Raw genomic sequence first — 288,358 nt, 5'->3', positions numbered from 1 at the left:
GGGGAGTGATTATCGATACTGAACGGTGTGGGGATTGATTATCGATACTGAACGGTGTGGGGATTGATTATCGACACTGAACGGTGTGGGGAATGATTATCGATACTGAACGGTGTGGGGAGTGAGTATCGATACTGAACGGTGTGGGGAATGATTATCGATACTGAACGGTGTGGGGATTGATTATTGATACTGAACGGTGTGGGGAATGATTATTGATACTGAACGGTGTGGGGACTGATTATCGATACTGAACGGTGTAGGGAGTGATTATCGTTACTGAACGGTGTGGGGATTGATTATCGATACTGAACGGTGTGGGGAGTGATTATCGTTACTGAACGGTGTTAGGAGTGATTATTGATACTGAACGGTGTGGGGATTGATTATTGATACTGAACGGTGTGGGGACTGATTATCGATACTGAACGGTGTAGGGAGTGATTATCGTTACTGAACGGTGTGGGGAGTGATTATTGATACTGAATGGTGTGGGGAGTGATTATTGATACTGAACGGTGTGGGGATTGATTATCGATACTGAACGGTGTGGGGATTGATTATTGATACTGAACGGTGTGGGGAGTGATTATTGATACTGAACGATGTGGGGATTAATTATTGATACTGAACGGTGTGGGGAGTGATTATCGATACTGAACGGTGTGGGGAGTGATTATCGATACTGAACGGTGTGGGGAGTGATTATTGATACTGAACGGTGTGGGGAATGATTATCGTTACTGAACGATGTGTGGAATGATTTTTGATACTGAACGGTGTGGGGAATGATTATTGATACTGAACGGTGTGGGGATTGATTATCGATACTGAACGGTGTGGGGAATGATTATCGATACTGAACGGTGTGGGGATTGATTATTGATACTGAACGGTGTGGGGAGTGATTATCGATACTCAACGGTGTGGGGAGTGATTATCGATTCTGAACGGTGTGGGGAATGATTATCGATACTGAACGGTGTGGGGATTGATTATTGATACTGAACGGTGTGGGGAATGATTATTGATACTGAACGGTGTGGGGACTGATTATCGATACTGAACGGTGTGGGGAGTGATTATCGATACTGAACGGTGTGGGGAGTGATTATCGTTACTGAACGGTGTGGGGAGTGATTATTGATACTGAACGGTGTGGGGATTGATTATTGATACTGAACGGTGTGGGGAGTGATTATCGATACTGAACGGTGTGGGGAGTGATTATTGATACTGAATGGTGTGGGGAGTGATTATTGATACTGAACGGTGTGGGGATTGATTATCGATACTGAACGGTGTGGGGATTGATTATTGATACTGAACGGTGTGGGGAGTGATTATTGATACTGAACGGTGTGGGGATTAATTATTGATACTGAACGGTGTGGGGAGTGATTATCGATACTGAACGGTGTGGGGAGTGATTATCGATACTGAACGGTGTGGGGAGTGATTATTGATACTGAACGGTGTGGGGAATGATTATCGTTACTGAACGATGTGTGGAATGATTTTTGATACAGAACGGTGTGGGGAATGATTATTGATACTGAACGGTGTGGGGATTGATTATCGATACTGAACGGTGTGGGGAATGATTATCGATACTGAACGGTGTGGGGATTGATTATTGATACTGAACGGTGTGGGGAGTGATTATCGATACTCAACGGTGTGGGGAATGCTAATCGATATTGAACGGTGTGGGGAATGATTATCGATACTGAACGGTGTGGGGATTGATTATTGATACTGAACGGTGCGGGGATTGATTATCGATACTGAACGGTGTGGGGATTGATTATCGATACTGAACGGTGTGGGGAATGATTATCGATACTGAACGGTGTGGGGATTGATTATTGATACTGAACGGTGTGGGGATTGATTATTGATACTGAACGGTGTGGGGAGTGATTATCGATACTGAACGGTGTGGGGAGTGATTATCGATACTGAACGGTGTGGGGATTGATTATTGATACTGAACGGTGTGGGTAGTGATTATCGATACTGAACGGTGTGGGGATTGATTATTGATACTGAACGGTGTGGGGAATGATTATTGATACTTAACGGTGTGGGGATTGATTATCGATACTGAACGGTGTGGGGAATGATTATTGATACTGAACGGTGTGGGGATTGATTATCGATACTGAACGGTGTGGGGAGTGATTATCGATACTGAACGGTGTGGGGATTGATTATCGATACTGAACGGTGTGGAGATTGATTATTGATACTGAACAGTGTGGGGATTGATTATCGATACTGAGCGGTGTGGGGAATGATTATCGATACTGAACGGTGAGGGGATTGATTATCGATACTGAACGGTGTGGGGATTGATTATTGATACTGAACGGTGTGGGGAATGATTATTGATACTGAACGGTGTGGGGAGTGATTATCGATACTGAACGGTGTGGGGAATGATTATCGATACTGAACGGTGTGGGGAATGATTATTGATACTGAACGGTGTGTGGAGTGATTATCGATACTGAACGGTGTGGGGAACAATTATTGATACTGAACGGTGTGGGGTTTGATTATCGATACTGAACGGTGTGGGTATTGATTATTGATACTGAACGGTGTGTGGAGTAATTATCGATACTGAACGGTGTGGGGAATGATTATCGATACTGAACGATGTGGGGATTGATTATTGATACTGAACGGTGTGGGGAGTAATTATTGATACAAAACGGTGTGGGTAGTGATTATTGATACTTGAACGGTGTTGGGAATGATTATCGATACTGAACGGTGTGGCGAATGATTATTGATACTGAACGGTGTGTGGTTTGATTATCGATACTGAATGGTTTGGGGATTGATTATTGATACTGAACGGTGTGTGGAGTATTTATCGATACTGAACGGTGTGGGGAGTGATTATCGATACTGAACGGTGTGGGGATTGATTATTGATACTGAACGGTGTGGGTAGTGATTATTGATACTGAACGGTGTGGGGATGATTATCGATACTGAACGGTGTGGGGAATGATTATTGATACTGAACGGTGTGGGGAGTAATTATTGATACTGAATGGTGTGGGGAATGATTATTGATACTGAACGGTGTGGGGAGTGATTATCGATACTGAACGGTGTGGGGATTGATTAATGATACTGAACGGTGTGGGGATTGATTATCGATACTGAACGGTGTGGGGAGTGATTTTCGATACTGAACGGTGTGGGGATTGATTATCGATACTGAACGGTGTGAGGATTGATTATCGATACTGAACGGTGTGGGGATTGATTATTGATACTGAACGGTGTGGGGATTGATTTTCGATACTGAACGGTTTGGGGAGTGATTATCGATACTGAATGGAGTGGGGATTGATTATTGATACTGAACGGAGTGGGGATTGATTATCGATACTGAACGGTGTGTGGAGTGATTATCAAAAGTGAACGGTGTGGGGATTGTTTATTGATACTGAACGGTGTGTGGAGTGATTATCGAAAGTGAACGGTGTGGGGAGTGATTATTGATACTGAACGGTGTGTGGAGTGATTATTGATACTGAACGGTGTGGGGAGTGATTATCGATACTGAACGGTGCGGGGAATGATTATCGATACTGAACGGTGTGGGGAGTGATTATCAATACTGAACGGTGTGGGGATTGATTATTGATACTGAACGGTGTGGGGAGTGATTATCGATACTGAATGGTGTGGGGAGTGATTATTGATACTGAACGGTGTGGGGATTGATTATCAATACTGAACGGTGTGGGGAATGATTATTGATACTGAACGGTGTGGGGATTGATTATCAATACTGAACGGTGTCGGGATTGATAATTGATACTGAACGGTGTGGGGATTGATTATGGATACTGAACGGTGTGGGGATTGATTATTGATACTGAACGGTGTGGGGATTGATTATCAATACAGAACGGTGTGGGGAATGATTATTGATACTGAACGGTGTCGGGATTGATAATTGATACTGAACGGTGTGGGGAGTGATTATCGATACTGAACGGTGTGGGGAGTGATTATCGATACTGAACGGTGTGGGGAGTGATTATCGATACTGAACGGTGCGGGGTTTGATTATTGATACTGAACGGTGTGGGGAGTGATTATCGATACTGAACGGTGTGGGGAGTGATTATCGATACTGAACGGTGTGGGGATTGATTATTGATACTCAACGGTGCGGGGAGTGCTTATCGATACTGAACGCTGTGGGGAGTGATTATCGATACTGAACGGTGTGGGGAGTGATTATTGATACTGAACGGTGTGGGGAGTGATTATTGATACTGAACAGTGTGGGGAGTGATTATCGATACTGACCGGTGTGGGGATTGATTATCGATACTGAACGGTGCGGGGATTGATTATTGATACTGAACGGTGTGGGGATTGATTATTGATACTGAACGGTGTGGGGATTGATTATCGATACTGTACGGTGTGGGGATTGATTATCAATACAGAACGGTGTGGGGAATGATTATTGATACTGAACGGTGTCGGGATTGATAATTGATACTGAACGGTGTGGGGAGTGATTATTGATACTGAACGGTGTGGGGAGTGATTATCGATACTGAACGGTGTGGGGAGTGATTATCGATACTGAACGGTGCGGGGTTTGATTATTGATACTGAACGGTGTGGGGAGTGATTATCGATACTGAACGGTGTGGGGAGTGATTATCGATACTGAACGGTGTGGGGATTGATTATTGATACTCAACGGTGCGGGGAGTGCTTATCGATACTGAACGCTGTGGGGAGTGATTATCGATACTGAACGGTGTGGGGAGTGATTATTGATACTGAACGGTGTGGGGAGTGATTATTGATACTGAACAGTGTGGGGAGTGATTATCGATACTGACCGGTGTGGGGATTGATTATCGATACTGAACGGTGCGGGGATTGATTATTGATACTGAACGGTGTGGGGATTGATTATTGATACTGAACGGTGTGGGGATTGATTATCGATACTGTACGGTGTGGGGATTGATTATCGATACTGAACGGTGTGGGGAGTGATTATCGATACTGAACGGCGTGGGGAGTGATTATCGATACTGAACAGTGTGGGGAAAGATTATCGATACTGAACGGTGTGGGGAGTGATTATTGATACTGAACGGTGTGGGGAGTGATTATCGATACCGAATGGTGTGTGGAGTGATTATCGATACTGAACGGTGTGGGGAGTGATTATCGATACTGAACGGCGTGGGGAGTGATTATCGATACTGAACGGCGTGGGGAGTGATTATCGATACTGAACGGTGTGGGGAGTGATTATCGATACTGAACGGTGTGGGGAAAGATTATCGATACTGAACGGCGTGGGGAGTGATTATCGATACTGAACGGTGTGGGGATTGATTATCGATACTGAACGGTGTGGGGAGTGATTATCGATACTGAACGGTGTGGGGATTGATTATCGATACTGAACGGTGTGGGGATTGATTATCGATACTGAACGGTGTGGGGAAAGATTATCGATACTGAACGGCGTGGGGAGTGATTATCGATACTGAACGGTGTGGGGATTGATTATTGATACTGAACGGTGTGGGGAGTGATTATCGATACTGAACGGTGTGGGGATTGATTATCGATACTGAACGGTGTGGGGAGTGATTATCGATACTGAACGGTGTGGGGATTGATTATCGATACTGAACGGTGTGGGGATTGATTATCGATACTGTACGGTGTGGGGATTGATTATCGATACTGAACGGTGTGGGGATTGATTATCGATGCTGAACGGTGTGGGGAGTGATTATCGATACTGAACGGTGTGGGGATTGATTATCGATACTGAACGGTGTGGGGATTGATTATCGATACTGTACGGTGTGGGGATTGATTATCGATACTGAACGGTGTGGGGATTGATTATCGATGCTGAACGGTGTGGGGAGTGATTATCGATACCGAATAGTGTGGGGAGTGATTATCGATACTGAACAGCGTGGGGAGTGATTATCGATACTGAACGGTGTGGGGATTGATTATCGATACTGAACGGTGTGGGGAGTGATTATCGATACTGAACGGTGTGGGGAGTGATTATTGATACTGAACGGTGTGGGGAATGATTATCGATACTGAACGGTTTGGGGAGTGATTATCGATACTGAACGGCGTGGGGAGTGATTATCGATACTGAACGGTGTGGGGATTGATTATCGATACTGAACGGTGTGGGGAGTGATTATCGATACTGAACGGTGTGGGGAGTGATTATTGATACTGAACGGTTTGGGGAGTGATTATCGATACTGAACGGTGTGGGGAGTGATTATCGATACTAAACGGTGTGGGGAGTGATTATCGATACTGAACGGTGTGGGGAGTGATTATCGATACTGAACGGTGTGGGGATTGATTATCGATACTGAACGGTGTGGGGATTGATTATTGATACTGAACGGCGTGGGGAGTGATTATCGATACTGAACGGTGCGGGGAGTGATTATTGATACTGAACGGTGTGCGGAGTGATTATTGATACTGAACGGTGCGGGGATTGATTATCGATACTGAACGGCGTGGGGAGTGATTATCGATACTGAACGGTGTGGGGCTTGATTATCGATACTGAACGGTGTGGGGAATGATTATCGATACTGAACAGTGTGGGGAGTGATTATCGATACTGAACGTTGTGGGGATTGATTATCGATACTGAACGGTGTGGGGAGTGATTATCGATACTGAACGGTGTGGGGAGTGATTATGGATACTGAACGGCGTGGGGAGTGATTATCGATACTGAACGGTGTGGGGATTGATTATCGATACTGAACGGTGTGGGGAGTGATTATCGATACTGAACGGTGTGGGGATTGATTACCGATACCGAACGGTGTGGGGAATGATTATTGATACTGAACGGTGTGGGGATTGCATATCAATACTGAACGGTGTGGGGAGTGATTATTGATACTGAACGGTGCGGGGATTGATTATCGATACTGAACGGTGTGGGGATTGATTATTGATACCGAACGGTGTGGGGAGTGATTATCGATACCGAACGGTGCGGGGAGTGATTATCGATACTGAACGGTGCGGGGATTGATTATCGATACCGAACGGTGTGGGGATTGATTATCGATACCGAACGGTGCGGGGAGTGATTATCGATACTGAACGGTGCGGGGATTGATTATCGATACCGAACGGTGTGGGGATTGATTATCGATACCGAACGGTGTGGGGAGTGATTATCGATACTGAACGGTGCGGGGATTGATTATCGATACCGAACGGTGTGGGGAGTGATTATCGATACCGAACGGTGTGGGGATTGATTATCGATACCGAACGGTGTGGGGAGTGATTATCGATACTGAACGGTGCGGGGATTGATTATCGATACTGAACGGTGTGGGGAGTGATTATCGATACCGAACGGTGTGGGGATTGATTATCGATACCGAACGGTGTGGGGAGTGATTATCGATACTGAACGGTGCGGGGATTGATTATTGATACCGAACGGTGCGGGGAGTGATTATCGATACCGAACGGTGCGGGGAGTCATTATCGATACTGAACGGTGCGGGGATTGATTATCGATACTGAACAGTGTGGGGAGTGATTATTGATACTGAACGGTGTGGGGTTTGATTATTGATACTGAACGGTGTGGGGAATGATTATTAATACTGAACGGTGTGGGGATTGATTATCGATACCGAACGGTGTGGGGATTGATTATCGATACTGAACGGTGTGGGGAGTGATTATTGATACTGAACGGTGTGGGGAGTGATTATTGATACTGAACGGTGTGGGGAGTGATTATTGATACCGAACGGTGTGGGGAGTGATTATTGATAACGAACGGTGTGGGGAGTGATTATTGATACTGAACGGTGTGGGGAGTGATTATTGATACCTAACGGTGTGGGGAGTGATTATTGATACTGAACGGTGTGGGGAGTGATTATCGATGCTGAACGGTGTGGGGAGTGATTATCGATACCGAATGGTGTGGGGATTGATTATCGATACTGAACGGTGTGGGGATTGATTATCGATACTGTACGGTGTGGGGATTGATTATCGATACTGAACGGTGTGGGGATTGATTATCGATGCTGAACGGTGTGGGGAGTGATTATCGATACCGAATGGTGTGGGGAGTGATTATCGATACTGAACGGTGTGGGGAGTGATTATCGATACTGAACAGCGTGGGGAGTGATTATCGATACTGAACGGTGTGGGGATTGATTATCGATACTGAACGGTGTGGGGAGTGATTATCGATACTGAACGGTGTGGGGAGTGATTATTGATACTGAACGGTGTGGGGAATGATTATCGATACTGAACGGTTTGGGGAGTGATTATCGATACTGAACGGCGTGGGGAGTGATTATCGATACTGAACGGTGTGGGGATTGATTATCGATACTGAACGGTGTGGGGAGTGATTATCGATACTGAACGGTGTGGGGAGTGATTATTGATACTGAACGGTTTGGGGAGTGATTATCGATACTGAACGGTGTGGGGAGTGATTATCGATACTAAACGGTGTGGGGAGTGATTATCGATACTGAACGGTGTGGGGAGTGATTATCGATACTGAACGGTGTGGGGATTGATTATCGATACTGAACGGTGTGGGGATTGATTATTGATACTGAACGGCGTGGGGAGTGATTATCGATACTGAACGGTGCGGGGAGTGATTATTGATACTGAACGGTGTGCGGAGTGATTATTGATACTGAACGGTGCGGGGATTGATTATCGATACTGAACGGCGTGGGGAGTGATTATCGATACTGAACGGTGTGGGGCTTGATTATCGATACTGAACGGTGTGGGGAATGATTATCGATACTGAACGGTGTGGGGAGTGATTATCGATACTGAACGTTGTGGGGATTGATTATCGATACTGAACGGTGTGGGGAGTGATTATCGATACTGAACGGTGTGGGGAGTGATTATGGATACTGAACGGCGTGGGGAGTGATTATCGATACTGAACGGTGTGGGGATTGATTATCGATACTGAACGGTGTGGGGAGTGATTATCGATACTGAACGGTGTGGGGATTGATTACTGATACCGAACGGTGTGGGGAGTGATTATCGATACTGAACGGTGTGGGGAGTGATTATCGTTACTGAACGGTGTGGGGAATGATTATTGATACTGAACGGTGTGGGGATTGCATATCAATACTGAACGGTGTGGGGAGTGATTATTGATACTGAACGGTGCGGGGATTGATTATCGATACTGAACGGTGTGGGGATTGATTATTGATACCGAACGGTGTGGGGAGTGATTATCGATACCGAACGGTGCGGGGAGTGATTATCGATACTGAACGGTGCGGGGATTGATTATCGATACCGAACGGTGTGGGGATTGATTATCGATACCGAACGGTGCGGGGAGTGATTATCGATACCGAACGGTGTGGGGAGTGATTATCGATACCGAACGGTGTGGGGAGTGATTATCGATACTGAACGGTGCGGGGATTGATTATCGATACCGAACGGTGTGGGGAGTGATTATCGATACTGAACGGTGCGGGGATTGATTATTGATACCGAACGGTGCGGGGAGTGATTATCGATACCGAACGGTGCGGGGAGTCATTATCGATACTGAACGGTGCGGGGATTGATTATCGATACTGAACAGTGTGGGGAGTGATTATTGATACTGAACGGTGTGGGGAGTGATTATCGATACTGAACGGTGTGGGGATTGATTATTGATACTGAACAGTGTGGGGAGTGATTATTGATACTGAACGGTGTGTGGAGTGATTATCGATACTGAACGGTGTGGGGATTTATTATTGATACTGAACAGTGTGGGGAGTGATTATTGATACTGAACGGTGTGGGGAGTGATTATCGATACTGAACGGTGTGGGGATTGATTATTGATACTGAACGGTGTGGGGAGTGATTATTGATACTGAACGGTGTGGGGTTTGATTATTGATACTGAACGGTGTGGGGAATGATTATTGATACTGAACGGTGTGGGGATTGATTATCGATACTGAACGGTGTGGGGAGTGATTATTGATACTGAACGGTGTGGGGAATGATTATCGATACTGAACGGTGTGGGGAATGATTATTGATACTGAACGGTGTGGGGATTGATTATCGATACTGAACGGTGTGGGGAGTGATTATTGATACTGAACGGTGTGGGGAGTGATTATTGATACCGAACGGTGTGGGGAGTGATTATTGATAACGAACGGTGTGGGGAGTGATTATTGATACTGAACGGTGTGGGGAGTGATTATTGATACCTAACGGTGTGGGGAGTGATTATTGATACTGAACGGTGTGGGGAGTGATTATCGATACTGAACGGTGTGGGGAGTGATTATCGATACTGAACGGTGCGGGGATTGATTATTGATACTGAACGGTGTGGGGAGTGATTATTGATACCGAACGGTGTGCACTCTGCCATGTCTGCCTCACCTTCTGACTTTTCCACACCCAATGATTTCCCAGTTTTCACAAGCAGCGCCTTCGTGTTCATTGGTGCAACATTTAGGTATTGTTCTCATTTCCTCTCCCTTCTGTCCTGTCGTTGAAATTGAATGTTTCCAGTGAGAATGAGCAGGAGCTAGATCTGCTCTGATTATTGTTGGGTCCAAGTCCCCGTGCTTGTAAAGATATGCTTCCTGACATTACTCCTGAACCCCTGGCTGTGACTTTAAGGATTCTGCCCTTGCTCTGGCCTCTTTTCTGCACCTCCTCACCAGAGGAATAGACTCTGTATTCTTGAGTCCTTAAATGATTGGCTACGTTTTGGCGTGTCCACTAGTTAATCTTCTACTCTGGAAATAGTCGAAAAGTGTTGCAGTGGAAAAGCACAGCAAGTCAGACAGCACCTGAGGAGCAACACTAAATTCAAACACAATTGAGTTTTAGTATCCTGGGTCAAAATTTAAACTGATTGGTTAAATTCAAATTGTTGTCAAAACAGCACCAACTCGGGAATCCATAGCACAGTCTAATTTTAGATATGTTCAACTTTACATTATACTCTGAAATTGAAATAACCCAAATTTAGAATAAAAACTATTGGAAAACATAACCAAATAATAATAATAATAATAGTAACTGTTATGAATGAACTGTTCCAATACAGTAACATCCCGTAAACACATCCATTGGCAAAAACGTAAATTCAGACACTGACTCTTGCATGCCATTTTCCAATCCAGGAGGAAGCAATATCAAGAGAGATTTCATAGAAAGTCTCAGTTAGAATCATTTATTGAACCTCTAACTCTTGTGGGACCCAAACAGTTTCTGACTGTTACAATGGCATGGTGGCTCAGTGCTTAGCACTGCTGTCTCACAGTGCCAAGGACCCGGGCTTGATTCCACCCTTGGGTGAATGTGTGGGTGCTCCGGTTTCCTCCCACAGTCCAGACAGGGCAGTGCAATGTCTGGGGCTGAAGTGCCTGTACTGCACTGTAATGTTTTATGTGCATGTTAAGTGAATTGGCCATGCTAAATTGTCCACAGTGTTCAGGGATGTGTAGGTTAGGTGCATTCGTGAGGGTAAATATAGGGTAGGGGGAATGGGTCTGGGTGGGTTAAAACACTAGAAAACTCAATCTGTGAGAACTGGTCACTCTTCTTCCATTGCTGCAACTGTTTTTAAATAAACCCAAAGGTCTCTTAAACTATTGACTGAGATTATCTCCAGTAGCCACTTTGGTATCTCTGCCTTTACAACCTCTCTTCAAAAACAACCCAGGACATAAGTGATAATATCAGCACATTCTTCTGTGCAATAAACTTGTTTAATCCACATCTGCAACACTGCGTGCTTATGTCTCCGTGAGAGACCACCCTGGTTTAAAAACCAAACAAAAACACGAGACCATGATCTGCCAGGTTTCAGCCTGAAATCTCATGTGTCCAATAGTAACATCAGCTGGGACCATAAAACCTTGAAGAGTTGAGACAGGGGTGTGATATTCTGGTGAATCCCATGGAGAAGGGACTGTTCAACTACCATTGACAGGTTTTGGCTGTAGGTCTGCTCATTGAGCTGGAAAGTTACTAGAAGCATGGCATTCCAACCGGAACCCTCTCAACAAACACATTGACTTGGATCCCATTTATCACCCCCTGAGAAAAATAACAGGAAATGACATCACCATAGGAACTGATGTCACTGCAGATTCTGACATCACCAACTCTCGGAAACTCAAACATATAAATAGAAAGTGGGCTACACTGCCAGTGCTTCATTCTGAGGCTCACTGAAGATGTTACCTAGTATGGTGATGAAACATCTGAAAACGAACCTTCCAGCTCAGCGAGCAAACCTACATCCAGAACCTCAACCTGAGCTACAAGTCTTCTCAAAATTCGAAAGGTTTTCCCAGTCCTTCCTTCCGCCCATGACGCCATTTGTTTTTTGTCTGTCAGCATGTGTGTCTATATGTGTGTGTGTGTGTGTTGGGTATTTTTATAATGGGTTTAGGATTTTAGCAGTAAAGTTATATGTCGGCAGTAATTATTACATCTGCAGCTGGAATCTATTGATTTGTTATCAAATACACAAATGTGGGCTGTGCTTTCTATCAACCTAAAAAGCAGGAACATTGGAGATGATTACTTACTCATATAAGACCTTTATCTTTTGTGCCAGGTGTATGGAGTTGTGATTTCAAGTCCCAGTAAGCCATCACACTTGGTTTTTATCTCTCTCTTTTTTGTGTAATTGACTTTTATTCATTTATTAAGTACAATCTGCAGCCTGTGTGATTAAGCAACAGGTCAACATGTAATCTATCAACTCAGAGAAAGTGAGAACTGCAGATGCTGACGATCAGAGTTGAGAGTGGGGGTGCTGAGAAAGCACAGCAGGTCAGGCAGCATCTGAGGAGCAGGAGAAGGGCTCTTGCTCAAAAAGCTGCTCGGATGCTGCCTGACCTGCTGTGCTTTTCCAGCACCCCAGTCTCGAAATAATCATATCAATTCAGGTTTCACTCTGCATTCTGACTTGTCCAACAGTCCTGTCAGCTGAAGACATAAGTGGGAGCTCTTCAATTAGATCTGAATTCATTGAATTTAAGAGAGATCCGTGTCAATCTTAGAGCAACGGGTTTGCAGAGGTCTGCTAATCCTGAAAACGTTGGAGACATAAAACTGCAGATGCTGGACTCCAACATGGACAGGCAGGAGGCTGGGAGAACACAGCAAGCCATGCAGCATCAGGGGGGACAGGCAGGAGGCTGAAGGAACACAGCAAGACAGGCAGCATCAGGAGGGACAGGCAGGAGGCTGGGGGAACACAGCAAGGCAGGCAGCATCAGGAGGGACAGGCAGGAGGCTGGGGGAACACAGCAAGGCAGGCAGCATCAGGAGGGACAGGCAGGAGGCTGGAAGAACACAGCAAGCCAGGCAGCGTCAGGAGGTGCAGAAGTCAATGTTTCGGGTGTAACCCTTCCTCAGGACTGCAGTTGGGTTGGGGAGTGGGGGTGTGCAGCTGCCGATAAAAAGGGTGTCGGGGACAGGCTTGTGAAGTGGAGATAGGTGAAGACAGGCTGAGGGTACGACCTGGTTGGTCAATGGGAGGAATGAATCTGGTTGGTGGCTGGGAGCATTCGCAGGAAGGGGGAGGGGATGGGAAGGGAGTCAGGGGATGGGGAGGGAGGTTATGTGAAATTGGAGAACTCAGTGTTGAGTCCTCCAGGCTGTCGGCTGCCCATGCTGAAGATGAGGTGTTGTTCCTCCAATTTGCACTGTGGGACCTCCCAGTCACCACCCATGTCAATATCCCCAACCACTCCCTTTCCGACATGACTATCTCTGGCCTCCTCCCTTGCAAAAACGAGTGCAAGTTGGAGGATTCTATGTTAACATACTCCTCCAGTTGCCCAGAGTCTAAAATATGTCTAAATGCAGCTATTTCAGTCCCTCTGGTTCAGCCAATGCCGACGCTGCTAATTACAGCCTCAGCCACCTCAAACCGATGTGTCAACCACAATTTCCTCTTGGAAACCCAGGTAACTCAGCCGAATGGTGTTCTGCTTCTGACACACAGCGGCAGTAGTGTGTAACATATGTATCAGAAACAGAAAGAGAAACTCAGCAGGACTCACAGTATCGGCAGAGAGAAAGCAGAGGTTAACGTTTCAGGACCAGTGATCCTTCTTGGTTGTAGCTAAGAAAGGGTTGGTGTATATGCTGAAGATGGTGTGGGACAAGGGGACAGGAATAAATGTTAAAAGCAATCCAGAGATGACAGAACTACAGAGAGAAAGTGAGCACCACAGGTGCTGGAGATCAGAGTCAAAACGTGTGGTGCTGGAAAAGCACAGCCAGTCAGACAGCATCCGAGGAGCAGGAGAGAGTAGATGTTTCGAGCATAAATTCTTCATCAGGAACAACACATTCCTACCACATTCCTGATGAAGCGTTTATGCTCGAAACATCAACTCTCCTGCTCCTCGGATGCTGCCTGACCGGCTGCGCTTTTCCAGCGCCACATGTTTTGAGACAGAACTACAGCTAATCAGACAAAGGAATGGGTAAAGGTCACCCTGGGAGAATCAGAAGCTGCTAATGGGGACTGCTGGTCGATAACAATGGGTTAGCTGTTCTGGCAGCCTGTGTAATGACCAAGATCTGGTGTGTGCGGGCTGGGGCAAGAATACGAGAGAAGGTGCTGAGGCCGCCGAGTGCTTGGACTCAATATTGAGTCCTCATGGCTGCTGGGTTCCCAAGCGGAAAATGAGTTGTTGTTCTTTCAGCTTGCGCTAAGCTTCACTGGAGACAGAGATGTTGGCCAAGAAACGTGGCGCTGAGTTGAAGTAGCAGGCAAGACGAAGCTCAGGGTCATCTTTGCAACAGAATGTCTATGTTATGCAGTGTGGTGGTCCAGTCTGTGTTCTGTCTCATCAGCATAGAATGTTACCAGGGTTGGAGGGTCTGAGCTACGGGGAGAGGCTGAACAGGCTGGGGCTGTTTTCCCTGGAGCGTCGGTGGCTGAGGGGCGACCTTATAGAGTTCTACAAAATTATGAGGGACATGGATAGGGTAAATAGGCAAAGTCTTTTCCCTGGGGTGGGGGAGTCCAGAACTAGAGGGGCATAGGTTTAGGGTGAGAGGGAAAAGATATAAAAGGGACCTAAGGGGCAACTTTTTTACACAGATGATGGTACGTGTGTGGAATGAGCTGCCAGAGGAAGTGGTGGAGGTTGGTACAATTACAGCATTTAAGAGGCATCTGGATGGGTATATGAATAGGAAGGGTTTAGAGGGATATGGGCCGGGTGCTGGCAGGTGGGACTAGATTGGGTTGGGATATCTGGTTGACATGGACGGGTTGGACCGAAGGGTCTGTTTCCATGCTGTACATCTCTATGACTCTAAGACTCTACACCACATTGTGAGCAATGAATACATTTGACTAGATTGAGTGAAGTGCAGGGAACCCGATGCTTCAGCTGGTCTGGAGTCGTGGATAATGGGGATGGAGGAAGGAAATAGGCAGCGTTTACACCCTCCACGATTGCAGGGGAATAGCTATGGGGTGAGAGCGGACAGTGGATGGTGCTGTGGAAGTATTGGGAGTGTTTACTATTGTGGATATGCGTCAATTGCTCAGTACCTCTCTCTCAAACTTTCTATGTAAAGTAAAATTCATAGCAAAATACACCTCTTGAAGTGATAGTATTATCCCACATCCCTGTTTTAAAAACAACGAACCATCATTTTAAAAAAATCTATGGTCTTGTGCTATTACTACACTATGCTGCATATACAATACATTGATTCTAAGCGTGCAAATATTCACTACCGCAGTCCATTTCAGTCTATTTTACTCCAACGCTTTCACCTTCTTGCACCGAGGTCGCAACAACACATCAGCAATTACATTTTCTCATTCTGTCGCGAGTATAATTGTCAAATTGAATGGCTGCAATAATAAGCTCCATCCAAACAATCTGGAATTTTTATCCTTAAATATTTACAAAAGACTTTAAGGCGTTTGATCAGTGCATACAATTGTCTCAGATACATTGCTGGCAACATAAATGTTGAAATATTGTAATGCCAAGCTCCAGGTCTCTTTCTCAATTGTGGAATATTTCTGCTGACGATTATTCAATTTTCTGGAAAACTACCCTATTGGTCTTTCTATCTTCTCATCATCATCTTGCAAGAGTCCAGCACTGACACTCACATCACTCGCATCAATAGCCACCTTTGCGTTATCAGGTATGGCTAGCACTGGGGCACTGGTTAACACAGCTTTCAGGCTTTCCAAATGCCTTTTGACAGTTCTCCATCCACTGTAATCTTCACATTTCTTCAGTAAGTTAGCCAGTGGGACAACCACACTTCTAACAGTTGGTGCAAACTTTGGTACAAAACTCCACCCAGTCCCCAAGAATTGCCTTTTTGTTGATGGTGTAGGAAACTTCCCAAAATCCTTTGTTTTCACATCCCGTGGGGCCAATGACATGACCCAAGAATGTGACTGCACTTTTGTGCACCCACTCTTGGCCAGGTTTATCAACAAGCCAGTCTCCCAAAGTTGATTGAACAATTCCGATAGGTGTTCCAAATGTTGCTTGTATATGTGACTCAAAATCACCAGATCATTGAAGTACACCACACACTTAGGTAATCCTGAAATGACTTCATTGATTAGTCTTTGAAATGTGGCTGGTACATTTTTCACACTAAATGGCTTGATTTTAACTTGGTACAGTCCATTTGGTGTCACGAAAACTGAAATTGTCTTCAGTCTTCAGATAAAGGTACCTTATTTGGCCCTTCTGAGTAAGTCCAGCATTGAAATATCAGTTGCTTGACTCATCTTCTTAACACAGTCTTCCAAACACGGAATAGGATATGAATCAGGTTTTGCTTTGACTTTACAATAGTCCACTCATAATCATTGAGCAACAGCACAATCTGTAACTTTGTGGTCTGGCATATTTCCCATTCCACCATTGCCATCAAACCCGGGAATCAGATTCTGCTATGGACGAGACCAAACTCCCTGAAATAAATTAAGAACATAGTCTGGACTATCACCACTTTGTCGGGGTGGGGCGCGATATTGAGTGAGCGATGCCATTGCTAATGTCAATGGGAGCATGAGCTCTATCTTAAGAACATGCAATCTAATCTAATCTAATCTAATCTAAGAACATCTTTGGCACAGTTTGAAAATTCTTCTTAATAAATGTCTCAGCACTTTCATATACTCGACTGGAATATTTCGGTGGCTCAGTGGTTAGCACAGCTGCCTCATAGCACCAGGGAGATGGGTTCAATTCCAACCTCAGGAGACTGTCTGAATGGAGTTGCACATTGTTCATGTCACATTGCTCACGTTTTGTCCGGGTACTTCAGTTTCTTCCCACAGTCCAAAGATGTGCAGGTTAGGGTGGATTGGCCATGGGAAATTGTCCCATAGTGTCCAGGGATGTGCAGGTTAGGGTGGGTTGGCCATGGGAAATTGTCCCACAGTGTCCAGGGATGTGCAGGTTAGGGTGGGTTGGCCATGGGAAATTGTCCCACAGTGTCCAGGGATGTGCAGGTTAGGGTGGATTGGCCATGGGAAATTATCCCATAGTGTTCAGGGATGTGCAGGTTAGGGTAGATTGGCCGTGGGAAATTGTCCCATAGTGTCCAGGGATGTGCAGGTTAGGGTGGATTGGCCATGGGAAATTGTCCCATAGTGCCCATGGATGTGCAGGTTAGGGTAGATTGGCCATGGGGAAATTGTCCCATAGTGTCCAGGGATGTGCAGGTTAGGGTGGGTTGGCCATGGGAAATTGTCCCACAGTGTCCAGGGATGTGCAGGTTAGGGTGGGTTGGCCATGGGAAATTGTCCCATAGTGCCCATGGATGTGCAGGTTAGGGTAGATTGGCCATGGGGAAATTGTCCCATAGTGTCCAGGGATGTGCAGGTTAGGGTGGGTTGGCCATGGGAAATTGTCCCACAGTGTCCAGGGATGTGCAGGTTAGGGTGGGTTGGCCATGGGAAATTGTCCCACAGTGTCCAGGGATGTGCAGGTTAGGGTGGATTGACCATGGGAAATTGTCCCACAGTGTCCAGGGATGTGCAGGTTAGGGTGGATTGGCCATGGGAAATTGTCCCATAGTGCCCATGGATGTGCAGGTTAGGGTAGATTGGCCATGGGGAAATTGTCCCATAGTGTCCAGGGATGTGCAGGTTAGGGTGGGTTGGCCATGGGAAATTGTCCCATAGTGCCCATGGATGTGCAGGTTAGGGTAGATTGGCCATGGGGAAATTGTCCCATAGTGTCCAGGGATGTGCAGGTTAGGGTGGGTTGGCCATGGGAAATTGTCCCACAGTGTCCAGGGATGTGCAGGTTGGCCATGGGAAATTGTCCCACAGTGTCCAGGGATGTGCAGGTTGGCCACTGGGGATGCAGGGTTATAGGGATAGGATCAGAGGGTATGTCTGGGTGGGACAGTCTTTGGAGAGTCAGTGTGGACTTGTTGGGCTGAATGGCCTGTTTCCACACTGTGGAGATTCTATTCATTTCCTCCTGCGTCCCAAAGCAGATTGCAGCACCACCACTGGCAGGAGGCTGTAACTACAATGTGACATGTTGATGTTGGAAATTTTCATTCCACATTGAGCCCAGGAATTCGAACAATGTGGGAAAGGTGAGAACTTGTGAGGCAATCTTTGAGCCAACAATTTTGAATCAACATGGAGTTAAATTGGTATTTATCTAGAGATCACCTGAGCATTACTAACAAGTTTCTTGCAATTTCTCACTGCAGCATTCAGAATCTGAGTGAAGTCATGTTTCTGTTCAGGACTATTCAACCACGTTGGCAGCACTCCATCTTGGTCACACAACAGCTCTGGGGGAGCAGAAGAGATGAGGAAAAGGAGAAGCTTTGTTTGGGGTTTCTGTCTATACACTAAGTAGCACACGCACTGAAGTTTAATTCTACTCCAGTTGCTGAAGGCATTCTGCTGGTAAATTGCTGTTGGTGCTGATGTATAGAACAAGAGCTTTATAAGTCGAGCTGCCAAGGACAAGGGAGAAAGGGAGGACTGCAGATGCTGAGATCAGACTCGAGAGTGTGGTACTGGAAAAGCACAGCAGGTCAGGCAGCAACCGAGGAGCAGGAGAATTGACGTTTCAGGCATAAGCCCTTCATCAGGATCACGGGCAAAGGCAAGGAAACTGTACTGAACATTTATAAAGCTCTGTTTTACAAAGAGAATACTGTGTCCAGTTCTGGTCAGTGAACTTCGGAAAGGATGCCAGACTCTTCAATGGGGAAGCATGTGAGGGTCCTCTGTGGGGGGAAGGATGTGCGGGTCTTTAAGGGGGAAAGAGGTGAGTGTCCTCAACAGAGTACAGAGGAGATTGACCCAAATGCAAGCAGGGATTTCAGTGACAGGGTTCATTTGGGGAAGCTGGGGCTGTTCCTCTCAGAGCGATGGTGACTGGGGGTGAATCTGACTGATGAGGAAGTGATGGGGCCAGGTTTAGATCAGGGAGACAAAGGAAAGGTGTTCCCATTGCTGACGATACAAGGACAAGGGGAGACATATTGAAGATTCAGGGTGGGATAGGCAGAGCAGGGGTTGTGAGGAAGGACTGTTATACACTGTGAGTGATAATGATCTGGATCTCACTGCCTACAAGGTGGGGTGGAAGGGAAGATGCTCACTGATTTCAAACAGAATTTGGATGAATATTTGTGGGAAATAAACTCTCAGAACAATGAGGAGAGAGTGGGGAAATGGCACTGGCTGGATTGCTGTACAGAGACAGCTGGCATAGCTCAATGGACTGAATGGCTACCTGAGAACTCTATGGTTCTCAGACGATCCGAACCAGTGCCCTTAACTGGACTCAGTACAACCTAACCCAACATCCCATGGGATTCAGTTGCACTGATAAAGCTTGAAGCTGCCTTTCAGCTTCCTTTGACAGTTTGCCCCTCACTGACACAAACAGCAGCAACAGTGAGAACAACAGCTACAATGAATATCCCAGCTCGTATTCCCAGGATCAGGATCACATGCAGACTCTCTCCTCTGCTACCTAGAAAACACAGAGAAAGGATTAATCACTTCCTGTCTGATTAGATTCCCAACAGTGTGGAAACAGGCCCTTCGGCCGAACAAGTCCACCGCCGACCCTCCGAAGAGTAACCCACCCAGACCCATTCCCCTACCCTAATGCACCTAATACTATTGGCAATTTAGCATGACCAATTCACCTGACCTGCATATATTAGACTGTGAGAGGAAACTGGAGCACCCAGACACAGACACAGGGAGAATGTGAAAGCTCCACACAGATAGTCACCCAAGGCTGGAATCAAACCCAGGTCCCTGGTGTTGTGAGGCAGCAGTGCTAACCACTGAGCCATCGTGCCGCCCCAGGTCTCAATCTCTCTCAACCTCCATTTCACTACAGCAATGGTGGTGGAGGCACAGTGAGAATGTCACTGGGTGAGCAATTCAGAATCCAGGACTAATGTTATGAGAACATTGGTTCACATTACATTATTACAGATGGTGAAATTTAATTTCAATTAAAGTTCTGTAATAGTGAATAAACTTAGAGAATGAATCAAGTAAAAGTGTGAGCTATTGGAGACAGTGCAGGTTTGTCCTGTTCGATTCCCTGTCAGAGGTTTCTCTCTTTTCTGCACACAGGATTGTGTTATTCTAGAGAAATCTGGAAATGTTTTTCACAGGGTGAAATCTATCTCGGTCTCATGTAAATCAGCCATGATCTCAACAGACCACTGCACAGAATTACAGATTCCACGAAATAAACTGCTCCAGAGGTTGCCCAGAAACTGCGGGGGGATCTACCACAGGGGAGCCTGTGAGAACCCTCCCTATCTTTGTCATCACAACCCATTCAACAATTGTCCCTATCTCTAAACTTGTCCAGCCCCTGCACCCATCATTATCTCTGTAACCTGCCCCAGCCCCTAAACCTCTCCCTATCTCTGTAACCTCCTCCAGCTCCTACACCCCCTCCTTATCTCTGTAAACCTCCCAGCCCCTAAACCCCTCTCTATCTCTGTAACCTCCTCCCGCCTCTAAACCCCCTCCCTATCTCTGTAACTGCCTCCAGCCTGTACACCCCCTCCCTATCTCTGTAACTGCCTCCAGCCCGTACACCCCTTCCCTATCTCTGTAACCCCCTCCAGCCCCTACACCCGCTCTCTATCTCTGTAACCCCCTCCACCCTCTCCCTATCTCTGTAACCTCCTCCAGCCCCTACACCCCCTCCCTATCTCTGTAACAGCCTCCAGCCCCTACACCCCCTCCTTATCTCTGTAACCCCCTCCAGCCCCTACACCCCCTCCCTATCTCTGTAACCTCCTCCAGCCCCTACACCCCGACCCCCCACCTTTGTAACTTACGTACATATTGTAACAATGAACAGATGTACCAGCAGTCTCACATTGTACTGTGATGGATAAGGAGCCTTCCATTCTCCCATGTTCATTCTGTGCCACACACTGATAGTCTCCAGTGTCTTGGGGAGTAACGTGAGGAATCTCCATCCACAGCTCATTGTGGGAACTTGTGCTGTTCATTGTGACATCAAGATGTTTCCACGTCAGGTTTGAAGCTGGGAAGCTCTTGACAGAACAGGTTATCAGTGCAGAGTCTCCCTCAGTTATAGTGATTGACGAATCTTTAATCCCATCAAGGGAAGTAATTGTAAGATTCTCTGGTGCATCTAAGAGCAAAGGAAGAAAATGTTGTGAGTAATCACACAGCACAGGAAGACTCCATTGTTCATCTCTCTGAACCTGCTGTCTCAATGGATCTCTGTCACCTTCATCTCAATCTAAGGTGCAATGTCACATTTACAGTAGACATAGACTATGTAAACTGGGTGTGCATGAGAGTGTGTATGTTTGAGAGAGAGTATGTCTCCGCCTCTGAGACACCCAGACCAACCAACCCAACCCCCCTGTAGCTCAACACTTCAACTCCCCCTCCCACTCCACCAAGGACATGCAGGTCCTTGGACTCCTCCATCGCCAGACCATAGCTACACGACGGTTGGAGGAAGAGCGCCTCATCTTCCGCCTAGGAACCCTCCAACCACAAGGGATGAACTCAGATTTCTCCAGTTTCCTCATTTTCCCCTCCCCCCACCTTGTCTCAGTCAAATCCCTCAAACTCAGCACCACCTTCCTCACCTGCAATCTTCTTCCTGACCTCTCCGCCCCCACCCCCACTCCGGCCTATCACCCTCACCTTGACCTCCTTCCACCTATCGCATTTCCAACGCCCCTCCCCCAAGTCCCTCCTCCCTACCTTTTATCTTAGCCTGCTGGACACACTTTCCTCATTCCTGAAGAAGGGCTTATGCCCGAAACGTCGATTCTCCTGTTCCTTGGATGCTGCCTGACCTGCTGCGCTTTTCCAGCAAAACATTTTCAGCTCTGATCTCCAGCATCTGCAGACCTCACTTTCTCCTCAGTTAGCTGGATGCATGGTCTGTGACACTGAACCAACAGCACAGGTTTAATTCCCACAACAACTGAGTTTATTTTGGGCTTATGTCGTCTCTCCTGGTCCTTAGATACTGCCTGATCTGTTGTGCTTTTTCACTTCCACACTTCTCGACTCTAACTCTCCAGCATCTGCAGTCCTCACTTTCTCCTACTGTGAGAGTGCAGCCTTCTCATCCTCTCCTTTTCCCTGAGGTGTGTTGATCCTCAGGCTAAACTGACCAACAGACATTATGAAAATTCCTGTAATGTTAATTAAAGAAGTTTAATGCTGAAAAAGGATGTATCTAGGCCATCCTGCAGGCGAATGGCTATCCTGGTCGGTCAACACCTCGCTGCATATCACACAGACAAAGGGAGTTCTGATGAAGGGCTACTAGACCTGAAACCTCAAATCTACTTTCTCTTCACAGATTGTCACCAGCAGTGTGCCACAAGGGACTGGTGCTGGGTCCTCAAATGTTCACAATTTCTAGAAATGATTTGAATGAAGGAATTGAACATACATTAACTAAATTTGTTGTTGATACAAAGATAAGTAGGAAAGTAAGTTCTGAGGAAAACAAACACAACCTACAAAGGGTATAGATAGATGAAGTGTGTAACATACTAGGTACAGTGGGTGAAATTATCGATTATAGCAGAAAGAATAAAAGGTGACACATTGTAGAGTCATACAGCATGGAAACAGACCAGTCCATGCTGACCTTAATCCCAAACGAAATGAGTCCCATCTGCCTGTGCTTGACCCATACCCCTCCAAACATATCTTATTCATGTGCTTATCCAAATGTCTTTTCAATGTTGCAGTTATACCCATCTCCACCACTTCCTCCCAAAATTCATTCCACATATGAACCACTCTCAGTGTAAAGGAATTGTCCCCAATGTCTTTTGAAAACCTTTCTCCTCTCACCTTAAAAACATGCCCCCCAGCCTTGAAATTCCCCTCCCTGGGGAAAAGACATTTGCCACTCACCTTATCTCTACCCTCATGATTTTATAAACCTCTGTCAGGTCACTTGTCAACCTCCTACACTCCAGTGAAGTAAGTCCCAGCCTATCCAGCTCTGCTGATAACTCAAACTGTCCATTCCCACAACATCCTGGTAAATCTCTTCTGAACCTTCTCCAGCTTGGGAGGGTTCAGCGAGGTGAAATAGTTCAGTTTGGGATTATGGTCAGCATGGATTGGTTGGACCATAGGGTCTGTTCCTATGCTTTATGTATGACACTCTGAATCTTCCATGTCACACCACTATCACTAAGAGTCCATTCGTCAAACCAATCCTCTCATGCACAATAAAAGTTGGTTTCCTACTTGAATTTGCAATCTTGCAAACTGTCCTGATGAGTGCAAGATGAAAGACTTTAACAAAATGTGATTTTTTTTCCAACAATACGCAAGCTGTCTACTGCCAAAGAAAGCTATATTTATACAGAAAACAGTTGGGAAGCTCTTAAAATAATCAGCAAAACAAAGTTCCAACCTGTTTCATCACACTGTCGTTACAGAGACTCTAATTCCAGAGAAATGTCATTCTCTTTCAGCTCTTTAAATCATTAGTTTATTAACTTTGTTTACTCTGGAGTCTGGTGTTTATTCTATGATTCCTTCCCATGTCTGCTGGCCTTAAGTCTCTCAAAGTTATGAAGGCCTGAACCTGCTCAATCTAAACACTTGATGGTTTTTACTCAAACTCTCCTGGATAGAAAGCTTCACAGACTAGAAACCCCTTCTGCTGAGCTGATTGTTTGCACTGGATCTGCTGTCAGGAGAAGCTGTTCAACTTTCTGAATTCAACTCTACTGTGTCTCTGCTGTGTTTCTGCTCTGATGTCAAAACTAAACAGAGAGCCTTGATATATTTACCTTGCCTGTTATAAACTAAACAATATAACCATTTTATGCACGGTGCCTCAGAGCACCAGGGTTCCAGGTTCGATTCCAGCCTCAGGTGACTGTCTGTCTGGAGTTTGCACATTCTCCCCGTATCTGCGTGGGTTTCCTCCGGGTGCTCTGGTTTCCTCCCACAGTCCAAAGATGTGCAGGCCAGGTGAATTGACCATGCTAAATTGCCCATAGTGTTAGGTGCGTTATTCAGAGAGAAATGGGTCTGGGTGGGTTACTCTGCGGAGGGTTGGTGTGGACTTGTTAGGCTGAAGGGCCTGTTTCCACACTGTCGGGAATCTAATCTACCACTACAACGGCAGTTCCAGGCCATCAATTGCAGTCACATGATGTCTTGGAATTAACACTGTGACCTCACTATTGCAAATTGATATTCTGGTTTTGTACATAAACAAGCTCGTCAGAGAACTGACCCATATCCATGGATCTCTGTTTCCAAATAATGAAAGTAATGCAAACATTGGATAAGATTCATGACAGAATGTCAGTTTATGCGCGAGTGGGTGTGTGTGTGCGTGCATGCACATTGATGTCTGGTCCTTTAATTAGATTAGATTAGATTAGATTACAGTGTGGAAACAGGCCCTTCGGCCCAACAAGTCCACACCGACCCGCCGAAGCGAAACCCACCCATACCCCTACATTTACCCCTTACCTAACACTATGGGCAATTTAGTATGGCCAATTAACCTAACCTGCACATCTTTGTGACTGTGGGAGGAAACCGGAGCACCCGGAGGAAACCCACGCAGACACGGGGAGAACGTGCAAACTCCACACAGTCAGTCGCCTGAGTCGGGAATTGAACCCGGATCTCTGGCGCTGCAGGGCAGCAGTGCTAACCACTGTGCCACCGTGCCGCCCACGGTGTGTTCTTCATCCCTGTATTTGTGTGTTTTCGCTTGTCCCTCCACCTGTGTCAGAGAGATTGAAGTCTGTGTACACTCACATTCCACAGTAATAGTTATGGAGCCTTCCACTGTTCCATGTTCATTCTCTGCCACACACTGATAGTCTCCAGCCTCCCTGGACGTAACATTAGGAATCACCAACCACAGCTCATTGCTGGAACTTGTTCTCGTCATTATGGCATTAAGATGTCTCCACATCAGGTTAGAAGCTGGGTAACTCCTGACAGAGCAGATTATCACTGCAGACTCCCCCTGGATTGTATTGATTGATGAATCTTTCATCCCATTGAGGGAAGTAATTGTGAGACCCTCTGGTGCATCTAAAAACAAAGGAAGAGAATATTGTGAGCAATCCCAGGACAGAGCAAGACTCGATTGAAGACCCAGAGATTGTAAAAGGTATAATATCAATCCGGGTTCTATTGACACAAAGTACGTCATCCAGGCAGACACTATAGTTCAATACGAGGGGTTACAGCAAACTCATAGGGTCATTATGGAGAAAGCCCAATGGTCTCAGAGGGACAGTGCTGAGGGAGTGCTGCACTATCGGAGGGTCAGTACTGAGGGAGCGCCGCACTGTCGGAGGGTCAGTGCTGAGGGAGTGCCGCACTGTCGGAGGGTCAGTGCTGAGGGAGTGCCGCACTGTCAGAGGGTCAGTGCTGAGGGAGTGCCGCACTGTCGGAGGGTCAGTGCTGAGGTTGTGGGCACTGTCGGAGGGTCAGTGCTGAGGGAGTGGGCACTGTCAGAGGGTCAGTGCTGAGGGAGTGGGCACTGTCGGAGGGTCAGTGCTGAGGGAGTGGGCACTGTCGGAGGGTCAGTGCTGAGGGAGTGGGCACTGTCGGAGGGTCAGTGCTGAGGGAGTGCCGCACTGTCGGAGGGTCAGTGCTGAGGGAGTAAGCACTGTCGGAGGGTCAGTGCTGAGGGAGTGGGCACTGTCGGAGAGTCAGTGCTGAGGGAGTGGGCACTGTCGGAGGACAGTGCTAAGGGAGTGCCGCACAGTCGGAGGGTCAGTGCTGAGGGAATGCCGCACTGTCGGAGGGTCAGTGCTGAGGGAGTGGGCACTGTCAGAGGGTCAGTGCTGAGGGAGTGCCGCACAGTCGGAGGGTCAGTGCTGAGGGAGTGCCACACTGTCGGAGGGTCAGTGCTGAGGGAGCGCCGCACAGTCGGAGGGTCAGTGCTGAGGGAGTGCCGCACAGTCGGAGGGTCAGTGCTGAGGGAGTGCCGCACTGTTGGAGGGTCAGTGCTGAGGGAGCACTGCACAGTCGGAGGGTCAGTGCTGAGGGAGTGGGCACTGTCGGAGGGTCAGTGCTGAGGGAGTGGGCACTGTCGGAGGGACAGTGCTGAGGGAGTGCCGCACTGTCGGAGGGTCAGTGCTGAGGGAGTGGGCACTGTCGGAGGGTCAGTGCTGAGGGAGTGCCGCACTGTCGGAGGGTCAGTGCTGAGGTTGTGGGCACTGTCGGAGGGTCAGTGCTGAGGGAGTGGGCACTGTCAGAGGGTCAGTGCTGAGGGAGTGCCGCACTGTCGGAGGGTCAGTACTGAGGGAGCGCCGCACTGTCGGAGGGTCAGTGCTGAGGGAGTGCCGCACTGTCAGAGGGTCAGTGCTGAGGGAGTTGGCACTGTCGGAGGGTCAGTGCTGAGGGAGTGGGCACTGTCGGAGGGTCAGTGCTGAGGGAGTGGGCACTGTCGGAGGGTCAGTGCTGAGGGAGTGCCGCACTGTCGGAGGGTCAGTGCTGAGGGAGTGGACACTGTCGGAGGGTCAGTGCTGAGGGAGTGGGCACTGTTGGAGGGACAGTGCTGAGGGAGTGAGCACTGTCGGAGGGACAGTGCTGAGGGAGTGCCGCACTGTTGGAGGGTCAATGCTGAGGGAGTGCCGCACTGTCGGAGGGTCAGTGCTGAGGGAGTGGGCACTGTCGGAGGGTCAGTGCTGAGGGAGTACCGCACTGTCGGAGGGTCAGTGCTGAGGGAGTGGACACTGTCGGAGGGTCAGTGTTGAGGGAGTGGGCACTGTCGGAGAGTCAGTGCTGAGGGAGTGGGCACTGTCGGAGTGACAGTGCTGAGGGAGTGCCGCACTGTCGGAGGGACAGTGCTGAGGGAGTGCCGCACTGTCGGAGTGTCAGTGCTGAGGGAGTGGGCACTGTCGGAGGGTCAGTGCTGAGGGAGTGGGCACTGTCGGAGAGTCAGTGCTGAGGGAGTGGGCACTGTCGGAGGGTCAGTGCTGAGGGAGTGGGCACTGTCGGAGGGACAATGCTGAGGGAGTGTCGCACTGTGAGGGGGTCAGTGCTGAGGGAGTGGGCACTGTCGGAGGGTCAGTGCTGAGGGAGTGCCGCACTGTTGGAGGGTCAGTGCTGAGGGAGTGGGCACTGTCGGAGGGTCAGTGCTGAGGGAGTGCCGCACTGTCGGAGGGTGAGTGCTGAGGGAGTGGACACTGTCGGAGGGTCATTGCTGAGGGAATGGGCGCTGTCGGCGGGTCAGTGCTGAGGGAGTGCAGGAATGTTGGAGGGTCAGTGCTGAGGGAGTGCCGCACTGTCGGTGGGTCAGTGCTGAGGGAGTGCCGCACTGTCGGACGGTCAGTGCTGAGGGAGTGCCGCACTGTCGGAGGGTCAGTGCTGAGGGAGTGGGCACTGTCGGAGGGTCAGTACTGAGGGAGTGGGCACTGTCGGAGGGTCAGTGATGAGGGAGTGGACACTGTCGGAGGTTCAGTGCTGAGTGAGTGGACACTGTCGGAGGGTCAGTGCTGAGGGAGTGGGTTCTGTCGGAGGGTCCGTGCTGAGGGAATGGGCACTGTCGGAAGGCCAGTGCTGAGGGAGTGCCGCACTGTCGGAGGGTCCGTGCTGAGGGAGTGGGCACTGTCGGAGGGACAGTGCTGAGGGAGTGCCGCACTGTCGTAGAGTCAGTGCTGAGGGAGTGCCGCACTGTCGGAGGGTCAGTGCTGAGGGAGTGGGCACTGTCGGAGGGTCAGTGCTGAGGGAGTGCCGCACTGTCAGAGGGTCAGTGCTGAGGGAGTGGGCGCTGTCGGAGGGACAGTGCTGAGGGAGTGGGCACTGTCGGAGAGACAGTGCTGAGGGAGTGCCGCACTGTCGGAGGATCAATGCTGAGGGAGTGCCGCACTGTCGGAGGGTCAGTGCTGAGGGAGTGGGCACTGTCGGAGGGTCAGTGCTGAGCGAGTGCTGCACTGTCGGAGGGTGAGTGCTGAGGGAGTGGACACTGTCGGAGGGTCATTGCTGAGGGAGTGGGCACTGTCGGCGGGTCAGTGCTGAGGGAGTGCAGGACTGTTGGAGGGTCAGTGCTGAGGCAGTGCCGCACTGTCGGAGGGTCAGTGCTGAGGGAGTGCCGCACTGTTGGAGGGTCAGTGCTGAGGGAGTGCCGCACTGTCGGAGGGTCAGTGCTGAGGGAGTGGACACTGTCGGAGGGTCAGTGCTGAGGGAGTGGGCACTGTCGGAGGGTCAGTGATGAGGGAGTGGACACTGTCGGAGGGTCAGTGCTGAGGGAGTGGACACTGTCGGAGGGTCCGTGCTGAGGGAATGGGCATTGTCGGAAGGCCAGTGCTGAGGGAGTGCCGCACTGTCGGAGGGTCCGTGCTGAGGGAATGGGCACTGTCTGAAGGCCAGTGCTGAGGGAGTGCCGCACTGTCGGAAGGCCAGTGCTGAGGGAGTGCCGCACTGTCGGAGAGTCATTGCTGAGGGAGTGGGCACTGTCGGAGGGTCAGTGCTGAGGGAGTGGGCACTGTCGGAGAGTCATTGCTGAGGGAGTGGGCACTGTCGGAGGGTCAGTGCTGAGGGAGTGCCGCACTGTCGGAAGGCCAGTGCTGAGGGAGTGCCGCACTGTCGGAAGGCCAGTGCTGAGGGAGTGCTGCGTCGATACTTACATTGCACTGTCAGTACGAAGGACTGCTCTGATGAAACGGTTGAATAACTCACTCTGCAGGTTAGAGTTTGTCCCTGGTGTCTGAGTGATGGTGTCAGGCTCAGAACTGAAGTATAAGTCAGAGTGACACCATGCTGAGTTATGGTGTTTGAGACTGATCCACGTACGATGGTAGGAGTGTCCCAGGTTAGGGTGGGTGCTGTTCCACTGCATGTTGTGTTGAAAGTGCACCTTAATCTCACATGCTTTCCTGCAATAATTTGCACGGGGAATATTGTGGGTTTATCTGTAAAATCTAACAGACAGTGAGAGGATAAATATATTTTCAGTAACTATAACGTGAAGCAGCTGCTGAAATAGAAATTACAGTCCCACAAATGAAAGCAAGTTTATAATGATGACATTAGACATGAGAGTTTACAATGATCTGAAAATAATGTTATCCTTTTAGGCAGTGTATCTGTTCCTCAACTTAAAACACTTTCATTCTGAGACACACGGATGGAGGAGCTGACCAGAGCTTGGTGTTCACTGGTTTATCATGGTCTGAGGGACTGGCCTGATTATTTCATTCCTGTGTATGGGAGCTTGCTTTTCTCAAATATGCTTCGATGTTTCCTGTAGAACAGCGGCACTACAATTATTATTTCGCTGCATTTAATTCAATTTGGAGAATTCTGAGCTGGTGAAAAGCGCTACAGAAAAGCAAGTCTATGTTTTGCATTACAACCCTGTTCGACATGATGAACTGCTTCATTTCCTTATTCCTCCTCTGGCCATATGATTTGAACTTAATTCACCAGAAGATCTTATCTGCATCATCCAACTGCATAAAGTTCAATACCAAAAACAAGTCTTCCAGATTGCTTAAATTAGTCAAGTTATTGCAAAGAATCTTACGCAACCAAAGAGCAAAAGGCTTAAAATGTGCAAATATACCCCACACACACACACACACACACACACCGAAGTGTTACCTTAGAAATGTCTTGGTCATGTAACAGCTACATTTGAAAAATATACTTAGTAATAGATTGTCCCAAGTGTTTATCTGTAGCAAATGTTGCTTTCCCCACAACCTGTTTGCACGAGGATGTATTGTGGATCAGTTATAGCTGATTGAGGAGTGTTTTTCTGGAAACAACAGTGTAGTTTCTATCATAACTTAATTAGGAAGAGTGCACCAATATTCATGTCCCAGTATTCTACAAGCCATCACCAAATGTATACGTTTTCAATTTGAGCACCAATTTGCCTGACTGATGGCTGAGGACATAGAACCATAGAAGATAGAAGCAGGAGGAGGCCATTCGGCCCTTTAAACCTGCTCCCCTATTCATCACCATCATGGCTTATCATCCAACTCACTAGCCTAATCCTGCTTTTTCTCCATAACTGCTGATCCCATTCACCCTTAAGTGCTTTATCAAGCCGCCTTTTGAATACATGTTAATTGCATCTATTCCCATTGATAGTTTCTAAGCGCCTTGTTATCACCTCCTTTGCAATAGTCTGTAATATTTGACTCAATACTGTTAGGACAAATACAATTCACACCAAGTTCTGTCATTAACAGAAAATAACTCCTTTTATTTATTACATACTCTACCTTAAAGAAGAGTAGGGAAAAAATATCTATAATCAACCACTATTCATCTTAAACTATTCACCTTGACCAAACAGCACAAACTTATTCTTGATTAAGACAAACAAAAACCAGATAGTCTGACACAGATATATTGGGTGGTAAACGAAATCAGACAGGGAAGAAAATTCTGGAAATCAGAACTCCAGATCACAAGTCTGGGTTAAATTGTCTCTCACAGTCTCTTTTGGCTGAGCAATGATGGTCATTCTTCACTTCGACAGCTGATTCAATGGACCTGGTTCTTTCTTATTAGAATGTTTCTTTTAATCTTGTTTTCTTGTCTTTTCAATCACATGGAGAGAGGACAGGGGAGAGAGGGCTGTTTACAATTTGCAGAGTCTGGATGTCTCTGGCTACCCAGCACCTGCAGATTTGTAGCAAACTGCAGCTCAACCCATCCAAGGACTATCGTCCGGAAGTCTTTCCTTAACTCTAAGTATTGCTGACACTGGTTCCAAAAGCGACTTGCACAGCTAAACATGTGCCCCATTTAATTTATCCAAGTTGTAAAACCCTCCTGGTCTCTCAGCGACATAGCAGTGTCTAACTTCCATTTCAGATTATCATTCAAAAAGTAAAAATATGTGAGCCCTTACATTTCCAACTTCTCATTTAAGAACCACGCACACGTGCTGATGAGGCTTCCCAATGTTCTTTCACATGACAAACTACAGAACCATAGAAACACAGAAGATAGGAGCAGGAGGAGGCCATTCAGCCCTTCGATCCTGCTCCACCATTCATCACCATCATGGCTAATCGTCCAACTCAATAGCCTTCTCCCCATAACCTTTGACCCCATTCGCCCCCAATGTTATATCCAGCCACCTCCTGAATAAATTCAATGTTCTGGCATCAGTTCCTTCCCGTGGTAATGAATCCCACAGGCTCCCACTCTCTGGGTGAAGACATGTCTCTGCATCTCCATCCTAAATGGCCCATCCTGAATCCTCAAACTGTGACTCCACCCCCACCCCCGGGCATCTGGAGACACCCACCATCGGGAACATCCTCCCTGTATCGAACCTATGTAGTCCTGTTAGAATTTTATAAGTCTCTCCGAGATCTCTATGATGAAAGGACTTTCAGAAGAAAGAGAGTGCACACAAAGGCTACTTCTCCTGTGGGATTTTCTAGTTCAAGGTATTAATATTTGTCCAGTTGATCACCCTCTGAATGAAGATTTCTGACGACACACTGCAATAACACGTATTGATATCTTCAACTTCAGAATAAAGAGATTAATGGAAGTTGCTAACATGGGTGGACAAAGTAAGTCCATTGGGGGCTCAGTTCATTAAGAGGTGACATTGTTGTGGTAATGCCACTGGACTAGTAATCATGATAAAACCTATTTAATAATTAAGATGGATCTAGATGCCAAAACAGAGGAAAAGAAATATGGGTTAGTTCCGTGAAGATTTATGTTAAAATGGTCAGAAAATCATTCATTCTGGAGCAGTGACCTAATGTTATGGATCAGACCAGATCCCCTGAAAATATTTTAAGTAGGTAGCCTAGACTCTAACTTTTTCTCGTTTTAAAGAGATATATAATGTGGTGTTCCCAAAGCAATCTGATTGGTCAAACTACTTCGACATTAAGCAAAACACAAGTTATTTAAACATTATAGTTAAAATTCAACGAAAGAAAGAAGAACTTAGAATAATTTAACTCTATTGGGAACTTTACAGGATAATAGTAACATCGTGTAAAATCAGCCCTTGGCACAAAGGCAAATTCAGAAAGATAGATTTGTCTCCCGGTTAACCCAGCAGCAGAGAGAAGCTCCAGCTTCTCGCTGTAACTGAGAGAGGGAAACAATGGTTTCACCTTCTTCAAAACTCCAGCAACTTCTGCCTTGTTGAGACTCCGACATCAGCTGTTGACAGGTAATCCTACAAACTAAAAAAAACTAGAAACTCCTGTGTGTGAAAGCTGGCCACACCCATCCAGGCTGCTTCTATTGCTCCACATTAAAAATCCCCAAGGCCTCACAAACTGCTTTCTTTATTGGTATTCCAAAATAGACAGCTCATTACCTCTGTCATAAAGCCTCTCCTTAAAAAAACCTAGGGCAAAATCACCGCAGCATCATCACACCTAAATTCCAAGCAGAGAACAGGTAAAAGCCTGGATGATCCCTGGCTGTGTTAATGGAATAAGATATTTGTCACTTTGAGTTCATGATAGGTTGTGTAAACAGAGCAAGGCCATTAGTTTTGTTCTGACTTCAGTTTAGAAGGAAACAAGACTTTGCTTGAAAGGGAACAGATTTATGCAAAGCAGGATATTTTTGGTTTCTCCAGTATTTTCTGTTTTCGATTCAGCATGCAGTTTTTTATTTTATTTTCAGTTCAGTGAAAACCAGTCACAGTGGTAACCTTGTTTTTAGTTGATGAAGCTTCCAAGCCAGGAGAGTTTGGGATAGAAATTGTTTGGCTGTGCGAATTTAAAAAGTGTTTGGCCCATTAGAATTGTGCAAGGTTCATGCCACTGAAAGGAACTGTAAAATTGTCTTCATGTTTTGGTTTAAAGATAAATAGAAACTTGAAGAGTTGAGATAGGAGTGTAACTCCTCTAGATTTGAGCCGCTGTAACAGAGTGTTGGGAAACAGGTTGACACATTGTTTTGTAACTGCAACAGAGACATTGATAAATTGTTTATTAAAAAATGTGTAATAACCAGACGTTCCATTGTTAAAGAATGTCTGAAGCCTCATGTGACTGTTTCCGTGACTAACCAACACATTAACCAGTTTCAAATCATTAAACTTATGATCTATCAAGCCAGGTGTTATTCTGGGAGCAGGCTTGTCATGTGATGCAATCAGATGTGATTGTAACCAAATCCAGAGCTCCAAGATAATGGTCCAGGGACATGGGCTCAAATCCCACCACGGTGACTGGGAAAATTTGAAATGGATTAAGAATAAACATGGCATTAAAGCTAGCCCAATGATGACTGGTCATGTTACCATGGTTAATTTGTTGTAAAAAGCTATCTGATTCATGAATATCTTTCAGGGAAGGAAATCCTACCCAGTCTGGTCTACATGCAGGCCCACAGCATTACTGACTCTTCAATACTTTCTGAAGTGTTAACCAAACCACCCCGTTGTACCAACCTTCTATGAAGCTGAAGCAAAGCAATGATAGAGGGACGATCAGGTATTGACCCAGTCAGACACTGTGTTAGAACAAGCTGTATTTTGTGTTCGTGTGTAAGCATCACTGTTTGTGTTACTTCCCACTGAGCAATTACAGTACAGCACTTACCAGAAACACGAAGCTGGGTTACAGGATAATAGTGATGACTCGGACCGTTGTCAAATTCTACTTTAAAAAAGTAAGGCCCTGCATCTTCCTGCTTGATGTTGTTTATAATCAGAGAACAGTCGCCATCTTTCAGGTCTCCAGACAGCCAGGTCTGATTGTGGAACCCTCGTGTCCGTGATTGTGACCCTTGGAGTGAAAGACTATGGGAGTCCGTAACTTCTCAGTCTCTCCATTAAACCAGATTCCACCTCGTGGTTGATTTTCCAGACACTATGGATAATTGTAACGACATGGTATCTGTGCACAGGAACCTTCCTGCACTATCACCTCTTGAGGAGTATTGCCTTTCCACTCTAGTGATAGCCCAGCTGGGCAGAGAAGCAATAGCATTTAACATTGAATGGCTTGTACTAATCTCCAAATGTACAGGTTAGACTGGATTGAGAATGGTCAATATCTGAGGAGGACTCCAAAGAGTTCCAAAGCGTTTTCCATTAATTTGCAGAATCGATTTATTGAATTGCCTCAATAATAAATCTACAGCATAATATTGTGGTGGAAAAATAAAGAGTTTGCAGCATGTGATGGAAACAAGTGTCTCAGTGGGGTCAGAGGGTAACATAATGTACAGGACAAATACATTTATTCCTAAAACAAGGTGATTGGACAAATATATTCATCAGTAAAAGTTGTGATGCAGGTTGATAAAGTGAATGGACAAATGAAGTTTTTGTTCCCGATGCAGGAGATGTGTCACCACTAAAAATGGCCATTTTGATGTATGGTACCCATGCCTGAAGTCACACCGTTGAAGCACACTGTAAGGGTTGTGTACCTCGCTTTGGGGAAATGTAAACTGGAAGTTGGAAGTTTTTGGATCCCATTATATTGCAAAGAATCAACCAGTTACCTTTCTGTTAAGTCTGTCCTCGGCCTATGGGCTGACTCTGGATATCAACAACCCAAATCCCCCAAGATTACTAACACAAGCAATCTTATTTAGTGCTTTCCAAAGCCTTAAACCCACAGGCGGGTTATGCTTAGGTGTCCATGTGTATTGCATTGCCTGGTTGATTGGATTGTTCGAGAGTTGGATCGAAGTGGAAGTTCTCCAAGTATTTCATTTTACATTTCACTGTCATGTGTACTCAAGTACAGGAGTACACTGACGACTTTATAATGTTGCCACCTAAGGCACCATTTTAGTTTCCATGGTACCTAGGTACAAATAAACTTAGGTACAAAGTAGTAAGAGAAATGAGAGTTAAAATGTTCAGCCTTACTTCACAGCAGGGTGGGAAAATAAAAAGCTAATAGTTAATATTAAAATTTTCCCTGAGCCACAGAGGGACTAAGCTAGGACTCACCACAAAACACCGAGGGACCAGGCCAGGACCCACCGTGAAGCTCCGAGAGACCAGGCCGGGACTCACCACAAAACACCGAGAGACCAGGCCGGGACCCACCATGAAGCTCCGAGAGACCAGGCCGGGACCCACCATGAAGCACCGAGAGACCAGGTTGGGACCCATCGAGAAACACTGAAGGACCAGGCTGGGACCCACCGAGAAACACCGAGGGACCAGGCCAGGACCCACCGAGAAACACCGAGAGACCAGGCCGGGACCCACCATGAAGCTCCAACATACCAGCTGGGGACCCGCCATGAGCTGCCAAAAGACCAGGCTGGGACCTGTTGAAAGGCCAGGTCAGGACCTGCCACAATGGAAGTGTTCACCAAGAGGGCGAAGACAGCAAAAAGGGGGAAAAAACATAAAGGAAACAGGGTGGCATGGTGGCTCAGTGGTTAGCACGGCTGCCTCAGTGCTAGGGGTCTGGGTTCAATTCCTGCCTTAGGCAACTGTCCGTGTGGAGTTTGCACAATCTCTCCCCCCCCCACCCCCACCCCCGTGTCTGCGTGGGTTTTTCTGGGTGCTCCAGTTTCCTCCCACACTCTAAAGATTGCAGGTTAAGTGAATTGGCCATGGGAAATTGCCTGTGGTTGGTTGGTTGACCACTGGTACACGTGACACATTTCCCCCACCATCCTTCAACATCTGCTTGTGTTTGAGGGTCTTACCTTGCAGTGCTGACCACAGTCAGTCACTCGCTCCTTTGTAGATAACTGGACATTACCTCACTCCACGACATCTCGGCTCTCTCCAAGCAACCATACAGTCATGGAGATCTACAGCATGGAAACAGGCCCTTCGGCCCAACTTATCCATGCTGCCCAGTTTTCACAATTAAGCTAGTCCCATTCACCTGTGCTTGGTCCATATCACTCTGTACCTATCCCATTCATGTGCCTGTCTAAATGATTCTTAAATGACAGAATTGTACTCCCTTTCACTGCTTCATATGACAGCCCTTTCCACTCACCACCGTCTGTGTGAAGGTGTTGCTCCACTGGTTGCTTTTCTATCTCTCCCCTCTCACCTTAAGCCCATGTCCTGTTATCTTAGACTCCCCTCCCAGGGGGAATGCTGTTGGCTCTCTATCTTATTCATGCCCTTCTTGATTTTATAGACCTCTATAAGGTGCCCCTCAGACTCCTACTCTCCCGTGAAAAAAGTCCTAGCTTACCCGACCTCTCCTTATGACTCAAACTGTCCAGTCCAGGCAGCATCTTAGTAAATCTTTGCTGCAATCCTTTCTAGTTTAATAATGTCCTTTCTGAAGTAGGGTGACCAGAGCTGCAGGCACTATTCCAAATGTGGCCTCACCAACGTCTTGTACAGCTGCAATAAGACATCCCATCTCCTATACTCAATGCTCTGACCGGTGAAAGCAAGCATGCAGGAATCCTTCTTCACCTCCCTGTCTACCTGTGACGCCACTTTCAAGGAGATATGAACCTGTAACCCTCGACCGCTTTGTTCTATTAACACTCTCGAGGCCCTACCATTGACTGTCCTGGTTTGCTTTACCAAAATGCTACACCTCGCATTTACTAAATTAAACCCCATCTGCTATTCCTCAGCCCGCTGACCCAGTTAATCAAGATACCAGTCCCATGATATCCTGATTACTTTGTTAATGTTATATTTAGCAATTCTCCATCCTTGACTGTAAGACTTTGGGTTCCAGTAAACTTACTTCCACATTTAGGTCTCTGTATGTATTATTCTTTATGTTTATTCAGTATATCCCACTTCCTTGTCCCTTGATAGCCACTTGCTTTATTAATACTGTTCTGTGAATAATTCCTCTCCTCACCATGGGCTGGTTCATGTATGGTTGATGTTATGACACAGCGATGAACCCTTCTGATAATTAAACGATACGCACAGAAAAGTTCACCTCACCTCGTAACCTGTTCAAGTGTGAGTGACAGAGGACTATCCAAATTTCACTATTTAAAGAAAAAAATATCAATTTATTCTTTAACTCTAAAAGTGAACATTAAAAAAAATTTACAACTCTAACTCTCTCTTCTCATAAAGGTTAATAAAGAATACATTTAAGACTTTTCATTAGTAATTGGCGAAAGGGTTATGGAGAATGAGGAGGGAAGTGAAGTTGACGCAAGGATGAGATCAATCACGGTTGTATTAAATGGTGGAGCAGGCTGAGGGGCTGAATGGCCTACGTCTGCTCCTCATTGTTATGTTTTAAAGAACTCCACAGTTTTGCTGTTTAAATGGTCATTGGGTAAACATATAGATGATAATGGAATGGTGTAGGGTGGATGGGCTCAGATTGGTTTCACAGGTCGGCGCAACATTGAGGGCAGAAGGGCCTGTACTGCGCTGTAATGTTCTATGTTCTAACCAGACATTAGTGATCCTATATCGAGGGATAAAATGGAAAAGTCAGGGAGCGATGTGAAACTTGCCGTGAATCTTGGTCAGGCTACACCTGGGATACTGGGCGCAGCGCTGGTCTCTATATGACAAAAAGGATATGGAGGGACTGGGGAGAGTGTCAAACTGATTGGCCAGGATGATCCCAAAATGCATGAATGAACCAATCAGGAGTGGAGGAAAAGACTGGCTCTGTTTTCTCTTGGAAGACATGGCTGACGTTGACCTGATGGAGAAGTTTTAATTTCAGAGAGACTTTGGACAGGGAGCTGATGACCTAGTGGTTTATCAGTGGACTACTACTTGGGCTTGAATCCTGCCATGACAGATGGTGGAATTTGAATTCAAGTTTTAAACACTGGAATTAAGAATCTTATGGCGACCCTGAACCCATTGCCAATTTTTGGGAAAAAAACCCACCCAGCTCACTAATGTCCTTCACGGAAGGAAACTGCCATCCTTACCTGGTCTGGCCTACATGTGACTCCAGACCCACAGCAATATAGTTGACACTTAATGACCCTCTGGGCAATGAATGCTGGCTTAGCCAATCCTGTTAATGAATTTAAAAAACACACAGAGTTATGGGAACTGAAGACCAGAACTAGGGCTGTCAATATAAGACCATCATTAATAAATCCAATCAGGAATTGAGGAGGAAATTCTTTAATCAGAGAGGGCGGGATTCCACATTTCAAAGATTACTGCATTGCTTTTGATGCTTTATGGAATGTCCTGCGGTGGTGAAAGGCACTATAAAAATGCAAGTCCTTCTTTTGTCTGTATGTCAGTCTTTTAAACAGAATTAAAAGAGATGGATGAAGAGGATAACCTGATAGTACAGTTAATACATCAAATTACTGAGAGTAAAGGGAGTATTGGATGTTGCTTTAGGATGGAACTGGAAGCTATCACCAGGTTATCGATAATCAGACACTGGGTTACAGTAAGCTGTGTTTGTGTTATTTCTCATTGACTGCTGGATGTGAATTGTTGAGTAATTATTGCACAGCACTTACCAGAAATTTGTAGTTGGGTTTCCGGTTTGAATCTATATTTTTCCCTTTCGTTAAATTCCACTCTGAAATAATAAAATCCTGAATCTTTCCATCTGATGTTGTTTATAATCAGGGAACAGTCTCCATCTTTCAGGTCTCCAGACAGCTGGGTCCGATAGCGGAACTGAGTTTCCTCAAAACTCCGATACTGGGAATGAAAGGCTGTCGACCACTGTTTCCATCCTGTTTTATAAAACCAGATTCCGACTCGTGGTTGGTTTACCAGATGTGATGGATAACTGTAATTACATGGAATCTGAGCACAGGAACCTTTCTGCGCTGTCACCTTACGAGGTCTGTGCGATTTCCACTCTTGTGCCAGTCCAGCTGGGGAGACAAATAACAGTATTTAGCACTGGATGGCCTGTAGATCCATTAGGCTCGATATCCACCCCCTCCATTACTGTTACACAGTGGCTGCAGTGTGAACCATCTACAGGACACACAGGAACTCCCCAAGGTTACACAGCAGATGGAGGGGAATCCTGGACACAGGAGTAGACAGGTTCACCCTATATTGGCTCATGGTCCTCGGGACCTTATTTAATGAGGCCAGTCTTCCACCATGTTTAAAAGGTCATTTTGTGCACCCTGTCAAGAGATGGCTGTCTGGAGCACAAGTCATGACCTTTGCCATGAGCATGGTCAAAGTGCTCACTTTGTGGATGAGGCTCACCCATGCCAGAGGGTCATCCATGAGGGTCTGGCAGATAAGGCCATGACACACAACCCAGGGTCTGGATGGTATGCTCTTTGGGGGGCGGGGGTGGTAGGTGGTGGATTGCTGGGCCGAATGGCCTCCCTCCAAACTGTAGCACTTCTACAAAGAACAATCTGTCAAAGAAGATTATTAACCATAAATCTGTCTGAAATGACGGTGACATTACCTTGGAGAAGGAACAGCAGGAGGTAAGATCCCTTGATCATTGTCTGCTCCCAGATATTTCATCAGCTTCTCCCTCGAAGGCTCTGAAAGAGAAAGGAGTTAATGAAACCTCACTCCTGTCCGAGAGATCAGAACTACTTTTACACAACGTCCTCACTGAAAACTCTAATTCCCTTTGGGGTGACAGGTACTCTGCAAAGCTACAAAATTTCAAACAAGTAAACCAATGAAGGGTTTGCATTTATATATCACCCTTCACCTCCCCACAATGCTCATGTCTCTGCATTTCCCCTAATCTAGAAAGATGCTCCATACTACCGACTTCAACACTAGGCTCCCGAACTTAATATTAAACAGAAATATTTTGAAGCCACCAATCATTGGAATCTGTTTTTACAGAGTTACAATGTCAACACAGGATGATGTTGGTCCTGGAAGTGAGTTGCCGTTACTCACCCTGGTTCTGTCCGATTGCTTGCCCGGGACTAAGTACCAATGCACTCTGCCTGGGCTGAATGGTTCCTTCCTGTGCTTCTCCCGTGTATTTAATTCGAAAGGACTGACTGTGTCACAGTGAATGAGATCAGGAAGTCAGCTCAAAGGCAGAAGTCAGCTGTTTAACAGGATTTCAGACAAACTGCTTTGTATGGCCCTGATTGTTTGAATGCGGCCGTGGGCAGCATTTAATATGGTCTGAGGGGCTGAATGGACTTCCTCCTGATCTTATGTAACAGGTTCGAGATGCTGATTGACCACCGCCCTGTATCCACGTTACAGGATCAAAGAACAGAGTGGCCACTTTCTAACGTGTGGAAATCCCTTCCCCAGAAAGCACTCGGGGTGGGGCCTTCCTGTGTATTCACTGCTGAGTCAGGCAGATGTTTGACTAATGAGGGAGTTGAGGCTCATGAGGAACAGACATGAAGCTTGAGCAATCAGGTCAGCCAAGAACAAGCTCAAGGGGCCGAATGGCCTGATTCTGCAAGTTGTGTTGTTTTCAAACAGCGCCCCAGGAGTAGGCATGCAGACTGGAAACCAATGCAGAGTGGGAAGAGGCATTATCACAGCTCAAGCCTGAACCTAAAGCTCAACAGCTGCCATTCAGTATCTGGGCAGTGTGGTGGCTCAGTGGTTAGCACTACTGCCCAACAGCGCCATGGACCTGGGTTCAATTCCACCCTTAGGCATTGCTTGAAAGTGGAGTTGCAGGTAGACAGGATAGTGAAGAAAGCATTTGGTATGTTTTCCTTTATTGGTCAGAGCATTGAGTACAGGAGTTGGGAGGTCAGGTTGCAGCTGTACAGTACATTGGTTAGGCCACTTTTGGAATATTGTGTGTAATCCTGGTCCCCCTGGTACAGGAAGGATGTTGTGAAACTTGAAAGGGTTCATAAAAGGTTTACAAGGATGTTGCCAGGGTTAGAGGATTTGAGCTACAGGGAGAGGTTGAACAGGCTGGGGCTGTTTTCTCTGGAGCGTCGGAGGCTGAGGGGTGACCTTATAGAGGTTTATAAAATCATGAGGGGCATGGACAGGGTAAATAGACAAGGTCTTTTCCCTGGGGTGGGGGAGTCCAGAACTAGAGGACATAGGTTTAGGGTGAGACAGAAAAGATTTAAAAGCGACCTGAGGGGCAACGTTTTCACACGGAGGGTGGTACGTGTATGGAATGAGCTGCCAGAGGAAGTGGTGGAGGCTGGTACAATTACAGCTTTAAGAGCATTTGGATGGGGACATGAATAGGAAGGGTTTGGAGGGATATGGGCCAAGTGCTGGGAAATGGGACTAGATTAATTTAGAGTATGTGGTCAGCATGAATCAGTCTGTTTCTGTGCTGTACATCTTTATGTCTATGTGGAGTTTGCACCTTCTCCCCGTGTCTGCGTGGGTTTCCTTCGGGTGCTCTCGTTTCCTGTCACAGGACAAAGATGTGGATGTTAGGGTGGATTGGCCATGCTAAACTGTCCCATACTGTTCACAGATGTCAGATTAGGGTGGATTAGCCATGGGGAATTGTCCCATAGTGTCCAGGGATTAGATTAGATTACTTACAGTGTGGAAACAGGCCCTTTGGCCCAGCAAGTCCACACCGACCCGCCGAAGCGCAACCCACCCAGACCCATTCCCCTACATTTACCCCTTCACCTAACACTACAGGCAATTTAGCACGGCCAATTCACCTAACCTGCACATTTTTAGACTGTGGGAGGAAACTGGAGCACCCAGAGGAAACCCACGCAGACACGGGGAGAATATGCAAACTCCACACAGTCAGTTGCCTGAGGTGAGAATTGAACCCGGGTCTCTGGCACTGTGAGGCAGCAGTGCTAACCACTGAGCCCCCATGCCACCTTGGATCCTTATGTGCATGGTGGGGGGGTTAAACACGGAAAATAAGGGGTTATGCGGATGGGGTGGGTCTGGATGTGACCATCTTCAGATGGCCGGTGCAGACCCGATGGGCTGAATGGCCCCAGCCTCTCCTATGGGGATTCTATGAGTCAGCTTTGTGCTGATCTCGCCCATGGGACCGGGAACTCTGCTGCCTGTTGATGGAGCTGGGGTTAAGGGAGGAGACAGGCCAAGGCTCCCCTGGTGGGGGTGTAGGAGCCCAATTCTCCCTGGGGCTCAGAGTGGGGGAAAGTGTCTGAGACTCAGGTTTCCCCCCAAAATCTCCCTGATTCCCACAGAACCTTGAATACCTCTCCCCACTCTCCTCCCCAGCATGTGTGAAGCTGTCACCAAGTTATTGATGATCAGACACTGTCACAATTAACTGGGTTTTGTGTTAATGTGTGAATGATCCAGTTTGTGTTGTTAGATGTGAATGGTTGTGTAATTATAACACAATCCATATTGGAAACATAAAGCTGGGATACAGCTGCATTTATTCTTTGATCCCCAGGATCCTGTTCAGTGAACCCAATACAGTGCCTACAAGATGTACCAATGAAGGTACAATCTGTGCTGATTTACTGGGAAGGATGATGAACATGGAGTCTTCAGAACTCTCACCAATCTCACCATCATGAATCATGAATTAGACACACCTTTTTGTTTGTTCTTCGACCCAGCTGATTGGCTCACCTGATCCAAACTAACTGGTGTACTTTGCAATCTCATTCGCTAAAGGATCCCTTTGGATCCTCACCATCTGAGGGATCTTCATGATTCCTCATTGTCCAGGAAATCTCTCTGGATCCTCATTATCAAAGGAATAATTTCTGATCCAAAACCCATCCTGTTGAATCCAGTGCAGCATTGGAGACTGTCTGGTCCCCAAGCTCAGTGCTGATCCTACCCCTGCAGACACTGTGGAACACCCGAGCGCTTGCCTGAGCTCTGCAATGTGTTAGAGAAGCCTCTAGGTTGAGTCTGTAACTTTCACAGGTGGTTTCACAGCCTTTGTGCTCAAAGCATGCAGTAAAACCCACTCGAAAAAGCGAATAAGGAACACACCCTTGTTCCTCTGCATTTTTTTCATCATTACAGCAGAAGTTAATGATAAGAAAATTAAATCATTAACTTGTACAGCACCAGAGGAGGCCATTCAGCCTGTTGCCTCTGTGCTGGCTCTTTGAATGTCTCTCCAGTTAGTCCCATCCTTGCATCCCTTCCCCATATCTCTGAATTTTTTTCCGGTTCAAACACCTCACTAATTTAAAGTTGAGAAAGTGGTTGGGTAGATGAAAGGAGTCATTATGATCTTTATAAAACACTGGTTCAGACTCAACTGGAATACTGTGTCCAGTTCTGGGCACCACGTTTTGACAAAGATGTGAAGGCTTGAGAGAGGGTGTGGTAAATACTCACAAGAGTGGTTCCAGCGATGAGGGAGTTTATTGAACGTGGTGAAGTGGAGAAGTTGCAATTGTTTTCATTGGAGAAAAGGAAGGTGGAGAGGAGATTTAATCGAGGATTTCAAATGCACCGGAGCTTTTCACTGAGTCGCTGAGTGTTATGACATGGTGGTGAAACCTTCTGTTAATTAAACCAAACACCAAGAAACGCTCATCTCGCCATGTAATCTGTTAAATATGAGAAACAAAAAACTCCCAAATTCCACTATTTAAAGAAAATGCATCAATTGATTTCTTAACTCTAAGAATGAACATCAAACAACAACTAATCACAACTCTAATCCCCCATTTCTCTTGACTGCCTCCAACTCTATAACAATATGCTGATCCAATAAAACACTTATTAAAATTACATCATGATATGGAGGAGCCAGTGTTGGACTGGGGTGTACAAAGTTAAAAATCACACAACATCAGATTGTAGTCCAACAAATTTATTTGCAAGCACTAGCTTTCTGAGCACTGCTCCTTTATCAGGTGGTTGTGAAGCATAAGTTTGCAGAACACAGAATTTCTAGCAAAAGTTTACAGTGTGATGTATTGGAAATTATACATCGAAAAAGACTTGGATTCTTTGTTGAGTCTGTCATCTTTTAGAATGAGCATGTTGGTTTCAGTTCTTTCATATGGGTCCTCTGCTTTTTGATATTTACATAAATTATTTGGATGCGAGCATAAGAGGTACAGTTAGTAAGTTTGTAGATGACACCTAAATTAGAGGTGTGTTGGACAGTGAAGAAGGTTACCTCAGATTACAATGGGATCTTGATCAGATGGGCCAATGGGCTGAGAAGTGGCAGATGGAGTTCAATTCAGATAAATGCGAGGTGCTGCATTTTGGGAAAGCAAATCTTAGCAGGACATATACACTAATGGTAAGGTCTTAGAGAGTGTTGCTGAACAAAGAGACCTTGGAGTGCAGGTTCATAGCTCCATGAAAGTGGAGTCGCAGGTAGATAGGATAGTGAAGAAGGCGTTTGGTATGCTTTCCTTTATTGGTCAGAGTATTGAGTACAGGAGTTGGGAGGTCATGTTGCGGCTGTACAGGACATTGGTTAGGCCACTGTTGGAATACTGTGTACAATTCTGGTCTCCTTCCTACCGGAAAGATGTTGTGAAACTTGAAAGGGTTCAGAAAAGATTTACAAGGATATTGCCAGGGTTGAAGGATTTGAGCGAAAGGGAGAGGCTGAACAGGCTGGGGCTGTTTTAACCTGTAGCGTCGGAGGCTGAGAGGTGACCTTATAGAGGTTTATAAAATTATGATGGGCATGGATAGGATAAATAGACAAAGTCTTTACCCTGGGGTCGGGAGTCCAGAACTAGAGGGCATAGGTTTACGGTGAGAGGGGAAAGATATAAAAGAGACCTAAGGGGAAACTTTTTCACACAGAGGGTGATACCTGCATGGAATGAGCTGCCAAAGGAAGTGGTGGAGGCTGGTACAATTGCAACAGTTAAGAGGCATTTGGATGGGTATATGAATAGGAAGGGTTTGGAGGGATATGGGCCAGGTGCTGGCAGGTGGGACTAGATTGGGTTGGGATATCTGGTTGGCATGGGCAGGTTGGACTGAAGGGTCTGTTTCCGTACATCTCAATGACTCTATATGTAAATTCCACAACTGTCTCAAAGTTTCATTCTCAAGTGAATGTTAACAGTAGGTGCTGTGTCGGCCCAGAAAATGCATTGAATGTGTGAGGTTCCCAGTGTGAGGCTGTCTGTGCTCCAGTATTCAGACTGATTCTAATCTAAAAAAGGGATTTACAGAATCTTACATGGATTTGTGCAATTTTTGAGCAAAATAAATTGTAATTCTGCAAGTTCAAATTCATCCCACAAACTTATATGCGTGTGGATGTGTGTTCTGTGTGTATGGGAGTGGGTGGGGGGGGTGCTGTGTGGTATGAGTGTCTGTGAGAGAGTGTGTGTATGTGTGTGAGTGTGAGTATAAAGGGGTATAAGTCTGTGACAGGATAAGTGTGTGCATGTGAGTGTGGGAATGTATGTGTGAGTGTATGAGAGAGAGTATCCGCATGAGTGTATGGGGCTGTAGGAGTGTGTGTGTGTGTATGGCTGTGAGTGTGTGCGCTGTGGGGGAATGGGGGGTGGTATGAGTGTCTGTGAGAGAGTGTGTGCATGTGTGTGAGTGTGACTGTAAAGGGGTATAAGTCTGTGACAGGATAAGTGTGTGAGTGTGGGAATGTATGTGTGAGTGTATGAGAGAGAGGATCCACATGAGTGTATTGGGCTGTAGGAGTGTGTGTGTGTGTGTGGTGTGTGGTGTGTGTGTGTGTGTGTGTGTGTGTGTGTGTGTGTGTGTGTGTGTGTGTGTGTGTGTGTGTGTGTGTGTGTGTGTGTGTGTGTGTGTGTGTGTGTGTGTGTGTGTCTCTCTCTCTGTCGGACTGTCTATGAATGTGCGTCTATCTGTCTGTGTGCGTTTGTCTGTGTCTGTGCGAGTCTGAGTATGTGTGTGTGCAGTGCAGTGGGGTCACCTGTAGTGTGACATGAACCCAAGGTCCCAGTTGAGGCCATCCCCATGGGTACCGTACATGGCTATCAGCCTCTGCTCGGCCACTTATCGTTGTTGCTGGTCCCAAAGTCTGCCTTGGAGGATGGTCACCGGAAGGTCTGAGGTGGAAGGTCCCAGATCGCTGACGTGTTCTCTGACTGGGAGAGAACACTCCTGTCTGGTGATTGTTGTGCTCTGTCCATTCATCCATTGCCATCGCCTCTGCTTGGTCTCACCAATGTACCAGGCCCCAGGGCATCCTTGCCTGCAGCGTATGAGATAGACAACGTTGGCTGAGTCACATGAGTACCTGCCGTGTACACGGTGGGAGGTGTCCCCACGTGTAATGGTGGTATCCATGTTTACACTCTGACACATCTTACATCAACTTAATTTCAAAGCCACACAGCGGCTGTCATCTTCAGTGTCTATCTTCTTCCGGCTGCAGATCTCCCTGGGTCGTCTTCTTTCTTCTTACTGTGAAGATATTTCATATGAAAGGGTACCTTCGTTAGCAAGTGTTTCCTAACTTGTTGGATCTGTGTTGATGCCAGTTGCTTCATCTCCAATTTTCAAAATGCCTTCATAATGAATCCTTTCTTCCTCCTAAACTGCTGCCAATCCTCAGATCTGCTGCTGTTTATGGCTTATTTGTCTGACCCTTCCTTGAATCTAAACTGTTGTTAATTTCCCTTGTTTGCCATGGTTGGGCCACCTTTCCCACTTAAACTGGCTCGAGGAGGGGACTGAATGGCCTCCTGTACCTGTCTAACAGGCTTGAGAAGGGGGCTGAATGGCCTCCTGTTCCTGTGTAACAGACTCTGGGAGGGAGCTGAATTGCCTCCTGTTCCTATGTAACAGACCTGAGGAGGGGGCTGAATGGCCTCCTGCTGTTCCAGTGAGCCATGTCAAGGTCTCTGTCGCCTACACAGAAACAACATCGAAGACCTTTCCACCAGTTAACAATTCGCTTGTAGTGACAGACATGGAGCCAGTTTTCTCATTTTTTCCTTACTTTCCTGGCTTGAATCACCTTGACACACGCAAATTTCTCATCAAATACAAGGGGAGCAGCACAGGAAGAGGCCATTCCACCAAGGCACAGCATGTGGGCAGTTATCCCCCATGCAAGTATAAGGACAGGTCAAGGATAGATAATGTAGTGACAGGGACTCACTTCCGTGACCAACATCACATTTCATTGAATCATTGAATCATTAAATCCCTATAGTGTGGAAGCAGGCCATTTGTCCCATCAGGTCACACTGACCCTCTGAAGAACATCCTACTCAGACTCACCCTCCTTACCCTTTCCCCATAACCCTGCATCTCCCATGGCTAATCCACCTAGTCTGCTCACCCTTGGACATTCTGGGTAATTTTGCATGCCCAATCCACCCTAACCTAATTTAATTGATGTTGTGACTTCTTGGCTTTGCTTCCTGACTTTACAATCAGATTCCAATGATTGATGCCTTCGAAGGATTTCTCCCATGACACTCCAACACGCTCCTTGTATTCTCCTGTGACACTCCAACAAACTACTCGCGTCCTCCGACGACATTTCCACAACACACCGACATCTCTGCAGCTTCCAGGTCCATGACCATTCCCTGATTTCCATTTTTCCAGAAGCCTTCTGTTGCCCGGATCCAAATCTCTGGAATTCCCTCCCTTAATGTTGGGAATGAACAAGTGGTCAGAAACAGAGGAGCTCGGGGAGATGTGGGCCTAGTGTGAGAAAGAGGGACTAATGCAGATAATCAAGTATCTTTGCTGATACTGACGCAATGGGCCGAAAGGCCTCTTCTGTGTTGTATGATTCTCTGACCTGTATTTTTTTAGATGTTGTCATGACGACAAAGCAGCAAAGCTGAGTGTTCACAGTCAAATGCTGCACTTCCTGTCCAGCCTCACCATCAAAGCAATCACCGTAAAGAGGCAAAACAACTCAAAGACCAGTTAGCCCCATGTGTGAAATGTGCAGATATTCATTGTTTGTCTCTGATCTGGAGAGGAATTAAAATTCTCAGGACTCCAGAATGTTACAGTGCAGAGAGAGACCAACCAGCCCATCAAGCATGTTCTGTCAGTCTGTTTGAGTGGTCTAGCTGACAACATTACTAAAGAGGTTCTGGGGGTTGAATATGCTTCCCAACTTCACAACATAATTTATTATTGGAGATCTGGCTGCAAGGTTCAAGTCTGTCAGACAACATATCTTTCTAGATCAAGGAATGTGGGTAATGCAGACACAGGAATTTTGAGTTATTCTGAGGAGGTGAAAGCTGCGATAGAAATTCAAACATTTTGTTGTTTTACTTTCTTGAAGCCTCCTGACTCTGAGGAGCGCCTATCATCCCACAGAGAAGCAAAGTAGTCAGTAAGGACGTGATCTAAAAGCAGTTCTGATCTCTCGAGAGCTGGTGACAAGAGGTGAGGCCTCATTAACTCCTTTCTGTTTCAGAGCTTGAGAGGGTGAGGCTGATGAAATATCTGGGAGCAGACACTGATCAAGAAATTTTACGTCCTGCTGTTACTTCTCCAAGGTAATGACACGGTCAGCTCGGACATGCTCATGGTTAATAGTCTTTGTAAAAGATTGTTCTTATCGAGCTCTGTTTGGGAACCTGTGCAGCAGTGAGGCAGTGTACACACTCATACCTAGTCCTGGTCACCCATCACCCTGTGCTCACTGATATACACTGGCTCCCATCCTGACAACAGTCGTGGAGTAACACAGAGATCCCACAGGGTACATTGCAGATCAAGAGGAGGTTACAGAGGGAGGGAGTGGAGAGCGGTGACAGAGAGATGGGAAAGCAGTGGTGATTATCATAAAGCTGAAGCTTTGTTAACCAATGGAATTCAGTGAATAAGGATTCAGTCATGAGGATGAGCTGGAATAAATACTGGGGAATAATGTTTACTCTGACACTGCAAGTTCAGTTACAATTTACTGAAACTTATGTTTTTTACTGATTGAGTTAGAATTTCCCACAAAGACAGCACAACAGCTCCTAGAATAGACAGACTGGTCAGCATCGCACTTCCTGTTCATTCTCACTGTGCTAGAAACCTCAATAAGGGTGTCCGATAACCGAAATAGAGAAGGGAGAGTGCAGGGCTGACATGTTCCCATGAAGGTGAAGGGCAGGACCAATAGGCTGAGAGAACCTGAATGTCAGTGGATGCACAGGATTGGATACGGGAAAAAACCCTTTTGACAGTCACCGAGGGCTCAAAACACTGGATGCCTCAGAGGAGAAAATACAGGGGGTTTACTGAAAATGGAAATTAGGAGAAGAACGAGGGGACATGAGGAAGCAATGGTGGGTACCATGAAGGAAAACCCAAAGGTGTTTTATAAGTATATTCGGGGTCAGAGAAGGAGCAGGCCCCATTAGGGACCAAACGCACAAACTGTGTGTGTGGAGCCAGAAGACACAGCTGAGGTTCAAAATGAGTACTTTGTATCTGTGTTCAATGCAGAGAGAGACAAGGTAAATCTGGGACTCAGGGAGGGAGACTCTCATATATTTTAATGAATTAGCATTGAGATGGAGGAGGTATTAACTGTTTTAATGGATCAGTCGCTTTGGCCCAGATCACATGTACCTCAGGCTGCTGTGGGAGGCAAATGGATGAGATTGCAGGCACACTGACATTACTTGACAAATCCTCTCGTTTTGACGTTTTGATTTATTATGTCACATGCACATCACACTATACAAAGACCATCGGGTGATTGTACAGAGTGGGGAATACGGCTGCACAGAATTTGTACAAAAAGCAAGATGAACATTAGATTTGAAATTTGAGAGGTCCATTCAGAAGTCTAACATCAGCAGCAGGGAAGAAGCTGAACTTGAACCTGTCGGTATCTGTGTGAAAGGTTTTGTATCTCCTGCCTGATGGAAGGGTTGGAAGAGATTAGAACCAGGGTGGGAGGGCTCTCTGATGATGTTGGCTGTCTCTATGAGGCAAGGAGAGATGTACATGGAGACAATGGACAGATGATCAGCTTTTGTGATGGTCTAGGCTGTGTTCACAACCCTCTGTAGTTATTTACAGGCCTGGGCAGAGTAGTTGCTGTTCCAAGACATGATGTATCCAGATAGAATGCTCTCCATGGTGCATCTGGAAAGGTGGGTGAGGGGCCTTATGCTGAATTTCCTTCGCCTCCTGTCAAAGAAGACGCATTGATGTGCCTCTTCATCGTCGCATCTACATGGGGTGGTCCAGGACACATTGTTGGTTATTGTCACTCCGAGGAACTTGATGCTCTCCACCCACTTCTCCTTATCCCCTCTCCACCTTCCTTCCAATCCCTGTAACCCCCTCCAGCCCCTACACCTCCTCCCTATCTCTGTTACCTCCTCCATCTCCGACACCCCTGCCCCATCTCTGTCACTTTCTCCAGCCCCTACTCCCCTCCCTATCTCTGTAACCCCCTCCAGCCCCTACACCCTCTCCCTATCTCTGTAACCTCCTCCCGCCCCTACACCCCCTCCCTATCTCTGTAACCCCCTCCCTATCTCTGTAACCTCCTCCGGCCCCTACACCCCCTCCCTATCTCTGTCACCTACTCCAGCCTCTACACCCCCCATCTCTGTAACTTCCTCCATCCCCTACTCCCCCTCCCTACCACTGTCACCTCCTTCATCTCCTACACCCCGTCCCTATCCCTATCACCTCCTCCAGCCCCTACACCCCCTCCCTATCTCTGTAACCCTCTCCAGCCCCTACACCACCTCCCTATCTCTGTAACCCCCTCCGGCCCCTACACCCCCTCCCTGTCTCTGTAACCTCCTCCAGCCCCTACACCCCCTCCCTATCTCTGTAACCTCCTCCAGCCCCTACACCCCCTCCCTATCTCTGTAACCCCGTCCAGCCCCTACACTCCTTCCCTATCTCTGTAACCCCCTCCAGCCCCTACACCCCCTCCCTATCTCTGTAACCCCCTCCAGCCCCTACACTCCTTCCCTATCTCTGTAACCCCCTCCGGCCCCTACACCCCCTCCCTATCTCTGTAACCTCCTCCGGCCCCTACACCCCCTCCCTATCTCTGTCACCTACTCCAGCCTCTACACCCCCTCCCTATCTCTGTAACTTCCTCCATCCCCTACTCCCCCTCCCTACCACTGTCACCTCCTTCATCTCCTACACCCCCTCCCTATCCCTATCACCTCCTCCAGCCCCTACACCCCTCCCTATCTCTGTAACCCTCTCCAGCCCCTACACCACCTCCCTATCTCTGTAACCCCCTCCGGCCCCTACACCCCCTCCCTATCTCTGTAACCTCCTCCAGCCCCTACACTCCTTCCCTATCTCTGTAACCCCCTCCAGCCCCTACACCCCCTCCCTATCTCTGTAACCCCCTCCAGCCCCTACACTCCTTCCCTATCTCTGTAACCCCCTCCAGCCCCTACACCCCCTCCCTATCTCTGTAACCCCCTCCAACCCCTACACCCCCTCCCTATCTCTGTAACCCCCTCCAGCCCCTACACCCCCTCCCTATCTCTGTAACCCCCTCCAGCCCCTACACTCCTTCCCTATCTCTGTAACCCCCTCCAGCCCCTACACCCCCTCCCTATCTCTGTAACCCCCTCCAGCCCCTACACCGCCTCCCTATCTCTGTAACCCCCTCCAGCCCCTACACCCCCTCCCTATCTCTGTAACCCCCTCCAGCCCCTACACTCCTTCCCTATCTCTGTAACACCCTCCAGCCCCTACACTCCTTCCCTAACTCTGCCACCTCCTCCATCTCCTACTCCCCCGCCCCTTCTCTTAAACCTTCTCCAGTGCCTATGAACCTCCAAGATCTCTGTGCTCCTCTGATTCTTGAGTATCTCCTGATTCCTCAGCTCCACTATTCTCTGATGTGCTTTCAGGTAACTTGGGATCCTGAGCTCTGGGATGTGTTCCTGAACCTCTCCAACTCTGTCTCTCTGTCTCTCTCTCTCTCGATTTCTGTCAATTTGGATCACCCTCTCTTTGCCTCTCACACTCTTAGTTTCATTCTCTCTCCCTCAGCTTCTTTCATCTCGATCTCTGTTGTTTCTCTCTCTCTCTCTCTCTCTCTCCCTGTGTCTGTGTCTGTCTCTCTTGCTCCAGGCTTTTCACCACAGTATGCCATCAATGTCCTCTCTGACTGAGCCTCTGACAGACTGGTCAGCATCGCACTTCCTGTTCATTCTCACTGTGCTAGAAACCTCAATAAGGGTGTCCGATAACCGAAATAGAGAAGGGAGAGTGCAGGGTTGACATGTTCCCATGAAGGTGAAGGGCAGGACCAATAGGCTGAGAGAACCTGAATGTCAGTGATGCACAGGATTGGATACGGGAAAAAACCCTTTTGACAGTCACCGAGGGCTCAAAACACTGGATGCCTCAGAGGAGAAATCACAGGGGGTTTACTGAAAATGGAAATTAGGAGAAGAACGAGGGGACATGAGGAAGCAATGGTGGGTACCATGAAGGAAAACCCAAAGGTGTTTTATAAGTATATTCGGGGTCAGAGAAGGAGCAGGCCCCATTAGGGACCAAACGCACAAACTGTGTGTGTGGAGCCAGAAGACACAGCTGAGGTTCAAAATGTGTACTTTGTATCTGTGTTCACTGCAGAGAGGGACAAGGTCAATCTGGGGCTCAGGGAGGGAGACTCTCATATATTTTAGTGAATTAGCATTGAGAAGGAGGAGGTATTAACTGTAACCCCTTCCAGCCCCTACACCCCCTCCCTATCTCAGTAACCCCCTCCAGCCCCTACACCCCCTCCCTATCTCTGTAACCCCCTCCAGCCCCTACACCCCCTCCCTATCTCAGTAACCCCCTCCAGCCCCTACACCCCCTCCCTATCTCAGTAACCCCCTCCAGCCCCTACACCCCCTCCCTATCTCTGTAACCCCCTCCAGCTCCTCACCCTCTCCCTATCTCGGTAACCCCCTCCAGCCCCTACACCCCCTCCCTATCTCAGTAACCCCCTCCAGCCCCTACACTCCCTCCCTATCTCTGTAACCCCCTTAAGCTCCTCGCCCCCTCCCTATCTCTGTAACCCCCTCCAGCCCCTACACCCCCTCCCTATCTCTGTAACACCCGCCAGCCCCTCCACCCCCTCCCTATTTCTGTAACCCCGTCAAGCTCCTCACTCCCTCCCTATCTCTGTAACACCCTCCATCTCTGACAGCCCCTCCCTATCTCTGTAACCCCCCTCCACTCCCTACACCCCCTCCCTATCATTGTAGCCCCCTTCCATTCCATCACTCTCCCAAATGCCGTTGTGTCTTCTGCTGCCTGGGAACCTGGAGCTATGGGATGCATTCCTTATCCTCTGCAACTCTGTCTATCCATCTCTCTCTCTCTCTTTCTATATATGTCACTAACTGTCTCTCTTTCTCTCTCTATCTCTCTCTCTCTCTCCATGTCTCTCCTGCTCTCTCTCTCTCTTACACTCTCTTTCTGTCATGTTTATCTCTGTCTGTCCCGCTCCCTCTGTCTCTCAGTCTGTGCCCTCTCTCTCTTACATCTGCCTCCATCTTTTCAAAGTATGGTTTCAACAATTTCCTGTTAGACTGAGCATGTTTCTTCATAAAACATGGTGGAGCTCGGAGTAAGATTGTGGTTGATTATGATGTTCTTTGACCATGTTAAAAATGAACAAAGAATCAATTTCTTGATCGATTTCGGGAGTGCCGCACTGTCTGAGGGTCAGTGGTGAGGGAGTGCCGCACTGTCTGAGGGTCAGTGGTGAGGGAGTGCCGCACTGTCGGAGGGTCAGTGCTGAGGAAGTGCCGCACTGTCGGAGGGTCAGTGCTAAGGGAGTGCCGCACTGTCGGAGGGTCAGTGCTGAGGGAGTGCCGCACTGTCGGAGGGTCAGTGCTGAGGGGGTGGGCACTGTCGGAGGGTCAGTGCTGAGGGAGCGCCGCACTGTTGGAGGGTCAGTGCTGAGGGAGTGCCGCACTGTCGGAGGGTCAGTGCTGAGGGAGTGCCGCACTGTCGGAGGGTCAGTGCTGAGGGAGTGCCGCACTGTCGGAGGGTCAGTGCTGAGGGAGCGCCGCACTGTTGGAGGGTCAGTTCTGAGGGAGTGCCGCACTGTCGGAGGGTCAGTGCTGAGGGAGCGCCGCACTGTTGGAGGGTCAGTGCTGAGGGAGTGCCGCACTGTCGGAGGGTCAGTGCTGAGGGAGTGGGCATTGTCGGAGGGTCAGTGGTGAGGGAGTGCCGCACTGTCAGAGGGTCAGTGCTGAGGGAGTGCCGCACTGTCGGAGGGTCAGTGCTTAGGGGGTGGGCACTGTCGGAGGGTCAGTACTGAGGGAGTGCCGCATTGTAGTGGAGTGAGTACTGTGGGAGTGCCGGACTATCAGAGAGTCCATGCAGGGGGAGCGCCGTACTTTAAGAGGGTCAGTGGTGAGGGAGTGCCGCGCCCTCAGAGGGTCAGTGGTGAGGGAGTGCCGCGCCCTCAGAGGGTCAGTGGTGAGGGAGTGCCGCGCCCTCAGAGGGTCAGTGGTGAGGGAGTGCCACTCTCAGAGGGTCAGTGGTGAGGGAGTGCCGCAATGTCTGGTCAGTGCTGAGGAAGTGGAAATAAGGAAAACCCCCAATCTGTACACAAAATACACCAGAGAGTGGTCTCACAAAGGTCCTTGCACAATTGCAGCAAGACACCAGAGGAAACTTTAGAATCCCAACTGATAAACTAAACAGGAACTTGCACACAGTCTCGCTCCCAAAATAGCAAGGCAGTGACAAACCACACACGGATGTAGATTACCATCGTCTGCAGGTCAGCTTCATTCAACAAGATGTCACATCAACCCTCTGACAGTGCCCACTCCCTCAGCACTGACCCTCCGACAGTGCCCACTCCCTCAGCACTGACCCTCCGACAATGCGGCACACCCTCAGCACTGACCCTCCGACAGTGCCCACTCCCTCAGCACTGACCCTCCGACAGTGCCCACTCCCTCAGCACTGACCCTCCGACAATGCGGGACTCCCTCAGCACTGACCCTCCGACAGTGCCCACTCCCTCAGCACTGACCCTGTGACAGTGCCCACTCCCTCAGCACTGACCCTCCGACAGTGCCCACTCCCTCAGCACTGACCCTCCGACAGTGCGGCACTCCCTCAGCACTGACCCTCCGACAGTGCGGCACTCCCTCAGCACTGACCCTCTGACAGTGCCCACTCCCTCAGCACTGACCCTCCGACAGTGTCCACTCCCTCAGCACTGACCCTCTGACAGTGCGGCACTCCCTCAGCACTGACCCTCCGATAGTGCGGCACTCCCTCAGCACTGACCCTCCGACAGTGCCCACTCCCTCAGCACTGACCCTCCGACAGTGTCCACTCCCTCAGCACTGACCCTCTGACAGTGCCCACTCCCTCAGCACTGACCCTCTGACAGTGCCCACTCCCTCAGCACCGACCCTCTGACAGTGCCCACTCCCTCAGCATTGACCCTCAGACAGAGCGGCACTCCCTCAGCACTGACCCTCTGACAGAGCGGCACTCCCTCAGCACTGACCCTCAGACAGTGCGGCACTCCCTCAGCATTGACCCTCTGACAGTGTGGCACTCCCTCAGCACTGACCCTCAGACAGTGCGGCACTCCCTCAGCATTGACCCTCTGACAATGCGGCACTCCCTCAGCACTGACCCTCCGACAGTGCGACATTCCCTCAGCACTGACCCTCCGACAGTGCGGCACTCCCTCAGCACTGACCCTCAGACAGTGCAGCACTCCCTCAGCATTGACCCTCTGACAGTGAGGCACTCCCTCAGCACTGACCCTCAGACAGTGCGGCACTCCCTCAGCACTGACCCTCTGACAGTGTGGCACTCCCTCAGCACTGACCCTCCGACAGTGTGGCACTCCCTCAGCACTAACCCTCTGACAGTGTGGCACTCCCTCAGCACTGACCCTCCGACAGTGTGGCACTCCCTCAGCACTGACCAGCCATCAGTATGGTGCTCCCTCAGCACTGACCTTCCGACAGTGCAGCACTTCCTCAGCACTGAACCTCCGACAGTGCAGCGCTCCATCAGTACTCAGTCCCCGACAGTGCGGTGCTTGCTCAGCATTGATCCTCCGACAGTGCGGCACTCCCTCAGCACTGACCTTCTGACAATTCAGCAGTCCCTCAACACTGAGCCATCCATTCTAACCTGCACATCTTTCGACTGTGGGAGGAAACCATGAAGACAAGGGGAGAATGTGCAAACTCCACACAGTTAGTCATGCGAGGAGGGAATTAAGGCCGGGTCCCTGACACAGTATTAACCACTGAGCCACCAAAATAATTTAGCTTATTGCATGAAATTGTTGGGACATTGGCTTCAAAGGAATTTCCGCACTGTGCCAAAGATGTTTTTAAGACTGAGCTTGTGCTCTTATTAGTAATGGCATCATTCACTCAATATCACCCTCTGTCAAAGTGACACATCCTCAATACTGACACACCACTACAACAGCACTCTCTCAGGAGTAACCCTCTGATAAAGTCTCATACTCATTCTATCTCTTTGTGATCATATTATGGCTTTAAGAGGTATATTTTGTACTGTTTCTATTTTGAAGAGAGACTTTAAGGCAGAGGAGCTGAGTTGTCTATTGAAATCTCAAAAAAACAGTTTATGAGGTTTTGGGTTGTCTTTAAAGTTGGAACAATAAAAGCAGCCTGACTGAGTGTGGTCAAGCTCCCAAAGAACCAGGATTTTAGTTTTATCTTTCAGCAGTTGTTGCTGGGGTCTCAGCAGGGTTTGGAAGCTGCAGGTTGTCTCTCCCTGCTTCACTCACTCACAGAATATTCTCTTGATGTTTGATTTCTTCCCCTGCTGAAGTTGCACGTGAGACAATCTATTTTTCTGAACTTGCCTTTTGCCAAGGGTGTGTTTATGGGGTGCTACTATATTGTTTAGTACTGAAAATGTGTTGCTGGAAAAGCGCAGCAGGTCAGGCAGCATCCAGGGAACAGGAGAATCGACGTTTCGGGCATAAGCCCTTCTTCAGGAATGAGGAAAGTTTGTCCAGCAGGCTAAGATAAAAGGTAGGGAGGAGGGACTTGGGGGAGGGGCGTGGGAATGCGATAGGTGGAAGGAGGTCAAGGTGAGGGTGATAGGCCGGAGGGGGGGGGGCGGAGAGGTCAGGAAGAAGATTGCAGGTTAGGAAGGCGGTGCTAAGTTTGATGGATTTGACTGAGACAAGGTGGGGGGAGGGGAAATGAGGAAACTGGAGAAATCTGAGTTCATCCCTTGTGGTTGGAGGGTTCCTAGGCGGAAGATGAGGCGCTCTTCCTCCAACCGTCGTGTTGTTGTGGTCTGGCGATGGAGGAGTCCAAAGACCTGACGAGGGAGTCACGGAGGGAGTGGTCTTTACGGAGACCACCAAGGATATATTTCCCTCCCCTCCCCTATCAGCATTCCGTAAAGACCACTCCCTCCGTGACTCCCTCGTCAGATCCACACCCCCCCACCAACCCAACCTCCACTCCCGGAACCTTCCCCTGTAAACCGCAGGAGGTGCAAGACTTGCGCCCACACCTCCCCCCTCACCTCCCTCCAAGGCCCCAAAGGAAATTTCCATATCCGCCACAGATTCACCTGCACCTCCACACACATCATCCATTGCATCCTCTGCACCCGATGTGGCCTCCTCTATATTGGGGAGACAGGCCGCCTACTTGCGGAGCGTTTCAGAGAACACCTCTGGGACACCCGGACCAACCAACCCAACCACCCTGTGGCTCAACACTTCAATTCCCCCTCCCACTCCACAAAGGACATGCAGGTCTTTGGACTCCTCCATCGTCAGACCACAACAACACGACGGTTGGAGGAAGAGCGCCTCATCTTCCGCCTAGGAACCCTCCAACCACAAGGGATGAACTCGGATTTCACCAGTTTCCTCATTTCCCCTCCCCCCACCCTGTCTCAGTCAAATCCCTCGAACTCAGCACCTCCTTCCTAACCTGCAATCTTCTTCCTGACCTCTCCGCACCCCCCCATCCCCACTCCGACCTATCACCCTCACCTTGACCTCTTTCCACCTATCGCATTTTCGACGCCCCTCCCCCAAGTCCCTCCTCCCTACCTTTTATCTTAGCCTGCTGGACAAACTTTCCTCATTCCTGAAGAAGGGCTTATGCCCGAAACGTCGATTCTCCTGTTCCTTGGATGCTGCCTGACCTGCTGCGCTTTTCCAGCAACACATTTTTCAGCTCTGATCTCCAGCATCTGCAGTCCTCACTTTCTCCTATATTGTTTAGTAGTAAAGTGATCAATTCATCTGTTAAATTTTCCAATAAAGTTAAGTTATTCCAATTTCTCTACTTTTTGTTGTACTTTAACTACAATATATGAATAAATTATGTTTTATTTCAAATCTGGTAGTTTGACTGATCGGAACACACCTTGCAGTTACCTTAAAAAGAAGAAAAAGTGGAAGAGTTTAGATTATCTTCTGAATTTTTTGAGGGGGTTTGGTCTGGTCCATAGCAGACTGGGGACTCTTGTTGGGATCAACATCTCTAACTCCAGGTTGGGTTTAGGTTCAGCAGAGCTCGCAGCATCTGTGGAGAGAGAAATCAGAGTTAATGTTTTGGATCTGAACTGTTCACTCTGATTTCTCTCTCCACAGATGCTGCCAGACCTGCAGAGCTTTTCTAGCAATTTCTATTGTTGTCTCCGATTTACAGCATCTGTAGTCCTTTCAGTTTTTATTGGCTTTCAGGTTGTTAGACTCAAAGCAGCGAGTGGAGAGTGTTAGCGTCTTTTATTTTAGATATCGAATTTGGTTTATTAAACAGGGTCTGCCTTGTTGTAATAGTGGCTCTTTCAGTCACTAGGAATTTCCTGGGGATGGAAAAAGCCACTTCAGGAGTTTTGCAAAGACTGAGCAAGGAAAAATGTTCAGAACTGGTAAACAAAGTGGAGTTGGGGGGTGTCTTTGTGAGGAAGGGGGAGATGTTTGTGGCAATCACGCAGCATTTACAATTGCCAGGAACACCATCAGAACCTTCGGGAAATGATTAAAATGCAATTGCAAATGAAGCAGCTTGGGTTAGAGGCAAAATTAAAGGAAAGAATGGCCCGGGCAGGACAAAAGAACAGAGAAAAGGAAATGAAACAACTTGAATTACAATAAACAGCAGAGGAAAAAGAAAAGGCGAGGAAGTTGCCAGCAGAAGAAAGGGTGGGATACAGAGAGAGAGAGAGAGAGAAGAAAGAGACACAAGGAGCGAGAGAAGTATCAGAGAAAGAGGCAAGATTTGACCTTCAGAGTCATAGAGATGTACAGCACAGAAACAGACCCTTCGGTCCACCCCGTCCATGCCGACCAGATATCCCGACCCAATGTAGTCCCACCTGCCAGCACCCGGCCCATATTTCTCCAAACCCTTCCTATTCACATCCCCATCCAAATGCCTCTTAAATGATGCCATTGTACCAGCCTCCACCACTTCCTCTGGCAGCTCATTCCATACACGTACCACCCTATGCGTGTGAAAAAGTTGCCCCACTTTTATATCTTTCCCCACTCAATCTAAACCCATTAAACCCATGCCCTCTAGTTGTGGACTCCCTGACCCAGGGAAAAGACTTTGTCTATTTATCCTATAAATGCCCCTCATAATTTTGTAAACCTCTGTAAGGTTATCCCTCAGCCTCCGACGCTCCAGGGAAAACAGCCCCAGCCTGTTCAGCCTCTCCCTGTAGCTCAAACCCTCCAACCCTGGCAACATCCTTGTAAATCTTTTCTGAACCGGTTGGAACTGAAAGCCCAAAGCCAAGTTAAAACGGCGGAGGTAGAGGTGAAAGTAGGAATAATGATGAGGACAGTGATGGAGAGCAATCCCATCCGAGCTGAAGGCCTGGTGGGGATCTGTTTAAATATGTTCAAACTTCACCAAAGTTCAACAAAAAGAATGTAAAAGCCTTTTTCATTACAGTTGAGAAAATGGCTGAACAAATGAAATGGTCAGTGAGCATGTGGGTATTGTTGATTCAAACAAAGTTGGTATGTGGAGCCAGTGAAGTATTTACATTGCTATCACAGGAGGTACCTGGTGAGGGTAATGAGGTGAAAAGTGCTGTCTGAAGTGCACACAAGCTAATACCAGAAGCCTACGTTTCAGGAATCTAAGGAGGGACCCTGGTCAAACATACATTGAGTTTGAAAAGATGAAAAAAAGTAATTTTAATGGTTGGATAAGGGCATACAAATTACAGAGGAGAAATATTCATTCAGAACCTTGTGCATTTATGAGCCATTACTATACAGGAAGAGTTACTGTTTCTGAGTAAAATAATCTATTCTTCTGTTAAGTTTTCCTACAGAGAGTTAAGTTATTTTAAGTTCCTCTTTCTTTGGTTTGTACCTTAACTATAGTGTTTGAATAAATTGTGTTTGCTGAACATTGCTGACCAATCGAATTGCATCTGGAACATCGCAGTTACCTTTTAAATCAGAAAAGGTTAGGGTCTAGGTGACATTCCTAATATATTTTGAGGGGGTCCGGTCTGATCCATAACACCTGTTATTAGCATGTCACTCAGAAAAATGGTGACCTGAGGTAAATGTTCTCTGTCGTCTGCTGCAAAATGGTACAGGCTGACGATACCACAAATGGCAGTCCCATATGTTGGTACAAACCCTTATGGTATTATTCGTAGCATATTTCTGCAATTGCAGGTGCGCGTAGCTCGGGTCAAGCTTTGTGAAGGACAAAATCTCTAGCCCAGCTTTACGTACCCAATCGTCTAGGTGAGGGATTGAGTATTTATCCAGTTGTGACAAGCAGTTTGCTGCTTGTTTAAAATCCCACAAAGGTGAACTGAGCCATCTAGTTTCATGATATGTGACTGGTACTGCCCATTCTGCAAACCATACTGGTCACTTTCCGACCTCCTGATTCCTGCCTCTGCAGGTAAATGGCACTGGGTGGGTCTTGCAGAATTGTGGAATTGCCTTCCCGGTCAATATGCGGAATGGTCTTGGCACCTTTCATAGTCCCTAGACTTTACCGAAAAACATCCGGATATTTAATTAGGACTTCACCCGGGCAGCCGTTTTCTAATCGCAAAATGTTGAGCTAATCAAGGTGCATCTTTCTCAACCAGTTCCGCCCCACTAAGCTTTGCTTCCATCAGAACCAGCTGCTTTTGTAAACGAGACTGAACCCTTAATCTGTAACGGCTCCCTGGTGTAGGCTCTCTATCTCACACAGACTTGAGGGTTGGAGTCCAGAGTGTTTTGTTAAAGATTCTATAATCACTGCCGCACCCCCACTGGTATCAACCTCCATGAGAAGCAGGTGACCAGATATTTTGATTGTTTCTGATTTGGATGTCACTAAGCAATTTAGCTGTTCCAACACCGTTCCCTTACTCACCTCAGGCTGAGTGGGACTCTTTTGCTGCGTCGAGTCCGCATACTGGCAGCAACTACAATGGCTCGCCGGCCTGGATCCTGAAGAAAATTTTAACCCTTTGGCTGAGGCTTGGTTTTGCTGTGGGCTGACCTAGAGTCCCTCCGTTCAGGATGTGTCCTGAGTGAGGCTGTGCAGTTGCCTTCACTCGAGTGGCGTTCCCCAAGCTCAGTCGGACTGGCGAGGGTGTCCACTTCCATCGGAATACCCTGTAACTCATGTGCTCCGCTGGCCATTTTCCAATGATAACTCCAGGTGTAATGCCTGTTTGAAGTCCAGTTGAGCTTCAGCTAGGAGGCGCTTTTGCATGGTTATCTCATTAATCCCATGTACCAAGCAGCCTTTCAGCATCACATTAAGGGTTAAACCAAAGTTACATGCCTCTGCCAGTCATCTTAACCTCATCAAAAATTCCAAAAAGATGGACTCCCCTGGTAAAACCGATAGCATCTCAGAATCAGAGGAGGTTTGGGTTGTTATATTCCTTAACTAAATCCATCAATTGGAAATGTTTTAATAGCTGATACATCAGATACATTCAGCTCCTAATAACCAAAAAAGCTGCAGATCCGCAAGCTGTCAGGAGAATTACTCGTTGCTTTCCATCTACACCAGTGTCAGTTGCCTGGAAAAATCAACATATTCTTTCCACACACTGGGCCCAGTCTTCAACAACAGGATCGAATAAGTCGTTTCCCAAATAATGGCATGATGCCAGAAATGCTTACTGGGTGAAAGTTAGGACTGCAGATGCTAAAGATTAGAGTTGAGTGTGTGGTGCTGGAATAGCACAGCAGGTCAGGCAGCATCTGAGTAGCAGGAAAATCAATGTTTTGGGCAAAGGCCCTTCATCAGGAAAGAGACTAGGAGCCTCAGGGGTGGAGAGATAAGTGGGAGGGGGATGGAGCTGGGGGAATGGTAGCTGAGAGTGCAATAGGTGGATGGAGGTGGGGGTAAAGCTGATCGGAAAATCAATGTTTTGGGCTATCATCACTTTTGCCCCCACCTCCATCCACCTATTGCGCTCTCAGTTACCATCCCCTCCAGCCCCATCCCCTCCCACTTACCTCGCCACCCCCGAGGTTCCCACTCTCACTCCTGATGAAGGGCTTTTGCCTGAAACGTTGATTTTCCTGCTCCTAGGATGCTGTCTGACCTGCTGTGCTTTTCCAGCACCACACTCTCGACCCAGAAATGATTACACCAGCTCAAAGACAACCATTGTGAGTGAATTTCTTCAGGAATGTGCATAACTCTCATCGCCACTGAAATAATTCCACACAGAGACCAGTATCCTGTCACCAGGTCCCCCTTTATTTATTTGATTCCTGAAGAAGGGCCTATGCCCGAAACGTCGAATCTCCTGTTCCCTGGATGCTGCCTGACCTGCTGTGCTGTTCCAGCAATAAAGTTTCAACCCCCTTTATTTACACATGGAGAGATTTTGACACTGATCCTGTTCCCTCGGAACCAGCCCTCAGAGTGAGCAGAACCTCTGACACTGCTGTTTCTATCTGTCAGCCAGGGCTTCCTGATTGGAATGGGTTAACAGCCCCAATCAGGGAACTCAGATTCAGGAGCTTCACCTGGCTGACCTTATTACACACACTGTATCACTTCTCATGGAAATTTCCCATGTAAACATGTCACGCTGCAATGACATCTTCCTGCCACTGGTGATGCTCAGTGTTCATCGTTTTGGTTTTCTCAGACACTGGTACTAACTGCCCTGTTGTTTTTACCGGGACCATTTGGAGTCAGAGGATCCTCATGACCCTAACTGAAAGACATTCCCACCTTCTCCAGGGCCAGAGATGATAGATTTCCCCACAGTGTGGAAACAGACCATTCAGCCCAACATTTTAATATTGACCCTCCAAAGACCATCCCACCTAGAACCAGCCCTGTACCCTTTCCCTGTAACCCTGCATTTCCCATGGCTAACCCACCTAACCAGTACATCCTTGGACACTATGGGACAATGTCCCATGGCTACACATCTGCAGGTCTTTGGACTGTGGGAGGAAACCGGAGCACCCGGAGGAAACCCACGCAGACACGAGGAGAATGTGCAAACTCCACATGGACATCCGCCCGAGGCTGGAATCAAACCTGGGTCCCTGGCGCTGTGAGGCAGCAGTGCTACCTAAGTCACCATGTGTGGGAGGTGTGGAGTCTCTTGGGTTAATCTCACCACCAGTCCCCTCGCTCTCAGATGAGACAGCAACCCCTTGAGCCTCGGGGTCTATGACAATTTCAATAACCCTTTACAATGTTGTGAAGAAGTGTCTGGGGGAATGTCGCTGCTGCTGCTGTAAAGCGAGGATTCTGGCCAAACGTGTTCCTTCTCAATAGAGCACCCAATGTCCTGGGTGTCAAATGGCGGCTGATGTATGGTCGTGAGAGCTGGCTTGGGCAGTGGGGGGAGGGGGGAGTTTTTAGAATGCTACTAAACAGTGCTGCAGCATTGCCTGCTGTTGTCCCGTGTTGATCAGAGTGAGCAGATGGGGGGGATGGTGTGTTGATGAACAAAGAGGCCAGTGCCCCCTCCCTTGTAGGGAGGGGGCTTGTGGCACAGTGAGAGTGAAGCTGCGAATTCGAGGACCACACCATTCAGATTCCAGTCTGGAACTGCTCCCTATTCAGTGTGGCCACAACTCCACGGGGAAATGTGGACCATCAATGATTGTGCCCCATGGTCCCAGAAGCTGTCTCAAAACATCCAGAATCCCCCTGAGACCAACAAAATGATCAATCTGGCTGGTTGCCTGTGAGTCGAGAAAATCAGAATTCACACGAAGTTCCATCATGGACAGAAGGTTACACCAGTGACTTTAAGATGAGAAAAGAAAGAATTTGCAATTTACTTCTATGAAAGTTAAACTATAACCCTTTAAAAACTCCAGGTCCACACAGATTCATTCGTGCTTCTGACAGACAAAGACAGTTGGTTTAACACATATACTACGGATGGATAAATAATATTGACAGGAGAACCAGAATTCTGAATGTAAACAGTACGGGCCATAAATTGGAAAGTTACTTTCTCACAGTCTTGCGGATTTCACGAAGGATGACATTGCTGTCTATAGGCGATGGTCAAGCTTTGATTCAGTGGTTGATCAGTTGGACCTCGGTCTTTTGTTGTTCTAGAATGCTTTCCTTTAATTTTTTTTTAGTTATAAATCGCACAACACCAGGTTGTAGCCCAACAGTTTTATTTGGAAGTGATAGCTTTCAGGAGTTTTCACTCCACAGGGAGAGAGAGGGAGAGGTGATTGCTTTCTGTCTGCAGTCTGGTAGCTTCTCTCTCCTGAACTCTCCTTATCATTCAATAGTTCAACAAATTAGTGGTTGTCCTCGGGCAGATTGTCCTTAAAGTGAAGAATTCTTGCTGACACTGAGTACAGCGTTCCCCTCCTCAGTGGTTCAAACAGTGACTTTGCATCACAGAGCTCAAGAAAGATACAGCATGTGACAATTTGAGTTGCAAAACTCTCGTGGCGTTTTTGATATAGCAGTGCAAGTTCTGTCTCAGTTATTTAACCCAAGGGAGAAATCCATGGGGTCCCTTACAGCTTACAGCAGGTGGTAATAGTGAGGGAGCTACTGGAACAGCAATAAGCCAGGGTTAGCTGCAATGCAACACATTATTCACTTCGAAAGATTCTGTGTGCAGCGTTGTTATCCCATGGGCAAGCAAGCACCATTGCAAGATGACGGAGGGTCAGTGGTGAGGGAGTGCCACACTGTCAGAGGGTCAGTACTGAGGGAGCGCCGCACTGTCAGAGGATTAGTGCTGAGGGAGCAGGCACTGTCAGTGGGTCAGCGCTGAAGGAACAGGCACTGTCGGAGTGTCAGTGCTGAGGGAGCGCTGTACAGTTAGTGGGTCAGTGCTGTGGGAGTGCCGCACTGTCGGAGGGTCAGTGCTGAGGGAGCAGGCACTCTCAGGGTGTCAGTGCTGAGGGAGCGGACTCTGTTGGAGGGTCAGTGCTGAGGGAGCAGGCACTCTCAGGGTGTCAGTGCTGAGGGAGCGGGCTCTGTTGGAGGGTCAGTGCTGAGGGAGCAGGCACTCTCAGGGTGTCAGTGCTGAGGGAGCGGGCTCTGTTGGAGGGTCAGTGCTGAGGGAGCAGGCAGTCTCAGGGTGTCAGTGCTGAGGGAGCAGGCACTGTCAGAGGTTCAGTGCTGAGGGAGTGCTGCACTGTTGGCGGGTCAGTGCTGAGGGAGCGGGCACTATTTGAGGGTCAATATTTGAGGGAGCAGACACTGTCGGAGGATCAGTGATGAGGGAGTGCCGCAATCTCCCCTATTCCCAGCACATACCCTCCCACAACATGGTAACTGTTTCTGTTCTGATAGTTATAGGTTCCAAAGTTCCTTCTGTTGTCACTGAATCATTCCCATGTTATGGGAGGGTGACTGCTGGGAGCAAGGGAGAGAGTGGCACTCCCTCAGTACTGACACTCTGGCCCCTCTGGAGCCATCATTCCGATGGGACGGTCTGGGGGCTCTCGGATGGAATGCCGTGTCTGCACTCTGTGTCTCTCCGTCCCTGGGATTGAACCCAGCCAATGAGTGTCCTCACCCAGCCTCCGCTAACCCGCTCCCTCCAGCCTCTTGGGGACGAGGGCTGTTATACCTGGGACGGAGATGGTGCCTTCTTGATCAAGCTGTAGATGACTGTTGGATCATTGTTGGGTCTCCCTTTCAGAGGCTTCTTGCCTTTCCCCCTGTGAATGTCAGAAAGCACACTGTGAGCTGGAAGGAGCAAAAATTATTACGGGGAACTGTCCACCCTGTATCTTCCCCATCCGCACACACGCAGACAGAGATGCACACACACACGCACACGCACACAAAAAGACACACACACATGGACAAAAACACCCTCACAGATACACACAATCGTGCGCGCACTGGCAGACACAGATCCACATACTCTCTCACACACATATACAAACATGGAGAGACACATTCACAGATACACACACACGTACACACATTCTCTGTCATATACTCAAACAGAGAGATACACACACATCACACACTGTCACAGACCCACATACACACACAAACATCACGGGGAACTCTCCACCCTGTGTCTTCCCCAACCGTACACACACAGAGACATACACACACAGAAACACACTCACAAATACACGCAGACGCCTGCACAATCACACATGCACACACACACACACACACACATACTCGATGATCTGCAGATAGTGAACAGTCAGCAGGTACAAACTGGAAACCTGACCCCACCCCTCATTCTGGTGATGGTCAGGGGGGAGCCTCGAGTCAAATACAATCACATCTGCCCCAACTCCAACCCCGTCACACAACAAACCCAATGTACCCCCTACCCCTAACACACGACAAACCCATACACCCCCTACCCCTAACACACGACAAACCCATACACCCCCATCCCCAACACCCTCCAAACCCATAAAACCCCCAACCCGACACCATCTGAACTCATACACTCCCCCCCCCAACCCCAACACCCTTCAAACGCAAATGACCCCGCCCCCAACACCCTCTCAACAAGTATATTCCCCTTATCCCACCAATTGCTCCAACCCCCTTCCTTCATTCGGAATCAAAAGGATTAATTAATATTATTGTAATTACTGCCAGATTGAAAGGCTGTGTTTGGGAATGAATTAATCGCTGCAATGCGAACCTGTAAGAACCCCTCTGTTTCAGGAAGGTCTCTGGGAGTCACTGACGTGTTACATCACAAAAGGAGGCCATTTGGGCCATCATCCCTGTGCCAGCTCGTCAAATGGGCAGCATTCCCTGGTATCCATATCCTCCCTTCCCCCCCCCCCCAATCTCCCTACTCCCCATCCAATGGCTCTATCCCCCAATTCTCTCAGTATACCCCCATTTCCCTGCTCCCCATCTCTATCTCAATCCCCATCCAACGCCCCTCCCTGATGCTCCAATTGAACCACCCCCCTCTCACCCCCACATTTCCAGACAGTACATTCCACACCCTAACTACTTCCTGGGGGAGCACGGTTTCCTCCCTCACATCCCGTCGCTCCATCTGCTCTTCACTTTAAACCCACACCCCTCTCCCATTCCCATTCCCGTTCCCTTTCTGAGAGGTAACAGCTTCTCCCTATTGACTCTGTCCACCTCCCCCCTCACCCGCATATGATTTTGAAACCCTCGATTGAATCTCCCTCTCCCTCAGCCTCCTTCTCCCGCAGTGGAGCACTCCCCAGCGTCTTCAATCCATCATCATCACGGAGGGTTCTCATCCCTGGACCAGTTCCTGGGAATACCTTCTGCTCTCTCCCTCTCTCTCCCACCAAAACGTTCCCATCGTCCCGATTATGTGGGGCCCCCAACTGGACCCAGCTCCCCCAGGGTTTTGTACAGGTCCAGCATCACTCCTGCCTCCTGTGGTGGACACATAGAAAATAGGAGCAGGAGTAGGCCATTCTGCCCTTCAAGCCATTCAAGATCATGGTGTTGATCCAACACAATCCCATGTTCCCACTTTCTCCCCCATTCCCTTTGATCCCTTTATCCCAAAGAGCTAGATCTAACTCCTTCTTCAATGTTCTGGCCTCAACAATGTCGTGTGGGAGAGAATCCCACAGGCTCCCTCACTCTCTGGGTGAAGACATTTCTCCTCATCTCAGTCATCCCCTGTCTCCCTTAGACTGTGACTCCCTGGATCCGAATTCCCCCCACCCTGGATATTGGGAACATCCTTCCTGTGTTGACCCTGTCTGGTCCTATTCAATGTTGCTCTGTTGAGAAATACCAGACTACCAACGGGACAGAAAGAGGCCATTTGGCCAAGCAGCTCTGTACTATCCCCTATTAAGTAACCCAGTCAGCGCCAATCCCTCGTCCCAGGCCTGGCTCATTCTCCAGTGCCACGGGGTCCCGGTGTTACTGGGTGGTTCTAGCCCTCAGTCAGACATTACCGAGTGGCTCCTGTTTGTTTCTGTCCCTCCGGGGTCTGGGAGCTGGCCCCAAAGTTAATGGTCGCATATTCAACATGGTCATCCGGGGGGGAGTGCCCCTGAGGGTCCGTGCTCTCGGCCATCATCACGTTCTCATACATCGTGCTCTCCTTCGCCTGCATAGAATACAACAACAACAGCAGGATCAGCCGACATTGCTGCTCAGCAATTGCATTTAGATAGCGCCTTGCCTCAACATATCACAGCAACACAATCCTACACTAAGCAACTTTGGGGGACAGTGTGGATCTCTATCATCCTCAGTCTCTCTGTATACTTCTCTCTGCATATCTCTCTCTCTCTCTTTCCCTCTGTGTATCTCTATCGCTGTATCTCTTGCTCCATCTCCTCTCCCTATCTCTGCCTTTCTATTGCTTTCCCTCTTGATTTACTATCTTTTGTGGGTTTGTGGGTGGCACGGTGGCACAGTGGTTAGCACTGCTGCCTCACAGCGCCAGAGACCCGGGTTCAATTCCCGCCTCAGGCGACTGACTGTGTGGAGTTTGCACGTTCTCCCCGTGTCTGCGTGGGTTTCCTCCGGGTGCTCCGGTTTCCTCCCACAGTCCAAAGATGTGCAGGGTCAGGTGAATTGGCCATGCTAAATTGCCCGTAGTGTTAGGTTAGGGGCATGGGTGGGTTGCGGGTCGGTGTGGACTTGTTGGGCTGAAGGGCCTGTTTCCACACTGTAAGTAATCTAATCTTTATCTCCCATTAATTTTATATCAATCCCTCTGGCTCTCTATTTCTATCTCTCTGTTGTTCTCTCACTGTTTCGCTCTCTGTAACTCTCCATGTTCAAGTGTCTCTCCATCTCTTTCTTTATCAATCTCTCACTGTCTATTTCTGTTTCTCTCTCTCTCTGCAAATAACTGTCTCTATATTTCTACCTCACTGTGCCTCTCTATCTCTGAACCTCTGTCTCGATCACTCTATCACTTTCAGAATGGAGAGTGTGCACTGTTGGAGGGTCAGTGCCAAGGGAGCGCCACACTGTCAGTGAGTCAGGACTTAGGGAGTGCTGAACTGTCAAAGGGTCAGTGCTGACGGAGTGCCGCATTGTTGGAGGGTCATTACTCAGGGAGTGCTGCACGGTTGGAGGATCAGTACTGAGGGACCGCATTACTGTTGAAGGGTGAGTGCTGAAGGAGTGCTGCAGTGTCGGATGCTCAGTGCTGAGGGATCATTGCCCTGGGTGCAGATATTTATCCCTGAACTAGACTAACGGTCATTCCTCCGACTGCAGCCTGTGGGATCTTGCTGTGTTGTCCTCAATGAGAGCAGGGGTTCACTCTGATAACAAACATCCCCCATTGGCTGTGTTACTTCAGGAGGAGCTGAGCCAGGGACAGGAGCTCAGACGCTGCTCCCATCACCCCCACTCTCCCAGACCGGAGACTGGAAATCTGGGGACAGAGAGGGGGTGGGGTGAGGGGGTTCCAGTCTCAGACTGGGAATATGAGAAACTCCCAAGTTGGACGGGCACTGACATCTTTGGAATGCCCTCCCTCAGAGAGCTTTGGAGGGGTCTGATCACTGAATAGATTCCAGACCATGACACTGATTGATCACTGAGCCCCTGGAAGTGAGGGTGGTTGAATTGGGTATCAGCTAAGAGGGGAAGAATGGCCCTAAAGAGCTTCCCCTGGGTAAAACTTCCTGCTGTTTCCACACTAACCTGATTCCGTTTCATGACCACGCTGTAGACAGCGTTTGTTGCCTCAGTGCATTGTGGGCTGGTAGAATCAGTCTTCTTCCGTTTCCTGAGAGGACAGAGCACAGACTATTACATTCAGAGAAGGTCCACAGGTCCCTGGGTCAATACCACAGCCCTGGGAGCAAGTCCCATAATCCCCCACTTCCTGGGGGAGTAAATTACACATTCTCCTCCCGCATTCCCAGACGGAGCGAGTCCCACATTTCCACCCCTCCCCACTGTCTTAGAGAAGGCGTTTCTCCTGTATTCCTCACTGGATTTATTCGGGACTGTCTTAGAGTCACAGAGTTATATGGCATGGAAACAGACCCTTCGGATGGACTAATCCACCATGTTCCCAACAAAACCAGTCCCATTTGCCTGTATTTGGCCCGTATCCCTCCAAATCTTTCCTATTTATATTCTTATCCAAATGTCTTTTAAATGTTGTAACTGTACCCACTTCTTTTGGCAGTTGCCCCTCATGTCCTTGTAAAACTTTTTTCTGTTAAAAATGTGCCCCCTAGTTTTGAACCCACCCACCTGAGGGAAAAGACCCTTGTTATTCACCATATCTATGCCCATCATGATTTTATAAACATCTGTAGAGTCATCCCTCAGCATCCTATGCTCCAATGTAAAAAGTCCCAGCCAATTCAGCCTATTTTTGTAACTCAAACGCTCCCACTCCTGGCAACATCCTGGGAAATCTCTCCTGAACCCTCTCCAGTTTAATAATAGCCTTCCTATAACAGGGTGACCAGAATTGGACACAGTAATCCTCAAGAGGCCTCACCAAAGCCTTGTTCAAACGCAACATGACACCCCAGTCTTCTATCGATGGCCCCTCTTTCTGGTCTCCCCATCTCCACCTTCTCAATATCTCCGTGATTGAAACCCCTTTCGGAATTTTAACCATCTCGATCAGGTCATCTCTCATTCCTCTTTTCAAGAATAAACTGCCCCAATGCATTTACTCTCTTCCAAGCATTAGAATTGCTTAATTCTGAGATCATTAAAATCAATAGCTTATGTGACTTCTCAAATGAGTTGGTATCTTCTTTTACAATATGGAGACAGGAACTTTGCACAGTGCTCCAAGTGTGTGTCCAACTGAGGGATACGGAGACTAGAACAGTGCACAGTGCTCCGAGTGTGGGTCTAACTGAGGGATACGGAGACTGGAACTGTGCACAGTGCTCCGAGTGTGGGTCTAACTGAGGGATACGGAGACTGGAACTGTGCACAGTGCTCCGAGTGTGGGTCTAACTGAGGGATACAGACACTGGAACTGTGCACAGTGCTCCGAGTGTGGGTCTGACTGAGGGATACGGAGACTGGAACTGTGCACAGTGCTCCGAGTGTGGGTTAACTGGGGTTTAATAGAAACCTTTTCAAATGTTGCACTGTATTGTATTTGAGGGTGTGATCTAAAAGTGCTTACCTTCTGTAACACACGATCACCAAAACCACTGTGATAACGGAGCCCAGTAGTCCCATGCTAATTCCAATTAAGAGTCTGAATGAGCTTCCTGTGATGGAGAAAGTTAATCACAAGATTATCGCCACTAATTAAAATCTCATTCTCCTTGGCTCCTGACCTCATTCCAGCCTTGGGTCAAACATGGACAAAGGAGGTGAATTCCCGAGGGCAGGGGAGCGGGACAGCCCTTGGCATCAAGGCTGCATTCGACCGAGTGTGGCATCACAGAGCCCTGGCAAGACTGGTATCAATGGGTATCGGGGGGCAAACCCTACGCTGGTCCAAGTCATACCTGGCACACAGGAAGATGGTTGTGGTTGTTGGATGGTCAGTCATCTCAGCTCCAGGACATCTCTGCAGGAGTTCCTCAGGGTAGTGTCCTTGACACAACTCTCTTCAGCTGCTTCATCAATGACCTTCCCTCCATCAGAAGGTCAGTAGTGGGAATGTTCACTGATGACAGTACAACGTTGAGGATGAAGATGATGGTGTCACTGGGAAAGCTACAGTCTCTTCCCTATCTGTGATTGCCATGGACACCATCCAGGGACAAAGCAGCCCCCGCTGGATTGACCCCACACCCACAAACATCGCCTCGCTCCCTCCCCCCACCGAATCTCAGTAACAGCAGTGTGTACCATCCTCTCCCTCCCCCCACCGACGCTCAGTAACAGCAGTGTGTACCATCCCCTCCCTCCCCCCACCGACGCTCAGTAACAGCAGTGTGTACCATCCCCTCCCTCCCCCCACCGACGCTCAGTAACAGCAGTGTGTACCATCCCCTCCCTCCCCCCACCGACCCTCAGTAACAGCAGTGTGTACCATCCCCTCCCTCCCCCCACCGACGCTCAGTAACAGCAGTGTGTATCATCCCCTCCCTCCCCCCACCGACGCTCAGTAACAGCAGTGTGTACCATCCCCTCCCTCCCCCCCCACCGACCCTCAGTAACAGCAGTGTGTATCATCCCCTCCTTCCCCCCACCGACGCTCAGTAACAGCAGTGTGTACCATCCCCTCCCTCCCCCCACCGACGCTCAGTAACAGCGGTGTGTACCATCCCTCCCTCCCCACCACCGACGCTCAGTAACAGCAGTGTGTACCATCCCCTCCCTCCCCCCACCGACGCTCAGTAACAGCAGTGTGTACCATCCCTCCCTCCCCCCCACCGACGCTCAGTAATAGCAGTGTGTACCATCCCCTCCCTCCCCCCTCACCGACCCTCAGTAACAGCAGTGTGTACCATCCTCTCCCTCCCCCCACCGACGCTCAGTAATAGCAGTGTGTACCATCCCCTCCCTCCCCCCACCGACGCTCAGTAACAGCAGTGTGTACCATACCCTCCCTCCCCCCACCGACGCTCAGTAATAGCAGTGTGTACCATCCTCTCCCTCCCACCACCGACGCTCAGTAACAGCAATGTGTACCATCCCCTCCCCCCCCCCCACCGACGCTCAGTAATAGCAGTGTGTACCATCCCCTCCCTCCCCCCACCGACGCTCAGTAACAGCAGTGTGTACCATACCCTCCCTCCCCCCACCGACGCTCAGTAATAGCAGTGTGTACCATCCTCTCCCTCCCACCACCGACGCTCAGTAACAGCAATGTGTACCATCCCCTCCCTCCCCCACCGACGCTCAGTAACAGCAGTGTGTACCATCCCCTCCCTCCCCCACCGACCCTCAGTAACAGCAGTGTGTACCATCCCCTCCCTCCCCCCACCGACGCTCAGTAACAGCAGTGTGTACCATCCCCTCCCTCCCCCCACCGACACTCAGTAATAGCAGTGTGTACCATCCCTCCCTCCCCCCACCGACGCTCAGTAACAGCAGTGTGTACCATCCCCTCCCTCCCCCCACCGACGCTCAGTAACAGCAGTGTGTACCATCCCCTCCCTCCCCCCTCCGACGCTCAGTAATAGCAGTGTGTACCATCCCCTCCCTCCCCCCACCGACGCTCAGTAATAGCAGTGTGTACCATCCCTCCCTCCCCCCACCGACGCTCAGTAACAGCAGTGTGTACCATCCCCTCCCTCCCCCCACCGACGCTCAGTAACAGCAGTGTGTACCATCCCCTCCCTCCCCCCACCGACCCTCAGTAACAGCAGTGTGTACCATCCCCTCCCTCCCCCCCCCCACCGACGCTCAGTAACAACAGTGTGTACCATCCCCTCCCTCCCCCCCCCCCCACCGACCCTCAGTAACAGCAGTGTGTACCATCCCCTCCCTCCCCCCACCGACCCTCAGTAACAGCAGTGTGTACCATCCCCTCCCCCCCACCGACCCTCAGTAACAGCAGTGTGTACCATCCCCTCCCTCTCCCCCACCGACGCTCAGTAATAGCAGTGTGTACCATCCCCTCCCTCCCCCCACCGACCCTCAGTAACAGCAGTGTGTACCATCCCCTCCCTCCCCCCACCGACCCTCAGTAACAGCAGTGTGTACCATCCCCTCCCTCCCCCCACCGACCCTCAGTAACAGCAGTGTGTACCATCCCCTCCCTCCCCCACCGACGCTCAGTAACAGCAGTGTTTACCATCCCCTCCCTCCCCCACCGACCCTCAGTAACAGCAGTGTGTACCATCCCCTCCCTCCCCCACCGACCCTCAGTAACAGCAGTGTGTACCAGCTACAAGATACACTGCAGAAACTCACCAAAGATCCTCGGGGGGAAGAGGGGTGTCAGTGAGAATAACAGACAGGGAAACCATACTTCCCTGGGAGTACAGCAATGTTAACACAGAGAGAGGCTGTACTGAACACTCGGGGTGTGGGCAGGGGGGGGGCAGAGGTTATTATCAGGGCTCCATACTTACGCACAACCTCTATCCTGCGACCCTCCGACCTGTTGGCGCCATGTGCGTTCCCTGCCTCACAGGAGTACACACCCTCCTGTTTGTGAGTGATTCTGTACAAGGTCAGGTCTCTCTCAGATGATTCCAGAGGCTCAGTCTCCTCTCCCTGTCTCCGTTCCCACTTGTACCAGCTGGTTGGGGGGTTGCTGTCGCTGGTGCAGCTCAGGGTGACAGTGTCACCTTCGTGTATCGCACTGTCCGATGGAGAGACCGACACCTTCATGTTCCGAGGGGCATCTGACAGAAAGGGACAAGACTCTCAGTGAGAGTCATAGAGTCATCGAGTCATAGAGATGTACAGCATGGAAATAGACCCTTCGGTCCAACCCATCCATGCTGACCCAGATATCCCAACCCAATCTAGTCCCACCTGCCAGCACCCAGCCCATATCCATCCAAACCCTTCCCATTCATATACTCATCTAAATGCCTCTTAAATGTTACAATTGTACCAGCCTCCACCACTTCCTCTGGCAGCTCATTCCATACATGTACCACCCTCTGCATGAAAAAGTTGCCCCTTAGGTCTCTTTTATATCTTTCCCCTCTCACCCTCAACCTATGCCCTCTCGTTCTGGACTCCCCGACCCCAGGGAAAAGACTTTTGTCTACTTATCCTATCCATGCCCCTCATAATTTTGTAAACCTCTATAAGGTCACCCCTCAGCCTCCGACGCTCCAGGGAAAACAGCCCTAGCCTGTTCGGCCTCTCCCTGTAGCTCAAATCCTCCAACCCTGGCAGCACCCTTTTAAATCTTTTCTGAATCCTTTCAAGCTTCACAATATCTTTTCGATAGGATTACTTGAGCATCACTCACTAAGGGAGACATTGCAAAGGGTGAAGTCACAGGAAAATCAGACACAGATCCCACAGGGCAGAAAAATGGACAGTTCTTCAATTAAAGGGCTCAGCTTATAAGGAAGAGAAAGAGAAAGGGAGAGTTAAAATGATTTAGGGACAAAATGTCAAAGGTCAGGGTCACTAAGGGGAGAGCGATGGGATCCGGGAATTACTCAAGAGGCTGAAACTGGAGGAGGTTCCAGAGATAGGGAGGGGGTGTAGGGGCTGGAGGGGGTTACAGAGATAGGGAGGGGTTGTAGGGGCTGGAGGGGGTTACAGAGATAGGGAGGGGGTGTAGGGGCTGGAGGGGGTTACAGAGATAGGGAGGGAGTGTAGGGGCTGGAGGGGGTTACAGAGATAGGGAGGGGGTGTAGGGGCTGGAGGGGGTTACAGAGATAAGGAGGGGGGTGTACGAACTGGAATGGGTTACAGAGATGGAGGTGTAGGGGCTGGAGGGGGTTACTGAGATAGGGAGGGAGTGTAGAGGCTGTAGAGGGTTACATAGATATGGAGGGGGTGTAGGGGTTGGAGGGGGTTACAGAGATGGGGAAGGGGGGGAGGGGCTGGAGGGGGTTACAGAGATAGGGAGGGGGTGATGGAGGGATCTGAAACCAAAGAGTTGGAAGTTTATTATCAAGTTATTTCTGAACTTGGGAACAATGCAGGAGAAGGACTGAGTGAACGGTGACTTGGAAAAGGGACTTTGTCAAATAATATGTTTGGATTGAGAATCCCGGAAACTGGCAGAATTCCGTGCTGTACAGATGTCGCTATGAGATGCATCACCGCTGGTTGGTTAAATCTTGATCATAAATAAAACCAGGAGAGTGACAACAAAGCGGCAACATGCATTTATGTAGTGACTACTTGAGAAGGTGATACATTGAAAGGGGTGAAATAGCAATCTAACTGCAATTTGCTTCAACAACCTCGGGGCAGATGTTCGGTACATGAGGAAAAGAGGTCAGCTTTTAACGAATGCATTATTGGCGGCTCATTGGCTCAATGGTTAGTGCTGCGTAATAGTGCCAGGGACCCGGGTTTGATCCCCACACTCGGCTGACTCTCTGTGTGGAGGTTTGCACATTCTCCCCGTGGCTGCGTGGGTTTCCTCCGGGTGCTCTGGTTTCCTCCCACAGTCCAAAGATGTGCAGGTCAGGGTGGATTGGCCATGGGATTGTCCCATAGTGCCCAGAGATGTACAGGTTAGGGTGGATTGGCCATGGGAAATTGTCCCATAGTGCCCAGAGATGTACAGGTTAGGGTGGATTGGCCATGGGAAATTGTCCCATAGTGTCCAGGGATGTGCAGGTTAGGGTGGATTGGCCATGGGAAATTGTCCCATAGTGCCCAGGGATGTGCAGGTCAGGGTGGATTGGCCATGGGAAATTGTCCCATAGTGCCCAGGGATGTGCAGGTTAGGGTGGATTGGCCATGGGAAATTGTCCCATAGTGCCCAGGGATGTGCAGGTTAGGGTGGATTGGCCATGGGAAATTGTCTCATAGTGCCCAGTGATGTGCAGGTTAGGGTGGATTGGCCATGGGAAATTGTCTCATAGTGCCCAGTGATGTGCAGGTCAGGGTGGATTGGCCATGGGAAATTGTCTCATAGTGTCCAGGGATGTGCAGGTTAGGGTGGATTGGCCATGGGAAATTGTCCCATAGTGTCCAGGGATGTGCAGGTTAGGGTGGATTGGCCATGGGGAATTGTGCCATAGTGTCCAGGGATGTGCAGGTTAGGGTGGATTGGCCATGGGTAATTGTCCCATAGTGCCCAGGGATGTGCAGGTTAGGGTGGATTGGCCATGGGAAATTGTCCCATAGTGCCCAGGGATGTGCAGTTTAGGGTGGATTGGCCATGGGAAATTGTCCCATAGTGCCTAGGGATGTGCAGGTTAGGGTGGGTTAGCCATGGGGAATTGTCCCATAGTGCCCAGGGATGTGCTGGTTATTGTGGATTGGCCATGGGGAATTGTCCCATAGTGTCCAGGGATGTGCAGGTTACGGTGGATTGACCATGGGAAATTGTCCCATAGTGTCCAGGGATGTGCAGGTTAGGGTGAATTGACCATGGGAAATTGTCCCATACTGCCCAGGGATGTGCAGATTAGGGTGGATTGGTCATGCTAAATTGACCCATAGCGTGAGGTGCATTAGTCAGGGGTAAATATTGGGTAGGGGAAATGGGTCCAGGTGAGTTACACCTCCGAGATTCGGTGTGGACGTGTTGGGCCAAATGGTCTGTTTCCATACTGTCGGGAATCAAATCCAATCTTTCGAGGATGGAGAGATATGGAGGCATGGACAGAGGGAATATCTGAGTTCAGGGTCATAGGCAGCTGATGGCAGAGCCCAATTGGCGGGAACCAGGCGTTACTCAAGAGGTTAGGATTCGAGGTGGTTACAGAGATAGAGAGGGATGTAGGGGATGGAGGAGATTATAAAGATAGGGACTGATGTAGGGATTGGAGGTGGTTACAGGGGGAAGGGGTTGGAAGAGAATACACAGATAGGGAGGGGATGATGGATGGATTTGAAAGTGATGAATGGGAATTTTATAATTGAGGTGTTGCTGGACTGGGGAATGATGCAGGAGAGGGAGTGAGAGGAGGGTGATTGGGGGGAAAGGACTCGCTGTGAGTTCAGAGACCGGGGGGGGGGGGGGACAGTGAAGTTTTGGATAAGTAGCTCTCATGCAGTGAGTAGTGACAGAGACCGGGGAGTTTACATTGGGAAAAGGTCAACCTGGGAATGTCACTCACAGAGCACCTCGATCCTGAAGCTCTTTGAGGTTTGTCTTCCAATAACATTTTCCGCTTTGCAGTAATAATCTCCAGATTCCGTTGGGGTGAATGGTCAAGACGTTCCCTATCACCTTGTTAGCTGCTGTGTTCACATTGTCCTTATACCAGGTGTATAAGGAAACCAAGAAAAGTGACAAAAAAGAGGCAACAACACAATATCTGAATTTACGTAGAGCCTGCTGAAGAAGATGTTGTATTGAAAAGGGTGAAACAGTAATGTGACTGCCAGTTGCTTCAACAACATCAGGAGAACAGGTCAGCTTTCCAGAATGTCTGGGAGGAAAGAAAGAGATGGAGGGGTGAAGCGAGGGAATATCTGAGCTCAGGGTCGTAGGCAGCTGATAGCAGAGCCGGTGGTGGGATTCAGGCGCTACTCTCGAGGTCAGGACTCGAGGAGGTTACAGAGACAAGGATGGGGTGTAGGGACTGGAGGGAGTTACAGAGATAGGGAGGGGGTGTAGGGGCTGGAGGGGGTTACAGAGATAGGGAGGGGGTGTCGGGGCTGGAGAGGGTTACAGAGATAGGGAGGGGGTTTAGGGCTGGAGGGAGTTACAGAGATAGGGAGGGTGTGTAGGGGCTGGAGTGGGTTACAGAGACAGGGAGTGGGTGTAGGGGCTGGAGGGGGTTATAGAGATAGGGAGGGGGTGTAGGGGCTGGAGGGGGTTACAGAGATAGGGAGGGGGTGTAGGGGCTGGAGGGGGTTACAGAGATAGGGAGGGGGTGTAGGGGCTGGAGGGGGTTACAGAGATAGGGAGGGGGTACAGGGACTGGAGGGGGTTACAGAGATGGGGAGGGGGTGATGGAGGGTTTTGAAAGCCAAGAATCGGAATTTTACAATCGAGGTGTTGCTGGACTGGGGAACGATGCAGGAGAGGGAGTGAGAGGAGGGTGATTGGGGAAAGGGACTCGCTGTGAGTTCAGAGACCGGGGGACAGTGAAGTTTTGGATAAGTAGCTCTCATGCAGTGAGTAGTGACAGAGACCGGGGAGTTTACATCGGGAAAAGCTCAACCTGGGAATGTCACTCACAGAGCACCTCGATCCTGAAGCTCTTTGAAGTTTGTCTTCCAATAACATTTTCCGCTTTGCAGTAATAATCTCCAGATTCCGTTGGGGTGATGGAGCGAATGGTCAGGATGTTCCCTGTCCCCTTGTTAGCTGCTGTGTTCACATTGTCCTTATACCAGGTGTAGAGAGCTTCTGGATTACTCCTGGTGTTACAGGCTAAGGTAACCTTGTCTCCCTCCTTCACCTCTCCCTGTGGCTCATTGTGAACAATGGTAACATCTCCAGGACCATCTACAAGAGGAATTACAGCTCGATTCAGGTCAGGGAGTGGGATAAAGCTGTGGAACATCATGGAACATTCTCCCAAATCCCCGAATAAATGCTGCCCCTGAGCACTAACATCATTTCAGAGAAAGACCACCAGAATTCCTCATATTCTGAAAGAGGCCATTCATCCCCTCTTCTCCATGCTAGAATTTCTCATTCCCAAGTGCACCCTCCTCTGTCATGCCTGACTATCCAACTGTAGTGTGGAGACCAGAGATCTAAACACAGTGCTCCAAGTGTGGTCTGGGGCCTATTTTCTGGTTGTCCCACACCCTCTTTACTTACACTGTACATTAATGTGTTTGGGTGTAGAATCCCGGGAGCTGACAGAATTCCATGCTGTACAGATGTAGCTACAAGATGCATCATTCCTGGTGGGTTGAATCCTAATCGTGTCGGTATTTTCTTGCAGATCTCTCCGTTGTCTGTTGCACATTTTCCTCCAGCTGTAGGCATGAACCGGGGGGTTGGCTTCACTTTGACACATTAACCTGATCTCGGTCCCCTCCTTCACTGTATCCTCAGAAATAATCTCCACATTTCTCGGTCCATCTGTGGGGAGAGACAGAGAGAGAGAGAAGTGATTCTGAGATTTCAGAATCCCTCACATATCCGGGTCCACAGGAGACATGGGGTGTCCGAGGGGTGGGGTGGGGCAACATCAGAAAGATTACTGATCAGAAATGAAACCAAGAAAAATGACAAAAAAGAGGCAACAACACAATATCTGAATTCACGTAGAGCCTGCTGAAGAAGATGTTGCATTGAAAAGGGTGAAACAGTAATGTGACTGCCAGTTGCTTCAACAACATCAGGAGAACAGGTCGGCTTTCCTGAATGTCTGGGAGGAAAGAAAGAGATGGAGGGGTGAAGCGAGGGAATATCTGAGCTCAGGGTCGTAGGCAGCTGATAGCAGAGCCGGTGGTGGGATTCTGGCGCTACTCTCGAGGTCAGGACTCGAGGAGGTTACAGAGACAAGGAGGGGGTGTAGGGACTGAGGGGCTTACAGAGATAGGGAGGGGGTGTAGGGGCTGGAGGGAGTTATATAGATAGGGAGGGGGTGTCGGGGCTGGAGAAGGTTACAGAGATAGGGAGGGGGTGTAGGGGCTGGAGGGGGTTACAGAGACAGGGAGGATGTGTCGGGACTGGAGGGGGTAACAGAGATAGGGAGGGGGTGTTGGGGCTGGAGGGGGTTACAGAGATAGGGCTGGGGTGTAGGGGCTGGAGAGGGTTACAGAGAAAGGGAGGGGGTGTAGGGGCTGGAGAGGGTTACAGAGATAGGCAGGGGGTCTAGGGGCTGGAGGGGGTTACAGAGATAGGGAGGGGGTGTAGGGGCTGGAGGGGGTTACAGAGATAGGGAGGGGATGTAGAGACTGGAGGGGTTCACAGAGATAGGGAGGGGGTACAGGGACTGGAGGGAGTTACAGAGATGGGGAGGGGGTGTCGGGACTGGAGGGGGTGACAGAGATAGGGAGGGGGTGTAGGGACTGGAGGGGATTACAGAGATAGGGAGGGGGTGATGGAGGGTGTTGAAAGCCAAAAATGGGAATTTTACAATCGAGGTGTTGCTGGACTGGGGAACGATGCAGGAGAGGGAGTGAGAGGAGGGTGATTGGGGAAAGGGACTCGCTGTGAGTTCAGAGACCGGGGGACAGTGAAGTTTTGGATAAGTAGCTCTCATGCAGTGAGTAGTGACAGAGACCGGGGAGTTTACATTGGGAAAAGGTCAACCTGGGAATGTCACTCACAGAGCACCTCGATCCTGAAGCTCTTTGAAGTTTGTCTTCCAATAACATTTTCCGCTTTGCAGTAATAATCTCCAGATTCCGTTGGGGTGATGGAGCGAATGGTCAGGATGTTCCCTGTCCCCTTGTTAGCTGCTGTGTTCACATTGTCCTTATACCAGGTGTAGAGAGCTCCTGGATTACTCCTGGAGTTACAGGTCAAGGTAACCTTGTCTCCCTCCTTCACCTCTCCCTGTGGCTCATTGCGAACAATGGTAACATCTCCAGGACCATCTACAAGAGGAATTACAGCTCGATTCAGGTCAGGGAGAGGGATAAAGCTGTGGAACATCATGGAACATTCTCCCAAATCCCCGAATAAATGATGCCCCTGAGCACTGACATCATTTCAGAAAAGGAGGGAGTTACAGAGATAGGGAAGGGTGTAGGGGCTGTAGGGGGTTGCAGAGATAGGGAGGGGTGTAGGGGCTGTAGGGGGTTGCAGAGATAGGGAGGGGGTGCAGGAGCTGGAGGATGTTACAGAGATAGGGACGGGGTGGAAGGGATGGAAGAGGTTACAGAGATAGGGAGGGGTTGTAGGGGCTGGAGGGGATTACACAGATAGGGAGGGGGTGTAGGGACTGGAAGAGGTGGCAGAGAGAGGGAAGGTGAGTAGGGGCTGGAGGAGGTAACAGAGATAGGGAGGGGCTGTAGGGGTCAAAGTAGGTTACTGAGATAGTGAGGGGTGTATGGGCTGGAGGATGTTACATAGATAGGGAGGGGGTGGAGGGGATAGAGGACATTACAGAGATAGGGAAGGGGTGGAAGGGATGGAGGAGGTTACAGAGGGAGGGAGGGGATAGAATGGATGGAGGAGGTTACAGAGATAGGGAGGAGGTGTAGGGGCTGGAGGGGTTTACAGAGATAGGGAGGAGGTGTAGGGGCTGGAGGGGTTTGCAGAGATAGGGAGGAGGTGTAGGGGCTGGAGGGGTTTACAGAGATAGGGAGGAGGTGCAGGGGCTAGAGGGGTTTACAGAGATAGGGAGGAGGTGTAGGGGCTGGAGGGGTTTACAGAGATAGGGAGGGGGTGTAGGGGCTGGAGGGGTTTACAGAGAAAGGGAGGAGGTGTAGAGGCTGGAGGGGTTTACAGAGATAGGGAGGGGGTGTAGGGATTGGAGGAGGTTACAGAGATAGGGAGGGGGTGTAGGGGTTGGAGGAGGTTACAGAGATAGGGAGGGACATGAAGTGTTAGCTCAGTATAATGTGAGAGTTTGTTGGTGAGTGGGACTCTCGCACTGATGACACTCACACTGAATATCCAGTCGTATGGGATCAGATTCCTTTTCACCCACGGAGTTCCTCGCTGTACAGATGATCTCACAGCCCACATCCTGAACATAAGGGTAGAATGAACATTGAGAGCTCCATTGACTCCCAGAACAGAGAGGAATCGAACCGTGTGGACACACCTTCCGCCAGCGATAGGAAAATGCTGCTGGATAGCCATCAGACTGACAGCTGAGGGATGTCCACAGTCCAGCTCGAACTGAAGTCGGGAATGTGATTCGGACACTGGTCGGAGCATCTAGAAATAAACACCCAACACCATTAGGACTGACCCTTATACAGTGCCCACTCCCTCAGCACTGACCCTCCGACAGTGCCCATTCCCTCAGCACTGACCCTCCGACAGTGCGGCACTCCCTCAGCACTGACGTTCCGACTGTGCGGCACTCCCTCAGCACTGACCCTCCAACAATGCGGCATTCCCTCAGCACTGACCCTCCGACAGTGCGGCTCTCCCTCAGCACTGACCCTCCGACAGTGCGGCACTCCCTCAGCACTGACCCTCCAACAGTGCGGCACTCCCTCAGCATGGACCCTCCGACAGTGCGGCACTCCCTCAGCACTGACCCTCCGACAGTGCGGCACTCCCTCAGCACTGACCCTCCGACAGTGCGGCTCTCCCTCAGCACTGACCCTCCGACAGTGCGGCACTCCTTCAGCACTGACCCTCCAACAGTGCGGCACTCCCTCAGCATGGACCCTCCGACAGTGCGGCACTCCCTCAGCACTGACCCTCTGACAGTGCGGCACTCCCTCAGCACTGACCCTCCGACACTGCCCACTCCCTCAGCACTGATCCTCTGACAGTGCGGCACTCCCTAAGCACTGACCCTCCGACAGTGCGGCACTCCCTCAGCACTGACCCTCTGACAGTGCAGCACTCCCTCAGCACTGACCCTCCGACAGTGCAGCACTCCCTCAGCACTGACCCTCCGACAGTGCAGCACTCCCTCAGCACTGACCCTCCGACAGTGCGGCACTCCCTCAGCACTGACCCTCTGACAGTGCCCACTCCCTCAGCACTGACCCTCCGACAGTGCAGCAATCCCTCAGCACTGACCCTCCGACAGTGCAGCACTCCCTCAGCACTGACCCTCTGACAGTGCAGCAATCCCTCAGCACTGACCCTCCGACAGTGCAGCAATCCCTCAGCACTGACCCTCCGACAGTGCGGCACTCCCTCAGCACTGACCCTCTGACAGTGCGACACTCCCTCAGCACTGACCCTCTGACAGTGCGACACTCCCTCAGCACTGACCCTCCGACAGTGCAGCAATCCCTCAGCACTGACCCTCCGACAGTGCAGCACTCCCTCAGCACTGACCCTCTGACCCACTGACCTTTGTTCTTGTTGCACTGCCTCAGGAGGTAGTGCTTGATAATTGTTTATTTAATTAGTAACTGGGTGATTTGATGCTGGTAAATAAAAAATCCACAGGGGTGCAATGTGCCCTTGAACGGTTAACGTACAGAAGCTGTTTGACCAGGTTTGGAAATACGAGATGAATGAATTAGATTACAGTACATTACAGTGTGGAAACTGGCCCTTCGGCCCAACAAGTCCACACCGACCTGCCGAAGCGCAATCCACCCATACCCCTACATTTACCCCTGACCTAACACTACGGGCAATTTAGCATGGCCAATTCACCTGACCTGCACATCTTTGGACTGTGGGAGGAAACCGGAGCACCCAGAGGAAACCCACGCAGACATGGGGAGAACGTGCAAACTCCACACAGTAAGTCGCTTGAGGCGGGAATTGAACCCGGGTCTCAGGCGCTGTGAGGCAGCAGTGCTAACCACTGTGCCACCGTGCCACCCACGTGCCACCGTGCCGCCCACGAATTCAGGAGCTGTGTTTCTGGGGATACTCACACTGCACTCTGATGGTGATGTTGTGTGATCTCCCTGTCCCAACGTTGTTTTTAGCCTCACACTGATAATCCCCACTGTCGTCCGTGCTGATGCTTTCAAACAGCAGTATCTGCCCGCTGACTGGCTTGTTCTGTGTGAGTCTGTACCAGCTGTACCCTGAGACTGCAGGGTCACTGCTCTGACTGGTACAGCTAATATTCACAGTGTCCCGCTCATTCACAGACGTTAAATCTTTCTTATCGTCACCATTCACACTGTGTGAAATCTGAAAATCTCTCGGTTTATTTGAAACAGAGGTTTGTTACCAATCCAGTTAATGTTGACATGGTGGGAAATGTTTTACTGATGGTGTTGTCACTGAACTTTCCATTCGGCCCCTCTGCTCCATGCTAGGGTTTCTGTTCGAGATCAGCTTCCTCAGCACCTCATCTTCATCTCCCTCTCTCCCTCGTGTGTTTAACCAGCTTCCCCTGCACCAATGCATGGAAAGGATTCACTTCCACAGAGAGTTGTCGGAGTGAGTCCCACATGCCCTGCCCTCCAACTCCCTGTGGGAGTGAGTGTCACATTCCTCCCCTCCAACTCCCTGTGGGAGTGAGTGTCACATTCCTCCCCTCCAACTCCCTGTGGGAGTGAGTCCCACATTCCTCCCCTCTAACTCCCTGTGAGAGTGAGTCCCACATTCCTCCCCTCCAACTCCCTGTGGGAGTGAGTCCCACATTCCTCCCCTCCAACTCCCTGTGGGAATGAGTCCCACATTCCTCCCCTCCAACTCCCTGTGAGAGTGAGTCCCACATTCCTCCCCTCCAACTCCCTGAGGGAGTGAGTCCCACATTCCTCCCCTCCAACTCCCTGTGGGAGTGAGTCCCACATTCCTCCCCTCCAACTCCCTGTGGGAGAGTCCCACATTCCTCCCCTCCAACTCCCTGTGGGAGTGAGTCCCACATTCCTCCCCTCCAACTCCCTGTGGGAGTGAGTCCCACATTCCTCCCCTCCAACTCCCTGTGGGAGTGAGTCCCACATTCCTCCCCTCCAACTCCCTGTGGGAGTGAGTCCCACATTCCTCCCCTCCAACTCCCTGTGGGAGTGAGTCCCACATTCCTCCCCTCCAACTCCCTGTGGGAGTGAGTCCCACATTCCTCCCCTCCAACTCCCTGTGGGAGTGAGTCCCACCTTCCTCCCCTCCAACTCCCTGTGAGAGTGAGTCCCACATTCCCAGACCTCCAACTCCCTGTGAGAGTGAGTCCCACATTCCTCCCCTCCAACTCCCTGTGAGAGTGAGTCCCACATTCCTCCCCTCCAACTCCCTGTGGGAGTGAGTCCCACATTCCTCCCCTCCAACTCCCTGTGAGAGTGAGTCCCACATTCCCAGACCTCCAACTCCCTGTGGGAGTGAGTCCCACATTCCTCCCCTCCAACTCCCTGTGGGAGTGAGTCCCACATTCCTCCCCTCTAACTCCCTGTGGGAGTGAGTCCCACATTCCTCCCCTCCATCTCCCTGTGAGAGTGAGTCCCACATTCCTCCCCTCCAACTCCCTGTGGGAGTGAGTCCCACATTCCTCCCCTCCAACTCCCTGTGGGAGTGAGTCCCACATTCCTCCCCTCCAACTCCCTGTGAGAGTGAGTGTCACATTCCTCCCCTCCAACTCCCTGTGAGAGTGAGTCTCACATTCCTCCCCTCCAACTCCCTGTGAGAGTGAGTGTCACATTCCTCCCCTCCAACTCCCTGTGGGAGTGACTCCCACATTCCTCCCCTCCAACTCCCTGTGGGAGTGAGTCCCACATTCCTCCCCTCCAACTCCCTGTGAGAGTGAGTCTCACATTCCTCCCCTCCAACTCCCTGTGAGAGTGAGTGTCACATTCCTCCCCTCCAACTCCCTGTGGGAGTGAGTCCCACATTCCTCCCCTCCAACTCCCTGTGGGAGTGAGTCCCACATTCCTCCCCTCCAACTCCCTGTGAGAGTGAGTCTCACATTCCTCCCCTCCAACTCCCTGTGAGAGTGAGTCCCACATTCCTCCCCTCCAACTCCCTGTGGGAGTGAGTGTCACATTCCTCCCCTCCAACTCCCTGTGGGAGTGAGTCCCACATTCCTCCCCTCTAACTCCCTGTGAGAGTGAGTCCCACATTCCTCCCCTCCAACTCCCTGTGGGAGTGAGTCCCACATTCCTCCCCTCCAACTCCCTGTGGGAATGAGTCCCACATTCCTCCCCTCCAACTCCCTGTGGGAGTGAGTCCCACGTTCCTCCCCTCTAACTCCCTGTGGGAGTGAGTCCCACATTCCTCCCCTCCATCTCCCTGTGAGAGTGAGTCCCACATTCCTCCCCTCCAACTCCCTGTGGGAGTGAGTCCCACATTCCTCCCCTCCAACTCCCTGTGGGAGTGAGTCCCACATTCCTCCCCTCCAACTCCCTGTGGGAGTGAGTCCCACATTCCTCCCCTCCAACTCCCTGTGAGAGTGAGTCTCACATTCCTCCCCTCCAACTCCCTGTGAGAGTGAGTCCCACATTCCTCCCCTCCAACTCCCTGTGGGAGTGAGTCCCACATTCCTCCCCTCCAACTCCCTGTGGGAGTGAGTCCCACATTCCTCCCCTCCAACTCCCTGTGGGAGTGAGTCCCACATTCCTCCCCTCCAACTCCCTGTGGGAGTGAGTCCCACATTCGCCTCTCCTCCGACTCTCTGGGTGAAGACGTTTCTCCTGAATTCCCAATGGGAGTTATTCAGGACTGTCTCTTACCGACGGCCTTTCCTTCCGGTCGCTCCCTCCCACTGTACCGCCTCCCCTCCCCAACACACACAGAAGTAGAAATATCTTCCATCTGTCTCCCCGAGTGAAATCCTTTTAAGAATTGTAAACACCTCGATCAGGTCACCTCCTCAGACCCCTCTTCTCGAGAGAAACCTGCCTCAGTCTGTTCACAATCTCCCAATGGTTATAACCTCCAAATTGGGTACCATATTTGGAATAATGAGATAGGAACTATGGACCGTGTTTCGTGTGTGGTCTATCCAAAGGATACAGAGACTGGAACTGTGCACAGTGCTCCAACTGAGGGTCTATCTGAGGGATACGGAGACTGGAACTGTGCACGGTGCTCCAACTGAGGGTCTATCTGAGGGATACGGAGACTGGAACTGTGCACGGTGCTCCGAGTGTGGGTCTAACTGAGGGATACGGAGACTGGAACTGTGCACGGTGCTCCGAGTGTGGGTCTAACTGAGGGATACAGAGACTGGAACTGTGCACGGTGCTCCGAGTGTGGGTCGAACTGAGGGATACAGAGACTGGAACTGTGCACGGTGCTCCGAGTGTGGGTCTGACTGAGGGATACGGAGACTGGGACTGTGCACAGTGCTCCGAGTGTGGGTCTAACTGAGGGATACAGAGACTGGAACTGTGCACGGTGCTCCGAGTGTGGGTCTAACTGAGGGATACGGAGACTGGAACTGTGCACAGTGCTCCGAGTGTGGGTCTAACTGAGGGATACGGAGACTGGAACTGTGCACGGTGCTCCGAGTGTGGGTCTAACTGAGGGATACGGAGACTGGAACTGTGCACGGTGCTCCAAGTGTCGGTCTAACTGAGGGATACGGAGACTGGAACTGTGCACGGTGCTCCGAGTGTGGGTCTAACTGAGGGATACGGAGACTGGAACTGTGCACGGTGCTCCGACTGAGGGTCTAACTGAGGGATACGGAGACTGGAACTGTGCACAGTGCTCCGAGTGTGGGTCTGACTGAGGGATACGGAGACTGGAACTGTGCACAGTGCTCCGACTGAGGGTCTAACTGAGGGATACGGAGACTGGAACAGTGCACGGTGCTCCGAGTGTGGGTCTAACTGAGGGATACAGAGACTGGAACTGTGCACGGTGCTCCGAGTGTGGGTCTGACTGAGGGATACGGAGACTGGAACTGTGCACGGTGCTCCGAGTGTGGGTCTCACTGAGGGATACGGAGACTGGAACTGTGCACAGTGCTCCAACTGACGGTCTATCTGAGGGATACGGAGACTGCAACTGTGCACGGTGCTCCGAGTGTGGGTCGAACTGAGGGATACAGAGACTGGAACTGTGCACGGTGCTCCGAGTGTGGGTCGAACTGAGGGATACGGAGACTGGAACTGTGCACAGTGCTCCGACTGAGGGTCTAACTGAGGGATACGGAGACTGGAACTGTGCACAGTCCTCCAACTGAGGGTCTATCTGAGGGATACGGAGACTGGAACTGTGCATGGTGCTCCGAGCATGAGTCTAACTGAGGGATACGGAGACTGGAACTGTGCACAGTGCTCCGACTGAGGGTCTATCTGAGGGATACGGAGACTGGAATTGTGCACGGTGCTCCAACTGAGGGTCTATCTGAGGGATACGGAGACTGGAACTGTGCACGTTGCTCCGACTGAGGGTCTATCGGAGGGATACGGAGACTGGAACTGTGCACGGTGCTCCGAGTGTGGGTCTAACTGAGGGATACGGAGACTGGAACTGTGCACCGTGCTCCGAGTGTGGGTCTCACTGAGGGATACGGAGACTGGAATTGTGCACAGTGCTCCAACTGAGGGTCTATCTGAGGGATACAGAGACTGGAACTGTGCACAGTGCTCCAACTGAGGGTCTATCTGAGGGATACGGAGACTGGAACTGTGCACGGTGCTCCGAGCGTGGGTCGAACTGAGGGATACGGAGACTGGAACTGTGCACAGTGCTCCGACTGAAGGTCTAACTGAGGGATAGGAAAACTGGAACTGTGCACGGTGCTCCGAGTGTGGGTCTGACTGAGGGATACAGAGACTGGAACTGTGCATGGTGCTCCGAATGTGGGTCTAACTGAGGGATACAGAGACTGGAACTGTGCAGGGTGCTCCGAGTGTGGGTCTGACTGAGGGATACAGAGACTGGAATTGTGCACGGTGCTCCGAATGTGGGTCTAACTGAGGGATACAGAGACTGGAACTGTGCACGGTGCTCCGAGTGTGGGTCTAACTGAGGGATGTACAGTCTGGGGAGCTGTGCACAGTGCTCAGTGTGTGGGCATAACTGAGGGATATACAGTCTGGGGAGCTGTGCACAGTGCTGTTAGTGTGGGTCTGACTGAGGGATATATAGTCTGGGGCGCTGTGCACAGTGCTGTGTGTGTGGGTCAAACTTAGGGATATACAGTCTGCGGAGTTGTGCACAGTGCTGAGAGTGTGGGTCTAAGTGGGGGCATTACAGTCTGTGGAGCTTGACACAGTGCTATGAGTGTAGGTCTAACTGAGGGGTATACAGTCTGGGGAGGTGAGCACAGTGCTGAGAGTGTGGGTCAAAATGGAGGATTTACAGTCTGGGGAGATGTGCAGAGTGCTACGAGTGTGGGTCTAACTGAGGGGTTGACAGTCTGGGAAGCTGGGCACAGTGCAGTGAGTGTGGATCTAACAGAGGGATATACAGTCTGGGGAGATGTGCACATTGCAGTGAGTGTGGTTGAACTGAGGGATATACAGTCTGGGGAGCTGTGCACAGTGCTGTGAGTGTGGATCTAACAGAGGGATATACAGTCTGGGGAGATGTGCACAGTGCAGTGAGTGTGGTCGAACTGAGGGATATACAGTCTGGAGAGATGTGCACAGTGCTGTGAGTGTGGTGTAACTGAGGGATATACAGTCTAGGGAGCTGTGCACAGTGCTGTTACTGTGGTCTTACTGAGGGATATACAGGCTGGGGAGCTCTGCACAGTGCTGTGTCTGGGTCTAACTGAGGGATATACAGTCTGGGGAGCTGTGCACAGTGCTGTGTGTGGGTCTAACTGAGGGATATACAGTCTGGGGAGATGTGCACAGTGCTGTGAGTGTGGTGTAACTGAGGGATATACAGTCTGGGGAGATGTGCACAGTGCTGTGAGTGTGGTGTAACTGAGGGATATACAGTCTGGGGAGATGTGCACAGTGCTGAGAGTATGGTCTAACTGAGGGATATACAGTCTGGGGAGCTGTGCACATTGCTGTGAGTGTGGGTCTAACTGCGGATATACAGTCTGGGGAGCTGTGCACAGTGCTGAGAGTGTGGTCTAACTGAGGGATATACAGTGTCGGGCGCTGTGCACAGTGCTGAGAGTCTGGTATAACTGAGGGATATACAGTCTGGGGTGCTATGCACAATGCTGTGTGTGTGTGGCCTAACTGAGGGATATACAGTCCGGGGAGCTGTGCACAGTGCTGTGACTGAGCGTAATAGAGGGATATACAGTCTGGGGAGTTTTGTACAGTGCTGTGAGTGTGGGTCTAACTGAGGATAGACAGTCTGGGGAGATGTGCACAGTGCTGTGAGTGTGGTCTAACTGAGGATATACAGTCTGGGGAGCTGTGCACAGTGCTGTGAGTGTGGTCTAACTGAGGATATACGTCTGGGGAGCTGTGCACAGTGCTGCGAGTGTGGGTCTAACTGAGGGATATACAGTCCGGGGAGCTGTGCACACTGCAGTGACTGAGCGTAACAGAGGGATATACAGTCTGGGGAGCTTTGTACAGTGCTGTGAATGTGGGTCTAACTGAGGATATACAGTCTGGGGTGCTATGCACAGTGCTGTGAGTGTGGTCTAACTGAGGATATACAGTCTGGGGAGCTGTGCACAGTGCTGCGAGTGTGGGTCTAACTGAGGATAGACAGTCTGGGGAGCTGTGCACCGTGCTGTGTGTGTGATCTAACTGTAGGATATACAGTCTGGGGCGCTGTGCACAGTGCTGTGTGTGTGGTCTAACTGAGGGATATACAGACTGGGGAACTGTGCACAGTGCTGTGTGTGTGGTCTAACTGAGGGATATACAGTCTGGGGCGCTGTGCACAGTGCTGAGAGTGTGGTCTAACTGAGGGATATACAGTGTCGGGCGCTGTGCACAGTGCTGAGAGTGTGGTCAAACTGAAGGATATACAGTCTGGGAAGCTGTGCACAGTGCTGTTAGTGTGGTCTAACTGAGGGATATACACTCTGGGGAGCTGTGCACAGTGCTGTGAGTGTAGTCTAACTGAGGGATATACAGTCTGGGGAGCTGTGCACAGTGCTGTGAGTGTAGTCTAATTGAGGGATATACAGTCTGGGGAGCTGTGCACAGTGCTGTTAGTGTGGTCTAACTGTGGGATATACACACTGGGGAGCTGTGCACAGTGCTGTGAGTGTAGTCTAACTGAGGGATATACAGTCTGGGAGTTGTGCACAGTGCTGTTTGTATGATCTAACTGAGGGATATACAGTCTGGAGAGCTGTGCACAGTGCTGTGAGTGTGGTGTAACTGAGGGATATACAGTCTGGGGAGCTGTGCACATTGCTGTGAGTGTGGGTCTAACTGAGAGATATACAGTCTGGGGAGCTGTGCGCAGTGCTGTGAGTGTGTGTAACTGAGGAATATACAGTATGGGGAGCTGTGCACAGTGCTGTGAGTATGGGTCTAACGTAGGGATGTACAGTCTGGAAGGTGTGCACAGTGCTGTGAGTGTAGTCCAACTGAGGGATATACAGTCTGGGGAGCTGTGCACAGTGCTGTGTGTGTGCGTATAACAGAGGGATATACAGTCTAGGGAGCTGTGCACAGTACTGTGTGTGGTCTAAGTGAGGGATATACAGGCTGGGGAGCTCTGCACAGTGCTGTGTGTGTGTCGAACTGAGGGATATATAGTCTGGGGAGCTGTGCACAGTGCTGTGTGTGGGTCTAACTGAGGGATATACAGTCTGGAGAGACGTGCACAGTGCTGTGAGTGCGGTGTAACTGAGGGATATACAGTCTGGAGAGCTGTGCACAGTGCTGTGAGTGTGGTGTAACTGAGGGATATACAGTCTGGGGAGCTGTGCACATTGCTGTGAGTGTGGTCTAACTGAGAGATATACAGTCTGGGGAGCTGTGCGCAGTGCTGTGAGTGTGTGTAACTGAGGAATATACAGTATGGGGAGCTGTGCACAGTGCTGTGAGTATGGGTCTAACGTAGGGATGTACAGTCTGGAAGGTGTGCACAGTGCTGTGAGTGTAGTCCAACTGAGGGATATACAGTCTGGGGAGCTGTGCTCAGTGCTGTGTGTGTGCGTATAACAGAGGGATATACAGTCTAGGGAGCTGTGCACAGTACTGTGTGTGGTCTAAGTGAGGGATATACAGGCTGGGGAGCTCTGCACAGTGCTGTGTGTGTGTCTAACTGAGGGATATATAGTCTGGGGAGCTGTGCACAGTGCTGTGTGTGGGTCTAACTGAGGGATATACAGTCTGGAGAGACGTGCACAGTGCTGTGAGTGCGGTGTAACTGAGGGATATACAGTCTGGGGAGCTGTGCACATTGCTGTGAGTGTGGTCTAACTGAGAGATATACAGTCTGGGGAGCTGTGCGCAGTGCTGTGAGTGTGTGTAACTGAGGAATATACAGTATGGGGAGCTGTGCACAGTGCTGTGAGTATGGGTCTAACGTAGGGATGTACAGTCTGGAAGGTGTGCACAGTGCTGTGAGTGTAGTCCAACTGAGGGATATACAGTCTGGGGAGCTGTGCTCAGTGCTGTGTGTGTGCGTATAACAGAGGGATATACAGTCTAGGGAGCTGTGCACAGTACTGTGTGTGGTCTAAGTGAGGGATATACAGGCTGGGGAGCTCTGCACAGTGCTGTGTGTGTGTCTAACTGAGGGATATATAGTCTGGGGAGCTGTGCACAGTGCTGTGTGTGGGTCTAACTGAGGGATATACAGTCTGGAGAGACGTGCACAGTGCTGTGAGTGCGGTGTAACTGAGGGATATACAGTCTGGGGAGCTGTGCACAGTGCTGAGAGTGTGGTCTAACTGCGGATATACAGTCTGGGGAGCTGTGCACAGTGCTGAGAGTGTGGTCTAACTGAGGGATATACAGTGTCGGGCGCTGTGCACAGTGCTGAGAGTCTGGTATAACTGAGGGATATACAGTCTGGGGTGCTACGCACAGTGCTTTGTGTGTGAGGCCTAAGTGAGAGATATACAGTCCGGGGAGCTGTGCACAGTGCTATGACTGAGCGTAACTGAGGGATATACAGTCTGGGAGGCTTTTTACAGTGCTGTGAGTGTGGGTCTAACTGAGGATATACAATCTGGGGAGCTGTGCACCGTGCCGTGTGTGTGATCTAACTGTAGGATATACAGACTGGGGAACTGTGCACAGTGCTGTGAGTGTTGTCTAACTGAGGGATATACAGTCTGGGGAGCTGTGCACAGTGCTGAGACTGTGGTCTAACTGAGGGATATACAGTTGGGGCGCTGTGCACAGTGCTGAGAGTGTGGTCTAACTGAGGGATATACAGTCTGGGGCGCTGTGCATAGTGCTGAGAGTGTGGTCTAACTGAGGGATATACAGTCTGGGGAGATGTGCACAGTGCTGTGAGTGTGGTGTAACTGAGGGATATACAGTCTGGGGAGATGTGCACAGTGCTGAGAGTATGGTCTAACTGAGGGATATACAGTCTGGGGAGCTGTGCACATTGCTGTGAGTGTGGGTCTAACTGCGGATATACAGTCTGGGGAGCTGTGCACAGTGCTGAGAGTGTGGTCTAACTGAGGGATATACAGTGTCGGGCGCTGTGCACAGTGCTGAGAGTCTGGTATAACTGAGGGATATACAGTCTGGGGTGCTATGCACAATGCTGTGTGTGTGTGGCCTAACTGAGGGATATACAGTCCGGGGAGCTGTGCACAGTGCTGTGACTGAGCGTAATAGAGGGATATACAGTCTGGGGAGTTTTGTACAGTGCTGTGAGTGTGGGTCTAACTGAGGATAGACAGTCTGGGGAGATGTGCACAGTGCTGTGAGTGTGGTCTAACTGAGGATATACAGTCTGGGGAGCTGTGCACAGTGCTGTGAGTGTGGTCTAACTGAGGATATACGTCTGGGGAGCTGTGCACAGTGCTGCGAGTGTGGGTCTAACTGAGGGATATACAGTCCGGGGAGCTGTGCACACTGCAGTGACTGAGCGTAACAGAGGGATATACAGTCTGGGGAGCTTTGTACAGTGCTGTGAATGTGGGTCTAACTGAGGATATACAGTCTGGGGTGCTATGCACAGTGCTGTGAGTGTGGTCTAACTGAGGATATACAGTCTGGGGAGCTGTGCACAGTGCTGCGAGTGTGGGTCTAACTGAGGATAGACAGTCTGGGGAGCTGTGCACCGTGCTGTGTGTGTGATCTAACTGTAGGATATACAGTCTGGGGCGCTGTGCACAGTGCTGTGTGTGTGGTCTAACTGAGGGATATACAGACTGGGGAACTGTGCACAGTGCTGTGTGTGTGGTCTAACTGAGGGATATACAGTCTGGGGCGCTGTGCACAGTGCTGAGAGTGTGGTCTAACTGAGGGATATACAGTGTCGGGCGCTGTGCACAGTGCTGAGAGTGTGGTCAAACTGAAGGATATACAGTCTGGGAAGCTGTGCACAGTGCTGTTAGTGTGGTCTAACTGAGGGATATACACTCTGGGGAGCTGTGCACAGTGCTGTGAGTGTAGTCTAACTGAGGGATATACAGTCTGGGGAGCTGTGCACAGTGCTGTGAGTGTAGTCTAATTGAGGGATATACAGTCTGGGGAGCTGTGCACAGTGCTGTTAGTGTGGTCTAACTGTGGGATATACACACTGGGGAGCTGTGCACAGTGCTGTGAGTGTAGTCTAACTGAGGGATATACAGTCTGGGAGTTGTGCACAGTGCTGTTTGTATGATCTAACTGAGGGATATACAGTCTGGAGAGCTGTGCACAGTGCTGTGAGTGTGGTGTAACTGAGGGATATACAGTCTGGGGAGCTGTGCACATTGCTGTGAGTGTGGGTCTAACTGAGAGATATACAGTCTGGGGAGCTGTGCGCAGTGCTGTGAGTGTGTGTAACTGAGGAATATACAGTATGGGGAGCTGTGCACAGTGCTGTGAGTATGGGTCTAACGTAGGGATGTACAGTCTGGAAGGTGTGCACAGTGCTGTGAGTGTAGTCCAACTGAGGGATATACAGTCTGGGGAGCTGTGCACAGTGCTGTGTGTGTGCGTATAACAGAGGGATATACAGTCTAGGGAGCTGTGCACAGTACTGTGTGTGGTCTAAGTGAGGGATATACAGGCTGGGGAGCTCTGCACAGTGCTGTGTGTGTGTCGAACTGAGGGATATATAGTCTGGGGAGCTGTGCACAGTGCTGTGTGTGGGTCTAACTGAGGGATATACAGTCTGGAGAGACGTGCACAGTGCTGTGAGTGCGGTGTAACTGAGGGATATACAGTCTGGAGAGCTGTGCACAGTGCTGTGAGTGTGGTGTAACTGAGGGATATACAGTCTGGGGAGCTGTGCACATTGCTGTGAGTGTGGTCTAACTGAGAGATATACAGTCTGGGGAGCTGTGCGCAGTGCTGTGAGTGTGTGTAACTGAGGAATATACAGTATGGGGAGCTGTGCACAGTGCTGTGAGTATGGGTCTAACGTAGGGATGTACAGTCTGGAAGGTGTGCACAGTGCTGTGAGTGTAGTCCAACTGAGGGATATACAGTCTGGGGAGCTGTGCTCAGTGCTGTGTGTGTGCGTATAACAGAGGGATATACAGTCTAGGGAGCTGTGCACAGTACTGTGTGTGGTCTAAGTGAGGGATATACAGGCTGGGGAGCTCTGCACAGTGCTGTGTGTGTGTCTAACTGAGGGATATATAGTCTGGGGAGCTGTGCACAGTGCTGTGTGTGGGTCTAACTGAGGGATATACAGTCTGGAGAGACGTGCACAGTGCTGTGAGTGCGGTGTAACTGAGGGATATACAGTCTGGGGAGCTGTGCACATTGCTGTGAGTGTGGTCTAACTGAGAGATATACAGTCTGGGGAGCTGTGCGCAGTGCTGTGAGTGTGTGTAACTGAGGAATATACAGTATGGGGAGCTGTGCACAGTGCTGTGAGTATGGGTCTAACGTAGGGATGTACAGTCTGGAAGGTGTGCACAGTGCTGTGAGTGTAGTCCAACTGAGGGATATACAGTCTGGGGAGCTGTGCTCAGTGCTGTGTGTGTGCGTATAACAGAGGGATATACAGTCTAGGGAGCTGTGCACAGTACTGTGTGTGGTCTAAGTGAGGGATATACAGGCTGGGGAGCTCTGCACAGTGCTGTGTGTGTGTCTAACTGAGGGATATATAGTCTGGGGAGCTGTGCACAGTGCTGTGTGTGGGTCTAACTGAGGGATATACAGTCTGGAGAGACGTGCACAGTGCTGTGAGTGCGGTGTAACTGAGGGATATACAGTCTGGGGAGCTGTGCACAGTGCTGAGAGTGTGGTCTAACTGCGGATATACAGTCTGGGGAGCTGTGCACAGTGCTGAGAGTGTGGTCTAACTGAGGGATATACAGTGTCGGGCGCTGTGCACAGTGCTGAGAGTCTGGTATAACTGAGGGATATACAGTCTGGGGTGCTACGCACAGTGCTTTGTGTGTGAGGCCTAAGTGAGAGATATACAGTCCGGGGAGCTGTGCACAGTGCTATGACTGAGCGTAACTGAGGGATATACAGTCTGGGAGGCTTTTTACAGTGCTGTGAGTGTGGGTCTAACTGAGGATATACAATCTGGGGAGCTGTGCACCGTGCCGTGTGTGTGATCTAACTGTAGGATATACAGACTGGGGAACTGTGCACAGTGCTGTGAGTGTTGTCTAACTGAGGGATATACAGTCTGGGGAGCTGTGCACAGTGCTGAGACTGTGGTCTAACTGAGGGATATACAGTTGGGGCGCTGTGCACAGTGCTGAGAGTGTGGTCTAACTGAGGGATATACAGTCTGGGGCGCTGTGCATAGTGCTGAGAGTGTGGTCTAACTGAGGGATATACAGTCTGGGGAGCTGTGCACAGTGCTGAGAGTTTGGTCTAACTGAAGGATATACAGTCTGGGGAGCTGTGCACAGTGCTGTTAGTGTGGTCTAACTGAGGGATATACACTCTGGGGAGCTGTGCACAGTGCTGTGAGCATGTGGTCTAACTGAGGGATATACAGTCTGGGGAGCTGTGCACAGTGCTGCGAGTGTGGGTCTAACTGAGGGATATACAGTCTGGGGAGCTGTGCATAGTGCTGTTAGTGTGGTCTAACTGAGGGATATACAGTCTGGGGAGCTGTGCACAGTTCTGTGAGTGTAGTCTAACTGAGGGATATACAGTCTGGGGAGTTGTGCACAGTACTGTGTGTGTGATCTAACTGAGGAGTATACAGTCTGGGGAGCTGTGCACATTGCTGTGAGTATGGGTCTAACGTAGGGATGTGCAGTCTGGAAGGTGTGCACAGTGCTGTGTGTGTGGGTGTAACTGAGGGATATACAGTCTGGGGAGCTGTGCACAGTGCTGTTAGTGTGGTCTAACTGAGAGATATACACACTGGGGAGCTTTGCACAGTGCTGTGAGTGTAGTCTAACTGAGGGATATACAGTCTGGGGAACAGTGCACATTGCTGTGAGTGTGGGTCTAACTGAGAGATATGCAGTCTGGGGAGCTGTGCACATTGCTGTGAGTATGGGTCTAACGTAGGGATGTACAGTCTGGAAGGTGTGCACAGTGCTGTGAGTGTAGTCCAACTGAGAGATATACAGTCTGGGAAGCTGTGCACAGTGCTGTGTGTGTGGGTATAACAGAGGGATATACAGTGTAGGGAGCTGTGCACAGTGCTGTTACTGTGGTTTTACTGAGGGATATACAGGCTGGGGAGCTCTGCACAGTGCTGTGAGTGTGGTCTAACTGAGAGATATACAGTCTGGGGAGCTGTGCACAGTGCTGTGAGTGTGGTCTAACTGAGGGATATACAGTCTGGGGAGATTTGCACAGTGCTGAGAGTGTGGATCTAACTGAGGGATATACAGTCTGGGGAGCTGTGCACAGTGCTGTGTGTGTGGGTCTAACTGAGGGATATACAGTCTGGGGAGCTGTGCACAGTGCTGAGAGTGTGGTCTAACTGAGGGATATACAGTGTCGGGCGCTGTGCACAGTGCAGAGAGTCTCGTATAGCTGAGAGATATACAGTCTGGGGAGCTATGCACAGTGCTATGTGTGTGTGGCCTAACTGTAGGATATACAGACTGGGGAACTGTGCACAGTGCTGAGAGTGTGGTCTAACTGAGGGATATACAGTCTGGGGCGCTGTGCACAGTGCTGAGAGTGTGGTCTAACTGAGGGATATACAGTCTGGGGCGCTGTGCACAGTGCTGTGTGTGTGGTCTAACTGAGGGATATACAGTCTGGGGCGCTGTGCACAGTGCTGTGTGTGTGGTCTAACTGTAGGATATACAGACTGGGGAACTGTGCACAGTGCTGTGAGTGTGGGTCTAACTGGGGGATATACAGTCTGGGGAGCTGTGCACAGTGCTGTGAGTGTGGGTCTAACTGAGGGATATACAGTCTGGGGCGCTGTGCACAGTGCTGTGTGTGTGGTCTAACTGAGGGATATACAGTCTGGGGCGCTGTGCACAGTGCTGTGTGTGTGGTCTAACTGTAGGATATACAGACTGGGGAACTGTGCACAGTGCTGTGAGTGTGGGTCTAACTGGGGGATATACAGTCTGGGGAGATGTGCACAGTGCTGTGTGTGTGGTCTAACTGAGGGATATACAGTGTCGGGCGCTGTGCACAGTGCAGAGAGTCTCGTATAACTGAGAGATATACAGTCTGGGGAGCTGTGCACCGTGCCGTGTGTGTGGTCTAACTGTAGGATATACAGACTGGGGAACTGTGCACAGTGCTGTGACTGTGGTCTAACTGAGGGATATACAGTCTGGGGCGCTGTGCACAGTGCTGAGAGTGTGGTCTAACTGAGGGATATACAGTCTGGGGCGCTGTGCACAGTGCTGAGACTGTGGTCTAACTGAGGGATATACAGTCTGGGGCGCTGTGCACAGTTCTGAGAGTGTGGTCTAACTGAGGGATATACAGTGTCGGGCGCTGTGCACAGTGCAGAGAGTCTGGTATAACTGAGAGATATACAGTCTGGGGAGCTATGCACAGTGCTATGTGTGTGTGGCCTAACTGATGGGTATACAGTCGGGGGAGATGTGCACAGTGCTGTGTTTGAGCGTAACTGAGGGGTATACTGTCTGGGGAGCTGTGTACAGTGCTGTGAGTGTGGGTCTCACTGAGGATATACAGTCTGAGGAGCTGTGCACAGTGCTGTGAGTGTGGTCTAACTGAGTTATATACAGACTGGGGAACTGTGCACAGTGCTGTGAGTGTGGTCTAACTGAGTTATATACAGACTGGGGAACTGTGCACAGTGCTGTGAGTGTGGTCTAACTGAGTTATATACAGACTGGGAAGCTGTGCACAGTGCTGTGAGTGTGGTCTAACTGAGGGATATACAGACTGGGGAACTGTGCACAGTGCTGTGAGTGTGGTCTAACTGAGGGATATACAGACTGGGGAACTGTGCACAGTGCTGTGTGTGTGGGTATAACTGAGGGATATGCAGTCTGGGGAACTGTGCACAGTGCTGTGTGTGTGGTCTAACTGTAGGATATACTGTCTGGGGAGCTGTGCACAGTGCTGTGAGTGTGGTCTAACTGAGGGATATGCAGTCTGGGGAACTGTGCACAGTGCTGTGTGTGTGGGTGTAACTGAGGGATATACAGTCTGGGGAGCTGTGCACAGTGCTGTGTGTGTGGTCTAACTGAGGGATATACAGTCTGGGGAGCTGTGCACAGTGCTGTGAGTGTGGTCTAACTGAGGGATATACAGACTGGGGAACTGTGCACAGTGCTGTGAGTGTGGTCTAACTGAGGGATATACAGACTGGGGAACTGTGCACAGTGCTGTGTGTGTGGGTGTAACTGAGGGATATACAGTCTGGGAAGCTGTGCAATGTGCTCCCAGTTCTCCACTTGTGCTCACCTCTCATTGTGTTGCCTTAGGCCTTCCCTCCATCTCCCTCTGGTTATTCCCATCCTGCCAGGAGTATTTCCTCACTGCCGTGTCAGGGGTACCTGAACGAGACTCAGTTCCACCAATAACCCTCCACACAGAGATCTGTGCCACTTACACTGCCCACTCAATTCAATACCCTCCGACCTGCTGCTCCCAATACTGTTCCTCGCTTCACAGAAATATTCCCCAAACTGCGAGTAGGTGATGTCTCTGATTTTCATGGTTTGACCCCGAGTGCTGGGGAGGTCAGCCCTGTCCTGATACCAGGAATACCGGGTGACGGCTTCTTGACTGTAGAGGACATGAAAGTGAACAAACAGACAGGGTGAACCATTCACTCTGGGTCACTCTCGAGAAGGTCACACCTCAGTCACCTCAGGAGGGGTCAGGGAGAGAGGACCCGAAACATTCAGTCAGTGTTCAGCTGTAAAGAGGAGAGACAGTGGGAGGGAGGGACAGAGTGGGGGAGGGAGGGAGCGAGAGAGAGAGAAAGAGAGAGAAAGTGAGGGAGAGATGGAGAGAGAGACAGAAACCCTGAGAAAGTATGAGAGAGAGAGAGAGACAGTGTGTGTGAGAGAGAGAGAGAGAGAAGGTGGAAAGATTTCCGGAGGGAATTCCAAAGCTCTGATCTCCCAACCATGTGAGGCACAGCCCCAGTGGTGGAACGCTGGGAATTGGGGGATACTTGAGAGTCTGGGATTGTAGAAGGTTACAGAGATAGGGAGGGGGTGTAGGGGCTGGAGGGGTTTACAGAGATAGGGAGGGAGTGTAGGGGCTGGAGGGGGTTACAGAGATAGGGAGGGGGTGTAAGGGCTGGAGGGGTTTACAGAGATAGGGAGGGGGTGTAGGGGCTGGAGGGGTTTACAGAGATAGGGAGGGGGTGAGGGGCCTGGAGGAGGTTACAGAGATAGCAAGGGGGTGTAGGGGCTGAAGGGGTTTACAGAGATAGGGAGGAGGTGTAGGGGCTAGAGATAGGGAGGGGGTGTAGGGGCTGGAGGAGGTAACAGTGATTGGGAGGGAGTGTAGGGGCTGGGTGGGGTTACAGCGATTGGGAGGGAGTGTAGGGGCTGGATGGGGTTACAGAGATAGGGAAGGGGGTGTAGGGGCTGGAGGGGGTTACAGAGATAGGGAGGGGTGTAGGGGCTGGAGGGGGTTACAGAGATAGGGAAGGGATGTAGATGCTGGATGGGATTACAGAGATAGGGTGGGGTGTGAGCGCTAGAGGAGGTTACAGACATAGGGTGGGGGTGTAGGGGCTGGAGGAGGTTACAGAGATAGGGAGGGGGCGTAGGGACTGGAGGGGATTACACAGATAGAGAGGGGGTGTAGTGGCTGGTGGGGGTTACACAGATGTGGAGGGGGTGTGGGGGTTACAGAGATAGGGAGGGGGTGAAGGGGTTTGAGGGGGTTACAGAGATAGGGAGGGAGTGTAGGGGTTGGAGGGGGTTACAGAGATAGGGAGGGGGTGTAGAGACTGGAAGAGGTGGCAGAGAGAGGGAAGGTGTGTAGGGGCTGGAGGAGGTAACAGAGATAGGGATGCGCTGTAGGGGTCAAAGTAGGTTACAGAGATAGTGAGGGGTGTGTGGGCTGGAGGAGGCTACAGAGATAGGTAGGAATTATTTGAAATCCCGTGCAGACTAATCCTATGCTCCCCCTTGCCTCCTGTTTTGAAGATGCGGGTGTACTGCACTTGTAAGAGAGGTGAAAGCTCACAGAACAACTTGACAGCACCAAATGTTCTCAATGACCTAACAATGTAACACTTGGTCGAAAACTAGGTTAGCTGGGTTGCCGAGAATCGACAAAACAAATTCGAGTGAGGCCAATCAGTTTAAATTATACCCTGAAAAATACCAAATTCCAATCAAGTTTGAATTTAGTTTTTTGACAATTTTAAAAGTCAATGACATAATCCGATGGTTTGGGGGTAAAAGACTGAGGAAAATCGAACAGTTGGGAGGAGAGCTGCCAAGCAAGCAGCATGTCGAGACTGCCTGAAAAATCGCTCTCTTAAAGGTACCTTTATCGATCAATAGCCTGTGAAGCAGAATCCCCGAGAAGGAGGAATGAAGACAGGAATGCAGAGAGCTGCCTTTCGAGATAAGAAGTTTTGTTTTGTAAATTTTAACCGGAGTTTAATGAGACTAGTATTGCAGAAGGGAAAGTGAAAGATAGGTTAGAGGAGGGAGATGAAAACAATTGCTGGTTAGTTATTCTCTCGTCTATCTTAAGAAATAAAGTTGTTAATTTTTCCTTCAAATAGTTCTTGACCTCTCGAATTTTCACAGATTACTTGTGAGGCAGGTTTAAATTAAGCAGGAGGGGTTACCCATGTCATAATACTCCTCATTCCTCTTACTATCCCACCCAGTCTAATCCCACTCTCCCCCTCACTCCATGCTCCTTTTAATATCCCACCCAGTCTGATCCCACTCTCCCCCTCGCTCCCAGCTCCCTTTAATATCCCAACCAGTCTCATCCCACTCTCCCCCATCACTCCCCACACCCTTTAATATCCCACCCAGTCTAATCCCACGCTCCCCCCTCACTCCCTGCTCTCTTTAATATCCCACCCAGTCTAATCCCACTCTCTCCCTCGCTCCCCACACCCTTTACTATCCCAACCAGTCTAATCCCACTCTCCCCGATCACTCCTCACACCCTTTAATATCCCACCCAGTCTAATCCCACTCTCCCCCCTCACTCCCTGCTCTCTTTAATATCCCACCCAGTCTAATCCCACTCTCTCCCTCACTCCCCACACCCTTTAATATCCCACCCAGTCTAATCCCACTCTCTCCCTCGCTCCCCACACCCTTTAATATCCCAACCAGTCTAATCCCACTCTCCCCCTCACTCCCTGCTCCCTTTAATGTTCCACCCAGTCTAATCCCATTCTCCCCCTCACTCCCCACTCCCTTTAATATCCCACCCAGTCTAATCCCACTCTCCCCCTCACTCCCTGCTCCCTTTAATGTTCCACCCAGTCTAATCCCACTCTCCCCCTCACTCCCCACTCCCTTTAATATCCCACCCAGTCTAATCCCACTCTCCCCCTTGCTTCCTGCTCCCTTTGATATCCCACCCAGTCTAATCCCACTCTCTCCCTCACTCCCTGCTCCCTTTAATATCCCACCCAGTCTAATCCCACTCTACCCCTTGCTCCCTGCTCCCTTTGATATCCCACCCAGTCTAATCCCACTCTCTCCCTCACTCCCCACACACTTTAATATCCCACCCAGTCTAATCCCACTCTCTCCCTCGCTCCCCACACCCTTTAATATCCCAACCAGTCTAATCCCACTCTCCCCCTCACTCCCTGCTCCCTTTAATATCCCACCCAGTCTAATCCCACTCTCCCCCTTGCTCCCTGCTCCCTTTGATATCCCAACCAGTCTAATCCCACTCTCCCCCATCACTCCCCACACCCTTTAATATTCCACAGTCTGATCCCACTCTCCCCCTCACTCTCCACTCCCTTTAATATCCCACCCAGTCTAATCCCACTCACCCCCTCACTCCCCACCCCCTTTAATATCCCACCCAGTCTAATCCCACTCTCCCCCTCACTCTCCACTCCCTTTAATATCCCACCCAGTCTAATCCCACTCACCCCCTCACTCCCCACCCCCTTTAATATCCCACCCTGTCTAATCCCACTCTCCCCCTCACTCTCCACTCCCTTTAATATCCCACCCAGTCTAATCCCACTCACCCCCTCACTCCCCACCCCCTTTAATATCCCACCCTGTCTAATCCCACTCACCCCCTCACTCCCCACCCCCTTTAATATCCCACCCAGTCTAATCCCACTCTCCCCCTTGCTCCCTGCTCCCTTTGATATCCCAACCAGTCGAATCCCACTCTCCCCCATCACTCCCCACACCCTTTAATATTCCACAGTCTAATCCCACTCTCCCCCACACTCCCCACCCCCTTTAATATCCCACCCAGTCTAATCCCACTCACCCCCTCACTCCCCACCCCCTTTAATATCCCACCCAGTCTAATCCCACTCTCCGAGGAGAAAGTGAGGTCTGCAGATGCTGGAGATCAAAGTTGAAACTTTATTGCTGGAACAGCACAGCAGGTCAGGCAGCATCCAGGGAACAGGAGATTCGACATTTCGGGCAAGAAGGGCCTGTGCCCGAAACGTCGAATCTCCTGTTCCCTGGATGCTGCCTGACCTGCTGTGCTGTTCCAGCAATAAAGTTTCAACTTTAATCCCACTCTCCCCCTCACTCTCCACTCCCTTTTATATCCCACCCAGTCTAATCCCACTCTCCCCCTCACTCCCCACTCCCTTTAATATCCCACCCTGTCTAATCCCACTCTCCCCCATCACTCCCCACACCCTTTAATATCCCACCCAGTCTAATCCCACTCTCCCCCTCACTCTCCACTCCTTTTAATATCCCACCCAGTCTAATCCCACTCTCCCCCTCACTCCCCACTCCCTTTTATATCCCACCCAGTCTAACCCAGTAACATGCTGCCCTTCATAATATCCCAGTCTCTCCATATTCCATTTTCTAATTAGAATCTGTCTTTGTGACTGATATTTCCTCATCCTTTCTGCCTTTTGCTGTCTCTCTCTCTCTGTGTCTCTCTCTCTCCCCAAGTCTCTCTCTTCCCCCACCCTGCTCTCTTTCTCTCTCTCCCTCTCTGTCTCCCCTCCTCTCTCACAAGGCTCCTCTGTATATGTGGATGTACATTGAGAAAGACACATACCACAGGCTGAAGGCAGGAACAGTGACAAGAAGAGGAACCACTTCATTGGCAAAGACCTGAAGAGAAATGGAGACAATTCATGAAAAGATTTCCATCATCATTGTTGAAATTCATACTCCCTGTCTGAACCAACCCATTGAGAGGGTCATCACTGACGGAATGCTGCACTGTCGGAGGGTCAGTGCTGAGGGAGTGCTGCACTGTCGGAGGGTCAGTGCTGAGGGAGTGCTGCACTGTCGGAGGGTCATCACTGACGGAATGCCGTACTGTCGTAGGGTCAGTGCTGAGGGAGTGCTGCACTGTTGGAGGGTCAGTGCAGAGGGAGTGCCGCACTGTCGGAGGGTCAGTGCTGAGGGAGTGCCGCACTGTCGGAGGGTCAGCGCTGAGGGAGTGCCGCACTGTCGGAGGGTCAGTGCTGAGGGAGTGCCGCACTGTCGGAGGGTCAGTGCTGAGGGAGTGCCGCACTGTCGGAGGGTCAGTGCTGAGGGAGTGCCGCACTGTCGGAGGGTCAGCGCTGAGGGAGTGCCGCACTGTCGGAGGGTCATCACTGACGGAATGCTGCACTGTCGGAGGGTCAGTGCTGAGGGAGTGCCGCACTGTCGGAGGGTCAGTGCTGAGGGAGTGCCGCACTGTCGGAGGGTCAGCGCTGAGGGAGTGCCGCACTGTCGGAGGGTCAGTGCTGAGGGAGTGCCGCACTGTCGGAGGGTCAGTGCTGAGGGAGTGCCGCACTGTCGGAGGGTCAGTGCTGAGGGAGTGCCGCACTGTCGGAGGGTCAGTGCTGAGGGAGTGCCGCACTGTCGGAGGGTCAGTGCTGAGGGAGTGCCGCACTGTCGGAGGGTCAGTGCTGAGGGAGTGCCGCACTGTCGGAGGGTCAGTGCTGAGGGAGTGCCGCACTGTCGGAGGGTCAGTGCTGAGGGAGTGCCGCACTGTCGGAGAGTCAGTGCTGAGGGAGTGCCGCACTGTCGGAGGGTCAGTGCTGAGGGAGTGCCGCACAGTTGGAGGGTCAGTGCTGAGGGAGTGCTGAACTGTCGGAGGGTCAGTGCTGAGGGAGTGCCGCACTCTCGGAGGGTCAGTGCTGAGGGAGTGCTGCACTGTCGGAGGGTCAGTGCTGAGGGAGTGTCACACTGTCGGAGGGTCAGTGCTGAGGGAGTGCCGCACTGTCAGAGGATCAGTGCTGAGTGAGTGCCATAATGTCAGAGTGGTCAGTGCTGAGAGAGTGCTGCACTGTTGGTGGGTTAGTACTGAAGGAATGTTGCACTGTCGGAGGGTCAGTGCGAAGGATGTGCTGCACTGTCACAGAAAGCAAGCAAGGTGAAAACAATGAGTGTTTTTACGAAACTGTTAGAAATTATTTTAAGTTCTCATCGGTATTTATTGGAGAAGATTCTAAGAGTCAGGATTTACTCATATTTGGAAAAGAATGTTCTGATGAAGGATATCCCCATGGCTTTATGCAGGGGAAGTCTGTCTCACAAACTTGATTGAGTGCTTTGAGGAAGTGATGAGATGACTGATGAGGGAAGCGCAGTGGATGTTGTTTACTCAGACTTTACTAAAGCATTTGACAAGGTCCCTCATGGTAAAATTCTTCTGAAGATTAAGGCACACAGGATGCAGGGTCAGTTGGTCAGTTAGATACAAATTTGGCTTGGTCATAGAGCACAGAGAGTCACTGTGGAGGGATGTGGGGGAAATGAGGGTCTGTGACCAGTGGTGTTAAACAGGGTCCAGTACTGGGCCCCCTGTAGTTTATGAAACAGATAAATAATTTGGATGATAATGTCAGCGGTCTGTTTAATAAGTTTGCAAACATCATGAACTTTGGTGGAGTTGTGGATAGTGATGAAGGTAGTGAATGGATTCAGCAGGGTATAGATCATTTGGAAAGTTGGACAGAGAATTGGCAGATGGAGTTTTATCTGGATAAGTGTGAGGTGATGCATTTTGCCAGGACAAATGTTTAGGAAAATATAAAATAAATGGCAGGACCCTAAGGAGCGTTGATACACAGAGGGACCTTTGGGTGCTGTGGGTCTGGAGTTACATGTAGGGTGAGACTGGAGAGGAATGGCAGATTTCCTTCTCTGAAGTATATCAGTGACCCCAATTGGTTTGACCAACATATGGACATATGGCCATCATTAGATTATGATTTGGAGATGCCGGTGTTGGACTGGGGTGTACAAAGTTAAAAATCACACAACAAAGCATTAGCTTTCAGAGTGCTGCTCCTCCATCAGATGGTTGTGGAGCATAAGATCACAAGATACAGAATTTACAGCAAAAGTGTAGTATGATGTAACTAAAATTATATATTGAAAAAGACCTGGATTGTTTGTTAAGTCTCTCATCTTTGAGAATGAACATGTTGGTTTCAGTTCTTTCATATGTAAATCACAAAAAATGTAAAAGTTATGTTCTCAATGAACTTTAACAACTGGTGTCATGTCAGCCCAGATAATGCATTGAAGGTGTGAGCTGCCCTGTGTGAGGCTGTCTGTGCCACAATGGGCAGACTGATTCTAATCTAAAAAAGGGATTTACAGAATTTTACATGGATTCATGCAGTTTTTGAGCAAAATAAAATGTAATTCTGCAAGTACAAATTCACACCACAAACTGATGTGTGTATGTGTGCATGTGGGTGTTTGTGTGTGCAGGGGGGCGCTGAGTGTCTGTGGGAGAGTGTGTGCATGTGTGTAAGTGTAAAGGGGTATAAGTCTGTGAGAGGGTGCATGTGGGAGTGTATGTGTGAGCGTATGAGAAAGGGTCTGCGTGTGTGTATGGGCCAGTAGGAGAGTGTGTGCGTCTGTAGGAATGTGTGTTTAGGAGTGTCTGTGTGTGTCTGTCTGTCTGTGTATGTACAGTGCAATGGGGTCACCTGTAGTGTGACATGAACCCAAGGTCCCAGTTGAGGCCATCCCATTTGCTGTCTGTTGATTATTGTGTGGTGTCCAATCATCCATTACCATAGCCTCTGCTCGGTCTTGCCAATGTACCATGCCTCAGGGCACCCTTGCTTGCAGCGTATGAGATAGACAGCATTGGCTGAGTCGCGTGAGTACCTGCCATGTACACGGTGGGAGGTGTCCTCATGCGTAATGGTGGTATCCATGTTGACACTCTGACACACCTTGCAGTGTCTACCATAACAGGGTTGTATGGTGCTGTCCTGAAAGTTGGGCAGTTTGCTACAAACAGTGATCTGTTTGAGGTTTGGTGGTTGCTTAAAGGTGAAATCCCTGGCAATTACCAGTCAGTCTTACGTCTGTGGTCAGCAAGGTTTTGGAAAGAATTCTGAAGGGTAGGATTTATGACTATTTGGAAAAGCATAGCGCGATTAAAGGCAGTCAGCATGGTTTTGTAAGGGGCAAGTCATGCCTCACAAAACTTATTGAGTTCTTTGAGGAGGTGATGAGACAGGTAGATGAAGGTTGAGCAGTCGATATGGTGTATATTGACTTCAAGGTATTTGATAAGGTTCCCCTGGTAGGCTCATAAAATCAGAAGGTATGCGATACAGTGAGATTTGGCTATCTGGATTCAGAATTGACTGGCTGACAGAAGGCAGGGAGTGTTGGAAGAGCACAGCAGTTCAGGCAGCATCCGAGGAGCAGTAAAATCGACGTTTCGGGCAAAAGCCCTTCATCAGGAATAAAGGCAGAGAGCTTGAAGCGTGGAGAGATAAGCTAGAGGTGGGTGGGGGGTAGGGAGAAAGTAGCATAGAATACAATAGGTGAGTGGGGGAGGGGATAAAGGTGATAGGTCGGAGGCAGGGGGAGGGTGGAGTGGATAGGTGGAAAAGAAGATAGGCAGGTAGGACTAGTCATGGGGACAGTGCTGAGCTGGAAGGTTGGAACTGGAGTGAGGTGGGGGAAAGGGAAATGCGGAAACTGTTGAAGTCCACATTGATGCCCTGGGGTTGAAGTGTTCCAAGGTGGAAGATGAGGTGTTCTTCCTCCAGGCGTCTGGTGGTGAGGGAGCGGTGGTGAAGGAGGCCCAGGACCACCATGTCCTCGGCAGAGTGGGAGGGGGAGTTGAAATGTTGGGCCACAGGGCGGTGTGGTTGATTGGTGCGGGTGTCCCAGAGATGTTCCCTAAAGTGCTCTGTTAGGAGGCGTCCAGTCTCCCCAATGTAGAGGAGACTGCATCAGGAGCAATGGATACAATAAATGATATTAGTGGATGTGCAGGTAAAACTTTGATGGATGTGGAAGGCTCCTTTAGGGCCTTGGATGGAGGTGAGGGAGGAGGTGTGGGCACAGGTTTTGCAGTTCCTGCGGGTGCAGGGGAAGGTGCCAGGATGGGAGGGTGGGTTGTAGGGGAGCGTGGACCTGACCAGGAAGTCACGGAGGGAACGGTCTTTGTGGAAGGCGGAAAGGGATGGGGAGGGAAATATATCCCTGGTGGTGGGGTCCGTTGGAGGTGGCAGAAATGTCGGCGGATGATTTGGTTTATGCGAAGATTGGTAGGGTGGAAGGTGAGCACCAGGGGCGTTCTGTCCTTGGTCGTCATTAATGGAGATGGAGAGGTCCAGGAAGGGGAGAGAGGTGTCAGAGATGGTCCAGGTAAATTTAAGGTCAGGGTGGAATGTATTGGTGAAGTTGATGGATTGCTCAACCTCCTCGCGGGAGCACGAGGTGGTGCCAATGCAGTCATCAATGTAGCGGAGGAAGAGGTGGGTTGTGGTGCCGGTGTAATTACGGAAGATCGACTGTTCTACGTAGCCAACAAAGAGACAGGCATAGCTGGGGCCCATACGGATGCCCATGGCTACCCCTTTGGTCTGGAGGAAGTGGGAGGATTCGAAGGAGAAATTGTTAAGGGTGAGGACCAGTTCGGCCAAACGAATGAGAGTGTCGGTGGAAGGGTACTGTTGGGGACGTCTGGAGAGGAAAAAACGGAGGGCTTGGAGGCAATGGTCATGGCGGATGGAGGTGTAGAGGGATTGGATATCCATGGTGAAGATGAGGCGTTGTGGGCCGGGGAAACGGAAGTCTTGGAGGAGGTGGAGGGCGTGGGTGGTGTCTCAAACGTATCTGGGGAGTTCCTGGACTAGGGGGGATAGGACAGTGTCGAGGTAGGTAGAGATGAGTTCAGTGGGGCAGGAGCATGCTGAGATAATGGGTCGGCCAGGGTGGTCAGGCTTGTGGATCTTGGGAAGGAGGTAGAACCGGGCAGTTCGGGGTTCCTGGACTATGAAGTTGGAAGCTGTGGGTGGGAGATCTCCTGAGGTGATGAGGTTCTGTATGGTCTGGGAGATGATGGCTAGGTGATGGGGGGTGGGGTCATGGTCGAGGGGGCGGTAGGAAGAGGTGTCCTCGAGTTGGCGTTTGGCTTTAGCGGTGTAGAGGTCAGTGCGCCAGACTACCCTTTATCTGCTGGCTTGATGGTGAAGTTGGGATTGGAGCAGAGGGATTGGAGGGCTACGTGTTGTGAGGGTGGAGTGGGGGAGGGGGGTAGACAGGTTGAGGCGGTTAATGTCCCGGCGGCAGTTGGAAATGAAGAGGTCGAGGGCAGGTAATAGGCCAGTGCGGTGTGTCCAGGTGGATGCAGTTTGTTGGAGGTGGGCAAAGGGGTCCTCGGAAGGTGGGCGGGAGTCCTGATTGTGAAAGTAAGCTCGGAGGCGGAGGCGACGGAAGAGGTGTTCGACGTCACGGCGTGTATTAAATTCATTGATGTGTGGAAGGAGGGGATGAAGGTGAGTCCTTTGCTGAGGACTGATTGTTCGTCTTAATCCACCATCGTCTCATGCAGAGTTCCACCAGGGGATATCAGGAAACAGCAGAATGAAAATATGAGAGTGAGAGACAAAGAGAGTGTGATACAGATTGACAGAGAGAGAAAGAGAGAGAGAGTTGGAGAGTTTTAGGAACTCATCCCAGAGCTCAGGGCCCCTTGGCAGCTGAAGGCACATCGGAGAATAGTGGAGCCAAGGAATTAGGAGGTACTCGAGAATCAGAGGAGCACAGAGATCTCGAATTTTCATACCCACTGAAGGAGGTTATAGAGATAAGGGAGGGGGTGTAGGGGCTGGAGGGGGTTACAGAGATAGGGAGGGGGTGTAGGGGCTGGAGGGGGTTACAGAGATAGGGAGGGGGTGTAGGGGCTGGAGGGGGTTACAGAGATAGAGAGGGGGTGTAGGGGCTGGAGGGGGTTACAGAGATAGGGAGGGGGTGTAGGGGCTGGAGGGGGTTACAGAGATAGGGAGGGGGTGTAGGGGCTGGAGGGGGTTACAGAGATAGGGAGGGGGTGTAGGGGCTGGAGGGGGTTACAGAGATAGGGAGGGAGAGTAGGGGGTGGAGGAGGTTACAGAGATCAGGAGGGTGTCTAGGGGCTGGAGGGGGTTATAGAGATCTGGAGGGGGTGTAGGGGCTGGAGGGGGTTACAGAGATAGGGAGGGAGAGTAGGGGGTGGAGGAGGTTGCAGAGATAGGGAGGGGGTGTAGGGGCTGGAGGGGGTTTCACAGATAGGGAGGGGGTGTAGGGGCGGGAGGAGGTTACAGAGATAGGGAGGGGGTGTAGGGGCTGGAGGGGGTTACAGAGATAGAGAAGGGGTGTAGGGGCTGGAGGGGGTTACAGAGATAGGGAGGGGGAGTAGGGGCTGGAGGGGGTTACAGAGATAGAGAGTGGGTGTAGGGGCTGGAGGGGGTTACTGAGATAGGAAGGGGGTGTAGAGGCTGGAGGAGGTTACAGAGCTAGTGAGGGGGTGTAGGGGCTGGAGGGGGTTACAGAGATAGGGAGGGAGAGTAGGGGGTGGAGGAGGTTGCAGAGATAGGGAGGGGGTGTAGGGGTGGAGGGGGTTTCAGAGATAGGGAGAGGGTGTAGGGACTGGAGGGGGTTACAGAGATAGGGAGGCAGTGTAGGGGCTGGAGGAGGTTACAGAGATAGGGAGGGGGTGTAGGGGCTGGAGGGGGTTTCAGAGATAGGGAGGGGGTGTAGGGGCTGGAGGGGGTTACAGAGATAGGGAGGGGAGTAGGGGCTGGAGAGGGGTTACAGAGCTAGTGAGGGGGTGTAGGGGCTGGAGGAGGTTACAGAGATAGGGAGGGGGTGTAGGGGCTGGAGGGGGTTTCAGAGATAGGGAGGCAGTGTAGGGGCTGGAGGAGGTTACAGGGATAGGGAGGGGAGTAGGGGCTGGAGAAAGTGACAGAGATAGGGCAGGGGTGTCGGAGATGGAGGAGGTAACAGAGATAGGGAGGAGGTGTAGGGGCTGGAGGGGGTTACAGAGATAGGGAGGGGGTGTAGGGGCTGGAGGGGGTTACAGAGATAGGGAGAGGGTGTAGGGGCTAGAGGGGGTTACAGAGATAGGGAGGGGGTGTAGGGGCTGGAGGGGGTTACAGAGATAGGGAGGGGGTGTAGGGGCTGGAGGGGGTTACAGAGATAGGGAGGGGAGTAGGGGCTGGAGGGGGTTACAGAGATAGGGAGAGGGTGTAGGGGCTGGAGGCGGTTACAGAGATAGGGAGAGGGTGTAGGGGCTGGAGGGGGTTACAGAGATAGGGAGAGGGTGTAGGGGCTAGAGGGGGTTACAGAGATAGGGAGGGGGTGTAGGGGCTGGAGGGGGTTACAGAGATAGGGAGGGGGTGTAGGGGCTGGAGGGGGTTACAGAGATAGGGAGGGGAGTAGGGGCTGGAGAAAGTGACAGAGATGGGGCAGGGGTGTCGGAGATGGAGGAGGTAACAGAGATAGGGAGGAGGTGTAGGGGCTGGAGGAGGTTACAGAGATAGAGAGGGGGTGTAGGGGCTGGAGGGGGTTACAGAGATAGGGAGGGGGTGTAGGGGCTGGAGGGGGTTACAGAGATAGAGAGTGGGTGTTGGGGCTGGAGGGGGTTACAGAGATAGGGAGGGGTGTAGGGGCTGGAGGGGGTTACAGAGATAGGGAGGGGGTGTAGGGGCTGGAGGGGGTTACAGAGATAGGGAGGGAGAGTAGGGGGTGGAGGAGGTTACAGAGATCAGGAGGGTGTCTAGGGGCTGGAGGAGGTTATAGAGATCTGGAGGGGGTGTAGGGGCTGGAGGGGGTTACAGAGATAGGGATGGGGTGTAGGGGCTGGAGGGGGTTTCAGAGATAGGGAGGGGGTGTAGGGGCTGGAGGGGGTTACAGAGATAGAGAGGAGGTGTAGGGGCTGGAGGGGGTTACAGAGATAGGGAGGGGGTGTAGGGGCTGGAGGGGGTTACAGAGATAGAGAGTGGGTGTAGGGGCTGGAGGGGGTTACAGAGATAGGGAGGGGGTGTAGGGGCGGGAGGAGGTTGCAGAGATAGGGAGGGGGTGTAGGGGCTGGAGGGGGTTTCAGAGATAGGGAGGGGGTGTAGGGGCGGGAGGAGGTTACAGAGATAGGGAGGGGAGTAGTGTCTGGAGAAGGTGACAGAGATGGGGCAGGGGTGTCGGAGATGGAGGAGGTTACAGAGATAGGGAGGGGGTGTAGGGGCTGGAGGGGGTTTCAGAGATAGGGAGGGGGTGTAGGGGCGGGAGGAGGTTGCAGAGATAGGGAGGGGGTGTAGGGGCTGGAGGGGGTTTCAGAGATAGGGAGGGGGTGTAGGGGCGGGAGGAGGTTACAGAGATAGGGAGAGGGTGTAGGGGCTGGAGGGGGTTACAGAGATAGGGAGGGGAGTAGGGGCTGGAGGGGGTTACAGAGATAGGGAGGGGAGTAGTGTCTGGAGAAGGTGACAGAGATGGGGCAGGGGTGTCGGAGATGGAGGAGGTTACAGAGATAGGGAGGGGGTGTAGGGGCTGGAGGGGGTTACAGGGATTGGAAGGAAGGTGGAGAGGGGATAAGGAGAAGTGGGTGGAGAGCATCAAGTTCCTCGGAGTGACAATAACCAACAATGTGTCCTGGACCACCCCATGTAGATGCGACGATGAAGAGGCACATCAATGCGTCTTCTTTGACAGGAGGCGAAGGAAATTCAGCATAAGGCCCCTCACCCACCTTTGCAGATGCACCATGGAGAGCATTCTATCTGGATACATCATGTCTTGGAACAGCAACTACTCTGCCCAGGCCTGTCAATAACTACAGAGGGTTGTGAACACAGCCTAGACCATCACACAAGCTGATCATCTGTCCATTGTCTCCATGTACACCTCTCCTTGCCTCATAGAGACAGCCAACATCATCAGAGAGCCCTCCCACCCTGGTTCTAATCTCTTCCAACCCTTCCATCAGGCAGGAGATACAAAACCTTTCACACAGATACCGACAGGTTCAAGTTCAGCTTCTTCCCTGCTGCTGATGTTAGACTTCTGAATGGACCTCTCAAATTTCAAATCTAATGTTCATCTTGCTTTTTGTACAAATTCTGTGCAGCCGTATTCCCCACTCTGTACAATCACCCGATGGTCTTTGTATAGTGTGATGTGCATGTGACATAATAAATCAAAACGTCAAAACGAGAGGATTTGTCAAGTAATGTCGGTGTGCCTGCAATCTCATCCATTTGCCTCCCACAGCAGCCTGAGGTACATGTGATCTGGGCCAAAGCGACTGATCCATTTTCAAGTCAATTAAACCGTTGATACCTCCTCCATCTCAATGCTAATTCATTAAAATATATGAGAGTCTCCCTTCCTGTTTCCGAGACTTACCTTGTCCTTCTCTCCAGGGAACACAAAGTACTCATTTTGAACCTCAGCTGTGTCTTCTGGCTCCACATACACAGTTTGTGCGTTTGGTCCCTAATGGGGCCTGCTCCTTCTCTGACCCCGAATATACTTATAAAACACCTTTGGGTTTTCCTTCATGGTACCCACCATTGCTTCCTCATGTCCCCTCGTTCTTCTCCTAATTTCCATTTTCAGTAAACCCCCTGTGATTTCTCCTCTGAGGCATCCAGTGTTTTGAGCCCTCGGTGACTGTCAAAAGGGTTTTTTCCCGTATCCAATCCTGTGCATCCACTGACATTCAGGTTCTCTCAGCCTATTGGTCCTGCCCTTCACCTTCATGGGAACATGTCAGCCCTGCACTCTCCCTTCTCTATTTCGGTTATCGGACACCCTTATTGAGGTTTCTAGCACAGTGAGAATGAACAGGAAGTGCGATGCTGACCAGTCTGTCTATTCTAGGAGCTGTTGTGCTGTCTTTGTGGGAAATTCTAACTCAATCAGTAAAAAACATAAGTTTCAGTAAATTGTAACTGAACTTGCAGTGTCAGAGTAAACATTATTCCCCAGTATTTATTCCAGCTCACCCTCATGACTGAATCCTTATTCACTGAATTCCATTGGTTAACAAAGCTTCAGCTTTATGATAATCACCACTGCTTTCCCATCTCTCTGTCACCGCTCTCCACTCCCTCCCTCTGTAACCTCCTCTCGATCTGCATTGTACGCTGTGGGATCTCTGTGTTACTCCACGACTGTTGTCAGGATGGGAGCCAGTGTATATCAGTGAGCACAGGGTGGTGGGTGACCAGGACTAGGTTTGAGTGTGTACACTGCCTCACTGCTGCACAGGTTCCCAAACAGAGCTCGATAAGAACAATCTTTTACAAAGACTATTAACCATGAGCATGTCCGAGCTGACCGTGTCATTACCTTGGAGAAGTAACAGCAGGACATAAAATTTCTTGATCAGTGTCTGCTCCCAGATATTTCATCAGCCTCACCCTCTCAAGCTCTGAAACAGAAAGGAGTTAATGAGGCCTCACCTCTTGTCACCAGCTCTCGAGAGATCAGAACTGCTTTTAGATCACGTCCTTACAGACTACTTTGCTTCTCTGTGGGATGATAGGTGCTCCTCAGAGTCAGGAGGCTTCAAGAAAGTAAAACAACAAAATGTTTGAATTTCTATCGCAGCTTTCAGGATGTCCCAAAGTTGCTGTCTATGCATTATCCATGTTCCTTGATCGAGAAAGATATCCTGTATAACAGACTTGAGCCCTACAGTGAGATCTTCCTAACAACCGAAATTGTTCATTGGAATATATCTTCAAAACATCACAACATCAGCAAGGAATGATGCTGGTTGCGGCAGTAAGCTCTTGTCGTGAATTTAGTTACCCTGGAACTGTCCGACTGCTCGCCTGGGGAGGGTGGAATGGCCACTTCCTGTATTGTTCCCCTTGAGTTTTTAATCAGAACTGTTGTCTGTCACAGTGAGTGAAAGCAGGAAGTTGGTTCAAAGTGAGAAAGCAGCAATTTGCCCCGGATTACAAACAAGCTGTTAACCCTTTGTGTTTCCTGATATTGTCTCTTTGTAGACCTGGGCAGCATTTAACATGGTCCAAGGGGGCTGAATGGAGCTTCTCCAGTTCCTCTCTTACAGACCTGAGATGCTGAATGGGCCTCCTCCCGTCCCTGTGCAAAAGGCTTCTGGGGCTGGATGGACCTTATACTGGTCCAACGTAACGGGCTGAGTGGTCTTGTTTGTGATGGAAATGTGTTGCTGGAAAAGCGCAGCAGGTCAGGCAGCATCTAGGGAACAGGAGAATCGACGTTTCGGGCATTAGCCCTTCTTCAGGAATGAGGAAAGTTGGTCCAGCAGGCTAAGATAAAAGATAGGGAGGAGGGACTTGGGGGAGGGGCGTCGGAAATGTGATAGGTCGAAAGAGATCAAGGTGAGGGTGATAGGTCAGACTGGGGTGGGGGCGGAGAGATTCGGGAAGAAGATTGCAGGTTAGGAAGGCGGTGCTGAATTTGATGGATTTGACTGAGACAGGCTGGGGGGAGGGGAAATGAGGAAACTGGTGAAATCCGAGTTCATCCCTTGTGGTTGGAGGGTTCCTAGCCGGAAGATGAGGCTTTCTTCCTCCAACCGTCGTTTCGCTGTGGTCTGACGATGGAGGAGTCCAAAGAACTGCATATCCTTGGTGGAGTGGGAGGGGGAATTGAAATGTTGAGCTACAGGGTAGTTGGGTTGGTTGGTCCGGGTGTCCCAGAGGTGTTCTCTGAAACGCTCCGCAAGTAGGCGGCCTGTCTCCCCAATATAGAGGAGGCCACATCGGGTGCAAAGGATGCAATAGATGATATGTGTGGAGGTACAGGTGAATCTGTGGCGGATATGGAAGTTTCCTTTGGGGCCTTGGAGGGAGGTGAGGGGGGAAGTGTGGGCGCAAGTCTTGCACCTCCTGCGGTTGCAGGGGAAGGTTCCGGGAGTGGAGGTTGGGTTGGTGGCGGGTGTGGATCTGACGAGGGAGTCACGGAGGGAGTGGTCTTTACGGAAAGCTGATAGGGGAGGGGAGGGAAATATATCCTTGGTGGTGGGGTCCGTTTGGAGGTGGCGGAAATGGCGGCGGATGATGCGCTGTACATGGAGGTTAGTGGGGTGGTAGGTGAGGACCAGTGGGGTTCTGTCCTGGTGGCGGTTGGAGGGGCGGGTTCAAGGGCGGAGGATCGGGAAGTGGAAGAGATGCGGTGGAGGGCATCGTCGACCACGTCGGGGGGGAAATTGCGGTCCTTGAAGAAGGAGGCCATCTGGGATGTGCGTTTTTGGAACTGGTCCTCCTGGGAGCAGATGCGGCGGAGTCGAAGGAATTGGGAGGTCTTGTTTGTGTCTAACAGGAACCGAGAGCCTGAAGTGGAATTGTCCTGTTTGTGAGTAACAGACCCGGAGCTCAATAATAAATAGCAATCTATTGAAGGCATCGATCATTGGAATCTGTGTGTGTCACATCACATCATCAAAGATATTGGTTGTGGAAGTGAATTGCAATAGCCTCATTACTTACCAATGACCTCCCTGACTGCTTGCCTGGGGAGGTACTGCCAGGACCCTCTGCTTGGATTGAATGAACTCCTCCTTTGCTGCTACCCCCTGCCTATTTAATGACAAACAGTAAACCGCTTCTGGATAAATACCCAATCCCTCGCATTCGAGGGATTTTCTCAGTGGCAGTTGCAGTGGGAGGAGCGACAGCGAGGACCAGAGACCCGATAGGAAAGTTGGAGTAAAGTTTATTAACTCACCTCGTGTATAGGCAGAGCACACACTGAGCAGGAGTGGACACAGGACTGCTGGGTAAGTGAGGCCTTATGTTTGGGTGGTTGCTTTACCCACGACACCACTCGAGTCGTGTCTCCCACCTGTCCTCCGCCTCTAACTGAAAGGTCCTGAGTGCCAGATTGATAAGATGACTCGTTTTTTCCTCTTTTTAGTTTTTCAGTCGGCTCGTTTGGAATTTAGAATGGTGGGAATGGTAGTTAGGGCAGTTGAAAGTTCCTCATGCAGAATATGGGAGGTAAGGGTCACCACTAGTGTCTCTGCTGACTGCATCTGTGGGAAGTGCACCCAACTCCAGTTCCTCGAAAACTGCGGTAGGGAACTGGAGCTGGAGCTGGACGAACTTCGGATCATTCGGGAGGCAGAGGGGGTTATTGAAAGGAGTTATAGGGAGGTAGTCACACCTCAGGTAAAAGAAGGTAGATGAGTTACCGTCAGGGGACTGAAAGGGAACCGGCAGGCAGTGTAGGAATCCCCTGTGGCCAATCCCCTCAACAACAAGTATACCATTTTCGGCACTGTTAAGGGAACAACTTACCGGGGTAAGCAATGGGGCACAGGTCTCCTACTCAGATTCTGTCCCTGTTGCTCAGAAGGGAAGGCAGAAGAGGAGCAGAGCATTAGTCATTGGAGACTCCATAGTTCGGGGACAGAGAGGAGATTCATTGGGAATGAGACAGACTCATGGTTGGTGTGTTGCCTCCCAGGTGCCAGGATTCGAGATGTCTCTGATCGTGTTTTCAGGAATCTTGAGGGGGTGGGGGAGCAGCCCCAAGTCATGGTCTACATAGGCACTAATAACATAGGTGGGAAGAGAGATGTGGATTTAAGGCAGAAATTCAGGGGGCTAGAATGGAAACTTAGAGCTAGGATAAACAAAGTTATTATCCTTAGTTTGTTACACGTGCCACGTGCTAGCGAGGTAAGGAATAGGGAGAGGGAGGAATTGAACACGTGAATACAGGGATGGTGAGGAGGGAGGGTTTTGGATTCCTGGATATTTGGGTCTCTTTCTGGTGTAGGTGGGACCTCTGTAAACACGATGGTCTTCACTTGAACCAGAGGCATACTGATATCCTTGGGGGAGGGGGAGAGGGAAAGGAGATTTGCTCATGCTGTTTGGGTGTCTTTAAACTAATTCAGCAGGGGAATGGGAAACTAAATTGCAATTCGAGGATAGAGGAGGTTGAGAATAAGGAGGTCTGAAATAAGGTTGAAGGGTCGCAAGCAAAAACGTTGGTTTGAAGTGTGTCTATTTTCAATGTCAGAAGCATTGGAATAAGGTGGGTGAGCTTGCAGCATGGGTTGGATCCTGGGATTTCAATGTTGTGGCTATTTCGGAGACATGGATAGAGCAGGGACAGGAATGGTTGTTGCAGGTTCTGGGATTTAGATGTTTCGGTAAGAACAGAGAAGATGGTAAAAGAGGTGGGGGTGTGGCATGTTAGTCAAGGACAGTGTTACGGTTGCAGAAAGGACTTTGAAGGACTTGTCAACTGAGGTAATATGGGCTGAGATTAGGAACAGGAAAGGAGAGGTCACCCTGTTGGGAACTTTCTATAGGCCTCTGAAAAGTTCCAGAGATTTAGAGGATAGGATAGCAAGCATGATCCTTGATAGGAGTGAGAGTGACAGGGAGTGGTAATGAGAGACTTCACCTTCCCAAACATTGAATGGGAATACTATAGTTCAAGTACTTTAGATGGGTCAGTTTTTGTCCAATGTGCGCAGGAGTGTATTCTGACACAGTGTGTAAGACAAGATTTAGGATGCATAGGATGGAGAAGGAAACTGCAGGGCATGGACACAATCGAAATGTGGAGCTTATTCAAGGAACAGCTAATGTGTGTCCTTGATAAGTATGTACCTGTCAGACAGGGAGGAAGTTCTCAAGCGCAGGAGCTATGGTTTACAAAGGAAGTTGAATCTCTTGTCAAGAGGAAGAAGAAGGCTTATGTTAAGATGATATGTGAAGGCTCAGTTAGGGTGATTGAGAGTTACAAGTTAGCAAGGAAAGACCTAAAGAAAGAGCGATGATGAGCAAGGAGGGGACGTTAGAATTTGTTGGCAGATAAGATCAGGGAAAACCCTAACGCTTTCTCTAGGTAAAAAAGGGATTAAAGAATGACAAGAGTAAGATTAGGGCCAATCAGGGACAGCAGTGAGAAGTTGTGCTTGGAGTCAGAGGAGATAGAGGAAGTGCAAAATTAATATTTTTTGTCAGTATTCACACTGGAAAAAGACAATGTGGTCGAGGAGAATACTGAGAAACCGGCTACGAGACTAGATGGGATTGCGTTTCACAAGGGGGGAGGTGCTAGCAATTCTGTAAAATGTGAAAATAGATAAATCCTCTGGGCCAGATGGGATTCTCTGGGAAGCCAGGGAGGAGATTGCGGAGCCTTTGGCTTTGATCTTTATGTTGTCATTGTCTACAGTAATAGCACCAGAAGACTGAAGGACAGCAAATGTTGCTCTCTAGTTCAAGAAGGGGAGTAGAGACAACCCTGGTAATTCCAGACCAGTGAGCCTTACTTCAATTGTGGGTAAAATGTTGGAAAAGATTACAAGAGATAAGATTTATAATCATCTCGATAGGTATAAGTTGATAACGGAGAGTCAGCATGGTTTTGTGAAGGGTAGGTCGTGCCTCACATACCTTATTGAGTTCTTTGAGATGGTGACCAAACAGATGGATGAGGCTAAAGCCATTGATATGGTATATATGGATTTCAGTAAGGTGTTTAATAAGGTTCCCCCATGGTAGGCTACTGCACAAAATACAGAGGCATGGGATTGAGGGGGATTTAGTTGTTTGGATCAGAAATTGACTAGCTGAAAGAAGACAGAGAGTGGTAGTTGATGGGAAATGTTCATCCTGGAGTTCAGTTACTAGTGGGGTACTGCAAGGATCTGTTTTGTTCCACTCTTGTTTGTCATTTTGATAAACAACCTGGATGAAGGCATAGAAGGATGGGTTAGTAACTTTGTGGACGACACTAAGATTGGTACAGTTGTGTATAGTGCCAGAATATTTTGGAGGTCACAGAGGGATATAGATAAGCTGCAGAACTGGGCTGAGAGGTGACAAATGCAGTTTAATGCAGGAATTCACTTTGCAAGGAGTAACAGGAATGCAGAGAACCAGACCAATGATAAGATCCTTTGTAGTGTGGTGAGCAGAGAGATCTTGGCGTCCATGTACACAGATCCCTCAAAGTTGCCACTGAGGTTGATTGGGCTGTTAAAAGGCATAAGGTGTGTTAGCTTTTATTGGTAGAAGGATCGAGTTTTGGAACCATGAGGTCATGCTGCAGCTGTACAAAACTCTGGTGCAGCCGCACTTGGAGTATTGTGTGCAGTTCAGGTCACCGCATTATCGGAAGGATGTGGAAACGTTTGGAAAGGGTTCAGTGGAGATTTACTAGGATGTTGACTGGTATGGAGGGAAGGTCTTATGAGGAGAGGCTGAGGGACTTGAGGCTGTTTTTGTTGGAGACATATCAGATAATCAGAAGGTTAGATTGAGTGGACAGTGAGAGCCTTTTTCCTCAGATGTTGATGGCTCGCAAGAAGGGGCATATCTTCAAATTGAGGGGTGATAGATTTAACCAATGGTGAAACTTGAAAGGGTTCAGAAAAGATTTACAAGGATGCTGCCAAGGTTGAGTGGTTTGAGCAACAGGGTGACGCTGAATAGGCTGGGGTTTCAGAGGTTGAGGGGTGACCTTATAGAGGTTTATAAAATCATGAGGGGCATGGATAGGGTAAATAGACAAGGTCTTTTCCCTGGCATGGGGGAGTCCAGAACTAGAGTGCACAGGTTTAGGGTGAGAGGGGAAAGATATAAAAGTGACCTTGTGGGCAATGCTTTCATGCAGAAGGTGGTGCGTGTATGGAATGAGCTACCAGAGGAAGTGGTGGAGGCTGGTACAATCACAGCATTTAAGAGCCTTCTGGAAAGGTTTAGAGGGATATGGGAAAAGTGCTGGCCAATGTGACTAGATCAGGTTAATGTAACTGTTCAGCATGGACGAGTTGGATTGAAGTGTCTGTTTCTGTGTTGTACATCTCTATGACTGTAACCAGTTTAAATTATGGCCCTGGAAACTAAAACTTAATCGAGTTTGAATTTAATGTTTTGCCAACATCAAACCAATGAAATGATCTGACGTTATGAATATAAAAATGTAGAAATTTTGAATATTGCGGATAGAGCAACTGCCATCAACACAGATCCAAGCAATTAAGAAACACTCTCTGCCAAAGGTACTTATTCATATGAAACATACTCACAGTAAAACGAAAGAAGACAACCTGGGGAGATCTTCATCCGGAAAAGACAGACACCGAAGATGACAGCGGCTGTGTGGTTTTGAAATTAAGTTGATGTATTCCAGCAAGTGTTTTATTGGAACAGCATGTTGTTATCGAGTTGGAGGCAAGTAATGAGCAGGAAAGAGAAGGGGGGGGGTCTTAGAATTATGAATAATTGTTGTTTAATGTTCACTTTTCAAGTTAAAAAAAACTAAATTGAGTTTTTTTTAACATAGTGGAATTTGGTAGTTCTCCGTCACTCATTACAGATTACAAGGCGAGGTGTGCTTTTCTGGGTTTTTGGTTTAACTGACAGAGGGGTTCACCATTGCGTCATAACAATTGACACTTCTTCATTCTGCCGGGTATAAAAGTTTCAAATTGAAAAGCTGCAATTATAAACTCCATCTAAATAGTCTCAACTTTTTCTCCTTAAATGTTTCTAAGAACCTTAAAAGGATGTGGTCAGTATGTACTAATATCTTAGACACATTACTAACAATAGAAAAGTTGAAATATTGTAACTCCAATACTAAGCTCAAGGTTTCCTTCTTCATTGGGGAATAATTCTGTTGATGATTATTCAATTTTCTGGAAAAATACCCAATATCCATCTTCTCGTCGTCTTCTTGCAAGAGTACAGCACCAAAACCTTGAATGGCTTTGCTTAATGAGGTGTGGCTAATATTGGGGCAGTGGTTAATACAGCTTTCAGACTGGGAAATACCTTCTGATGGTTTGCTGTCCGCTGATAGGTCAATCAGTGGAAGAAACACACTGCTAAAATTGGGGATGAAATTCCATTAAAAAACACTCAATCCCAGGAATCATAGCACTGCCCTCTTTGCTGCTGGGATGTAAGACTCCCCAATAACATTTGTTTTCACATCCCATGGGCCATCTGTCCATGTCCAATGACATGGCCCAGGAATGCAAGTTGGCCTTTTACAAACTCACCCTTAGCCAGGTTTATCACCAAGCCCGCCTCTGAAAGTCAATCAAACTGTTCCGATAAATGCTGCAAATGTTCCTTCCATGTGTGCCTAAAAATCACCAGGTCGTCGATATATAGCACACAATTGGGTAATCCAGAAATGACTTTATTGATTCGTCTTTGAAATGTGGCTGGTGGATTTTCAGACCAAATGGCATGACTTCAAACTGCTTTAGCTCATTCTGTGTTACAGAAACTGAAACTGTCTTCACTCATAAAGGTACCTGCCATGTAACTGAGTAGGTCCAACTTAGAAGACTATGTTCCGTGTCTCATCTTCTCAATATAGTCTTCCAAATGTGGAATAGGTTATGACTTTGCAATAGGCTACACATAATCGTTGGGTACCACCTGGTTTTGGCACCATTACTATGAGTGAGCTGCAGTTACTGATGTTGTCTTTCAACGTGCATTCAATTTTTATTTGAACATGTGCCAACTTCAAAGGACAAGTCAATAAGGATGTTGCTTAATTGGAACAGCATTTTCTGGATTGGAATCATGCATAATTTAATTAGTGCTTCCCAGCTATGTCTCTCTATGTGATTGGAATAACTCTTTCAGGCCACTTTGAATTTCCTCTGAAAGATAACTCAATAATTTATCCCAGTTTTTGAGAGCTTCTTCACTGTCTAATTTGAGGAATGCCCAATTCAGAACAATCTGATCTTAGTTCTACAATCATTCACCTTATTCAATTTCCTTTCAATTTGATCAGGTCCACTAAAACTTGCCTGTAAACGTTCGCTTACCATTGGAAATAACACTACCACTTTATCTCCACTAGCAACATTGCAATTTTTTGATTTCTTGTCTACTTTCTCTTTCATTACATTCTGAGCTACTTTCAAATGTTGTCGAGCCAACTCACTTGCTCTCTACACTAAAATCTGACACATCGTCGAATTGTATGGTCTCAAAACTCTGGCTCATCAATTTTCAATTAATTCATTTCAGTGGTCTTCTCAACTTAAGCCCAAAACTAATTCAAATGAACTGAATTTGATAGATTCATTTGGTGCACCCCAAATTGTAAAAAAAGTACAAATAGAATTCCTTTATCCCAATCCTCTGGATAGTCTTGATGATAAGCCTTCAACATGGTCTTTAAAGTTTGATGCCACCGTTCTAATGCTCCTTTTGATTCTGGATGGTATTGAGTGGTTTTGAATTGTTTTATTCCCAAACACCCTTACTGGTCAGAACACTGAATATGGGAGTTGGGAGGTCATGTTGTGGCTGTACAGGACATTGGTCAGGCCACTTTTGGAATATGGCATGGAAGAAGGATTTTGTGAAACTTGCAAGGACTCAGAAAAGATTTATAAGGATGTTGCTGGGCTGGGGGATTTGAGCTATAGGGAGAAGCTGAATAGACTGAGGTTGTTTTCCTTGGAGTGTCAGATGCTGACGGGTAACATTATAGAGGTTTATAAAATCATGAGGGACATGGATAGGATAAATAGACAAGGTCTTTTCCCTGGAATGGGAGAGTCCAGAACTAGAGGGCATTGGCTTACGGTGAGAGGGGAAAGATATAAAAGGGGCCTAAAGGGCAACTTTTTCATGCAGAGGTTGGTGTATGTATGGAATGAGCTGCTGGAGGAAGTCGTGGAGGCTGGTAAAATTGTAGCTTTTAAAAGGCATTTGGAGGGGTATATGAACAGGAAGGATTTAGAGGGATATGGGCCAAGTGCTGGCAAATATGACTAGATTAGGTTGTCTATCTGGTCGGTAAGGACGATTTGGACTGAAGAGTCTGTTTCTGTGCTGTACATCCCTATGAATCTATCCATAACATCCTTGAATGCTTTGGATGTAAATGTGACCCTGATTATATCTCTGCGGGTAGTCCATATCTTGTAAAGAATTTGAGTAACTCTTCCACAATCCTTTTGACTGTGATACTGCAGAATGGAATTATATCTGATAAATCTAGTAAACTCATTCATTATGGTGAATAAACACTGATGCCCATTTTATGTTTAAATTAGGGGTCCTATGGAACCAACATAAAAGGTTCCTCAAACATGGAAATGGGCATCAAGGGAGCTGGTTTTATTACTGCTTGAGATTATCCAATTACCTGACACCAATGACATGTCTGACAATATTCACCACATCCTTATGCAGTCCAGGCCAATAAAAATGTTTCTGTGTTTTGGCTTGTGATGTCCTAACTCCCATGTGACTTCCTCCTGGTAATTCATGTGCTACCCACAACACCTCCTTTCTGTAACCCACTGGCAATACAATCTGATGGACTTCTGTCCACTTCCCTTCCGCCTGAATATGTGATGGTCTCCATTTCCTCACCAAGAAGTCATTGTTCCGGTACTAACATTCTGGGATACACTCAGATTCTCCTTCTACATATGTATTTTGATACAGCTGCTTTAATTTTTCATCTTTCTGTTGTAATTCATTTACTTTCTCTGAACTAAAGATATCCACTTCATCTTCCACCTGTTCCCGTTTGTTCTCAATCATTTGATCAGACGTAGGCTTTGATAATTGAACCTCAACTTCCTTGTCTTCATGTTTGATTTCTCCTCCTGCTTCCACCTGTGGTTTTGTGACCTTCTTACCATACAGTCAGAAAACATCCCAGGTATCCTTCCCGGAACACCTCAGTTGCCTGATATTCTACTGGCTTTTCAACTGCTGTAGGCATCACTCTCACCTGTGATCCAGCTGTATCATGACCAAGGATAAATTGCATTCCTGGAACTGAGAATTTCTCGATTACTCCTCCCACCACTTTGCCACTTTTTCCTGGACTTTCCAACCTCACTTTAAATCATGAAACACTGCATTTCTCATCCTGAATTCCATATATAACCACTTTTCTTGGCAATGTGCCTTGTGAATACATATCCCCTCATCTCTCCCTATCAAAAATTGACTTTCTCCCAAAGCACCGAAAATTTTAATTTTTTTACCCACTCCTGCTGCCATACATCAGGAAACGTTACCCTCACAAGTAAAGTCTTTATAAAGAGATCTGGCATTCTCTTCTCAACCAACCTCTTTCACAGCTTTTTTTTTTAGCTTCCACTGCACTTTCCTTTCCCACAATAACAATATTCACTGGTTTATCCTGTTTTCCAACATCCACCTTCCCAGTGCTTCACCTATACCAGCAGTATTGTGACTTGATATGGCCTACTTTGTTGCAAGGAAAACACTGGAGCATTTTTACTTCTGTTTCCCCCATCATGGAGTTCCTTTCCACCCTCTGGCAAGCTATCTTTACTATCTTCAATGAGATCTCCTTTCCCTTACCACCTGAGGATTTCTCTTTTCCCCAATTGCTATCCTTCACAGATTGAGATTGATGTCGGAAGCCAAATTTTGATTTATGAACCAACACATAATCACCTGCCATTTCACCTGCTGATCTTACAGTTTTAAATCTCTGCTTTTCCACGTCAGTTCTCAGTGCTTCAGGAAGTGAATTTTTGAACTCCTCCAAAATAATTGTCTCTCTACGAGTCTCATATTTTTGCTGCATTTTCAATGCTTTTATCAGTCTTTCAAAATTATGGTGTCTGATCCTTTCAAACACAATGTATGTTTGACCAGGGTCCCTCCTTGGATTCCTGAAACGTTGAATGTAGGCTTCTGATCTTAGCTCATATTTTTCACCTCATTACCCTCACAAGATAGTTCACTTGCTTTACATACAAACTTTGTTTGAATCAACAATACCCACATGGTCACTGACCATTTCATTTGTTCAGCCATTTTCTGAAATGTAATGAAAAAAATCTTCTGCATCCTTCTTGTTGAACGTTGGTGATGCTTGAACATATTGAAACAGATCCCTACCAGCCCTTTAGCTCGGATGGGATTGCTCTCCGTCACTGTCCTCATTATTATTCCTACTTTCACCTTTACCTCCACCATTTTAACTTGACTTTGTGCTTTCAGTTCCAACCACTGAAGTTCAAAACTTGCCTCTTTCTCAGATTCTGCTCTCTCTCTCTCTCTCTCTCTCCCCCTTTCTTCTGTTCGGGACTTGCTCTCCTTTTTCTTTTTCTGCTGCTTTTAATCATAATTCGAGCTGTTTCATTTCATTCTCTCTTTATTTTTGTTCTGCCCGGGCTATTCTTTCCTTTAATTTTGCCTCTAACCCAAGCTGCTTCATTTGCAATTACATTTTAACCATTTCCAAAGATTCTGATGGTGTTCCTGGCAATTGTAAATGCTGCGTGATTGCCACAAATATCTCCCCTTTCCTCACAGACACCGGCAACCCCAACTCCAGCTGGTTTGCCAATTCTGAAAGTTTTGCCTTGCTCAACGGTCAAAGTAACTTTCTCCAGCCCTAAGAAACTCTTAGTGACTGAAAGAGCCATTATTACAACAAGGCCCACCCAGTTTAAACTAATTGAATTCAACACCCAAAACAAAAGACACTAACACTTACCACCCGCTACCTTTGAGTACAATAATCCGAAACCCAATGTGGAATTAGAGATTTTGATCCTAATAGGAGTCCCCAATCTGCTATGGACCAGAGTAAACCCCCACAAAACATTCAGAACACAGTCTCACCCTCACTTGTTCTTCTTTTAAAGGGACATGCAAGGCATTGTGTTCTGGATACAGTTCGGTTGGTCAAACGACCAGATTTGAAGCAAGCACACTTTATTCATACACTATATAGTTAAAATACAATAAAAGTAAGAGGCAATTAGAAAAACTTTATTGGAAAACTTAACAGGGACAAGGTAGGACTAATAAATTAAACTGCATTTATTTCAATGCAAGGGGCCTAACAGGGAAGGCAGATGAACTCAGGGCATGGTTAGGAAAATGGGACTGGGATATCATAGCAATTACAGAATCATGACTCAGGGATGGGCAGGACTGGCAGCTTAATGTTCCAGGATACAAATGCTACAGGAAGGATGGAAAGGGAGGCAAGAGAGGAAGGGGAGTGGCATTTTTGATAAAGGATGGCATTACAGCTGTGCTGAGGGAGGATATTCCCGGAAATACATCCAGGGAAGTTATTTGGGTGGAACTGAGAAATAAGAAAGGGATGATCACCTTATTGGGATTGTATTATAGACCCCCCAGTAGTCAAAGGGAAATTGAGAAACAAATTTGTAAGGAGATTTCAGCTATCTGTAAGAATAATAGGGTAGTTATGGTTGGGGATTTTAACTTTCCAAACATCGACTGGGACTGCCGTAGTGTTAAAGGTTTAGATGGAGAGAAATTTCTTAAGTGCGTACAAGACAATTTTCTGATTCAGTATGTGGATGTACCTACTGGAGAAGGTGCAAAACTTGACCTACTCTTGGGAAATCTGGCAGGGCAGGTGACTGAGGTGTCAGTGGGGGAGCCATTTGGGGCCAGCGACCATAATTCTATTTGTTTTAAAATGGTAATGGAAAAGGATAGACCATCTAAAAGTTGAAGTTCTAAATTGGAGAAAGGCCAATTTTGACGGTATTAGGCAAGAACTTTCGAAAGCAGATTGGAGGCAGATGTTCGCAGGTAAAGGGATGGCTGGAAAATGGGAAGCCTTCAGAAATGAGATAACAAGAATCCAGAGAAAATATATTCCTGTCAGAGTGAAAGGGAAGGCTGGTAGGTATAGGGAATGCTGGATGACTAAAGAAATTGAGGGTTTGGTTAAGAAAAAGAAGGAAGCATATGTCAGGTATAGACAGGATAGATCGAGTGAATCCTTAGAAGAGTATCAAGAAAGTAGGAGTATACTTAAGAGGGAAATCAGGAGGGCAAAACGGGGACATAAGATAGCTTTGGCAAATAGAATTAAGGAGAATCCAAAGGGTTTTTTACAAATGTATTAAGGACAAAAGGGTAACTAGGGAGAGAATAGGGCCCCTCAAAGATCAGCAAGGCGGCCTTTGTGTGGAGCCACAGAAAATGGGTGAGATACTAAATGAATATTTTGCATCAGTATTTACTGTGGAAAAGGACATGGAAGATATAGACTGTAGGGAAATAGATGGTGACATCTTGCAAAATGCCCAGATTTCAGGGGAGGAAGTGTTGGATGTCTTGAAGCGGTTAAAGGTGGATAAATCCTCAGGACCTGATCAGGTGTACCCGAGAACTCTGTGGGAAGCTCGAGAAGTGATTGCTGGGCCTCTTGCTGAGATATTTGTATCATCGATAGTCACAGGTGAGGTGCTGGAAGACTGGAGGTTGGCAAACGTGGTGCCACTGTTTAAGAAGGGTGGTAAAGACAAGCCAGGGAACTATAGACCAGTGAGACTGACCTCGGCGGTGGGCAAGTTGTTGGAGGGAATCCTGAGGGACGGGATGTACATGTATTTGGAAAGGCAAAGACTGATTAGGGATAGTCAACATGGTTGTGTGTGTGGGAGATCATGTCTCACAAACCTGATTGAGTTTTTTGAAGAAGTAACAAAGAAGATTGATGAGGTCAGAGCAGTAGATGTGATCCAAATGGACTTCAGTAAGGCGTTCGGCAAGGCTCCCCATGGGAGACTGATTAGCAAGGTTAGATCTCATGGAATACAGGGAGAACTAGCCATTTGGATACAGAACTGGATCAAAGGTAGAAGACAGAGGGTGGTGGTGGAGGGTTGTTTTTCAGACTGGAGGCCTGTGACCAGTGGAGTGCAACAAGGATCGGTGCTGGACCCTCTACTTTTTGTCATTTACATAAATGATTTGGATGCGAGCATAAGAGGTACAGTTAGCAAGTTTGCAGATGACACCAAAATTGGAGGTGTAGTGGACAGCGAAGAGGGTTACCTCAGATTACAACAGGATCTGGACCAGATGGGCCAATGGGCTGAGAAGTGGCAGATGGAGTTTAATTCAGATAAATGCGATGTGCTGCATTTTTGGAAAGCAAATCTTAACAGGACTTATACACTTAATGGTAAGGTCCTAGGGAGTGTTGCTGAACAAAGAGACCTATTAGTGCAGGTTCATAGTTCCTTGAAAGTAGAGTCGCAGGTAGATAGGATAGTGAAGAAGGTGTTTGGTATGCTTTCCTTTATTGGTCAGAGTATTGAGTACAGGAGTTGGGAGGTCATGTTGCGGCTGTACAGGACATTGGTTAGGCCACTGTTGGAATATTGCGTGCAATTCTGGTCTCCTTCCTATCAGAAAGATGTTGTGAAACTTGAAAGGGTTCAGAAAAGATTTACAAGGATGTTGCCAGGATTGGAGGATCTGAGCTACAGGGAGAGGCTGAATAGGCTGGGGCTGTTTTCCCTGGAGCGTCAGAGGCTGAGAGGTGACCTAATAGAGTTTTACAAAATTATGATGGGCATGGATAGGATAAATAGACAAAGTCTTTTCCTTGGGGTCGGGGAGTCCAGAACTAGAGGGCATAGGTTTAGGGTGAGAGGGGAAAGATATAAAAGAGACCGAAGGGGCAACATTTTCATGCAGAGGATGGTACGTGTGTGGAATGAGCTGCCAGAGGATGTGGTGGAGGCTGGTACAATTGCAACATTTAAGAGGCATTTGGATGGGTATATGAATAGGATGGGTTTAGAGGGATATGGGCTGGGTGCTGGCAGGTGGGACTAGATTGGGTTGGGATATCAGGTCGGCATGGACGGGTTGGACCGAAGGGTCTGTTTCCATGCTGTACATCTCTATGACTCTATGACTCTACTAAAAAGTAACTGTTGTAATATCGTAACACCCCATAAACACACCCTTGGCAACAGGTAAGTTCAGAAAAACAGATTGTCTCACGTGCAACTCCAGCAGCAGGAAGGAAAAACATCAAGAGAACACTTAGTGAGTGAATGAAGCTGGGAGAGACAACCTGCAAGTTCCATACTCTGTTGACACCTGAGCAACAACTGCTGAAAGTTAAAACTAAAATCCGGATTCTGTGGGAGTTTGATCACACCCATTCAGGCTGCTTCTATTGTCCCAACTTTTAAAACTGAATGAGCTCTATCTTAAAACATCTTTAAGCTTAGTACAAAAATTCCATGTCTCAGAAATTTCAGGAACAGGTCATTCTGCTATAATGTGCGTTTTGTTAACATAAATTAACTGTAACATAATTGATGAATTGGTGACACTGTTTCTAAAGCATGAACATTTAAAATGTGTGTTGGCTGTAGTGCAATTACATCACCAACACTTTAAGCACTGTTCCCAAAGCTCAATTTTTCAAAAATGCAGGGTTGTACAATAGCACAACTATTGTCTTAGAGAAAAACTACCTGTTCTTCACGACATTATTTCCTCCTGCATCTGAGAAGCAAATTACAACACCACCACAGGCAGGAGGCTGTAACTACAATGTGACAAGTTTAAATTTGAAAGTTGGCTCAGAAATTCAAACAATGTGGGGATGATGAGAACATGTGAGGCAATCTTTGAGTCAACAATTTTGAATCAATATGGAGTTGAACTGATATTTATCTACAGATCACCTGAGTATTTCATTCCACTTTGGATGGCACAGTGGCTCAGTGATTAGCACTTCTACCTCCCAGCACCAGGGTCCTAGGTTCGATTCCCGCCTGTCTGTGTGGAATTTGCACATTCTCCCTGTGTCTGCGTGGGTTTCCTATGGGTTCCTCCCACAATCCAAAGATGTGCAGGTCAGGTGAATTGGCCATGCTAAATTGCCCACAGTGTTAGATGCGTTAGTCAGGGGTAAATATAGGGTAGGGGAATGGGTTTAGGTGGGTTTCTCTTCGGAGGAGTGGTGTGGACTTGTTGGGCTGAAGGGCCTGTTTCCACACTGTAGCGAATCTAATCTAATCCAATAAAGGTAAAGTTGTTCATTACCAACAAGCTTGTTGCAATTTCTTCCTGTTTGCACAAGATGCAACATTCAGAAAGCATGTTCAGGTCTGAGTGAAGTCACGCTTCTGTTCAGGACTACTCAACCACGTTGGCAGCACTTCATTTTGGGTAAGACAGGGTCACACAACAGCACTGGGGAAGCAGAAAGGCTGAGGAAAAGGAGAAGCTTTTGTTTGGGGTTTCTGTCTGTACACTAAGAAGCACACGCACTGAAGTTTAATTCTATTCCATTTGCTGAAGACATTCTGCTGGTAAATTGCTGTTTATAGAGTCATAGAGATGTACAGCATGGAACAGACCCTTCGGTCCAACCCATCCATGCCGACCAGATATCCCAACCCAATCTAGTCCCACCTGCCAGCACCCAGCCCATATCCCTCCAAACCCTTCCCATTCATATACCCATCCAAATGCCCCTTAAATGTTTGTGCTGAGTACAGAACAAGAGCTTTATAAATCAAGCTGTCAAGGACAAAGGCAAGGAAGTTACGCTGAGTTTATAAAGCTCTGCTTAGTTTACAAAGTCAGCATTGTGTCCAGGTCTGGTCAGTGCACTTCAGGATGGATGTGAGAGTCTTTGAGAGGATATGGAAGAGATTTCCCTGAACAGCTCCAATGATTTCAGTGACAGGGTTCATTTGGGGAAGCTGGGGCTGTTCTTCTCAGAACGATGGTGACTGGGGGTGAATCTGACTGATGAGGAAGAGATGGGGCCAGGTTTAGATCAGGGAGACAAAGGAAAGGTGTTCCCATTGCTGATGATACAAGGACAAGGGGAGACATATTGAAGATTCAGGGTGGGATAGGCAGAGCAGGGGTTGTGAGGAAGGACTGTTATACACTGTGAGTGATAATGATCTGGATCTCACTGCCTACAAGGTGGGGTGGAAGGGAAGATGCTCACTGATTTCAAACAGAATTTGGATGAATATTTGTGGGAAATAAACTCTCAGAACAATGTGGAGAGAGTGGGGAAATGGCACTGACTGCATAACTGTACAGAGACAGCTGGCATAGCTCAATGGACTGAATGGCTACCTGAGAATTCTATGGCTCTCAGACAATCCGAACCATTGCCCTTAACCGAACATCCCATGGGATTCGGTTGCACTGATAAAGCTTGAAGCAGCCTTTCAGCTTCCTTTAACTGTTTGCCCCTGACAGACACAAACACCAGCAACAGTGAGAACAACAGCTACAGTGAATATCCCAGCTCGTATTCCCAGGATCAGGATCACATGCAGACTCTCTCCTCTGCTACCTAGAAAACACAGAGAAAGAATTAATCACTTCCTGTCTGTGTTCAATCTCTCTCAAGCTCCACTTCACTACAACTGTGGCAGTGATGCAGTGAGAATGTCACTGGGTGAGCAATTCAGAATCCAAAGCTAATGTTCTGAGAACTTTGGTTCACATTACATTGTTACAGATGGTGAAATTTAAACGTAATTAAAGATCTATAATTAAAACGTTTGCCTAATTAAGACCATATAACCACTGCTGATTGTTGTAAAAATCCATCTGGTTCACTAATGCCCTTCAATCTACCAAAATTGTACCCGGCCTATCCTGCATGTGGGGCCTACAGCAATTTGACCGACTCTGAACTGCCTTCCAAACCAGAAAAGCCACTGGGATGAAATATAAAATGTGTCTTTCTGAGCAACTAATGGTTTCTCAGAGACACCAAAGTGTCCAAGATCTTTTCACTGTGAACTTGCTGCGAGTGCCATTCTGACCTTCCACTTTAGTGGGGAGACGATGGTCTAGTGTTAATATCTCTACAGGAATCGTCCAGAGAGCGCGGTGTTGTCTGGAGATTGCAGATTGGATCCGTCATAGCAGATGGTGGAATGTGAATTAATTTAAAAATCTGGAATTCAGGGTCCAATGATAACCATGAAATCATTGAAGATTGTCAGCAAAACCCATCTGGTTCACTGATGTCCGTCAGGGAAGGGCAGTGCTGACATTATCAGGTCTGACTGACAGGAATGAATCTACTGAATGAATCAAATCAAAGTGTGGGATATTGGAGACAGTGCAAGTTTGTCCTGTTCGATTCCCTGTCAGAGGTTTCTCTCTTTTCTGCACGCAGGATCATGCTGTTGCAGATTGTTGTAGAAAAATCTGGAAACGTTTTTCACAGAGTGTGAAATCTATCTCAATCTCATGTAAAGAAGCCATGATCTCAACAGATCACAATTACAGATTCCAATAAATAGTTTCAGACATTACCCAGAGACGGGGGGGATGTACCACAGGGGAGCCTGTGAGAACCCTCCCCATCTTTGGCACCTCAACCCATTCAATAACCCTCATTATCTCTAAACTCGTCCAGCCCCTGTACCCATCATTATCTCTGTAACCTCCTCCAGTCCCTCCAACTCCTCCCTATTTGTCACCTCCTCCTTTCGTACATCCCTCTTCATCTCTGTAACCTCCCCCAAACGCTACAGACCTCCCGCTGTCTGTAAATCCCTTCAGCTCCTGTACCACTCACTATCTTGTCACCTCCTCCAGCTCCTGCACCCTTATCTCTGTAACCACCTCCTGCCCAAACCCCTCCCTAACTCTTTAACTTCCTCCCACCCCTACACCCGTACTATTTCAGTAATGCCCCCAGCCACTACACTCCTCCCTATCTCTGTACTATCCTCCTGCCCCTACACCCCTCCCTATCCGTTACCCACTCCTGCACTGACACCCCTCCCTATCTCTGTAACATCTTCCTGCCCCAAACTCCTTCCTATCACTTAATCTCCTCCCGCCCCATACCGATCACACTCTCTGTAATCTCCTCCAGGCATTACACCTATCCCTGTCTCTGAAACCTCCTTCTGTCCCAACACTCATCACTATCTCTGTACGGTCTTCAGCCCTAAGCCCTCTCCCTATCTCTGTAACCTCGTCCTGCACCCGTCCCTAGCTCTATAATCTCCGCCTGCCCCTACACTCGTCACTATCTCTGAAAGCCTGTCCAGCCCTTACACCCCCTCCCTATCTCTGTAACTCCCTCTAGCCCCTACACCCCCTCCCTATCTCTGTAACCTCCTCCAGCCCCTACACCCCCTTCCTATCTCTGTAACCCACCTCGCCCCTACACCCGCTCCCCATCTCTGTAACCTCCTCAAGCCCCTACACTCGTCCCATCTCTCTGATCTCCTCCAGCCCCTACACTCGTCCCTATCTCTGAACGCCTGTCCAGCCCTTACACCTCTCCCTATCTCTGTAACCTCCTCCAGCTGCTACACCCCCTCCCTGTCTCTGTAAACTCCTCCAGCCCCTACACTCGTCGCTATCTCTGTATTTTTGCCTAGTCCTAACACCTCTCCCTATCTCTGTTACCTCCTCCAGTCAAATGTTTTGTCGGAGCAGCAGCTGGAGAGGAGCAGAAAGGTTGGAGCCTTCACTCTGTCCAGAGGCAGGTCTCCTGAGGTGACCTCACAATTTAAAAATTAGCTCAGGGAAAGAGGATTGGTTGTCTTGGAACCAATTTTCGGGACTCAGAGTAAAACCTGTCGGGAGACAGAATGTAAAGTCCTTATCCTTGTGCTTTGTCATTCTTTAGGAATAGAGAAAGCACAAGAAATCCGATTTGTTGAGTAATGGGTAAGGTTGGGTAGTTTATTCCTAGTTTATTGTTTGTACTTGCTAAGGAGAACTCGGCACTGCGGAATGCTCCTCCTGCAATAATGTGTGAAATCAAAGACACTTCCAGTCTCCTTGGTGACCATGTATTCAAGAAGTATATTCAGCTGCAGCTCCTGATTTGGCACAAGGAGCTGATGCAGCTGCAGATGGAGTCATGATGGAGCATCCATGACGCTGAGGACATTGTGGACAGCACATATACTGAGCTGTTGCACCATACGTAAGAGGTACACAGGCAGAAAGGTCAGGAAGACTATGGTCAGGTCATGCACGAGTTCCCTGTGGCCATTCCCTCACAAACAGATATAGCGTGCTGGATAGTGTTGTGGGGGGTGGCCTATCAGGGGAAAGTTGTGGTGTCTCAGTTGGCTCTGCTGCACACCACCGGAGGAACAAGACTGGGTGATCTTCAGTGAGAGGAGTCGATTGAAAGAGGAACTGACAAGCAGTTCTGTGACCACAAATGGAACTCTCGAGTGGAATGTTATCTCGTTGGTCAGAGATGTTCCAGAGTAGCTGCCAGGCATTCTGAAGGGGGAGGGTGAACAGCCAGCTGTTGTGGTACATGTCTGTACCAAAGACTCAGGTAAAAAATGAAATGTGATCTGGTAACAGGAATTGAGAGAGTTAGGGAATAGACTCACACAAAAGACAGACAAACAGACAAACTAACTGCGTTCATGGATACATAAAAGAAAATATCATAATTGGCCAGATTACTGAAACCATTTTCATGTTGCATTGTTTCACAGGTAAGAATGGGGCTGCTTTTGCAAAACACTGTTTAGGGTCACCTTCTCAGTTTTCCCAGGTAAAGGCAGCAAGTCTTTGAACTCAGCTTTCTACTCTTGGCCTCCCAAAAGCCTGCGTGACAGAGAGCTTTCAAACCTTCATGCTGCCTTTGTTAGCAGCCAAGCTCATCTCCCCAGAAAACAGTTCTGGTTCTGCCCTGACAGTCTGATTGCCTCTTCCTGTGGTCTCAACAAATGCTGTCTGCTTCAACATAGGGCCTCTTTCAGACTCGCTGGAACCAATTTCCAAATACGGACCTCGTTACTATCCACTTTCTGCTATCTGTTTAAACACAATACCCTTCACTTTATCTGTTGGAATTCCTTGAACCAAGAATCAGCCTGCAATTAGCCTCCAGGCCTGGCCTCACAAACAAACAGATGCTTGTTGATCTGCTATCTTCCTTTTACCACAAGCTGTCCCAAATTCCACAGTTCATTTTCAGCTCATACTTCCCAGTTCACAACTCTGACCATAATTGATAAAACAATAAAAGCAGAAACAATGAAAAATCAGTGAGAGTTCTAACATTAGTTACTTCCTTTATTATCTGAGGCTGCATCCCATCAGGTCCAGGGGACTTATTGACCTTTTCTCTCACTAGTTTCCCTGGTTCATTTCATTCAGTAAGAGTTATGGGATTTATTTCCTTCCCTTGGTTATTTCAGAATTCACTGGAATAGAGTGGGATCACCTCTTATTTCATACTGTTCAGGGATGTACAGGTTAGGGTGGATTGGCCATCTGAAATTGTCCCACAGTGAGCACGATGTGCAGGTTAGGGTGGATTTGCCAGGCTAAATTGCCCTATACTGTCCAAGGACGCACAGGCAAGGTGACGGAGCCAATGAAATGTGGGGTTATGGGGCGAGGCTGTATCTGGGATACTCATCAGAGGGTCACTGTGGGCCTGATGGGCTGAATGGACTCTTTACACCCTGCAGTTATTCTATGATTGATTGTATTTCTTCTCTGCCCCACATTCCGGGATTCAATTTGGTGAATGTGCTGGCTCTAAGATAAGGAAATCCTTCCTCAGCTGAGGTGACTCAAGCTGTAAACTGTCAATACCTCCCAGCTGTCATTTGAGGCACTTTGCAACTGAAATATGGCCACAAAATGAAGCACTCCTTAAGATTTCCATCATTCTGCCTACATTGGGTCATATCCACGGGACCCATGTTGTCCTGGGAGTATAGCTGAAAATGTGTTGCTGGAAAAGCGCAGCAGGTTAGGCAGCATCCAGGGAACAGGAGAATCGACGTTTCGGGCATAAGCCCTTCTTGGAATGAGGCCTGGGAGTATAGCAATGTTAACACTGAGGCCTGTGCTGAACACTCACAGGGGGTCAGAGGTCAATATCAGGGCTGCTTACTTACTCACAACCTCTATCCTGCGACCCTCCGACCTGTTCACACCGACCGTGTTTCCCGCCTCACAGGAGTACACCCTCCTGTTTGTGAGTGATTCTGTACAAGGTCAGGTCTCTCTCAGATGATTCCAGAGGCTCAGTCTCCTCTCCCTGTCTCCGTTCCCACTTGTACCAGCTGGTTGGGGGGTTGCTGTCGCTGGTGCAGCTCAGGGTGACAGTGTCACCTTCGTGTATCGCACTGTCCGATGGAGAGACCGACACCTTCATGTTCCGAGGGGCATCTGACAGAAAGGGACAAGACTCTCAGTGAGAGACAGCATTACTTGAGCATCGCTCACTAAGGGAGACATTGCAAGGAGTGAAGTCACAGGAAAATCAGTCACAGATCCCACAGGTCAGATAAATGGGCAGTTTTCAGTTAAAGGGCTCAATTTATTAGGAAGAAAGAGAAAAGGAAGTTAAAACGGTTTAGGGACAGAATGCCAAAGGTCAGGGTCACAAAGGGGAGAGCGATGAGTTTCGGGAAGTACTCAAGAGGCTGAAACTGGAGGAGGTGACAGAGATAGGGAGGGACTGGAAGGACATTACAGAGACAGGTATGTGTGATAGAGGGATTTGAGAGCTAAGAATAGGAAGTTTCTAATAGATGTGTGCTGCACTGGGGATAAATGCAAGAGAGGGAGTGAGAGGAGGGTGACTGGGGAAAGGGACTCGGTGTGAGTTCAGAGACTGGGGGCAACGATGTTTTGGATAAATAGCTCTCATGCAGTGAGTCGTGACAGAGACAGGGGAGTTTACATCGGGAAAAGCTCAACCTGGGAATGTCACTCACAGAGCACCTCGATCCTGAAGCTCTTTGAAGTTTGTCTTCCAATAACATTTTCCGCTTTGCAGTAATAATCTCCAGATTCCGTTGGGGTGATGGAGCGAATGGTCAGGATGTTCCCTGTCCCCTTGTTAGCTGCTGTGTTCACATTGTCCTTATGGGGAGAAAGTGAGGTCTGCAGATGCTGGAGATCAGAGATGGAAATGTGTTGCTGGAAAAGCGCAGCAGGTCAGGCAGCATCTAGGGAACAGGAGAATCGACGTTTCGGGCATTAGCCCTTCTTCAGGAATGAAGAAGGGCTAATGCCCGAAACGTCGATTCTCCTGTTCCCTAGATGCTGCGTGACCTGCTGCGCTTTTCCAGCAACACATTTCCATCTCACATTGTCCTTATACCAGGTGTAGCGAGCTCCTGGATTACTCCTGGAGTTACAGGCCAAGGTAACCTTGTCTCCCTCCTTCACCTCTCCCTGTGGCTCATTGCGAACAATGGTAACATCTCCAGGACCATCTCCAAGAGGAATTACAGCTCGATTCAGGTCAGGGAGTGGGATAAAGCTGTGGAACATCATGGAACATTCTCCCAAATCCCCGAATAAATGCTGCCCCTGAGCACTAACATCATTTCAGAGAAAGACCACCAGAATTCCTCATATCCTGAAAGAGGCCATTCATCCCCTCTTCTCCATGCTAGAATTTCTCATTCCCAAGTGCACCCTCCTCTGTCATGCCTGACTATCCAACTGTAGTGTGGAGACCAGGGTTCTAAACACAGTGCTCCGAGTGTGGTCTGGGGCCTATTTTCTGGTTGTCCCACACCCTCTTTACTTACACTCTACATTAATGTGTTTGGGTGTAGAATCCCGGGAGCTGACAGAATTCCGTGCTGTACAGATGTAGCTACAAGATGCATCATTCCTGGTGGGTCGAACCTTAATCGTGTCGGTATTTTCTCGCAGATCACTCCGTTGTCTGTTGCACATTTTACTCCAGCTGTAGGCATGAACCGGGGGGTTGGCTTCACTTCGACACGTTAACCTGATCTCGGTCCCCTCCTTCACTGTATCCTCAGAAATAATCTCCACGTTTCTCGGTCCATCTGTGGGGAGAGACAGAGTGAGAGAGAAGTGATTCTGAGATTTCAGAATCCCTCACATATCCAGGTTCACAGGAGACAGGGGGTCTCCGAGGGGTGGGGTGGGGCAACATCAGAAAGATTACTGATCAGAAATGAAACCAAGAAAAATGACAAAAAAGAGGCAACAACACAATGTCTGAATTTACGTAGAGCCTGCTGAAGAAGATGTTGCATTGAAAAGGGTGAAACAGTAATGTGACTGCCAGTTGCTTCAACAACATCAGGAGAACAGGTCGGCTTTCCTGAATGTCTGGGAGGAAAGAAAGAGATGGAGGGGTGAAGCGAGGGAATATCTGAGCTCAGGGTCGTAGGCAGCTGATAGCAGAGCCGGTGGTGGGATTCTGGCGCTACTCTCGAGGTCAGGACTCGAGGAGGTTACAGAGACAAGGAGGGGGTGTAGGGACTGGAGGGAGTTACAGAGATAGGGAGGGGGTGTAGGGGCTGGAGAGGGTTACAGAGATTGGGAGGGGGTTTAGGGGCTGGAGGGAGTTACAGAGATAGGGAGGGGGTGTAGGGGCTGGAGGGGGTTACAGAGACAGGGAGGGGGTGTAGGGGCTGGAGGGGGTTACAGAGATAGGGAGGGGGTGTAGGGGCTGGAGGGGGTTACAGAGATAGGGAGGGGGTGTAGGGTCTGGAGGGGGTTACAGAGATAGGGAGGGTGTGTAGGGACTGGCGGGGGTTACAGAGATAGGGAGGGGCTGTAGGGGCTGGAGGGGGTTACAGAGACAGGGAGGATGTGTAGGGAATTGAGGGGGTTACAGAGATAGTGCGGGGGTGTAGGGGCTGGAGAGGGTTACAGAGATAAGCAGGGGGTCTAGGAGCTGGAGGGGGTTACAGAGATAGGGAGGGATGTAGTAGCTGGAGGGGGTTACAGAGACAGGGAGGATGTGTAGGGACTGGAGGGGGTTACAGAAATAGGGTGGGGGTGTAGGGGCTGGAGGGGGTACAGAGATAGGGAAGGGGTGTAGGGGCTGAAGGGGGTTACAGAGATAGGGAGGGGGTGTAGGGGCTGGAGGGGGTTACAGAGATAGGGAGGGGGTACAGGGAATGGAGGGGGTTACAGAGATGAGGAGGGGGTGTAGGTACTGGAGGGGGTTACAGAGATAGGGAGGGGGTGGAGGGACTGGAGGGGGTTACAGAGATGGGGAGGGGGTGATGGAGGGTTTTGAAAGCCAAGAATCGGAATTTTACAATCGAGGTGTTGCTGGACTGGGTAACGATGCAGGAGAGGGAGTGAGAGGAGGGTGATTGGGGAAAGGGAGTCGCTGTGAGTTCAGAGACCGGGGGACAGTGAAGTTTTGGATAAGTAGCTCTCATGCAGTGAGTAGTGACAGAGACAGGGGAGTTTACATTGGGAAAAGGTCAACCTGGGAATGTCACTCACAGAGCACCTCGATCCTGAAGCTCTTTGAAGTTTGTCTTCCAATAACATTTTCCGCTTTGCAGTAATAATCTCCAGATTCCGTTGGGGTGATGGAGCGAATGGTCAGGATGTTCCCTGTCCCCTTGTTAGCTGCTGTGTTCACATTGTCCTTATGGGGAGAAAGTGAGGTCTGCAGATGCTGGAGATCAGAGATGGAAATGTGTTGCTGGAAAAGCGCAGCAGGTCAGGCAGCATCTAGGGAACAGGAGAATCGACGTTTCGGGCATTAGCCCTTCTTCATTCCTGAAGAAGGGCTAATGCCCGAAACGTCGATTCTCCTGTTCCCTAGATGCTGCCTGACCTGCTGCGCTTTTCCAGCAACACATTTCCATCTCACATTGTCCTTATACCAGGTGTAGCGAGCTCCTGGATTACTCCTGGAGTTACAGGCCAAGGTAACCTTGTCTCCCTCCTTCACCTCTCCCTGTGGCTCATTGCGAACAATGGTAACATCTCCAGGACCATCTCCAAGAGGAATTACAGCTCGATTCAGGTCAGGGAGTGGGATAAAGCTGTGGAACATCATGGAACATTCTCCCAAATCCCCGAATAAATGCTGCCCCTGAGCACTAACATCATTTCAGAGAAAGACCACCAGAATTCCTCATATCCTGAAAGAGGCCATTCATCCCCTCTTCTCCATGCTAGAATTTCTCATTCCCAAGTGCACCCTCCTCTGTCATGCCTGACTATCCAACTGTAGTGTGGAGACCAGGGATCTAAACACAGTGCTCCAAGTGTGGTCTGGGGCCTATTTTCTGGTTGTCCCACACCCTCTTTACTTACACTCTACATTAATGTGTTTGGGTGTAGAATCCCGGGAGCTGACAGAATTCCGTGCTGTACAGATGTAGCTACAAGATGCATCATTCCTGGTGGGTCGAATCCTAATCGTGTCGGTATTTTCTCGCAGATCTCTCCGTTGTCTGTTGCACATTTTCCTCCAGCTGTAGGCATGAACCGGGGGGTTGGCCTCACTTCGACACGTTAACCTGATCTCGGTCCCCTCCTTCACTGTATCCTCAGAAATAATCTCCACGTTTCTCGGTCCATCTGTGGGGAGAGAGAGAGAGAAATGTGATTCCGAGATTTCAGAATCCCTCACATATCCGGGTCCACAGGAGACAGGGGGTCTCCGAGGGGTGGGGTGGGGCAACATCAGAAAGATTTCTGATCAGAAATGAAACCAAGAAAAATGACAAAAAAGAGGCAACAACACAATATCTGAATTCACGTAGCGCCTGCTGAAGAAGATGTTGCATTGAAAAGGGTGAAACAGTAATGTGACTGCCAGTTGCTTCAACAACATCAGGAGAACAGGTCGGCTTTCCTGAATGTCTGGGAGGAAAGAAAGAGATGGAGGGGTGAAGCGAGGGAATATTTGAGCTCAGGGTCGTAGGCAGCTGATAGCAGAGCCGGTGGTGGGATTCTGGCGCTACTCTCGAGGTCAGGACTCGAAGAGGTTACAGAGACAAGGAGGGGGTGTAGGGACTGGAGGGAGTTACAGAGATAGGGAGGGGGTGTAGGGGCTGGAGAGGGTTACAGAGATAGGGAGGGGGTTTAGGGGCTGGAGGGGGTTACAGAGACAGGGAGGATGTGTAGGGACTGGAGGGGGTTACAGAGATAGGGAGGGGGTGTAGGGGCTGGAGAGGGTTAAAGAGATAGGGAGGGTGTGTATGGGCTGGAGGGGGTTACAGAGACAGGGAGGATGTGTAGGGACTGGAGGGGGTTACAGAGATAGGGAGGGGGTGTAGGGGCTGGAGAGGGTTAAAGAGATAGGGAAGGGTGTGTATGGGCTGGAGGGGGTTACAGAGATAGGGAGGGGGTGTAGGGGCTGGAGGGGGTTACAGAGACAGGGAGGATGTGTAGGGACTGGAGGGGGTTACAGAGATAGGGAGGGGATGTAGGGGCTGGAGGGGGTTACAGAGATAGGGAGGGGGTGTAGGGGCTGGAGGGGGTTAAAGAGATAGGGAGGGTGTGTATGGACTGGCGGGGGTTACAGAGATAGGGAGGGGCTGTAGGGGCTGGAGGGGGTTACAGAGACAGGGAGGATGTGTAGGGAGTTGAGGGGGTTACAGAGATAGTGCGGGGGTGTAGGCGCTGGAGAGGGTTACAGAGATAAGCAGGGGGTCTAGGAGCTGGAGGGGGTTACAGAGATTGGGAGGGATGTAGTAGCTGGAGGGGGTTACAGAGACAGGGAGGATGTGTAGGGACTGGAGGGGGTTACAGAAATAGGGAGGGGGTGTAGGGGCTGGAGGGGGTTACAGAGATAGGGAAGGGGTGTAGGGTCTGGAGGGGGTTACAGAGATAGGGAGGGGTTGTAGGGGCTGGAGGGGGTTACAGAGATAGGGAGGGGTTGTAGGGGCTGGAGGGGGTTACAGAAATAGGGAGGGGGTGTAGGGGCTGGAGGGGGTTACAGAAATAGGGAGGGGGTGTAGGGGCTGGAGGGGGTTACAGAGATAGGGAAGGGGTGTAGGGGCTGGAGGGGGTTACAGAGATAGGGAAGGGGTGTAGGGGCTGGAGGGGGTTACAGAGATAGGGAGGGGGTACAGGGACTGGAGGGGGTTACAGAGATGGGGAGGGGGTGATGGAGGGTTTTGAAAGCCAAGAATGGGAATTTTACAATCGAGGTGTTGCTGGACTGGGTAACGATGCAGGAGAGGGAGTGAGAGGAGGGTGATTGGGGAAAGGGACTCGCTGTGAGTTCAGAGACCGGGGGACAGTGAAGTTTTGGATAAGTAGCTCTCATGCAGTGAGTAGTGACAGAGACCGGGGAGTTTACATTGGGAAAAGGTCAACCTGGGAATGTCACTCACAGAGCACCTCGATCCTGAAGCTCTTTGAAGTTTGTCTTCCAATAACATTTTCCGCTTTGCAGTAATAATCTCCAGATTCCGTTGGGGTGATGGAGCGAATGGTCAGGATGTTCCCTGTCCCCTTGTTAGCTGCTGTGTTCACATTGTCCTTATGGGGAGAAAGTGAGGTCTGCAGATGCTGGAGATCAGAGATGGAAATGTGTTGCTGGAAAAGCGCAGCAGGTCAGGCAGCATCTAGGGAACAGGAGAATCGACGTTTCGGGCATTAGCCCTTCTTCAGGAATGAAGAAGGGCTAATGCCCGAAATGTCGATTCTCATGTTCCCTAGATGCTGCCTGACCTGCTGCGCTTTTCCAGCAACACATTTCCATCTCACATTTTCCTTATACCAGGTGTAGCGAGCTCCTGGATTACTCCTGGAGTTACAGGCCAAGGTAACCTTGTCTCCCTCCTTCACCTCTCCCAGTGGCTCATTGCGAACAATGGTAACATCTCCAGGACCATCTCCAAGAGGAATTACAGCTCGATTCAGGTCAGGGAGTGGGATAAAGCTGTGGAACATCATGGAACATTCTCCCAAATCCCCGAATAAATGCTGCCCCTGAGCACTAACATCATTTCAGAGAAAGACCACCAGAATTCCTCATATCCTGAAAGAGGGCATTCATCCCCTCTTCTCCATGCTAGAATTTCTCATTCCCAAGTGCACCCTCCTCTGTCATGCCTGACTATCCAACTGTAGTGTGGAGACCAGGGTTCTAAACACAGTGCTCCAAGTGTGGTCTGGGGCCTATTTTCTGGTTGTCCCACACCCTCTTTACTTACACTCTACATTAATGTGTTTGGGTGTAGAATCCCAGGAGCTGACAGAATTCCGTGCTGTACAGATGTAGCTACAAGATGCATCATTCCTGGTGGGTCGAACCTTAATCGTGTCGGTATTTTCTCGCAGATCACTCCGTTGTCTGTTGCACATTTTCCTCCAGCTGTAGGTATGAACCGGGGGGTTGGCCTCACTTCGACACGTTAACCTGATCTCGGTCCCCTCCTTCACTGTATCCTCAGAAATAAGCTCCACGTTTCTCGGTCCATCTGTGGGGAGAGACAGAGTGAGAGAGAAGTGATTCTGAGATTTCAGAATCCCTCACATATCCAGGTTCACAGGAGACATGGGGTCTCCGAGGGGTGGGGTGGGGCAACATCAGAAAGATTACTGATCAGAAATGAAACCAAGAAAAATGACAAAAAAGAGGCAACAACACAATGTCTGAATTTACGTAGAGCCTGCTGAAGAAGATGTTGCATTGAAAAGGGTGAAACAGTAATGTGACTGCCAGTTGCTTCAACAACATCAGGAGAACAGGTCGGCTTTCCTGAATGTCTGGGAGGAAAGAGAGAGATGGAGGGGTGAAGCGAGGGAATATCTGAGCTCAGCGTCGGAGGCAGCCGATAGCAGAGCCGATGGTAGGATTCAGGCGCTACTCTAGAGGCCAGGACTCAAGGAGGTTACAGAGATAGAGGGGGTATAGGGACTGAGGGGCTTATAGAGATAGGGAGGGATGTCGGGGCTGTAGGGGGTTGCAGAGATAGGGAGGGGTGTAGGGGCCGGAGTGGGTTACAGAGATAGAGAGGGGGTGCAGGAGCTGGAGGATGTTACAGAGATAGGGAGGAGGCGGAGGGGATAGAGGACATTACAGAGATAGGGAAGGTGTGGAAGGGATGGAGGAGTTTACAGAGATAGGGAGGGGGTGTAGGGATTGGAGGAGGTTACAGAGATAGGGAGGAGGTGTAGGGGTTGGAGGAGGTTACAGAGATAGGGAGGGATATGAAGTGTTAGCTCAGTATAATGTGAGAGTTTGTTGGTGAGTGGGACTCTCGCACTGATGACACTCACACTGAATATCCAGTCGTATGGGATCAGATTCCTTTTCACCCACGGAGTTCCTCCCTCCAATAGTGCCCACTCCCTCAGCACTGACCCTCAGACAGTAGGGCACACCCTCAGCACTGACCCTCAGACAGTACGGCACACCCTCATCACTGACCCTCAGACAGTACGGCACTCCCTCAGCACTGACCCTCCAACAATGCGGCATTCCCTCAGCACTGACCCTCCGACAGTGCGGCACTCCCTCAGTACTGCCCCTCCGACAGTGCGGCACTCCCTCAGCACTGACCCTCCGACAGTGCGGCACTCCCTCAGCATGGACCCTCGACAATGCGGCACTCCCTCAGCACTGACCCTCCGACAGTGCCCACGCCCTCAGCACTGACCCTCCGACAGTGCGGCACTCCCTCAGCATGGACCCTCGACAATGCGGCACTCCCTCATCACTGACCCTCCGAAAGTGCCCACTCCCTCAGCACTGACCCTCCGACAGTGCGGCACTCCCTCAGCACTGACCCTCCGACAGTGCGATACTCCCTCAGCACTGATCCTCTGACAGTGCGGCACTCCCTCAGCACTGACCCTCTGACAATGCGGCACTCCCTCAGCACTGACCCTCTGACAGTGAGACACTCCCTCAGCACTGACCCTCCGACAGTGCGGCACTCCCTCAGCACTGACCCTCTGACAGTGCGACACTCCCTCAGCACTGACCCTCCGACAGTGCGGCACTCCCTCAGCACTGACCCTCTGACAGTGCGACACTCCCTCAGCACTGACCCTCCGACATTGCAGCACTCCCTCAGCACTGACCCTCTGACCCACTGACCTTTGTTCTTGTTGCACTGCCTCAGGAGGTAGTGCTTGATAATTGTTCATTTAATTAGTAACTGGGTGATTTGATGCTGGTAAATAAAAAATCCACAGGGGTGCAATGTGCCCTTGAACGGTTAACGTACAGAAGCTGTTTGACCAGGTTTGGAAATACGAGATGAATGAATTAGATTACAGTACATTACAGTGTGGAAACAGGCCCTTTGGCCCAACAAGTCCACACCGACCCGCCGAAGCGCAATCCACCCATACCCCTACATTTACCCCTGACCTAACACTACGGGCAATTTAGCATGGCCAATTCACCTGACCTGCACATCTTTGGACGGTGGGAGGAAACCGGAGCACCCGGAGGAAACCCATGCAGACACGGGGTGAACGTGCAAACTTCACACAGTCAGTCGCTTGAGGTGGGAATTGAACCCGGGTCTCAGGCGCTGTGAGGCAGCAGTGCTAACCACTGTGCCACCGTGCCACCCACGTGCCACCGTGCCGCCCCCGAATTCAGGAGCTGTGTTTCTGGGGATACTCACACTGCACTCTGATGGTGATGTTGTGTGATCTCCCTGTCCCAATGTTGTTTCTAGCCTCACACTGATAATCCCCACTGTCGTCCGTGCTGATGCTTTCAAACAGCAGTATCTGCCCGCTGACTGGCTTGTTCTGTGTGAGTCTGTACCAGCTGTACCCTGAGACTGCAGGGTCACTGCTCTGATTGGTACAGCTAATATTCACAGTGTCCCGCTCGTTCACAGACGTGAAATCTCTCTTATCGTCACCATTCACACTGTGTGAAATCTGAAAATCTCTCGGTTTATTTGAAACAGAGGTTTGTTACCAATCCAGTTAATGTTGACATGGTGGGAAATGTTTTACTGATGGTGTTGTCACTGAACTTTCCATTCGGCCCCTCTGCTCCATGCTAGGGTTTCTGTTCGAGATCAGCTTCCTCAGCACCTCATCTTCATCTCCCTCTCTCCCTCGTGTGTTTAACCAGCTTCCCCTGCACCAATGCATGGAAAGGATTCACTTCCACAGAGAGTTGTCGGAGTGAGTCCCACATGCCCTGCCCTCCAACTCCCTGTGGGAGTGAGTGTCACATTCCTCCCCTCCAACTCCCTGTGGGAGTGAGTGTCACATTCCTCCCCTCCAACTCCCTGTGGGAGTGAGTCCCACATTCCTCCCCTCTAACTCCCTGTGAGAGTGAGTCCCACATTCCTCCCCTCCAACTCCCTGTGGGAGTGAGTCCCACATTCCTCCCCTCCAACTCCCTGTGGGAGTGAGTGTCACATTCCTCCCCTCCAACTCCCTGTGGGAGTGAGTCCCACATTCCTCCCCTCCAACTCCCTGTGGGAGTGAGTCCCACATTCGCCTCTCCTCCGACTCTCTGGGTGAAGACGTTTCTCCTGAATTCCCAATGGGAGTTATTCAGGACTGTCTCTTACCGAAGGCCTTTCCTTCCGGTCGCTCCCTCCCACTGTACCGCCTCCCCTCCCCAACACACACAGAAGTAGAAATATCTTCCATCTGTCTCCCCGAGTGAAATCCTTTTAAGAATTGTAAACACCTCGATCAGGTCACCTCCTCAGACCCCTCTTCTCGAGAGAAACCTGCCTCAGTCTGTTCACAATCTCCCAATGGTTATAACCTCCAAATTGGGTACCATATTTGGAATAATGAGATAGGAACTATGGACCGTGTTTCGTGTGTGGTCTATCCAAAGGATACAGAGACTGGAACTGTGCACAGTGCTCCAACTGAGGGTCTATCTGAGGGATACGGAGACTGGAACTGTGCACGGTGCTCCGAGTGTGGGCCTGACTGAGGGATACAGAGACTGGAACTGTGCACAGTGCTCCAACTGAGGGTCTATCTGAGGGATACGGAGACTGGAACTGTGCACAGTGCTCCAACTGAGGGTCTATCTGAGGGATACGGAGACTGGAACTGTGCACAGTGCTCCAACTGAGGGTCTATCTGAGGGATACAGAGACTGGAACTGGACACAGTCCTCCAACTGAGGGTTTATCTGAGGGATACGGAGGCTGGAACTGTGCACAGTCCTCCAACTGAGGGTCTAACTGAGGGATATGGAGACTGGAACTGTGCACAGTGCTCCAACTGAGGGTCTATCTGAGGGATACGGAGACTGCAACTGTGCACGGTGCTCCGAGCGTGGGTCGAACTGAGGGATACGGAAACTGGAACTGTGCACAGTGCTCCGAGTGTGGGTCTAACTGAGGGATACAGAGACTGGAACTGTGCACGGTGCAATGAGTGTGGGTCTAACTGAGGGATACGGAGACTGTAACTGTGCACAGTGCTCCAACTGAGGGTCTATCTGAGGGATACGGAGACTGGAACTGTGCACAGTCCTCCAACTGAGGGTCTATCTGAGGGATACGGAGACTGGAACTGTGCATGGTGCTCCGAGCATGAGTCTAACTGAGGGATACGGAGACTGGAACTGTGCACAGTGCTCCGACTGAGGGTCTATCTGAGGGATACGGAGACTGGAACTGTGCACGGTGCTCCGAGCATGAGTCTAACTGAGGGATACGGAGACTGGAACTGTGCACAGTGCTCCGAGTGTGGGTCTAACTGAGGGATACGGAGACTGGAACTGTGCACAGTGCTCCGACTGAAGGTCTAACTGAGGGATAGGAAAACTGGAACTGTGCACGGTGCTCCGAGTGTGGGTCTGACTGAGGGATACAGAGACTGGAACTGTGCACGGTGCTCCGAGTGTGGGTCTGACTGAGGGATACAGAGACTGGAACTGTGCACGGTGCTCCGAAAGTGGGTCTAACTGAGGGATACAGAGACTGGAACTGTGCAGGGTGCTCCGAGTGTGGGTCTGACTGAGGGACACAGAGACTGGAATTGTGCACGGTGCTCCGAATGTGGGTCTAACTGAGGGATGTACAGTCTGGGGAGCTGTGCACAGTGCTCAGTGTGTGGGTCTGACTGAGGGATATATAGTCTGGGGCGCTGTGCACAGTGCTGTGTGTGTGGGTCAAACTTAGGGATATACAGTCTGCGGAGTTGTGCACAGTGCTGAGAGTGTGGGTCTAACTGGGGGCATTACAGTCTGTGGAGCTTGACACAGTGCTATGAGTGTAGGTCTAACTGAGGGGTATACAGTCTGGGGAGGTGAGCACAGTGCTGAGAGTGTGGGTCAAAATGGAGGATTTACAGTCTGGGGAGCTGTGCACAGTGCTACGAGTGTGGGTCTAACTGAGGGGTTTACAGTCTGGGAAGCTGGGCACAGTGCTGTGAGTGTGGATCTAACAGAGGGATATACAGTCTGGGGAGCTGTGCACAGTGCTGTGAGTGTGGTCGAACTGAGGGATATACAGTCTGGAGAGCTGTGCACAGTGCTGTGAGTGTGGTTTAACTGAGGGATATACAGTCTGGGGAACTGTGCACAGTGCTTTTACTGTGGTCTAACTGAGGGATATACAGTCTGGGGAACTGTGCTAGGTGCTGAGATTGTGGTCTAACTGAGGGATATCCACTCTGGGGAGCTGTGCACAGTGCTGTGAGTGTGGTTTAACTGAGGGATATACAGGCTGGGGAACTGTGCACAGTGCTGTGTGTGTGGGTATAACTGAGGGATTTACAGTCTGGGGAGCTGTGTACAGTGCTGTGTGTGTGGTCTAACTGAGGGATATACAGTCTGGGGAGCTGTGCACAGTGCTGTGAGTATGGGTCTAACTGAGGGATATCCTGTCTGGGGAGCTGTGCACAGTGCTGAAAGTGTGGTCTAACTGAAAGATATACAGACTGGGGAGCTGTGCACAGTGCTGTTAGTGTGGTCTAACTGAGGGATATACACTCTGGGGAGCTGTGCACAGTGCTGTGTGTGTGGTCTAACTGAGGGATATACAGACTGGAGAGCCGAGCACAGTGCTGTGAGTTTGGTGAAACTGAGGAATATACAGTATGGGGAGCTGTGCACAGTGCTGTGAGTATGGGTCTAACGTAGGGATGTACAGTCTGGAAGGTGTGCACTGTGCTGCGTGTGTGCGTATAACAGAGGGATATACAGTCTAGGGAGCTGTGCACAGTGCTGTTACTGTGGTCTTACTGAGGGATATACAGGCTGGGGAGCTCTGCACAGTGCTGTGTCTGGGTCTAACTGAGGGATATACAGTCTGGGGAGCAGTGCACAGTGCTGTGTCTGGGTCTAACTGAGGGATATACAGTCTGGGGAGATGTGCACAGTGCTGTGAGTGTGGTGTAACTGAGGGATATACAGTCTGGGGAGCTGTGCACAGTGCTGAGAGTATGGTCTAACTGAGGATATACAGTCTGGGGAGCTGTGCACAGTGCTGAGAGTGTGGTCTAACTGAGGGATATACAGTGTCGGGCGCTGTGCACAGTGCTGAGAGTCTGGTATAACTAAGGGATATACAGTCTGGGGAGCTGTGCACAGTGCTGTGACTGAGCGCAACAGAGGGATTATACAGTCTGGGGAGCTTTGTACAGTGCTGTGAGTGTGAGTCTAACTGAGGGATATACAGTCCGGGGAGCTTTGTACAGTGCTGTGAGTGTGGGTCTAACTGAGGATAGACAGTCTGGGGAGCTGTGCACCGTGCTGTGTGTGTGATCTAACTGTAGGATATACAGACTGGGGAACTGTGCACAGTGCTGTGAGTGTGGGTGTAACTGAGGGATATACAGTCTGGGGAGCTGTGCACAGTGCTGTGTGTGTGGGTGTAACTGAGGGATATACAGTCTGGGAAGCTGTGCACAGTGCTGTGTGTGTGGTCTAACTGAGGGATATCCAGTCTGGGGAGCTGTGCACAGTGCTGTGAGTGTAGTCTAATTGAGGGATATACAGTCTGGGGAGCTGTGCACAGTGCTGTGTGTGTGGGTGTAACTGAGGGATATACAGTCTGGGAAGCTGTGCAGAGTGCTGTGAGTGTAGTCTAACTGAGGGATATACAGTCTGGGGAGCTGTGCACTGTGCTGTGAGTGTAGTCTAATTGAGGGATATCCAGTCTGGGGAGCTGTGCACAGTGCTGTGAGTGTAGTCTAATTGAGGGATATACAGTCTGGGGAGCTGTGCACAGTGCTGTGTGTGTGGGTGTAACTGAGGGATATACAGTCTGGGAAGCTGTGCAGAGTGCTGTGAGTGTAGTCTAACTGAGGGATATACAGTCTGGGGAGCTGTGCACTGTGCTGTGAGTGTAGTCTAATTGAGGGATATACAGTCTGGGGAGCTGTTCACAGTGCTGTTAGTGTGGTCTAACTGAGGGATATCCAGTCTGGGGAGCTGTGCACAGTGCTGTGAGTGTAGTCTAACTGAGGGATATACAGTCTGGGGAGTTGTGCACAGTGCTGTGTGTGTGATCTAACTGAGGGATATACAGTCTGGAGAGCTGTGCACAGAGCTGTGAGTGTGGTGTAACTGAGGGATATACAGTCTGGGGAGCTGTGCACATTGCTGTGAGTGTGGGTCTAACTGAGAGATATACAGTCTGGGGAGCTGTGCGCATTGCTGTGAGTGTGGGTCTAACTGAGAGATATACAGTCTGGGGAGCTGTACGCAGTGCTGTGAGCGTGGTGTAACTGAGGAATATACAGTATGGGGAGCTGTGCACAGTGCTGTGAGTATGGGTCTAACGTAGGGATGTACAGTCTGGAAGGTGTGCACAGTGCTGTGAGTGTAGTCCAACTGAGGGATATACAGTCTGGGGAGCTGTGCTCAGTGCTGTGTGTGTGCGTATAACAGAGGGATATACAGTCTAGGGAGCTGTGCACAGTACTGTGTGTGGTCTAAGTGAGGGATATACAGGCTGGGGAGCTCTGCACAGTGCTGTGTGTGTGTCTAACTGAGGGATATATAGTCTGGGGAGCTGTGCACAGTGCTGTGTGTGGGTCTAACTGAGTGATATACATTCTGGAGAGACGTGCACAGTGCTGTGAGTGTGGTGTAACTGAGGGATATACAGTCTGGGGAGCTGTGCACAGTGATGAGAGTGTGGTCTAACTGAGGGATATACAGTGTCGGGCGCTGTGCACAGTGCTGAGAGTCTGGTATAACTGAGGGATATACAGTCTGGGGTGCTACGCACAGTGCTGTGTGTGTGAGGCCTAAGTGAGGGATATACAGTCCGGGGAGCTGTGCACAGTGCTATGACTGAGCGTAACTGAGGGATACACAGTCTGGGGAGCTTTGTACAGTGCTGTGAGTGTGGGTCTAACTGAGGATATACAATCTGGGGAGCTGTGCACCGTGCTGTGTGTGTGATCTAACTGTAGGATATACAGACTGGGGAACTGTGCACTGTGCTGTGAGTGTGGTCTAACTGAGGGATATAAAGTCTGGGGCGCTGTGCACAGTGCTGAGACTGTGGTCTAACTGAGGGATATACAGTCTGGGGCGCTGTGCACAGTGCTGAGACTGTGGTCTAACTGAGGGATATACAGTCTGGGGCGCTGTGCACAGTGCTGAGAGTGTGGTCTAACTGAGGAATATACAGTCTGGGGAGCTATGTACAGTGCTGTGTGTGTGGCCTAACTGAGGGATATCCAGTCTGGGGAGCTGTGCACAGTGCTGAGAGTGTGGTCTAACTGAAGGATATAGAGTCTGGGGAGCTGTGCACAGTGCTGTTAGTGTGGTCTAACTGAGGGATATACACTCTGGGGAGCTGTGCACAGTGCTGTGAGCCTGTGGTCTAACTGAGGGATATACAGTCTGGGGAGCTGTGCACAGTGCTGCGAGTGTGGGTCTAACTGAGGGATATACAGTCTGGGGAGCTGTGCATAGTGGTGTTAGTGTGGTCTAACTGAGGGATATACAGTCTGGGGAGCTATGCACAGTACTGTGAGTGTGGTGTAACTGAGGAATATACAGTATGGGGAGCTGTGCACATTGCTGTGAGTATGGGTCTAACGTAGGGATGTACAGTCTGGAAGGTGTGCACAGTGCTGTGAGTGTGGTCTAACTGAGGGATATACAGTCTGGGGAGCTATGTACAGTGCTGTGTGTGTGTGGCCTAACTGAGGGATATCCAGTCTGGGGAGCTGTGCACAGTGCTGAGAGTGTGGTCTAACTGAAGGATATACAGTCTGGGGAGCTGTGCACAGTGCTGTTAGTGTGGTCTAACTGAGGGATATACACTCTGGGGAGCTGTAACTTAGGGATATACAGTCTGGGGAGCTGTGCACAGTGCTGTGTGTGTGGGTGTAACTGAGGGATATACAGTCTGGGAAGCTGTGCACAGTGCTGTTAGTGTGGTCTAACTGAGGGATATACACTCTGGGGAGCTGTGCAGAGTGCTGTGAGTGTAGTCTAACTGAGGGATATACAGTCTGGGGAGCTGTGCACAGTGCTGTGAGTGTAGTCTAATTGAGGGATATACAGTCTGGGGAGCTGTGCACAGTGCTGTGTGTGTGGGTGTAACTGAGGGATATACAGTCTGGGAAGCTGTGCACAGTGCTGTTAGTGTGGTCTAACTGAGGGATATACACACTGGGGAGCTGTGCACAGTGCTGTGAGTGTAGTCTAACTGAGGGATATACAGTCTGGGGAGTTGTGCACAGTGCTGTGTGTGTGATCTAACTGAGGGATATACAGTCTGGAGAGCTGTGCACAGTGCTGTGAGTGTGGTGTAACTGAGGGATATACAGTCTGGGGAGCTGTGCACATTGCTGTGAGTGTGGGTCTAACTGAGAGATATACAGTCTGGGGAGCTGTTCACAGTGCTGTGAGTGTGGTGTAACTGAGGAATATACAGTATGAGGAGCTGTGCACATTGCTGTGAGTATGGGTCTAACGTAGGGATGTACAGTCTGGAAGGTGTGCACAGTGCTGTGAGTGTAGTTCAACTGAGAGATATACAGTCTGGGGAGCTGTGCACAGTGCTGTGTGTGTGCGTATAACAGAGGGATATACAGTCTAGGGAGCTGTGCACAGTGCTGTTACTGTGGTTTTACTGAGGGATACACAGTCTGGGGAGCTCTGCACAGTGCTGTGTGTGTGGTCTAACTGAGGGATAAACAGTCTGGGGAGATGTGCACAGTGCTGTGTGTGTGGTCTAACTGAGGGATATACAGTCTGGGGAGCTGTGCACAGTGCTGTGTGTGGGTCTAACTGAGGGATATACAGTCTGGGGAGCTGTGCACAGTGCTGAGAGTGTGGTCTAACTGAGGATATACAGTCTGGGGAGATTTGCACAGTGCTGAGAGTGTGGTCTAACTGAGGGATATACAGTGTTGGGCGCTGTGCACAGTGCTGAGAGTCTGGTATAACTGAGGGATATACAGTCTGGGGTGCTATGCACAGTGCTGTGTGTGTGTGGCCTAAGTGAGAGATATACAGTCCGGCGAACTGTGCACAGTGCTGTGTGTGTGGGTCTAACTGAGGGATATACAGTCTGGGGAGCTGTGCACCGTGCTGTGTGTGTGGTCTAACTGTAGGATATACAGACTGGGGAACTGTGCACAGTGCTGTGAGTGTGATCTAACTGAGGGATATACAGTCTGGGGCGCTGTGCACAGTGCTGAGACTGTGGTCTAACTGAGGGATATACAGTCTGGGGAGCTGTGCACAGTGCTGAGACTGTGGTCTAACTGAGGGATATACAGTCTGGGGCGCTGTGCACAGTGCTGAGACTGTGGTCTAACTGAGGGATATACAGTCTGGGGCGCAGTGCACAGTGCTGAGACTGTGGTCTAACTGAGGGATATACAGTCTGGGGAGCTGTGCACAGTGCTGAGACTGTGGTCTAACTGAGGGATATACAGTCTGGGGAGCTATGTACAGTGCTGTGTGTGTGTGGCCTAACTGAGGGATATCCAGTCCGGGGAGCTGTGCACAGTGCTGAGAGTGTGGTCTAACTGAAGGATATACAGTCTGGGGAGCTGTGCACAGTGCTGTTAGTGTGGTCTAACTGAGGGATATACACTCTGGGGAGCTTTGCACAGTGCTGTGAGCGTGTGGTCTAACTGAGGGATATACAGTCTGGGGAGCTGTGCACAGTGTTGCGAGTGTGGGTCTAACTGAGGGATATACAGTCTGGGGAGCTGTGCATCGTGCTGTTAGTTTGGTCTAACTGAGGGAAATACAGTCTGGGGAGCTGTGCACAGTACTGTGTGTGTGATCTGACTGAGGGATATACAGTCTGGGGAGCTGTGCACATTGCTGTGAGTATGGGTCTAATGTAGGGATGTACAGTCTGGAAGGTGTGCACAGTGCTGTGAGTGTGGATCTAACGGAGGGATATACAGTCTGGGGAGCTGTGCACATTGCTGTGAGTGTGGGTCTAACTGAGAGATATACAGTCTGGGGAGCTGTGCACATTGCTGTGAGTATGGGTCTAACGTAGGGATGTACAGTCTGAAAGGTGTGCACAGTGCAGTGAGTGTAGTCCAACTGAGAGATATACAGTCTGGGGAGCTGTGCACAGTGCTGTGTGTGTGGGTATAACAGAGGGATATACAGTGTCGGGAGCTGTGCACAGTGCTGTTACTGTGGTTTTACTGAGCGATACACAGTCTGGGGAGCTCTGCACAGTGCTGTGTGTGTGGTCTAACTGAGGGATATACAGTCTGGGGAGCTGTGCACAGTGCTGTGTGTGGGTCTAACTGAGGGATAAACAGTCTGGGGAGATGTGCACAGTGCTGTGTGTGGGTCTAACTGAGGGATATACAGTCTGGGGAGATGTGCACAGTGCTGTGTGTGGGTCTAACTGAGGGATATGCAGTCTGGGGAGCTGTGCACAGTGCTGTGTGTGGGTCTAACTGAGGGATAAACAGTCTGGGGAGATGTGCACAGTGCTGAGAGTGTGGCCTAACTGAGGGATATACAGTGTCGGGCGCTGTGCACAGTGCTGAGAGTCTGATATAACTGAGGGATATACAGTCTGGGGTGCCCTGCACAGTGCTGTGTGTGTGGGTCTAACTGAGGGATATACAGTCTGGGCAGCTTTGTACAGTGCTGTGTGTGTGGGTCTAACTGAGGGATATACAGTCTGGGGAGCTGTGCACAGTGCTGAGAGTGTGGTCTAACTGAAGGATATACAGTCTGGGGAGCTGTGCACAGTGCTGTTAGTGTGGTCTAACTGAGGGATATACACTCTGGGGAGCTTTGCACAGTGCTGTGAGCGTGTGGTCTAACTGAGGGATATACAGTCTGGGGAGCTGTGCACAGTGTTGCGAGTGTGGGTCGAACTGAGGGATATACAGTCTGGGGAGCTGTGCATCGTGCTGTTAGTGTGGTCTAACTGAGGGAAATACAGTCTGGGGAGCTGTGCACAGTACTGTGTGTGTGATCTGACTGAGGGATATACAGTCTGGGGAGCTGTGCACATTGCTGTGAGTATGGGTCTAATGTAGGGATGTACAGTCTGGAAGGTGTGCACAGTGCTGTGAGTGTGGATCTAACGGAGGGATATACAGTCTGGGGAGCTGTGCACATTGCTGTGAGTGTGGGTCTAACTGAGAGATATACAGTCTGGGGAGCTGTGCACATTGCTGTGAGTATGGGTCTAACGTAGGGATGTACAGTCTGAAAGGTGTGCACAGTGCAGTGAGTGTAGTCCAACTGAGAGATATACAGTCTGGGGAGCTGTGCACAGTGCTGTGTGTGTGGGTATAACAGAGGGATATACAGTGTCGGGAGCTGTGCACAGTGCTGTTACTGTGGTTTTACTGAGGGATACACAGTCTGGGGAGCTCTGCACAGTGCTGTGTGTGTGGTCTAACTGAGGGATATACAGTCTGGGGAGCTGTGCACAGTGCTGTGTGTGGGTCTAACTGAGGGATAAACAGTCTGGGGAGATGTGCACAGTGCTGTGTGTGGGTCTAACTGAGGGATATACAGTCTGGGGAGATGTGCACAGTGCTGTGTGTGGGTCTAACTGAGGGATATGCAGTCTGGGGAGCTGTGCACAGTGCTGTGTGTGGGTCTAACTGAGGGATAAACAGTCTGGGGAGATGTGCACAGTGCTGAGAGTGTGGCCTAACTGAGGGATATACAGTGTCGGGCGCTGTGCACAGTGCTGAGAGTCTGGTATAACTGAGGGATATACAGTCTGGGGTGCCCTGCACAGTGCTGTGTGTGTGGGTCTAACTGAGGGATATACAGTCTGGGCAGCTTTGTACAGTGCTGTGTGTGTGGGTCTAACTGAGGGATATACAGTCTGGGGAGCTGTGCACCGTGCTATGTGTGTGGTCTAACTGTAGGATATACAGACTGGGGAACTGTGCACAGTGCTGAGACTGTGGTCTAACTGAGGGATATACAGTCTGGGGAGCTGTGCACAGTGCTGAGACTGTGGTCTAACTGAGGGATATCCAGTCTGGGGCGCTGTGCACAGTGCTGAGATTGTGGTATAACTGAGGGATATACAGTCTGGGGCGCTGTGCACAGTGCTGAGACTGTGGTCTAACTGAGGGATATACAGTCTGGGGAGCTGTGCACAGTGCTGAGACTGTGGTCTAACTGAGGGATATACAGTGTCGGGCGCTGTGCACAGTGCAGAGAGTCTGGTATAACTGAGAGATATACAGTCTGGGGAGCTATGCACAGTGCTATGTGTGTGTGGCCTAACTGATGGGTATACAGTCGGGGGAGATGTGCACAGTGCTGTGTTTGAGCGTAACTGAGGGGTATACTGTCTGGGGAGCTGTGTACAGTGCTGTGAGTGTGGGTCTCACTGAGGATATACAGTCTGAGGAGCTGTGCACAGTGCTGTGGTGTGGTCTAACTGAGTTATATACAGACTGGGGAACTGTGCACAGTGCTGTGAGTGTGGTCTAACTGAGTTATATACAGACTGGGGAACTGTGCACAGTGCTGTGTGTGTGGGTGTAACTGAGGGATATACAGTCTGGGAAGCTGTGCACAGTGCTCCCAGTTCTCCACTTGTGCTCACCTCTCATTGTGTTGCCTTAGGCCTTCCCTCCATCTCCCTCTGGTTATCCCCATCCTGCCAGGAGTATTTCCTCACTGCCGTGTCAGGGGTACCTGAACGAGACTCAGTTCCACCAATAACCCTCCACACAGAGATCTGTGCCACTTACACTGCCCACTCAATTCAATACCCTCCGACCTGCCGCTCCCAATACTGTTCCTCGCTTCACAGAAATATTCCCCAAACTGCGAGTAGGTGATGTCTCTGATTTTCATGGTTTGACCCTGAGTGCTGGGGAGGTTAGCCCTGTCCTGATACCAGGAATACCGGGTGACGGCTTCTTGACTGTAGAGGACATGAAAGTGAACAAACAGACAGAGTGAGCCATTCACTCTGGGTCACTCTCGAGAAGGTCACACCTCAGTCACCTCAGGAGGGGTCAGGGAGAGAGGACCCGAAACATTCAGTCAGTGTTCAGCTGTAAAGAGGAGAGACAGTGGGAGGGAGGGACAGAGTGGGGGAGGGAGGGAGCGAGAGAGAGAGAAAGAGAGAGAAAGTGAGGGAGAGATGGAGAGAGAGACAGAAACCATGAGAAAGTATGAGAGAGAGAGAGAGACAGTGTGTGTGTGAGAGAGAGAGAGAAGGTGGAAAGATTTCCGGAGGGAATTCCAAAGCTCTGATCTCCCAACCATGTGAGGCACAGCCCCAGTGGTGGAACGCTGGGAATTGGGGGATACTTGAGAGTCTGGGATTGTAGAAGGTTACAGAGATAGGGAGGGGGTGTAGGGGCTGGAGGGGTTTACAGAGATAGGGAGGGAGTGTAGGGGCTGGAGGGGGTTACAGAGATAGGGAGGGGGTGTAAGGGCTGGAGGGGGTTACAGAGATAGGGAGGGGGTGTAGGGGCTGGAGGGGTTTACAGAGATAGGGAGGGGGTGTAGGGGCTGGAGGGGTTTACAGAGATAGGGAGGGAGTGTAGGGGCTGGAGGGGGTTACAGAGATAGGGAGGGGGTGTAAGGGCTGGAGGGGTTTACAGATATAGGGAGGGGGTGTTAGGGGCTGGAGGGGTTTACAGAGATAGGGAGGGGGTGAGGGGGCTGGAGGAGGTTACAGAGATAGCAAGGGGGTGTAGGGGCTGAAGGGGTTTACAGAGATAGAGAGGAGGTGTAGGGGCTAGAGATAGGGAGGGGGTGTAGGGGCTGGAGGAGGTAACAGTGATTGGGAGGGAGTGTAGGGGCTGGGTGGGGTTACAGCAATTGGGAGGGAGTGTAGGGGCTGGATGGGGTTACAGAGATAGGGAAGGGGGTGTAGGGGCTGGAGGGGGTTACAGAGATAGGGAGGGGTGTAGGGGCTGGAGGGGGTTACAGAGATAGGGAAGGGATGTAGATGCTGGATGGGATTACAGAGATAGGGTGGGGTGTGAGCACTAGAGGAGGTTACAGACATAGGGTGGGGGTGTAGGGGCTGGAGGAGGTTACAGAGATAGGGAGGGGGCGTAGGGACTGGAGGGGATTACACAGATAGAGAGGGGGTGTAGTGGCTGGTGGGGGTTACACAGATGTGGAGGGGGTGTGGGGGTTACAGAGATAGGGAGGGGGTGAAGGGGTTTGAGGGGGTTACAGAGATAGGGAGGGAGTGTAGGGGTTGGAGGGGGTTACAGAGATAGGGAGGGGGTGTAGAGACTGGAAGAGGTGGCAGAGAGAGGGAAGGTGTGTAGGGGCAGGAGGAGGTAACAGAGATAGGGATGCGCTGTAGGGGTCAAAGTAGGTTACAGAGATAGTGAGGGGTGTATGGGCTGGAGGAGGCTACAGAGATAGGTAGGAATTATTTGGAATCCCATGCAGACTAATCCTATGCTCCCCCTTGCCTCCTGTTTTGAAGATGCGGGTGTACTGCACTTGTAAGAGAGGTGAAAGCTCACAGAACAACTTGACAGCACCAAATGTTCTCAATGACCTAACAATGTAACACTTGGTCGAAAACTAGGTTAGCTGGGTTGCCGAGAATCCACAAAACAAATTCGAGTGAGGCCAATCAGTTTAAATTATACCCTGAAAAATACCAAATTCCAATCAAGTTTGAATTTAGTTTTTTGACAATTTTAAAAGTCAATGACATAATCCGATGGTTTGGGGGTAAAAGACTGAGGAAAATCGAACAGTTGGGAGGAGAGCTGCCAAGCAAGCAGCATGTCGAGACTGCCTGAAAAATCGCTCTCTTAAAGGTACCTTTATCGATCAATAGCCTGTGAAGCAGAATCCCCGAGAAGGAGGAATGAAGACAGGAATGCAGAGAGCTGCCTTTCGAGATAAGAAGTTTTGTTTTGTAAATTTTAACCGGAGTTTAATTAGACTAGTATTGCAGAAGGGAAAGTGAAAGATAGGTTCGAGGAGGGAGATGAAAACAATTGCTGGTTAGTTATTCTCTCGTCTATCTTAAGAAATAAAGTTGTTAATTTTTCCTTCAAATAGTTCTTGACCTCTCGAATTTTCACAGATTACTTGTGAGGCAGGTTTAAATTAAGCAGGAGGGGTTAACCATGTCATAATACTCCTCATTCCTCTTACTATCCCACCCAGTCTAATCCCACTCTCCCCCTCGCTCCCAGCTCCCTTTAATATCCCAACCAGTCTCATCCCACTCTCCCCCATCACTCCCCACACCCTTTAATATCCCACCCAGTCTAATCCCACTCTCCCCCTCACTCCATGCTCCTTTTAATATCCCACCCAGTCTGATCCCACTCTCCCCCTCGCTCCCAGCTCCCTTTAATATCCCAACCAGTCTCATCCCACTCTCCCCCATCACTCCCCACACCCTTTAATATCCCACCCAGTCTAATCCCACGCTCCCCCCTCACTCCCTGCTCTCTTTAATATCCCACCCAGTCTAATCCCACTCTCTCCCTCGCTCCCCACACCCTTTACTATCCCAACCAGTCTAATCCCACTCTCCCCGATCACTCCTCACACCCTTTAATATCCCACCCAGTCTAATCCCACTCTCCCCCCTCACTCCCTGCTCTCTTTAATATCCCACCCAGTCTAATCCCACTCTCTCCCTCACTCCCCACACCCTTTAATATCCCACCCAGTCTAATCCCACTCTCTCCCTCGCTCCCCACACCCTTTAATATCCCAACCAGTCTAATCCCACTCTCCCCCTCACTCCCTGCTCCCTTTAATGTTGCACCCAGTCTAATCCCATTCGCCCCCTCACTCCCCACTCCCTTTAATATCCCACCCAGTCTAATCCCACTCTCCCCCTCACTCCCTGCTCCCTTTAATGTTCCACCCAGTCTAATCCCACTCTCCCCCTCACTCCCCACTCCCTTTAATATCCCACCCAGTCTAATCCCACTCTCTCCCTTGCTCCCTGCTCCCTTTGATATCCCACCCAGTCTAATCCCACTCTCTCCCTCACTCCCTGCTCCCTTTAATATCCCACCCAGTCTAATCCCACTCTCCCCCTTGCTCCCTGCTCCCTTTGATATCCCACCCAGTCTAATCCCACTCTCTCCCTCACTCCCCACACCCTTTAATATCCCACCCAGTCTAATCCCACTCTCTCCCTCGCTCCCCACACCCTTTAATATCCCAACCAGTCTAATCCCACTCTCCCCCTCACTCCCTGCTCCCTTTGATATCCCAACCAGTCTAATCCCACTCTCCCCCTCACTCCCCACTCCCTTTAATATCCCACCCAGTCTAATCCCACTCTCTCCCTTGCTCCCTGCTCCCTTTGATATCCCACACAGTCTAATCCCACTCTCTCCCTCACTCCCTGCTCCCTTTAATATCCCACCCAGTCTAATCCCACTCTCCCCCTTGCTCCCTGCTCCCTTTGATATCCCACCCAGTCTAATCCCACTCTCTCCCTCACTCCCCACACCCTTTAATATCCCACCCAGTCTAATCCCACTCTCTCCCTCGCTCCCCACACCCTTTAATATCCCAACCAGTCTAATCCCACTCTCCCCCTCACTCCCTGCTCCCTTTGATATCCCAACCTGTCTAATCCCACTCTCCCCCATCACTCCCCACACCCTTTAATATTCCACAGTCTGATCCCACTCTCCCCCTCACTCCCCACCCCCTTTAATATCCCACCCAGTCTAATCCCACTCTCCCCCTCGCTCCCAGCTCCCTTTAATATCCCAACCAGTCTCATCCCACTCTCCCCCATCACTCCCCACACCCTTTAATATCCCACCCAGTCTAATCCCACGCTCCCCCCTCACTCCCTGCTCTCTTTAATATCCCACCCAGTCTAATCCCACTCTCTCCCTCGCTCCCCACACCCTTTACTATCCCAACCAGTCTAATCCCACTCTCCCCGATCACTCCTCACACCCTTTAATATCCCACCCAGTCTAATCCCACTCACCCCCTCACTCCCCACCCCCTTTAATATCCCACCCTGTCTAATCCCACTCTCCCCCTCACTCTCCACTCCCTTTAATATCCCACCCAGTCTAATCCCACTCACCCCCTCACTCCCCACCCCCTTTAATATCCCACCCTGTCTAATCCCACTCACCCCCTCACTCCCCACCCCCTTTAATATCCCACCCAGTCTAATCCCACTCTCCCCCTTGCTCCCTGCTCCTTTTGATATCCCAACCAGTCTAATCCCACTCTCCCCCACACTCCCCACCCCCTTTGATATCCCACCCAGTCTAATCCCACTCACCCCCTCACTCCCCACCCCCTTTAATATCCCACCCAGTCTAATCCCACTCTCCCCCTCACTCTCCACTCCCTTTTATATCCCACCCAGTCTAATCCCACTCTCCCCCTCACTCTCCACACCCTTTTATATCCCACCCAGTCTAATCCCACTCACCCCCTCACTCCCCACTCCCTTTTATATCCCACCCAGTCTAATCCCACTCTCCCCCTCACTCTCCACTCCCTTTAATATCCCACCCAGTCTAATCCCACTCTCCCCCATCACTCCCCACACCCTTTAATATCCCACCCAGACTAATCCCACTCTCCCCCTCACTCTCCACTCCCTTTAATATCCCACCCAGTCTAACTCAGTAACATGCTGCCCTTCATAATATCCCAGTCTCTCCATGTTCCATTTTCTAATTAGAATCTGTCTTTGTGACTGATATTTCCTCATCCTTTCTGCCTTTTGCTGTCTCTCTCTCTCTGTGTCTCTCTCTCTCCCCAAGTCTCTCTCTTCCCCCACCCTGCTCTCTTTCTCTCTCTCCCTCTCTGTCTCCCCTCCTCTCTCACAAGGCTCCTCTGTATATGTGGATGTACATTGAGAAAGACACATACCACAGGCTGAAGGCAGGAACAGTGACAAGAAGAGGAACCACTTCATTGGCAAAGACCTGAAGAGAAATGGAGACAATTCATGAAAAGATTTCCATCATCATTGTTGAAATTCATACTCCCTGTCTGAACCAACCCATTGAGAGGGTCATCACTGACGGAATGCCGCACTGTCGGAGGGTCAGTGCTGAGGGAGTGCTGCACTGTCGGAGGGTCAGTGCTGAGGGAGTGCTGCACTGTCGGAGGGTCAGTGCTGAGGGAGTGCTGCACTGTCGGAGGGTCAGTGCTGAGGGAGTGCCGCACTGTCGGAGGGTCAGTGCTGAGGGAGTGCCGCACTGTCGGAGGGTCAGTGCTGAGGGAGTGCCGCACTGTCGGAGAGCCAGTGCTGAGGGAGTGCCGCACTGTCGGAGGGTCAGTGCTGAGGGAGTGCCGCACTGTCAGAGGATCAGTGCTGAGTGAGTGCCATAATGTCAGAGTGGTCAGTGCTGAAAGAGTGCTGCACTGTTGGTGGGTTAGTACTGAAGGAATGTTGCACTGTCGGAGGGTCAGTGCGAAGGATGTGCTGCACTGTCACAGAAAGCAAGCAAGGTGAAAACAATGAGTGTTTTTACGAAACTGTTAGAAATTATTTTAAGTTCTCATCGGTATTTATTGGAGAAGATTCTCAGAGTCAGGATTTACTCATATTTGGAAGAGAATGTTCTGATGAAGGATATCCCCATGGCTTTATGCAGGGGAAGTCTGTCTCACAAACTTGATTGAGTGCTTTGAGGAAGTGATGAGATGACTGATGAGGGAAGCGCAGTGGATGTTGTTTACTCAGACTTTACTGAAGCATTTGACAAGGTCCCTCATGGTAAAATTCTTCTGAAGATTAAGGCACACAGGATGCAGGGTCAGTTGGTCAGTTAGATACAAATTTGGCTTGGTCATAGAGCACAGAGAGTCACTGTGGAGGGATGTGGGGGAAATGGGGGTCTGTGACCAGTGGTGTTAAACAGGGTCCAGTACTGGGCCCCCTGTAGTTTGTGAAACAGATAAATAATTTGGATGATAATGTCAGCGGTCTGTTTAATAAGTTTGCAAACATCATGAACTTTGGTGGAGTTGTGGATAGTGATGAAGGTAGTGAATGGATTCAGCAGGGTATAGATCATCTGGAAAGTTGGACAGAGAAATGGCAGATGGAGTTTTATCTGGATAAGTGTGAGGTGATGCATTTTGCCAGGACAAATGTTTAGGAAAATATAAAATAAATGGCAGGACCCTAAGGAGCGTTGATACACAGAGGGACCTTTGGGTGCTGTGGGTCTGGAGTTACATGTAGGGTGAGACTGGAGAGGAATGGCAGATTTCCTTCTCTGAAGTATATCAGTGACCCCAATTGGTTTGACCAACATATGGACATATGGCCATCATTAGATTATGATTTGGAGATGCCGGTGTTGGACTGGGGTGTACAAAGTTAAAAATCACACAACAAAGCACTAGCTTTCAGAGTGCTGCTCCTCCATCAGATGGTTGTGGAGCATAAGATCACAAGATACAGAATTTACAGCAAAAGTGTAGTATGATGTAACTAAAATTATATATTGAAAAAGACCTGGATTGTTTGTTAAGTCTCTCATCTTTTAGAATGAACATGTTGGTTTCAGTTCTTTCATATGTAAATCACAAAAAATGTAAAAGTTATGTTCTCAATGAACTTTAACAACTGGTGTCATGTCAGCCCAGATAATGCATTGAAGGTGTGAGCTGCCCTGTGTTAGGCTGTCTGTGCCACAATGGGCAGACTGATTCTAATCTAAAAAAGGGATTTACAGAATTTTACATGGATTCATGCAGTTTTTGAGCAAAATAAAATGTAATTCTGCAAGTACAAATTCACACCACAAACTGATGTGTGTATGTGTGCATGTGGGTGTTTTTGTGTGCAGGGGGGCGCTGAGTGTCTGTGGGAGAGTGTGTGCATGTGTGTAAGTGTAAAGGGGTATAAGTCTGTGAGAGGGTGCATGTGGGAGTGTATGTGTGAGCGTATGAGAAAGGGTCTGCGTGAGTGTATGGGCCAGTAGGAGAGTGTGTGCATCTGTAGGAATGTATGTTTAGGAGTGTGTGTGTGTGTCTGTCTGTCTGTGTATGTACAGTGCAATGGGGTCACCTGTAGTGTGACATGAACCCAAGGTCCCAGTTGAGGCCATCCCATTTGCTGTCTGTTGATTATTGTGTGGTGTCCAATCATCCATTACCATAGCCTCTGCTCGGTCTTGCCAATGTACCATGCCTCAGGGCACCCTTGCTTGCAGCGTATGAGATAGACAGCATTGGCTGAGTCACGTGAGTACCTGCCATGTACACGGTGGGAGGTGTCCTCATGCGTAATGGTGGTATCCATGTTGACACTCTGACACACCTTGCAGTGTCTACCATAACAGGGTTGTATGGTGCTGTCCTGAAAGTTGGGCAGTTTGCTACAAACAGTGATCTGTTTGAGGTTTGGTGGTTGCTTAAAGGTGAAATCCCTGGCAATTACCAGTCAGTCTTACGTCTGTGGTCAGCAAGGTTTTGGAAAGAATTCTGAAGGATAGGATTTATGACTATTTGGAAAAGCATAGCGCGATTAAAGGCAGTCAGCATGGTTTTGTAAGGGGCAGGTCATGCCTCACAAAACTTATTGAGTTCTTTGAGGAGGTGATGAGACAGGTAGATGAAGGTTGAGCAGTCGATATGGTGTATATTGACTTCAAGGTATTTGATAAGGTTCCCCTGGTAGGCTCATAAAATCAGAAGGTATGCGATATAGTGAGATTTGGCTATCTGGATTCAGAATTGACTGGCTGACAGAAGGCAGGGAGTGTTGGAAGAGCACAGCAGTTCAGGCAGCATCCGAGGAGCAGTAAAATCGACGTTTCGGGCAAAAGCCCTTCATCAGGAATAAAGGCAGAGAGCTTGAAGCGTGGAGAGATAAGCTAGAGGTGGGTGGGGGGTAGGGAGAAAGTAGCATAGAGTACAATAGGTGAGTGGGGGAGGGGATAAAGGTGATAGGTCGGAGGCAGGGGGAGGGTGGAGTGGATTGGTGGAAAAGAAGATAGGCAGGTAGGACTAGTCATGGGGACAGTGCTGAGCTGGAAGGTTGGAACTGGGGTGAGGTGGGGGAAAGGGAAATGCGGAAACTGTTGAAGTCCACATTGATGCCCTGGGGTTGAAGTGTTCCAAGGTGGAAGATGAGGTGTTCTTCCTCCAGGCGTCTGGTGGTGAGAGAGCGGTGGTGAAGGAGGCCCAGGACCACCATGTCCTCGGCAGAGTGGGAGGGGGAGTTGAAATGTTGGGCCACAGGGCGGTGTGGTTGATTGGTGCGGGTGTCCCAGAGATGTTCCCTAAAGTGCTCTGTTAGGAGGCGTCCAGTCTCCCCAATGTAGAGGAGACTGCATCAGGAGCAATGGATACAATAAATGATATTAGTGGATGTGCAGGTAAAACGTTGATGGATGTGGAAGGCTCCTTTAGGGCCTTGGATGGAGGTGAGGGAGGAGGTGTGGGCGCAGGTTTTGCATTTCCTGCGGGTGCAGGGGAAGGTGCCAGGATGGGAGGGTGGGTTGTAGGGGAGCGTGGACCTGACCAGGAAGTCACGGAGGGAACGGTCTTTGTGGAAGGCGGAAAGGGATGGGGAGGGAAATATATCCCTGGTGGTGGGGTCCGTTGGAGGTGGCAGAAATGTCGGCGGATGATTTGGTTTATGCGAAGATTGGTAGGGTGGAAGGTGAGCACCAGGGGCGTTCTGTCCTTGGTCGTCATTAATGGAGATGGAGAGGTCCAGGAAGGGGAGAGAGGTGTCAGAGATGGTCCAGGTAAATTTAAGGTCAGGGTGGAATGTATTGGTGAAGTTGATGGATTGCTCAACCTCCTCGCGGGAGCACGAGGTGGTGCCAATGCAGTCATCAATGTAGCGGAGGAAGAGGTGGGGTGTGGTGCCGGTGTAATTACGGAAGATCGACTGTTCTACGTAGCCAACAAAGAGACAGGCATAGCTGGGGCCCATACGGATGCCCATGGCTACCCCTTTGGTCTGGAGGAAGTGGGAGGATTCGAAGGAGAAATTGTTAAGGGTGAGGACCAGTTCGGCCAAACGAATGAGAGTGTCGGTGGAAGGGTACTGTTGGGGACGTCTGGAGAGGAAAAAACGGAGGGCTTGGAGGCAATGGTCATGGCGGATGGAGGTGTAGAGGGATTGGATATCCATGGTGAAGATGAGGCGTTGTGGGCCGGGGAAACGGAAGTCTTGGAGGAGGTGGAGGGCGTGGGTGGTGTCTCAAACGTATCTGGGGAGTTCCTGGACTAGGGGGGATAGGACAGTGTCGAGGTAGGTAGAGATGAGTTCAGTGGGGCAGGAGCATGCTGAGATAATGGGTCGGCCAGGATGGTCAGGCTTGTGGATCTTGGGAAGGAGGTAGAACCGGGCAGTTCGGGGTTCCCGGACTATGAAGTTGGAAGCTGTGGGTGGGAGATCTCCTGAGGTGATGAGGTTCTGTATGGTCTGGGAGATGATGGCTAGGTGATGGGGGGTGGGGTCATGGTCGAGGGGGCGGTAGGAAGAGGTGTCCTCGAGTTGGCGTTTGGCTTCAGCGGTGTAGAGGTCAGTGCGCCAGACTACCCTTTATCTGCTGGCTTGATGGTGAAGTTGGGATTGGAGCAGAGGGATTGGAGGGCTACGTGTTGTGAGGGTGAGAGGTTGGAGTGGGGGAGGGGGGTAGACAGGTTGAGGCGGTTAATGTCCCGGCGGCAGTTGGAAATGAAGAGGTCGAGGGCAGGTAATAGGCCAGTGCGGTGTGTCCAGGTGGATGCAGTTTGTTGGAGGTGGGCAAAGGGGTCCTCGGAAGGTGGGCGAGAGTCCTGATTGTGAAAGTAAGCTCGGAGGCGGAGGCGACGGAAGAGGTGTTCGACGTCACGGCGTGTATTAAATTCATTGATGCGTGGAAGGAGGGGATGAAGGTGAGTCCTTTGCTGAGGACTGATTGTTCGTCTTAATCCACCATCGTCTCATGCAGAGTTCCACCAGGGGATATCAGGAAACAGCAGAATGAAAATATGAGAGTGAGAGACAAAGAGAGTGTGATACAGATTGACAGAGAGAGAAAGAGAGAGAGAGTTGGAGAGTTTTAGGAACTCATCCCAGAGCTCAGGGCCCCTTGGCAGCTGAAGGCACATCGGAGAATAGTGGAGCCAAGGAATTAGGAGGTACTCGAGAATCGGAGGAGCACAGAGATCTCGAATTTTCATACCCACTGAAGGAGGTTATAGAGATAAGGGAGGGGGTGTAGGGGCTGGAGGGGGTTACAGAGATAGGGAGGGGGTGTAGGGGCTGGAGGGGGTTACAGAGATAGGGAGGGGGTGTAGGGGCTGGAGGGGGTTACAGAGATAGGGAGGGAGAGTAGGGGGTGGAGGAGATTACAGAGATCAGGAGGGTGTCTAGGGGCTGGAGGAGGTTATAGAGATCTGGAGGGGGTGTAGGGGCTGGAGGGGGTTACAGAGATAGGGAGGGAGAGTAGGGGGTGGAGGAGGTTGCAGAGATAGGGAGGGGGTGTAGGGGCTGGAGGGGGTTACAGAGATAGGGAGGGGGTGTAGGGGCTGGAGGGGGTTACAGAGATAGAGAGGGGGTGTAGGGGCTGGAGGGGGTTACAGAGATAGGGAGGGGGTGTAGGGGCTAGAGAGGGTTACAGAGATAGAGAGTGGGTGTAGGGGCTGGAGGGGGTTACAGAGATAGGGAGGGGGTGTAGGGGCTGGAGGAGGTTACAGAGCTAGGGAGGGGGTGTAGGGGCTGGAGGGGGTTACAGAGATAGGGAGGGGGTGTAGGGGCTGGAGGGGGTTACAGAGATAGGGAGGGAGAGTAGGGGGTGGAGGAGGTTGCAGAGATAGGGATGGGGTGTAGGGGCTGGAGGGGGTTTCAGAGATAGGGAGGGGAGTAGGGGCTGGAGGGGGTTACAGAGATAGGGAGGGGGTGTAGGGGCGGGAGGAGGTTACAGAGATAGGGAGAGGGTGTAGGGGCTGGAGGGGGTTACAGAGATAGGGAGGGGAGTAGGGGCTGGAGAAAGTGACAGAGATGGGGCAGGGGTGTCGGAGATGGAGGAGGTAACAGAGATAGGGAGGAGGTGTAGGGGCTGGAGGGGGTTATAGAGGTTGGAAGGAAGGTGGAGAGGGGATAAGGAGAAGTGGGTGGAGAGCATCAAGTTCCTCGGAGTGACAATAACCAACAATGTGTCCTGGACCACCCCATGTAGATGCGACGATGAAGAGGCACATCAATGCGTCTTCTTTGACAGGAGGCGAAGGAAATTCAGCATAAGGCCCCTCACCCACCTTTCCAGATGCACCATGGAGAGCATTCTATCTGGATACATCATGTCTTGGAACAGCAACTACTCTGCCCAGGCCTGTAAATAACTACAGAGGGTTGTGAACACAGCCTAGACCATCACACAAGCTGATCATCTGTCCATTGTCTCCATGTACACCTCTCCTTGCCTCATAGAGACAGCCAACATCATCAGAGAGCCCTCCCACCCTGGTTCTAATCTCTTCCAACCCTTCCATCAGGCAGGAGATACAAAACCTTTCACACAGATACCGACAGGTTCAAGTTCAGCTTCTTCCCTGCTGCTGATGTTAGACTTCTGAATGGACCTCTCAAATTTCAAATCTAATGTTCATCTTGCTTTTTGTACAAATTCTGTGCAGGCGTATTCCCCACTCTGTACAATCACCCGATGGTCTTTGTATAGTGTGATGTGCATGTGACATAATAAATCAAAACGTCAAAACGAGAGGATTTGTCAAGTAATGTCTGTGTGCCTGCAATCTCATCCATTTGCCTCCCACAGCAGCCTGAGGTACATGTGATCTGGGCCAAAGCGACTGATCCATTTTCAAGTCAATTAAACCGTTGATACCTCCTCCATCTCAATGCTAATTCATTAAAATATATGAGAGTCTCCCTTCCTGTTTCCGAGACTTACCTTGTCCTTCTCTCCAGGGAATACAAAGTACTCATTTTGAACCTCAGCTGTGTCTTCTGGCTCCACATACACAGTTTGTGCGTTTGGTCCCTAATGGGGCCTGCTCCTTCTCTGACCCCGAATATACTTATAAAACACCTTTGGGTTTTCCTTCATGGTACCCACCATTGCTTCCTCATGTCCCCTCGTTCTTCTCCTAATTTCCATTTTCAGTAAACCCCCGTGATTTCTCCTCTGAGGCATCCAGTGTTTTGAGCCCTCGGTGACTGTCAAAAGGGTTTTTTCCCGTATCCAATCCTGTGCATCCACTGACATTCAGGTTCTCTCAGCCTATTGGTCCTGCCCTTCACCTTCATGGGAACATGTCAGCCCTGCACTCTCCCTTCTCTATTTCGGTTATCGGACACCCTTATTGAGGTTTCTAGCACAGTGAGAATGAACAGGAAGTGCGATGCTGACCAGTCTGTCTATTCTAGGAGCTGTTGTGCTGTCTTTGTGGGAAATTCTAACTCAATCAGTAAAAAACATAAGTTTCAGTAAATTGTAACTGAACTTGCAGTGTCAGAGTAAACATTATTCCCCAGTATTTATTCCAGCTCACCCTCATGACTGAATCCTTATTCACTGAATTCCATTGGTTAACAAAGCTTCAGCTTTATGATAATCACCACTGCTTTCCCATCTCTCTGTCACCGCTCTCCACTCCCTCCCTCTGTAACCTCCTCTCGATCTGCAATGTACCCTGTGGGATCTCTGTGTTACTCCACGACTGTTGTCAGGATGGGAGCCAGTGTATATCAGTGAGCACAGGGTGGTGGGTGACCAGGACTAGGTTTGAGTGTGTACACTGCCTCACTGCTGCACAGGTTCCCAAACAGAGCTCGATAAGAACAATCTTTTACAAAGACTATTAACCATGAGCATGTCCGAGCTGACCGTGTCATTACCTTGGAGAAGTAACAGCAGGACATAAAATTTCTTGATCAGTGTCTGCTCCCAGATATTTCATCAGCCTCACCCTCTCAAGCTCTGAAACAGAAAGGAGTTAATGAGGCCTCACCTCTTGTCACCAGCTCTCGAGAGATCAGAACTGCTTTTAGATCACGTCCTTACAGACTACTTTGCTTCTCTGTGGGATGATAGGCGCTCCTCAGAGTCAGGAGGCTTCAAGAAAGTAAAACAACAAAATGTTTGAATTTCTATCGCAGCTTTCAGGATGTCCCAAAGTTGCTGTCTATGCATTATCCATGTTCCTTGATCGAGAAAGATATCCTGTATAACAGACTTGAGCCCTACAGTGAGATCTTCCTAACAACCGAAATTGTTCATTGGAATATATCTTCAAAACATCACAACATCAGCAAGGAATGATGCTGGTTGCGGCAGTAAGTTCTTGTCGTGAATTTAGTTACCCTGGAACTGTCCGACTGCTCGCCTGGGGAGGGTGGAATGGCCACTTCCTGTATTGTTCCCCTTGAGTTTTTAATCAGAACTGTTGTCTGTCACAGTGAGTGAAAGCAGGAAGTTGGTTCAAAGTGAGAAAGCAGCAATTTGCCCCGGATTACAAACAAGCTGTTAACCCTTTGTGTTTCCTGATATTGTCTCTTTGTAGACCTGGGCAGCATTTAACATGGTCCAAGGGGGCTGAATGGAGCTTCTCCTGTTCCTCTCTTACAGACCTGAGATGCTGAATGGGCCTCCTCCCGTCCCTGTGCAAAAGGCTTCTGGGGCTGGATGGACCTTATACTGGTCCAACGTAACGGGCTGAGTGGTCTTGTTTGTGATGGAAATGTGTTGCTGGAAAAGCGCAGCAGGTCAGGCAGCATCTAGGGAACAGGAGAATCGACGTTTCGGGCATTAGCCCTTCTTCAGGAATGAGGAAAGTTGGTCCAGCAGGCTAAGATAAAAGATAGGGAGGAGGGACTTGGGGGAGGGGCGTCGGAAATGTGATAGGTCGAAAGAGATCAAGGTGAGGGTGATAGGTCAGACTGGGGTGGGGGCGGAGAGATTCGGGAAGAAGATTGCAGGTTAGGAAGGCGGTGCTGAATTTGATGGATTTGACTGAGACAGGCTGGGGGGAGGGGAAATGAGGAAACTGGTGAAATCCGAGTTCATCCCTTGTGGTTGGAGGGTTCCTAGCCGGAAGATGAGGCTTTCTTCCTCCAACCGTCGTTTCGCTGTGGTCTGACGATGGAGGAGTCCAAAGAACTGCATATCCTTGGTGGAGTGGGAGGGGGAATTGAAATGTTGAGCTACAGGGTGGTTGGGTTGGTTGGTCCGGGTGTCCCAGAGGTGTTCTCTGAAACGCTCCGCAAGTAGGCGGCCTGTCTCCCCAATATAGAGGAGGCCACATCGGGTGCAAAGGATGCAATAGATGATATGTGTGGAGGTACAGGTGAATCTGTGGCGGATATGGAAGTTTCCTTTGGGGCCTTGGAGGGAGGTGAGGGGGGAAGTGTGGGCGCAAGTCTTGCACCTCCTGCGGTTGCAGGGGAAGGTGCCGGGAGTGGAGGTTGGGTTGGTGGCGGGTGTGGATCTGACGAGGGAGTCACGGAGGGAGTGGTCTTTACGGAAAGCTGATAGGGGAGGGGAGGGAAATATATCCTTGGTGGTGGGGTCCGTTTGGAGGTGGCGGAAATGGCGGCGGATGATGCGCTGTACATGGAGGTTAGTGGGGTGGTAGGTGAGGACCAGTGGGGTTCTGTCCTGGTGGCGGTTGGAGGGGCGGGGCTCAAGGGCGGAGGAGCGGGAAGTGGAAGAGATGCGGTGGAGGGCATCGTCGACCACGTCGGGGGGGAAATTGCAGTCCTTGAAGAAGGAGGCCATCTGGGATGTGCGTTTTTGGAACTGGTCCTCCTGGGAGCAGATGCGGCGGAGTCGAAGGAATTGGGAGGTCTTGTTTATGTCTAACAGGAACCGAGAGCCTGAAGTGGAATTGTCCTGTTTGTGAGTAACAGACCCAGAGCTCAATAATAAATAGCAATCTATTGGAATCTGTGTGTGTCACATCACATCATCAAAGATATTGGTTGTGGAAGTGAATTGCAATAGCCTCATTACTTACCAATGACCTCCCTGACTGCTTGCCTGGGGAGGTACTGCCAGGACCCTCTGCTTGGACTGAATGAACTCCTCCTTTGCTGCTACCCCCTGCCTATTTAATGACAAACAGTAAACCGCTTCTGGATAAATACCCAATCCCTTGCATTCGAGGGATTTTCTCAGTGGCAGTTGCAGTGGGAGGAGCGACAGCGAGGACCAGAGACCCGATAGGAAAGTTGGAGTAAAGTTTATTAACTCACCTCGTGTATAGGAGGAGCACACACTGAGCAGGAGTGGACACAGGACTGCTGGGTAAGTGAGGCCTTATGTTTGGGTGGTTGCTTTACCCACGACACCACTCGAGTAGTGTCTCCCACCTGTCCTCCGCCTCTAACTGAAAGGTCCTGAGTGCCAGATTGATAAGGTGACTCGTTTTTTCCTCTTTTTAGTTTTTCAGTCGGCTCGTTTGGAATTTAGAATGGTGGGAATGGTAGTTAGGGCAGTTGAAAGTTCCTCATGCAGAATGTGGGAGGTAAGGGTCACCACTAGTGTCTCTGCTGACTGCATCTGTGGGAAGTGCACCCAACTCCAGTTCCTCGAAAACTGCGGTAGGGAACTGGAGCTGGAGCTGGACGAATTTCGGATCATTCGGGAGGCAGAGGGGGTTATTGAAAGGAGTTATAGGGAGGTAGTCACACCTCAGGTAAAAGAAGGTAGATGAGTTACCGTCAGGGGACTGAAAGGGAACCGGCAGGCAGTGTAGGAATCCCCTGTGCCCAATCCCCTCAACAACAAGTATACCATTTTCGGCACTGTTAAGGGAACAACTTACCGGGGTAAGCAATGGGGCACAGGTCTCCTACTCAGATTCTGTCCCTGTTGCTCAGAAGGGAAGGCAGAAGAGGAGCAGAGCATTAGTCATTGGAGACTCCATAGTTAGGGGACAGAGAGGAGATTCATTGGGAATGAGACAGACTCATGGTTGGTGTGTTGCCTCCCAGGTGCCAGGATTCGAGATGTCTCTGATCGTGTTTTCAGGATCCTTGAGGGGGTGGGGGAGCAGCCCCAAGTCATGGTCTACATAGGCACTAATAACATAGGTGGGAAGAGAGATGTGGATTTAAGGCAGAAATTCAGGGGGCTAGAATGGAAACTTAGAGCTAGGATAAACAAAGTTATTATCCTTAGTTTGTTACACGTGCCACGTGCTAGCGAGGTAAGGAATAGGGAGAGGGAGGAATTGAACACGTGAATACAGGGATGTTGCAGGAGGGAGGGTTTTGGATTCCTGGATAATTGGGTCTCTTTCTGGTGTAGGTGGGACCTCTGTAAACACGATGGTCTTCACTTGAACCAGAGGCATACTGATATCCTTGGTGGAGGGGGAGAGGGAAAGGAGATTTGCTCATGCTGTTTGGGTGTCTTTAAACTAATTCAGCAGGGGAATGGGAAACTAAATTGCAATTCGAGGATAGAGGAGGTTGAGAATAAGGAGGTCTGAAATAAGGTTGAAGGGTCGCAAGCAAAAACGTTGGTTTGAAGTGTGTCTATTTTCAATGTCAGAAGCATTGGAATAAGGTGGGTGAGCTTGCAGCATGGGTTGGATCCTGGGATTTCAATGTTGTGGCTATTTCGGAGACATGGATAGAGCAGGCACAGGAATGGTTGTTGCAGGTTCTGGGATTTAGATGTTTCGGTAAGAACAGAGAAGATGGTAAAAGAGGTGGGGGTGTGGCATGTTAGTCAAGGACAGTGTTACGGTTGCAGAAAGGACTTTGAAGGACTTGTCAACTGAGGTAATATGGGCTGAGATTAGGAACAGGAAAGGAGAGGTCACCCTGTTGGGAACTTTCTATAGGCCTCTGAAAAGTTCCAGAGATTTAGAGGATAGGATAGCAAGCATGATCCTTGATAGGAGTGAGAGTGACAGGGAGTTGTAATGAGAGACTTCACCTTCCCAAACATTGAATGGGAATACTATAGTTCAAGTACTTTAGATGGGTCAGTTTTTGTCCAATGTGCGCAGGAGTGTATTCTGACACAGTGTGTAAGACAAGATTTAGGATGCATAGGATGGAGAAGGAAACTGCAGGGCATGGACACAATCGAAATGTGGAGCTTATTCAAGGAACAGCTAATGTGTGTCCTTGATAAGTATGTACCTGTCAGACAGGGAGGAAGTTCTCAAGCGCAGGAGCTATGGTTTACAAAAGAAGTTGAATCTCTTGTCAAGAGGAAGAAGAAGGCTTATGTTAAGATGATATGTGAAGGCTCAGTTAGGGTGATTGAGAGTTACAAGTTAGCAAGGAAAGACCTAAAGAAAGAGCGATGATGAGCAAGGAGGGGACGTTAGAATTTGTTGGCGGATAAGATCAGGGAAAACTCTAACGCTTTCTATAGGTAAAAAAGGGATTAAAGAATGACAAGAGTAAGATTAGGGCCAATCAGGGACAGCAGTGAGAAGTTGTGCTTGGAGTCAGAGGAGATAGAGGAAGTGCAAAATTAATATTTTTTGTCAGTATTCACCCTGGAAAAAGACAATGTGGTCGAGGAGAATACTGAGAAACCGGCTACGAGACTAGATGGGATTGCGTTTCACAAGGGGGGAGGTGCCAGCAATTCTGTAAAATGTGAAAATAGATAAATCCTCTGGGCCAGATGGGATTCTCTGGGAAGCCAGGGAGGAGATTGCGGAGCCTTTGGCTTTGATCTTTATGTTGTCATTGTCTACAGTAATAGCACCAGAAGACTGAAGGACAGCAAATGTTGCTCTCTAGTTCAAGAAGGGGAGTAGAGACAACCCTGGTAATTCCAGACCAGTGAGCCTTACTTCAATTGTGGGTAAAATGTTGGAAAAGATTACAAGAGATAAGATTTATAATCATCTCGATAGGTATAAGTTGATAACAGATAGTCAGCACGGTTTTGTGAAGGGTAAGTCGTGCCTCACAAACCTTATTGAGTTCTTTGAGATGGTGACCAAACAGATGGATGAGGCTAAAGCCATTGATATGGTGTATATGGATTTCAGTAAGGTGTTTAATAAGGTTCCCCCATGGTAGGCTACTGCACAAAATACAGAGGCATGGGATTGAGGGCAATTTAGTTGATTGGATCAGAAATTGACTAGCTGAAAGAAGACAGAGAGTGGTAGTTGATGGGAAATGTTCATCCTGGAGTTCAGTTACTAGTGGGGTACTGCAAGGATCTGTTTTGTTCCACTCTTGTTTGTCATTTTGATAAACAACCTGGATGAAGGCATAGAAGGATGGGTTAGTAACTTTGTGGACGACACTAAGATTGGTACAGTTGTGTATAGTGCCAGAATATTTGGGAGGTCACAGAGGGATATAGATAAGCTGCAGAACTGGGCTGAGAGGTGACAAATGCAGTTTAATGCAGGAATTCACTTTGCAAGGAGTAACAGGAATGCAGAGAACCAGACCAATGATAAGATCCTTTGTAGTGTGGTGAGCAGAGAGATCTTGGCGTCCATGTACACAGATCCCTCAAAGTTGCCACTGAGGTTGATTGGGCTGTTAAAAGGCATAAGGTGTGTTAGCTTTTATTGGTAGAAGGATCGAGTTTTGGAACCATGAGGTCATGCTGCAGCTGTACAAAACTCTGGTGCAGCCGCACTTGGAGTATTGTGTGCAGTTCAGGTCACCGCATTATCGGAAGGATGTGGAAACGTTTGGAAAGGGTTCAGTGGAGATTTACTAGGATGTTGACTGGTATGGAGGGAAGGTCTTATGAGGAGAGGCTGAGGGACTTGAGGCTGTTTTTGTTGGAGACATATCAGATAATCAGAAGGTTAGATTGAGTGGACAGTGAGAGCCTTTTTCCTCAGATGTTGATGGCTCGCAAGAAGGGGCATATCTTCAAATTGAGGGGTGATAGATTTAACCAATGGTGAAACTTGAAAGGGTTCAGAAAAGATTTACAAGGATGCTGCCAAGGTTGAGTGGTTTGAGCAACAGGGTGACGCTGAATAGGCTGGGGTTTCAGAGGCTGAGGGGTGACCTTATAGAGGTTTATAAAATCATGAGGGGCATGGATAGGGTAAATAGACAAGGTCTTTTCCCTGGCATGGGGGAGTCCAGAACTAGAGTGCACAGGTTTAGGGTGAGAGGGGAAAGATAGAAAAGTGACCTTGTGGGCAATGCTTTCATGCAGAAGGTGGTGCGTGTATGGAATGAGCTACCAGAGGAAGTGGTGGAGGCTGGTACAATCACAGCATTTAAGAGCCTTCTGGAAAGGTTTAGAGGGATATGGGAAAAGTGCTGGCCAATGTGACTAGATCAGGTTAATGTAACTGTTCAGCATGGACGAGTTGGATTGAAGTGTCTGTTTCTGTGTTGTACATCTCTATGACTGTAACCAGTTTAAATTATGGCCCTGGAAACTAAAACTTAATCGAGTTTGAATTTAATGTTTTGCCAACATCAAACCAATGAAACGATTTGACGTTATGAATATAAAAATGTAGAAATTTTGAATATTGCGGTTAGAGCAACTGCCATCAACACAGATCCAAGCAATTAAGAAACACTCTCTGCCAAAGGTACTTATTCATATGAAACATACTCACAGTAAAAAGAAAGAAGACAACCTGGGGAGATCTTCATCCGGAAAAGACAGACACCGAAGATGACAGCCGCTGTGTGGTTTTGAAATTAAGTTGATGTATTCCAGCAAGTGTTTTATTGGAACAGCATGTTGTTATCGAGTTGGAGGCAAGTAATGAGCAGGAAAGAGAAGGGGGGGGTCTTAGAATTATGAATAATTGTTGTTTAATGTTCACTTTTCAAGTTAAAAAAACTAAATTGAGTTTTTTTTTAACATAGTGGAATTTGGTAGTTCTCCGTCACTCATTACAGATTACAAGGCGAGGTGTGCTTTTCTGGGTTTTTGGTTCAACTGACAGAGGGGTTCACCATTGCATAATAACAATTGACACTTCTTCATTCTGCCAGGTATAAAAGTTTCAAATTGAAAAGCTGCAATTATAAACTCCATCTAAATAGTCTCAACTTTTTCTCCTTAAATGTTTCTAAGAACCTTAAAAGGATGTGGTCAGTATGTACTAATATCTTAGACACATTACTAACAATAGAAAAGTTGAAATATTGTAACTCCAATACTAAGCTCAAGGTTTCCTTCTTCATTGGGGAATAATTCTGTTGATGATTATTCAATTTTCTGGAAAAATACCCAATATCCATCTTCTCGTCGTCTTCTTGCAAGAGTACAGCACCAAAACCTTGAATGGCTTTGCTTAATGAGGTGTGGCTAATATTGGGGCAGTGGTTAATACAGCTTTCAGACTGGGAAATACCTTCTGATGGTTTGCTGTCCGCTGATAGGTCAATCAGTGGAAGAAACACACTGCTAAAATTGGGGATGAAATTCCATTAAAAAACACTCAATCCCAGGAATCATAGCACAGCCCTCTTTGCTGCTGGGATGTAAGACTCCCCAATAACATTTGTTTTCACATCCCATGGGCCATCTGTCCATGTCCAATGACATGGCCCAGGAATGCAAGTTGGCCTTTTACAAACTCACCCTTAGCCAGGTTTATCACCAAGCCCGCCTCTGAAAGTCAATCAAACTATTCCGATAAATGCTGCAAATGTTCCTTCCATGTGTGCCTAAAAATCACCAGGTCGTCGATATATAGCACACAATTGGGTAATCCAGAAATGACTTTATTGATTCGTCTTTGAAATGTGGCTGGTGGATTTTCAGACCAAATGGCATGACTTCAAACTGCTTTAGCTCATTCTGTGTTACAGAAACTGAAACTGTCTTCACTCATAAAGGTACCTGCCATGTAACTGAGTAGGTCCAACTTAGAAGACTATGTTCCGTGTCTCATCTTCTCAATATAGTCTTCCAAATGTGGAATAGGTTATGCCTTTGCAATAGGCTACACATAATCGTTGGGTACCACCTGGTTTTGGCACCATTACTATGAGTGAGCTGCAGTTACTGATGTTGTCTTTCAACGTGCATTCAATTTTTATTTGAACATGTGCCAACTTCAAAGGACAAGTCAATAAGGATGTTGCTTAATTGGAACAGCATTTTCTGGATTGGAATCATGCATAATTTAATTAGTGCTTCCCAGCTATGTCTCTCTATGTGATTGGAATAACTCTTTCAGGCCACTTTGAATTTCCTCTGAAAGATAACTCAATAATTTATCCCAGTTTTTGAGAGCTTCTTCACTGTCTAATTTGAGGAATGCCCAATTCAGAACAATCTGATCTTAGTTCTACAATCATTCACCTTATTCAATTTCCTTTCAATTTGATCAGGTCCACTAAAACTTGCCTGTAAACGTTCGCTTACCATTGGAAATAACACTACCACTTTATCTCCACTAGCAACATTGCAATTTTTTGATTTCTTGTCTACTTTCTCTTTCATTACATTCTGAGCTACTTTCAAATGTTGTCGAGCCAACTCACTTGCTCTCTACACTAAAATCTGACACATCGTCGAATTGTATGGTCTCAAAACTCTGGCTCATCAATTTTCAATTAATTCATTTCAGTGGTCTTCTCAACTTAAGCCCAAAACTAATTCAAATGAACTGAATTTGATAGATTCATTTGGTGCACCCCAAATTGTAAAAAAAAGTACAAATAGAATTCCTTTATCTCAATCCTCTGGATAGTCTTGATGATAAGCCTTCAACATGGTCTTTAAAGTTTGATGCCACCGTTCTAATGCTCCTTTTGATTCTGGATGGTATTGAGTGGTTTTGAATTGTTTTATTCCCAAACACCCTTACTGGTCAGAACACTGAATATGGGAGTTGGGAGGTCATGTTGTGGCTGTACAGGACATTGGTCAGGCCACTTTTGGAATATGGCATGGAAGAAGGATTTTGTGAAACTTGCAAGGACTCAGAAAAGATTTATAAGGATGTTGCTGGGCTGGGGGATTTGAGCTATAGGGAGAAGCTGAATAGACTGAGGTTGTTTTCCTTGGAGTGTCAGATGCTGACGGGTAACATTACAGAGGTTTATAAAATCATGAGGGACATGGATAGGATAAATAGACAAGGTCTTTTCCCTGGAATGGGAGAGTCCAGAACTAGAGGGCATTGGCTTACGGTGAGAGGGGAAAGATATAAAAGGGGCCTAAAGGGCAACTTTTTCATGCAGAGGTTGGTGTATATATGGAATGAGCTGCTGGAGGAAGTCGTGGAGGCTGGTAAAATTGTAGCTTTTAAAAGGCATTTGGAGGGGTATATGAACAGGAAGGATTTAGAGGGATGTGGGCCAAGTGCTGGCAAATATGACTAGATTAGGTTGTCTATCTGGTCGGTAAGGACGATTTGGACTGAAGAGTCTGTTTCTGTGCTGTACATCCCTATGAATCTATCCATAACATCCTTGAATGCTTTGGATGTAAATGTGACCCTGATTATATCTCTGCGGGTAGTCCATATCTCGTAAAGAATTTGAGTAACTCTTCCACAATCCTTTTGACTGTGATACTGCAGAATGGAATTATATCTGATAAATCTAGTAAACTCATTCATTATGGTGAATAAACACTGATGCCCATTTTATGTTTAAATTAGGGGTCCTATGGAACCAACATAAAAGGTTCCTCAAACATGGAAATGGGCATCAAGGGTGCTGGTTTTATTACTGCTTGAGATTATCCAATTACCTGACACCAATGACATGTCTGACAATATTCACCACATCCTTATGCAGTCCAGGCCAATAAAAATGTTTCTGTGTTTTGGCTTGTGATGTCCTAACTCCCATGTGACTTCCTTCTGGTAATTCATGTGCTACCCACAACACCTCCTTTCTGTAACCCACTGGCAATACAATCTGATGGACTTCTGTCCACTTCCCTTCCGCCTGAATATGTGATGGTCTCCATTTCCTCACCAAGAAGTCATTGTTCTGGTACTAACATTCTGGGATACACTCAGATTCTCCTTCTACATATGTATTTTGATACAGCTGCTTTAATTTTTCATCTTTCTGTTGTAATTCATTTACTTTCTCTGAACTAAAGATATCCACTTCATCTTCCACCTGTTCCTGTTTGTTCTCAATCATTTGATCAGACGTAGGCTTTGATAATTGAACCTCAACTTCCTTGTCTTCATGTTTGATTTCTCCTCCTGCTTCCACCTGTGGTTTTGTGACCTTCTTACCATACAGTCAGAAAACATCCCAGGTATCCTTCCCGGAACACCTCAGTTGCCTGATATTCTACTGGCTTTTCAACTGCTGTAGGCATCACTCTCACCTGTGATCCAGCTGTATCATGACCAAGGATAAATTGCATTCCTGGAACTGAGAATTTCTCGATTACTCCTCCCACCACTTTGCCACTTTTTCCTGGACTTTCCAACCTCACTTTAAATCATGAAACACTGCATTTCTCATCCTGAATTCCATATATAACCACTTTTCTTGGCAATGTGCTTTGTGAATACATATCCCCTCATCTCTCCCTATCAAAAATTGACTTCCTCCCAAAGCACCGAAAATTTTAATTTTTTTACCCACTCCTGCTGCCATACATCAGGAAACGTTACCCTCACAAGTAAAGTCTTTATAAAGAGATCTGGCATTCTCTTCTCAACCAACCTCTTTCACAGCTTTTTTTTTTAGCTTCCACTGCACTTTCCTTTCCCACAATAACAATATTCACTGGTTTATCCTGTTTTCCAACATCCACCTTCCCAGTGCTTCACCTATACCAGCAGTATTGTGACTTGATAATGGCCTACTTTGTTGCAAGGAAAACACTGGAGCATTTTTACTTCTGTTTCCCCCATCATGGGGTTCCTTTCCACCCTCTGGCAAGCTATCTTTACTATCTTCAATGAGATCTCCTTTCCCTTACCACCTGAGGATTTCTCTTTTCTCCAATTGCTATCCTTCACAGATTGAGATTGATGTCGGAAGCCAAATTTTGATTTATGAACCAACACATAATCACCTGCCATTTCATCTGCTGATCTTACAGTTTTAAATCTCTGCTTTTCCACGTCAGTTCTCAGTGCTTCAGGAAGTGAATTTTTGAACTCCTCCAAAATAATTGTCTCTCTAAGAGTCTCATATTTTTGCTGCATTTTCAATGCTTTTATCAATCTTTCAAAATTATGGTGTCTGATCCTTTCAAACACAATGTATGTTTGACCAGGGTCCCTCCTTGGATTCCTGAAACGTTGAATGTAGGCTTCTGATCTTAGCTCATATTTTTCACCTCATTACCCTCACAAGATAGTTCACTTGCTTTACATACAAACTTTGTTTGAATCAACAATACCCACATGGTCACTGACCATTTCATTTGTTCAGCCATTTTCTGAAATGTAATGAAAAAAATCTTCTGCATCCTTCTTGTTGAACGTTGGTGATGCTTGAACATATTGAAACAGATCCCTACCAGCCCTTTAGCTCGGATGGGATTGCTCTCCGTCCCTGTCCTCATTATTATTCCTACTTTCACCTTTACCTCCACCATTTTAACTTGACTTTGTGCTTTCAGTTCCAACCACTGAAGTTCAAAACTTGCCTCTTTCTCAGATTCTGCTCTCTCTCTCTCTCTCTCTCTCTCTCCCCCTTTCTTCTGTTCGGGACTTGCTCTCCTTTTTCTTTTTCTGCTGCTTTTAATCATAATTCGAGCTGTTTCATTTCATTCTCTCTTTATTTTTGTTCTGCCCGGGCTATTCTTTCCTTTAATTTTGCCTCTAACCCAAGCTGCTTCATTTGCAATTACATTTTAACCATTTCCAAAGATTCTGATGGTGTTCCTGGCAATTGTAAATGCTGCGTGATTGCCACAAATATCTCCCCTTTCCTCACAGACACCGGCAACCCCAACTCCAGCTGGTTTGCCAATTCTGAAAGTTTTGCCTTGCTCAACGGTCAAAGTAACTTTCTCCAGCCCTAAGAAACTCTTAGTGACTGAAAGAGCCATTATTACAACAAGGCCCACCCAGTTTAAACTAATTGAATTCAACACCCAAAACAAAAGACACTAACACTTACCACCCGCTACCTTTGAGTACAATAATCCGAAACCCAATGTGGAATTAGAGATTTTGATCCTAATAGGAGTCCCCAATCTGCTATGGACCAGAGTAAACCCCCACAAAACATTCAGAACACAGTCTCACCCTCACTTGTTCTTCTTTTAAAGGGACATGCAAGGCATTGTGTTCTGGATACAGTTCGGTTGGTCAAACGACCAGATTTGAAGCAAGCACACTTTATTCATACACTATATAGTTAAAATACAATAAAAGTAAGAGGCAATTAGAAAGACTTTATTGGAAAACTTAACAGGGACAAGGTAGGACTAATAAATTAAACTGCATTTATTTCAATGCAAGGCGCCTAACAGGGAAGGCAGATGAACTCAGGGCATGGTTAGGAAAATGGGACTGGGATATCATAGCAATTACAGAATCATGACTCAGGGATGGGCAGGACTGGCAGCTTAATGTTTCAGGATACAAATGCTACAGGAAGGATGGAAAGGGAGGCAAGAGAGGAAGGGGAGTGGCATTTTTGATAAAAGATGGCATTACAGCTGTGCTGAGGGAGGATATTCCCGGAAATACATCCAGGGAAGTTATTTGGGTGGAACTGAGAAATAAGAAAGGGATGATCACCTTATTGGGATTGTATTATAGACCCCCCCGTAGTCAAAGGGAAATTGAGAAACAAATTTGTAAGGAGATTTCAGCTATCTGTAAGAATAATAGGGTAGTTATGGTTGGGGATTTTAACTTTCCAAACATCGACTGGGACTGCCAGAGTGTTAAAGGTTTAGATGGAAAGGAATTTCTTAAGTGCGTACAAGACAATTTTCTGATTCAGTATGTGGATGTACCTACTGGAGAAGGTGCAAAACTTGACCTACTCTTGGGAAATAAGGCAGGGCAGGTGACTAGGTGTCAGTGGGGGAGCCATTTGGGGCCAGCCACCATAATTCTATTTGTTTTAAAATGGTAATGGAAAAGGATAGACCATCTAAAAGTTGAAGTTCTAAATTGGAGAAAGGCCAATTTTGACGGTATTAGGCAAGAACTTTCGAAAGCTGATTGGAGGCAGATGTTCGCAGGTAAAGGGATGGCTGGAAAATGGGAAGCCTTCAGAAATGAGATAACATGAATCCAGAGAAAATATATTCCTGTCAGGGTGAAAGGGAAGGCTGGTAGGTATAGGGAATGCTGGATGACTAAAGAAATTGAGGGTTTGGTTAAGAAAAAGAAGGAAGCATATGTCAGGTATAGACAGGATAGATCGAGTGAATCCTTAGAAGAGTATAAAGAAAGTAGGAGTATACTTAAGAGGGAAATCAGGAGGGCAAAACGGGGACATAAGATAGCTTTGGCAAATAGAATTAAGGAGAATCCAAAGGGTTTTTTACAAATGTATTAAGGACAAAAGGGTAACTAGGGAGAGAATAGGGCCCCTCAAAGATCAGCAAGGCGGCCTTTGTGTGGAGCCACAGAAAATGGGGGAGATACTAAATGAATATTTTGCATCAGTATTTACTGTGGAAAAGGATATGGAAGATATAGACTGTAGGGAAATAGATGGTGACATCTTGCAAAATGTCCAGATTTCAGAGGAGGAAGTGTTGGATGTCTTGAAGCGGTTAAAGGTGGATAAATCCCCAGGACCTGATCAGGTGTACCCGAGCACTATGTGGGAAGCTAGAGAAGTGATTGCTGGGCCTCTTGCTGAGATATTTGTATCATCGATAGTCACAGGTGAGGTGCTGGAAGACTGGAGGTTGGCAAACGTGGTGCCACTGTTTAAGAAGGCCGGTAAAGACAAGCCAGGGAACTATAGACCAGTGAGACTGACCTCAGTGGTGGGCAAGTTGTTGGAGGGAATCCTGAGGGACAGGATGTACATGTATTTGGAAAGGCAAAGACTGATTAGGGATAGTCAACATGACTTTGTGCGTGGGAGATCATGTCTCACAAACTTGATTGAGTGTTTTGAAGAAGTAACAAAGAAGATTGATGAGGTCGAGCAGTAGATGTGATCCATATGGACTTCAGTAAGACGTTCGACAAGGTTCCCCATGGGAGACTGGTTAGCAAGGTTAGATCTCATAGAATACAGGGAGAACTAGCCATTTGGATACAGAACTGGATCAAAGGTAGAAGACAGAGGGTGGTGGTGGAGGGTTGTTTTTCAGACTGGAAGCCTATGACCAGTGGAGTGCAACAAGGATCAGTGCTGGACCCTCTACTTTTTGTCATTTACATAAATGATTTGGATGCGAGCATAAGAGGTACAGTTAGCAAGTTTGCAGATGACACCAAAATTGGAAGTGTAGTGGACAGCGAAGAGGGTTACCTCAGATTACAACAGGATCTGGACCAGATGGGCCAATGGGCTGAGAAGTGGCAGATGGAGTTTAATTCAGATAAATGCGATGTGCTGCATTTTTGGAAAGCAAATCTTAGCAGGACTTATACACTTAATGGTAAGGTCCTAGGGAGTGTTGCTGAACAAAGAGACCTATTAGTGCAGGTTCATAGTTCCTTGAAAGTAGAGTCGCAGGTAGATAGGATAGTGAAGAAGGTGTTTGGTATGCTTTCCTTTATTGGTCAGAGTATTGCGTACAGGAGTTGGGAGATCATGTTGCGGCTGTACAGGACATTGGTTAGGCCACTGTTGGAATATTGCGTGCAATTCTGGTCTCCTTCCTATCAGAAAGATGTTGTGAAACTTGAAAGGGTTCAGAAAAGATTTACAAGGATGTTGCCAGGATTGGAGGATCTGAGCTACAGGGAGAGGCTGAATAGGCTGGGGCTGTTTTCCCTGGAGCGTCAGAGGCTGAGAGGTGACCTAATAGAGTTTTACAAAATTATGATGGGCATGGATAGGATAAATAGACAAAGTCTTTTCCTTGGGGTCGGGGAGTCCAGAACTAGAGGGCATAGGTTTAGGGTGAGAGGGGAAAGATATAAAAGAGACCGAAGGGGCAACATTTTCATGCAGAGGATGGTACGTGTGTGGAATGAGCTGCCAGAGGATGTGGTGGAGGCTGGTACAATTGCAACATTTAAGAGGCATTTGGATGGGTATATGAATAGGATGGGTTTAGAGGGATATGGGCTGGGTGCTGGCAGGTGGGACTAGATTGGGTTGGGTTATCAGGTCGGCATGGACGGGTTGGACCGAAGGGTCTGTTTCCATGCTGTACATCTCTATGACTCTATGACTCTACTAAAAAGTAACTGTTGTAATATCGTAACACCCCATAAACACACCCTTGGCAACAGGTAAGTTCAGAAAAACAGATTGTCTCACATCCAACTCCAGCAGCAGGAAGGAAAAACATCAAGAGAACACTCAGTGAGTGAATGAAGCTGGGAGAGACAACCTGCAAGTTCCATACTCTGTTGACACCTGAGCAACAACTGCTGAAAGTTAAAACTAAAATCCGGATTCTGTGGGAGTTTGATCACACCCATTCAGGCTGCTTCTATTGTCCCAACTTTTAAAACTGAATGAGCTCTATCTTAAAACATCTCTAAGCTTAGTACAAAAATTCCATGTCTCAGAAATTTCAGGAACAGGTCATTCTGCTATAATGTGCGTTTTGTTAACATAAATTAACTGTAACATAATTGATGAATTGGTGACACTGTTTCTAAAGCATGAACATTTAAAATGTGTGTTGGCTGTAGTGCAATTACATCACCAACACTTTAAGCACTGTTCCCAAAGCTCAATTTTTCAAAAATGCAGGGTTGTACAATAGCACAACTATTGTCTTAGAGAAAAACTACCTGTTCTTCACGACATTATTTCCTCCTGCATCTGAGAAGCAAATTACAACACCACCACAGGCAGGAGGCTGTAACTACAATGTGACATGTTTAAATTCGAAAGTTGGCTCAGAAATTCAAACAATGTGGGGATGATGAGAACATGTGAGGCAATCTTTGAGTCAACAATTTTGAATCAATATGGAGTTGAACTGATATTTATCTACAGATCACCTGAGTATTTCATTCCACTTTGGATGGCACAGTGGCTCAGTGATTAGCACTTCTACCTCCCAGCACCAGGGTCCTAGGTTCGATTCCCGCCTGTCTGTGTGGAATTTGCACATTCTCCCTGTGTCTGCGTGGGTTTCCTCTGGGTTCCTCCCACAATCCAACGATGTGCAGGTCAGGTGAATTGGCCATGCTAAATTGCCCACAGTGTTAGATGCGTTAGTCAGGGGTAAATATAGGGTAGGGGAATGGGTTTAGGTGGGTTTCTCTTCGGAGGAGTGGTGTGGACTTGTTGGGCTGAAGGGCCTGTTTCCACACTGTAGCGAATCTAATCTAATCCAATAAAGGTAAAGTTGTTCATTACCAACAAGCTTGTTGCAATTTCTTCCTGTTTGCACAAGATGCAACATTCAGAAAGCATGTTCAGGTCTGAGTGAAGTCACGCTTCTGTTCAGGACTACTCAACCACGTTGGCAGCACTTCATTTTGGGTAAGACAGGGTCACACAACAGCACTGGGGAAGCAGAAAGGCTGAGGAAAAGGAGAAGCTTTTGTTTGGGGTTTCTGTCTGTACACTAAGAAGCACACGCACTGAAGTTTAATTCTATTCCATTTGCTGAAAACATTCTGCTGGTAAATTGCTGTTTATAGAGTCATAGAGATGTACAGCATGGAACAGACCCTTCGGTCCAACCCATCCATGCCGACCAGATATCCCAACCCAATCTAGTCCCACCTGCCAGCACCCAGCCCATATCCCTCCAAACCCTTCCCATTCATATACCCATCCAAATGCCCCTTAAATGTTTGTGCTGAGTACAGAACAAGAGCTTTATAAATCAAGCTGTCAAGGACAAAGGCAAGGAAGTTACGCTGAGTTTATAAAGCTCTGCTTAGTTTACAAAGTCAGCATTGTGTCCAGGTCTGGTCAGTGCACTTCAGGATGGATGTGAGTCTTTGAGAGGATATGGAAGAGATTTCCCTGAACAGCTCCAATGATTTCAGTGACAGGGTTCATTTGGGGAAGCTGGGGCTGTTCTTCTCAGAGCGATGGTGACTGGGGGTGAATCTGACTGATGAGGAAGAGATGGGGCCAGGTTTAGATCAGGGAGACAAAGGAAAGCTGTTCCCATTGCTGATGATACAAGGACAAGGGGAGACATATTGAAGATTCAGGGTGGGATAGGCAGAGCAGGGGTTGTGAGGAAGGACTGTTATACACTGTGAGTGATAATGATCTGGATCTCACTGCCTACAAGGTGGGGTGGAAGGGAAGATGCTCACTGATTTCAAACAGAGTTTGGATGAATATTTGTGGGAAATAAACTCTCAGAACAATGAGGAGAGAGTGGGGAAATGGCACTGACTGCATAACTGTACAGAGACAGCTGGCATAGCTCAATGGACTGAATGGCTACCTGAGAATTCTATGGCTCTCAGACAATCCGAACCATTGCCCTTAACCGAACATCCCATGGGATTCGGTTGCACTGATAAAGCTTGAAGCAGCCTTTCAGCTTCCTTTAACTGTTTGCCCCTGACAGACACAAACACCAGCAACAGTGAGAACAACAGCTACAGTGAATATCCCAGCTCGTATTCCCAGGATCAGGATCACATGCAGACTCTCTCCTCTGCTACCTAGAAAACACAGAGAAAGAATTAATCACTTCCTGTCTGTGTTCAATCTCTCTCAAGCTCCACTTCACTACAACTGTGGCAGTGATGCAGTGAGAATGTCACTGGGTGAGCAATTCAGAATCCAAAGCTAATGTTCTGAGAACTTTGGTTCACATTACATTGTTACAGATGGTGAAATTTAAACGTAATTAAAGATCTATAATTAAAACGTTTGCCTAATTAAGACCATATAACCACTGCTGATTGTTGTAAAAATCCATCTGGTTCACTAATGCCCTTCAATCTACCGAAATTGTACCCGGCCTATCCTGCATGTGGGGCCTACAGCAATTTGACCGACTCTGAACTGCCTTCCAAACCAGAAAAGCCACTGGGATGAAATATAAAATGTGTCTTTCTGAGCAACTAATGGTTTCTCAGAGACACCAAAGTGTCCAAGATCTTTTCACTGTGAACTTGCTGCGAGTGCCATTCTGACCTTCCACTTTAGTGGGGAGACGATGGTCTAGTGTTAATATCTCTACAGGAATCGTCCAGAGAGCGCGGTGTTGTCTGGAGATTGCAGATTGGATCCGTCATAGCAGATGGTGGAATGTGAATTAATTTAAAAATCTGGAATTCAGGGTCCAATGATAACCATGAAATCATTGAAGATTGTCAGCAAAACCCATCTGGTTCACTGATGTGCGTCAGGGAAGGGCAGTGCTGATATTATCAGGTCTGACTTACAGGAATGAATCTACTGAATGAATCAAATCAAAGTGTGGGATAATGGAGACAGTGCAAGTTTGTCCTGTTCGATTCCCTGTCAGAGGTTTCTCTCTTTTCTGCACGCAGGATCATGCTGTTGCAGATTGTTGTAGAAAAATCTGGAAACGTTTTTCACAGAGTGTGAAATCTATCTCAATCTCATGTAAAGAAGCCATGATCTCAACAGATCACAATTACAGATTCCAATAAATAGTTTCAGACATTACCCAGAGACGGGGGGGATCTACCACAGGGGAGCCTGTGAGAACCCTCCCCATCTTTGGCATCTCAACCCATTCAATAACCCTCATTATCTCTAAACTCGTCCAGCCCCTGTACCCATCATTATCTCTGTAACCTCCTCCAGTCCCTCCAACTCCTCCCTATCTGTCACCTCCTCCTTTCGTACATCCCTCTTCATCTCTGTAACCTCCCCCAAACGCTACAGACCTCCCGCTGTCTGTAAATCCCTTCAGCTCCTGTACCACTCACTATCTTGTCACCTCCTCCAGCTCCTGCGCCCTTATCTCTGTAACCACCTCCTGCCCAAACCCCTCCCTAACTCTTTAACTTCCTCCCACCCCTACACCCGTACTATTTCAGTAATGCCCCCAGCCACTACACTCCTCCCTATCTCTGTACTATCCTCCTGCCCCTACACCCCTCCCTATCCGTTACCCACTCCTGCACTGACACCCCTCCCTATCTCTGTACCATCTTCCTGCCCCAAACTCCTTCCTATCACTTAATCTCCTCCCGCCCCATACCGATCACACTCTCTGTAATCTCCTCCAGGCATTACACCTATCCCTGTCTCTGAAACCTCCTTCTGTCCCAACACTCATCACTATCTCTGTACGGTCTTCAGCCCTAAGCCCTCTCCCTATCTCTGTAACCTCGTCCTGCACCCGTCCCTAGCTCTATAATCTCCGCCTGCCCCTACACTCGTCACTATCTCTGAAAGCCTGTCCAGCCCTTACACCCCCTCCCTATCTCTGTAACCCCCTCTAGCCCCTACACCCCCTCCCTATCTCTGTAACCTCCTCCAGCCCCTACACCCCCTTCCTATCTCTGTAACCCACCTCGCCCCTACACCCGCTCCCCATCTCTGTAACCTCCTCAAGCCCTTACACTCGTCCCATCTCTCTGATCTCCTCCAGCCCCTACACTCGTCCCTATCTCTGAACGCCTGTCCAGCCCTTACACCTCTCCCTATCTCTGTAACCTCCTCCAGCTGCTACACCCCCTCCCTGTCTCTGTAAACTCCTCCAGCCCCTACACTCGTCGCTATCTCTGTATTTTTGCCCAGTCCTAACACCTCTCCCTATCTCTGTTACCTCCTCCAGTCAAATGTTTTGTCGGAGCAGCAGCTGGAGAGGAGCAGAAAGGTTGGAGCCTTCACTCTGTCCAGAGGCAGGTCTCCTGAGGTGACCTCACAATTTAAAAATTAGCTCAGGGAAAGAGGATTGGTTGTCTAGGAACCAATTTTCGGGACTCAGAGTAAAACCTGTCGGGAGACAGAATGTAAAGTCCTTATCCTTGTGCCTTGTCATTCTTTAGGAGTAGAGAAAGCACAAGAAATCCGATTTGTTGAGTAATGGGTAAGGTTGGGTAGTTTATTCCTAGTTTATTGTTTGTACTTGCTAAGGAGAACTCAGCACTGCGGAATGCTCCTCCCGCAATAATGTGTGAAATCAAAGACACTTCCAGTCTCCTTGGTGACCATGTATTCAAGAAGTATATTCAGCTGCAGCTCCTGATTTGGCACAAGGAGCTGATGCAGCTGCAGATGGAGTCATGATGGAGCATCCATGACGCTGAGGACATTGTGGACAGCACATATACTGAGCTGTTGCACCATACGTAAGAGGTACACAGGCAGAAAGGTCAAGAAGACTATGGTCAGGTCATGCACGGGTTCCCTGTGGCCATTCCCTCACAAACAGATATAGCGTGCTGGATAGTGTTGTGGGGGGTGGCCTATCAGGGGAAAGTTGTGGTGTCTCAGTTGGCTCTGCTGCACACCACCGGAGGAACAAGACTGGGTGATCTTCAGTGAGAGGAGTCGATTGAAAGAGGAACTGACAAGCAGTTCTGTGACCACAAATGGAACTCTCGAGTGGAATGTTATCTCGTTGGTCAGAGATGTTCCAGAGTAGCTGCCAGGCATTCTGAAGGGGGAGGGTGAACAGCCAGCTGTTGTGGTACATGTCTGTACCAAAGACTCAGGTAAAAAATGAAATGTGATCTGGTAACAGGAATTGAGAGAGTTAGGGAATAGTCTCACACAAAAGACAGACAAACAGACAAACTAACTGCGTTCATGGATACATAAAAGAAAATATCATCATTGGCCAGATTACTGAAACCATTTTCATGTTGCATTGTTTCACAGGTAAGAATGGGGCTGCTTTTGCAAAACACTGTTTAGGGTCACCTTCTCAGTTTTCCCAGGTAAAGGCAGCAATTCTTTGAACTCAGCTTTCTACTCTTGGCCTCCCAAAAGCCTGCGTGACAGAGAGCTTTCAAACCTTCATGCTGCCTTTGTTAGCAGCCAAGCTCATCTCCCCAGAAAACAGTTCTGGTTCTGCCCTGACAGTCTGATTGCCTCTTCCTGAAGAAGGGCTAATGCCCGAAACGTCGATTCTCCTGTTCCCTAGATGCTGCCTGACCTGCTGCGCTTTTCCAGCAACACATTTCCATCTCACATTGTCCTTATACCAGGTGTAGCGAGCTCCTGGATTACTCCTGGAGTTACAGGCCAAGGTAACCTTGTCTCCCTCCTTCACCTCTCCCTGTGGCTCATTGCGAACAATGGTAACATCTCCAGGACCATCTCCAAGAGGAATTACAGCTCGATTCAGGTCAGGGAGTGGGATAAAGCTGTGGAACATCATGGAACATTCTCCCAAATCCCCGAATAAATGCTGCCCCTGAGCACTAACATCATTTCAGAGAAAGACCACCAGAATTCCTCATATCCTGAAAGAGGGCATTCATCCCCTCTTCTCCATGCTAGAATTTCTCATTCCCAAGTGCACCCTCCTCTGTCATGTCTGACTATCCAACTGTAGTGTGGAGATCAGGGATCTAAACACAGTGCTCCAAGTGTGGTCTGGGGGCTATTTTCTGGTTGTCCCACACTCTCTTTACTTACACTCTACATTAATGTGTTTGGGTGTAGAATCCCGGGAGCTGACAGAATTCCATGCTGTACAGATGTAGCTACAAGATGCATCATTCCTGGTGGGTCGAATCCTAATCGTGTCGGTATTTTCTCGCAGATCTCTCCGTTGTCTGTTGCACATTTTCCTCCAGCTGTAGGTATGAACCGGGGGGTTGGCTTCACTTCGACACATTAACCTGATCGCGGTCCCCTCCTTTACTGTATCCTCAGAAATAATCTCCACATTTCTCGGTCCATCTGTGGGGAGAGACAGAGAGAGAGAGAAGTGATTCTGAGATTTCAGAATCCCTCACATATCCAGGTTCACAGGAGACATGGGGTCTCCGAGGGGTGGGGTGGGGCAACATCAGAAAGATTACTGATCAGAAATGAAACCAAGAAAAATGACAAAAAAGAGGCAACAACACAATATCTGAATTCACGTAGCGCCTGCTGAAGAAGATGTTGCATTGAAAAGGGTGAAACAGTAATGTGACTGCCAGTTGCTTCAACAACATCAGGAGAACAGGTCGGCTTTCCTGAATGTCTGGGAGGAAAGAAAGAGATGGAGGGGTGAAGCGAGCGAATATCTGAGCTCAGGGTTGTAGGCAGCTGATAGCAGAGCCGGTTGTGGGATTCAGGCGCTACTCTCGAGGCCAGGACTTGAGGAGGTTACAGAGACAAGGAGGGGGTGTAGAGACTGGAGGGAGGTACAGAGATAGGGAGGGGGTGTCGGGGCTGGAGGGGGTTACAGAGATCGGGAGGGGGTTTAGGGGCTGGAGAGGGTTACAGAGATTGGGAGGGGGTTTAGGGGCTGGAGGGAGTTACAGAGATAGGGAGGGGGTGTAGGGGCTGGAGGGGGTTACAGAGACAGGGAGGGGGTGTAGGGGCTGGAGGGGGTTACAGAGATAGGGAGGGGGTGTAGGGGCTGGAGGGGGTTACAGAGATAGGGAGGGGGTGTAGGGGCTGGAGGGGGTTAAAGAGATAGGGAGGGTGTGTAGGGGCTGGAGGGGATACAGAGATGGGGAGGGGGTGTAGGGGCTGGAGTGGGTTACAGAGACAGGGAGGATGTGTAGGGACTGGAGGGGGTTACAGAGATAGGGAGGGGGTGTAGGGTCTGGAGGGGGTTACAGAGATAGGGAGGGGCTGTAGGGGCTGGAGGGGGTTACAGAGACAGGGAGGATGTGTAGGGAATTGAGGGGGTTACAGAGATAGTGCGGGGGTGTAGGGGCTGGAGAGGGTTACAGAGATAAGCAGGGGGTCTAGGAGCTGGAGGGGGTTACAGAGATAGGGAGGGATGTAGTAGCTGGAGGGGGTTACAGAGACAGGGAGGATGTGTAGGGACTGGAGGGGGTTACAGAAATAGGGTGGGGGTGTATGGGCTGGAGGGGGTTACAGAGATAGGGAAGGGGTGTAGGGGCTGAAGGGGGTTACAGAGATAGGGAGGGGGTGTAGGGGCTGGAGGGGGTTACAGAGATAGGGAGGGGGTACAGGGACTGGAGGGGGTTACAGAGATGAGGAGGGGGTGTAGGGACTGGAGGGGGTTACAGAGATAGGGAGGGGGTGGAGGGACTGGAGTGGGTTACAGAGATAGGGAGGGGGTGATGGAGGGTTTTGAAAGCCAAGAATCGGAATTTTACAATCGAGGTGTTGCTGGACTGGGTAACGATGCAGGAGAGGGAGTGAGAGGAGGGTGATTGGGGAAAGGGACTCGCTGTGAGTTCAGAGACCGGGGGACAGTGAAGTTTTGGATAAGTAGCTCTCATGCAGTGAGTAGTGACAGAGACCGGGGAGTTTACATTGGGAAAAGGTCAACCTGGGAATGTCACTCACAGAGCACCTCGATCCTGAAGCTCTTTGAAGTTTGTCTTCCAATAACATTTTCCGCTTTGCAGTAATAATCTCCAGATTCCGTTGGGGTGATGGAGCAAATGGTCAGGATGTTCCCTGTCCCCTTGTTAGCTGCTGTGTTCACATTGTCCTTATGGGGAGAAAGTGAGGTCTGCAGATGCTGGAGATCAGAGATGGAAATGTGTTGCTGGAAAAGCGCAGCAGGTCAGGCAGCATCTAGGGAACAGGAGAATCGACGTTTCGGGCATTAGCCCTTCTTCATTCCTGAAGAAGGGCTAATGCCCGAAACGTCGATTCTCCTGTTCCCTAGATGCTGCCTGACCTGCTGCGCTTTTCCAGCAACACATTTCCATCTCACATTGTCCTTATACCAGGTGTAGCGAGCTCCTGGATTACTCCTGGAGTTACAGGCCAAGGTAACCTTGTCTCCCTCCTTCACCTCTCCCTGTGGCTCATTGCGAACAATGGTAACATCTCCAGGACCATCTCCAAGAGGAATTACAGCTCGATTCAGGTCAGGGAGTGGGATAAAGCTGTGGAACATCATGGAACATTCTCCCAAATCCCCGAATAAATGCTGCCCCTGAGCACTAACATCATTTCAGAGAAAGACCACCAGAATTCCTCATATCCTGAAAGAGGCCATTCATCCCCTCTTCTCCATGCTAGAATTTCTCATTCCCAAGTGCACCCTCCTCTGTCATGTCTGACTATCCAACTGTAGTGTGGAGATCAGGGATCTAAACACAGTGCTCCAAGTGTGGTCTGGGGGCTATTTTCTGGTTGTCCCACACTCTCTTTACTTACACTCTACATTAATGTGTTTGGGTGTAGAATCCCGGGAGCTGACAGAATTCCATGCTGTACAGATGTAGCTACAAGATGCATCATTCCTGGTGGGTCGAATCCTAATCGTGTCGGTATTTTCTCGCAGATCTCTCCGTTGTCTGTTGCACATTTTCCTCCAGCTGTAGGTATGAACCGGGGGGTTGGCTTCACTTCGACACATTAACCTGATCGCGGTCCCCTCCTTTACTGTATCCTCAGAAATAATCTCCACGTTTCTCGGTCCATCTGTGGGGAGAGACAGAGAGAGAGAGAAGTGATTCTGAGATTTCAGAATCCCTCACATATCCAGGTTCACAGGAGACATGGGGTCTCCGAGGGGTGGGGTGGGGCAACATCAGAAAGATTACTGATCAGAAATGAAACCAAGAAAAATGACAAAAAAGAGGCAACAACACAATATCTGAATTCACGTAGCGCCTGCTGAAGAAGATGTTGCATTGAAAAGGGTGAAACAGTAATGTGACTGCCAGTTGCTTCAACAACATCAGGAGAACAGGTCGGCTTTCCTGAATGTCTGGGAGGAAAGAGAGAGATGGAGGGGTGAAGCGAGGGAATATCTGAGCTCAGGGTCGTAGGCAGCTGATAGCAGAGCCGGTGGTGGGATTCTGGCGCTACTCTCGAGGTCAGGACTCGAGGAGGTTACAGAGACAAGGAGGGGGTGTAGGGACTGGAGGGAGTTACAGATATAGGGAGGGGGTGTAGGGGCTGGAGAGGGTTACAGAGATAGGGAGGGGGTTTAGGGGCTGGAGGGAGTTACAGAGATAGGGAGGGTGTGTAGGGGCTGGAGGGGGTTACAGAGACAGGGAGGGGGTGTAGGGGCTGGAGGGGGTTACAGAGATAGGGAGGGGGTGTAGGTGCTGGAGGGGGTTACAGAGACAGGGAGGATGTGTAGGGACTGGAGGGGGTTACAGAGATAGGGAGGGGGTGTAGGGGTTGGAGGGGGTTAAAGAGATAGGGAGGGTGTGTAGGGGCTGGAGGGGGTTACGGAGATAGGGAGGGGGTGTAGGGGCTGGAGGGGGTTACAGAGACAGGGAGGATGTGTAGGGACTGGAGGGGGTTACAGAGATAGGGAGGGGGTGTAGGGGCTGGAGAGGGTTACAGAGATAGGGAGGGTGTGTAGGGACTGGCAGGGGTTACAGAGATAGGGAGGGGCTGTGGGGCTGGAGTGGGTTACAGAGACAGGGAGGATGTGTAGGGACTTGAGGGGGTTACAGAGATAGTGCGGGGGTGTAGGGGCTGGAGAGGGTTACAGAGATAAGCAGGGGGTCTAGGAGCTGGAGGGGGTTACAGAGATAGGGAGGGATGTAGTAGCTGGAGGGGGTTACAGAGACAGGGAGGATGTGTAGGGACTGGAGGGGGTTACAGAAATAGGGTGGGGGTGTAGGGGCTGGAGGGGGTTACAGAGATAGGGAAGGGGAGTAGGGGCTGGAGGGGGTTACAGAAATAGGGAGGGGGTGTAGGGGCTGGAGGGGGTTACAGAGATAGGGAGGGGGTACAGGGACTGGAGGGGGTTACAGAGATGGGGAGGGGTTGTAGGGACTGGAGGGGGTTACAGAGATAGGGAGGGGGTGGAGGGACTGGAGGGGGTTACAGAGATAGGGAGGGGGTGATGGAGGGTGTTGAAAGCCAAGAATCGGAATTTTACAATCGAGGTGTTGCTGGACTGGGTAACGATGCAGGAGAGGGAGTGAGAGGAGGGTGATTGGGGAAAGGGACTCGCTGTGAGTTCAGAGACCGGGGGACAGTGAAGTTTTGGATAAGTAGCTCTCATGCAGTGAGTAGTGACAGAGACCGGGGAGTTTACATCGGGAAAAGGTCAACCTGGGAATGTCACTCACAGAGCACCTCGATCCTGAAGCTCTTTGAAGTTTGTCTTCCAATAACATTTTCCGCTTTGCAGTAATAATCTCCAGATTCCGTTGGGGTGATGGAGCGAATGGTCAGGATGTTCCCTGTCCCCTTGTTAGCTGCTGTGTTCACATTGTCCTTATGGGGAGAAAGTGAGGTCTGCAGATGCTGGAGATCAGAGATGGAAATGTGTTGCTGGAAAAGCGCAGCAGGTCAGGCAGCATCTAGGGAACAGGAGAATCGACGTTTCGGGCATTAGCCCTTCCTCATTCCTGAAGAAGGGCTAATGCCCGAAACGTCGATTCTCCTGTTCCCTAGATGCTGCCTGACCTGCTGCGCTTTTCCAGCAACACATTTACATCTCACATTGTCCTTATACCAGGTGTAGCGAGCTCCTGGATTACTCCTGGAGTTACAGGCCAAGGTAACCTTGTCTCCCTCCTTCACCTCTCCCTGTGGCTCATTGTGAACAATGGTAACATCTCCAGGACCATCTACAAGAGGAATTACAGCTCGATTCAGGTCAGGGAGTGGGATAAAGCTGTGGAACATCATGGAACATTCTCCCAAATCCCCGAATAAATGCTGCCCCTGAGCACTAACATCATTTCAGAGAAAGACCACCAGAACTCCTCATATCCTGAAAGAGGCCATTCCATCCCTCTTCTCCATGCTAGAATTTCTCATTCCCAAGTGCACCCTCCTCTGTCATGTCTGACTATCCAACTGTAGTGTGGAGACCAGGGTTCTAAACACAGTGCTCCAAGTGTGGTCTGGGGCCTATTTTCTGGTTATCCCACACCCTCTTTACTTACACTCTACATTAATGTGTTTGGGTGTAGAATCCCGGGAGCTGACAGAATTCCGTGCTGTACAGATGTAGCTACAAGATGCATCATTCCTGGTGGGTTGAATCCTAATCGTGTCGGTATTTTCTCGCAGATCTCTCCATTGTCTGTTGCACATTTTCCTCCAGCTGTAGGTATGAACCGGGGGGTTGGCTTCACTTCGACACATTAACCTGATCTCGGTCCCCTCCTTCACTGTATCCTCAGAAATAATCTCCACGTTTCTCGGTCCATCTGTGGGGAGAGAGAGAGAGAGAGAGAAGTGATTCTGAGATTTCAGAATCCCTCACATATCCGGGTCCACAGGAGACATGGGGTCTCCGAGGGGTGGGGTGGGGCAACATCAGAAAGATTACTGATCAGAAATGAAACCAAGAAAAGTGACAAAAAAGAGGCAACAACACAATATCTGAATTCACGTAGAGCCTGCTGAAGAAGATGTTGCATTGAAAAGGGTGAAACAGTAATGTGACTGCCAGTTGCTTCAACAACATCAGGAGAACAGGTCGGCTTTCCTGAATGTCTGGGAGGAAAGAGAGAGATGGAGGGGTGAAGCGAGGGAATATCTGAGCTCAGCGTCGGAGGCAGCCGATAGCAGAGCCGGTGGTGGGATTCAGGTGCTACTCTCGAGGCCAGGACTCAAGGAGGTTACAGAGATAGAGGGGGTATAGGGACTGAGGGGCTTACAGAGATAGGGAAGGATGTAGGGGCTGTAGGGGGTTGCAGAGATAGGGAGGGGTGTAGGGGCCGGAGTGGGTTACAGAGATAGAGAGGGGGTGCAGGAGCTGGAGGATGTTACAGAGATAGGGAGGAGGCGGAGGGGATAGAGGACATTACAGAGATAGGGAAGGTGTGGAAGGGATGGAGGAGTTTACAGAGATAGGGAGGGGGTGCAGGGGTTGGAGGAGGTTACAGAGATAGGGAGGGGGTGTAGGGATTGGAGGAGGTTACAGAGATAGGGAGGAGGTGTAGGGGTTGGAGGAGGTTACAGAGATAGGGAGGGACATGAAGTGTTAGCTCAGTATAATGTGAGAGTTTGTTGGTGAGTGGGACTCTCGCACTGATGACACTCACACTGAATATCCAGTCGTATGGGATCAGATTCCTTTTCACCCACGGAGTTCCTCCCTCCAACAGTGCCCACTCCCTCAGCATTGACCCTCAGACAGTAGGGCACACCCTCAGCACTGACCCTCAGACAGTACGGCACACCCTCAGCACTGACCCTCAGACAGTGCCCACTCCCTCAGCACTGACCCTCCGACAGTGCGGCACTCCCTCAGTACTGCCCCTCCGACAGTGCGGCACTCCCTCAGCACTGACCCTCCGACAGTGCGGCACTCCCTCAGCACGGACCCTCCGACAGTGCGGCACTCCCTCAGCATGGACCCTCGACAATGCGGCACTCCCTCAGCACTGACCCTCCGACAGTGCCCACGCCCTCAGCACTGACCCTCCGACAGTGCAGCACTCCCTCAGCATGGACCCTCGACAATGCGGCACTCCCTCAGCACTGACCCTCCGAAAGTGACCACTCCCTCAGCACTGACCCTCCGACAGTGCGGCACTCCCTCAGCACTGACCCTCCGACAGTGCGATACTCCCTCAGCACTGATCCTCTGACAGTGCGGCACTCCCTCAGCACTGACCCTCTGACAATGCGGCACTCCCTCAGCACTGACCCTCTGACAGTGAGACACTCCCTCAGCACTGACCCTCTGACAGTGCGACACTCCCTCAGCACTGACCCTCCGACAGTGCGGCACTCCCTCAGCACTGACCCTCTGACAGTGCGACACTCCCTCAGCACTGACCCTCCGACAGTGCGGCACTCCCTCAGCACTGACCCTCTGACAGTGCGACACTCCCTCAGCACTGACCCTCCGACAGTGCGACACTCCCTCAGCACTGACCCTCTGACCTACTGACCTTTGTTCTTGTTGCACTGCCTCAGGAGGTAGTGCTTGATAATTGTTCATTTAATTAGTAACTGGGTGATTTGATGCTGGTAAATAAAAAATCCACAGGGGTGCAATGTGCCCTTGAACGGTTAACGTACAGAAGCTGTTTGACCAGGTTTGGAAATACGAGATGAATGAATTAGATTACAGTACATTACAGTGTGGAAACAGGCCCTTTGGCCCAACAAGTCCACACCGACCCGCCGAAGCGCAATCCACCCATACCCCTACATTTACCCCTGACCTAACACTACGGGCAATTTAGCATGGCCAATTCACCTGACCTGCACATCTTTGGACGGTGGGAGGAAACCGGAGCACCCGGAGGAAACCCATGCAGACACGGGGTGAACGTGCAAACTTCACACAGTCAGTCGCTTGAGGTGGGAATTGAACCCGGGTCTCAGGCGCTGTGAGGCAGCAGTGCTAACCACTGTGCCACCGTGCCACCCACGTGCCACCGTGCCGCCCACGAATTCAGGAGCTGTGTTTCTGGGGATACTCACACTGCACTCTGATGGTGATGTTGTGTGATCTCCCTGTCCCAACGTTGTTTTTAGCCTCACACTGATAATCCCCACTGTCGTCCGTGCTGATGCTTTCAAACAGCAGTATCTGCCCGCTGACTGGCTTGTTCTGTGTGAGTCTGTACCAGCTGTACCCTGAGACTGCAGGGTCACTGCTCTGACTGGTACAGCTAATATTCACAGTGTCCCGCTCATTCACAGATGTTAAATCTTTCTTATCGTCACCATTCACACTGTGTGAAATCTGAAAATCTCTCGGTTTATTTGAAACAGAGGTTTGTTACCAATCCAGTTAATGTTGACATGGTGGGAAATGTTTAACTGATGGTGTTGTCACTCAACTTTCCATTCGGCCCCTCTGCTCCATGCTAGGGTTTCTGTTCGAGATCAGCTTCCTCAGCACCTCATCTTCATCTCCCTCTCTCCCTCGTGTGTTTAACCAGCTTCCCCTGCACCAATGCATGGAAAGGATTCACTTCCACAGAGAGTTGTCGGAGTGAGTCCCACATGCCCTCCCCTCCAACTCCCTGTGGGAGTGAGTGTCACATTCCTCCCCTCTAACTCCCTGTGGGAGTGAGTCTCACATTCCTCCCCTCCAACTCCCTGTGAGAGTGAGTCTCACATTCCTCCCCTCCAACTCCCTGTGAGAGTGAGTCACACATTCCTCCCCTCCAACTCCCTGTGAGAGTGAGTCCCACATTCCTCCCCTCCAACTCCCTGTGGGAGTGAGTGTCACATTCCTCCCTTCCAACTCCCTGTGGGAGTGAGTGTCACATTCCTCCCCTCCAACTCCCTGTGGGAGGGAGTCCCACATTCCTCCCCTCCAACTCCCTGTGGGAGTGAGTCCCACATTCCCCCCCTCCAACTCCCTGTGAGAGTGAGTGTCACATTCCTCCCCTCCAACTCCCTGTGGGAGTGAGTCCCACATTCCCCCCTTCCAACTCCCTGTGGGAGTGAGTCCCATATTCCCCCCTCCAACTCCCTGTGAGAGTGAGTCCCACATTCCTCCCCTCCAACTCCCTGTGGGAGTGAGTGTCACATTCCTCCCCTCCAACTCCCTGTGGGAGTGAGTGTCACATTCCTCCCCTCCAACTCCCTGAGGGAGTGAGTCCCACATTCCTCCCCTCCAACTCCCTGTGGGAGTGAGTCCCACATTCCTCCCCTCCAACTCCCTGTGAGAGTGAGTCCCACATTCCCCCCCTCCAACTCCCTGTGGGAGTGAGTCCCACATTCCCCCCCTCCAACTCCCTGTGAGAGTGAGTGTCACATTCCTCCCCTCCAACTCCCTGTGGGAGTGAGTCCCACATTCCCCCCTTCCAACTCCCTGTGGGAGTGAGTCCCATATTCCCCCCTCCAACTCCCTGTGAGAGTGAGTCCCACATTCCTCCCCTCCAACTCCCTGTGGGAGTGAGTGTCACATTCCTCCCCTCCAACTCCCTGTGAGAGTGAGTGTCACATTCCTCCCCTCCAACTCCCTGTGAGAGTGAGTCTCACATTCCTCCCCTCCAACTCCCTGTGGGAGTGAGTCCCACATTCCTCCCCTCCAACTCCCTGTGGGAGTGAGTCCCACATTCCTCCCCTCCAACTCCCTGTGGGAGTGAGTCCCACATTCCTCCCCTCCAACTCCCTGTGGGAGTGAGTCCCACATTCCTCCCCTCCAACTCCCTGTGGGAGTGAGTCCCACATTCCCCCCTTCCAACTCCCTGTGGGAGTGAGTCCCATATTCCCCCCTCCAACTCCCTGTGAGAGTGAGTCCCACATTCCTCCCCTCCAACTCCCTGTGGGAGTGAGTGTCACATTCCTCCCCTCCAACTCCCTGTGAGAGTGAGTGTCACATTCCTCCCCTCCAACTCCCTGTGAGAGTGAGTCTCACATTCCTCCCCTCCAACTCCCTGTGGGAGTGAGTCCCACATTCCTCCCCTCCAACTCCCTGTGGGAGTGAGTCCCACATTCCTCCCCTCCAACTCCCTGTGGGAGTGAGTCCCACATTCCTCCCCTCAAACTCCCTGTGGGAGTGAGTCACAAATTCCCAGACCTCCAACTCCCTGTGGGAGTGAGTCCCACATTCCTCCCCTCCAACTCCCTGTGAGAGTGAGTGTCACATTCCCCCCCTCCAACTCCCTGTGAGAGTGAGTGTCACATTCCTCCCCTCCAACTCCCTGTGAGAGTGAGTGTCACATTCCTCCCCTCCAACTCCCTGTGGGAGTGAGTCCCACATTCCCCCCCTCCAACTCCCTGTGGGAGTGAGTCCCACATTCCCCCCCTCCAACTCCCTGTGGGAGTGAGTCTCACATTCCTTCCCTCCAACTCCCTGTGGGAGTGAGTCCCACATTCCTCCCCTCCAACTCCCTGTGGGAGTGAGTCCCACATTCCTCCCCTCCAACTCCCTGTGGGAGTGAGTCACACATTCCCAGACCTCCAACTCCCTGTGGGAGTGAGTCCCACATTCCTCCCCTCCAACTCCCTGTGAGAGTGAGTGTCACATTCCCCCCCTCCAACTCCCTGTGAGAGTGAGTGTCACATTCCTCCCCTCCAACTCCCTGTGAGAGTGAGTGTCACATTCCTCCCCTCCAACTCCCTGTGGGAGTGAGTCCCACATTCCCCCCCTCCAACTCCCTGTGGGAGTGAGTCCCACATTCCCCCCCTCCAACTCCCTGTGGGAGTGAGTCCCACATTCCTCCCCTCCAACTCCCTGTGAGAGTGAGTGTCACATTCCTCCCCTCCAACTCCCTGTGAGAGTGAGTGTCACATTCCTCCCCTCCAACTCCCTGTGGGAGTGAGTCCCACATTCCCAGACCTCCAACTCCCTGTGGGAGTGAGTCCCACATTCCCCCCCTCCAACTCCCTGTGGGAGTGAGTCCCACATTCCCCCCCTCCAACTCCCTGTGGGAGTGAGTCCCACATTCCTCCCCTCCAACTCCCTGTGGGAGTGAGTGTCACATTCCTCCCCTCCAACTCCATGTGAGAGTGAGTGTCACATTCCCCCCCTCCAACTCCCTGTGGGAGTGAGTCCCACATTCCCCCCCTCCAACTCCCTGTGGGAGTGAGTGTCACATTCCTCCCCTCCAACTCCCTGTGGGAGTGAGTCCCACATTCGCCTCTCCTCCGACTCTCTGGGTGAAGACGTTTCTCCTGAATTCCCAATGGGAGTTATTCAGGACTGTCTCTTACCGACGGCCTTTCCTTCCGGTCGCTCCCTCCCACTGTACCGCCTCCCCTCCCCAACACACACAGAAGTAGAAATATCTTCCATCTGTCTCCCCGAGTGAAATCCTTTTAAGAATTGTAAACACCTCGATCAGGTCACCTCCTCAGACCCCTCTTCTCGAGAGAAACCTGCCTCAGTCTGTTCACAATCTCCCAATGGTTATAACCTCCAAATTGGGTACCATATTTGGAATAATGAGATAGGAACTATGGACCGTGTTACGTGTGTGGTCTATCCAAAGGATACAGAGACTGGAACTGTGCACAGTGCTCCAACTGAGGGTCTATCTGAGGGATACGGAGACTGGAACTGTGCACGGTGCTCCAACTGAGGGTCTATCTGAGGGATACGGAGTCTGGAACTGTGCACGGTGCTCCGAGTGTGGGTCTAACTGAGGGATATGGAGACTGGAACAGTGCACAGTGCTCCGAGTGTGGGTCTGACTGAGGGATACGGAGACTGGAACTGTGCACGGTGCTCCGAGTGTGGGTCTAACTGAGGGATACGGAGACTGGAACTGTGCACGGTGCTCCGAGTGTGGGTCTAACTGAGGGATACGGAGACTGGAACTGTGCACCGTGCTCCGAGTGTGGGTCTCACTGAGGGATACGGAGACTGGAACTGTGCACAGTGCTCCGAGTGTGGGCCTGACTGAGGGATACAGAGACTGGAACTGTGCACAGTGCTCCAACTGAGGGTCTATCTGAGGGATACGGAGACTGGAACTGTGCACAGTGCTCCAACTGAGGGTCTATCTGAGGGATACGGAGACTGGAACTGTGCACAGTGCTCCAACTGAGGGTCTATCTGAGGGATACAGAGACTGGAACTGGACACAGTCCTCCAACTGAGGGTTTATCTGAGGGATACGGAGGCTGGAACTGTGCACAGTCCTCCAACTGAGGGTCTAACTGAGGGATATGGAGACTGGAACTGTGCACAGTGCTCCAACTGAGGGTCTATCTGAGGGATACGGAGACTGCAACTGTGCACGGTGCTCCGAGCGTGGGTCGAACTGAGGGATACGGAAACTGGAACTGTGCACAGTGCTCCGACTGAGGGTCTAACTGAGGGATACGGAGACTGTAACTGTGCACAGTGCTCCAACTGAGGGTCTATCTGAGCGATACGGAGACTGGAACTGTGCACAGTCCTCCAACTGAGGGTCTATCTGAGGGATACGGAGACTGGAACTGTGCATGGTGCTCCGAGCATGAGTCTAACTGAGGGATACGGAGACTGGAACTGTGCACAGTGCTCCGACTGAGGGTCTATCTGAGGGATACGGAGACTGGAACTGTGCACGGTGCTCCGAGCATGAGTCTAACTGAGGGATACGGAGACTGGAACTGTGCACAGTGCTCCGAGTGTGGGTCTAACTGAGGGATACGGAGACTGGAACTGTGCACAGTGCTCCGACTGAAGGTCTAACTGAGGGATAGGAAAACTGGAACTGTGCACGGTGCTCCGAGTGTGGGTCTGACTGAGGGATACAGAGACTGGAACTGTGCACGGTGCTCTGAAAGTGGGTCTAACTGAGGGATACAGAGACTGGAACTGTGCAGGGTGCTCCGAGTGTGGGTCAGACTGAGGGACACAGAGACTGGAATTGTGCACGGTGCTCCGAATGTGGGTCTAACTGAGGGATGTACAGTCTGGGAAGCTGTGCACAGTGCTCAGTGTGTGGGCATAACTGAGGGATATACAGTCTGGGGAGCTGTGCACAGTGCTGTTAGTGTGGGTCTGACTGAGGGATATATAGTCTGGGGCGCTGTGCACAGTGCTGTGTGTGTGGGTCAAACTTAGGGATATACAGTCTGCGGAGTTGTGCACAGTGCTGAGAGTGTGGGTCTAACTGGGGGCATTACAGTCTGTGGAGCTTGACACAGTGCTATGAGTGTAGGTCTAACTGAGGGGTATACAGTCTGGGGAGGTGAGCACAGTGCTGAGAGTGTGGGTCAAAATGGAGGATTTACAGTCTGGGGAGCTGTGCACAGTGCTGTGAGTGTGGATCTAACAGAGGGATATACAGTCTGGGGAGCTGTGCACAGTGCTGTGAGTGTGGTCGAACTGAGGGATATACAGTCTGGGGAACTGTGCACAGTGCTTTTACTGTGGTCTAACTGAGGGATATACAGTCTGGGGAACTGTGCTAGGTGCTGAGATTGTGGTCTAACTGAGGGATATCCACTCTGGGGAGCTGTGCACAGTGCTGTGAGTGTGGTTTAACTGAGGGATATACAGTCTGGGGAGCTGTGCACAGTGCTGTGTGTGGGTCTAACTGAGGGATATACAGTCTGGGGAGCTGTGCACAGTGCTGTGTGTGTGGGTATAACTGAGGGATTTACAGTCTGGGGAGCTGTGCACAGTGCTGTGTGTGGGTATAACTGAGGGATATACAGTCTGGGGAGCTGTGCACAGTGCTGTGACTGTGGGTCTAACTGAGGGATATACAGTCTGGAGAGCTGTGCACAGTGCTGTGTGTGTGGTCTAACTGAGGGATATACAGTCTGGGGAGCTGTGCACAGTGCTGTGAGTATGGGTCTAACTGAGGGATATACAGTCTGGGGAGCTGTGCACAGTGCTGAAAATGTGGTCTAACTGAAAGATATACAGACTGGGGAGCTGTGCACAGTGCTGTTAGTGTGGTCTAACTGAGGGATATACACTCTGGGGAGCTGTGCACAGTGCTGTGTGTGTGGTCTAACTGAGGGATATACAGACTGGAGAGCCGAGCACAGTGCTGTGAGTTTGGTGAAACTGAGGAATATACAGTATGGGGAGCTGTGCACAGTGCTGTGAGTATGGGTCTAACGTAGGGATGTACAGTCTGGAAGGTGTGCACTGTGCTGCGTGTGTGCGTATAACAGAGGGATATACAGTCTAGGGAGCTGTGCACAGTGCTGTTACTGTGGTCTTACTGAGGGATATACAGGCTGGGGAGCTCTGCACAGTGCTGTGTCTGGGTCTAACTGAGGGATATACAGTCTGGGGAGCAGTGCACAGTGCTGTGTCTGGGTCTAACTGAGGGATATACAGTCTGGGGAGATGTGCACAGTGCTGTGAGTGTGGTGTAACTGAGGGATATACAGTCTGGGGAGCTGAGCACAGTGCTGAGAGTATGGTCTAACTGAGGATATACAGTGTCGGGCGCTGTGCACAGTGCTGAGAGTCTGGTATAACTAAGGGATATACAGTCTGGGGAGCTGTGCACAGTGCTGTGACTGAGCGCAACAGAGGGATTATACGGTCTGGGGAGCTTTGTACAGTGCTGTGAGTGTGGGTCTAACTGAGGATAGACAGTCTGGGGAGATGTGCACAGTGCTGTGAGTGTGGTCTAACTGAGGATATACAGTCTGGGGAGCTGTGCACCATGCTGTGTGTGTGATCTAACTGTAGGATATACAGACTGGGGAACTGTGCACAGTGCTGTGAGTGTGGGTGTAACTGAGGGATATACAGTCTGGGGAGCTGTGCACAGTGCTGTGTGTGTGGGTGTAACTGAGGGATATACAGTCTGGGAAGCTGTGCACAGTGCTGTGTGTGTGGTCTAACTGAGGGATATACAGTCTGGGGAGCTGTGCACAGTGCTGTGAGTGTAGTCTAATTGAGGGATATACAGTCTGGGGAGCTGTGCACAGTGCTGTGTGTGTGGGTGTAACTGAGGGATATACAGTCTGGGAAGCTGTGCACACTGCTGTTAGTGTGGTCTAACTGAGGGATATACACTCTGGGGAGCTGTGCACAGTGCTGTGTGTGTGGGTGTAACTGAGGGATATACAGTCGGGAAGCTGTGCACAGTGCTGTTAGTGTGGTCTAACTGAGGGATATACACTCTGGGGAGCTGTGCAGAGTGCTGTGAGTGTAGTCTAACTGAGGGATATACAGTCTGGGGAGCTGTGCACAGTGCTGTGAGTGTAGTCTAATTGAGGGATATACAGTCTGGGGAGCTGTGCACAGTGCTGTTAGTGGGGACTAACTGAGGGATATACACACTGGGGAGCTGTGCACAGTGCTGTGAGTGTAGTCTAACTGAGGGATATACAGTCTGGGGAGTTGTGCACAGTGCTGTGAGTGTGGGTCTAACTGAGGGATATACAGTCTGGGGAGCTGTGCACATTGCTGTGAGTGTGGGTCTAACTGAGAGATATACAGTCTGGGGAGCTGTGCGCAGTGCTGTGAGCGTGGTGTAACTGAGGAATATACAGTATGGGGAGCTGTGCACAGTGCTGTGAGTATGGGTCTAACGTAGGGATGTACAGTCTGGAAGGTGTGCACAGTGCTGTGAGTGTAGTCCAACTGAGGGATATACAGTCTGGGGAGCTGTGCACAGTGCTGTGTGTGTGCGTATAACAGAGGGATATACAGTCTAGGGAGCTGTGCACAGTACTGTGTGTGGTCTAAGTGAGGGATATACAGGCTGGGGAGCTCTGCACAGTGCTGTGTGTGTGTCTAACTGAGGGATATATAGTCTGGGGAGCTGTGCACAGTGCTGTGTGTGGGTCTAACTGAGTGATATACAGTCTGGAGAGACGTGCACAGTGCTGTGAGTGTGGTGTAACTGAGGGATATACAGTCTGGGGGGCTGTGCACAGTGCTGAGAGTGTGGTCTAACTGAGGATATACAGTCTGGGGAGCTGTGCACAGTGATGAGAGTGTGGTCTAACTGAGGGATATACAGTGTCGGGCGCTGTGCACAGTGCTGAGAGTCTGGTATAACTGAGGGATATACAGTCTGGGGTGCTACGCACAGTGCTGTGTGTGTGAGGCCTAAGTGAGGGATATACAGTCCGGGGAGCTGTGCACAGTGCTATGACTGAGCGTAACTGAGGGATATACAGTCTGGGGAGCTTTGTACAGTGCTGTGAGTGTGGGTCTAACTGAGGATATACAATCTGGGGAGCTGTGCACCGTGCTGTGTGTGTGATCTAACTGTAGGATATACAGACTGGGGAACTGTGCACTGTGCTGTGAGTGTGGTCTAACTGAGGGATATAAAGTCTGGGGCGCTGTGCACAGTGCTGAGACTGTGGTCTAACTGAGGGATATACAGTCTGGGGCGCTGTGCACAGTGCTGAGACTGTGGTCTAACTGAGGGATATACAGTCTGGGGCGCTGTGCACAGTGCTGAGAGTGTGGTCTAACTGAGGAATATACAGTCTGGGGAGCTATGTACAGTGCTGTGTGTGTGTGGCCTAACTGAGGGATATCCAGTCTGGGGAGCTGTGCACAGTGCTGAGAGTGTGGTCTAACTGAAGGATATAGAGTCTGGGGAGCTGTGCACAGTGCTGTTAGTGTGGTCTAACTGAGGGATATACACTCTGGGGAGCTGTGCACAGTGCTGTGAGCCTGTGGTCTAACTGAGGGATATACAGTCTGGGGAGCTGTGCATAGTGCTGTTAGTGTGGTCTAACTGAGGGATATACAGTCTGGGGAGCTATGCACAGTACTGTGAGTGTGGTGTAACTGAGGAATATACAGTATGGGGAGCTGTGCACATTGCTGTGAGTATGGGTCTAACGTAGGGATGTACAGTCTGGAAGGTGTGCACAGTGCTGTGAGTGTGGTCTAACTGAGGGATATACAGTCTGGGGAGCTATGTACAGTGCAGTGTGTGTGTGGCCTAACTGAGGGATATCCAGTCTGGGGAGCTGTGCACAGTGCTGTGTGTGTGGGTGTAACTGAGGGATATACAGTCTGGGAAGCTGTGCACAGTGCTGTTAGTGTGGTCTAACTGAGGGATATACACTCTGGGGAGCTGTGCAGAGTGCTGTGAGTGTAGTCTAACTGAGCGATATACAGTCTGGGGAGCTGTGCACAGTGCTGTGAGTGTAGTCTAATTGAGGGATATACAGTCTGGGGAGCTGTGCACAGTGCTGTGTGTGTGGGTGTAACTGAGGGATATACAGTCTGGGAAGCTGTGCACACTGCTGTTAGTGTGGTCTAACTGAGGGATATACACTCTGGGGAGCTGTGCACAGTGCTGTATGTGTGGGTGTAACTGAGGGATATACAGTCTGGGGAGCTGTGCACAGTGCTGTGAGTGTAGTCTAATTGAGGGATATACAGTCTGGGGAGCTGTGCACAGTGCTGTTAGTGTGGTCTAACTGAGGGATATACACACTGGGGAGCTGTGCACAGTGCTGTGAGTGTAGTCTAACTGAGGGATATACAGTCTGGGGAGTTGTGCACAGTGCTGTGTGTGTGATCTAACTGAGGGATATACAGTCTGGAGAGCTGTGCACAGTGCTGTGAGTGTGGTGTAACTGAGGGATATACAGTCTGGGGAGCTGTGCACATTGCTGTGAGTGTGGGTCTAACTGAGAGATATACAGTCTGGGGAGCTGTACGCAGTGCTGTGAGTGTGGTGTAACTGAGGAATATACAGTATGAGGAGCTGTGCACATTGCTGTGAGTATGGGTCTAACGTAGGGATGTACAGTCTGGAAGGTGTGCACAGTGCTGTGAGTGTAGTTCAACTGAGAGATATACAGTCTGGGGAGCTGTGCACAGTGCTGTGTGTGTGCGTATAACAGAGGGATATACAGTCTAGGGAGCTGTGCACAGTGCTGTTACTGTGGTTTTACTGAGGGATACACAGTCTGGGGAGCTGTGCACAGTGCTGTGTGTGTGGTCTAACTGAGGGATAAACAGTCTGGGGAGATGTGCACAGTGCTGTGTGTGTGGTCTAACTGAGGGATATACAGTCTGGGGAGCTGTGCACAGTGCTGTGTGTGGGTCTAACTGAGGGATATACAGTCTGGGGAGCTGTGCACAGTGCTGAGAGTGTGGTCTAACTGAGGATATACAGTCTGGGGAGATTTGCTCAGTGCTGAGAGTGTGGTCTAACTGAGGGATATACAGTGTTGGGCGCTGTGCACAGTGCTGAGAGTCTGGTATAACTGAGGGATATACAGTCTGGGGTGCTATGCACAGTGCTGTGTGTGTGTGGCCTAAGTGAGAGATATACAGTCTGGGGAACTGTGCACAGTGCTGTGTGTGTGGGTCTAACTGAGGGATATACAGTCTGGGCAGCTTTGTACAGTGCTGTGTGTGTGGGTCTAACTGAGGGATATACAGTCTGGGGAGCTGTGCACCGTGCTGTGTGTGTGGTCTAACTGTAGGATATACAGACTGGGGAACTGTGCACAGTGCTGTGAGTGTGATCTAACTGAGGGATATACAGTCTGGGGCGCTGTGCACAGTGCTGAGACTGTGGTCTAACTGAGGGATATACAGTCTGGGGAGCTGTGCACAGTGCAGAGACTGTGGTCTAACTGAGGGATATACAGTCTGGGGCGCTGTGCACAGTGCTGAGACTGTGGTCTAACTGAGTGATATACAGTCTGGGGCGCAGTGCACAGTGCTGAGACTGTGGTCTAACTGAGGGATATACAGTCTGGGGAGCTGTGCACAGTGCTGAGACTGTGGTCTAACTGAGGGATATACAGTCTGGGGAGCTATGTACAGTGCTGTGTGTGTGTGGCCTAACTGAGGGATATCCAGTCTGGGGAGCTGTGCACAGTGCTGAGAGTGTGGTCTAACTGAAGGATATACAGTCTGGGGAGCTGTGCACAGTGCTGTTAGTGTGGTCTAACTGAGGGATATACACTCTGGGGAGCTTTGCACAGTGCTGTGAGCGTGTGGTCTAACTGAGGGATATACAGTCTGGGGAGCTGTGCACAGTGTTGCGAGTGTGGGTCTAACTGAGGGATATACAGTCTGGGGAGCTGTGCATAGTGCTGTTAGTGTGGTCTAACTGAGGAAAATACAGTCTGGGGAGCTGTGCACAGTACTGTGTGTGTGATCTAACTGAGGGATATACAGTCTGGGGAGCTGTGCACATTGCTGTGAGTATGGGTCTCACGTCGGGATGTACAGTCTGGAAGGTGTGCACAGTGCTGTGAGTGTGGATCTAACTGAGGGATATACAGTCTGGGGAGCTGTGCACATTGCTGTGAGTGTGGGTCTAACTGAGAGATATACAGTCTGGGGAGCTGTGCACAGTGCTGTGAGTATGGGTCTAACGTAGGGATGTACAGTCTGAAAGGTGTGCACAGTGCAGTGAGTGGAGTCCAACTGAGAGATATACAGTCTGGGGAGCTGTGCACAGTGCTGTGTGTGTGGGTATAACAGAGGGATATACAGTGTCGGGAGCTGTGCACAGTGCTGTTACTGTGGTTTTACTGAGGGATACACAGTCTGGGGAGCTCTGCACAGTGCTGTGTGTGTGGTCTAACTGAGGGATATACAGTCTGGGGAGCTGTGCACAGTGCTGTGTGTGGGTCTAACTGAGGGATAAACAGTCTGGGGAGATGTGCACAGTGCTGTGTGTGGGTCTAACTGAGGGATATACAGTCTGGGGAGATGTGCACAGTGCTGTGTGTGGGTCTAACTGAGGGATATGCAGTCTGGGGAGCTGTGCACAGTGCTGTGTGTGGGTCTAACTGAGGGATAAACAGTCTGGGGAGATGTGCACAGTGCTGAGAGTGTGGCCGAACTGAGGATATACAGTCTGGGAAGATTTGCACAGTGCTGACAGTGTGGTCTAACTGAGGGATATACAGTGTCGGGCGCTGTGCACAGTGCTGAGAGTCTGGTATAACTGAGGGATATACAGTCTGGGGTGCCCTGCACAGTGCTGTGTGTGTGTGGCCTAAGTGAGAGATATACAGTCCGGGGAGCTGTGCACAGTGCTGTGAGTGTGGGTCTAACTGAGGGATATACAGTCTGGGCAGCTTTGTACAGTGCTGTGTGTGTGGGTCTAACTGAGGGATATACAGTCTGGGGAGCTGTGCACCGTGCTATGTGTGTGGTCTAACTGTAGGATATACAGACTGGGGAACTGTGCACAGTGCTGTGAGTGTGATCTAACTGAGGGATATACAGTCTGGGGCGCTGTGCACAGTGCTGAGACTATGGTCTAACTGAGGGATATACAGTCTGGGGAGCTGTGCACAGTGCTGAGACTGTGGTCGAACTGAGGGATATACAGTCTGGGGCGCTGTGCACAGTGCTGAGACTGTGGTCTAACTGAGGGATATACAGTCTGGGGCGCTGTGCACAGTGCTGAGACTGTGGTCTAACTGAGGGATATACAGTGTCGGGCGCTGTGCACAGTGCAGAGAGTCTGGTATAACTGAGAGATATACAGTCTGGGGAGCTATGCACAGTGCTATGTGTGTGTGGCCTAACTGATGGGTATACAGTCGGGGGAGATGTGCACAGTGCTGTGTTTGAGCGTAACTGAGGGGTATACTGTCTGGGGAGCTGTGTACAGTGCTGTGAGTGTGGGTCTCACTGAGGATATACAGACTGGGGAACTGTGCACAGTGCTGTGAGTGTGGTCTAACTGAGTTATATACAGACTGGGGAACTGTGCACAGTGCTGTGTGTGTGGTCTAACTGAGGGATATACAGTCTGGGGAACTGTGCACAGTGCTGAGACTGTGGTCTAATTGAGGGATATACAGTCTGGGGAGCTGTGCACAGTGCTGTGTGTGTGGGTGTAACTGAGGGATATGCAGTCTGGGGAACTGTGCACAGTGCTGTGAGTGTGGGTGTAACTGAGGGATATACAGACTGGGGAACTGTGCACAATGCTGTGTGTGTGGGTGTAACTGAGGGATATACAGTCTGGGAAGCTGTGCAATGTGCTCCCAGTTCTCCACTTGTGCTCACCTCTCATTGTGTTGCCTTAGGCCTTCCCTCCATCTCCCTCTGGTTATCCCCATCCTGCCAGGAGTATTTCCTCACTGCCATGTCAGGGGTACCTGAACGAGACTCAGTTCCACCAATAACCTTCCACACAGAGATCTGTGGCACTTACACTGCCCACTCAATTCAATACCCTCCGACCTGCCGCTCCCAATACTGTTCCTCGCTTCACAGAAATATTCCCCAAACTGCGAGTAGGTGATGTCTCTGATTTTCATGGTTTGACCCCAAGCGCTGGGGAGCTGAGCTCCGTCCTGATACCAGGAATACCGGGTGACGGCTTCTTGACTGTAGAGGACATGAAAGTGAACAAACAGACAGAGTGAGCCATTCACTCTGGGTCACTCTCGAGAAGGTCACACCTCAGTCACCTCAGGAGGGGTCAGGGAGAGAGGACCCGAAACATTCAGTCAGTGTTCAGCTGTAAAGAGGAGAGACAGTGGGAGGGAGGGACAGAGTGGGGGAGGGAGGGAGCGAGAGAGAGAGAAAGAGAGAGAAAGTGAGGGAGAGATGGAGAGAGAGACAGAAACCCTGAGAAAGTATGAGAGAGAGAGACAGTGTGTGTGAGAGAGAGAGAGAGAAGGTGGAAAGATTTCCGGAGGGAATTCCAAAGCTCTGATCTCCCAACCATGTGAGGCACAGCCCCAGTGGTGGAACGCTGGGAATTGGGGGATACTTGAGAGTCTGGGATTGTAGAAGGTTACAGAGATAGGGAGGGGGTGTAGGGGCTGGAGGGGTTTACAGAGATAGGGAGGGAGTGTAGGGGCTGGAGGGGGTTACAGAGATAGGGAGGGGGTGTAAGGGCTGGAGGGGTTTACAGAGATAGGGAGGGGGTGTTAGGGGCTGGAGGGGTTTACAGCGATAGGGAGGGGGTGAGGGGGCTGGAGGAGGTTACAGAGATAGCAAGGGGGTGTAGGGGCTGAAGGGGTTTACAGAGATAGAGAGGAGGTGTAGGGGCTAGAGATAGGGAGGGAGTGTAGGGGCTGGAGGGGTTTACAGATATAGGGAGGGGGTGTAGGGGCTGGAGGGGTTTACAGATATAGGGAGGGGGTGTAGGGGCTGAAGGGGTTTACAGAGATAGAGAGGAGGTGTAGGGACTGGAGGGGATTACACAGATAGAGAGGGGGTGTAGTGGCTGGTGGGGGTTACACAGATGTGGAGGGGGTGTAGGGGGTTACAGAGATAGGGAGGGGGTGGAGGGTTTGGAGGGGGTTACAGAGATAGGGAGGGAGTGTAAGGGTTGGAGGGGGTTACAGAGATAGGGAGGGGGTGTAGGGGCTGGAAGGGCTTCCAGAGATAGGGATGGTTTAGGGGCTAGAGAGGATTACAGAGAAAGGGAGGGGGTGTAGAGACTGGAAGAGGTGGCAGAGAGAGGGAAGGTGTGTAGGGGCTGGAGGAGGTAACAGAGATAGGGATGCGCTGTAGGGGTCAAAGTAGGTTACAGAGATAGTGAGGGGTGTATGGGCTGGAGGAGGCTACAGAGATAGGTAGGAATAATTTGAAATCCCATGCAGACTAATCCTATGCTCCCCCTTGCCTCCTGTTTTGAAGATGCGGGTGTACTGCACTTGTAAGAGAGGTGAAAGCTCACAGAACAACTTGACAGCACCAAATGTTCTCAATGACCTAACAATGTAACACTTGGTCGAAAACTAGGTTAGCTGGGTTGCCGAGAATCGACAAAACAAATTCGAGTGAGGCCAATCAGTTTAAATTATACCCTGAAAATTACCAAATTCCAATCAAGTTTGAATTTAGTTTTTTGACAATTTTAAAAGTCAATGACATAATCCGATGGTTTGGGGGTAAAAGACTGAGGAAAATCGAACAGTTGGGAGGAGAGCTGCCAAGCCAGCAGCATGTCGAGACTGCCTGAAAAATCGCTCTCTTAAAGGTACCTTTATCGATCAATAGCCTGTGAAGCAGAATCCCCGAGAAGGAGGAATGAAGACAGGAATGCAGAGAGCTGCCTTTCGAGATAAGAAGTTTTGTTTTGTAAATTTTAACCGGAGTTTAATTAGACTAGTATTGCAGAAGGGAAAGTGAAAGATTGGTTAGAGGAGGGAGATGAAAACAATTGCTGGTTAATTATTCTCTCGTCTATCTTAAGAAATAAAGTTGTTAATTTTTCCTTCAAATAGTTCTTGACCTCTCGAATTTTCACAGACTACTTGTGAGGCAGGTTTAAATTAAGCAGGAGGGGTTAACCATGTCATAATACTCCTCATTCCTCTTACTATCCCACCCAGTCTAATCCCACTCTCCCCCTCGCTCCCAGCTCCCTTTAATATCCCAACCAGTCTCATCCCACTCTCCCCCATCACTCCCCACACCCTTTAATATCCCACCCAGTCTAATCCCACTCTCCCCCTCACTCCATGCTCCTTTTAATATCCCACCCAGTCTGATCCCACTCTCCCCCTCGCTCCCAGCTCCCTTTAATATCCCAACCAGTCTCATCCCACTCTCCCCCATCACTCCCCACACCCTTTAATATCCCACCCAGTCTAATCCCACGCTCCCCCCTCACTCCCTGCTCTCTTTAATATCCCACCCAGTCTAATCCCACTCTCTCCCTCGCTCCCCACACCCTTTACTATCCCAACCAGTCTAATCCCACTCTCCCCGATCACTCCTCACACCCTTTAATATCCCACCCAGTCTCATCCCACTCTCCCCCATCACTCCCCACACCCTTTAATATCCCACCCAGTCTAATCCCACTCTCCCCCCTCACTCCCTGCTCTCTTTAATATCCCACCCAGTCTAATCCCACTCTCTCCCTCACTCCCCACACCCTTTAATATCCCACCCAGTCTAATCCCACTCTCTCCCTCGCTCCCCACACCCTTTAATATCCCAACCAGTCTAATCCCACTCTCCCCCTCACTCCCTGCTCCCTTTAATGTTCCACCCAGTCTAATCCCATTCGCCCCCTCACTCCCCACTCCCTTTAATATCCCACCCAGTCTAATCCCACTCTCCCCCTCACTCCCTGCTCCCTTTAATGTTCCACCCAGTCTAATCCCACTCTCCCCCTCACTCCCCACTCCCTTTAATATCCCACCCAGTCTAATCCCACTCTCCCCCTTGCTCCCTGCTCCCTTTGATATCCCACCCAGTCTAATCCCACTCTCTCCCTCACTCCCTGCTCCCTTTAATATCCCACCCAGTCTAATCCCACTCTCCCCCTTGCTCCCTGCTCCCTTTGATATCCCACCCAGTCTAATCCCACTCTCTCCCTCACTCCCCACACCCTTTAATATCCCACCCAGTCTAATCCCACTCTCTCCCTCGCTCCCCACACCCTTTAATATCCCACCCAGTCTAATCCCACTCTCCCCCTTGCTCCCTGCTCCCTTTGATATCCCACCCAGTCTAATCCCACTCTCTCCCTCACTCCCCACACCCTTTAATATCCCACCCAGTCTAATCCCACTCTCTCCCTCGCTCCCCACACCCTTTAATATCCCAACCAGTCTAATCCCACTCTCCCCCTCACTCCCTGCTCCCTTTGATATCCCAACCAGTCTAATCCCACTCTCCCCCATCACACCCCACACCCTTTAATATTCCACAGTCTGATCCCACTCTCCCCCTCACTCCCCACCCCCTTTAATATCCCACCCAGTCTAATCCCACTCTCCCCCTCGCTCCCAGCTCCCTTTAATATCCCAACCAGTCTCATCCCACTCTCCCCCATCACTCCCCACACCCTTTAATATCCCACCCAGTCTAATCCCACGCTCCCCCCTCACTCCCTGCTCTCTTTAATATCCCACCCAGTCTAATCCCACTCTCTCCCTCGCTCCCCACACCCTTTACTATCCCAACCAGTCTAATCCCACTCTCCCCGATCATTCCTCACACCCTTTAATATCCCACCCAGTCTAATCCCACTCACCCCCTCACTCCCCACCCCCTTTAATATCCCACCCTGTCTAATCCCACTCTCCCCCTCACTCTCCACTCCCTTTAATATCCCACCCAGTCTAATCCCACTCACCCCCTCACTCCCCACCCCCTTTAATATCCCACCCTGTTTAATCCCACTCACCCCCTCACTCCCCACCCCCTTTAATATCCCACCCAGTCTAATCCCACTCTCCCCCTTGCTCCCTGCTCCTTTTGATATCCCAACCAGTCTAATCCCACTCTCCCCCACACTCCCCACCCCCTTTGATATTCCACCCAGTCTAATCCCACTCACCCCCTCACTCCCCACCCCCTTTAATATCCCACCCAGTCTAATCCCACTCTCCCCCTCACTCTCCACTCCCTTTTATATCCCACCCAGTCTAATCCCACTCTCCCCCTCACTCTCCACACCCTTTTATATCCCAACCAGTCTAATCCCACTCACCCCCTCACTCCCCACTCCCTTTTATATCCCACCCAGTCTAATCCCACTCTCCCCCTCACTCTCCACTCCCTTTAATATCCCACCCAGTCTAATCCCACTCTCCCCCATCACTCCCCACACCCTTTAATATCCCACCCAGACTAATCCCACTCTCCCCCTCACTCTCCACTCCCTTTAATATCCCACCCAGTCTAATCCCACTCTCCCCCATCACTCCCCACACCCTTTAATATCCCACCCAGTCTAATCCCACTCTCCCCCTCACTCTCCACACCCTTTTATATCCCACCCAGTCTAATCCCACTCTCCCCCATCACTCCCCACACCCTTTAATATCCCACCCAGACTAATCCCACTCTCCCCCTCACTCTCCACTCCCTTTAATATCCCACCCAGTCTAATCCCACTCACCCCCTCACTCCCCACCCCCTTTAATATCCCACCCTGTCTAATCCCACTCTCCCCCTCACTCCCCACTCCCTTTAATATCCCACCCAGTCTAACTCAGTAACATGCTGCCCTTCATAATATCCCAGTCTCTCCATGTTCCATTTTCTAATTAGAATCTGTCTTTGTGACTGATATTTCCTCATCCTTTCTGCCTTTTGCTGTCTCTCTCTCTCTGTGTCTCTCTCTCTCCCCAAGTCTCTCTCTTCCCCCACCCTGCTCTCTTTCTCTCTCTCCCTCTTTGTCTCCCCTCCTCTCTCACAAGGCTCCTCTGTATATGTGGATGTACATTGAGAAAGACACATACCACAGGCTGAAGGCAGGAACAGTGACAAGAAGAGGAACCACTTCATTGGCAAAGACCTGAAGAGAAATGGAGACAATTCATGAAAAGATTTCCATCATCATTGTTGAAATTCATACTCCCTGTCTGAACCAACCCATTGAGAGGGTCATCACTGACAGAATGCCGCACTGTCGGAGGGTCAGTGCTGAGGGAGTGCTGCACTGTCGGAGGGTCAGTGCTGAGGGAGTGCCGCACTGTCGGAGGGTCAGTGCTGAGGGAGTGCCGCACTGTCGGAGGGTCAGTGCTGAGGGAGTGCCGCACTGTCGGAGGGTCAGTGCTGAGGGAGTGCCGCACTGTCGGAGAGCCAGTGCTGAGGGAGTGCCGCACTGTCGGAGGGTCAGTGCTGAGGGAGTGCCGCACTGTCAGAGGATCAGTGCTGAGTGAGTGCCATAATGTCAGAGTGGTCAGTGCTGAAAGAGTGCTGCACTGTTGGTGGGTTAGTACTGAAGGAATGTTGCACTGTCGGAGGGTCAGTGCGAAGGATGTGCTGCACTGTCACAGAAAGCAAGCAAGGTGAAAACAATGAGTGTTTTTACGAAACTGTTAGAAATTATTTCAAGTTCTCATCGGTATTTATTGGAGAAGATTCTCAGAGTCAGGATTTACTCATATTTGGAAAAGAATGTTCTGATGAAGGATATCCCCATGGCTTTATGCAGGGGAAGTCTGTCTCACAAACTTGATTGAGTGCTTTGAGGAAGTGATGAGATGACTGATGAGGGAAGCGCAGTGGATGTTGTTTACTCAGACTTTACTAAAGCATTTGACAAGGTCCCTCATGGTAAAATTCTTCTGAAGATTAAGGCACACAGGATGCAGGGTCAGTTGGTCAGTTAGATACAAATTTGGCTTGGTCATAGAGCACAGAGAGTCACTGTGGAGGGATGTGGGGGAAATGGGGGTCTGTGACCAGTGGTGTTAAACAGGGTCCAGTACTGGGCCCCCTGTAGTTTATGAAACAGATAAATAATTTGGATGATAATGTCAGCGGTCTGTTTAATAAGTTTGCAAACATCATGAACTTTGGTGGAGTTGTGGATAGTGATGAAGGTAGTGAATGGATTCAGCAGGGTATAGATCATCTGGAAAGTTGGACAGAGAAATGGCAGATGGAGTTTTATGTGGATAAGTGTGAGGTGATGCATTTTGCCAGGACAAATGTTTAGGAAAATATAAAATAAATGGCAGGACCCTAAGGAGCGTTGATACACAGAGGGACCTTTGGGTGCTGTGGGTCTGGAGTTACATGTCGGGTGAGACTGGAGAGGAATGGCAGATTTCCTTCTCTGAAGTATATCAGTGACCCCAATTGGTTTGACCAACATATGGACATATGGCCATCATTAGATTATGATTTGGAGATGCCGGTGTTGGACTGGGGTGTACAAAGTTAAAAATCACACAACAAAGCACTAGCTTTCAGAGTGCTGCTCCTCCATCAGATGGTTGTGGAGCATAAGATCACAAGATACAGAATTTACAGCAAAAGTGTAGTATGATGTAACTAAAATTATATATTGAAAAAGACCTGGATTGTTTGTTAAGTCTCTCATCTTTTAGAATGAACATGTTGGTTTCAGTTCTTTCATATGTAAATCACAAAAAATGTAAAAGTTATGTTCTCAATGAACTTTAACAACTGGTGTCATGTCAGCCCAGATAATGCATTGAAGGTGTGAGCTGCCCTGTGTTAGGCTGTCTGTGCCACAATGGGCAGACTGATTCTAATCTAAAAAAGGGATTTACAGAATTTTACATCGATTCATGCAGTTTTTGAGCAAAATAAAATGTAATTCTGCAAGTACAAATTCACACCACAAACTGATGTGTGTATGTGTGCATGTGGGTGTTTTTGTGTGCAGGGGGGCGCTGAGTGTCTGTGGGAGAGTGTGTGCATGTGTGTAAGTGTAAAGGGGTATAAGTCTGTGAGAGGGTGCATGTGGGAGTGTATGTGTGAGCGTATGAGAAAGGGTCTGCGTGAGTGTATGGGCCAGTAGGAGAGTGTGTGCGTCTGTAGGAATGTGTGTTTAGGAGTGTGTGTGTGTGTCTGTCTGTCTGTGTATGTACAGTGCAATGGGGTCACCTGTAGTGTGACATGAACCCAAGGTCCCAGTTGAGGCCATCCCATTTGCTGTCTGTTGATTATTGTGTGGTGTCCAATCATCCATTACCATAGCCTCTGCTCGGTCTTGCCAATGTACCATGCCTCAGGGCACCCTTGCTTGCAGCGTATGAGATAGACAGCATTGGCTGAGTCACGTGAGTACCTGCCATGTACACGGTGGGAGGTGTCCTCATGCGTAATGGTGGTATCCATGTTGACACTCTGACACACCTTGCAGTGTCTACCATAACAGGGTTGTATGGTGCTGTCCTGAAAGTTGGGCAGTTTGCTATAAACAGTGATCTGTTTGAGGTTTGGTGGTTGCTTAAAGGTGAAATCCCTGGCAATTACCAGTCAGTCTTACGTCTGTGGTCAGCAAGGTTTTGGAAAGAATTCTGAAGGATAGGATTTATGACTATTTGGAAAAGCATAGCGCGATTAAAGGCAGTCAGCATGGTTTTGTAAGGGGCAGGTCATGCCTCACAAAACTTATTGAGTTCTTTGAGGAGGTGATGAGACAGGTAGATGAAGGTTGAGCAGTCGATATGGTGTATATTGACTTCAAGGTATTTGATAAGGTTCCCCTGGTAGGCTCATAAAATCAGAAGGTATGCGATACAGTGAGATTTGGCTATCTGGATTCAGAATTGACTGGCTGACAGAAGGCAGGGAGTGTTGGAAGAGCACAGCAGTTCAGGCAGCATCCGAGGAGCAGTAAAATCGACGTTTCGGGCAAAAGCCCTTCATCAGGAATAAAGGCAGAGAGCTTGAAGCGTGGAGAGATAAGCTAGAGGTGGGTGGGGGGTAGGGAGAAAGTAGCATAGAATACAATAGGTGAGTGGGGGAGGGGATAAAGGTGATAGGTCGGAGGCAGGGGGAGGGTGGAGTGGATAGGTGGAAAAGAAGATAGGCAGGTAGGACTAGTCATGGGGACAGTGCTGAGCTGGAAGGTTGGAACTGGAGTGAGGTGGGGGAAAGGGAAATGCGGAAACTGTTGAAGTCCACATTGATGCCCTGGGGTTGAAGTGTTCCAAGGTGGAAGATGAGGTGTTCTTCCTCCAGGCGTCTGGTGGTGAGGGAGCGGTGGTGAAGGAGGCCCAGGACCACCATGTCCTCGGCAGAGTGGGAGGGGGAGTTGAAATGTTGGGCCACAGGGCGGTGTGGTTGATTGGTGCGGGTGTCCCAGAGATGTTCCCTAAAGTGCTCTGTTAGGAGGCGTCCAGTCTCCCCAATGTAGAGGAGACTGCATCAGGAGCAATGGATACAATAAATGATATTAGTGGATGTGCAGGTAAAACTTTGATGGATGTGGAAGGCTCCTTTAGGGCCTTGGATGGAGGTGAGGGAGGAGGTGTGGGCACAGGTTTTGCAGTTCCTGCGGGTGCAGGGGAAGGTGCCAGGATGGGAGGGTGGGTTGTAGGGGAGCGTGGACCTGACCAGGAAGTCACGGAGGGAACGGTCTTTGTGGAAGGCGGAAAGGGATGGGGAGGGAAATATATCCCTGGTGGTGGGGTCCGTTGGAGGTGGCAGAAATGTCGGCGGATGATTTGGTTTATGCGAAGATTGGTAGGGTGGAAGGTGAGCACCAGGGGCGTTCTGTCCTTGGTCGTCATTAATGGAGATGGAGAGGTCCAGGAAGGGGAGAGAGGTGTCAGAGATGGTCCAGGTAAATTTAAGGTCAGGGTGGAATGTATTGGTGAAGTTGATGGATTGCTCAACCTCCTCGCGGGAGCACGAGGTGGTGCCAATGCAGTCATCAATGTAGCGGAGGAAGAGGTGGGTTGTGGTGCCGGTGTAATTACGGAAGATCGACTGTTCTACGTAGCCAACAAAGAGACAGGCATAGCTGGGGCCCATACGGATGCCCATGGCTACCCCTTTGGTCTGGAGGAAGTGGGAGGATTCGAAGGAGAAATTGTTAAGGGTGAGGACCAGTTCGGCCAAACGAATGAGAGTGTCGGTGGAAGGGTACTGTTGGGGACGTCTGGAGAGGAAAAAACGGAGGGCTTGGAGGCAATGGTCATGGCGGATGGAGGTGTAGAGGGATTGGATATCCATGGTGAAGATGAGGCGTTGTGGGCCGGGGAAACGGAAGTCTTGGAGGAGGTGGAGGGCGTGGGTGGTGTCTCAAACGTATCTGGGGAGTTCCTGGACTAGGGGGGATAGGACAGTGTCGAGGTAGGTAGAGATGAGTTCAGTGGGGCAGGAGCATGCTGAGATAATGGGTCGGCCAGGGTGGTCAGGCTTGTGGATCTTGGGAAGGAGGTAGAACCGGGCAGTTCGGGGTTCCTGGACTATGAAGTTGGAAGCTGTGGGTGGGAGATCTCCTGAGGTGATGAGGTTCTGTATGGTCTGGGAGATGATGGCTAGGTGATGGGGGGTGGGGTCATGGTCGAGGGGGCGGTAGGAAGAGGTGTCCTCGAGTTGGCATTTGGCTTTAGCGGTGTAGAGGTCAGTGCGCCAGACTACCCTTTATCTGCTGGCTTGATGGTGAAGTTGGGATTGGAGCAGAGGGATTGGAGGGCTACGTGTTGTGAGGGTGGAGAGGGGTAGACAGGTTGAGGCGGTTAATGTCCCGGCGGCAGTTGGAAATGAAGAGGTCGAGGGCAGGTAATAGGCCAGTGCGGTGTGTCCAGGTGGATGCAGTTTGTTGGAGGTGGGCAAAGGGGTCCTCGGAAGGTGGGCGGGAGTCCTGATTGTGAAAGTAAGCTCGGAGGCGGAGGCGACGGAAGAGGTGTTCGACGTCACGGCGTGTATTAAATTCATTGATGCGTGGAAGGAGGGGATGAAGGTGAGTCCTTTGCTGAGGACTGATTGTTCGTCTTAATCCACCATCGTCTCATGCAGAGTTCCACCAGGGGATATCAGGAAACAGCAGAATGAAAATATGAGAGTGAGAGACAAAGAGAGTGTGATACAGATTGACAGAGAGAGAAAGAGAGAGAGAGTTGGAGAGTTTTAGGAACTCATCCCAGAGCTCAGGGCCCCTTGGCAGCTGAAGGCACATCGGAGAATAGTGGAGCCAAGGAATTAGGAGGTACTCGAGAATCGGAGGAGCACAGAGATCTCGAATTTTCATACCCACTGAAGGAGGTTATAGAGATAAGGGAGGGGGTGTAGGGGCTGGAGGGGGTTACAGAGATAGAGAGGGGGTGTAGGGGCTGGAGGGGGTTACAGAGATAGGGAGGGGGTGTAGGGGCTGGAGGGGGTTACAGAGATAGGGAGGGGGTGTAGGGGCTGGAGGGGGTTACAGAGATAGGGAGGGGGTGTAGGGGCTGGAGGGGGTTACAGAGGTAGGGAGGGAGAGTAGGGGGTGGAGGAGGTTACAGAGATCAGGAGGGTGTCTAGGGGCTGGAGGGGGTTATAGAGATCTGGAGGGGGTGTAGGGGCTGGAGGGGGTTACAGAGATAGGGAGGGAGAGTAGGGGGTGGAGGAGGTTGCAGAGATAGGGAGGGGGTGTAGGGGCTGGAGGGGGTTTCAGAGATAGGGAGGGGGTGTAGGGGCGGGAGGAGGTTACAGAGATAGGGAGGGGGTGTAGGGGCTGGAGGGGGTTACAGAGATAGGGAGGGGGTATAGGGGCTGGAGGGGGTTACAGAGATAGGGAGGGGGAGTAGGGGCTGGAGGGGGTTACAGAGATAGAGAGTGGGTGTAGGGGCTGGAGGGGGTTACTGAGATAGGAAGGGGGTGTAGAGGCTGGAGGAGGTTACAGAGCTAGTGAGGGGGTGTAGGGGCTGGAGGGGGTTACAGAGATAGGGAGGGAGAGTAGGGGGTGGAGGAGGTTGCAGAGATAGGGGGGGGGTGTAGGGGTGGAGGGGGTTTCAGAGATAGGGAGAGGGTGTAGGGACTGGAGGGGGTTACAGAGATAGGGAGGCAGTGTAGGGGCTGGAGGAGGTTACAGAGATAGGGAGGGGGTGTAGGGGCTGGAGGGGGTTTCAGAGATAGGGAGGGGGTGTAGGGGCTGGAGGGGGTTACAGAGATAGGGAGGGGAGTAGGGGCTGGAGAGGGGTTACAGAGCTAGTGAGGGGGTGTAGGGGCTGGAGGAGGTTACAGAGATAGGGAGGGGGTGTAGGGGCTGGAGGGGGTTTCAGAGATAGGGAGGCAGTGTAGGGGCTGGAGGAGGTTACAGGGATAGGTAGGGGAGTAGGGGCTGGAGAAAGTGACAGAGATAGGGCAGGGGTGTCGGAGATGGAGGAGGTAACAGAGATAGGGAGGAGGTGTAGGGGCTGGAGGGGGTTACAGAGATAGGGAGGGGGTGTAGGGGCTGGAGGGGGTTACAGAGATAGGGAGAGGGTGTAGGGGTTGGAGGGGGTTACAGAGATAGGGAGAGGGTGTAGGGGCTGGAGGGGGTTACAGAGATAGGGAGAGGGTGTAGGGGCTAGAGGGGGTTACAGAGATAGGGAGGGGGTGTAGGGGCTGGAGGGGGTTACAGAGATAGGGAGGGGGTGTAGGGGCTGGAGGGGGTTACAGAGATAGGGAGGGGAGTAGGGGCTGGAGAAAGTGACAGAGATGGGGCAGGGGTGTCGGAGATGGAGGAGGTAACAGAGATAGGGAGGAGGTGTAGGGGCTGGAGGAGGTTACAGAGATAGAGAGGGGGTGTAGGGGCTGGAGGGGGTTACAGAGATAGGGAGGGGGTGTAGGGGCTGGAGGGGGTTACAGAGATAGAGAGTGGGTGTTGGGGCTGGAGGGGGTTACAGAGATAGGGAGGGGTGTAGGGGCTGGAGGGGGTTACAGAGATAGGGAGGGGGTGTAGGGGCTGGAGGGGGTTACAGAGATAGGGAGGGAGAGTAGGGGGTGGAGGAGGTTACAGAGATCAGGAGGGTGTCTAGGGGCTGGAGGAGGTTATAGAGATCTGGAGGGGGTGTAGGGGCTGGAGGGGGTTACAGAGATAGGGAGGGGGTGTAGGGGCTGGAGGGGGTTTCAGAGATAGGGAGGGGGTGTAGGGGCTGGAGGGGGTTACAGAGATAGAGAGGAGGTGTAGGGGCTGGAGGGGGTTACAGAGATAGGGAGGGGGTGTAGGGGCTGGAGGGGGTTACAGAGATAGAGAGTGGGTGTAGGGGCTGGAGGGGGTTACAGAGATAGGGAGGGGGTGTAGGGGCGGGAGGAGGTTGCAGAGATAGGGAGGGGGTGTAGGGGCTGGAGGGGGTTTCAGAGATAGGGAGGGGGTGTAGGGGCGGGTGGAGGTTACAGAGATAGGGAGAGGGTGTAGGGGCTGGAGGGGGTTACAGAGATAGGGAGGGGAGTAGGGGCTGGAGGGGGTTACAGTGATAGGGAGGGGAGTAGTGTCTGGAGAAGGTGACAGAGATGGGGCAGGAGGAGGTTACAGAGATAGGGAGAGGGTGTAGGGGCTGGAGGGGGTTACAGAGATAGGGAGGGGAGTAGGGGCTGGAGGGGGTTACAGAGATAGGGAGGGGAGTAGTGTCTGGAGAAGGTGACAGAGATGGGGCAGGGGTGTCGGAGATGGAGGAGGTTACAGAGATAGGGAGAGGGTGTAGGGGCTGGAGGGGGTTACAGAGATAGGGAGGGGAGTAGGGGCTGGAGGGGGTTACAGAGATAGGGAGGGGAGTAGGGGCTGGAGAAAGTGACAGAGATGGGGCAGGGGTGTCGGAGATGGAGGAGGTAACAGAGATAGGGAGGAGGTGTAGGGGCTGTAGGAGGTTATAGAGGTTGGAAGGAAGGTGGAGAGGGGATAAGGAGAAGTGGGTGGAGAGCATCAAGTTCCTCGGAGTGACAATAACCAACAATGTGTCCTGGACCACCCCATGTATATGCGACGATGAAGAGGCACATCAATGCGTCTTCTTTGACAGGAGGCGAAGGAAATTCAGCATAAGGCCCCTCACCCACCTTTCCAGATGCACCATGGAGAGCATTCTATCTGGATACATCATGTCTTGGAACAGCAACTACTCTGCCCAGGCCTGTCAATAACTACAGAGGGTTGTGAACACAGCCTAGACCATCACACAAGCTGATCATCTGTCCATTGTCTCCATGTACACCTCTCCTTGCCTCATAGAGACAGCCAACATCATCAGAGAGCCCTCCCACCCTGGTTCTAATCTCTTCCAACCCTTCCATCAGGCAGGAGATATAAAACCTTTCACACAGATACCGACAGGTTCAAGTTCAGCTTCTTCCCTGCTGCTGATGTTAGACTTCTGAATGGACCTCTCAAATTTCAAATCTAATGTTCATCTTGCTTTTTGTACAAATTCTGTGCAGCCGTATTCCCCACTCTGTACAATCACCCGATGGTCTTTGTATAGTCTGATGTGCATGTGACATAATAAATCAAAACGTCAAAACGAGAGGATTTGTCAAGTAATGTCGGTGTGCCTGCAATCTCATCTATTTGCCTCCCACAGCAGCCTGAGGTACATGTGATCTGGGCCAAAGCGACTGATCCATTTTCAAGTCAATTAAACCATTGATACCTCCTCCATCTCAATGCTAATTCATTAAAATATATGAGAGTCTCCCTTCCTGTTTCCGAGACTTACCTTGTCCTTCTCTCCAGGGAATACAAAGTACTCATTTTGAACCTCAGCTGTGTCTTCTGGCTCCACATACACAGTTTGTGCGTTTGGTCCCTAATGGGGCCTGCTCCTTCTCTGACCCCGAATATACTTATAAAACACCTTTGGGTTTTCCTTCATGGTACCCACCATTGCTTCCTCATGTCCCCTCGTTCTTCTCCTAATTTCCATTTTCAGTAAACCCCCTGTGATTTCTCCTCTGAGGCATCCAGTGTTTTGAGCCCTCGGTGACTGTCAAAAGGGTTTTTTCCCGTATCCAATCCTGTGCATCCACTGACATTCAGGTTCTCTCAGCCTATTGGTCCTGCCCTTCACCTTCATGGGAACATTTTGCCTGTCTTCGGATGCTGCCTGAATTGCTGTGCTCTTCCAGCACCACTGATCTAGAATCTGGTTTCCAGCATCTGCAGTCATTGTTTTTACTTCATGGGAACATGTCAGCCCTGCACTCTCCCTTCTCTGTTTCGGTTATCGGACACCCTTATTGAGGTTTCTAGCACAGTGAGAATGAACAGGAAGTGCGATGCTGACCAGTCTGTCTATTCTAGGAGCTGTTGTGCTGTCTTTGTGGGAAATTCTAACTCAATCAGTAAAAAACATAAGTTTCAGTAAATTGTAACTGAACTTGCAGTGTCAGAGTAAACATTATTCCCCAGTATTTATTCCAGCGCATCCTCATGACTGAATCCTTATTCACTGAATTCCATTGGTTAACAAAGCTTCAGCTTTATGATAATCACCACTGCTTTCCCATCTCTCTGTCACCGCTCTCCACTCCCTCCCTCTGTAACCTCCTCTCGATCTGCAATGTACCCTGTGGGATCTCTGTGTTACTCCACGACTGTTGTCAGGATGGGAGCCAGTGTATATCAGTGAGCACAGGGTGATGGGTGACCAGGACTAGGTTTGAGTGTGTACACTGCCTCACTGCTGCACAGGTTCCCAAACAGAGCTCGATAAGAACAATCATTTACAAAGACTATTAACCATGAGCATGTCCGAGCTGACCGTGTCATTACCTTGGAGAAGTAACAGCAGGACATAAAATTTCTTGATCAGTGTCTGCTCCCAGATATTTCATCAGCCTCACCCTCTCAAGCTCTGAAACAGAAAGGAGTTAATGAGGCCTCACCTCTTGTCACCAGCTCTCGAGAGATCAGAACTGCTTTTAGATCACGTCCTTACAGACTACTTTGCTTCTCTGTGGGATGATAGGCGCTCCTCAGAGTCAGGAGGCTTCAAGAAAGTAAAACAACAAAATGTTTGAATTTCTATCGCAGCTTTCAGGATGTCCCAAAGTTGCTGTCTATGCATTATCCATGTTCCTTGATCGAGAAAGATATCCTGTATAACAGACTTGAGCCCTACAGTGAGATCTTCCTAACAACCGAAATTGTTCATTGGAATATATCTTCAAAACATCACAACATCAGCAAGGAATGATGCTGGTTGCGGCAGTAAGCTCTTGTCGTGAATTTAGTTACCCTGGAACTGTCCGACTGCTCGCCTGGGGAGGGTGGAATGGCCACTTCCTGTATTGTTCCCCTTGAGTTTTTAATCAGAACTGTTGTCTGTCACAGTGAGTGAAAGCAGGAAGTTGGTTCAAAGTGAGAAAGCAGCAATTTGCCCCGGATTACAAACAAACTGTTAACCCTTTGTGTTTCCTGATATTGTCTCTCTGTAGACCTGGGCAGCATTTAACATGGTCCAAGGGGGCTGAATGGAGCTTCTCCTGTTCCTCTCTTACAGACCTGAGATGCTGAATGGGCCTCCTCCTGTCCCTGTGCAAAAGGCTTCTGGGGCTGGATGGACCTTATACTGGTCCAACGTAACGGGCTGAGTGGTCTTGTTTGTGTCTAACAGGAACCGAGAGCCTGAAGTGGAATTGTCCTGTTTGTGAGTAACAGACCCGGAGCTCAATAATAAATAGCAATCTATTGAAGGCATCGATCATTGGAATCTGTGTGTGTCACATCACATCATCAAAGATATTGGTTGTGGAAGTGAATTGCAATAGCCTCATTACTTACCAATGACCTCCCTGACTGCTTGCCTGGGGAGGTACTGCCAGGACCCTCTGCTTGGACTGAATGAACTCCTCCTTTGCTGCTACCCCCTGCCTATTTAATGACAAACAGTAAACCGCTTCTGGATAAATACCCAATCCCTCGCATTCGAGGAATTTTCTCAGTGGCAGTTGCAGTGGGAGGAGCGACAGCGAGGACCAGAGACCCGACAGGAAAGTTGGAGTAAAGTTTATTAACTCACCTCGTGTATAGGAGGAGCACACACTGAGCAGGAGTGGACACAGGACTGCTGGGTAAGTGAGGCCTTATGTTTGGGTGGTTGCTTTACCCACGACACCACTCGAGTAGTGTCTCCCACCTGTCCTCCGCCTCTAACTGAAAGGTCCTGAGTGCCAGATTGATAAGGTGACTCGTTTTTTCCTCTTTTTAGTTTTTCAGTTGGCTCGTTTGGAATTTAGAATGGTGGGAATGGTAGTTAGGGCAGTTGAAAGTTCCTCATGCAGAATGTGGGAGGTAAGGGTCACCACTAGTGTCTCTGCTGACTGCATCTGTGGGAAGTGCACCCAACTCCAGTTCCTCGAAAACTGCGGTAGGGAACTGGAGCTGGAGCTGGACGAACTTCGGATCATTCGGGAGGCAGAGGGGGTTATTGAAAGGAGTTATAGGGAGGTAGTCACACCTCAGGTAAAAGAAGGTAGATGGGTTACCGTCAGGGGACTGAAAGGGAACCGGCAGGCAGTGTAGGAATCCCCTGTGGCCAATCCCCTCAACAACAAGTATACCATTTTCGGCACTGTTAAGGGAACAACTTACCGGGGTAAGCAATGGGGCACAGGTCTCCTACTCAGATTCTGTCCCTGTTGCTCAGAAGGGAAGGCAGAAGAGGAGCAGAGCATTAGTCATTGGAGACTCCATAGTTAGGGGACAGAGAGGAGATTCATTGGGAATGAGACAGACTCATGGTTGGTGTGTTGCCTCCCAGGTGCCAGGATTCGAGATGTCTCTGATCGTGTTTTCAGGATCCTTGAGGGGGTGGGGGAGCAGCCCCAAGTCATGGTCTACATAGGCACTAATAACATAGGTGGGAAGAGAGATGTGGATTTAAGGCAGAAATTCAGGGGGCTAGAATGGAAACTTAGAGCTAGGATAAACAAAGTTATTATCCTTAGTTTGTTACACGTGCCACGTGCTAGCGAGGTAAGGAATAGGGAGAGGGAGGAATTGAACACGTGAATACAGGGATGTTGCAGGAGGGAGGGTTTTGGATTCCTGGATAATTGGGTCTCTTTCTGGTGTAGGTGGGACCTCTGTAAACACGATGGTCTTCACTTGAACCAGAGGCATACTGATATCCTTGGTGGAGGGGGAGAGGGAAAGGAGATTTGCTCATGCTGTTTGGGTGTCTTTAAACTAATTCAGCAGGGGAATGGGAAACTAAATTGCAATTCGAGGATAGAGGAGGTTGAGAATAAGGAGGTCTGAAATAAGGTTGAAGGGTCGCAAGCAAAAACGTTGGTTTGAAGTGTGTCTATTTTCAATGTCAGAAGCATTGGAATAAGGTGGGTGAGCTTGCAGCATGGGTTGGATCCTGGGATTTCAATGTTGTGGCTATTTCGGAGACATGGATAGAGCAGGCACAGGAATGGTTGTTGCAGGTTCTGGGATTTAGATGTTTCGGTAAGAACAGAGAAGATGGTAAAAGAGGTGGGGGTGTGGCATGTTAGTCAAGGACAGTGTTACGGTTGCAGAAAGGACTTTGAAGGACTTGTCAACTGAGGTAATATGGGCTGAGATTAGGAACAGGAAAGGAGAGGTCACCCTGTTGGGAACTTTCTATAGGCCTCTGAAAAGTTCCAGAGATTTAGAGGATAGGATAGCAAGCATGATCCTTGATAGGAGTGAGAGTGACAGGGAGTTGTAATGAGAGACTTCACCTTCCCAAACATTGAATGGGAATACTATAGTTCAAGTACTTTAGATGGGTCAGTTTTTGTCCAATGTGCGCAGGAGTGTATTCTGACACAGTGTGTAAGACAAGATTTAGGATGCATAGGATGGAGAAGGAAACTGCAGGGCATGGGCACAATCGAAATGTGGAGCTTATTCAAGGAACAGCTAATGTGTGTCCTTGATAAGTATGTACCTGTCAGACAGGGAGGAAGTTCTCAAGCGCAGGAGCTATGGTTTACAAAGGAAGTTGAATCTCTTGTCAAGAGGAAGAAGAAGGCTTATGTTAAGATGATATGTGAAGGCTCAGTTAGGGTGATTGAGAGTTACAAGTTAGCAAGGAAAGACCTAAAGAAAGAGCGATGATGAGCAAGGAGGGGACGTTAGAATTTGTTGGCGGATAAGATCAGGGAAAACCCTAACGCTTTCTATAGGTATAAAAGGGATTAAAGAATGACAAGAGTAAGATTAGGGCCAATCAGGGACAGCAGTGGGAAGTTGTGCTTGGAGTCAGAGGAGATAGAGGAAGTGCAAAATTAATATTTTTTGTCAGTATTCACACTGGAAAAAGACAATGTGGTCGAGGAGAATACTGAGAAACCGGCTACGAGACTAGATGGGATTGCGTTTCACAAGGAGGAGGTGCCAGCAATTCTGTAAAATGTGAAAATAGATAAATCCTCTGGGCCAGATGGGATTCTCTGGGAAGCCAGGGAGGAGATTGCGGAGCCTTTGGCTTTGATCTTTATGTTGTCATTGTCTACAGTAATAGCACCAGAAGACTGAAGGACAGCAAATGTTGCTCTCTAGTTCAAGAAGGGGAGTAGAGACAACCCTGGTAATTCCAGACCAGTGAGCCTTACTTCAATTGTGGGTAAAATGTTGGAAAAGATTACAAGAGATAAGATTTATAATCATCTCGATAGGTATAAGTTGATAACGGAGAGTCAGCATGGTTTTGTGAAGGGTAGGTCGTGCCTCACAAACCTTATTGAGTTCTTTGAGATGGTGACCAAACAGATGGATGAGGCTAAAGCCATTGATATGGTGTATATGGATTTCAGTAAGGTGTTTAATAAGGTTCCCCCATGGTAGGCTACTGCACAAAATACAGAGGCATGGGATTGAGGGCAATTTAGTTGTTTGGATCAGAAATTGACTAGCTGAAAGAAGACAGAGAGTGGTAGTTGATGGGAAATGTTCATCCTGGAGTTCAGTTACTAGTGGGGTACTGCAAGGATCTGTTTTGTTCCACTCTTGTTTGTCATTTTGATAAACAACCTGGATGAAGGCATAGAAGGATGGGTTAGTAACTTTGTGGACGACACGAAGATTGGTACAGTTGTGTATAGTGCCAGAATATTTTGGAGGTCACAGAGGGATATAGATAAGCTGCAGAACTGGGCTGAGAGGTGACAAATGCAGTTTAATGCAGGAATTCACTTTGCAAGGAGTAACAGGAATGCAGAGAACCAGACCAATGATAAGATCCCTTGTAGTGTGGTGAGCAGAGAGATCTTGGCGTCCATGTACACAGATCCCTCAAAGTTGCCACTGAGGTTGATTGGGCTGTTAAAAGGCATAAGGTGTGTTAGCTTTTATTGGTAGAAGGATCGAGTTTTGGAACCATGAGGTCGTGCTGCAGCTGTACAAAACTCTGGTGCAGCCGCACTTGGAGTATTGTGTGCAGTTCAGGTCACCGCATTATCGGAAGGATGTGGAAACTTTTGGAAAGGGTTCAGTGGAGATTTACTAGGATGTTGACTGGTATGGAGGGAAGGTCTTATGAGGAGAGGCTGAGGGACTTGAGGCTGTTTTTGTTGGAGACATATCAGATAATCAGAAGGTTAGATTGAGTGGACAGTGAGAGCCTTTTTCCTCAGATGTTGATGGCTCGCAAGAAGGGGCATATCTTCAAATTGAGGGGTGATAGATTTAACCAATGGTGAAACTTGAAAGGGTTCAGAAAAGATTTACAAGGATGCTGCCAAGGTTGAGTGGTTTGAGCAACAGGGTGACGCTGAATAGGCTGGGGTTTCAGAGGCTGAGGGGTGACCTTATAGAGGTTTATAAAATCATGAGGGGCATGGATAGGATAAATAGACAAGGTCTTTTCCCTGGCATGGGGGAGTCCAGAACTAGAGTGCACAGGTTTAGGGTGAGCGGGGAAAGATATAAAAGTGACCTTGTGGGCAATGCTTTCATGCAGAAGGTGGTGCGTGTATGGAATGAGCTGCCAGAGGAAGTGGTGGGGGCTGGTACAATCACAGCATTTAAGAGCCTTCTGGAAAGGTTTAGAGGGATATGGGAAAAGTGCTGGCCAATGTGACTAGATCAGGTTAATGTAACTGTTCAGCATGGACGAGTTGGATTGAAGTGTCTGTTTCTGTGTTGTACATCTCTATGACTGTAACCAGTTTAAATTATGGCCCTGGAAACTAAAACTTAATCGAGTTTGAATTTAATGTTTTGCCAACATCAAACCAATGAAATGATCTGACGTTATGAATATAAAAATGTAGAAATTTTGAATATTGCGGATAGAGCAACTGCCATCAACACAGATCCAAGCAATTAAGAAACACTCTCTGCCAAAGGTACTTATTCATATGAAACATACTCACAGTAAAAAGAAAGAAGACAACCTGGGGAGATCTTCATCCGGAAAAGACAGACACCGAAGATGACAGCCGCTGTGTGGTTTTGAAATTAAGTTGATGTATTCCAGCAAGTGTTTTATTGGAACAGCATGTTGTTATCGCGTTGGAGGCAAGTAATGAGCAGGAAAGAGAAGGGGGGGTCTTAGAATTATGAATAATTGTTGTTTAATGTTCACTTTTCAAGTTAAAAAAAACTAAATTGAGTTTTTTTTTAACATAGTGGAATTTGGTAGTTCTCCGTCACTCATTACAGATTACAAGGCGAGGTGTGCTTTTCTGGGTTTTTGGTTCAACTGACAGAGGGGTTCACCATTGCGTCATAACAATTGACACTTCTTCATTCTGCCGGGTATAAAAGTTTCAAATTGAAAAGCTGCAATTATAAACTCCATCTAAATAGTCTCAACTTTTTCTCCTTAAATGTTTCTAAGAACCTTAAAAGGATGTGGTCAGTATGTACTAATATCTTAGACACATTACTAACAATAGAAAAGTTGAAATATTGTAACTCCAATACTAAGCTCAAGGTTTCCTTCTTCATTGGGGAATAATTCTGTTGATGATTATTCAATTTTCTGGAAAAATACCCAATATCCATCTTCTCGTCGTCTTCTTGCAAGAGTACAGCACCAAAACCTTGAATGGCTTTGCTTAATGAGGTGTGGCTAATATTGGGGCAGTGGTTAATACAGCTTTCAGACTGGGAAATACCTTCTGATGGTTTGCTGTCCGCTGATAGGTCAATCAGTGGAAGAAACACACTGCTAAAATTGGGGATGAAATTCCATTAAAAAACACTCAATCCCAGGAATCATAGCACTACCCTCTTTGCTGCTGGGATGTAAGACTCCCCAATAACATTTGTTTTCACATCCCATGGGCCATCTGTCCATGTCCAATGACATGGCCCAGGAATGCAAGTTGGCCTTTTACAAACTCACCCTTAGCCAGGTTTATCACCAAGCCCGCCTCTGAAAGTCAATCAAACTGTTCCGATAAATGCTGCAAATGTTCCTTCCATGTGTGCCTAAAAATCACCAGGTCGTCGATATATAGCACACAATTGGGTAATCCAGAAATGACTTTATTGATTCGTCTTTGAAATGTGGCTGGTGGGTTTTCAGACCAAATGGCATGACTTCAAACTGCTTTAGCTCATTCTGTGTTACAGAAACTGAAACTGTCTTCACTCATAAAGGTACCTGCCATGTAACTGAGTAGGTCCAACTTAGAAGACTATGTTCCGTGTCTCATCTTCTCAATATAGTCTTCCAAATGTGGAATAGGTTATGCCTTTGCAATAGGCTACACATAATCGTTGGGTACCACCTGGTTTTGGCACCATTACTATGAGTGAGCTGCAGTTACTGATGTTGTCTTTCAACGTGCATTCAATTTTTATTTGAACATGTGCCAACTTCAAAGGACAAGTCAATAAGGATGTTGCTTAATTGGAACAGCATTTTCTGGATTGGAATCATGCATAATTTAATTAGTGCTTCCCAGCTATGTCTCTCTATGTGATTGGAATAACTCTTTCAGGCCACTTTGAATTTCCTCTGAAAGATAACTCAATAATTTATCCCAGTTTTTGAGAGCTTCTTCACTGTCTAATTTGAGGAATGCCCAATTCAGAACAATCTGATCTTAGTTCTACAATCATTCACCTTATTCAATTTCCTTTCAATTTGATCAGGTCCACTAAAACTTGCCTGTAAACGTTCGCTTACCATTGGAAATAACACTACCACTTTATCTCCACTAGCAACATTGCAATTTTTTGATTTCTTGTCTACTTTCTCTTTCATTACATTCTGAGCTACTTTCAAATGTTGTCGAGCCAACTCACTTGCTCTCTACACTAAAATCTGACACATCGTCGAATTGTATGGTCTCAAAACTCTGGCTCATCAATTTTCAATTAATTCATTTCAGTGGTCTTCTCAACTTAAGCCCAAAACTAATTCAAATGAACTGAATTTGATAGATTCATTTGGTGCACCCCAAATTGTAAAAAAAGTACAAATAGAATTCCTTTATCCCAATCCTCTGGATAGTCTTGATGATAAGCCTTCAACATGGTCTTTAAAGTTTGATGCCACCGTTCTAATGCTCCTTTTGATTCTGGATGGTATTGAGTGGTTTTGAATTGTTTTATTCCCAAACACCCTTACTGGTCAGAACACTGAATATGGGAGTTGGGAGGTCATGTTGTGGCTGTACAGGACATTGGTCAGGCCACTTTTGGAATATGGCATGGAAGAAGGATTTTGTGAAACTTGCAAGGACTCAGAAAAGATTTATAAGGATGTTGCTGGGCTGGGGGATTTGAGCTATAGGGAGAAGCTGAATAGACTGAGGTTGTTTTCCTTGGAGTGTCAGATGCTGACGGGTAACATTATAGAGGTTTATAAAATCATGAGGGACATGGATAGGATAAATAGACAAGGTCTTTTCCCTGGAATGGGAGAGTCCAGAACTAGAGGGCATTGGCTTACGGTGAGAGGGGAAAGATATAAAAGGGGCCTAAAGGGCAACTTTTTCATGCAGAGGTTGGTGTATATATGGAATGAGCTGCTGGAGGAAGTCGTGGAGGCTGGTAAAATTGTAGCTTTTAAAAGGCATTTGGAGGGGTATATGAACAGGAAGGATTTAGAGGGATATGGGCCAAGTGCTGGCAAATATGACTAGATTAGGTTGTCTATCTGGTCGGTAAGGACGATTTGGACTGAAGAGTCTGTTTCTGTGCTGTACATCCCTATGAATCTATCCATAACATCCTTGAATGCTTTGGATGTAAATGTGACCCTGATTATATCTCTGCGGGTAGTCCATATCTCGTAAAGAATTTGAGTAACTCTTCCACAATCCTTTTGACTGTGATACTGCAGAATGGAATTATATCTGATAAATCTAGTAAACTCATTCATTATGGTGAATAAACACTGATGCCCATTTTATGTTTAAATTAGGGGTCCTATGGAACCAACATAAAAGGTTCCTCAAACATGGAAATGGGCATCAAGGGAGCTGGTTTTATTACTGCTTGAGATTATCCAATTACCTGACACCAATGACATGTCTGACAATATTCACCACATCCTTATGCAGTCCAGGCCAATAAAAATGTTTCTGTGTTTTGGCTTGTGATGTCCTAACTCCCATGTGACTTCCTCCTGGTAATTCATGTGCTACCCACAACACCTCCTTTCTGTAACCCACTGGCAATACAATCTGATGGACTTCTGTCCACTTCCCTTCCGCCTGAATATGTGATGGTCTCCATTTCCTCACCAAGAAGTCATTGTTCTGGTACTAACATTCTGGGATACACTCAGATTCTCCTTCTACATATGTATTTTGATACAGCTGCTTTAATTTTTCATCTTTCTGTTGTAATTCATTTACTTTCTCTGAACTAAAGATATCCACTTCATCTTCCACCTGTTCCTGTTTGTTCTCAACCATTTGATCAGACGTAGGCTTTGATAATTGAACCTCAACTTCCTTGTCTTCATGTTTGATTTCTCCTCCTGCTTCCACCTGTGGTTTTGTGACCTTCTTACCATACAGTCAGAAAACATCCCAGGTATCCTTCCCGGAACACCTCAGTTGCCTGATATTCTACTGGCTTTTCAACTGCTGTAGGCATCACTCTCACCTGTTACCCAGCTGTAACATGACCAAGGATAAATTGCATTCCTGGAACTGAGAATTTCTCGATTACTCCTCCCACCACTTTGCCACTTTTTCCTGGACTTTCCAACCTCACTTTAAATCATGAAACACTGCATTTCTCATCCTGAATTCCATATATAACCACTTTTCTTGGCAATGTGCCTTGTGAATACATATCCCCTCATCTCTCCCTATCAAAAATTGACTTTCTCCCAAAGCACCGAAAATTTTAATTTTTTTACCCACTCCTGCTGCCATACATCAGGAAACGTTACCCTCACAAGTAAAGTCTTTATAAAGAGATCTGGCATTCTCTTCTCAACCAACCTCTTTCACAGCTTTTTTTTTTAGCTTCCACTGCACTTTCCTTTCCCACAATAACAATATTCACTGGTTTATCCTGTTTTCCAACATCCACCTTCCCAGTGCTTCACCTATACCAGCAGTATTGTGACTTGATAATGGCCTACTTTGTTGCAAGGAAAACACTGGAGCATTTTTACTTCTGTTTCCCCCATCATGGGGTTCCTTTCCACCCTCTGGCAAGCTATCTTTACTATCTTCAATGAGATCTCCTTTCCCTTACCACCTGAGGATTTCTCTTTTCTCCAATTGCTATCCTTCACAGATTGAGATTGATGTCGGAAGCCAAATTTTGATTTATGAACCAACACATAATCACCTGCCATTTCATCTGCTGATCTTACAGTTTTAAATCTCTGCTTTTCCACGTCAGTTCTCAGTGCTTCAGGAAGTGAATTTTTGAACTCCTCCAAAATAATTGTCTCTCTAAGAGTCTCATATTTTTGCTGCATTTTCAATGCTTTTATCAATCTTTCAAAATTATGGTGTCTGATCCTTTCAAACACAATGTATGTTTGACCAGGGTCCCTCCTTGGATTCCTGAAACGTTGAATGTAGGCTTCTGTTCTTAGCTCATATTTTTCACCTCATTACCCTCACAAGATAGTTCACTTGCTTTACATACAAACTTTGTTTGAATCAACAATACCCACATGGTCACTGACCATTTCATTTGTTCAGCCATTTTCTGAAATGTAATGAAAAAAATCTTCTGCATCCTTCTTGTTGAACGTTGGTGATGCTTGAACATATTGAAACAGATCCCTACCAGCCCTTTAGCTCGGATGGGATTGCTCTCCGTCACTGTCCTCATTATTATTCCTACTTTCACCTTTACCTCCACCATTTTAACTTGACTTTGTGCTTTCAGTTCCAACCACTGAAGTTCAAAACTTGCCTCTTTCTCAGATTCTGCTCTCTCTCTCTCTCTCTCTCTCCCCCTTTCTTCTGTTCGGGACTTGCTCTCCTTTTTCTTTTTCTGCTGCTTTTAATCATAATTCGAGCTGTTTCATTTCATTCTCTCTTTATTTTTGTTCTGCCCGGGCTATTCTTTCCTTTAATTTTGCCTCTAACCCAAGCTGCTTCATTTGCAATTACATTTTAACCATTTCCAAAGATTCTGATGGTGTTCCTGGCAATTGTAAATGCTGCGTGATTGCCACAAATATCTCCCCTTTCCTCACAGACACCGGCAACCCCAACTCCAGCTGGTTTGCCAATTCTGAAAGTTTTGCCTTGCTCAACGGTCAAAGTAACTTTCTCCAGCCCTAAGAAACTCTTCGTGACTGAAAGGGCCATTATTACAACAAGGCCCACCCAGTTTAAACTAATTGAATTCAACACCCAAAACAAAAGACACTAACACTTACCACCCGCTACCTTTGAGTACAATAATCCGAAACCCAATGTGGAATTAGAGATTTTGATCCTAATAGGAGTCCCCAATCTGCTATGGACCAGAGTAAACCCCCACAAAACATTCAGAACACAGTCTCACCCTCACTTGTTCTTCTTTTAAAGGGACATGCAAGGCATTGTGTTCTGGATACAGTTCGGTTGGTCAAACGACCAGATTTGAAGCAAACACACTTTATTCATACACTATATAGTTAAAATACAATAAAAGTAAGAGGCAATTAGAAAGACTTTATTGGAAAACTTAACAGGGACAAGGTTGGACTAATAAATTAAACTGCATTTATTTCAATGCAAGGGGCCTAACAGGGAAGGCAGATGAACTCAGGGCATGGTTAGGAAAATGGGACTGGGATATCATAGCAATTACAGAAACATGACTCAGGGATGGGCAGGACTGGCAGCTTAATGTTCCAGGATACAAATGCTACAGGAAGGATGGAAAGGGAGGCAAGAGAGGAAGGGGAGTGGCATTTTTGATAAAGGATGGCATTACAGCTGTGCTGAGGGAGGATATTCCCGGAAATACATCCAGGGAAGTTATTTGGGTGGAACTGAGAAATAAGAAAGGGATGATCACCTTATTGGGATTGTATTATAGACCCCCCCCCCCCGTAGTCAAAGGGAAATTGAGAAACAAATTTGTAAGGAGATTTCAGCTATCTGTAAGAATAATAGGGTAGTTATGGTTGGGGATTTTAACTTTCCAAACATCGACTGGGACTGCCATAGTGTTAAAGGTTTAGATGGAGAGGAACTTCTTAAGTGTGTACAAGACAATTTTCTGATTCAGTATGTGGATATACCTACTGGAGAAGGTGCAAAACTTGACCTACTCTTGGGAAATAAGGCAGGGCAGGTGACTGAGGTGTCAGTGGGGGAGCCATTTGTGGCCAGCGACCATAATTCTATTTGTTTTAAAATCGTAATGGAAAAGGATAGACCATCTAAAAGTTGAAGTCCTAAATTGGAGAAAGGCCAATTTTGATGGTATTAGGCAAGAACTTTCGAAAGCTGATTGGAGGCAGATGTTCGCAGGTAAAGGGACGGCTGGAAAATGGGAAGCCTTCAGAAATGAGATAACAAGAATCCAGAGAAAATATATTCCTGTCAGGGTGAAAGGGAAGGCTGGTAGGTATAGGGAATGCTGGATGACTAAAGAAATTGAGGGTTTGGTTAAGAAAAAGAAGGAAGCATATGTCAGGTATAGACAGGATAGATCGAGTGAATCCTTAGAAGAGTATAAAGAAAGTAGGAGTATACTTAAGAGGGAAATCAGGAGGGCAAAACGGGGACATAAGATAGCTTTGGCAAATAGAATTAAGGAGAATCCAAAGGGTTTTTTACAAATGTATTAAGGACAAAAGGGTAACTAGGGAGAGAATAGGGCCCCTCAAAGATCAGCAAGGCGGCCTTTGTGTGGAGCCACAGAAAATGGGTGAGATACTAAATGAATATTTTGCATCAGTATTTACTGTGGAAAAGGATATGGAAGATATAGACTGTAGGGAAATAGATGGTGACATCTTGCAAAATGCCCAGAATTCAGGGGAGGAAGTGTTGGATGTCTTGAAGCGGTTAAAGGTGGATAAATCCTCAGGACCTGATCAGGTGTACCCGAGAACTCTGTGGGAAGCTCGAGAAGTGATTGCTGGGCCTCTTGCTGAGATATTTGTATCATCGATAGTCACAGGTGAGGTGCTGGAAGACTGGAGGTTGGCAAACGTGGTGCCACTGTTTAAGAAGGGTGGTAAAGACAAGCCAGGGAACTATAGACCAGTGAGACTGACCTCGGCGGTGGGCAAGTTGTTGGAGGGAATCCTGAGGGACAGGATGTACATGTATTTGGAAAGGCAAAGACTGATTAGGGATAGTCAACATGGTTGTGTGTGTGGGAGATCATGTCTCACAAACCTGATTGAGTTTTTTGAAGAAGTAACAAAGAAGATTGATGAGGTCAGAGCAGTAGATGTGATCCAAATGGACTTCAGTAAGGCGTTCGGCAAGGCTCCCCATGGGAGACTGATTAGCAAGGTTAGATCTCATGGAATACAGGGAGAACTAGCCATTTGGATACAGAACTGGATCAAAGGTAGAAGATAGAGGGTGGTGGTGGAGGGTTGTTTTTCAGACTGGAGGCCTGTGACCAGTGGAGTGCAACAAGGATCGGTGCTGGACCCTCTACTTTTTGTCATTTACATAAATGATTTGGATGCGAGCATAAGAGGTACAGTTAGCAAATTTGCAGATGACACCAAAATTGGAGGTGTCATCGAAGCGAAGAGGGTTACCTCAGATTACAACAGGATCTGGACCAGATGGGCCAATGGGCTGAGAAGTGGCAGATGGAGTTTAATTCAGATAAATGCGATGTGCTGCATTTTTGGAAAGCAAATCTTAGCAGGACTTATACACTTAATGGTAAGGTCCTAGGGAGTGTTGCTGAACAAAGAGACCTATTAGTGCAGGTTCATAGTTCCTTGAAAGTAGAGTCGCAGGTAGATAGGATAGTGAAGAAGGTGTTTGGTGTGCTTTCCTTTATTGGTCAGAGTATTGAGTACAGGAGTTGGGAGGTCATGTTGCGGCTGTACAGGACATTGGTTAGGCCACTGTTGGAATATTGCGTGCAATTCTGGTCTCCTTCCCATCAGAAAGATGTTGTGAAACTTGAAAGGGTTCAGAAAAGATTTACAAGGATGTTGCCAGGAGGATCTGAGCTACAGGGAGAGGCTGAATAGGCTGGGGCTGTTTTCCCTGGAGCGTCAGAGGCTGAGAGGTGACCTAATAGAGTTTTACAAAATTATGATGGGCATGGATAGGATAAATAGACAAAGTCTTTTCCTTGGGGTCGGGGAGTCCAGAACTAGAGGGCATAGGTTTAGGTTGAGAGGGGAAAGATATAAAAGAGACCGAAGGGGCAACATTTTCATGCAGAGGATGGTACGTGTGTGGAATGAGCTGCCAGAGGATGTGGTGGAGGCTGGTACAATTGCAACATTTAAGAGGCATTTGGATGGGTATATGAATAGGATGGGTTTAGAGGGATATGGGCTGGGTGCTGGCAGGTGGGACTAGATTGGGTTGGGATATCAGGTCGGCATGGACGGGTTGGACCGAAGGGTCTGTTTCCATGCTGTACATCTCTATGACTCTACTAAAAAGTAACTGTTGTAATATCGTAACACCCCATAAACACACCCTTGGCAACAGGTAAGTTCAGAAAAACAGATTGTCTCACGTGCAACTCCAGCAGCAGGAAGGAAAAACATCAAGAGAACACTCAGTGAGTGAATGAAGCTGGGAGAGACAACCTGCAAGTTCCATACTCTGTTGACACCTGAGCAACAACTGCTGAAAGTTAAAACTAAAATCCGGATTCTGTGGGAGTTTGATCACACCCATTCAGGCTGCTTCTATTGTCCCAACTTTTAAAACTGAATGAGCTCTATCTTAAAACATCTCTAAGCTTAGTACAAAAATTCCATGTCTCAGAAATTTCAGGAACAGGTCATTCTGCTATAATGTGCGTTTTGTTAACATAAATTAACTGTAACATAATTGATGAATTGGTGACACTGTTTCTAAAGCATGAACATTTAAAATGTGTGTTGGCTGTAGTGCAATTACATCACCAACACTTTAAGCACTGTTCCCAAAGCTCAATTTTTCAAAAATGCAGGGTTGTACAATAGCACAACTATTGTCTTAGAGAAAAACTACCTGTTCTTCACGACATTATTTCCTCCTGCATCTGAGAAGCAAATTACAACACCACCACAGGCAGGAGGCTGTAACTACAATGTGACATGTTTAAATTCGAAAGTTGGCTCAGAAATTCAAACAATGTGGGGATGATGAGAACATGTGAGGCAATCTTTGAGTCAACAATTTTGAATCAATATGGAGTTGAACTGATATTTATCTACAGATCACCTGAGTATTTCATTCCACTTTGGATGGCACAGTGGCTCAGTGATTAGCACTTCTACATCCCAGCACCAGGGTCCTAGGTTCGATTCCCGCCTGTCTGTGTGGAATTTGCACATTCTCCCTGTGCCTGCGTGGGTTTCCTCTGGGTTCCTCCCACAATCCAAAGATGTGCAGGTCAGGTGAATTGGCCATGCTAAATTGCCCACAGTGTTAGATGCGTTAGTCAGGGGTAAATATAGGGTAGGGGAATGGGTTTAGGTGGGTTTCTCTTCGGAGGAGTGGTGTGGACTTGTTGGGCTGAAGGGCCTGTTTCCACACTGTAGCGAATCTAATCTAATCCAATAAAGGTAAAGTTGTTCATTACCAACAAGCTTGTTGCAATTTCTTCCTGTTTGCACAAGATGCAACATTCAGAAAGCATGTTCAGGTCTGAGTGAAGTCACGCTTCTGTTCAGGACTACTCAACCACGTTGGCAGCACTTCATTTTGGGTAAGACAGGGTCACACAACAGCACTGGGGAAGCAGAAAGGCTGAGGAAAAGGAGAAGCTTTTGTTTGGGGTTTCTGTCTGTACACTAAGAAGCACACGCACTGAAGTTTAATTCTATTCCATTTGCTGAAGACATTCTGCTGGTAAATTGCTGTTTATAGAGTCATAGAGATGTACAGCATGGAACAGACCCTTCGGTCCAACCCATCCATTCCGACCAGATATCCCAACCCAATCTAGTCCCACCTGCCAGCACCCAGCCCATATCCCTCCAAACCCTTCCCATTCATATACCCATCCAAATGCCCCTTAAATGTTTGTGCTGAGTACAGAACAAGAGCTTTATAAATCAAGCTGTCAAGGACAAAGGCAAGGAAGTTACGCTGAGTTTATAAAGCTCTGCTTAGTTTACAAAGTCAGCATTGTGTCCAGGTCTGGTCAGTGCACTTCAGGATGGATGTGAGTCTTTGAGAGGATATGGAAGAGATTTCCCTGAACAGCTCCAATGATTTCAGTGACAGGGTTCATTTGGGGAAGCTGGGGCTGTTCTTCTCAGAGCGATGGTGACTGGGGGTGAATCTGACTGATGAGGAAGAGATGGGGCCAGGTTTAGATCAGGGAGACAAAGGAAAGGTGTTCCCATTGCTGATGATACAAGGACAAGGGGAGACATATTGAAGATTCAGGGTGGGATAGGCAGAGCAGGGGTTGTGAGGAAGGACTGTTATACACTGTGAGTGATAATGATCTGGATCTCACTGCCTACAAGGTGGGGTGGAAGGGAAGATGCTCACTGATTTCAAACAGAATTTGGATGAATATTTGTGGGAAATAAACTCTCAGAACAATGTGGAGAGAGTGGGGAAATGGCACTGACTGCATAACTGTACAGAGACAGCTGGCATAGCTCAATGGACTGAATGGCTACCTGAGAATTCTATGGCTCTCAGACAATCCAAACCATTGCCCTTAACCGAACATCCCATGGGATTCGGTTGCACTGATAAAGCTTGAAGCAGCCTTTCAGCTTCCTTTAACTGTTTGCCCCTGACAGACACAAACACCAGCAACAGTGAGAACAACAGCTACAGTGAATATCCCAGCTCGTATTCCCAGGATCAGGATCACATGCAGACTCTCTCCTCTGCTACCTAGAAAACACAGAGAAAGAATTAATCACTTCCTGTCTGTGTTCAATCTCTCTCAAGCTCCACTTCACTACAACTGTGGCAGTGATGCAGTGAGAATGTCACTGGGTGAGCAATTCAGAATCCAAAGCTAATGTTCTGAGAACTTTGGTTCACATTACATTGTTACAGATGGTGAAATTTAAACGTAATTAAAGATCTATAATTAAAACGTTTGCCTAATTAAGACCATATAACCACTGCTGATTGTTGTAAAAATCCATCTGGTTCACTAATGCCCTTCAATCTACCAAAATTGTACCCGGCCTATCCTGCATGTGGGGCCTACAGCAATTTGACCGACTCTGAACTGCCTTCCAAACCAGAAAAGCCACTGGGATGAAATATAAAATGTGTCTTTCTGAGCAACTAATGGTTTCTCAGAGACACCAAAGTGTCCAAGATCTTTTCACTGTGAACTTGCTGCGAGTGCCATTCTGACCTTCCACTTTAGTGGGGAGACGATGGTCTAGTGTTAATATCTCTACAGGAATCGTCCAGAGAGCGCGGTGTTGTCTGGAGATTGCAGATTGGATCCGTCATAGCAGATGGTGGAATGTGAATTAATTTAAAAATCTGGAATTCAGGGTCCAATGATAACCATGAAATCATTGAAGATTGTCAGCAAAACCCATCTGGTTCACTGATGTCCGTCAGGGAAGGGCAGTGCTGACATTATCAGGTCTGACTTACAGGAATGAATCTACTGATTGAATCAAATCAAAGTGTGGGATATTGGAGACAGTGCAAGTTTGTCCTGTTCGATTCCCTGTCAGAGGTTTCTCTCTTTTCTGCACGCAGGATCATGCTGTTGCAGATTGTTGTAGAAAAATCTGGAAACGTTTTTCACAGAGTGTGAAATCTATCTCAATCTCATGTAAAGAAGCCATGATCTCAACAGATCACAATTACAGATTCCAATAAATAGTTTCAGACATTACCCAGAGACGGGGGGGATCTACCACAGGGGAGCCTGTGAGAACCCTCCCCATCTTTGGCATCTCAACCCATTCAATAACCCTCATTATCTCTAAACTCGTCCAGCCCCTGTACCCATCATTATCTCTGTAACCTCCTCCAGTCCCTCCAACTCCTCCCTATCTGTCACCTCCTCCTTTCGTACATCCCTCTTCATCTCTATAACCTCCCCCAAACGCTACAGACCTCCCGCTGTCTGTAAATCCCTTCAGCTCCTGTACCACTCACTATCTTGTCACCTCCTCCAGCTCCTGCGCCCTTATCTCTGTAACCACCTCCTGCCCAAACCCCTCCCTAACTCTTTAACTTCCTCCCACCCCTACACCCGTACTATTTCAGTAATGCCCCCAGCCACTACACTCCTCCCTATCTCTGTACTATCCTCCTGCCCCTACACCCCTCCCTATCCGTTACCCACTCCTGCACTGATACCCCTCCCTATCTCTGTAACATCTTCCTGCCCCAAACTCCTTCCTATCACTTAATCTCCTCCCGCCCCATACCGATCACACTCTCTGTAATCTCCTCCAGACATTACACCTATCCCTGTCTCTGAAACCTCCTTCTGTCCCAACACTCATCACTATCTCTGTACGGTCTTCAGCCCTAAGCCCTCTCCCTATCTCTGTAACCTCGTCCTGCACCCGTCCCTAGCTCTATAATCTCCGCCTGCCCCTACACTCGTCACTATCTCTGAAAGCCTGTCCAGCCCTTACACCCCCTCCCTATCTCTGTAACCCCCTCTAGCCCCTACACCCCCTCCCTATCTCTGTAACCTCCTCCAGCCCCTACACCCCCTTCCTATCTCTGTAACCCACCTCGCCCCTACACCCGCTCCCCATCTCTGTAACCTCCTCAAGCCCCTACACTCGTCCCATCTCTCTGATCTCCTCCAGCCCCTACACTCGTCCCTATCTCTGAACGCCTGTCCAGCCCTTACACCTCTCCCTATCTCTGTAACCTCCTCCAGCTGCTACACCCCCTCCCTGTCTCTGTAAACTCCTCCAGCCCCTACACTCGTCGCTATCTCTGTATTTTTGCCCAGTCCTAACACCTCTCCCTATCTCTGTTACCTCCTCCAGTCAAATGTTTTGTCGGAGCAGCAGCTGGAGAGGAGCAGAAAGGTTGGAGCCTTCACTCTGTCCAGAGGCAGGTCTCCTGAGGTGACCTCACAATTTAAAAATTAGCTCAGGGAAAGAGGATTGGTTGTCTTGGAACCAATTTTCGGGACTCAGAGTAAAACCTGTTGGGAGACAGAATGTAAAGTCCTTATGCTTGTCCCTTGTCATTCTTTAGGAATAGAGAAAGCACAAGAAATCCAATTTGTTGAGTAATGGGTAAGGTTGGGTAGTTTATTCCTAGTTTATTGTTTGTACTTGCTAAGGAGAACTCGGCACTGCGGAATGCTCCTCCCGCAATAATGTGTGAAATCAAAGACACTTCCAGTCTCCTTGGTGACCATGTATTCAAGAAGTATATTCAGCTGCAGCTCCTGATTTGGCACAAGGAGCTGATGCAGCTGCAGATGGAGTCATGATGGAGCATCCATGACGCTGAGGACATTGTGGACAGCACATATACTGAGCTGTTGCACCATACGTAAGAGGTACACAGGCAGAAAGGTCAGGAAGACTATGGTCAGGTCATGCACGGGTTCCCTGTGGCCATTCCCTCACAAACAGATATAGCGTGCTGGATAGTGTTGTGGGGGGTGGCCTATCAGGGGAAAGTTGTGGTGTCTCAGTTGGCTCTGCTGCACACCACCGGAGGAACAAGACTGGGTGATCTTCAGTGAGAGGAGTCGATTGAAAGAGGAACTGACAAGCAGTTCTGTGACTACAAATGGAACTCTCGAGTGGAATGTTATCTCGTTGGTCAGAGATGTTCCAGAGTAGCTGCCAGGCATTCTGAAGGGGGAGGGTGAACAGCCAGCTGTTGTGGTACATGTCTGTACCAAAGACTCAGGTAAAAAATGAAATGTGATCTGGTAACAGGAATTGAGAGAGTTAGGGAATAGTTTCACACAAAAGACAGACAAACAGACAAACTAACTGCGTTCATGGATACATAAAAGAAAATATCATCATTAGCCAGATTACTGAAACCATTTTCATGTTGCATTGTTTCACAGGTAAGAATGGGGCTGCTTTTGCAAAACACTGTTTAGGGTCACCTTCTCAGTTTTCCCAGGTAAAGGCAGCAATTCTTTGAACTCAGCTTTCTACTCTTGGCCTCCCAAAAGCCTGCGTGACAGAGAGCTTTCAAACCTTCATGCTGCCTTTGTTAGCAGCCAAGCTCATCTCCCCAGAAAACAGTTCTGGTTCTGCCCTGACAGTCTGATTGCCTCTTCCTGTGGTCTCAACAAATGCTGTCTGCTTCAACATAGGGCCTCTTTCAGACTCGCTGGAACCAATTTCCAAATACGGACCTCGTTACTATCCACTTTCTGCTATCTGTTTAAACACAATACCCTTCACTTTATCTGTTGGAATTCCTTGAACCAAGAATCAGCCTGCAATTAGCCTCCAGGCCTGGCCTCACAAACAAACAGATGCTTGTTGATCTGCTATCTTCCTTTTACCACAAGCTGTCCCAAATTCCACAGTTCATTTTCAGCTCATACTTCCCAGTTCACAACTCTGACCATAATTGATAAAACAATAAAAGCAGAAACAATGAAAAATCAGTGAGAGTTCTAACATTAGTTACTTCCTTTATTATCTGAGGCTGCATCCCATCAGGTCCAGGGGACTTATTGACCTTTTCTCTCACTAGTTTCCCTGGTTCATTTCATTCAGTAAGAGTTATGGGATTTATTTCCTTCCCTTGGTTATTTCAGAATTCACTGGAATAGAGTGGGATCACCTCTTATTTCATACTGTTCAGGGATGTACAGGTTAGGGTGGATTGGCCATCTGAAATTGTCCCACAGTGAGCACGATGTGCAGGTTAGGGTGGATTTGCCAGGCTAAATTGCCCTATACTGTCCAAGGACGCACAGGCAAGGTGACGGAGCCAATGAAATGTGGGGTTATGGGGCGAGGCTGTATCTGGGATACTCATCAGAGGGTCACTGTGGGCCTGATGGGCTGAATGGACTCTTTACACCCTGCAGTTATTCTATGATTGATTGTATTTCTTCTCTGCCCCACATTCCAGGATTCAATTTGGTGAATGTGCTGACTCTAAGATAAGGAAATCCTTCCTCAGCTGAGGTGACTCAAGCTGTAAACTGTCAATACCTCCTAGCTGTCATTTGAGGCACTTTGCAACTGACAAATGGCCACAAAATGAAGCACTTCTTAAGGTTTCCATCATTCTGCCTACATTGGGTCATATCCACGGGACCCATGTTGTCCTGGGAGTATAGCTGAAAATGTGTTGCTGGAAAAGCGCAGCAGGTTAGGCAGCATCCAGGGAACAGGAGAATCGACGTTTCGGGCATAAGCCCTTCTTCAGGAATGAGGCCTGGGAGTATAGCAATGTTAACACTGAGGCCTGTGCTGAACACTCACAGGGGGTCAGAGGTCAATATCAGGGCTGCTTACTTACTCACAACCTCTATCCTGCGACCCTCCGACCTATTCACACCGACCGTGTTTCCCGCCTCACAGGAGTACACACCCTCCTGTTTGTGAGTGATTCTGTACAAGGTCAGGTCTCTCTCAGATGATTCCAGAGGCTCAGTCTCCTCTCCCTGTCTCCGTTCCCACTTGTACCAGCTGGTTGGGGGGTTGCTGTCGCTGGTGCAGCTCAGGGTGACAGTGTCACCTTCGTGTATCGCACTGTCCGATGGAGAGACCGACACTTTCATGTTCCGAGGGGCATCTGACAGAAAGGGACAAGACTCTCAGTGAGAGACAGCATTACTTGAGCATCGCTCACTAAGGGAGACATTGCAAGGAGTGAAGTCACAGGAAAATCAGTCACAGATCCCACAGGGCAGATAAATGGGCAGTTTTCAGTTAAAGGGCTCAGTTTATAAGGAAGAAAGAGAAAGGGAAGTTAAAACGGTTTAGGGACAGAATGCCAAAGGTCAGGGTCACAAAGGGGAGAGCGATGAGTTTCGGGAAGTACTCAAGAGGCTGAAACTGGAGGAGGTGACAGAGATAGGGAGGGACTGGAAGGACATTACAGAGACAGGTATGTGTGATAGAGGGATTTGAGAGCTAAGAATAGGAAGTTTCTAATAGATATGTGCTGCACTGGGGATAAATGCAAGAGAGGGAGTGAAAGGAGGGTGACTGGGGAAAGGGACTCGGTGTGAGTTCAGAGACTGGGGGCAACGATGTTTTGGATAAATAGCTCTCATTCAGTGAGTCGTGACAGAGACAGGGGAGTTTACATCGGGAAAAGCTCAACCTGGGAATGTCACTCACAGAGCACCTCGATCCTGAAGCTCTTTGAAGTTTGTCTTCCAATAACATTTTCCGCTTTGCAGTAATAATCTCCAGATTCCGTTGGGGTGATGGAGCGAATGGTCAGGATGTTCCCTGTCCCCTTGTTAGCTGCTGTGTTCACATTGTCCTTATGGGGAGAAAGTGAGGTCTGCAGATGCTGGAGATCAGAGATGGAAATGTGTTGCTGGAAAAGCGCAGCAGGTCAGGCAGCATCTAGGGAACAGGAGAATCGACGTTTCTGAAGAAGGGCTAATGCCCGAAACGTCGATTCTCCTGTTCCCTAGATGCTGCCTGACCTGCTGCGCTTTTCCAGCAATACATTTCCATCTCACATTGTCCTTATACCAGGTGTAGCGAGCTCCTGGATTACTCCTGGAGTTACAGGCCAAGGTAACCTTGTCTCCCTCCTTCACCTCTCCCTGTGGCTCATTGCGAACAATGGTAACATCTCCAGGACCATCTCCAAGAGGAATTACAGCTCGATTCAGGTCAGGGAGTGGGATAAAGCTGTGGAACATCATGGAACATTCTCCCAAATCCCCGAATAAATGCTGCCCCTGAGCACTAACATCATTTCAGAGAAAGACCACCAGAATTCCTCATATCCTGAAAGAGGGCATTCATCCCCTCTTCTCCATGCTAGAATTTCTCATTCCCAAGTGCACCCTCCTCTGTCATGCCTGAATATCCAACTGTAGTGTGGAGACCAGGGTTCTAAACACAGTGCTCCAAGTGTGGTCTGGGGCCTATTTTCTGGTTGTCCCACACCCTCTTTACTTACACTCTACATTAATGTGTTTGGGTGTAGAATCCCAGGAGCTGACAGAATTCTGTGCTGTACAGATGTAGCTACAAGATGCATCATTCCTGGTGGGTCGAATCTTAATCGTGTCGGTATTTTCTCGCAGATCACTCCGTTGTCTGTTGCACATTTTCCTCCAGCTGTAGGTATGAACCAGGGGGTTGGCCTCACTTCGACACGTTAACCTGATCTCGGTCCCCTCCTTCACTGTATCCTCAGAAATAAGCTCCACGTTTCTTGGTCCATCTGTGGGGACAGAGAGAGAGAGATGTGATTCCGAGATTTCAGAATCCCTCACATATCCGGGTCCACAGGAGACATGGGGTCTCCGAGGGGTGGGGTGGGGCAACATCAGAAAGATTACTGATCAGAAATGAAACCAAGAAAAATGACAAAAAAGAGGCAACAACACAATATCTGAATTCACGTAGCGCCTGCTGAAGAAGATGTTGCATTGAAAAGGGTGAAACAGTAATGTGACTGCCAGTTGCTTCAACAACATCAGGAGAACAGGTCGGCTTTCCTGAATGTCTGGGAGGAAAGAAAGAGATGGAGGGGTGAAGCGAGGGAATATCTGAGCTCAGGGTCGTAGGCAGCTGATAGCAGAGCCGGTGGTGGGATTCTGGCGCTACTCTCGAGGTCAGGACTCGAAGAGGTTACAGAGACAAGGAGGGGGTGTAGGGACTGGAGGGAGTTACAGAGATAGGGAGGGGGTGTAGGGGCTGGAGAGGGTTACAGAGATAGGGATGGGGTTTAGGGGCTGGAGGGGGTTACAGAGATAGGGAGGGTGTATAGGGGCTGGAGGGGGTTACAGAGACAGGGAGGATGTGTAGGGACTGGAGGGGGTTACAGAGATAGGGAGGGGGTGTAGGGGCTGGAGGGGGTTAAAGAGATAGGGAGGGTGTGTATGGGCTGGAGGGGGTTACAGAGATAGGGAGGGGGTGTAGGGGCTGGAGGGGGTTACAGAGACAGGGAGGATGTGTAGGGACTGGAGGTGGTTACAGAGATAGTGCGGGGGTGTAGGGGCTGGAGAGGGTTACAGAGATAAGCAGGGGGTCTAGGAGCTGGAGGGGGTTACAGAGATAGGGAGGGATGTAGTAGCTGGAGGGGGTTACAGAGACAGGGAGGATGTGTAGGGACTGGAGGGGGTTACAGAGATAAGCAGGGGGTCTAGGAGCTGGAGGGGGTTACAGAGATTGGGAGGGATGTAGTAGCTGGAGGGGGTTACAGAGATAGGGAGGATGTGTAGGGACTGGAGGGGGTTACAGAAATAGGGTGGGGGTGTAGGGGCTGGAGGGGGTTACAGAGATAGGGAAGGGGTGTAGGGGCTGGAGGGGGTTACAGTGATAGGGAGGGGGTACAGGGACTGGAGGGGGTTACAGAAATAGGGTGGGGTGTAGGGACTGGAGGGGGTTACAGAAATAGGGTGGGGTGTAGGGGCTGGAGGGGGTTACAGAGATAGGGAAGGGGTGTAGGGGCTGGAGGGGGTTACAGAGATAGGGAGGGGTTGTAGGGGCTGGAGGGGGTTACAGAGATAGGGAGGGGGTACAGGGACTGGAGGGGGTTACAGAGATGGGGAGGGGGTGATGGAGGGTTTTGAAAGCCAAGAATCGGAATTTTACAATCGAGGTGTTGCTGGACTGGGGAACGATGCAGGAGAGGGAGTGAGAGGAGGGTGATTGGGGAAAGGGACTCGCTGTGAGTTCAGAGACCGGGGGACAGTGAAGTTTTGGATAAGTAGCTCTCATGCAGTGAGTAGTGACAGAGACCGGGGAGTTTACATTGGGAAAAGGTCAACCTGGGAATGTCACTCACAGAGCACCTCGATCCTGAAGCTCTTTGAAGTTTGTCTTCCAATAACATTTTCCGCTTTGCAGTAATAATCTCCAGATTCCGTTGGGGTGATGGAGCGAATGGTCAGGATGTTCCCTGTCCCCTTGTTAGCTGCTGTGTTCACATTGCCCTTATGGGGAGAAAGTGAGGTCTGCAGATGCTGGAGATCAGAGATGGAAATGTGTTGCTGGAAAAGCGCAGCAGGTCAGGCAGCATCTAGGGAACAGGAGAATCATTCCTGAAGAAGGGCTAATGCCCGAAACGTCGATTCTCCTGTTCCCTAGATGCTGCCTGACCTGCTGCGCTTTTCCAGCAACACATTTCCATCTCACATTGTCCTTATACCAGGTGTAGCGAGCTCTTGGATTACTCCTGGAGTTACAGGCCAAGGTAACCTTGTCTCCCTCCTTCCCCTCCCTGTGGCTCATGGCGAACAATGGTAACATCTCCAGGACCATCTCCAAGAGGAATTACAGCTCGATTCAGGTCAGGGAGTGGGATAAAGCTGTGGAACATCATGGAACATTCTCCCAAATCCCCGAATAAATGCTGCCCCTGAGCACTAACATCATTTCAGAGAAAGACCACCAGAATTCCTCATATCCTGAAAAAGGCCATTCATCCCCTCTTCTCCATGCTAGAATTTCTCATTCCCAAGTGCACCCTCCTCTGTCATGTCTGACTATCCAACTGTAGTGTGGAGACCAGGGTTCTAAACACAGTGCTCCAAGTGTGGTCTGGGGCCTATTTTTTGGTTGTCCCACACCCTCTTTACTTACACTCTACATTAATGTGTTTGGGTGTAGAATCCCGGAAGCTGACAGAATTCCGTGCTGTACAGATGTAGCTACAAGATGCATCATTCCTGGTGGTTCGAATCCTAATCGTGTCGGTATTTTCTCGCAGATCTCTCCGTTGTCTGTTGCACATTTTACTCCAGCTGTAGGTATGAACCGGGGGGTTGGCTTCACTTCGACACATTAACCTGATCTCGGTCCCCTCCTTCACTGTATCCTCAGAAATAATCTCCACGTTTCTCGGTCCATCTGTGGGGAGAGAGAGAGAGATGTGATTCCGAGATTTCAGAATCCCTCACATATCCAGGTTCACAGGAGACATGGGGTCTCCGAGGGGTGGGGTGGGGCAACACCAGAAAGATTACTGATCAGAAATGAAACCAAGAAAAATGACAAAAAAGAGGCAACAACACAATATCTGAATTTATGTAGAGCCTGCTGAAGAAGATGTTGCATTGAAAAGGGTGAAACAGTAATGTGACTGCCAGTTGCTTCAACAACATCAGGAGAACAGGTCGGCTTTCCTGAATGTCTGGGAGGAAAGAAAGAGATGGAGGGGTGAAGCGAGGGAATATCTGAGCTCAGCGTCGGAGGCAGCTGATAGCAGAGCCGGTGGTGGGATTCAGGCGCTACTCTCGAGGCCAGGACTTGAGGAGGTTACAGAGACAAGGAGGGGGTGTAGAGACTGGAGGGAGTTACAGAGATAGGGAGAGGGTGTCGGGGCTGGAGGGGGTTACAGAGATCGGGAGGGGGTTTAGGGGCTGGAGAGAGTTACAGAGATAGGGAGGGGGTGGAGGGGCTGGAGAAGGTTACAGAGATGGGCGGGGTGTAGGGGCTGGAGGGGGTTACAGAGACAGGGAGGATATGTCGGGACTGGAGGCGTTTACAGAGATAGGGAGGGGGTGTTGGGGCTGGAGGGGGTTACAGAGATAGGGCGGGGGTGTAGGGGCTGGAGAGGGTTACAGAGATAGGCAGGGGTTCTATGGACTGGAGGGGGTTACAGAGATAGGGAGGGGGTGTAGGGACAGGAGGGATTCACAGAGATAGGGTGGGGGTACAGGGACTGGAGGGGGTTACAGAGATGGGGAGGGGGTGTCGGGACTGGAGGGGGTGACAGAGATAGGGAGGGGGTGTAGGGACTGGAGGGGATTACAGAGATAGGGAGGGGGTGATGGAGGGTGTTGAAAGCCAAAAATGGGAATTTTACAATCGAGGTGTTGCTGGACTGGGGAACGATGCAGGAGAGGGAGTGAGAGGAGGGTGATTGGGGAAAGGGACTCGCTGTGAGTTCAGAGACCGGGGGACAGTGAAGTTTTGGATAAGTAGCTCTCATGCAGTGAGTCGTGACAGAGACCGGGGAGTTTACATTGGGAAAAGGTCAACCTGGGAATGTCACTCACAGAGCACCTCGATCCTGAAGCTCTTTGAAGTTTGTCTTCCAATAACATTTTCCGCTTTGCAGTAATAATCTCCAGATTCCATTGGGGTGATGGAGCGAATGGTCAGGATGTTCCCTGTCCCCTTGTTAGCTGCTGTGTTCACATTGTCCTTATACCAGGTGTAGAGAGCTCCTGGATTACTCCTGGAGTTACAGGTCAAGGTAACCTTGTCTCCCTCCTTCACCTCTCCCTGTGGCTCATTGCGAACAATGGTAACATCTCCAGGACCATCTCCAAGAGGAATTACAGCTCGATTCAGGTCAGGGAGAGGGATAAAGCTGTGGAACATCATGGAACATTCTCCCAAATCCCCGAATAAATGCTGCCCCTGAGCACTGACATCATTTCAGAAAAGGAGGGAGTTACAGAGATAGGGAAGGGTGTAGGGGCTGTAGGGGGTTGCAGAGATAGGGAGGGTGTAGGGGCTGTAGGGGGTTGCAGAGATAGGGAGGGGTGTAGGGGCTGAAGGGGGTTACAGAGATAGGGAGGGGGTGCAGGAGCTGGAGGATGTTACAGAGATAGGGACGGGGTGGAAGGGATGGAAGAGGTTACAGAGATAGGGAGGGGGTGTAGGGGTTGGAGGAGGTTACAGAGATAGGGAGGGGGTGTAGGGATTGGAGGAGGTTACAGAGATAGGGAGGGGGTGTAGGGGCTGGAGGGGTTTACAGAGATAGGGAGGAGGTGTAGGGGCTGGAGGGGTTTACAGAGATAGGGAGGAGGTGCAGGGGCTAGAGGGGTTTACAGAGATAGGGAGGAGGTGTAGGGGCTGGAGGGGTTTACAGAGATAGGGAGGGGGTGTAGGGGCTGGAGGGGTTTACAGAGAAATGGAGGAAGTGTAGAGGCTGGAGGGGTTTACAGAGATAGGGAGGGGGTGTAGGGGTTGGAGGAGGATACAGAGATAGGGAGGGACATGAAGTGTTAGCTCAGTATAATGTGAGAGTTTGTTGGTGAGTGGGACTCTCGCACTGATGACACTCACACTGAATATCCAGTCGTATGGGATCAGATTCCTTTTCACCCACGGAGTTCCTCGCTGTACAGATGATCTCACAGCCCACATCCTGAACATAAGGGTAGAATGAACATTGAGAGCTCCATTGACTCCCAGAACAGAGAGGAATCGAACCGTGTGGACACACCTTCCGCCAGCGATAGGAAAATGCTGCTGGATAGCCATCAGACTGACAGCTGAGGGATGTCCACAGTCCAGCTCGAACTGAAGTCGGGAATGTGATTCGGACACTGGTCGGAGCATCTAGAAATAAACACCCAACACCATTAGGACTGACCCATATACAGTGCCCACTCCCTCAGCACTGACCCTCCGACAGTGCCCATTCCCTCAGCACTGACCCTCCGACAGTGCGGCACTCCCTCAGCACGGACCCTCCAACAGTGCGGCACTCCCTCAGCACTGCCCCTCCGACAGTGCGCACTCCCTCAGCACTGACCCTCCGACAGTGCGGCACTCCCTCAGCACTGACCCTCCGACAGTGCGGCACTCCCTCAGCACTGACCCTCTGACAGTGCGACACTCCCTCAGCACTGACCCTCCGACAGTGCAGCACTCCCTCAGCACTGACCCTCTGACCCACTGACCTTTGTTCTTGTTGCACTGCCTCAGGAGGTAGTGCTTGATAATTGTTTATTTAATTAGTAACTGGGTGATTTGATGCTGGTAAATAAAAAATCCACAGGGGTGCAATGTGCCCTTGAACGGTTAACGTACAGAAGCTGTTTGACCAGGTTTGGAAATACGAGATGAATGAATTAGATTACAGTACATTACAGAGTGGAAACTGGCCCTTCGGCCCAACAAGTCCACACCGACCTGCCGAAGCGCAATCCACCCATACCCCTACATTTACCCCTGACCTAACACTACGGGCAATTCAGCATGGCCAATTCACCTGACCTGCACATCTTTGGACGGTGGGAGGAAACCGGAGCACCCGGAGGAAACCCACGCAGACACGGGGAGAACGTGCAAACTCCACACAGTCAGTCGCTTGAGGTGGGAATTGAACCCGGGTCTCAGGCGCTGTGAGGCAGCAGTGCTAACCACTGTGCCACCGTGCCACCCACGTGCCACCGTGCCGCCCCCGAATTCAGGAGCTGTGTTTCTGGGGATACTCACACTGCACTCTGATGGTGATGTTGTGTGATCTCGCTGTCCCAACGTTGTTTTTAACCTCACACTGATAATCCCCACTGTCGTCCGTGCTGATGCTTTCAAACAGCAGTATCTGCCCGCTGACTGGCTTGTTCTGTGTGAGTCTGTACCAGCTGTACCCTGAGACTGCAGGGTCACTGCTCTGACTGGTACAGCTAATATTCACAGTGTCCCGCTCATTCACAGACGTTAAATCTTTCTTATCGTCACCATTCACACTGTGTGAAATCTGAAAATCTCTCGGTTTATCTGAAACAGAGGTTTGTTACCAATCCAGTTAATGTTGACATGGTGGGAAATGTTTTACTGATGGTGTTGTCACTGAACTTTCCATTCGGCCCCTCTGCTCCATGCTAGGGTTTCTGTTCGAGATCAGCTTCCTCAGCACCTCATCTTCATCTCCCTCTCTCCCTCGTGTGTTTAACCAGCTTCCCCTGCACCAATGCATGGAAAGGATTCACTTCCACAGAGAGTTGTCGGAGTGAGTCCCACATGCCCTCCCCTCCAACTCCCTGTGGGAGTGAGTGTCACATTCCTCCCCTCTAACTCCCTGTGAGAGTGAGTCTCACATTCCTCCCCTCCAACTCCCTGTGAGAGTGAGTCCCACATTCCTCCCCTCCAACTCTCTGTGGGAGTGAGTCCCACATTCCTCCCCTCCAACTCCCTGTGAGAGTGAGTCCCACATTCCTCCCCTCCAACTCTCTGTGGGAGTGAGTCACACATTCCTCCCCTCCAACTCCCTGTGAGAGTGAGTGTCACATTCCTCCCCTCCAACTCCCTGTGAGAGTGAGTGTCACATTCCTCACCACTAACTCCCTGTGGGAGTGAGTGTCACATTCCTCCCCTCCAACTCCCTGTGAGAGTGAGTCTCACATTCCTCCCCTCCAACTCCCTGTGAGAGTGAGTCCCACATTCCTCCCCTCCAACTCCCTGTGAGAGTGAGTCCCACATTCCTCCCCTCCAACTCCCTGTGGGAGTGAGTGTCACATTCCTCCCCTCCAACTCCCTGTGGGAGTGAGTCCCACATTCCTCCCCTCCAACTCCCTGTGAGAGTGAGTCCCACATTCCCCCCCTCCAACTCCCTGTGAGAGTGAGTGTCACATTCCTCCCCTCCAACTCCCTGTGGGAGTGAGTCCCACATTCCCCCCCTCCAACTCCCTGTGGGAGTGAGTCCCATATTCCCCCCCTCCAACTCCCTGTGAGAGTGAGTCCCACATTCCTCCCCTCCAACTCCCTGTGGGAGTGAGTGTCACATTCCTCCCCTCCAACTCCCTGTGAGAGTGAGTGAGACATTCCTCCCCTCCAACTCCCTGTGAGAGTGAGTCTCACATTCCTCCCCTCCAACTCCCTGTGGGAGTGAGTCCCACATTCCTCCCCTCCAACTCCCTGTGGGAGTGAGTCCCACATTCCTCCCCTCCAACTCCCTGTGGGAGTGAGTCCCACATTCCTCCCCTCCATCTCCCTGTGAGAGTGAGTGTCACATTCCTCCCCTCCAACTCCCTGTGGGAGTGAGTCCCACATTCCCCCCCTCCAACTCCCTGTGGGAGTGAGTCCCACATTCCCCCCCTCCAGCTCGCTGTGAGAGTGAGTCACACATTCCCAGACCTCCAACTCCCTGTGGGAGTGAGTCCCACATTCCTCCCCTCCATCTCCCTGTGAGAGTGAGTGTCACATTCCTCCCCTCCAACTCCCTGTGGGAGTGAGTCCCACATTCCCCCCCTCCAACTCCCTGTGGGAGTGAGTCCCACATTCCCCCCCTCCAACTCCCTGTGAGAGTGAGTCACACATTCCCAGACCTCCAACTCCCTGTGGGAGTGAGTCCAACATTCCTCCCCTCCAACTCCCTGTGAGAGTGAGTGTCACATTCGCCCCCTCCAACTCCCTGTGGGAGTGAGTCCCACATTCCTCCCCTCCAACTCCCTGTGGGAGTGAGTCCCACATTCCCAGACCTCCAACTCCCTGTGGGAATGAGTCCCACATTCCTCCCCTCCAACTCCCTGTGGGAGTGAGTCCCACATTCCCAGACCTCCAACTCCCTGTGGGAGTGAGTCCCACATTCCTCCCCTCCAACTCCCTGTGGGAGTGAGTCCCACATTCCTCCCCTCCAACTCCCTGTGAGAGTGAGTCACACATTCCTCCCCTCCAACTCCCTGTGGGAGTGAGTCCCACATTCCTCCCCTCCAACTCCCTGTGAGAGTGAGTGTCACATTCCTCCCCTCCAACTCCCTGTGGGAGTGAGTGTCACATTCCTCCCCTCCAACTCCCTGTGAGAGTGAGTGTCACATTCCTCCCCTCGAACTCCCTGTGGGAGTGAGTGTCACATTCCTCCCCTCCAACTCCCTGTGGGAGTGAGTCCCACATTCCTCCCCTCCAACTCCCTGTGAGAGTGAGTGTCACATTCCCCCCCTCCAACTCCCTGTGGGAGTGAGTCCCACATTCCTCCCCTCCAACTCCCTGTGGGAGTGAGTCCCACATTCCCAGACCTCCAACTCCCTGTTGGAGTGAGTCCCACATTCCTCCCCTCCAACTCCCTGTGAGAGTGAGTGTCACATTCCCCCCCTCCAACTCCCTGTGAGAGTGAGTCCCACATTCCTCCCCTCCAACTCCCTGTGGGAGTGAGTCCCACATTCCCAGACCTCCAACTCCCTGTGGGAGTGAGTCCCACATTCCTCCCCTCCAACTCCCTGTGGGAGTGAGTCCCACATTCCCAGACCTCCAACTCCCTGTGGGAGTGAGTCCCACATTCCTCCCCTCCAACTCCCTGTGGGAGTGAGTCCCACATTCCTCCCCTCCAACTCCCTGTGAGAGTGAGTCACACATTCCTCCCCTCCAACTCCCTGTGGGAGTGAGTCCCACATTCCTCCCCTCCAACTCCCTGTGAGAGTGAGTGTCACATTCCTCCCCTCCAACTCCCTGTGGGAGTGAGTCCCACATTCCTCCCCTCCAACTCCCTGTGAGAGTGAGTGTCACATTCCTCCCCTCGAACTCCCTGTGGGAGTGAGTGTCACATTCCTCCCCTCCAACTCCCTGTGGGAGTGAGTCCCACATTCCTCCCCTCCAACTCCCTGTGAGAGTGAGTGTCACATTCCCCCCCTCCAACTCCCTGTGGGAGTGAGTCCCACATTCCTCCCCTCCAACTCCCTGTGGGAGTGAGTCCCACATTCCCAGACCTCCAACTCCCTGTGGGAGTGAGTCCCACATTCCTCCCCTCCAACTCCCTGTGGGAGTGAGTCCCACATTCCTCCCCTCCAACTCCCTGTGAGAGTGAGTCACACATTCCTCCCCTCCAACTCCCTGTGAGAGTGAGTCCCACATTCCCCCCCTCCAACTCCCTGTGAGAGTGAGTCACACATTCCTCCCCTCCAACTCCCTGTGAGAGTGAGTCCCACATTCCTCCCCTCCAACTCCCTGTGAGAGTGAGTCCCACATTCCCCCCCTCCAACTCCCTGTGGGAGTGAGTCCCACATTCCTCCCCTCCAACTCCCTGTGAGAGTGAGTCACACATTCCTCCCCTCCAACTCCCTGTGAGAGTGAGTGTCACATTCCTCCCCTCCAACTCCCTGTGAGAGTGAGTGTCACATTCCTCCCCTCCAACTCCCTGTGGGAGTGAGTGTCACATTCCTCCCCTCCAACTCCCTGTGGGAGTGAGTGTCACATTCCTCCCCTCCAACTCCCTGTGAGAGTGAGTGTCACATTCCTCCCCTCCAACTCCCTGTGGGAGTGAGTCCCACATTCGCCTCTCCTCCGACTCTCTGGGTGAAGACGTTTCTCCTGAATTCCCAATGGGAGTTATTCAGGACTGTCTCTTACCGACGGCCTTTCCTTCCGGTCGCTCCCTCCCACTGTACCGCCTCCCCTCCCCAACACACACAGAAGTAGAAATATCTTCCATCTGTCTCCCCGAGTGAAATCCTTTTAAGAATTGTAAACACCTCGATCAGGTCACCTCCTCAGACCCCTCTTCTCGAGAGAAACCTGCCTCAGTCTGTTCACAATCTCCCAATGGTTATAACCTCCAAATTGGGTACCATATTTGGAATAATGAGATAGGAACTATGGACCGTGTTTCGTGTGTGGTCTATCCAAAGGATACAGAGACTGGAACTGTGCACAGTGCTCCAACTGAGGGTCTATCTGAGGGATACGGAGACTGGAACTGTGCACGGTGCTCCGAGTGTGGGTCTAACTGAGGGATACGGAGACTGGAACTGTGCACTGTGCTCCGAGTGTGGGTCTAACTGAGGGATATGGAGACTGGAACTGTGCACGGTGCTCCAACTGAGGGTCTCACTGAGGGATACGGAGACTGGAACTGTGCACCGTGCTCCGAGTGTGGGTCTCACTGAGGGATACGGAGACTGGAACTGTGCACGGTGCTCCGAGTGTGGGTCTAACTGAGGGATATGGAGACTGGAACTGTGCACGGTGCTCCGAGTGTGGGCCTGACTGAGGGATATGGAGACTGGAACAGTGCACAGTGCTCCGAGTGTGGGTCTGACTGAGGGATACGGATACTGGAACTGTGCACGGTGCTCCGAGTGTGGGTCTAACTGAGGGATACGGAGACTGGAACTGTGCACAGTGCTCCGAGTGTGGGCCTGACTGAGGGATACAGAGACTGGAACTGTGCACAGTGCTCCAACTGAGGGTCTATCTGAGGGATACGGAGACTGGAACTGTGCACAGTGCTCCAACTGAGGGTCTATCTGAGGGATACGGAGACTGGAACTGTGCACAGTGCTCCAACTGAGGGTCTATCTGAGGGATACAGAGACTGGAACTGGACACAGTCCTCCAACTGAGGGTTTATCTGAGGGATACGGAGGCTGGAACTGTGCACAGTCCTCCAACTGAGGGTCTAACTGAGGGATATGGAGACTGGAACTGTGCACAGTGCTCCAACTGAGGGTCTATCTGAGGGATACGGAGACTGCAACTGTGCACGGTGCTCCGAGCGTGGGTCGAACTGAGGGATACGGAAACTGGAACTGTGCACAGTGCTCCGACTGAGGGTCTAACTGAGGGATACGGAGACTGTAACTGTGCACAGTGCTCCAACTGAGGGTCTATCTGAGGGATACGGAGACTGGAACTGTGCACAGTCCTCCAACTGAGGGTCTATCTGAGGGATACGGAGACTGGAACTGTGCATGGTGCTCCGAGCATGAGTCTAACTGAGGGATACGGAGACTGGAACTGTGCACAGTGCTCCGACTGAGGGTCTATCTGAGGGATACGGAGACTGGAACTGTGCACGGTGCTCCGAGCATGAGTCTAACTGAGGGATACGGAGACTGGAACTGTGCACAGTGCTCCGAGTGTGGGTCTAACTGAGGGATACGGAGACTGGAACTGTGCACAGTGCTCCGACTGAAGGTCTAACTGAGGGATAGGAAAACTGGAACTGTGCATGGTGCTCCGAGTGTGGGTCTGACTGAGGGATACAGAGACTGGAACTGTGCACGGTGCTCTGAAAGTGGGTCTAACTGAGGGATACAGAGACTGGAACTGTGCAGGGTGCTCCGAGTGTGGGTCTGACTGAGGGACACAGAGACTGGAATTGTGCACGGTGCTCCGAATGTGGGTCTAACTGAGGGATGTACAGTCTGGGGAGCTGTGCACAGTGCTCAGTGTGTGGGCATAACTGAGGGATATACAGTTTGGGGAGCTGTGCACAGTGCTGTTAGTGTGGGTCTGACTGAGGGATATATAGTCTGGGGCGCTGTGCACAGTGCTGTGTGTGTGGGTCAAACTTAGGGATATACAGTCTGCGGAGTTGTGCACAGTGCTGAGAGTGTGGGTCTAACTGGGGGCATTACAGACTGTGGAGCTTGACACAGTGCTATGAGTGTAGGTCTAACTGAGGGGTATACAGTCTGGGGAGGTGAGCACAGTGCTGAGAGTGTGGGTCAAAATGGAGGATTTACAGTCTGGGGAGCTGTGCACATTGCTGTGAGTGTGGATCTAACAGAGGGATATACAGTCTGGGGAGCTGTGCACAGTGCTGTGAGTGTGGTCGAACTGAGGGATATACAGTCTGGAGAGCTGTGCACAGTGCTGTGAGTGTGGTTTAACTGAGGGATATACAGTCTGGGGAACTGTGCACAGTGCTTTTACTGTGGTCTAACTGAGGGATATACAGTCTGGGGAACTGTGCTAGGTGCTGAGATTGTGGTCTAACTGAGGGATATCCACTCTGGGGAGCTGTGCACAGTGCTGTGAGTGTGGTTTAACTGAGGGATATACAGTCTGGGGAACTGTGCACAGTGCTGTGTGTGTGGGTATAACTGAGGGATTTACAGTCTGGGGAGCTGTGTACAGTGCTGTGTGTGTGGGTCTAACTGAGGGATTTACAGTCTGGGGAGCTGTGCACAGTGCCTAGACTGTGGGTCTAACTGAGGGATATCCAGTCTGGGGAGCTGTGCACAGTGCTGAAAGTGTGGTTAACTGAGGGATATACACTCTGGGGAGCTGTGCACAGTGCTGTGTGTGTGGTCTAACTGAGGGATATACAGACTGGAGAGCCGAGCACAGTGCTGTGAGTTTGGTGAAACTGAGGAATATACAGTATGGGGAGCTGTGCACAGTGCTGTGAGTATGGGTCTAACGTAGGGATGTACAGTCTGGAAGGTGTGCACTGTGCTGCGTGTGTGTGTATAACAGAGGGATATACAGTCTAGGGAGCTGTGCACAGTGCTGTTACTGTGGTCTTACTGAGGGATATACAGGCTGGGGAGCTCTGCACAGTGCTGTGTCTGGGTCTAACTGAGGGATATACAGTCTGGGGAGCAGTGCACAGTGCTGTGTCTGGGTCTAACTGAGGGATATACAGTCTGGGGAGACGTGCACAGTGCTGTGAGTGTGGTGTAACTGAGGGATATACAGTCTGGGGAGCTGTGCACAGTGCTGTGTGTGTGGTCTAACTGAGGGGTATACAGTGTCGGGCGCTGTGCACAGTGCTGAGAGTCTGGTATAACTAAGGGATATCCAGTCTGGGGAGCTGTGCACAGTGCTGAGAGTGTGGTCTAACTGAGGGATATACAGTGTCGGGCGCTGTGCACAGTGCTGAGAGTCTGGTATAACTAAGGGATATACAGTCTGGGGAGCTGTGCACAGTGCTGTGACTGAGCGCAACAGAGGGATTATACGGTCTGGGGAGCTTTGTACAGTGCTGTGAGTGTGGGTCTAACTGAGGATAGACAGTCTGGGGAGCTGTGCACCGTGCTGTGTGTGTGATCTAACTGTAGGATATACAGACTGGGGAACTGTGCACAGTGCTGTGAGTGTGGGTGTAACTGAGGGATATACAGTCTGGGGAGCTGTGCACAGTGCTGTGTGTGTGGGTGTAACTGAGGGATATACAGTCTGGGAAGCTGTGCACAGTGCTGTGTGTGTGGTCTAACTGAGGGATATACAGTCTGGGGAGCTGTGCACAGTGCTGTGAGTGTAGTCTAATTGAGGGATATACAGTCTGGGGAGCTGTGCACAGTGCTGTGTGTGTGGGTGTAACTGAGGGATATACAGTCTGGGAAGCTGTGCACAGTGCTGTTAGTGTGGTCTAACTGAGGGATATACACTCTGGGGAGCTGTGCACAGTGCTGTGTGTGTGGGTGTAACTGAGGGATATACAGTCGGGAAGCTGTGCACAGTGCTGTTAGTGTGGTCTAACTGAGGGATATACACTCTGGGGAGCTGTGCAGAGTGCTGTGAGTGTAGTCTAATTGAGGGATATACAGTCTGGGGAGCTGTGCACAGTGCTGTGTGTGTGGGTGTAACTGAGGGATATACAGTCTGGGAAGCTGTGCACAGTGCTGTTAGTGTGGTCTAACTGAGGGATATACACTCTGGGGAGCTGTGCAGAGTGCTGTGAGTGTAGTCTAACTGAGGGATATACAGTCTGGGGAGCTGTGCACAGTGCTGTGTGTGTGGGTGTAACTGAGGGATATACAGTCGGGAAGCTGTGCACAGTGCTGTTAGTGTGGTCTAACTGAGGGATATACACTCTGGGGAGCTGTGCAGAGTGCTGTGAGTGTAGTCTAACTGAGGGATATACAGTCTGGGGAGCTGTGCACAGTGCTGTTAGTGTGGACTAACTGAGGGATATACACACTGGGGAGCTGTGCACAGTGCTGTGAGTGTAGTCTAACTGAGGGATATACAGTCTGGGGAGTTGTGCACAGTGCTGTGTGTGTGATCTAACTGAGGGATATACAGTCTGGAGAGCTGTGCACAGAGCTGTGAGTGTGGTGTAACTGAGGGATATACAGTCTGGGGAGCTGTGCACATTGCTGTGAGTGTGGGTCTAACTGAGAGATATACAGTCTGGGGAGCTGTGCGCAGTGCTTTGAGTGTGGTGTAACTGAGGAATATACAGTATGGGGAGCTGTGCACAGTGCTGTGAGTATGGGTCTAACGTAGGGATGTACAGTCTGGAAGGTGTGCACAGTGCTGTGAGTGTAGTCCAACTGAGGGATATACAGTCTGGGGAGCTGTGCTCAGTGCTGTGTGTGTGCGTATAACAGAGGGATATACAGTCTAGGGAGCTGTGCACAGTACTGTGTGTGGTCTAAGTGAGGGATATATAGTCTGGGGAGCTGTGCACAGTGCTGTGTGTGTGGGTCTAACTGAGGGATATACAGTCTGGAGAGACGTGCACAGTGCTGTGAGTGTGGTGTAACTGAGGGATATACAGTCTGGGGAGCTGTGCACAGTGCTGAGAGTGTGGTCTAACTGAGGGATATACAGTCTGGGGAGCTGTGCACAGTGATGAGAGTGTGGTCTAACTGAGGGATATACAGTGTCGGGCACTGTGCACAGTGCTGAGAGTCTGGTATAACTGAGGGATATACAGTCTGGGGTGCTACGCACAGTGCTGTGTGTGTGAGGCCTAAGTGAGGGATATACAGTCCGGGGAGCTGTGCACAGTGCTATGACTGAGCGTAACTGAGGGATATACAGTCTGGGGAGCTTTGTACAGTGCTGTGAGTGTGGGTCTAACTGAGGATATACAATCTGGGGAGCTGTGCACCGTGCTGTGTGTGTGATCTAACTGTAGGATATACAGTCTGGGGAGCTGTGCACTGTGCTGTGAGTGTGGTCTAACTGAGGGATATAAAGTCTGGGGCGCTGTGCACAGTGCTGAGACTGTGGTCTAACTGAGGGATATACAGTCTGGGGCGCTGTGCACAGTGCTGAGAGTGTGGTCTAACTGAGGAATATACAGTCTGGGGAGCTATGTACAGTGCTGTGTGTGTGTGGCCTAACTGAGGGATATCCAGTCTGGGGAGCTGTGCACAGTGCTGAGAGTGTGGTCTAACTGAAGGATATAGAGTCTGGGGAGCTGTGCACAGTCCTGTTAGTGTGGTCTAACTGAGGGATATACACTCTGGGGAGCTGTGCACAGTGCTGTGAGCCTGTGGTCTAACTGAGGGATATACAGTCTGGGGAGCTGTGCACAGTGCTGAGAGTGTGGTCTAACTGAAGGATATAGAGTCTGGGGAGCTGTGCACAGTCCTGTTGGTGTGGTCTAACTGAGGGATATACACTCTAGGGAGCTGTGCACAGTGCTGCGAGTGTGGGTCTAACTGAGGGATATACAGTCTGGGGAGCTGTGCATAGTGCTGTTAGTGTGGTCTAACTGAGGGATATACAGTCTGGGGAGCTATGCACAGTACTGTGAGTGTGGTGTAACTGAGGAATATACAGTATGGGGAGCTGTGCACATTGCTGTGAGTATGGGTCTAACGTAGGGATGTACAGTCTGGAAGGTGTGCACAGTGCTGTGAGTGTGGTCTAACTGAGGGATATACAGTCTGGGGAGCTATGTACAGTGCAGTGTGTGTGTGGCCTAACTGAGGGATATCCAGTCTGGGGAGCTGTGCACAGTGCTGTTAGTGTGGTCTAACTGAGGGATATACACTCTGGGGAGCTGTAACTTAGGGATATACAGTCTGGGGAGCTGTGCACAGTGCTGTGTGTGTGGGTGTAACTGAGGGATATACAGTCTGGGGAGCTGTGCACAGTGCTGTGTGTGTGGGTGTAACTGAGGGATATACAGTCTGGGAAGCTGTGCACAGTGCTGTTAGTGTGGTCTAACTGAGGGATATACACTCTGGGGAGCTGTGCACAGTGCTGTATGTGTGGGTGTAACTGAGGGATATACAGTCTGGGGAGCTGTGCACAGTGCTGTGAGTGTAGTCTAATTGAGGGATATACAGTCTGGGGAGCTGTGCACAGTGCTGTGTGTGTGGGTGTAACTGAGGGATATACAGTCTGGGAAGCTGTGCACAGTGCTGTTAGTGTGGTCTAACTGAGGGATATACACTCTGGGGAGCTGTGCACAGTGCTGTATGTGTGGGTGTAACTGAGGGATATACAGTCTGGGGAGCTGTGCACAGTGCTGTGAGTGTAGTCTAATTGAGGGATATACAGTCTGGGGAGCTGTGCACAGTGCTGTTAGTATAGTCTAACTGAGGGATATACAGTCTGGGGAGTTGTGCACAGTGCTGTGTGTGTGATCTAACTGAGGGATATACAGTCTGGAGAGCTGTGCACAGTGCTGTGAGTGTGGTGTAACTGAGGGATATACAGTCTGGGGAGCTGTGCACATTGCTGTGAGTGTGGGTCTAACTGAGAGATATACAGTCTGGGGAGCTGTACGCAGTGCTGTGAGTGTGGTGTAACTGAGGAATATACAGTATGAGGAGCTGTGCACATTGCTGTGAGTATGGGTCTAACGTAGGGATGTACAGTCTGGAAGGTGTGCACAGTGCTGTGAGTGTAGTTCAACTGAGAGATATACAGTCTGGGGAGCTGTGCACAGTGCTGTGTGTGTGCGTATAACAGAGGGATATACAGTCTAGGGAGCTGTGCACAGTGCTGTTACTGTGGTTTTACTGAGGGATACACAGTCTGGGGAGCTCTGCACAGTGCTGTGTGTGTGGTCTAACTGAGGGATAAACAGTCTGGGGAGATGTGCACAGTGCTGTGTGTGTGGTCTAACTGAGGGATATACAGTCTGGGGAGCTGTGCACAGTGCTGTGTGTGGGTCTAACTGAGGGATATACAGTCTGGGGAGCTGTGCACAGTGCTGAGAGTGTGGTCTAACTGAGGATATACAGTCTGGGGAGATTTGCTCAGTGCTGAGAGTGTGGTCTAACTGAGGGATATACAGTGTTGGGCGCTGTGCACAGTGCTGAGAGTCTGGTATAACTGAGGGATATACAGTCTGGGGTGCTATGCACAGTGCTGTGTGTGTGTGGCCTAAGTGAGAGATATACAGTCCGGGGAACTGTGCACAGTGCTGTGTGTGTGGGTCTAACTGAGGGATATACAGTCTGGGCAGCTTTGTACAGTGCTGTGTGTGTGGGTCTAACTGAGGGATATACAGTCTGGGGAGCTGTGCACCGTGCTGTGTGTGTGGTCTAACTGTAGGATATACAGACTGGGGAACTGTGCACAGTGCTGTGAGTGTGATCTAACTGAGGGATATACAGTCTGGAGCGCTGTGCACAGTGCTGAGACTGTGGTCTAACTGAGGGATATACAGTCTGGGGAGCTGTGCACAGTGCTGAGACTGTGGTCTAACTGAGGGATATACAGTCTGGGGCGCTGTGCACAGTGCTGAGACTGTGGTCTAACTGAGTGATATACAGTCTGGGGCGCAGTGCACAGTGCTGAGACTGTGGTCTAACTGAGGGATATACAGTCTGGGGAGCTGTGCACAGTGCTGAGACTGTGGTCTAACTGAGGGATATACAGTCTGGGGAGCTATGTACAGTGCTGTGTGTGTGTGGCCTAACTGAGGGATATCCAGTCTGGGGAGCTGTGCACAGTGCTGAGAGTGTGGTCTAACTGAAGGATATACAGTCTGGGGAGCTGTGCACAGTGCTGTTAGTGTGGTCTAACTGAGGGATATACACTCTGGGGAGCTTTGCACAGTGCTGTGAGCGTGTGGTCTAACTGAGGGATATACAGTCTGGGGAGCTGTGCACAGTGTTGCGAGTGTGGGTCTAACTGAGGGATATACAGTCTGGGGAGCTGTGCATAGTGCTGTTAGTGTGGTCTAACTGAGGGAAATACAGTCTGGGGAGCTGTGCACAGTACTGTGTGTGTGATCTGACTGAGGGATATACAGTCTGGGGAGCTGTGGACATTGCTGTGAGTATGGGTCTAACGTAGGGATGTACAGTCTGGAAGGTGTGCACAGTGCTGTGAGTGTGGATCTAACTGAGGGATATACAGTCTGGGGAGCTGTGCACATTGCTGTGAGTGTGGGTCTAACTGAGAGATATACAGTCTGGGGAGCTGTGCACATTGCTGTGAGTATGGGTCTAACGTAGGGATGTACAGTCTGAAAGGTGTGCACAGTGCAGTGAGTGTAGTCCAACTGAGAGATATACAGTCTGGGGAGCTGTGCACAGTGCTGTGTGTGTGGGTATAACAGAGGGATATACAGTGTCGGGAGCTGTGCACAGTGCTGTTACTGTGGTTTTACTGAGGGATACACAGTCTGGGGAGCTCTGCACAGTGCTGTGTGTGTGGTCTAACTGAGGGATATACAGTCTGGGGAGCTGTGCACAGTGCTGTGTGTGGGTCTAACAGAGGGATAAACAGTCTGGGGAGATGTGCACAGTGCTGTGTGTGGGTCTAACTGAGGGATATACAGTCTGGGGAGCTGTGCACAGTGCTGTTAGTGTGGTCTAACTGAGGGATATACACACTGGGGAGCTGTGCACAGTGCTGTGAGTGTAGTCTAACTGAGGGATATACAGTCTGGGGAGTTGTGCACAGTGCTGTGTGTGTGATCTAACTGAGGGATATACAGTCTGGAGAGCTGTGCACAGTGCTGTGAGTGTGGTGTAACTGAGGGATATACAGTCTGGGGAGCTGTGCACATTGCTGTGAGTGTGGGTCTAACTGAGAGATATATAGTCTGGGGAGCTGTACGCAGTGCTGTGAGTGTGGTGTAACTGTGGAATATACAGTATGAGGAGCTGTGCACATTGCTGTGAGTATGGGTCTAACGTAGGGATGTACAGTCTGGAAGGTGTGCACAGTGCTGTGAGTGTAGTTCAACTGAGAGATATACAGTCTGGGGAGCTGTGCACAGTGCTGTGTGTGTGCGTATAACAGAGGGATATACAGTCTAGGGAGCTGTGCACAGTGCTGTTACTGTGGTTTTACTGAGGGATACACAGTCTGGGGAGCTCTGCACAGTGCTGTGTGTGTGGTCTAACTGAGGGATAAACAGTCTGGGGAGATGTGCACAGTGCTGTGTGTGTGGTCTAACTGAGGGATATACAGTCTGGGGAGCTGTGCACAGTGCTGTGTGTGGGTCTAACTGAGGGATATACAGTCTGGGGAGCTGTGCACAGTGCTGAGAGTGTGGTCTAACTGAGGATATACAGTCTGGGGAGATTTGCTCAGTGCTGAGAGTGTGGTCTAACTGAGGGATATACAGTGTTGGGCGCTGTGCACAGTGCTGAGAGTCTGGTATAACTGAGGGATATACAGTCTGGGGTGCTATGCACAGTGCTGTGTGTGTGTGGCCTAAGTGAGAGATATACAGTCCGGGGAACTGTGCACAGTGCTGTGTGTGTGGGTCTAACTGAGGGATATACAGTCTGGGCAGCTTTGTACAGTGCTGTGTGTGTGGGTCTAACTGAGGGATATACAGTCTGGGGAGCTGTGCACCGTGCTGTGTGTGTGATCTACCTGAGGGATATACAGTCTGGGGCGCTGTGCACAGTGCTGAGACTGTGGTCTAACTGAGGGATATACAGTCTGGGGAGCTGTGCACAGTGCTGAGACTGTGGTCTAACTGAGGGATATACAGTCTGGGGCGCTGTGCACAGTGCTGAGACTGTGGTCTAACTGAGTGATATACAGTCTGGGGCGCAGTGCACAGTGCTGAGACTGTGGTCTAACTGAGGGATATACAGTCTGGGGAGCTGTGCACAGTGCTGAGACTGTGGTCTAACTGAGGGATATACAGTCTGGGGAGCTATGTACAGTGCTGTGTGTGTGTGGCCTAACTGAGGGATATCCAGTCTGGGGAGCTGTGCACAGTGCTGAGAGTGTGGTCTAACTGAAGGATATACAGTCTGGGGAGCTGTGCACAGTGCTGTTAGTGTGGTCTAACTGAGGGATATACACTCTGGGGAGCTTTGCACAGTGCTGTGAGCGTGTGGTCTAACTGAGGGATATACAGTCTGGGGAGCTGTGCACAGTGTTGCGAGTGTGGGTCTAACTGAGGGATATACAGTCTGGGGAGCTGTGCATAGTGCTGTTAGTGTGGTCTAACTGAGGGAAATACAGTCTGGGGAGCTGTGCACAGTACTGTGTGTGTGATCTGACTGAGGGATATACAGTCTGGGAAGCTGTGCACATTGCTGTGAGTATGGGTCTAACGTAGGGATGTACAGTCTGGAAGGTGTGCACAGTGCTGTGAGTGTGGATCTAACTGAGGGATATACAGTCTGGGGAGCTGTGCACATTGCTGTGAGTGTGGGTCTAACTGAGAGATATACAGTCTGGGGAGCTGTGCACATTGCTGTGAGTATGGGTCTAACGTAGGGATGTACAGTCTGAAAGGTGTGCACAGTGCAGTGAGTGTAGTCCAACTGAGAGATATACAGTCTGGGGAGCTGTGCACAGTGCTGTGTGTGTGGGTATAACAGAGGGATATACAGTGTCGGGAGCTGTGCACAGTGCTGTTACTGTGGTTTTACTGAGGGATACACAGTCTGGGGAGCTCTGCACAGTGCTGTGTGTGTGGTCTAACTGAGGGATATACAGGCTGGGGAGCTGTGCACAGTGCTGTGTGTGGGTCTAACTGAGGGATAAACAGTCTGGGGAGATGTGCACAGTGCTGTGTGTGGGTCTAACTGAGGGATATACAGTCTGGGGAGCTGTGCACAGTGCTGTTAGTGTGGTCTAACTGAGGGATATACACACTGGGGAGCTGTGCACAGTGCTGTGAGTGTAGTCTAACTGAGGGATATACAGTCTGGGGAGTTGTGCACAGTGCTGTGTGTGTGATCTAACTGAGGGATATACAGTCTGGAGAGCTGTGCACAGTGCTGTGAGTGTGGTGTAACTGAGGGATATACAGTCTGGGGAGCTGTGCACATTGCTGTGAGTGTGGGTCTAACTGAGAGATATATAGTCTGGGGAGCTGTACGCAGTGCTGTGAGTGTGGTGTAACTGAGGAATATACAGTATGAGGAGCTGTGCACATTGCTGTGAGTATGGGTCTAACGTAGGGATGTACAGTCTGGAAGGTGTGCACAGTGCTGTGAGTGTAGTTCAACTGAGAGATATACAGTCTGGGGAGCTGTGCACAGTGCTGTGTGTGTGCGTATAACAGAGGGATATACAGTCTAGGGAGCTGTGCACAGTGCTGTTACTGTGGTTTTACTGAGGGATACACAGTCTGGGGAGCTCTGCACAGTGCTGTGTGTGTGGTCTAACTGAGGGATAAACAGTCTGGGGAGATGTGCACAGTGCTGTGTGTGTGGTCTAACTGAGGGATATACAGTCTGGGGAGCTGTGCACAGTGCTGTGTGTGGGTCTAACTGAGGGATATACAGTCTGGGGAGCTGTGCACAGTGCTGAGAGTGTGGTCTAACTGAGGATATACAGTCTGGGGAGATTTGCACAGTGCTGAGAGTGTGGTCTAACTGAGGGATATACAGTGTTGGGCGCTGTGCACAGTGCTGAGAGTCTGGTATAACTGAGGGATATACAGTCTGGGGTGCTATGCACAGTGCTGTGTGTGTGTGGCCTAAGTGAGAGATATACAGTCCGGGGAACTGTGCACAGTGCTGTGTGTGTGGGTCTAACTGAGGGATATACAGTCTGGGCAGCTTTGTACAGTGCTGTGTGTGTGGGTCTAACTGAGGGATATACAGTCTGGGGAGCTGTGCACCGTGCTGTGTGTGTGGTCTAACTGTAGGATATACAGACTGGGGAACTGTGCACAGTGCTGTGAGTGTGATCTAACTGAGGGATATACAGTCTGGGGCGCTGTGCACAGTGCTGAGACTGTGGTCTAACTGAGGGATATACAGTCTGGGGAGCTGTGCACAGTGCTGAGACTGTGGTCTAACTGAGGGATATACAGTCTGGGGCGCTGTGCACAGTGCTGAGACTGTGGTCTAACTGAGTGATATACAGTCTGGGGCGCAGTGCACAGTGCTGAGACTGTGGTCTAACTGAGGGATATACAGTCTGGGGAGCTGTGCACAGTGCTGAGACTGTGGTCTAACTGAGGGATATACAGTCTGGGGAGCTATGTACAGTGCTGTGTGTGTGTGGCCTAACTGAGGGATATCCAGTCTGGGGAGCTGTGCACAGTGCTGAGAGTGTGGTCTAACTGAAGGATATACAGTCTGGGGAGCTGTGCACAGTGCTGTTAGTGTGGTCTAACTGAGGGATATACACTCTGGGGAGCTTTGCACAGTGCTGTGAGCGTGTGGTCTAACTGAGGGATATACAGTCTGGGGAGCTGTGCACAGTGTTGCGAGTGTGGGTCTAACTGAGGGATATACAGTCTGGGGAGCTGTGCATAGTGCTGTTAGTGTGGTCTAACTGAGGGAAATACAGTCTGGGGAGCTGTGCACAGTACTGTGTGTGTGATCTGACTGAGGGATATACAGTCTGGGAAGCTGTGCACATTGCTGTGAGTATGGGTCTAACGTAGGGATGTACAGTCTGGAAGGTGTGCACAGTGCTGTGAGTGTGGATCTAACTGAGGGATATACAGTCTGGGGAGCTGTGCACATTGCTGTGAGTGTGGGTCTAACTGAGAGATATACAGTCTGGGGAGCTGTGCACATTGCTGTGAGTATGGGTCTAACGTAGGGATGTACAGTCTGAAAGGTGTGCACAGTGCAGTGAGTGTAGTCCAACTGAGAGATATACAGTCTGGGGAGCTGTGCACAGTGCTGTGTGTGTGGGTATAACAGAGGGATATACAGTGTCGGGAGCTGTGCACAGTGCTGTTACTGTGGTTTTACTGAGGGATACACAGTCTGGGGAGCTCTGCACAGTGCTGTGTGTGTGGTCTAACTGAGGGATATACAGGCTGGGGAGCTGTGCACAGTGCTGTGTGTGGGTCTAACTGAGGGATAAACAGTCTGGGGAGATGTGCACAGTGCTGTGTGTGGGTCTGACTGAGGGATATGCAGTCTGGGGAGCTGTGCACAGTGCTGTGTGTGGGTCTGACTGAGGGATATGCAGTCTGGGGAGCTGTGCACAGTGCTGTGTGTGGGTCTAACTGAGGGATAAACAGTCTGGGGAGATGTGCACAGTGCTGAGAGTGTGGCCTAACTGAGGATATACAGTCTGGGGAGATTTGCACAGTGCTGACAGTGTGGTCTAACTGAGGGATATACAGTGTCGGGCACTGTGCACAGTGCTGAGAGTCTGGTATAACTGAGGGATATACAGTCTGGGGTGCCCTGCACAGTGCTGTGTGTGTGTGGCCTAAGTGAGAGATATACAGTCCGGGGAGCTGTGCACAGTGCTGTGAGTGTGGGTCTAACTGAGGGATATACAGTCTGGGCAGCTTTGTACAGTGCTGTGTGTGTGGGTCTAACTGAGGGATATACAGTCTGGGGAGCTGTGCACCATGCTGTGTGTGTGATCTAACTGTAGGATATACAGACTGGGGAACTGTGCACAGTGCTGTGAGTGTGATCTAACTGAGGGATATACAGTCTGGGGCGCTGTGCACAGTGCTGTGTGTGTGGTCTAACTGAGGGATATACAGTCTGGGGCGCTGTGCACAGTGCTGAGACTGTGGTCTAACTGAGGGATATACAGTCTGGGGCGCTGTGCACAGTGCTGAGACTGTGGTCTAACTGAGGGATATACAGTCTGGGGAGCTGTGCACAGTGCTGAGACTGTGGTCTAACTGAGGGATATACAGTCTGGGGCGCTGTGCACAGTGCTGAGACTGTGGTCTAACTGAGGGATATACATTGTCGGGCGCTGTGCACAGTGCAGAGAGTCTGGTATAACTGAGAGATATACAGTCTGGGGAGCTATGCACAGTGCTATGTGTGTGTGGCCTAACTGATGGGTATACAGTCGGGGGAGATGTGCACAGTGCTGTGTTTGAGCGTAACTGAGGGGTATACTGTCTGGGGAGCTGTGTACAGTGCTGTGAGTGTGGGTCTCACTGAGGATATACAGTCTGAGGAGCTGTGCACAGTGCTGTGGTGTGGTCTAACTGAGTTATATACAGACTGGGGAACTGTGCACAGTGCTGTGAGTGTGGTCTAACTGAGTTATATACAGTCTGGGGAACTGTGCACAGTGCTGTGTGTGTGGTCTAACTGAGGGATATACAGACTGGGGAACTGTGCACAGTGCTGTGTGTGTGGGTGTAACTGAGGGATATACAGTCTGGGAAGCTGTGCACAGTGCTGTGAGTGTGGTCTAACTGAGGGATATACAGTCTGGGGAGCTGTGCACAGTGCTGTGTGGGTGGGTGTAACTGAGGGATATACAGTCTGGGAATCTGTGCACAGTGCTGTGAGTGTGGTCTAACTGAGGGATATACAGACTGGGGAGCTGGGCACAGTGCTGTGTGTGTGGTCTAACTGAGGGATATACAGACTGGGGAACTGTGCACAGTGCTGTGAGTGTGGGTGTAACTGAGGGATATACAGTCTGGGAAGCTGTGCAATGTGCTCCCAGTTCTCCACTTGTGCTCACCTCTCATTGTGTTGCCTTAGGCCTTCCCTCCATCTCCCTCTGGTTATCCCCATCCTGCCAGGAGTATTTCCTCACTGCCGTGTCAGGGGTACCTGAACGAGACTCAGTTCCACCAATAACCCTCCACACAGAGATCTGTGCCACTTACACTGCCCACTCAATTCAATACCCTCCGACCTGCCGCTCCCAATACTGTTCCTCGCTTCACAGAAATATTCCCCAAACTGCGAGTAGGTGATGTCTCTGATTTTCATGGTTTGACCCCGAGTGCTGGGGAGGTCAGCCCTGTCCTGATACCAGGAATACCGGGTGACGGCTTCTTGACTGTAGAGGACATGAAAGTGAACAAACAGACAGAGTGAGCCATTCACTCTGGGTCACTCTCGAGAAGGTCACACCTCAGTCACCTCAGGAGGGGTCAGGGAGAGAGGACCCGAAACATTCAGTCAGTGTTCAGCTGTAAAGAGGAGAGACAGTGGGAGGGAGGGACAGAGTGGGGGAGGGAGGGAGCGAGAGAGAGAGAAAGAGAGAGAAAGTGAGGGAGAGATGGAGAGAGAGACAGAAACCCTGAGAAAGTATGAGAGAGAGAGAGACAGTGTGTGTGAGAGAGAGAGAGAGAAGGTGGAAAGATTTCCGGAGGGAATTCCAAAGCTCTGATCTCCCAACCATGTGAGGCACAGCCCCAGTGGTGGAACGCTGGGAATTGGGGGATACTTGAGAGTCTGGGATTGTAGAAGGTTACAGAGATAGGGAGGGGGTGTAGGGGCTGGAGGGGTTTACAGAGATAGGGAGTGAGTGTAGGGGCTGGAGGGGGTTACAGAAATAGGGAGGGGGTGTAAGGGCTGGAGGGGTTTACAGATATAGGGAGGGGGTGTTAGGGGCTGGAGGGGTTTACAGAGATAGGGAGGGGGTGAGGGGGCTGGAGGAGGTTACAGAGATAGCAAGGGGGTGTAGGGGCTGAAGGGGTTTACAGAGATAGAGAGGAGGTGTAGGGGCTAGAGATAGGGAGGGGGTGTAGGGGCTGGAGGAGGTAACAGTGATTGGGAGGGAGTGTAGGGGCTGGGTGGGGTTACAGCGATTGGGAGGGAGTGTAGGGGCTGGATGGGGTTACAGAGATAGGGAAGGGGGTGTAGGGGCTGGAGGGGGTTACAGAGATAGGGAGGGGTGTAGGGGCTGGAGGGGGTTACAGAGATAGGGAAGGGATGTAGATGCTGGATGGGATTACAGAGATAGGGTGGGGTGTGAGCGCTAGAGGAGGTTACAGACATAGGGTGGGGGTGTAGGGGCTGGAGGAGGTTACAGAGATAGGGAGGGGGCGTAGGGACTGGAGGGGATTACACAGATAGAGAGGGGGTGTAGTGGCTGGTGGGGGTTACACAGATGTGGAGGGGGTGTAGGGGGTTACAGAGATAGGGAGGGGATGAAGGGGTTTGAGGGAGTTACAGAGATAGGGAGGGAGTGTAGGGGTTGTAGGGGGTTACAGAGATAGGGAGGGAGTGTAGGGGTTGGAGGGGGTTACAGAGATAGGGAGGGGGTGTAGGGGCTGGAAGGGCTTCCAGAGATAGGGATGGTTTAGGGGCTAGAGAGGATTACAGAGATAGGGAGGGGGTGTAGAGACTGGAAGAGGTGGCAGAGAGAGGGAAGGTGTGTAGGGGCTGGAGGAGGTAACAGAGATAGGGATGCGCTGTAGGGGTCAAAGTAGGTTACAGAGATAGTGAGGGGTGTATGGGCTGGAGGAGGCTACAGAGATAGGTAGGAATAATTTGAAATCCCATGCAGACTAATCCTATGCTCCCCCTTGCCTCCTGTTTTGAAGATGCGGGTGTACTGCACTTGTAAGAGAGGTGAAAGCTCACAGAACAACTTGACAGCACCAAATGTTCTCAATGACCTAACAATGTAACACTTGGTCGAAAACTAGGTTAGCTGGGTTGCCGAGAATCGACAAAACAAATTCGAGTGAGGCCAATCAGTTTAAATTATACCCTGAAAAATACCAAATTCCAATCAAGTTTGAATTTAGTTTTTTGACAATTTTAAAAGTCAATGACATAATCCGATGGTTTGGGGGTAAAAGACTGAGGAAAATCGAACTGTTGGGAGGAGAGCTGCCAAGCCAGCAGCATGTCGAGACTGCCTGAAAAATCGCTCTCTTAAAGGTACCTTTATCGATCAATAGCCTGTGAAGCAGAATCCCCGAGAAGGAGGAATGAAGACAGGAATGCAGAGAGCTGCCTTTCGAGATAAGAAGTTTTGTTTTGTAAATTTTAACCGGAGTTTAATTAGACTAGTATTGCAGAAGGGAAAGTGAAAGATTGGTTAGAGGAGGGAGATGAAAACAATTGCTGGTTAATTATTCTCTCGTCTATCTTAAGAAATAAAGTTGTTAATTTTTCCTTCAAATAGTTCTTGACCTCTCGAATTTTCACAGATTACTTGTGAGGCAGGTTTAAATTAAGCAGGAGGGGTTAACCATGTCATAATACTCCTCATTCCTCTTACTATCCCACCCAGTCTAATCCCACTCTCCCCCTCGCTCCCAGCTCCCTTTAATATCCCAACCAGTCTCATCCCACTCTCCCCCATCACTCCCCACACCCTTTAATATCCCACCCAGTCTAATCCCACTCTCCCCCTCACTCCATGCTCCTTTTAATATCCCACCCAGTCTGATCCCACTCTCCCCCTCGCTCCCAGCTCCCTTTAATATCCCAACCAGTCTCATCCCACTCTCCCCCATCACTCCCCACACCCTTTAATATCCCACCCAGTCTAATCCCACGCTCCCCCCTCACTCCCTGCTCTCTTTAATATCCCACCCAGTCTAATCCCACTCTCTCCCTCGCTCCCCACACCCTTTACTATCCCAACCAGTCTAATCCCACTCTCCCCGATCACTCCTCACACCCTTTAATATCCCACCCAGTCTCATCCCACTCTCCCCCATCACTCCCCACACCCTTTAATATCCCACCCAGTCTAATCCCACTCTCCCCCCTCACTCCCTGCTCTCTTTAATATCCCACCCAGTCTAATCCCACTCTCTCCCTCACTCCCCACACCCTTTAATATCCCACCCAGTCTAATCCCACTCTCTCCCTCGCTCCCCACACCCTTTAATATCCCAACCAGTCTAATCCCACTCTCCCCCTCACTCCCTGCTCCCTTTAATGTTCCACCCAGTCTAATCCCATTCGCCCCCTCACTCCCCACTCCCTTTAATATCCCACCCAGTCTAATCCCACTCTCCCCCTCACTCCCTGCTCCCTTTAATGTTCCACCCAGTCTAATCCCACTCTCCCCCTCACTCCCCACTCCCTTTAATATCCCACCCAGTCTAATCCCACTCTCCCCCTTGCTCCCTGCTCCCTTTGATATCCCACCCAGTCTAATCCCACTCTCTCCCTCACTCCCTGCTCCCTTTAATATCCCACCCAGTCTAATCCCACTCTCCCCCTTGCTCCCTGCTCCCTTTGATATCCCACCCAGTCTAATCCCACTCTCTCCCTCACTCCCCACACCCTTTAATATCCCACCCAGTCTAATCCCACTCTCTCCCTCGCTCCCCACACCCTTTAATATCCCACCCAGTCTAATCCCACTCTCCCCCTTGCTCCCTGCTCCCTTTAATATCCCACCCAGTCTAATCCCACTCTCTCTCTCGCTCCCCACACCCTTTAATATCCCAACCAGTCTAATCCCACTCTCCCCCTCACTCCCTGCTCCCTTTGATATCCCAACCAGTCTAATCCCACTCTCCCCCATCACTCCCCACACCCTTTAATATTCCACAGTCTGATCCCACTCTCCCCCTCACTCCCCACCCCCTTTAATATCCCACCCAGTCTAATCCCACTCTCCCCCTCGCTCCCAGCTCCCTTTAATATCCCAACCAGTCTCATCCCACTCTCCCCCATCACTCCCCACACCCTTTAATATCCCACCCAGTCTAATCCCACGCTCCCCCCTCACTCCCTGCTCTCTTTAATATCCCACCCAGTCTAATCCCACTCTCTCCCTCGCTCCCCACACCCTTTACTATCCCAACCAGTCTAATCCCACTCTCCCCGATCACTCCTCACACCCTTTAATATCCCACCCAGTCTAATCCCACTCACCCCCTCACTCCCCACCCCCTTTAATATCCCACCCTGTCTAATCCCACTCTCCCCCTCACTCTCCACTCCCTTTAATATCCCAACCAGTCTAATCCCACTCACCCCCTCACTCCCCACCCCCTTTAATATCCCACCCTGTCTAATCCCACTCACCCCCTCACTCCCCACCCCCTTTAATATCCCACCCAGTCTAATCCCACTCTCCCCCTTGCTCCCTGCTCCTTTTGATATCCCAACCAGTCTAATCCCACTCTCCCCCACACTCCCCACCCCCTTTGATATCCCACCCAGTCTAATCCCACTCACCCCCTCACTCCCCACCCCCTTTAATATCCCACCCAGTCTAATCCCACTCTCCCCCTCACTCTCCACTCCCTTTTATATCCCACCCAGTCTAATCCCACTCACCCCCTCACTCCCCACTCCCTTTTATATCCCACCCAGTCTAATCCCACTCTCCCCCTCACTCTCCACTCCCTTTAATATCCCACCCAGTCTAATCCCACTCTCCCCCATCACTCCCCACACCCTTTAATATCCCACCCAGACTAATCCCACTCTCCTCCTCACTCTCCACTCCCTTTAATATCCCACCCAGTCTAACTCAGTAACATGCTGCCCTTCATAATATCCCAGTCTCTCCATGTTCCATTTTCTAATTAGAATCTGTCTTTGTGACTGATATTTCCTCATCCTTTCTGCCTTTTGCTGTCTCTCTCTCTCTGTGTCTCTCTCTCTCCCCAAGTCTCTCTCTTCCCCCACCCTGCTCTCTTTCTCTCTCTCCCTCTCTGTCTCCCCTCCTCTCTCACAAGGCTCCTCTGTATATGTGGATGTACATTGAGAAAGACACATACCACAGGCTGAAGGCAGGAACAGTGACAAGAAGAGGAACCACTTCATTGGCAAAGACCTGAAGAGAAATGGAGACAATTCATGAAAAGATTTCCATCATCATTGTTGAAATTCATACTCCCTGTCTGAACCAACCCATTGAGAGGGTCATCACTGACGGAATGCCGCACTGTCGGAGGGTCAGTGCTGAGGGAGTGCCGCACTGTCGGAGGGTCAGTGCTGAGGGAGTGCCGCACTGTCGGAGGGTCAGTGCTGAGGGAGTGCCGCACTGTCGGAGGGTCAGTGCTGAGGGAGTGCCGCACTGTCGGAGGGTCAGTGCTGAGGGAGTGCCGCACTGTCGGAGGGTCAGTGCTGAGGGAGTGCCGCACTGTCGGAGGGTCAGTGCTGAGGGAGTGCCGCACTGTCGGAGAGCCAGTGCTGAGGGAGTGCCGCACTGTCGGAGGGTCAGTGCTGAGGGAGTGCCGCACTGTCAGAGGATCAGTGCTGAGTGAGTGCCATAATGTCAGAGTGGTCAGTGCTGAAAGAGTGCTGCACTGTTGGTGGGTTAGTACTGAAGGAATGTTGCACTGTCGGAGGGTCAGTGCGAAGGATGTGCTGCACTGTCACAGAAAGCAAGCAAGGTGAAAACAATGAGTGTTTTTACGAAACTGTTAGAAATTATTTTAAGTTCTCATCGGTATTTATTGGAGAAGATTCTCAGAGTCAGGATTTACTCATATTTGGAAAAGAATGTTCTGATGAAGGATATCCCCATGGCTTTATGCAGGGGAAGTCTGTCTCACAAACTTGATTGAGTGCTTTGAGGAAGTGATGAGATGACTGATGAGGGAAGCGCAGTGGATGTTGTTTACTCAGACTTTACTAAAGCATTTGACAAGGTCCCTCATGGTAAAATTCTTCTGAAGATTAAGGCACACAGGATGCAGGGTCAGTTGGTCAGTTAGATACAAATTTGGCTTGGTCATAGAGCACAGAGAGTCACTGTGGAGGGATGTGGGGGAAATGAGGGTCTGTGACCAGTGGTGTTAAACAGGGTCCAGTACTGGGCCCCCTGTAGTTTATGAAACAGATAAATAATTTGGATGATAATGTCAGCGGTCTGTTTAATAAGTTTGCAAACATCATGAACTTTGGTGGAGTTGTGGATAGTGATGAAGGTAGTGAATGGATTCAGCAGGGTATAGATCATTTGGAAAGTTGGACAGAGAAATGGCAGATGGAGTTTTATCTGGATAAGTGTGAGGTGATGCATTTTGCCAGGACAAATGTTTAGGAAAATATAAAATAAATGGCAGGACCCTAAGGAGCGTTGATACACAGAGGGACCTTTGGGTGCTGTGGGTCTGGAGTTACATGTAGGGTGAGACTGGAGAGGAATGGCAGATTTCCTTCTCTGAAGTATATCAGTGACCCCAATTGGTTTGACCAACATATGGACATATGGCCATCATTAGATTATGATTTGGAGATGCCAGTGTTGGACTGGGGTGTACAAAGTTAAAAATCACACAACAAAGCACTAGCTTTCAGAGTGCTGCTCCTCCATCAGATGGTTGTGGAGCATAAGATCACAAGATACAGAATTTACAGCAAAAGTGTAGTATGATGTAACTAAAATTATATATTGAAAAAGACCTGGATTGTTTGTTAAGTCTCTCATCTTTTAGAATGAACATATTGGTTTCAGTTCTTTCATATGTAAATCACAAAAAATGTAAAAGTTATGTTCTCAATGAACTTTAACAACTGGTGTCATGTCAGCCCAGATAATGCATTGAAGGTGTGAGCTGCCCTGTGTTAGGCTGTCTGTGCCACAATGGGCAGACTGATTCTAATCTAAAAAAGGGATTTACAGAATTTTATATGGCTTCATGCAGTTTTTGAGCAAAATAAAATGTAATTCTGCAAGTACAAATTCACACCACAAACTGATGTGTGTATGTGTGCATGTGGGTGTTTTTGTGTGCAGGGGGGCGCTGAGTGTCTGTGGGAGAGTGTGTGCATGTGTGTAAGTGTAAAGGGGTATAAGTCTGTGAGAGGGTGCATGTGGGAGTGTATGTGTGAGCGTATGAGAAAGGGTCTGGGTGTGTGTATGGGCCAGTAGGAGAGTGTGTGCGTCTGTAGGAATGTGTGTTTAGGAGTGTCTGTGTGTGTCTGTCTGTCTGTGTATGTACAGTGCAATGGGGTCACCTGTAGTGTGACATGAACCCAAGGTCCCAGTTGAGGCCATCCCATTTGCTGTCTGTTGATTATTGTGTGGTGTCCAATCATCCATTACCATAGCCTCTGCTCGGTCTTGCCAATGTACCATGCCTCAGGGCACCCTTGCTTGCAGCGTATGAGATAGACAGCATTGGCTGAGTCACGTGAGTACCTGCCATGTACACGGTGGGAGGTGTCCTCATGCGTAATGGTGGTATCCATGTTGACACTCTGACACACCTTGCAGTGTCTACCATAACAGGGTTGTATGGTGCTGTCCTGAAAGTTGGGCAGTTTGCTACAAACAGTGATCTGTTTGAGGTTTGGTGGTTGCTTAAAGGTGAAATCCCTGGCAATTACCAGTCAGTCTTACGTCTGTGGTCAGCAAGGTTTTGGAAAGAATTCTGAAGGATAGGATTTATGACTATTTGGAAAAGCATAGCGTGATTAAAGGCAGTCAGCATGGTTTTGTAAGGGGCAGGTCATGCCTCACAAAACTTATTGAGTTCTTGAGGAGGTGATGAGACAGGTAGATGAAGGTTGAGCAGTCGATATGGTGTATATTGACTTCAAGGTATTTGATAAGGTTCCCCTGGTAGGCTCATAAAATCAGAAGGTATGCGATATAGTGAGATTTGGCTATCTGGATTCAGAATTGACTGGCTGACAGAAGGCAGGGAGTGTTGGAAGAGCACAGCAGTTCAGGCAGCATCCGAGGAGCAGTAAAATCGACGTTTCGGGCAAAAGCCCTTCATCAGGAATAAAGGCAGAGAGCTTGAAGCGTGGAGAGATAAGCTAGAGGTGGGTGGGGGGTAGGGAGAAAGTAGCATAGAATACAATAGGTGAGTGGGGGAGGGGATAAAGGTGATAGGTCGGAGGCAGGGGGAGGGTGGAGTGGATAGGTGGAAAAGAAGATAGGCAGGTAGGACTAGTCATGGGGACAGTGCTGAGCTGGAAGGTTGGAACTGGAGTGAGGTGGGGGAAAGGGAAATGCGGAAACTGTTGAAGTCCACATTGATGCCCTGGGGTTGAAGTGTTCCAAGGTGGAAGATGAGGTGTTCTTCCTCCAGGCGTCTGGTGGTGAGGGAGCGGTGGTGAAGGAGGCCCAGGACCACCATGTCCTCGGCAGAGTGGGAGGGGGAGTTGAAATGTTGGGCCACAGGGCGGTGTGGTTGATTGGTGCGGGTGTCCCAGAGATGTTCCCTAAAGTGCTCTGTTAGGAGGCGTCCAGTCTCCCCAATGTAGAGGAGACTGCATCAGGAGCAATGGATACAATAAATGATATTAGTGGATGTGCAGGTAAAACTTTGATGGATGTGGAAGGCTCCTTTAGGGCCTTGGATGGAGGTGAGGGAGGAGGTGTGGGCACAGGTTTTGCAGTTCCTGCGGGTGCAGGGGAAGGTGCCAGGATGGGAGGGTGGGTTGTAGGGGAGCGTGGACCTGACCAGGAAGTCACGGAGGGAACGGTCTTTGTGGAAGGCGGAAAGGGATGGGGAGGGAAATATATCCCTGGTGGTGGGGTCCGTTGGAGGTGGCAGAAATGTCGGCGGATGATTTGGTTTATGCGAAGATTGGTAGGGTGGAAGGTGAGCACCAGGGGCGTTCTGTCCTTGGTCGTCATTAATGGAGATGGAGAGGTCCAGGAAGGGGAGAGAGGTGTCAGAGATGGTCCAGGTAAATTTAAGGTCAGGGTGGAATGTATTGGTGAAGTTGATGGATTGCTCAACCTCCTCGCGGGAGCACGAGGTGGTGCCAATGCAGTCATCAATGTAGCGGAGGAAGAGGTGGGTTGTGGTGCCGGTGTAATTACGGAAGATCGACTGTTCTACGTAGCCAACAAAGAGACAGGCATAGCTGGGGCCCATACGGATGCCCATGGCTACCCCTTTGGTCTGGAGGAAGTGGGAGGATTCGAAGGAGAAATTGTTAAGGGTGAGGACCAGTTCGGCCAAACGAATGAGAGTGTCGGTGGAAGGGTACTGTTGGGGACGTCTGGAGAGGAAAAAACGGAGGGCTTGGAGGCAATGGTCATGGCGGATGGAGGTGTAGAGGGATTGGATATCCATGGTGAAGATGAGGCGTTGTGGGCCGGGGAAACGGAAGTCTTGGAGGAGGTGGAGGGCGTGGGTGGTGTCTCAAACGTATCTGGGGAGTTCCTGGACTAGGGGGGATAGGACAGTGTCGAGGTAGGTAGAGATGAGTTCAGTGGGGCAGGAGCATGCTGAGATAATGGGTCGGCCAGGGTGGTCAGGCTTGTGGATCTTGGGAAGGAGGTAGAACCGGGCAGTTCGGGGTTCCTGGACTATGAAGTTGGAAGCTGTGGGTGGGAGATCTCCTGAGGTGATGAGGTTCTGTATGGTCTGGGAGATGATGGCTAGGTGATGGGGGGTGGGGTCATGGTCGAGGGGGCGGTAGGAAGAGGTGTCCTCGAGTTGGCGTTTGGCTTTAGCGGTGTAGAGGTCAGTGCGCCAGACTACCCTTTATCTGCTGGCTTGATGGTGAAGTTGGGATTGGAGCAGAGGGATTGGAGGGCTACGTGTTGTGAGGGTGGAGTGGGGGAGGGGGGTAGACAGGTTGAGGCGGTTAATGTCCCGGCGGCAGTTGGAAATGAAGAGGTCGAGGGCAGGTAATAGGCCAGTGCGGTGTGTCCAGGTGGATGCAGTTTGTTGGAGGTGGGCAAAGGGGTCCTCGGAAGGTGGGCGGGAGTCCTGATTGTGAAAGTAAGCTCGGAGGCGGAGGCGACGGAAGAGGTGTTCGACGTCACGGCGTGTATTAAATTCATTGATGCGTGGAAGGAGGGGATGAAGGTGAGTCCTTTGCTGAGGACTGATTGTTCGTCTTAATCCACCATCGTCTCATGCAGAGTTCCACCAGGGGATATCAGGAAACAGCAGAATGAAAATATGAGAGTGAGAGACAAAGAGAGTGTGATACAGATTGACAGAGAGAGAAAGAGAGAGAGAGTTGGAGAGTTTTAGGAACTCATCCCAGAGCTCAGGGCCCCTTGGCAGCTGAAGGCACATCGGAGAATAGTGGAGCCAAGGAATTAGGAGGTACTCGAGAATCGGAGGAGCACAGAGATCTCGAATTTTCATACCCACTGAAGGAGGTTATAGAGATAAGGGAGGGGGTGTAGGGGCTGGAGGGGGTTACAGAGATAGAGAGGGGGTGTAGGGGCTGGAGGGGGTTACAGAGATAGGGAGGGGGTGTAGGGGCTGGAGGGGGTTACAGAGATAGGGAGGGGGTGTAGGGGCTGGAGGGGGTTACAGAGATAGGGAGGGGGTGTAGGGGCTGGAGGGGGTTACAGAGATAGGGAGGGAGAGTAGGGGGTGGAGGAGGTTACAGAGATCAGGAGGGTGTCTAGGGGCTGGAGGGGGTTATAGAGATCTGGAGGGGGTGTAGGGGCTGGAGGGGGTTACAGAGATAGGGAGGGAGAGTAGGGGGTGGAGGAGGTTGCAGAGATAGGGAGGGGGTGTAGGGGCTGGAGGGGGTTTCAGAGATAGGGAGGGGGTGTAGGGGCGGGAGGAGGTTACAGAGATAGGGAGGGGGTGTAGGGGCTGGAGGGGGTTACAGAGATAGAGAAGGGGTGTAGGGGCTGGAGGGGGTTACAGAGATAGGGAGGGGGAGTAGGGGCTGGAGGGGGTTACAGAGATAGAGAGTGGGTGTAGGGGCTGGAGGGGGTTACAGAGATAGGAAGGGGGTGTAGAGGCTGGAGGAGGTTACAGAGCTAGTGAGGGGGTGTAGGGGCTGGAGGGGGTTACAGAGATAGGGAGGGAGAGTAGGGGGTGGAGGAGGTTGCAGAGATAGGGAGGGGGTGTAGGGGTGGAGGGGGTTTCAGAGATAGGGAGGGGGTGTAGGGACT

At 49.5% G+C, this 288,358-nt stretch overlaps 4 protein-coding genes across 4 annotated transcripts; all 4 read right to left on the bottom strand.

Moving 5' to 3' along the window:
• Window positions 1-15,879: 15,879 nt before the first annotated feature.
• On the bottom strand, window positions 15,880-40,739 carry LOC148139426 (sialic acid-binding Ig-like lectin 10). Its single transcript, XM_087980754.1, has 7 exons — window positions 40,404-40,739; window positions 39,949-40,030; window positions 39,023-39,388; window positions 29,272-29,565; window positions 25,442-25,723; window positions 21,516-21,797; window positions 15,880-20,132 (listed from the first exon to the last, which is right to left on the bottom strand). Exons 2-7 carry the CDS (start codon window positions 39,986-39,988, stop codon window positions 20,005-20,007), a joined length of 1,392 nt encoding a protein of 463 aa, XP_087836880.1. The 5' UTR covers window positions 39,989-40,030; window positions 40,404-40,739; the 3' UTR covers window positions 15,880-20,004.
• An 18,009-nt stretch (window positions 40,740-58,748) lies between these two features.
• On the bottom strand, window positions 58,749-116,284 carry LOC148139425 (B-cell receptor CD22-like). Its single transcript, XM_087980752.1, has 10 exons — window positions 115,947-116,284; window positions 105,308-105,363; window positions 80,031-80,297; window positions 79,440-79,709; window positions 74,728-75,003; window positions 71,877-71,964; window positions 70,415-70,499; window positions 68,701-68,855; window positions 66,384-66,474; window positions 58,749-58,885 (listed from the first exon to the last, which is right to left on the bottom strand). The coding sequence occupies exons 2-10, from the start codon at window positions 105,351-105,353 to the stop codon at window positions 58,844-58,846; spliced, it is 1,320 nt and encodes a 439-aa protein (XP_087836878.1). The 5' UTR covers window positions 105,354-105,363; window positions 115,947-116,284; the 3' UTR covers window positions 58,749-58,843.
• A 21,944-nt stretch (window positions 116,285-138,228) lies between these two features.
• On the bottom strand, window positions 138,229-277,535 carry LOC148139423 (B-cell receptor CD22-like). The gene is made up of 9 exons (XM_087980947.1): window positions 277,325-277,535; window positions 258,563-258,847; window positions 257,405-257,680; window positions 196,532-196,798; window positions 193,865-194,131; window positions 145,193-145,459; window positions 142,338-142,604; window positions 139,823-140,089; window positions 138,229-138,446 (listed from the first exon to the last, which is right to left on the bottom strand). The coding sequence occupies exons 1-9, from the start codon at window positions 277,329-277,331 to the stop codon at window positions 138,229-138,231; spliced, it is 2,121 nt and encodes a 706-aa protein (XP_087837073.1). The 5' UTR covers window positions 277,332-277,535.
• On the bottom strand, window positions 198,404-229,948 carry LOC148139424 (opioid-binding protein/cell adhesion molecule-like). Its single transcript, XM_087980809.1, has 6 exons — window positions 229,664-229,948; window positions 229,498-229,579; window positions 219,800-219,855; window positions 199,237-199,503; window positions 198,788-198,915; window positions 198,404-198,559 (listed from the first exon to the last, which is right to left on the bottom strand). The coding sequence occupies exons 2-6, from the start codon at window positions 229,557-229,559 to the stop codon at window positions 198,404-198,406; spliced, it is 669 nt and encodes a 222-aa protein (XP_087836935.1). The 5' UTR covers window positions 229,560-229,579; window positions 229,664-229,948.
• Window positions 277,536-288,358: the final 10,823 nt, after the last annotated feature.

This window comes from Chiloscyllium plagiosum, unplaced genomic scaffold (assembly GCF_037043375.1).
Source record: "Chiloscyllium plagiosum isolate Xiang-an unplaced genomic scaffold, Cpla_swu_hap1 HiC_scaffold_38, whole genome shotgun sequence".
Lineage (NCBI taxonomy): Eukaryota > Metazoa > Chordata > Chondrichthyes > Orectolobiformes > Hemiscylliidae > Chiloscyllium > Chiloscyllium plagiosum.
The sequence above is the reverse complement of the archived record's forward strand: the minus strand, read 5'-3'. Positions and strand labels throughout refer to the sequence as shown.

What these genes read in the sequence shown, in the direction of transcription:
- LOC148139426 (XM_087980754.1), bottom strand. Translation starts at nt 39,988, where the DNA reads ATGATCAAGGGATCTTACCTCCTGCTGTTCCTTCTCCAAG. An exon ending in CTTCGTACTGACAGTGCAAT is followed by an intron (nt 25,724 to 29,271) that starts GTAAGTATCGAC and finishes CTTTGTTTTTAG; the next exon opens with ATGCACCAGAGGGTCTCACA. An exon ending in CTTATCCATCACAGTACAAT is followed by an intron (nt 20,133 to 21,515) that starts GTGAGACTGCTG and finishes TGTGTTTTCTAG; the next exon opens with GTAGCAGAGGAGAGAGTCTG.
- LOC148139425 (XM_087980752.1), bottom strand. Translation starts at nt 105,353, where the DNA reads ATGAAGTGGTTCCTCTTCTTGTCACTGTTCCTGCCTTCAGCCTGTG. An exon ending in TCGCAGGATAGAGGTTGTGC is followed by an intron (nt 71,965 to 74,727) that starts GTAAGTATGGAG and finishes TCTCCATCACAG; the next exon opens with GAAGCTCATTCAGACTCTTA. An exon ending in TGGTCATGAAACGGAATCAG is followed by an intron (nt 68,856 to 70,414) that starts GTTAGTGTGGAA and finishes TATTCTATGCAG; the next exon opens with GCGAAGGAGAGCACGATGTA.
- LOC148139424 (XM_087980809.1), bottom strand. Translation starts at nt 229,559, where the DNA reads ATGAAATATCTGGGAGCAGACACTGATCAAGAAATTTTATGTCCTGCT. An exon ending in GTTCCTGCCTTCAGCCTGTG is followed by an intron (nt 199,504 to 219,799) that starts GTATGTGTCTTT and finishes CTCTCCCCACAG; the next exon opens with ATGGACCGAGAAACGTGGAG. An exon ending in CAAACACATTAATGTAGAGT is followed by an intron (nt 198,916 to 199,236) that starts GTAAGTAAAGAG and finishes TTCCTCTTGTAG; the next exon opens with ATGGTCCTGGAGATGTTACC.
- LOC148139423 (XM_087980947.1), bottom strand. An exon ending in CATCACCATCAGAGTGCAGT is followed by an intron (nt 257,681 to 258,562) that starts GTGAGTATCCCC and finishes GTTTATTTCTAG; the next exon opens with ATGCTCCGACCAGTGTCCGA. An exon ending in CAAACACATTAATGTAGAGT is followed by an intron (nt 142,605 to 145,192) that starts GTAAGTAAAGAG and finishes CTCTCCCCACAG; the next exon opens with ATGGACCGAGAAACGTGGAG.